Here is a 288358-nt window from a genome sequence, read left to right on the forward strand (position 1 = left end):
GGTGGATTCTCAGGCATGGATGTTTGAGTTCCGTCCTTAGCTTCACATGTAGCAGATAAATGCTCTGGTTCACTTGCTCTCTCTTCTTTTTATTTATTTTTTAAATATTTATTTCCGTGGTCTGGGAGGTGGCGCAGTGGTAAAGCTTTGGACTCTCAAGTATGAGGTCCTGGGTTTGATCCCCGGCAGCACATGCGCCAGAGTGATGTCTGGTTCTCTCTCTCTCCTCCTGTCTTTCTCAAAAATAAATAAAATCTTTCAAAAAAATTTATTTATTTCCTTTCGTTGCCCTTGCTTTATTGTTGTTATTATTATTATTGTTATTGATGTCCTTGTTGTTGGATAGGACAGAGAGAAATGGAGAGAGGAGGGGAAGACAGAGTGGGGGAGAGAAAGACAGACACCTGCAGACTTGTTTCACAGCTTGTAAAGCGACTCCCCTACAGGTGGGGAGCCGGGGGCTCGAACGGGGATCCTTATGCCAGTCCTTGCACTTTGTGCCACCTGCACTTAACTCACTGCACTACCGCCCGACTCCCCTTTTTATTTACTTAAAAAAATTTTTTTGAGGGGCCAGGCCATGGCACACCTAGTTAAAGGCTCACATTACGGTGTGCAAGGACCCAGGTTCAAGCCCTTAATCCCCACCTGCAGGGAGAAAGCTTCATAAGTGGTGAAGCAGGGCTGCAGGTGTCTCTCTGTCTCTTTCCCTCTCTATCTCCTCCTCCTCTCAATTTATGTCTGTCTCTGTCTAATAATAAGTAAATAAAAATTGTGATCCAGGAGGTAGCACAGTGGATAGGGTGTTAAACTCTCAAACAGGAGGTCTCCAGTTCAATCCCCAGCAGCACATGCACCAGAGTGATGTCTGGTTCTTTCTCTCCTATTCCTTTCATAAATAAATAATTTAAAAAATAAAAAAATATATATATATATAGTTGTCTTGCTCTGGCTACCGGGGTCGCGGCGTCTGTCTGGAGGTAACGTGTAACAATGGCTGCTATTTATTCTGGCATTTCCTTTAAACTTAAAAGCAAGAAAACTTCCTGGGAAGATAAACTTAAACTGGCTCACTTTGCTTGGATTTCTCACCAGCGTTTTCTTCCAAATAAAGAACAAGTATTACTTGATTGGGCAAGACAGTCATTGGTTGCATTTTATAAGAAAAAACTTGAACTGAAGGAAGACATTGTTAAAAAACTTTGGATTTATATAGATAACATTCTCCATAGCAGAAAACTGCAGAATCTTCTCAAGAGTGGAAAGACAACTGACCTTCAAATTTCCTTAGCCAAGCACTGCTCAGCTCTGGTCTATGGTGATGCAGGGGATTGAACCTGGGACCTCTCAGAGCCTCAGGCATGAGAGTTTCTATCTTCCCTGCCCAATATTTGAACTACATTCCCAGAAGGATTGTGTTTTTACCTCCATATTTAATGCTGTGAGAAAAGTTCTTACAGATCCTGCAATTCCAGTTCAGGTAATTCAGGATATTGAGCCTCATTTGGGTGCCTTGTTCAACCAAATGTTAGAAGTTGGGACAATAAAGGACTTTAGGATGGTGATGCAGTGTATTCTACAAGGATTAGATATCAGCAACATATGGAAGGCAGATCTACAGGCCATTTTGTCTGCTATTACTTTGATCAAGTTGATACTGAACTGCCCAGTCAGTGGAGAGAAGGCAAGTTTGTTCTGGCGTGCATGCCCCCAGATCATCACAGCTCTAACTCTTCAAAACCGAGAGGCTTGTCAGGAGCAGCCTGTGTCCCTCATAGTGGTGATGCCCATTTTGGATGTCCTGGCCACATTACTGCGACAGGGTGAGGAGACCATCAGCAACCCACATCATGTCAGCCTTGCTTTCAGTATTTTGCTGACAGTACCTTTGGACCACCTGAAACCTCTTGAGTATGGAAGTATCTTTCTGAAAGTACACAATGTGCTCTTCTCAATCCTGCAGTGTCACCAGAAGGAAGCACTGATGACCTGCCAGACATCCTAGAGTGTGCCCGCCTCGTGGAGAGGATGTACAGCCACATTGCAACTCGGGCTGAAGAGTTCACAGTATTCTCCCCCTTCATGGTGGCCCAGTATGTGACAGAGGTGCAGAAGGTCACCTTATATCCAGCAGTGAAAGGTCTTCTACAGGAGGGCATCTACCTCATCCTGGATGTCTGTATCGAGCGTGATATCCAGTTCCTACGGGTTTCACTGCAGCCAGGAGTGAGAGACATCTTTAAGGAACTGTATAATGATTATACAAAGTACCACAAAGCGAAACATGAAGGAGAAAGAAGATACACTGCCTGATGTTGTGTTACAAAAGTGTTGCCAATATTGTAGAGTGACTCTGGTCCTATACCAGTTAGAGTATAAAGGGTATAAAGTATAAAGGTATTCTAATACACATTTTTGGAATATGTGGAAAACCCTTTTTTGGTTTGTATAATATATACTGTATTTTATAGTCATGTTTTTCCACATTGAATATTTTTTAAATATATTCTTTTATGTAGTAAATATAATAATGAAATACTGAATTAGAGGTGATGTCAATAAAACAAATTGCTAAAGCAAAAAAAAAAAAATATATATATATATATTGCCTCTAGGATTATCGCTGGGGCTTGGTGCCTGCACTATAAATTCACTGCTCCTAGAGGCTATTACCCCCCCCTTTTTTGTTGCCTTTGTTGTTTATTGTTGTTGTTATTGCTGTCGTTGTTGTTAGATTGAACAGAGAGAAATGGAGAGAGGAAGGGAGACAGAGAGGGGGAGAGAAAGATAGATACTTGCAAACCTGCTTCACCGCCTGTGAAGAGACTGCCCTGCAGGTGGGGGGCCGGGGCTCGAACCGGGATCCTTAAGCTGGTCCTTGCTCTTCGTGCCATGTGCACTTAACCCGCTGGGCTACCACCCGACCCCCAGTAAATTATTTTTTAATTGGATAGGGCAGAGAGGAATTGAGAAGGGTGGGGATGATAGAAAGGGAGAGAGCAAGTTAGACACCTACAGACCTGCTTCACCGCTTGTGAAGAGACCCCCCCCACAGGTGGGGAACCCGGGGCTTGAACCCGACTCCTTGTGCAGGTCCTTGCGCTTCGCACTTTGTGCATTTAAACCTGTGCGCCACTGCCTGCCCCCCACTTGCTCTTTCTTCTTTTTTTTTTAGACTTACTGTGATTTTATTATTTCAAATTTCCTTCTTTTTTAATTTAATTTATTTATAAAGTAGAAAATATCAACAAAACCATAGGATAAGAGGGGTAAAATTCCACACATTTTCCACCACCAGAGTTCCATATCCCATCCCCTCCATTGGAAGCTTTCCTATTCTTTATCTCTCTGGGAGTATGGACCCAAGGTCATTTTGGGGTGCAGAAGGTAGAAAGTCTGGCTTTTGTAATTGCTTCTTTTGCTCTCTCTTCTAAGGAAGTAAAAGATTATTTTTTCCTCTCCTCCCAGAGTACTGCTCAGCTCTGGCTTATGGTGGTGCTAATGACTGAACCTGGACTTTGGAGCCTCAGGCATGACTGTCTAGTCTTTTACTTTGGTGCAATACACCAGCAGTGCTTTCTTAGTGCCAGCATTGAGCACCAGCCATAACCCTGGAGGCAAGAATAAATAAATACTAAAATAAATAAGGGGTAGATAGCATAATATTATGTAAAGAGACTCTCATGCTGGGGTCAGGTGGTGGCGCACCTGGTTAAGCGCACACATGACAGTGCTCAAGAACCCAGGTTCAAGCCCCTGGTCCCCAATTGCAGGGGGAAAGCTTCACAAGTGGTGAAGCAGGCCTGCAGATGTCTCTCTTTCCCTCTCCCTCTTTATCTCTCCTCCCCCCTCTCAATTTCTCTCTGTCCTATCAAATAAAATGGGATAAAAATGGCCACCAGGAACATTGGCTTCTTTTATTTTTTTCCCCCTTTTGTTGCCCTTGTTTTATTGTTGTTGTAGTTATTCTTGTTGTTGTTGATGATGTCATCATTGTCGGATAGGACAGAGAGAAATGTAGAGATGCAGACCAGTTTCACCGCCTGTGAATGGACTCCCCTGCAGGATCCTCTCAATCGAGATCCTTACCGGGTCCTTGTGCTTCGCACCACGTGCGCTTAACCCGCTGCAATACCACCCAACTCCCCTTCTTCTTCTAATTAGACTGTCTCTCTGTCTCTTATTATCTTTATCTATTGGCTAGAGATAGCCAGAAATTGAGCGGAAGGGAGAAACAGACAACAGCATCAATACTACAATAATAATAACTACAACAACAAACAACAAGGGTAACAAAAAGGAAAATAAATAATATTAAAAAAAAAGAAGAAGAAAAAGCAAAAAGATTTTATGGGAATGGGGGGAAGTAGGTGGTGGCACACTAGGTTGAGCCCATAGATTACTATGTACAAGGACCCAGGTTCAAGCCCCCAGTTCCCACCTGCCGGGAAGGGGGGGAGCTTCACAAGCAGTAAAGCAAGTGCTACAGGTTCTCTCTCTTTCTCCCTCTCTGTCTCTCTCTTCCTTCTCAATTTCTTTCTGTCCTATCAAATCAAATCAATAAACATTTAAATTGTGGGGGTAGATAGCATAATGGCTACATAAAGAGACTCTCATCCCCGAGGCTCTGAAGTCCCAGGTTCAATCCCCCATACCACCATAAGCCAGAGTAGGTAGTGCTCTGGTTTTTCTCTGTATCGTTCTTTTATCAAAAATAAATAAAATATATATTTTTAATTTTAATTAAAAAAAAATATTTCATCAGGATGAGGAAACAGCATAATGACTCTGCAAAAGACCTTCATGCGTTGGACTCCAAGGTGCAGGTTCAAGGCCCAGCACCAGCAGAAGGTGAGCAGCATTCTGGTCTTTGTCTCTTTTTCGTTTGTTTACTGCCTCCAGGGTTATTTCTGGGGTTCGGGTGACGGCACTATGAAGCCACCGCTCCTGGGGGCCATCTTTTCTCCATTGTTGTTGCTGTTGTTGTTGCTGTTGGATAGGACAGAGAGAAATGGAGAGAGGAGGGGAAGACAGAGGGGGAGAGAAAGACAGACACCTGAAGACCTGCTTCACCGCCTGTGAAGTTGACCCCCCTGCAGGTGGGGAGCCGGGGGCTTGAACCAGGAAACTTTCATGGGTCCTTGCGTTTCGTACCATGTGTGCTTAACCTGGTGTGCTACTGCCCAGCCCCATTTTAAAAAAGGTTTTTATGTATTAACACTAGATAGATAGATAGACAGACAGAGAGATAGAACCAGAGTATCACCCTGTCACATGGAACACAAGGGCTGAAACTCAGGACCTCATGCTGCGATATCCAATATCCTACTCACTGTGCCATCTCCCAGGCTCTTATCACTTTTTTATTTTAATATTTATTTTTTTTTTAAAGATTTAAAATATTTATTTATTTATTCCCTTTTGTTGCCCTTGTTTTATTATTGTAGTTATTATTGTTGTTGATGTAGTCCTTGTTGGATAGGGCAGAGAGAAATGGAGAGAGGAGGGAAAGACAGAGAGGGGGAGAGAAAGATAGACACCTACAGGCCTGCTTCACCATCTGTGAAGTGACTTCCCTGCATGTGGGGAGCCAGGGTCTCGAACCAGGATCCTTATGGCAATTCTTGCGCTTCGTGCCACGTGTGCTTAACCCGCTGCACTACCACCCGAACCCCCTTTTTTCTTTTTCTTTTTATTATTTTTGTAACTTAAAAAATCTTTTTATTTATTTATTTATTTATTTATTTATTATGGGATAGAGACAGAGAGAAATTGGGGCCAGGTGGTGGGGTACCAGGTTGAGTGCGTACATGTTGCAATGCAGAAGGACACAGGTTTAACCCCCCTGGTCCCCATCTGTAGGGGGGCAGCTTCGCAAGTGGTAAAGCAGTGCTGCAGGTGTCTCCCTGTCTCTCTCCCTCCATATCTCCCCCCTCCTCTCAATTTCTGACTATCTCTATCCAATAAATAAAGATAATAAAATTTTTTTTAAAAGAGTGAGAGAAATTAAGAGCGAAAATTAGAGAGCGAAAGAGACAGAGAGACACCCGCAGTCCTACTTCACTACTCGTGAAGCCTTCCCCCCCATCCCCCGAAAGTGGGGACCAGGGGCTTGAACATGGGTCCTTGCTCACTATAGCGTGTGCACTTAACCGAGTGCATCGCCGCCTGCCCCCACCCGCATCCCTTCTCTTCACAGCTCTCATCTCCACTGTCAGTAATATCCGATCATCTTTTCCTTGTAACGCATTCTTTTTTCTTCCAGTTGGCTCAGCATGTAAGTATGGAGTGATCACATACTCACCTCTTGGGCACACACTCACATTTCCCTAATTCACTTGATTCTGCTGGGATCTCTCAGCAGTAGCAGAAGCAACAGAGGGCAGTCAGGCGGTAGTGCAGCAGGTCAAGTGCAGGTGGTGTCAAGCGCAGGGACCGGCGTAAGGATCCCCGTTCAAGCCCCGGGCTCCCTACCTGCAGGGGAGTCAATTCACAGGCGGTAAAGCAGGTCTTCAGGTGTCTATCTTTCTCTCCCCCTTTCTGTCTTCCCCTCCTCTCTCCATTTCTCTCTGTCCTATCCAACAACAACAATAATCCAATAATAATAACTACAACAATAAAACAAGAGCAACTGTTGTTAAAATTTGTAGGCTCTAGCTGGGCAGGTTGGCCTCGGCCGGCTAGCTTCACGGTGGTGAACAGAGACGCGGAGACAACGGCTGGGCAGGGCAGCTGTATTTCTTTATTCAGGAACAACGATTCACAAACTAAGACAAACTAATCACCAAACAGAACTCTGCTGTCTCTTTGCGGCGGCGCAAGCACTCTCTCTTTTACTCTGGAACTCAGGAACCCTCTCCCTTACTCTCGAACTCAGAAACTCTCGCACCCTCTGAAACTCTGGCACACTGGAACTCTCTCTTACTCTGTAACCCTCAAACTCTCGAACTCTGGAACTCTCTTACTGGGGAACCCTCTGAAACTCTCGGACTCCGGAACCCTCTCCCAGGGTCCCTTGGGGCGGGGCCAAGCAGGCCCGCGAAATTAACAGGACTCATCCAATTCTCTTGGAGGGGGAGGGCTAGAACAAGCCAATGTAAAGCATACGACAAGCAACAAAAGGGAGTAAATAAATAAATATTTTAAAAAAGAAGAAGCAACAGAGAACTTTCTAGGAGAATATACTCTTGGCCCCTCCCCAGCTGTGCAGAGTCAGAACCTCTGGGGTGGGACCCAGTATTCTATTCAAATAGGGAATTCCTCTCCAGAGGATTTTTGTTTTGTTTTGCTAGTTTTTGTTTTATTTGTTTTTGTAGTATTTTTTTTGGGGGGTTGCTTGTTGACAGGTGCCAGGGATCGAACCCAGGGCCTCACAAGTGGAAACATAGCTGGAATGTATGTGGATCTATGTCCCTGGTTTCTCCAGGGGAATTCTGGTGGAAGTCAAGTGTGAAAGCTTGCAAAGAACTTACAGTCTTTTTGAGGAGCTAATTAAAATTTATGTGAGTGGGGGTGGGAAACAGCTCACCTGACTGAGTGTACACTTTACCATGCTTGAGGACCTGGGTTCTATCTCTGGGGCTCCACACAGAAGCACCATGCACAGTGATGCTGTGGCCTCTGTGTGTTTTTAGAAACAAATATTTTTATTGGTGTACTGAGCCAAAGTAGAGGACTCTGGAGTGGAGGAGGCAGTGTTCAGGTCCTGGAACATGATGGGGAAGGAGGACCTAGGTGGGGGGTTAGAGTGTTGGGTGGAAAATTGAGAAATGTTACACGCATACCAACTTCTGTAATTATTTGTTTATTTAACCAGAGCACTGCTCAGCTCTGTCTTATGGTGGTACAGGGGATTGAACCTGGGGCTTTAGAGTCTTATGGTGGTACAGGGGATTGAACCTGGGACTTTAGAGTCTCTTTGCATAGCCACTATGCTATCTACCCCCGCCCTGCATTTTAGTCTCAACTGTAAACCATTAATCGCCCCATAAAGGAAAAAAAATTATTATGTTAATGAGAGAGACACAGATACAGAAAGACACAGAGAGAAAGAATAGAGCACTGCTGGGTATTGAAGCTCGGACCTAGGAGCCTCAGGTGCAAAATGCATTTGCATAACTGCTATGCTGTTTACCCAGCTCAAAATAAAGACACCAAAGGAAGAAAGAAAGATGAAAAGGAAGGAGGAGAAGGAGAAGAAGAAAGACTGACATGGCATTTGAAGGCTAGCTCTCATCACCTTGAAGGAAGCTTCTTAAAAAAAGAAAAAGAGGGAGTCGGCCGGTGGCGCAGTGGGTGAAGCGCATGTGGCGCAAAGCGCAGGGACCGGCGTAAGGATCCCGGTTCGAGCTCCCGGCTCCCCACCTGCAGGGGAGTCGCTTCACAGGCGGTGAAGCAGGTCTGCAGGTGTCTATCTTTCTCTCCCCCTCTCTGCCTTCCCCTCCTCTCTCCATTTCTCTCTGTCCTATCCAACAACAAAGCAATGTCAACAACGGCAATAATAACTGCAATGAGGCTGCAACAACTAGGGCAACAAAAAGGGGGAAAAATGGCTTCCAGGAGCGGTGGATTCATGGTGCAGGCACCGAGCCCAGCAATAACCCTGGAGGAAAAAAAAAGAAAGAAAGAAAGAAAGAAAAAGAAACAACAAGGACAACAAAAAGGAAAATAAGTAAATATTAAAAAAAGAAAAATAGTAAAAGAAAGAAATCCTAACAGAACCTAGCCTCTGAGCAGTGTTGTAGAAAACATTCCCCTTCCCCTCCCTCCTCCCACCCCTCTATTTCCTCTGGCTTGCCCCAATTTAAAGTGACACAGCCTCGATGAAACCTCAGAGAAATGATTCTAAACAACCCGAGAGAGATTAGCACGAGACCGAAATCAATGTCTCCCACACAGAGAGCCCTAGGCTAATGAATCGCTGAACTAGCCGACTGCGGGGGCTGTGAGATGTAGACGCCATCGATTGGCCAGGAACCCCTAGAACAAAGACATTCTTGAAAGTTTGCCTACCGACAGGCACTGGGGGAGCTGGGAGGTGTTTACACAGCTTCCTGTCTCTGCCCCCTAAAGACTGTAGAGCCGCATTTCCTGACTTCAGGAGGAAAGGAGAAAGAGGCTTAAAGAACACTCGTTCTAGAATAGATCAAAGGGAGGCTTCCGAGTGAGTCAGTCACTGATTGTTTCTCTAACTGGGAACGATCAGTATTGTGCTTTGGCGCATCTTAGGGCAGCGTGATCTGGGACCTGGCAGTGAAAATTAATGACATTTATTGATTTAAGACCTCTGTGTGAGTGTGTTTTATGTTATCTCTGTTCTACACTCTCACTTCCCTGGCCCCATAAACAATCTTCCATGCAAATTTGTTTCTTTATGTCTTTCTTTTTTTTCATTTTTATTTGTGTTTAATAGTGGGTTACAATATTTTAAGATTACAATGTATAGTTTCACACCACACCCACCACCAAAGTTCTGTCCCCTTTCTTTTTTTGCAAAGCACTGCTCAGCTCTGGCTTCTGGTGGTGTCAGGAATTGAACCTGGGACCTAGTAACCTTAGGCATGAAAGTCTTTTGTTGCTGTTTGGGGCTTTTGCTTTGTTTTAAATTATATTTACTTATTGAATAGAGACAATCAGAACCTGAGAGAGAAGGGGAAGATAGAGAAGGAGCGAGAGGGGATTGGGCTGTAGCACAGCAGGATAAGTGCACATGGAGCAAAGCACAAGGATCCCGGTTCCTGTAGGGGGGTCGCTTCACAAGCCGTGAAGCAGGTCTGCAGGTGTCTTAGCTCTCCTCTCTAAATTTCTCTCTGTCCTATCCAGCATCAATGGCAACAATAACAAGGGCAACAAAGTGGGTAAAAATGGTCTGCAGTGGATTTGTAGTGCAGGCACCGAGCCCCAGCAATAACCCTGAAGGCAAAAAAAGAAAAAGGGAGAGAGACAGGGGGTCTGTCAGGCGGTGGTGCACACACTAGGAAGCATAAGGACCACACAAGGATCCCAGTTTGAGCCCCTGCTCCCCACCTGTGGGGTGGGAGAGGTCACTTCACAAGCAGTGAAGCAGGTCTGCGGGTAATCTATCTTTCTCTCCCCCTCGCTATTTCCCTTCCTCTCTCAATTTCTCTTTGTCCTGTCCAATAAAACAGGGGAAAAAAAAAAAGGCCACCAGGAGTAGTAGACTTCTGCCGGCTCTAAGCCCTAGCAATAACCCTGGAGGCAAAAAAAAAAAAAAAAAGATAGAAAAAAAGATACCTACAGGCCTGCTTCACCACTCAAGAAGTTTTCCCTTTGCAGGTGGGGACCCAGAGCTTGAACCTGAGACTTGTGCACTGAAACATGTGCTTTCAACCCAGCCAGCCCGTTTTTTTTTTTTTTTTTTTTTGCTAGAGCAATACAGAGATCTGGCTTATGGTTTGTTTGGGGTATTGAACTTGAGACTTTGAAGCCTCAGGCATGAAAGTCTTGAAGGGGCCAGGTGGTGGCACACCTGGTAAAGCACACATGTTACTATGCGCAAGGACCCTGGCTCAAGCTCCTAGCCCCCAACTACTGGAGGAAAGTTTCACAAACAGTGAAGCAGGGAAAATTAAAAAAAAAATTGAAAAAAAAAAAAACGAAGAGGTAGTAAGAGGCGGTGGGGAGGACATAGTGGGGGCGGTACAATTGGTTGAATGCACATGTTACCATGCACAAGGACCAGAGTTCAAGTTTCCGGTCCACACCTGCAGGGAGTAAACTTTGCAAGTAGTAAAGCAGTGCAGCAGGTGTCTCTCTCTCTCTCTGTCTTGCCCTTCCCTCTTGATTTCTCTCTGTCTCTATCCAATAAATAAATTAAATATTAAAAGAAGAAAGCCTTTTGAATAATTATTATGCTGTCTCCCAACTTTTTTTGAATATATTTAATTTATTTTCCCTTTTGTTGCCTTCGTTGTTTAACATTGTTGTGGTTATTGATTTTGTTGTTGGATAGGACAGAGAGAAATGGAGAGAGGGGGAGAGAAAGACAGACACCGATTCACCGCTTGTGAAGCAACTCTCCTGCAGGTGGGGAGCCAGGGCTGGAACCAGGATCCTTACGCCTGTCCTTGCGCTTTGCGCCACGCGCACTTAACCCGATGCGCCACCGCCAGACTCCCAACTTTTTTTTTTAAGATAGAGATAGAAAGGCAGAGTGGGAGGGGCCAGGCGGTGGTGCACCAGGTGAAGCGCACACATCACGGTGCACAAGGACCCACGGTGAAGGAGGGCTGCAGGTGTCTCTCTCCCTCCCTATCTCCCTATGCTTTCTCAATTTCTCTCTGCCCCATCCAGTAACAGATAACTAGTATTTTTTAAAATATATTTATTTGTTTTCCCTTTTGTTGCCCTTGTTGCTTTATTGCGGTAGTTATTGTTATTGATGTCGTTGTTGTTGGATAGGACAGAGAGAAATGGAAAGAGGAGGGGAAGACAGAGAGGGGGAGAGAAAGATAGACACCTGCAGACCTGCTTCACCACTTGTGAAGCGACTCCCCTGCAGGTGGGGAGCCGGGGGCTCAAACTGGGATCCTTACTCGGGTCCTTGTGCTTTGCACCACATACGCCGTGCTGTGCTACCGCCCAATTCCCCATAAATACTATTTTTTAAAAAAGAAAGAAAGGCAGAAAGGGAGAGGGCGTGGGAGAGGAAGAAAGAGGAGGAGAAGGAGGAGAAAAAAGTGAGCAAGTGAGCAGCATGGAAGCGTCCTTCAATGCAGTGGGGCATGGGCTCAAACCTGGGGCGCGCACATGACAAAGCGACGCACTAGGCAAGTACATGAAGGTCTCTTGCAGAGCCACTCTGCTATCTATCTCCCCACAGCTCCTCCATCCGTCTCCTTTGAATCCGTGATAAATCACAACTATCTGGGAGTCCTCTGAGCCACTGAACTTGATGGCTTTAGGTGGCTCACACACATGCCCAGGAGGGGACTTTGCTGGGTCTTACACACGTGTTCTCAGTAAAGGTCCTATCCTGCCACTCCTCAGTCGTCCCTTCTTGCCCTTTCTTCCTTTTTCTCTCAAGCCTCTCTCCTGCGATCTTTACTCTCTGAAGTTTCAGCCCTCAGACCCATCAATGACTGGCAATCCTCTTGTTTTTGTCAAGGCCTTACTCTGCCTTGAATGTCTTTCTCTCTCTCTCCATTTGCTTTTTGGATCTCTTCTTGGAAACCTAGTTATTTACAGAAATGACTGCCACCTTGAGGAAGTTTCTGGGAAGCCAGTGGGATGTCACTTGCCACCTATTAGATACAAAAATCATTTGAGATTTTTTTTAATACTTATTTATTCCCTTTTGTTGCCCTTTTTTTAAAATCGTTGTAGTTATTATTGTTGCTGTCGTTGTTGTTGGATAGGACAGAGAGAAATGGAGAGAGGAGGGGGAGACGGGGAGAGAAAGAAAGACACCTGGGGAGTCGGGCTGTAGCGCAGCGGGTTAAGCGCAGGTGGCGCAAAGCACAAGGACCGGCATAAGGATCCCGGTTCGAACCCCGGCTCCCCACCTGCAGGGGAGTCGCTTCACAGGTGGTGAAGCAGGTCTGCAGGTGTCTATCTTTCTCTCCCCCTGTCTTCCCTTCCTCTCTCCATTTCTCTCTGTCCTATCCAACAACGACGACAACAACAATAATAACTACAACAATAAAACAAGGGCAACAAAAGGGAATAAATAAATAAAATAAAATATTAAAAAAAAAAAGACACCTGCAGACCTGCTTCACGCCACATGCGCTCAACCCACTGTGCTCCCGAGATGTTTGTTTTAACAGAAGCTTCACACATACGTGGTCTTTTTGTTTTTTTTTATTATATTTTATTTATTTACTCCCTTTTGTTGCCCTTGTTGTTTTATTGTTGTAGTTTTTATTGTTGTCGGATCTTCTTCTTCTAGCGTTTGCCCTTCTTCCGTAGCCAGTCAACAGCGTCAGGTTGAGCCTGATGTAAAGTTTCGAGACCTCCTTTGAATCTGGAGAGGTGGCAGTCATTGACTATGTGGGTCATAGTCTGTCTGTAGCCGCAGGGGCAGTTCGGGTCGTCTCTGGCTCCCCAGCGATGGAACATAGCGGCGCACCGGCCATGGCCTGTTCGATAGCGATTGAGGAGGGCCCAATCATAACGTGCCAGGTCAAAGCCGGGTTGACGCTTGCAGGGGTCTGTGATGAGGTGTTTGTTCTTTACCTCGGCTGACTGCCAGCTCTGTTTCCAAGAGTCTGGAACAGAGAAGTTCAGTGTAGGCGTAAGGGACCAGATTGGGTGACGAGACGTCAAGCGTTGGACAGGGTGGGCGAAGATATCCGCGTATATTGGCAGGGCCGGTCGAGCGTAGACGTGGGAAATGAACTTAGATGATGCTGCATCCCAACGAATATCTGGCCGGGCGATGTTGCTAAGAACTGGCAGCCATGGAACCGGGGTGGAACGGATGGTTCCAGAAATTATCCTCATGGAGGAATATAATTTGGAATCGACCAAGTGGACATGGGGGCTACGGAACCATACTGGGGCACAGTATTCTGCAGTGGAATAGCATAATGCCAGAGATGATGATCGTAGTGTGGAAGCGCTCGCGCCCCATGAGGAGCTGGCCAGTCTGGCAATGATGTGATTCCTCGCGCCCACCTTTGCTGCAGTTTTTATGAGATGTTCGTGAAATGACAGAGTGCGATCGAGAGTAACGCCAAGATAGACTGGCTGGGCTTCATGCCGGATTCTCGTATCGCCAAGCTGCACATTAAGCTCACGCGAGGCAGAGGCATGGTGTAGATGGAAAACAGATGTTGTTGGATAGGACAGAGAAATGGAGAGAGGAGGGGAAACAGAGAGGGGAAGAGAAAGACAGACACCTGCAGACCCGCTTCACTGCTTGTGAAGCGACTCCTCCTCCCCTGCAGGTGGGGAACCGGGGGCTCGAACTGGTATCCTTAAGCTGGTCCTTATGCTTTGTGCCACCTGTGCTTAACCCGCTGCACTACCGCTGACTCCCGGTCTTATTTTTATCTTTTTTTTTAATTTTTAATTTATTTTTTATGCAAGAAAGGATAAATTAACAAAACCATAAGGTAGAAGGGGTACAACTCCACACAATTCCCACCACCCAATTTTCATATCCCATCCTCTCCCCCGATAGCTTTCCCATTCTCTATCCCTCTGGGAGCATGGACCCAAGGTTCTTGTGGGTTGCAGAAGGTGGAAGGTCTGGCTTCTGTAATTGCTTCCCCGCTGAACATGGACGTTGACTGATCAGTCCATACTCCCAGTCTGCCTCTCTCTTTCCCTAGCAGGGTGGGTCTCTGGGGAAGCAGAGCTCCAGGACACATTGGTGGGGTCTTCAGCCCAGGGAAGCCTGGCCGGCATCCTGATGGCATCTGGAACCTGGTGACTGAAAAGAGAGTTAACATACAAAGCCAAACAAATTGTTGAGCAATCATGGACCCAAAGGTTGGAAAGTGGAGAGGAAGTGTTACGGGGTTATCACTGCAAACTCTAGTGTACTTCTGCTTTCAGGTATATATTTTGCACTTGTTTATGGATACGTGTGAACATAGGCTCTCTCTCACAGAACCTGGTGTATATCTAGGTTTTGGGACTTTGTTAGAAAGTGATCCACCTGGGATGGAATTAGAGAATGCTATGAAAGGAAAGGTCTCACCCGAGTAATGAAGCTGAAGGGTTGTCATTCCACACCTGAAATCTCTGGACTCATTCTGAGCTGAAGCAGGTTGAGGTGGCAATCGTTGTGTTGATTAGGTTGCGATTGACAGATGCAATATTATTTGATATGGATTGAGAGAGGCATGTGGGAAAGTGGGCCCTATCCTAAGGTTCCAGGACTGGGGGAAATATAGGCTCTTTAGTGGAGATGTGAGGTTCCTGCTGTCTTAGGGTTCAAAAAGACAATGGATAGTTAATGTTATCATCACATTATTTGGTAATTGGGTTAACTTTGAAAAGTCCTTTTGTTAGGGTTTGCTGTATAGTACCCAGTATCTTGTAAATAGCTGTGCCACTGGTTGCCTCTGATCTACTTGGTTTAGGCTTTGAGAGAGTCTGCATATCAAATACACAGTCTATATATTAAGAAGACTCAGTCTGTGTTTTAAAAACTCGAGACGTACAATTAATTTCCCCCCTCTCATATTAATTAACTAGTGATTTATATGACTACACTTTACTGGGAGTGTACATAAACACCATTCCCACCACCAAAAGACTGTGTCCCATCCCACCCACACACCCCCAACCCCCACCAGCCTAGGAAGCCGCATGTCTACCCCTCACCACAGGGTTTCTACTTTGGTGCCCTACTTTCAATTTAGTCAGATCCTGCTTTTAGTTTCCCTTTCAGATCTTCTTTCTCAACTTCTGTTGATGAGTGGGATCATCCCATACTCATCTTTATCTTTCTGACTTAGTTCACTTAACATAATTCCTTCTAGCTCTGTCCAAGATGGGTCAGAGAAGGTGGGTTCATTGTTCTTGATAGCTGTATAGTACTTATTTTTATCTTATTTATCTATTATTTAATAGAGGCAGAGAGAAACTGAGAAGGGAGGGGGAGATAGAGAAGGAAAGAGACAGGGGCCGGGTGGGGGGGCACCTGGTCGAGCGCACATACTACAATGTACAAAGACCCAGGTTTGAGTCCCTGGTTCCCACCTACAAGGAGAAAGCTTTGTGAGTTGTGAAGTAGGGATACAGGTGTCTCTTTCTCTCTATCTCCCCCCATTCTCTTGATTTCTGGCTGTCTTTAGCCAATAAAGATAATAAAAAAATTTTTAAAGAGGATAAGAGAAAGAGAGACACCTGCAGCCCTGCTTCACGACTCATGAAGCTGCCCCCTGCAGGTGGGATCCAGGGGCTTGAGCCCGGGTTCCTGAGGAATGGAATGTGTGTGCTTAAGCAGCCGCACCACTGTTTGGCCCCCACATGTATGGTCTCATTGCTCCAATACCTGCTTCACCTCCTTTGAAGCGACCCCCCTGCAGGTGGGGAGCCGGGGGCTTAAACCGGGAGCCTTATGCAGGTCCTTGCGCTTTTGTGCCATGTGCGCTTAACCCGCTGTGCTACTGCCCAGCACCTGATAGCTTTCCTTTTTTTTTTTTTTTCTTTTTTTTGCCTTCAGGGTTATTACTGGGGGTTAATGCCTGCACTGCTTCAAAGGAGGTGAAGCAGGTCTGCAGGTGTCTTTCTCTCCCCTTTCTCTGTCTTCCCCTCTTCTCTCCATTTCTCTCTGTCCTATCCAACAACGATGACAACAATAAAACAACAAGGGCAACAAAAGATAATAATAATAATAAAAACTTTCATGCCTGAAACTTTAAGCAGCTGAGCAATGTTCTGGTATAAATAAATTTTTAAAAGAGTTAAAAAGGGGGGAGGGCAGGCGGTGTCACATGGGTTAAGTGCACATAGTACGAAGCACAAGGACAGACCCTTGCAAGTATCTTGGTTCGAACCTCCGGCTCCCCACTTGAAGGGGGATCGCATCATAAGTGGTGAAGCAATTCTGCAGATGTCTATCTTTCTTTCTCCCTCTCTATCCTCCCCTCCCCTCTGTCCTATTCAAAAATTTGAAAAAAAAAAAATGACTGCAGGAGCAGTGATTTGTAGTGCAGGCACTGAGCCCCAAAGATAACCTCGGAGGCATAAATAAATAAATGTTAAAAAAAAAACCACAGGGAGTCGGGCTGTAGCGCAGCGGGTTAAGCGCAGGTGGCGCAAAGCACAAGGGCTGGCATAAGGATCCCGGTTCGAACCCCGGCTCCCCACCTGCAGGGGAGTCGCTTCACAGGCGGTGAAGCAGGTCTGCAGGTGTCTATCTTTCTCTCCTCCTCTCCGTCTTCCCCTCCTCTCTCCATTTCTCTCTGTCCTATCCAACAACGACAACAACAACAATAACTACAACAATAAAACAACAAGGGCAACAAAGGGAATAAATAAATAAAATAAATATTTTTAAAAAATTAAAAAAAAACCACAAAGCAAATACAATCCCACCATTCAGCCTGGGAGCTGACATATTGGCTATAGTGGTGAATTTACAAGCACGAGAGCCTGAGTTTGAACGCTGGTGGTGTATTATGTGCCAGAGTGATGTTCTGGCTTTCTCTCTCTCAAATAAAAATAAATCTTGGGAGTTGGGCGGTAGCGCAGTGGGTTAAGCACAGGTGGCATTAAGCGCAAGGACCAGAGTAAGGATCCTGGTTAGAGCCCCCGGCTCCCCACCTGCAGGGAGTCGCTTCACAAGAGGTGAAGCAGGTCTGCGGGTGTCTGTCTTTCTCTCCCCCTCACTGTCTTCCCCTCCTCTCTCCATTTCTCTCTGTCCTATCCAACAACAACAATGACAACAATAAAACAAGGGCAACAAAAGGGAACAAATATTTTAAAAAGATTACAAAAAAATAATGAATCTTAAAAAAATAAAGAAGTGGGTGGGGGTAGATAGCATAATGGTTATGCAAAGATTCTCTCATGCCTAGGGCTTCAAAGTCCCAGGTTCAATCCCCCATACCACAATAAGCCAGAGCTGAGCAGTACTCTGGTGTTTCTCTCTCTCTCTCTCTTTTTTTACCAGAGCACTTTTCAGCTCTGGTGGTCCGGGGGATTGAACCTGGGACTTTGGAGCCCCAGGCATGAGAGTCTGTTTGCATAACCATTATGCTATCTACCCTCTGCCCTCTGATGTTTCTCTTTGTGTCTTTCTCTCTGCATCTCTCTCAAAATTAAAATAAATATTTTATTTTATTGGAATTGGCATATCACACCCAAGTAAAAGACTCTGGGATGGGTGGGTGGGGAGAATACAGGCCCATGAAGGATGATAAATGACATAGTGGGGGTTGTATTGTTAAATGGGAAACTGGGGAATGTTATTCATGTACAAACTATTGTATTTACTGTTGAATGTAAAACATTAATTCCCCAATAAAGAAATTTAAAAATAAATAAATAAATAAATAAATAATGGGCTGAGGAGATAGCATAATGATTATGCAAAGAGCCTTCCATGATTGAGACTTGGAAGTTCCAGGTTCAATCCTTAGCACTGCCATAAGCCAGAGGCGAGCAGTGTGGTGGTAAAAGTAATAGAGGCTTCAGGGCCCAATACCCCATGGGCAGAGGGAGATGATCCTGGTAGTGGGTAAGATGCGCTGGCAACTATTTTGACGACATGTGAAACTGTACCAGAGACAACAACAGTCTTGCAAATCAACATTTTCTCAGTAAAAATAAATGACAACTACATGGCATTTAAGACAGAAAAGTTGTCCCCGCAGACTTCATGTTCATGTCCTTACGGTGAGGGCCACTGTTACTCCATATTATCTAAGGCAGCCAAGAAAAACCTCATAACCCAGCTGCTGCACGACAGCTGCACTTTACCCTTGAAAAACTAGTCTCAACGTTTCTACCTATCAGCAGTTGTTCTGTAAATGAAGGTCATGACAACCCTAAAACCCAAAATTTGCTTAAAAGACAAGACTGCTGGACTGTAGTCAAGGACTGTGGTCAGAGAACTCCTTGACAAGCTAGTCTGAACTTTCGGTGACCTCCCCAAGCTCCCCCCTCCTGATGTGCATAAAAATAATCTGTCTGTCTGCCTTTCTCTGGGGCTCACAAGCCACTATTGGGAAAGTGCTTGTCGCCCAGGCTTAAGCTTGCTTCAATAAAGGCTCTTGTTTTTGCATGTGACTCGGCCTCCTCTCTGCGGGAAAGGGACCTAAAATCCGGGCATAACACTTACGACTTGGTGAATCATGTCAATACACCAAGCAAGGAACATTTGCACAAGGTTTGGATAGTTTTTTAAATGTCATTTCTACAGCACATTTTCTGAGGACAAGACACTTATGTGTGGGGTGGGTTTCCTTTGTAACTTGTGGTAACCTGCTTCCAAGATGGCCTCCCTTGATCTCTTGTTCCCTGGTAATCACACTTTCGTGGGATGACCCCTGCCTGGACTTAATGAATAGAATGAGGCAGAAGTGATGACATGCGACCAAGAGAGTAGATCATAAAAGGCAACCTAACTTACCTCTCTTTCAAGTCCAGTCTTTGCCCAATACCCTTATTTGTGTATTTATTTATTTGCCAGAGCACTGATCAGCTCTGGTTTACGGTGGTGCGAGGGTATTGAACCTGGGACTTTGGAGCCTCAGGCATGAGAGTCTCTGCAGAAGTCGGGCAGTAGCGCAGCAGGCTAAGTGCACGTGGCGCAAAGCGCAAGGACCGGCATAGATCCAGGTTCGAGCCCAATAACAACAATAATAACTACGACAATAAAAAGACAAGGGCAACAAAAGGGAAAATTAATTAAAAAAAAAAAGGAGAGTCTCTTTGCATAACCATTATGTTATCTACCCCCACCCAATTTATTTTTTAATAAATAAATATGTGTGGTCCAGGATGTGGTATAGTGGATAAAGCATTGGACTCTCAAGCATGAGGTCCTGAGTTCAATTCCTGGCAGCACATGTACCAGAGTGATGTCTGGTTCTTTCTCTCTCTCCTCCTATCTTTCTCATTAATAAATAAATAAATTAAAAAATAAACATGTACCTATATTTATTTATTATTGGCTAGAGACAGTGACAAATTGAGAGGAAAGGGAGCGACAACTGCAGTCCTGTTTCACCACAGGTGGGGACCAGAGGCTTGAACCTGGGTCCCTGAACCTGCGCTGTAATGTGTGCGCTTAACCAGGTGGGCTACTGCCTGACCCCCCCCCAACACCCTCATTTATAAAAGAAGGATCTCACTTTTCCTCCATCCCAACCCTCAGTACCTGGGGGCCTAGGGGAGCCAGAGTCAGCACCCAGGGTCAGACTCTGGCCCCAACCCTGCCCCCCGCCCCGCCCCCCACAGCCACACACACACTTCCATGGTTAAAGGGCCGAAGGAGAGAGGGTGTTTGCACCTCGCTGGTTGCTGCTTTTGTTTTTTTCATTTGCAGCAGCTGCCTGATTAACGGGCAAAAACACAGACAAAAGAAAGATGATCTTGGGGCTTGTGAGAAGGGGGAACTAAACCGGACTCTGGGCGGCAGAGGCAGTGAAGGTCAATGCAGCCCCCCATTTCCCCTCCCAATCTCCCCCCTCCTCCTCCAGCCGTTGGTGGGGGGGGCGGTGGCGCTTCTGGACAAAGTGGCTCAGCAGCTGCAGAGGCGAGTCTAGTCCCTATTTGGGGTTGCGGAGGTGGGGGGCAAGAACCCGGATTCCAGAAGGTCTGGGGGCGGCCATCACTGAGCCCAGTCGCACTCCCACCCCTTTCCCTTTCGGCACTTCCCTGTCGGGGTTCTGGCCGACCATGCAGGGTTTGCAGGAGCAGAGGAACTGAGCCCAGGGGTGTTGGGGGCTCAGAGGAGCAGAGGTCTTATGCTTCCCCAAGCTGGGGAGCCCTGAGGAGGCGCTTCACTGCTGACCCCGGCCCTCCGCAAGCAGGCACAGGGGTGGGGGTGGGTGGGAATGGGGACGCTCCTTGGGTTTTAGTGAAGTTTCTGAAGGGCTTGGATTTCAGAATAAACCACCTATGCCAGCTGCTCCCAGCAACTTCACTTAGTGTGGGCCATGGCCCCAGAAAGGCTGGACATGGTCTGGGGGCTCCAGACCTTCCTGCCTAGCCCAGGGGGTGGGGTGGGGTGGGGGGCTGCCTTTGAAGGGGACTTTAGATGTCCTGTCAAATCCTTGTTCACCTTCTGACACAGCCAGAAGAAAGAACCAGACATCTCTCTGATACATGTGCTGCCGGGGATTGAACTCAGGACCTCATGCTTGAGAGTCCAGAGTTTTATCCACTACACCACCTCCCGGACCACTAAAAAAATATTTTTAGCGCAGCAGGTAAAGGTAATAATCCCGGTTAGAAACCCCCGGCTCCCCACCTGCAGGGAGGAGGGTCGCTTCACAAGCAGTGAAGCAGGTCTGCAGGTGTCTGTCTTTCTCTCCCCGTCTTCCTCTCCTCTCTCAATTTCTCTCTGTCCTATCCAACAACAACAGCAATAACAAGGGTAACAAATTGAAAAAATGGCCTCCAGGAACAGTGGATGCGTAGTGCAGGCATCAAGCCCCAGTGATAATCCTGGAGGCCAAAAAAAAATTTTTTTTTCATGAGAACAATACAGAGAGAAAGATACAAATAGATCAGGGCACTGCTCAGCTCTGGCGTCTGGTGGTGCTGGGGATTGAACCCCAGTACTGCAAAGCCTCAGGCATGAAAGTTGTTTTCAGGGGCCAGGTGGTGGCGCACCTGGTTAAGCGCACCCATTACAGTACACAAGTATCTGGGTTCAAGCCCCTGGTCCCCACCTGTAGAGGGAACGCTTCATGAGTGGTGAAGCAAGTCTGCAGATGTCTCTCTCTCGCACTATTTCCCTATCCCCTCACAATTTCTCTGTCTCTAGTCAAAATAAATAAATAAAGATTTAAAAAAGGGGGGCAGGGGTAGATGGCATAATAGTTATGCAAGTAGACTCTCATGCCTGAGACTCAAAAGTCCCAGGTTCAATCTCTCGCACCACCATAAACCAGAGCTGAGCTGTGCTCCGGTAAAAAAAAAAAAAAAAAAAAGGTGTTTTCAGAACCTTTATGTCGTCTCCCCAGTCCCAAATTTTTATCTTTATTTTTTGGATAGAAACATCCAGAAATCAAGAGGGAAGAGGGTGATGGAGGAGAGAGACAGAGAGATCTGCAATGCCACTTCACTACTTGCAAAGCTTTCCCCCTGCAGATGGAGACCTGGGACTCCAACCCAGTTCCTTGCATGTACGCTTACCAGGTTCAGCGCCACCTGGCCTCAGCATGAAAGTCTTTTTTTTTTTTTTTTTTAATATTTACTTATTTATTCCCTTTTTGTTGCCATTCTTGTTGTTATTGATGTCGTCATTGTTGGATAGGACAGAGAGAAATGGAGAGAGGAGGGGATGACAGAGAGAAAGAGAAAGACAGACACCTGCCGACCTGCTTCACTGCCTGTGAAGGGACTCCCCTGCAGGTGGGGAGCCGGGGGCTCACACCGGGATCGTCATGCCAGTCCTTGCGCTTTGTGCCACGTGTACCGCCCGACTCCCATGAAAGTCTTTTTAAAGAATCGCTATGCTATCTTCCCAGCCCCTTCTCTCTCTTTTAAATAAATCTTTAATTTTATTTTGTTTATTACTGATAGAGACAGAGAGAAATTGAGAGGGGGAGAGATAGAGAAGGAGACAGAGAAACACCTGCAGCCCTGCTTCACCACTCGCAAAGCCTTCCCCTTGCAGGTTGGGACCAGGGGCTTGAACCCAGGTCCTTAGAGCATTGTAATGTGCGTGTTTAACTGGGTGTGCCACTGCCTGGCCCTCCTTCTCTTTCCCTCTCACTAATAAAAACGCAGAGCTCAGAAAACTTAAAACCACGCAGTAGCAGAAATTCTATTTTCAAGAGTCTGTAACATTTCCTTTTGCCAACAGATGCATTGCTGAGGCTTCTGGTGGGGATCCAAACGTGTCTTTTCCTACCCGGCGTGGGAGTCAGCTCCTCCCTCGTTAGTGTAGTGGTTAGTCTTCCCACCTGTCACCCCATCAGGCGCTTGAGGAGAAAAAATGGTCAGATTTGCAGAAGGCACAGGCGTGGTGACAGCCCACGGGTGGTTTGGGCACCGCAGAATTTTCTGCCAACCACAATAGTCAAGCTTATCTGCTATATGTCATGATTATATTTCGGGGCTCACAAATCCAATGACAAGCTCCAGGGTATGGTCTCCAGTTAGGGTGTTTTTTTTTTTTTTTTTTTTTTGTAATCACTGGGGCTTCACCACTCTTTTTCAGAGCACTCTTCATCAACTTTTTCAGATAGAGATAGACACACCTGTTTGAACACACACATTACAGTGTGCAAGGACCTTTGTTCAAGCCCCCAGTCCCCACTTGCAGGGGGAAAGCTTCACAGTGGTGATGGTCTGCAGGTGTCTTTCTCCCTCCTCTTCCCTCTAAATTTCTCTCTGTCCTATCAAACAAAATTAATAAAGTTATAAAATAAATAATAATTTAAAAAGTTTTTAAAAAAATAAATAAAAAATTAAAAAAAAAAAGAGACAGAGGTGGGGCCGGGCGGTGGCGCAGCGGGTTAAACGCACATGGCGCAAGGATCGGCACAAGGCACAAGGATCCCAGTTCGAGCCCCCGGCCCCCCCTACCTGCAGGGGGGTCGATTCACAGGCGGTGAAGTAGGTCTGTAGGTGTCTATCTTTCTCTTCCCCTCTGTGTCTTTCCCTCCTCTCTCCATTTCTCTGTCCTATCCAACAACAACGACAACAACAATAATAACAACAACAGTGATAAGCCAAGAAGGGCAACAAAAGGGGGGAAATGGCCTCCAGGAGCAGTGGATTTCATGGTGCAGGCACCGAGCCCCAGCAATAACCCTGGAGGCAAAAAACAACAACAACAACAACAACAAAACAGAGAGACAGAGGGAGAGTGAGGGTAGATAGCATAGTGGTTATGCAAACAGATTCTCATTCTGAGGCTCTGTCGTCCCATGTTCAACCCCTCGCACCACTGTAAGCCAGAGCTGATTAGTGCTCTGGTAAAAAAAAAAAAAAAAAAAAAAAAAAACGAGTGAAGCTGTCACAGCACTGAAGCTCCCTCCAGTGGACCAGGCTGGAACCTGGGTCATGTATGTGACAAAGCAGGCACACTATCCAAGTGAGCTATCTTGCCAGCCATTTTTAGACAAGTCCAAAGAGGGGCTTTTCAATAACCTAGTTAGTGCTGGCAGAGATGCTATCGTACTGAAGATTTCTTCTTTCAGTGGAAGACGATAGGTTTTGCCTACTTCTTGTCTTTCCTACCTGTTTGTGTTGCCGTAAAACATGAAGGGTTGTGGTTCGGGAGGTGGCACAGTGATAAAACTTTGGACTCTCTAGCATGAGGTCCTGAGTTCGATCCCCCCAGCAGCACATGTGCCAGAGTGATGTCTGGTTCTTTCTCTCTCTTCCTGTCTTCCTCATCAATAAAATCTTTAAAAGCAAAACAAAACAAACAACAAACAAAACACCTGAAGGGGTGTTTTATACACTTGTGCCAGATCTCTAAGTTATTTAGGTATTTTCTTGTAACTCTCTCTCTCTCTTTTAAAAGAATTTATTTATTCATTCATGAGAAAGACAGGTGGAGAGAGAAAGAACCAGACAGCACTCTAGTACATGTGCTATCAGGGATTGAACTCGGGACTTCATGGCTGAGAATCCAGTGTTCAATCCCCAGACCACATTATAAATCAATCTCCAAGTTACAATAGACTAGACTGTCTAGGGGCCGGGTAGTGGCATACCCCCAGTAGAGAGTATATATAATCCTCCACAAGGACCCAGGTTCAGGCCCCCGTCCCCACCTGCAGGGAGAACGCTTCGTGAGTGGTAAAATAGGGCTGCAAGTTGTATGTCTGTCTCTTTCCTTCTCTATTTCTCTCTGTCTCTATCCAATAATAAATAAGTAAATAAGTAATTACTTTAAGGGCGGGGGTAGATAGCATAATGGTTATGCAAAGCGACTCTCACGCTTGAGGCTCCAAAGTCCCAGGTTCAATCCCCTGCACCACCATAAGCCAGAGCTGAGCAGTGCTCTGGTAAAAGGAAAAAAAATTTTTTTTAAAGGAATAATAATAATGAAAATGATTAAAAAGAAAAAAGAATCCAAAGACTATCTGACAGGACTTCCAGTACTAAAGATGGTGAGGGAAGGGGTAAGAGACAGGAAAAGGAGTGAGAGTCAAGCTGTCCCTCTAAGAGGCAGACCCACTGGCTCTCCCATGAGCCTTCAGGATGTTGTGTGGGCAGCCTGCAAGCACTCCTCTAACTAGGCTGTGAGGCTTGCCCTGCTTCCCCTGGTGGGAGGTTCACACAGGTCAAGGTTTATGCTAAATGTGGAGGTTCTTAACTCAGCTGGGTTTCAGGCCTTCTGGCACTCAATACTAGCCTAGTTTTTTTTTTGTTTGTTTGTTTCATAAAAACAACACTATTTTGGTGCTGTAAACCTCTATTTTTTTACCATCTGGCACACCCTTATGCCTCTTATGCTTCTTCTTCTAGTGCAGCCTGACAGGAAAAAGAAAAAAAAAATTGTGGGACTAGAAGGAGGCTGTACATTCAAATAGACAGTGTGGCCTGGGGAGTTGGCACAGTGGGTAAAATGCCAGACTTACAAGCATGATGAGGTCCCTCTCGAGTTTATCCTTGGCATCATCATATACGCCAAAGTGATGCTCTGGCTCTCTCTTCCTCTCTCTCATATTAATGAACAAATAAACCTCTCAAAAATGTAACAAAGTGTGGGAGTCAGGTGGTAGGGTAGCGCATTAAGCACAGGTGGCGCAAAGTGCAAGGACCTGAGTAAGGATCCCAGTTTGAGCCCCTGGCTCCCCCACCTACAGGGGCATCGCTTCACAGGCAGTGAAGCAGGTCTGCAGGTGTCTCTCTTTCTCTCCCCCCCTCTCTCCGTTTCTCTCCGTCCTATCCAACAACGACGACATCAATAACAACAACAATAAAAACAACAAGGGCAACAAAAAGGAAATAAATCTTTTAAAAAATGCAACAAAGTTGGGAGTCAGGCGGTAGCGCAGCGGGTTAAGCGCACGTGGCACAAAGTGCAAGGACCGGCTTAAGGATCCCGGTTCGAGCCCCGGCTCCCCACCTGCAGGGGGGGGGCGCTTCATAGACGGTGAAGTAGGTCTGCAGGTGTCTGTCTTTCTCTCCCCCTCTCTGTCTTCCCCTCCTCTCTCTATTTCTCTCTGTCCTATCCAACAACGACAACATCAGTAACAACAATAATAACTACAACAACAACAACAAAAAAAACAAGGGCAACAAAAGAGAATAAATAAATAAATAAATATTTTTTAAAAATGTAAGAAAGTGGGAGTCGGGCGGTAGCGCAGCGGTTAAGTGCACGTGGCGCAAAGCGCAAGGACTGGATCCCGGTTCGAGGCCCCGGCTCCCCACTTGAAGGGGGGGGGGTCGCTTCGCAATCGGTGAAGCAGGTTTGCAGGTGTCTCCCTCTCTCCATTTCTTTTCTTTTTTCTTTTTTTCTTTTTACCAGAGCACTGCTCAGCTCTGGCTAATGGTGGTGCAGGGGATAGAACCTGGGACCTCAGAGCCTCAGGCCTGAGAGTCTTTTTGCATAATCATCATGCTATCTACCCTTGCCTTCCCCCTCTCCATTTCTCTCTGTCCTATCCAACAACAACAATAATAATAACAACAACGATAAACAAGGGCAAAAAAAAAAAAGTAACAAAGCGTGGCCAGGCAGTGGCGCACCTGGTTAAGCCCACACATTACAGTGCACAAGGACCCAAGTTCAAGCCCTTGGTCCCCACTTGTAGGGGGAAAGCTTCACGAGTGGTGAGACAGGGATGCAGGTGTTTGTCTCTCCCTCTTTTTCCACTTTTTATATTTTTATTTATTGGATAGAGACAGGCAGAAATTGAGAGGAAGGGGGATGTAGCGAGGGTGAAAGAGACACCTGTAGCACTGCTTCACCGTTTGTGAAGCTTTTCCCCTGTAGGTGAGGATCAGGAGCTTGAATCCTTATCCTGGTGCATCGTAAGATAATGCGCTCAACAAGGCGCGTCACCAGCTGGCCCCTCTCTATCTTCATCTCCTGCCTCAATTCTCTGTCTCTATCCAATAGTAAATAAAAAAGTTTAAAGAAATGTGACATGGTGGAGGTAGGGGAGATAGCATAATGGTTATGGAACAGACTCTCAGGCCTGAGGTTAGAGGTCCATGGTTCAGTCCCCAGAACCATGATAAACCAGAGCTGAGGGAGTCCGGTGGCGCAAAGCCCGAGGACCAGAGTAAGAATCCCGGTTGGAGCCCGGCTCCCCACCTGCAGGGGAGTCGCTTCACAAGCGTGAAGACACCTACAGGTGTCTCTCTTTCTCTTCCCCTCCTCTCTTTTATTTCTCTCGGTCCTATCCAACAACAACGACATCAATAACTACAACAATCTTAAACAACAAGGGCAACAAAAGGGAAAACAAAACAAACAAACAAAAACCACCAGAGTTGAACAGTAAAAAGTCACAAGAGGACTAGGCAGTGGCACATCTGGTAGGAAATATGTTACAATTGGTTCAAGCCCCTGGCCCCCCACCTGCAGGGGAAGCTTCAGGAATAGTGAAGCAGTGCTACAGATGTTTTTGTCTCTCCCTCACTCTTCTTTCTCCCCATTTATCTCTGTCTCCGTCATAAATAAAAGAAAATAGGGAGTCAGGCGGTAACGCAGTGGGTTAAGTGCACATGGCGCAAAGCACAAGGGCCGCGTAAGGATCCCGGTTTGAGCCCCTGACTCCACACCTGCAGGGGGGTCGCTTCACAGGTGGTGAAGCAGGTGTCTATCTTTCTCTCCCCCTCTCTGTCTTCCCCTCCTCTCTCCATTTCTCTCTGTCCTATCCAACAATGACGACATCAATAACAACAATAATAACTACAACAATAAAACAAGGGCAACAAAAGGGAATGAATATTTAAAAAATAAAGAAAAGAGAAGAAAAGAAAATGGGGGAGGCAGGGAGGCTAACAGAGTGGTGGTATTGTGCAGGCACTGAGCCCCAGAAATCCTGGTGAAAAAAAAAAGTAATCCCAGAATAGAACAAAGTAGGATAGTACACTTGACGTGGGATACCAGAGGTCCCAGGTTCAATTCCCAGAGCCATAGGTCACAGCTGAGCAGTGCCCTGTTCCCTCTGCCTCTTTCTCCTCATGAAAATAAATAAATACATTTTTTTTCTCTTGACTGGGATTCACCACTCAGAGCTGACTCTCCCCCCCCCCCCCAGGTAGTCAGAAATAAAGAAAAGGAGGGAGAAAGGGAAAAACACAACACCAAGGCTTCATCCAGTGTGGTGGGAGTCAAGACTCCAACCTGGGTCTTAGGCACGATGAAGCAAGCCCACTAGCTAAGTGAACTATCCTGCCGGCCTGGTGAATAAATAAATCTTAAACAAACACAAAAAAGGATCCACAAAATTACTCACTTGGATAGTGTGCTGTGTCACCATGTATGTGACCCAGATTTGAGCCTGACCTCCACCACATTTAAGGCAGCTTCGACGCTTTGGCCTCTTTCATTCCCTCTCACCTGAAAATTAGTGAATTGATTAATGACAGCAACCTCAGAGGTATTGCAGCAGATTAAGTGTTGACATTGGAGTCAAACCCATGAAGTCCCAAGTTTGATTTCCGCCAGAGCATTTGTCAGAGTGATGCTCTGGTCTCTCTCTCCTCTCTCTCCTCTCTCTCTCTCACTAGAGCATGCTCAGCTCTGGTTTATGGTGGTGTGGGGGAGGAGGTGGGGGGTGGGGAGGATTGAATCTGGGACTTCGGAGTTTTAGGTATGAGTCTTTTGCATAACCATTATTCTATCTCCCCACGCCCTTAAACTTTTTGTTAACTGCCTGACAAACCTTCTCAACACCCTTTTATTTTTCTGAGCACAGCTATAAACCCTCCAGTTTGTAGGTGATGGGGGATTGAATTTGAGACATTCGGAGCCTCAGGCACAAAGGTCTTTTTTTTTTTTTTCCCCAGTAGCCACTCTGCTATTTCCCCTAGTCCTTTGAGTGTTTTTTTTTTCTTCCTCTTTCTTTCTTTCCTTTTTTTTTTTTTTTTTAATTTTTATTTTTTTATTTACCAGAGCACTCACTTCTCAGCACTGGTTTATGGTAGAGTGGGAGATTGAACCTAGGACTTCGGATTCTCAAGCATGAGACTCTTATTTGTCTTCTTTTTGTTTTGTTTTGTCTGCATACTCTTGGATCATCTTTTCCCTGTAACAGCAATCTCTCTTTCTCTCCCTCTGCCTCCAGGGTTATCGCTGGTGCTAGATTCTTGCACTAGGAATCCACTGCTCCTAGCAGCCATTTTTTCCCATTTTATTGGATAAGACAGAATTGCGAGGGGAGGAGAGAGAGAGGGAGAAAAACACTTGCGGACCAGCTTTATGGCTTGTGAAGCGTACCCCTGCAGGGAGCTTGAACCCAGATTCTTGCAGGAGTCCTTGCTTGCACTTTCTACTATGTGCGCTCAATCCGGTGTGCCACCGCCCGGCCACCCCCCACCCCCCATTTTCTAACAAGCAGAGAAGAATAGCAATTCATTTTGGTTTTATTCTAGCAGGGTTAATTTAAAAAAAGGTGGCTTTTATTATTTATAGCTCAATAGTTTTTTCCACAACAATGCGTTATTAGTGCTGTGTATATTTTAAGGGCTGCTGTCAAATTTGGGGGAATCTCTATTAAGCTTCATTTATATAAAAGCTGCTAATGTTCAGGGCATATTAAGGATTCATGTTCAAAGGGTCAGTGTTTTTGTTGGTCCCAGCCTGGGCTGCACTGTTCTGGGCTGACTATTACAGTTCTGAAGAGGGTAAGAGGAAAAGACACCAACGCACGGACGGTTCCCCCAGCGTGGTGGGGGCAGGAGTTGAACATGGGCGGAGTACATAGCAAAGCAGGTGACATCTGGGGATAGAGCTTTAAGATTTTATTTGTTTCCTAGTCCGTCTACCTCCCCTCTCTATTGCCTGCCCATCACAATGAGCTCTAAGGTAATTGGCTAGTAGTCAGAGATAAGATAAAACTAGAAAATCCTTTAAGCACTAAAACCAGATGGATGTTTGGAAGAAATCAAGTGACAATAGAGGCAAAGACTTTGAAAAAATAAACCTGGATTCATTCCCCCCCTCCCCCCCCCAAAGATTTTACTTATTAAGAAACAGCATTACTCTAGTACATGTGCTGCTGGAGATTGAATTTGGGATATCATGCTTGAGAATTTTGTGTCCTTTGTTTTACTTTTTTAATTTACTTTATTTTAATGATCCACAAAAACACCAGAGCACCGCTCAGCTCAGATTTATGGTGGTTCTAGGGACTAAAGCTGGGACCTCAGCGCCTCAGGCAGGAAATCCATTTGCATAACCATTATGCTGTTTCTTTGTCCTTTTTCTCCTTTACCTTTACTTCCTTTACTTTTCTTTTTTTCTTTATCAGAGAACTGCTCAGCTCTGGTTTATGGTGGTGCTAGAGATTGAACCTCAGGCATGAAGGTCTTTTTGCAGGACTATGATGCTATGTCCCTGGGCCCCCACCATAGTGGCGACTGGGGCCACTGCGAGGACCTACTGGACCTATGTTAAAAACAATTTCGTTTAAGAAAAAAATTCATGCTGTGGTCTGAGAGGTGGCGCAGTGGTAAAGCTTTGGACTCTCAAGCATGAGGTCGCAAGTTCCATCCCCGGCAGCACATGTGCCAGAGTGATATCTGGTTCTTTCTCTCTCCTCCTATCTTTCTCATAAATAAATAAAATCTTAAAAAAAAAAGAAAGAAAATTCATGCTATATTAACTTTGCAATTTGAATCACCCCGTTACCGGTAAAGTTCCTTTTTGATCTATTCTCAAGTTCACACCTTGGCTGAGTGGCAAAATTTTCCACAGGCGGCTTTGCCCGCTTTCTCTTCTTCTTCTTCCTCCCCTCCCCCTCCTCCTCCTTCCATGTTGCAGCTGCAGGGGTGTTGTCCTGGAACCAGGTGGGCCCTGGAATTATTCCCGGAAGTCATTCTGGGCTCAGGACTGCCAGTAATAATCATACATCGTGAGGACCCAGAACAGATAGCCACAGGATGTGACTAAGCTGCACGCTGATTAAGAGCAAGAAGATCCTAGAATGATATTTCACCTCATTAGCCAGGTCTCTAATGACAGGAAATCTCTGGGAGCTGGAAGTGGGGGGGAGCCCACAGCCCTGGAGACCCTTCACCCCAGGAGGTGAACCCGCCTCACCACCACCTCCAGCTGCCAAACTCCGGCTTCCATGCATATGTAGATGAACCCAGCAAAATCCTGTAAATTGCAGATTGCAGAGTTCTTTGTTCTTTTTTTCTTCCCAGTGAGAAGAATCAATTGCTCCTTTTCATTTCTTGATAAGTTTTTTTGAAATGTTTTTTTAAAAAAATGTTTAAATATTTATTTTCCCTTTTGTTGCCCTTGTTTTATTGTTGTAGTTATTATTGATGTCGTCGTAGTTAGATAGGACAGAGAGAAATGGAGAGAGGAGGGGAAGACAGAGAGGGAGAGAGGGGCTGTGAAGCGAAGCCCCTGAAGGTGGGGAGCCCCGGGCTCGAACCAAGATCCTTAAGTCGGTCCTTGTGCTTTGCGCCACGTGCGATTAACCCGCTGCGCTACCGCCCGACTCCCTCAACTCTTTTTCTTTCTTTTTTTTCTTTTTAAAAAATTTTTTATTTAAGAAAGGATTAATGAACAAAAACATAAGGTAGGAGGGGTACAACTCCACACAATTCCCACCACCCAATCTCCATAACCCACCCCCTCCCATGATAGCTTTCCCCTCAACTCTTTTTCTTAAGTGACTGTCGGTCTTTACTGGAATGACCAGAAAAAGGCCCCCCCAAGTGCGCGCACACACACACACACACACACACACACACACACACACACACACACCACACACACACACACACACACACACACACACACACACACACACACACACACACACACACACACACACACACACACACACACACACACACACACACACACACACACACACACACACACACACACACACACACACACACACACACACACACACACACACACACACACACACACACACACACCTGGCGGGTAGAGGAAGATCAGCCTCCTCCCCAAGTTGTAAACAAGATTTTTTTCACCCGGCAGCCCGGGAGGTGGCGCAGTGGTGAAGGCGATGGGCTTGCAGGCTGATCGCTTGTGCCAGGAAGGCTCTGGTGATTCTCATAAAAGATGCTGATTAGTGGTTGGGGAAGTGGTGCAGTGAATTAGGCTTTGAACTGTCAAGCATGTGGTCCCGAGTTCAATCCCCGGCCGCACATGTACCAGAGTGATGTCTGGTTCTTCTCCTATCATTTCTCATAAATAAAATCATTAAAAAGAGATGGAGGGAGTCGGGCTGTAGCGCAGCGGGTTAAGCGTACGTGGCGCAAGGGCCGGCTTAAGGATCCGGGTTTGAGCCCCCGGCTCCCCACCTGCAGGGGAGTCGCTTCACAGGCAATGAAGCAGGTGTGCAGGTGTCTGTCTTTCTCTCCTCCTCTCTGTCTTCCCCTCCACTCTCCATTTCTCTCTGTCCTATCCAACAATGACATCAATAACCACAACAATAACTACTACAACAATAAAAAACAACAAAGGCAACAAAAGGGAAAATAAATAAATATTAAAAAGGGCACTTCTAAAAAATTAATAAAGTGTAAAAAACAAAATAAAATCATTCCTCTAATAGTCTCAAAAAAGATATAGATTGATAGGTCGATGGATGATATAGATGGATACATGATACATATTATAGATATTGATAGTTATAGATGATGTTGAGAGCTGAGGTAGATGGGTAGATAGCATAATGGTTATGCAAAGAGACTCTCATGCCTGAGGCTCCGAAGTTCCAGGTTCAGTCCCCTGCACCACTATTAACCAGAGCTGAGCAGTGCTCTGGTAAAAAAATATATATGTGTGTGTGTGTGATGTTGATATAGAGTACATATGTACACAATATCCTCATTAAGGTCACAGTAAATGTGTCCCTGACTCAGTCTCCCCTTAGCCAGCTCCTAAAGGGGGCTCCCCCCTCCTCTTGAGGGGAAGCAGGCAGCACTAAACAGCGGGAAGAGAGTGCTCTAAAACCTTAAGTGTGGGCGAGAGATTGCCACCACTTACAGCCCACTTGGGTACATTTTTTACAACCCCCTCTGATTATGTGAACCCAGATCTGGGGCCCCATCAAGGGTCTCCTGCGAACGAGAAGCTCTGAGCGTGTGCGTGAGGGTTGTTTTCTTTTCCATCCACAAGCTGCAGCGCGGTACCAGAAAGCACACCGGGACTGGCGTTTTGGCGTGACCTTGAACAAATAGGCTCACGCATCCCCCTCCTTGCCTCCAGCTCAAAGGGGCTTCATTGGGCCGACCCGACAGTGCAACTCAGTGGCCGCTAGAGGGTGCTACGTCCCCGTCTCCGCGCCGGGCGGCTGTGCCGGCGTGGTTGGCTATGGAGAGGAGAACTGGCTTCCCGTCCGGACGCCGCTCTTTTGCGCGGTCTGGGTTTTGAATGAATGTCTGTGACCTGGCAGGACGCTGGCGGGGTGAGGGTGGGGGAGAAGAACACCACTTCCCCATTAAATATCGGAGCGCAGGAATGGCCAGATGCACTGAGTTCTCCCCACGTCCGCACCACTCCCCTCTGTGGGCAAATAAAGAGATCCTCCCTGCCACCAGCTCGCTTCTGGGGACTTTGCCAGCTCTTGATTTGATTTGGGGGAGGAGAACCTGGAATGGGGACTCAGTGAGTGATCCTGGGGTGCTTGTGATATATCGAGCATATGGATAGGAAAACGCACACCCCTCTGGGATGTTCCAAAACGAAAAGCAGAGCTATCACCCCTCAAATATTAATTACCAAGAAGCTTTCAGTGAACTAGTTAGGCCTATGTTCCAGAAGATTCCCATTGCTAATTTCAGTAACAAAACCAGGATTAAGCATAACCCCTCCCCCATAAAAGTTGTGACACTCCCACATTTTCCTTGCTTTTTTTCAAAAAGAAGTGTCTTCACTGGAACAAAAATGAATCGTGTTTCTTTCAGAACTGAAAATCGCAGTTGGCTGCTTGCTCAGCCATGCTTCTTGCTAAATTCTGAGCTTTAGGTTTGCTTTTTGTGGAAGCATTTTTATACACATGTACCAGAATGATTTCTAGTTCTTTCTCTCTCCTCCTGTCTTTATCATAAGTTAAAAATGGGTGGAGGGACTGGGCAGTGGTGCACGGGACTAAACGCACATAGTACCAGGTGCAAGGACCCATGCAAGGATCCCGGTTCAAGTCCCCGGTTCCCCACCTGCAAGGAGGTCGTTTCACAAGTGGTGAAACAGGTCTACGGGTGTTTTCTTCTCTCCTATCTTCCCCTCCCCTCTGAATTTCTGTCTTATCCAATAAAATTGAAAAAATGACCTCCAGGAGCAGTGGATTTGTAGTGCAGGCAGTGAGCCCCAGCGATAACTCTGGAGGCAGAGAGAGAGGAGAAAGAGAGAGAGATCTTCAAGGTTGAAAGGGACCCTTCTTGGGGGTCGGGCGGTAGCGCAGCGGGTTAAGCGCACGTGGCACGAAGTGCAAGGACCGGCATTAGGATCCCAGTTTGAGTCCCTGGCTCCCCACCTGCAGGAGGGTTGCCTCACCAACAGTGAAGCAGGTCTGCTTCTCTCCCTGTCTTACCCTCCTCTCTCGATTTCTCTCTGTCCTATCCAACAACGACATCAATAACAACAGTAACCACAACAATGATAAAAAAAAAAAAAGGGCAACAAAAGGGCAAAATAAATATTTAAAAAAAGGGGACCTTTGTTATTTGGGAGGTGACACAATGACAAAAACATAATTTGTCCTTTTTTTCTTTTTTGCCTCCAGGGTTATTCCTGGGATTCGTGGTACAGACCACGAATCCACTGCTCCTGGAGGCTACTTTTTCCATTTTTGTTATCCTTGTTGCACATGTTGTTTTTATTGTTATTGTTGCCATTGATGTTGTTGGATAGGACGGAGAGAAATGGAGAGAGGAGGGGAAGACAAAAAGAGGGAGAGAAAGATTGATACCTGCTTCACTGCTTGTGAAGCGACCACCCTGCAGGTGGAGAGCCGGGGGGGGGGGGGGGGGGGGGCTCGAACAGGGGTCCTTGCGCAACCCATTGTGCTACTGCCCGGCCCCCAGAGCACACAATTTGTGAGTGAAAGGTTCTGAGACTTAGGAACCTATCTTTCACCAGTGCATGTGCTGATTGATCTTTTTTTAACTAGAGCACTGCTCAGCTCTGGCTTACGGTGGTGCTGGGGATTTGGAAACTTGGAGCCTCAGGCATGAAAATCTTTTTGCAGAACTACTATTTCTCCATCCTCCGTAATACAACATTAAGAAATATGTATTGGGAGTCGGGCGGTACCGCAGCGGGTTAAGCGCATGTGGCTGCAAAGCCCGAGGACCGGAGTAAGAATGCGGCTTCGAGCCCCGGCTCCCCACCTGCAGGGGAGTCGCTTCACAAGCGGTGAAGCAGGTCTGCAGGTGTCTTTCTCTCCCCATCTTACCCTCCTCTCTCCATTTCTGTCCTATCCAAAATAAATGTAAAAAAGAAAAATATGTTATCTGTATTTATTGGATAGACAGCCAGAAATCGAAAGGGAAGGTTGCCTAGGTTAGACAGAGGCCTTCAGCCTCCTTCTAAGTCCCCAATGCAAGTCTATGCCTGCTGCTACACAGTGCATTTCCTTTTTAAAGTATTTTATTAATGAGGCTAGGAGAGAAAATCAGACATCACTCTGGGACATGTCCTGTCGGGAACTCAGGACCTCATGCTTGAGAGTTCAGCACTTTATCTACTGTGCCATCTCCCAGACCAACAATATATTTCATTTTAATACATTTCTCTTCTCTGACTGAATTCTTTCAGACTTGTCAAGCATCACTGGCAGTTCACCCAACATGTTCGGAAGGGCTTTCCTTCAACACATGGAGCCCCAAGTGTTCACCCACTGCTCTGGCCGACGCATGAAAATGCTTCCTTTTGTTAACAGCCGCATTGCAGGGAGTATTGGAGTTGGTCCAAAGGGAAAAGGATTTAGAATCTTCATGCTCCAAAAGCTCCCTTTTCTCTGGTTCCATTCATAAGATTTAAAATCCAGTCAAAGTTACCTTTACTTCTAAAGCCCAAAAGTGTAGCCACTGTTGTAATGTAATGGGAGAGAAAGAACTAGATGAGACCCTGACAGAACAAAACCACATATTTTGCAATCTATAAAGCTGAAGAGAATCCAGAAAACTGAATACAACTCTGCAAGATGTCCCTCTCTAGGCAGCCTCTGGTCAGGGCAATACTGAAAGGGTCAGTAGGAGTCAGTGGCTCTGCTTGTTCTCTAACAGGGAGAACTGTTGATGGAATACAATGATGGACAACCCACTTTTCAGATGAGACAAAGCGTTTCCATTTTATATTTAAATTCCATGTATTTAGCCAAAATTCTCTAAAATGATTTAACTGCTCTTTATGTAGGCCCAAAATATTTTATGGAATTTCTTAATGTGGTTTAAAATAAAAATTTCCTTAAGACTTTGTCAACTTAAGTTTTTTATGATCTCTCTCCACTTAATTTAAAATTTTCTAATTTAATGATAGATTGAACCTGGGATTTCAGAGCCTCAGGCATGAGTCTTTTGCATAACCAACTTTTGAGGCACATAAAAAATTTTAAAACTTTTTTTCCCTATCTGTAAATTTGATTATCAGTTCAAAATATTAGTAGCTATAGACTTGAAACTCAAAATGATTTAATACAACCAGACTTTTTCAAACTGACGATGATTTTGTTAAACATTAGGTCTTCTGAGAACTTGGGTCATCTTAACTTCAGGGAAGTACCAACATCTTTGAAAGATGGTAACAAATTACTTTTCAGTTACTAAAAAACACAACAGATGGAACTGCAGTCACTTGTATAAATCCCCGTAAGATATGTGGAGTGCAGGTGCCTGGGATGTCGTGTAGTTACAGCACAGGACTTGGAAGGATGAGGTTCTTCGTTGGATTCCAAGCACCAAAGAGCCAGAGTGATGCTTCTGGTTCTTTCATCAATAAACTTGTTTAGAGATTAAAAGGACTTTTATTTGAAACATTATGTCTATCAAACTTCTTGGTTTTTAGAACAAGTGGTGTAGTGTCAGCAATTAGATCACAACTCGATTTCTGAATTTAAGATTATCAATGTACTTGGCATACACAAAATCCAGGCCAGATTCCTCTACTTGCAAATACTTCCCTTTTTAGAAGTTCCCTTTTAATCTATACCTCTATTTAACCTTCTGTTTAGAAATATTTTAATAAACAAAAGGGAAAACCGAAATTTAATTTATCAAGTTTTATTTTTGTATATGTGCTAAATCTTAGGCCTGTGGACAATCTTCAGTCTGTTGGCTTGTAAAAGGCTGAGAAATGTGTGATCTGGGTGGTGAAATTTCCTTTTGGGAATCTAGATTTAAAAAAAAATTTTTTTTTTTTTTACTCATTTGCAAATTTAAAACATGGTGCACCTTTCCCTCTTATACCTATAAATCTGGAGGAAAAGTGCTACATTTCTGCAAATGTCAAGTTCTTATAGATACAATCGGCAGCAAGTTCTCAATACATTTAGCACTTCTGCAGTGATTTACCACACCTCAACACTACAACACTCATGTAGGTAGGTGTAGGACCAATTTTGGTTGAGCCCTACCGGGAAACCAGTACTAAATGAGTAACACAAATACCGGGGGAAGGAGGAGTGCTGTTTTACTTTCTCCGAAGTACCTTCCAACTCGAGACCAAATTTGGGCACTTATAATGAAAAGGCAATTTTCTTATCCAGTTACTCTAAATAAGGCAGGGTATATCCACCAAAATAATCACAAAATTCAGCAAAGTAAGAGTTCATGGGAGAACATAAGCTGAGAAATACTAGTAAAAAACTAAAATTATTTTGGAGTAGTCATCTGAATATTCAGACTGCTGCTTTCATTTACAAATGTAATTCAAATAAAAAAGGCGTCTCATCTTTTAAACCACTACTTGATTTAAATACTTATCATTTGCTAATAAAAGTTAATCATGAAAAAAATATAAAACATTTTAATAATTCTAAATCTGTATATATAACAGCTAAAAGACACAAAGTCAGGAAGTTATCACTGAGAGAAAAATCAATGACAAAAACTCCAAATATGATTATGTTCTTATTTCTGCCTCTACAATGCTGAACATGAAATTTTGGTTGGTGGAGGGCTTAGAAACAGCAGCAATATGGTTTCTTTCTTTCTTTTTTTTTTTAAAACCAAGTTGTGCACTGAAATACTTAAATCCAACAGGGCAAAACCCTTCTTCACACAGATTAACAACAAAAATATCTCCAGTCTTTATGTTAACAGAGTCTACCGTCTTCTATTAAGTAATCATGCCACTTAGAATTCTGGGGTAATTCTTTCAAAGGAAGACTAGCGATTCTGCAACAAACATTTGAAGTAGGAAATATATATATGGCTCAAGAAATCAGCTGAGGGAGAATTAAATAATCTTTAGGCACTTTGAAGACTTGAAGTTTAAAATGTGCCATTTATGTTCATAAAAGACCTCAAAATCACCACTATGTTGCTCTTACAATAACATGCATCTTAGAATTTCCGGTTATACATTAATGCTTGCTTAAGAGTTAAATATAGAAAATAATTTGCACAAACAAACAAAAATAACTCTCTCCGTTCACTTTCCCCTGCTCCTGGTACAAGGGGATTTGTAAATTCAAAAGCAACCAGGGTGGGATCTCCCTCTAAGGAGAAAAATTCACAGCCTTTTAAAATGTCAAGTTTTTCATGTCTAGGAAAATTTTAAATTAAGTACATTACAAACTTTTGTTAAAGAGCAGGAAATACAGAAATTCTCTTAGATGGTGAGATGATGTATTTAAACAACAGCAATATGTCTAAGTATTTTGCTCAGTTGCTGAATTTTGTTAACTGAGGAACTTTTAAATTAAAATTACCAATTGAAATTGCAAACACTGTAAAGCTTTTGCTCAAACTTAAAAAATCTGATTATAATATACTTAAAGTAAAAACAAGATCTCTTCTGGTGTCAAATTTTCCTAATATTACAGAACACCAAGAAGCATAGATTAACTATAGAATGCTGCAAATAAGATACCCAAAGCTTTTTCTTAAATACCTGCCCCTTTTAATCACAAAATAATGCAATTCTCAATTTTGTTTCTGCTTTGTTTTAGTTCCAACTATATAGCCTTTTTGACAAAACATTTTCCTATTAATAACTGAATTGTAAAAAATACAACCAAGCTTGTGCTCATTAAATATACATGTATATAAAAAACATACAAAAAGTACAAGAGTATGTTAGGAAACTTTTACAGTGTCAACATCCTGTTTTCTCTAAATCTTTAGTAAAGGGCCAAAGGTCAAATCTTTCTGTGCACAAAAACTTAATGTGACTGAACTTGTTAATTCAGTGTCATGCCTAGGCATGCTATGCACAGAATCAATTTTAATATGAAGTCCTAAAAAAAAAAAAAAAGTAACAAAAAACCAAAACACCACAGGACAAAAAGTTCTTCTTAAATCAAATTCTATTTGTGAATTCAGCAAAATAATTTCTATAAAATAAAACAGCAAAATATTTAAATAGGGTGAACTGTATCTTTTTGCAGGGGTATTTGGTTTTTAGACAGGTTCCAAAAATCACACACATTCAAGTTACCAATTGTCTTTTAAATATAGTATTAACTGATTAAGTCCTTATCTTTAATTAAGTGTTTATTCTGAAATGATACTTCAATTATATTATGACTAGCCAGTAGTTTTTTTTTAAATCAGACCCTGCTTTGAGTGCTAATTTTTTTGGAATAATGGAAAAGGAGCTAAGACAATTCTTGCTTTCAAGTCAAACTGTAACTGAGTAGCAGCTCAGTCCCACATCTTGGAGCAGTGGTACTCCAACTACTGAGAGATTCTGATGACCACCGGGATCCAGCAGAAGGAAAGTTTTAGAAGATTCACCTAATAAATTCTACCAAATAAACAAAACAAGCACACCAAATACAGTCTCCTATTATGATTCAAGCATTCTGGCATAGCAAAAATTTGCGTATTTGTTTTAAATCTTAAAAATTCCCATTGCTGATACTTGTTTCTTTATCCCACCCAGAGATTCAACTGTCAAACATTAGATGTAAGCAATATATGTGTAACTGTTTGTCACATTTCTCCCCTCATTCTATACTTTATAGTCTAGGTGTAAAGAAAAGCTCCAAGCAACACAGCTGCCACAATGCGACAACTGCTGTCATTATGGTAAATTTCTCCTCATTGGCTACACTAACTTGGTGTGAAGCCATGCTAAATGTTACAGCATTAACTACAGCTTCAAAGTGATTAACCTAATACCGAATAAAAAGGCAATGAAAAAGCTCTAGAAACAATTATTACGTCACCAATTTTCCACATCAACCAAATAATTTAAAGGTTACCAGCCTTACATTGCTCATAGTTTTTAAAACTGACTCCAGTGGCAAAGAATAAACATGAAACTATTGGTGTGGTTGACATGGATGGGCTGTTTTGTTGCTGTTGGTTATGGTTTTTGTTTGTTTTTTTAAATAACTGATCCAACTGCCAAGTGGCAGGCAACACTGGTTGCAGAATGCAATGGGTATAACAGGAAAATTAACTTTTGTAGTTTTTGTAGATCGGTGAGTCTCATCAAGATAAAAGTTTCTTGCTTAAGAATTAACAGTCAAACATTAATATACTATATACACCTTTGCCATTTACACATTAGCATCAGGCCATTTATTACAAAACACTATACACTTTCCACTGCAGGCGGGTTATATATTGACAGCAAATTTCTGCAGATAAGACAGTGAATAAACGCTCCACTCCATGTTGATTAGGAAGTTTTTTTTTTTCTAGTTTAAATATTAGCCAGACACAGAAAAAGGTTGGACTGTAAGGCCTGGGTGCGCAGTCTTGATGGAACCAGTTAATGATGTGCGTTTTCACTGATCCTTCGTCTGAGGTGGGGGTACTTCTTCACTGCCTTCGTAATTTTCTTGTGCTCGTTGGCCAGTTCTCTGTGGGTTGTTCATGTGGTGTGCTGCTGGGCCTGTATATGGCTGTCCATGCACGTGGTTATTCTGGGAGGGGAGAGGAAAAGCTGAATGTTAAGCTTTTTGTACATCACTTACTCACCAGGGCTGATGGAAAAAGAGAGTTGAAAAAGAAAAGCCAACTTAAATACGAACTCCAAAATAAAAGCTGTATACATCTTTGGTGAAAGGATTTTTAATACCCAAATTTAGTTAGATTCATATCTGGCAGGCCACCAGTCCATTATTGCTCATGGTAAAAGGACCTTCACGGGGGTCGGGCAGTGGCGCACATAGTACAAAGCGCAAAGATACTGATTCGAGCCCCCTGGCTTGTCACCTACAGGGGGGTCTACAGGGGGGTCGCTTCACAAGCTGTGATGCAGGTCTGCAGGTTATCTTTCTTTCTCTCTCCCATCTTCCCCCCATCCGTCTCAATTTCTCTCTGTTCTATCCAATAAAACAAAAAAGCAGTGGATTTGTAGTGCAAGCACTGAGCCCCAAAGATAACCCTATAAGCAAAATGAAAAAAGACCTTCACAAAAAAATTATTTATGGGGCCAGAAAGGTAGCTTGGTTGTAGAGAGCATGCCATATATATATATATACACACATATACCTGAGGTCTTGGGTTTAATCCTTGGCACCATGACAAAAACTGACCATAAAGTGATGTTAATTACAACAGTGGGTAGGGGAGATAGCACAATGGTTATGCAAAGAGACTATCTTGCTCAAGGTTCCAAAAGTCCCCCCCCACCTGGGGGGTTAAATTCCCTAAATCACCATAAGCCAGAGTTGAGCAGTGAGTCCATTAAATGGCTATGCTATCTTCCTAGCCCCAGGTTTCTTAACTTTCTACACCAATAAACCAGTCTGCAAAAACAGTTCACCTAAATAACATTGGTCCCAGAGGTTAGAGAGACAAATCAACTATTTACCTGCTGATACTGCGATCCGGGAGAATGGGGATACAGTGGGGCATCCTCAGGTGGAGGGGATTCATGCTCATCGGGGGCATCTTGGTCATCTGGCTCCTAAGTTGAAATACAAAGAATGTCATACGCAAATTCAAGATTTTGACCACCCGTTAGAAAAAGATTCTTAAACATCTCTAAAACTGACCTATTAAGAAACACTGCTTTATTGAAAATGAATTAAAACAAATGAAAAGACAACTGACCTGGGTTATCTTTGAAATGTTACATTTTAGACTACATCACTAAAAAATGATTTCTTCGTTAACATATAGTAAACATGAAGGCAAACAAAACTTCCAACATACCTTTAGGGGGCATTACCCTTAATACATAACCACTGGCTCAGAAAGTAAGAATACGCCTTTATTTACCTCTTCTGGACAGAGTTCACAAGCTTTTGCAAGTGTCATTCTAGCACTATGTGATCTCTCCAAGAAATAACCATTTGATGTTTCATTGCTTTGCACTGGAGGTGACCAGTTGTTATAAGTGTATTGAGGATTGCCAGTGTACGGTCGTCTTTCAAGTTCATCTCCAAGCCATTCCACTGCCCAGGTCCATTTTCTTTTGAGATCTCCATTGCCCTTCAAGGGAAAATTAAAACTGTGTAAATAAAAGGACTGGTGGGGATTGGGTGGTAGCACAATGGGCTAAGCACAGGAGGTGCGAAGCGCAAGGGCAGGGAAGTCTCCCCATCTTCCCCTCCTCTCTCCATTTCTCTCTGTCCTAACGATGACATCAATAACAACAGCAATAAAAAAACAAGGGCAACAAAAAGGGAAAATATTAAAAAATTAATAGAAAATATAAAAGGACTGGGAATACTTTAAAAAGTTAACTCAAGCCAACTACTCCAAATTTCAACAATTCAGTTCTTTCTTTAAAAATTCCCTTTAGTTTTGATTCAGATTCTTACAATTCTACAAACTTGTAAGAAAAAAAACCAAACCTCATGGCCAGGTTGAAACCCCCACCATCACAGATGCCAGAGAGATGCTCTGATCCCCACCTCCCCCCGTTGAATAGACAAACAAGGAGGGGAAAAAAAAAACACCCTCACCTGCAGAATTTGGTAAGCAACAGGACAATTGCTAAAGAGGGCTACCATACATTTTATACACTGGTACGCTCTTTTCTGGTAGTGATTCTTAGAGCGCTGGATTGTGTCAAATAGCCCATCTCGGTCATCTGGGATTCCTTTGAGTGCATTATGAATTCTGAAAGAAAATCAGACACAAAATAAAAACTTTCAAAATCCACTAGCTGCTTTTACTGCGTGTTGGCTGTGTTAGTGAATCTCTGATGTGGCCAATCTTATAGATATTGCTATTAAGTTCCTGAATAGATGAGCAACTAGGCACAGAGAGGTCAACAATTACCCAAGGTCACACAGCCACACAGCCACACAGCCATCTGATACTAGAGCGTGTGCTTTTTACCAACAGTGGCAATCTAAACGATTTTTATAAATAAAATTTGACAGAGCAGCACAGGGTCCGTAACAACAATTCACTAAGTATACAAAAGTCAACCTCCTAGCTGTGATCCAGCACATGTTCACTCAGAGCAGTACTATGCTTCTCCCACGACAAGTGAATAAATGTAGTTGAGAACTATTATCTCAGCAATGGACTTTTGGTTTAATGCTATTTTTACAAGTTATCCAACTGTTTGAAATCTATGAGAAAAGTTTTGGGAATTAATTGAAAAGATTAATTAATGAATTCTGGAATTTATAATCCCCATTAAGACTCAAGACTGCAACTCCCTCTAAGAATTTTGTTATAAAACTCATTTTCGGGGGGTTGGGTGGTAGCACAGTGGGTTAAGCGCACAGAGCGCGAAGCACAAGGGACAGTGCAAGGATCGAGCCCTCGGCTCCCCACCTGCAGGGGGGTTGCTTGACAAGTGGTGAAGCAGGTCTGCAGGTGTCTTACTCTCCCCATCTCGATTTCTCTGTCCTATCCTACAGCAATAATAACAATAATGACAACAACAAGGGCAACAAAAATGGCCTCCAGGAGCAGTGGATTCATGTTACAGGCACCAAACCTCAGTCTGGAGGCAAAAAGAACCCCTCAAAACAAAAAAAACAGGGAGTTGGGCTGTAGCGCAGCGGGTTAAGCGCAGGTGGCGCAAAGCACAAGGACCGGCATAAGGATCCCGGTTCGAACCCCGGCTCCCCACCTGCAGGGGAGTGAAGCACAGGCAGTGAAGCAGGTCTGCGGGTGTCTATCTTTCTCCCCCCCCCCTCTGTCTTCCCCTCCTCTCTCCATTTCTCTCTGTCCTATCCAACAACAACGACAACAACAATAATAACTACAACAATAAAACAACAAGGGCAACAAAAGGGAATAAATAAAATAAAAAAACACACTCTCATCTTTAAAAGTTTCTGTTTTACGATAATGACAGATATGAGAATCTGTTAATGTAGATTTTGAACTGTTCCCAAGTAAACAATACCATCGTCCATGTGGAAGGTAAATTATAAAATACAGCAGCAGATTGTCACCTAATTCCATAATTCATTATCAACTGTGTAAAATTTGGGGTTAAAAATAATGCTATTGCCAGAGAAATGGCTAGGCAAGTAGGATTTCCACAGCAGAAGCTCCTGGTTTGATCCCTGGCACTACATGTCCTAGTTTCACTCCCATGCAAAATATAAATATTTTAAAAAGACAAGTGTGTTAGAGGCTGGGCAGCAGTGCACCCAATTGAGTGCATGCTACCATGCCCAAGGACCTGGGTTTAAGCCCCCCTGTCTCCACAAGCAGGGGGAAGCTGCAGGTATCTCTATCTCCTTCTTTCCTTGTCTCAGTCCCCCCCCCCCCCCCATGGCAAGAGGACAAAAGGGAATTCTGGAGGATGTTAATTTCAGTTATGTCTAAAATCTGAGCAGGTAAAAAACAAGTTATCTAACCTGTGAGTCTGCCAAGAGTCCTCAATCAGTAAAATCTGCAAAAGCAGATCCAAATAGGGTCGGAGCTCGTAAGTGTATGAATAAGCGACCTAAAAATAAGTTAAGATACTGTGAATAAGGTTAACTTAAAGGAACAACAAATACAATTGTAGACTTATAGATGCTTATTTTCATTGACCTGCCAGAGTAGTTCACTAAGGACAGTGGATGAAAACTGAGGATTCTCCCAACAGCAAAAACGAAGCAATTTGACAGTTTCCTCTGAGTTGCTGCAGTCTTCGATAATTTTCTTCACATAACTTGTTCTCACAAACAGAATGTCCGCCACATTCTGCTGAATTGGCATTATAGGTTGTGACAGATTGGGGTCACCAAAAGGATTGGGAAGAGGAGGATTACCTGGAATACAGATTTGACATCAGTGAAAAAAATTGTAATGCTTTTTTCACAGGAGTATTTATGATTTTTTAAATTTTAGACAAATTACATTTAAAAGCAAGCTTCCTGGCCACTGCTGTGGGGGAAGTGTCAGTGCTGTGGTATTTTTCATTCTGTTCCTCTCGTCTTGGTCACTCTTTTTTAAAATTTCTTTATTGGGGAATTAATGTTTTACACTCAACAGTAAATACAATAATTTGTACATGCATAACATTTCCCAGTTTTCCATATAACAATACAAACCCCACTAGGTCCCCTGTGGTCACTCTTTTTTTTTTTTCCATCTGAAAAAGTCAGCTTGAGCTCTTGTGATGGTAACACGTAAAATTTAAAGGTCAATCCCCCCCCCCCCCTTTCAGAGCTGGGAGCTCACATATGTGTGATTGCACTCACCCATCTCAGGCCAACTGTACAATTCAGAGCAAGATGCCACAGTAATGGAGCTTCCTCCAATGCTGTGTGCAAAGCAGGCATGCACCTATCTGGTGAGCTCATCTTCTGCTCCCATCAGAATTACTTTTCAACAAATACTGTAGTTCCCAACAAGACTGGAAAACCAATGTAGAGAATGAAGCATTCTAGTTACCATTAATCGAAGACTGCATTCTTGATGACACATTACAACAACGGATGAGCTGTGACACTACTGAGTATAATTTGCCTAACTCAGCATACTGGTATTTGATTGGAGGACCTGGACCTTCATCTAAAGACACAAGCATAAAGGTAGCAGGCACACTCAATTTTAGTAGCTGTGTCTTCTCTGCCACACCTACAAATGGAAGAAGTAAAGAGAAATTGAGGATAACATGGGAAAAGCTTCGTAACAATAAAGAGTATTTGTAGTTAGCATTCATAAAATTATTTAACCAAAACAGACCTGAGTAAGTAAGTATAATTACATTTTGTCTTAAAAGACTGAACAGTGACCACAATAGACGGCAATCATAGCAGGCATAAGGAAAAGGAAGACAGTCTATATGCCATGCAGAGTTGGGGGTGGGGGTGGGGGACTAGCCTTGGCTGCAGTTGTCACTGCTAAAATGCTGAAAATTGAATCGGGGAGAATTCAGTCTTTGAGCTCTTCTACCAGCCCCCTTCCTCTTTTCTTTCCTTGGTTTTGTGAGTACTTTTTTCCTGTCTCTTCAAAAGTGATGTTCCTCAAAGACCCCCATGCCTGGTTATCTCTATTTATTCCCTTTTGTTGCCCTTGTTGTTTTATTGTTGTTGTTGGATAGGACAGAGAGAAATGGAGAGAGGAGGGGAAGGCAGAGAGGGGGAGAGAAAGATAGACACCTGCAGACCTGCTTCACCGCCTGTGAAGCGACTCCCCTGCAGGTGGGGAGCCGGGGCTCGAACCAGGATCCTTAAGCCGGTCCTTACACTTGGCGCCATGTGTGCTTAACCCGCCCCACTACCACCCGACTCTCATCTCTATTAATGAGAAAGGTATGAGGGGAGAGAGAGAGAGAGAGAGAGAGAGACAGAGAGAGAAAGAGAGAAAGAACCAGACATCTGGTACTTGTGCTACTGGGGACTGAGCTCAGGACCTCAGGATGCATGAGAGTCCAGTGTGCCATCTCCTGGACCACAATTCCAAAATATTTCCAGATAAAGTATGAACATTTCTACCTTGGTGTCACATAGATTCAAACTCCATTTGTCTAAATTTGCCCAAACTGATGCGTCATTTTTCTCTTCATCCATGTCATTCTTTGCGTCCTAAGTTGCCCTCTCAGTAAATAGTACCTGTTTGCTCAGTTTGTCAAGCAAGAGGATCATTAAATTTTTTTAAAATTTATTATGTAACCCCCCCCTTTTGTTGCCCTTGTTTATCATCGTTGTTGTTGCTATTGCTGCCGTTGTTGTTGGGTAGGACAGAGAGAAATGGAGAGAGGAGGGGAAGACAGAGAGGGGGAGAGAAAGAGAGACACCTACAGACCTGCTTCACCACCTGTGAAGCGACTCCCCTGCAGGGGAGTCAAACCGGGATCCTTACGCCGTCTTTGAGCTTTGCACCACCTGTGCTTAACCCACCATCCTACCGCCTGGCTCCCTCGATATTTATTTATTTTCCTTTTTGTTGCCCTTTTTATTGTTGTAGTTATTATTGTTGTTCTTGATGTCATCGTTGTTGGATAGGACAGAGAGAAATGGAGAGAGATGGGGAAGACAAGAGAGGGTAAGAGAAAGATAAGACACCTGCAGATCTGCTTCACCGCTTGTGAAACGACTCCCCTGCAGGTGGGGAGCTGGGGACTTGAACTGGGATTCTTAGGCCGGTCCTTGCTCTTTGCACCATGTGCGCTTAACCCGCTGTGCTACCTGTTTATGGTGGTGTGGACTGAACCTGGGACTTGAGAGCCTCAGGCGTGAAAGTCTCTTTGCATAACCATTATGCTATACCCCCACCCAAGGGCATCATTCTTAACATTTCTTTTGTGTTCTCCCTTAAATATTTGATCATCAAATCCTATTAACTCTACTATTACTAATAAAACAATTAAAAAACCCAGAATCTGTGTACTTGTATCCTCCTCCCTCCATAGCCAGCAACAACAACAACAACAAATAAATACATAATTTTTTGAGTAGTGCCAGGAACTGAATCCAGAGGCTCCCACACTAAGCATGTACTATACCACACAGCCCCACCATTCATTTTATGTATGGCAACTACTTTTATCTGCTTCCATCTCTCTCTAAACAGATCAAAACAACACAAAACAAACCTAGTTCCACAACTTCTTTTCTGAACTCCTGATTTACAATGTTAACTTAGTCCCTTCTAAGTGCAAACACTCCTATTTTACCATAAAAATGTGTCTCAGACCATAGGGGTGTACATAGTGCACAGCCCATGTACTACTCTACCTTTCTTAAATTCAAAGAATCCTTAACCCTAAAGCGTACCTGGCGCTGGGGATGAAGGAACACAGGGACTCAGGCACACAAGCTCTGGGATCTACCCACTGAGTACTACTACCTACTATCTACTCAGCCTGTTAAATGTGATATTTCTAAGATTTGAAATAAAGACCAGTTAAGGTTGTTTGTGTAATAAATACTTACTTTCTTCTAAACTACAGAAGCCCTAGCATGTCCAGTATGGAAAGGTACAGGAAAAGAAGATAAAGCTTTGTTTATTTGCTTATGTTAAAAGGGCCATGAGTAAGGGACCAGCTCCTGGTGCACTGGGTAAAGCGCAATTATGCATGAGAACTAGGGTTCAAGCCCCCTGTCCCCACCTGCAGAGAGCTGGGGGGGGGGGCTTCAAGAGTGGTAAAGCAGTGCTGCTCTTCTCACTCTCCCCCCACCCCACCATTTCTCTTTGCTATACAAAGTAAAAGGAAGACAACAAAAACAAAATAAATCATCAGTCAAATGGTGGATTAATTACTAAGTTCATATATAAAAAACCTGGAACAATAGGGTATGACTATGTATAGAACTTTATTTTAAATAATTAAAAAATCTAAGTCTTTAAAAATATTTCATTTATTTATTCAATTACTGGATAGAGACAAGAGCGAAACCAAGGTGGAATGGGTAGATAGATAGGGAAAGAGAGATACCTACAGTACTTGCTTCACCAACTGTGTGAAGCTTCATCAACACAAGTGGGAGCCAGGGGCTTGAACGCCAGTCCTTGTGCACTGTAACATGTGCGCTCAATGACTGTGCCACCACCTGACCCCAAAACAATGTCCTTTTTTTTTTTTTTAACCAGAGCACTGCCTAGCTCTAGAGCTTATGGTGGTGGTGGGGTTTGAACCTGAGACTCTGAAGCCTCTGGCATGAGTGTCTTTGCATAACTATTATGCTATCTACCCCCACCACAAACATTTTTTTCCCCACCACCAAAAACATTCTAAGTCTTTAAATCAATTTCCAATTTGGTAATCTCTGCATAACCATCACCAAGATTCAAAGTGGATTGATTGTGTCAACAATGTAAGTCATTTTGGGGTTAGTGGACCAACACTCAATCAACTGATACATAACTTTTAAATTTTAAATTGTAGAAAATGTTACTCTCCCTCCCAATCATCATGCCAAAATGACAGTAAAAAATTTTCAAAATGACGTTCATCACTATACATCCATTCCACAAACAAACATTTAGTGAGTGCTACTATGCAAAACTCTAATCTTTGCAACCTAATTGGAGAACACACACAAAAAAATGAGCACTATCAAAAACCACAAAGTACAAGAAATACTGTTAAAGAACTATTGAAAAGAAACGATCAGATGATCTTAGAAAGAGCAGCTTACTTTGAGAAGGAGAGTGTTATACAGAGGTGATGTACATGTCAATGACAGGGTAATTTTAAGTAAATTCCTTCAATATTTACAGTATCCCTGGTTTTAATTTAGTTTACTTCAACAGAGCTGACATATAGATTAATAAATTCTGTACCTATACTTGTAGATCACAACCATCTGGAGACCTCTTGGAAATATGGATTCATTGTGTTAGTTTTGAGAATTCTGATCAGTGGTTACGGGATGGGCCCAAGCAACCAGTATTAAAAAAAAAAAAAAAAAAAAAAAAAGATCTGAAGCTAATAGTTTAGGAGATAAAAACATGATTGCACAACTGAGACAGATTCTGATCTGCGCCTACTGTGAGATAGGACATGTTTAACTGATTATAAAATACAGTGAAAAGTGTAATGGAAAAAGTTTAAAATAAAATTCGCAACAGGTTTTGTGAAATACAATTTCTATTTCAGACCAGGCCACAGTTCAATTACTTGACTTAGATGATTGCACCACTTAGTATAATAATACATTTAAAAATAATTACGAAAACTTAAATTCTTACCTAAATTGGCATACATTACAAACAGGTTGAAATACTGCTGTAAATGACGCCCATGTTCTGAAACTTCCCTTCTCAAGAGATTTAGTACTGCTCTTAGTAAGTGATCGCTCAGGCTTAAGTTGTCATAAGCCTGTAAAGGATAAAACATTGGCTGTTTTTCAGCAATCAAGTGCAGGTATAAAATAATTCTATATGCACATTATGTTTAAAACAGATTATTTCTGAAAGGGCTGATCACATAGGAAACTATTTGTAAGTATCTAATTATTAGAAAGAGTTATGCATTTACCTGACTAGAAGGCCCAGGGGACGCAAATGGTGAAGGACATGGTCCATCTTGCAAGGAAAAATGTGCAATAAAAACAATAAGTTTTGCAAATGCACCCCTTACTTCCGCACTAGGGCACTCCAGAAGGTATTCAGAGAAGCGATTTGAAACATTAAAAAGCACATTGTGAGCAAACCAAAAACGTACATTCTTGCTGTGACGAAGGAGAATACATAACGCATCATACCTAAGGACAAAAGGAAATCTATGAATACTAATTCAGTAGTAACATGTTTCCTACAGTACAGGAATGGGTTTCCATGAACCAAGTAAAAGCCAAAGACCTATGTACTTCAAAGGAGATGACCTCATCACTTTGTGTCAGACTGTACTTGTACTGCAAACCATCAGCTCCCCAATTTCTGGAACCATCCATTCCACCCCGGTTCCATGGCTGCCAGTTCTTAGCAACATCGCCCCGCCTACGCTCGACCGGACCTGCCAATATACGCGGATATCTTCGCCCACCCTGTCCAACGCTTGACGTCTCGTCACCCAATCTGGTCCCCTACGCCTACACTGAACTTCTCTGTTCCGGACTCTTGGAAACAGAGCTGGCAGTCAGCTGAGGTAAAGAACAAACACCTCATCACAGACTCCTGCAAGCGTCAACCCGGCTTTGACCTAGCACGTTCTGATTGGGCCCTCCTCAATCGCTATCGAACAGGCCATGGCCGGTGCGCCGCTATGTTCCATCGCTGGGGAGCCAGAGATGACCCGAACTGTCCCTGCGGCTCCAGACAGACTATGCCCCACATAGTCAACGACTGCCACCTCTCCAGATTCAAAGGAGGTCTCGAAACTTTACATCAGGCTCAACCTGACGCTGTTGACTGGCTACGGAAGAAGGACAAACACTAGAAGAAGCAGCTCCCCAATAAAAAACCTTCTATTACTACTGAAGGGAAATCAACACTGATGGTTTCTAGTACACATATTAAAAAGACAGGTGAATATTATGACTTAATTTATTTTGGAGAAGCTAAATCTTCATTTCATGATTAAACAGTTTAGACTTTTATCACCTTCAATATTTTGCACAGGGATGACACCGAAGATACAAAGTAACAGAAGCGATTCTTAATTTTATGTTTTAAATGTAAGCGGATCATTTCTAGTGTGTGTGCTTTAGCAGAGCATTACTCAAATCTTTCCCCTTTTCATTACCATTATGCTAACTTCATCATCCTCTAATGATTTCTTTCACTATGCTCTTTAAAATACTGCATTCCAAATCTGAAATAAAATTATAATAAGAAAACAGTATATTCAAAGACTAAACTAAATGTTATTATAGAAACAAAATTTCAAAACATTGTACCAGTCACTGGCAGATCCACGGACGATTTTCTTGGTGTGAAATCCAGTGGTAAAGAGAAACCTAGCAGCAAGCTGAATACTAATCATGGTGATTTCCTCCGCTTCAGGCAGCAGGTGATCTTGACCTATAAATAAAAACCAACCATATTTACAAATTTCTATGTTGAAGCCCCATTTGTAGATGAGCCTGCAATTTCAATAATTTTCACACATCTTTCATTTAAAAAGCCTCTTTCAGGCAACTTAGAATGTAATAGTTGGTTCCTATGCCCCAAGTAGCAAGACAATATATTATTCAAACATTAAACAGTCGTCTAAATTAATGATTTTGGTGAAAGGAGAACTAACGAGCTGGGGTCCTTGGTTTACTTTCTGGTGCTGTATGTGCCAGAGTGATGGCACTGGCGCTCTCTCACATTAAGAAGACACCTTATTATTTTAAAAAATATTTTATTTATTTATTAATGAGAAACACAGGAGGAGAAAGAACCAGGGATCACCCTGGTACACGTGCTGCCGGGGATTGAACTCAGGACCTCATGCTTGAGAGTCTGATGCTTTTATTCACTGTACCACCTCCTGGACCACAAGACATCTCTCATTAATAAGCAGATCTCAAAAAAATATGCTTCATTACTTAAAAGCCAAATTTTGGGTACTTACCTGGCGGGGGATTTAAGTAAACACCATTGCATGTAAGTAGTTTTTTCATAAACTGAAAATATTCCAAACTATACTGCATTCGATTATGCATGAATTGCACATTCTGTTTCCGCACACTTCTTTCAATGGCTGATGGCATAACAATCTGATGGGGTCTTGTTGTGATAGCAAGCTCAGATATGTATCTGATCAACTCATCACCTTGGTCAATCGTGTCCAGTCTTTCATAAAAGAGAATATAAGCATTCCACCATCTTTTTTGACGTCTGTATGACATGCGCTTCATCATGTGATCAAATACTTCCCCCATGTACTCTCCACCAAAACACTGGTTTTTCATTTCCTCATCATCATCCATTTTACACTCTGTCACATCTCCATCGTCAAATTTATACCAGCGATTTTTCTCGCCGTCCCCACCATTCCTTTGAATAATGTAAGAATAGTAATGTCCTCCACTCGCTTGACCACTGTGTACAAGTACACCAACGAGTCTGTATTTTGTGCTTCCTGCTGTTTCACTTTCAGACTGCTCATTCTGTTTTATCAACTGACTCTCCGGGTTTACATTATCTCCTTCCAACTTTGCAACACCTGCAACTGTGTAAGGTTCCATGTCCAGTTCTCGAGGAAATTCAAAATAATCATTGAATTTGATTGCACATTCTCTTTCCCAGTCATAGTCAAATCGTTTTAGTTGGATAGCAAGGACAGGCGGTAATTTTTTAATTAGCAAGCGCTTTACAGTATCAACCTACAATGAATAGAACAAGTTACCATTCTCTCATATACTGCAATTAACTTTTATATTGTAGTATTGCCTTTACTGTCAACTATAAAACATTAATCCTCCAATAAAGAAATAAAAATTACTACTACTACTATTTTTTTTTTTACTATATTTATTGAATAGTCAGCCAGAAATCGAGAGGGAAGTGGTAATAGGGAGAAAGAGAGACACCTGCAGTCTGCTTCACCATTTGCAAAGCTTTCCCCCTGCAGGTGGGGATCAGGGGCTTGAACCTGGGTCCTTGTGTATTGTAACATGCGCTCAACCCAGTGCGCCACCACCCGGCCCCATATCTAATCAATATTCATTGCTTGAAAGTTACTGTTATTCTAACGTGGACTACTATGAGAAAATTGAAGAAATAAAATAGCAGCTAATACTTATTGGGCAACTAAGTGCAAGGTATTACACTAACTGCAGCCCAAGTAAAAGATATCCGATCCTCACAACCCTCTCAAGACATACAACTGAACTCTTAAGGATGAGGTTTAGGAGGAGAAGGTTAAGTAACTTGCCTCAAAGGTGACAGGCAGTTACGACTTGATACCTTAAGCTTTCAATCCCTAGAGTTTAATACCTCTCTAAGTGGTATGCAAGGTGAAAACGCAGGTGACTTGGAGGGGAGAGTGGCTGAGAGTCGAGTAAGGTCTATATATCAAAAGTACAGGGGGGCGGGTGGTAGCATACTGGGTTAAGCGCACATAAAATACCACCTATGGTATGCTCATATGAATGGTTTCTTTCAAAAGGTTGGCATCAAGTGCCCACAGATTAAAAAACTAATGGGGGTGGGGAGACAGGGCTGGGATGGACTAGAGAAATGTCTCAACTGGTAGAGCACTGGGCTACATTCCTGAAACTTGCAATTCAATCCCCAACACCAAATGTACTGCAGTGTGTTTTGGTTTTTTTTCTCTCCTGTCTCAAGTGAAAATTTCTCATATATAATCAATAAAATAAACCTTGGGAAAAAAAAAAAAAACCAAAGGGGTAGGGCAAAAGGATGAATAAATCTGATTCAAGTGGTTTAAAATCACACAGATGGTAAAAGAAATGTAGCTAAATCAAGGCATCAATAGGCCAGACTTTTGGTCTTGACAAGCAACTGTAGACACGTTCAAGGAGCCTTTTAGTTTTGGGTATAGATGAAAAATAATTCATTTTTATCTTTTTTTTTTTTAAAAAAAATTATTTCCTTTGTTGCCCTTGCTGTTTTTAATTGTAGTTATTATTGTTGTTATTGATGTCGTCGTTGTTGGACAGGACAGAAAGAAATGGAGACAGGGGAAGACAGAGGGGGAGAGAAAGACACCTGCAGACCTGCTTCACCGCCTGTGAAGCGACTCTCCTGCAGGTGGGGAGCTGAGGGCTCGAACAGGGATCCTTATGTCAGTCCCTGTGCTTTGCGCTTAATGCGCTGCACTACTGCCCGACTCCTCACTTATATCTTAATATTTGATTTATTGGATACAGAAAAGAGAGACTTGCACAGCACTGCTTCACAACTAGCAAAGTCCCCCCCACACACACTGGTGGGGACCAGGGACTTGAACCCAGGACCCTGCACATAGTAAAGTGCATTCAACCAAGTATCTCACTGCCCAGTCCCACTTATTTGCTTTCCCTACTGTTCCTGGCATTATTCTCTCTCAACTCTTCCCTCACTTTTAAATCTACCATCATCATCATCATCATAGTTATCTGCTCCCACTACAACAAAGCAGGCTAGGAAATAGAAAGGGTACATTTTGTCAACAAACAAATGCAACCAACTTCAAAACCAGACAATTCATACCTTTTTATTGCATTTCTCACAATGATATGCATTTGCACCTTCTAATAAATCTCCTTTCACATACTGTTCCAAAGAATCAAGAAGATTTTGGTGATTTCTAATGTCTACATTCAAAGTCGTAAAAGATTCCTCACACTCGTATCTAAAAATATGAATTAAGAAATTAAAAAGGATCTATACCTTAATTTTCTAAATGTTTTATTTGTTATGAATCCAATGAAATGTACATTTGCAATATTTGTAATACAAAACCCATTAAGCTATAGATATGACCGTCTATTGGTCATTTAATCTGCTGGCCACTACATTAGGCCATTTAGAAACTATTCTTAAGACTGTCTTTGTCTCCATGACAAACCTCACAGAGACATATGGCCATGTTGCACTTCAGATGAGACTATGTTTAAGATCACTAGATGTTTTGAAGCTATGGCTGCCTGGCTTCATAGCTTGAGCTCTATGTATTCTACCAAGCTGCTTGCAGTAGATAATGATTCATGTCAAGCACAAAGCATGAATGCATCAAGTTCTGAAAAAGAGTATTAGATGGGTCTAGTTTTAAAAAATTGTCTCCTTTCAAATTCATTCATTCAATAAATATCTTGAAATTGCCTTCCACATGTAATGCTGGATATTCAACATTTAAGATAGTTCCTCATATTGGGCTTTTCTGTATAGTTAGGGGAAAAAAGATGTAAAAAAGCATTAAAAACTTATTTTAAATATTTATTGCATGGAGACAGCCAAAAATTGAGAAGAAAGGGGGTGACAGAGAGACACCTGCAATACTGCTTCACCACTCGCAAAGCTTTTCCCCAGCAGGTAGGGTCTGGGGGCTTGAACCCAGGTCCTTGAACACTGTAACATGTACACCACCACCAGGCACCATAAAAGGCACTTAATAGGCTTAACACATTCCCCATCTGATCCCCAGTACCGCTAGTGATGCCCTGGCCTCCCTTTCTCTATGTTGTCACATGTGAAACCATCTCTCTTATATAATGAAAAGGCCAGATAATAAAGGAGTGCTGCAATAACATTTTATAAAAAACATGTGTGCCCAGGTAAGTCAGGTTGGCCTCATGGTAGCATCTGCAACTTGGTGGCTGAAAAGCATTAAGATATAAAGCAGCAGTGGTCTGGGAGGTGGCACAGTGGATAAAGCATTGGATTCTCAACCATGAGGTCCCGAGTTTGATTCCCAGCAGCACATGTACCAGAGTGATGTCTGGTTCTTTCCTCCTATCTCTCATGAATAAATAAATAAATACTTAAAAAAAAAAAGATATAAAGCAGGACAAACGGTTCAATAATCAGGAACCTAAGTTTAAGAATATAGGAGACTGGGGGAGGGGGTATCTCCATTCTGGAAAAAGATAGGAAGTCTATTTTATGTGTATTCCAAGGGACCCATAACTTTACTAATTTTTTGCCTGAGTCCAACAGCTAAACTGTGCACCTTATCCTAAAACAAACAAACAAAACCACAAAAACATGTGGCCATGGAGACAGCACAGGGGCTAGAGCGCTGTTTTTATAAGCACAAAGTCCCAAGTCCAATTCCTGGTGTTGCACGTCCTAACCTTAAAATATACACAGTATTATACTTCAGTTCTAAGACTTGGGCAGATTGTTAAATAACATCTGTAGCTACATGCAAAATGTAATTTTATTTCCCTATAAATGATGATAAATGGAAAAGATTATTAGGTAGAGAAAAAGAAACAAACAAACAAACAAAAACCAACAACAACAACAAAAAACACAAGACAACAAACCACAGGAAAAAGACATATATATAATTCACCTCGTCTCATGTGTTTAGTTAAGTGGTTGCCTTTTCCACAGTTTAAATACTTACCTATGAGGGCACCCTTGGCAAATCTTCTGATCAGCAAAAGAGCCTCCTAAGACTTTACTCAGCATAGCTGGATGTCCCAAGGCTTTCAAAGCTTCATCTAAACTATCCACCAATGAATTAAAAAACTCTAGAGCATCATGTTGTTCACGCAGATTAACAGGCTCACCCCAAAGCCTAAGAAATAAATAAAACACAAAACGTGTGGACATACCTAGTAGAACACATATATATATATATATATATATATAATTTTTTCTTGGAGGGAGGGAAGCAATGTGACCACAAATGAAAAAGTATATACTGTGATGCCGCCCCCCTCCCCGAACTGGGTAAAACATGATGACAAGAGTTTATTTAGATCCTGATTTAAAGTTAAAAATGTAGTAAAAACAATGATATAATTGGGAAGATTTAAAAACTGACAAGCATATTTGACATCAATTAATCTTTTTAAAGACATGGTAACAGTATCCTGGTTATATTTTTTTTAAAAAAGAGAAGTACATACTGAAATATTTATAAACCAAACTATGAACTTGAAATTTGGTTCAAAACAATACGGATTAAACAAGACTGGCCATAAACTGACAAATGTTGAAGTTACATGGGCAAATGTGTAAGCGTTCATAATATGTTTCTTCTATATATATATATGAGAAATGTTCAAACTAAAAACAAAGAAAAAGATTAGACTAAAGAATGATACCACTCCTTAGCATGACACTTTCTCTTCCTTTGGGAAAGCGAGGAGAGAAAACCTTAAGAAGATTAAGTATAACTATTACTTAAAAACTGAAGTTAAAGATGCCTTCCAGCTTATATTCTAGAAACTTAACGTTAGCATACTGAAAAACAAGTTTAAGCACTATCTCTGCTACTACTGTTACCGTAAAAAGTTTACCTGAACTGTTTCCAAAATCCTCTAGGCACGTAGTACTGTAGACGAGAAGCGGCTAAATGACCAAAGATGACTTGAAGGTGTCTTAGAACACCAATATTGTACTCTTTCCTATCTTCTGTTTTACTTAATGCTGGTTTGTCTTCAAACTGTTGAGGATATCCAAAGACATCATCTCTGGGATCAACATTGCTCTAGAAACCAAGCAATTTCATCATCTACTTCATAGTAAAATATATTCAGACGAGTATACAGAACCAAGAAACGATCTGTATTTCTATTTCTGAATCACTTAATTTTCAATTGAGAAATTTTAGGTTATAATACTATGGTTTATTTCTATCATTTTAAAAAAATAATTTAATATTTATTTTCTCTTTTGTTGCCCTTGTTTTCCATTATTATTGTTGTTGTTGTTACTGATGTCATTGTTGGATAGGATGGAGAGAGGAGAAGACAGGGGTAGAGAAAGACACCTGCAGACCTGCTTCACCACTTGTGAAGTGACTCCCCTGCAGGTGGGGAGCTGGGGGCTCGAACCAGGATCCTTATGCCGGTCTTTGTGCTTTGGGCCACGTGCGCTTAGCCCCTGGGTACTGCCCAACTCCCTCTATCGTTTTTTACATGGATGTTATAAAGGAATAATCCAGTGTATCAGAGAAGTAGATGTTACAGCAGAGAACAATGATTAGGCCACACAAATGCAGGCTCTGCCAATTAGAAGTAACTTTGAGCTAGTGAGTTACTTAACTTTTCTAAGCTTTAATTTCCTCATGTATAAATGGGGATAAAATATCTTGTGCAGTGGCCATGAAAAGGAATATGGAGCTGGGGAGACAGCATAATGGTTCTACAAAAAGACTTTCAAGGCCTGAGGCACTAAAGGTTCCAGGTTCAGTTCCCAGCACCACCATAAGCCAGAGCTCAACAGTGCTTTGGTTAAAAAACAAAAATATGAAACCATGCATATTAAGTATATGAGACTGTAAGCACCCACAAAAACATAGTGATTAAGAGTGATAGTACTCTCATTTGCTAGGTAAGTGATAGCTGTTGCTTGTACTGTTTTTTGGTTTTTTTTGGCGGTCTTCAGAGCTTTGCTGCTCCAGTCTCCCCCTACCCATCCCTGTGGACCCCAGATGGAAAGAGTGAGGAAGAGATGTGCAGAGATAGGTATTGTCCTTCAATGAAAAATATTCTCAAAACTTAATCTTAAAGTTGCACTGCTTAAAATATTAAGACGCGAAATTCCCTTTCTTGCTATTATGAATTTGCATAGAAAACCCTACCCATCCAAACTGAGTTTCAAAGTAAAGTGTATGATATTTCTAAAAAAGTTAACAGTAACCGTGGTCCAGGAGGTGGCACAGTGGATAAAGGCATTGGACTCTCAAGCATGAGATCCTGAGTTCAATCCCTGGCAGCACATGTACCAAAGTGATATCTGGTTCTTTCTTTCGCCTATCATTTCTCTCACATACACACAAAAGTTAACAGTAATCTTTAACAGAAAGTGTTAGAAAAATTAGATATACAAAAGAATGAAGAATTGATTCTTCCCTAATATCATATACAAAAATTTACTCAACAGAAAGACCTAAAACTATAAAATATTTGAAAGATGACACAGGTAAGGAATGAAGGAAGGTAGGAAGGGAGGAAAGGATAGGAGAGAGAAAATTAATGAAAATTAAAAACTTTGTGCAAAGAAACAGGAACTCCTGTGATATTGTTAGTGGGGATACAAAAATGGTAGTCGTTTTGGAAAATGATTTCTAAAAGAACTAAAACTGAACTATCATATAAATGAACCATTCAATTTCTGGGTATAGACTCAGAACAACTGAAATAGATGTCAAATTTGTATACCCCTGCGCATAACTATTGACAGAAGCCCAAAAGTGAAAGCAATTCTAGTGTCTATCAGCAAATAAACGTTAGGAAAATATGGCATGTATCCATACAATGAAATACCATTCAGCCTTACAAAGGAAGGAAATCCAGAAAATACAACAACAGGAAAAACCTGGAGGGTGTCAAGTGAAATTAGTCACAAAAAGAACATGTTTCCACTTATATGAGGTACTTATAAGAGTAGCCAAGTGGTCCGGGAGGTGGCACAGTGGATAAAGCATTGGACTCTCAAACATGAGGTCCTGAGTTCAATCCCCGGCAGCACATGTACCAGAGTGATGTCTGGTTCTCTCTCTCCCTCCATCTTCATGAATAAATAAAATCTTAAAAAAAAAAAAAAAAAAGAAAGAAAGAAAGAAAGAGTAGCCAAATTCAGAGATGTACCTCTCTCCCTTCTCTGTCTGGCTGAATCTATCCAATAAATAAATGAAGATAAATCTTTAAATAAATAAATAGAACAGAGCAGTTTGTTTCCTCAGCAAGAAACATTATGATCTGGGAAAGATATAAATTTAACCTTGGGGGAGTCAGGCGGTAGCGCAGCGGGTTAAGTGCACTTGGCGCAAAGCACAAGGATCGACCTAAAGATACCAGTTCGAGCCCCCGGCTCCCCACCTGCAGGGGAGTCGCTTCACAGGTGGTAAAGCATGTCTGCAGGTGTCTATCTTTCTCTCCCCGTCTTCCCCAAATCTCTCCATTTCTCTCTGTCCTATCCAACATCGACAACATCAACAACAATAACTACAACAACAATAATAATAAAAAAACAAGGGCAACAAAAAAGGGAATAAATATTAAAAATAAATTTAACCTTGGGAGTTGGGCGGTAGCGCAGTGTGTTAAGTGCACATGGCGCAAAGCACGACGACCGGATGTAAGGATCTCAGTTCAAGCCCCCAGCTCCCCACCTGCAGGGGGTTTGCTTCACAAGTGGTGAAGCAGGTCTGCAGGTGTCCATCTTTCTCTCCCCCTCTCTATCTTTCCCATCTCTCTCCATTTCTCTGTGTCCTATCCAACATCGACGACAACAGCTAACTGCAACAGTAAAACAACAAAGGCAACAAAAGAGAATAAATAATGAAAAAAAATTAACCTAAAAATAGGACGGCTAATGAAACTGATATGGTATGTAACTCGGGATTAAAGTCATACAGACACATTATTAAAAATATTCAGTAGATAAGTAAAGATATAATTTAAACTTCTTAAAATATTGTTATATAGACTTTAAACTTTCTGTCCCAAAGACTCATAAACTATCATTTAAAAAAAAAAAAAATCAACTGTAGTTTGGACTAGGGAGACAGAATAATGGCTATACAAAGAGACTTTCGTGCTTGAGGCACCACAGTCCCAGGTTTAATTTCTAGTGTCATCATAAGTCAGATCTAAGTAGCGCCCTGGAAACAAAGGTTATCTGTAGTTTATACTATGTTAAGAGGTTCAGTTCATGCTTGGAGGAGATTCTAGCTTTATTTGCAAATATTTGCCAAGAGATACTGAAAGCATACTGCAGTCTAATATAATACAAAAACACTATGCAAAATATACCTCATTGTCTTGTTTCTCATCTCCAGACATATCATCATCGACATCAGTACCTGTGCCTTCAATTGCAAGAATACCATTTCTAATAGAGGGAATCATGTAGAGTTGCTGAATCACAGAATTCATGTAACAAGTAGCACCAGCATTTTTTAGCCCCACAAATCCTTTCGGTGGGCGTGGTCCAACAGGTGGCAGATACTCCCATTCAGTTAGTGCTTCACAAGCTGAGAGAAGAGAGATTCTTGTAGCATGAATACAGTCATTTTGTCCACTTCTATTGTTAGCTCTAGTAAGCCAATACACTAACACTAAAATACCACCAGTCTTATAGTCAGCTGAAGCAGGGCCCAAAATTTGTGTCATAATTGTCAAAAAAAAACCCTAAGCAATAAGTACCACTATATAGATTCTTACTCTACATCTATGAACCTGTACTTTATCTGACGTTGCTTCTAGGGTAGTCTCAGAAGTTGACATATAAGATAATACAATATTAATCTCCAGGTATTTTCAATTTTGGTGTTAATAGTATGCTTTTTTTTTTAAGTGGCTTCAGACTCAATCTGGTATGAAATATTACATATTAGAACTTGCTTGGTTTCAAATAACCCTCAGATGACCTAGGGGGTTCAGATTCTGCTTTTGACACTTAACCAAGTCTTCAGGTAAACCTGCTTCCTTCTGAATAGACACAGTAAAACAAGAGCTAACACGTGCTGTCTGCACCACAGCAATGAGACAATGGATTTGAAAAGACTATAAATCACTTCACATCTCTCTTCACCTAGTGTAAATCTGGAAGCGACATAAACCACCTGCTTACAGTAAGGACAAGATTAGAAAATCTTTATAGCAAAGTATATAGACAATACAAAGAATCAAGTAAATTTTGATGGGTTGATGGTGAATAATCATAGGTACATTAAGGAGGAAACAAAGCGAACACTACTATGTGTTAATCTGAGATTCAGATTATGCTTCTGGACTTTGCATGCATACAGAATTGGGAGAACAGACAGTTGAGTGATGGTAACAGTTATTTAACAGGACTAAGTGCTTGAAATGTACAGATAAACTACTTTTTTGGTACATACCCTCTTCCATACCTTTACTATGCAAATGTTATCACTTAAACATAAGCAGTCTTTAACTTGCTGGGAGCTTGGAGTCTTATTTATTTATTAAACCAGAACACTGTTCAGTTCTAGTTTGTGGTAGTACTAGGGATTAAATCTGGGAGCATCAGACATTACATTAAAGTCTTTTGTATAACCATGAAGCTATCTCTTTGTCCCCTCAAAGACTGGAGGTGTGCTAGGAACAGGACTTCTAAAATGGCAAATACAGGGCCTGGGGGGTGGCTCAGCAAGTAGAGGAATTTGCATGTGTGAGGCCCAGGTATAACCCCAGCATATGTGGAATGGTGCTCAGGTGGTCTTGATTTCCCATAAAACTAAAGTAACTTATAAGAATAGCAAATACTTGGACAATTATGGTTTAAGGCTAGTTTTTGCTACCTCTAAGTGGGGTCTTCAAAGACCAGGGGGATGCACACAGCTTCTATTCTTAAATTCAAAGTGTTTATTTCAAAGCAACCTTCCCAGAGATCACTGGATACAGGATCTATGTGTTATTGCAGAAAATGAAATAAGTAAAAAGCTGTGAATTTTTAAAAATTCTCTTTAAGTGGTCCGGGAGGTGGCACAGTAGGTAAAGCATTGGACTCTCAAGCATGAGGTCCTGTGTTCAGTCCCTGGCAGCACATGTACCAGAGTGATGTCTGGTTCTTTCTCTCCTCTTTCTCATAAATAAATAAATAAAATCTTAAAAAAAAAAAAAAATTCTCTTTAAGTTGGAAAAAAAAACAACAAAACTGCAACCCCCCGCTTATTATATTCAGATTTGGTAGAATAACAGCTGAAGGTTTGAATTTCAAGCAGCCAGTTTAATTGAATGATCTTATATTCTGAAGATTTCTTAATAAGAGAAAGGGAGAAAAAGCACTGCTCTGACACACATGATTTTAGGTCCAAAGCTCTAGCCACTGTGCAATTTCTTGGGCTACTCAAGTATAATTTTAAGCTTTAAAGAGAAAATCAGTCTCTGGTGTGCTCGAGGATTTTTTTTTTTTTTAGTGTTTATTTTAAGCAGAGCACTGCTCAGCTCTGGTTCATGGTGGTGTGTGTGTGTGTGTGTGTGTGTGTGTGTGTGTGGGGGGGGGGTTTTGAACCTGGAACTTCAGAGCCTCAGGCATGAGAGTCTCTGTGCATGACCATTATGCTATCTACCCTTTCTTTTGTACTTGAGCTTATTTATGCTTTAGTCATTTTTACAGTCTTCGGGGTCTTCTTAAACTGCAGTAAAATCTGAAGGTGTTTTTTTTCCCTTTTCTTTTTTCAATATAACCAGAACACAGCTTGGTTCTCTCATGGTAGAGATGGGATTGAACCTGGGACCTCAGACTCAGGCATTATTAGTTATTTGCAGAACCATACTGCTACCTCCCCAGAACTGGAGTACTATAGTTTATTTCATGAGCTTCATCATGTAGTCACTAGCTGATGATATGAAATACAATAAAACACTATTTTCTCACAGTCTTATATTTAATTTTTTTTTGTTGTTACTAGATTTAGCATGGGGCCCCGGTGGCCAGCCCTGTGGCCATTTTTTTTCTTTCCTTCTCCTTTCTATTTATTGGATAGAACAGAGAGAAATTGAAATAGGGGGAGATAGGGAGAGAGAAAGATAGTCACCTACAGATATGCTTCACCTCTCCTGGTGCAGTCCCCCTGCAAGTGGGGACATTCTGATCTTTAAAATCAGATTTTCCTGAAGTTCATATGAAAATAATGTTAAAAACTTACAAGGCCCTGAAAGATGTTTTTCCCCAATGCTTGCAATTTGTATTGCAAATTTAAATTTTGGCAATTATTTTGGCTACTCACTACTCTGGAGCTTGAGTTTTATTCAAGATTGATTAACCGAAATATAATTTATTTTGCTAAAGACTGTGCCACTTATAGGAAGACATCTAACAAATATTTGAAATATCTTCCCTATATCTTTGCTTATAATGGCTTTTAACTATATACATCCATTTGCCAAAAAAAAAAAAAAAAGTTAAACTAGTTCGCTGAGAGAAAACCATGAAGATGTTTACTAAATGAAAAACATGAAAATTGAATCTGAAACAGAGAATCATCTGTCATTACAACTTTGTATTTTAAAATACTTACTAGTTATTCCTGTGCCAATGTAATACATTTCTGTCAAAGAATCTACTATCTGTTTGAGATTCCTCACACAGCCAACAGCTAATGCTACAAGTAACTCAAAACCAGCATTAATGGTAGCTGGTGAACTACAGACTGGAATAGCCTGTTCAGCGGGCAGCTCTCCATTTCTCATATACTGTAGGTAAACATTGGATGCAGGGAAGATGAAATCATCAATTAATTCCTACAATAGTTGAAAAAAGGATTACATATTAACCATGATATATATTTATATATCATATGTATTTATAATGTTTATATATCTATTTTTCTTGTTTAAAGACGTGTATTTTGGGAGGACATAACATACTTAAGATCTCATTACATCCCAGAAAATTTACTTGGATTTTTTTTTTTAAGTTCTTACTTCAAAATACTTTTCACTATGATTTAAAAACATTATCAATTTCTCAGGTTGAAATTTTAAGCATTAAGAGAAATTTGACTATAGCACTTTAACATACTTCTATTTTAAGCCGGTTTACTCCTTTAAGTATATACAAAAGAAAATACAGCAAAATGCTCCTTCCCTGAATTACCACATACATGCAGAAACTCATTAAAATAAACAAGAAACAAACAAAAGTCACATTTTAGTGTGAAGTGAAATTTTCAGATTTTCTAAACAGAAAATGAAATACTCTAATACATAGCATTTGATTTTAACAAAACTTAAAAATTGTATTTTAAAAATCACTACAAAGATATTTTTAGAGAAAAGGTTGACATAACACAAAGATATACCATATAATATTAATCAGACATTTACTCACAAACACTGAAAAGGTTACAGTATTTTACTTCAAGACCAAGACAATAGCACTTACTTTAATGAGATTAGCACCTCCCTTTTCACAACCAATATGATACTTCTTCTCAGGAGTTTGAAAGGCCAGTAACTCTTTTGTTACTCCAAGGTGACCTTCCAAGATTGTCTCTTCTATACCAGTTTCGCCAGTTCTTTTAACATCATCCTGTTAAGGGGAAAAAAAAAAAAATCAAGCTTACTGAAGAAAGGAAGGGAGGGAAGAGCCAGAAATAATAAAGCACTGAAGAAATATGAATTAGGCAATTACAAGTTCTCTTCATAACTTTTCAATGTTTTAATAAATACTCATTCATCCATCCATCCTGTCTCCAGGGTTATCAATGAGGCTTGGTACCTACACCACAAATACACTGCTCCTGGCAGCCATTTTTCTTTTTTATTGGATAGGACAGAGAGAAATTGAGAGGAGATGATGAGAGGGAAAGAGAAAAGACAGACACCTGCAGACCTGCTTCACCACTTGTGAAGCAACACCCCCCTCACCCCACATGTAGGGAGCCGGGTCCTTATGTGCACTTAACCTGGTGTACCACTGCCTGACCCCCAATATTTATTTATTTATTTATTGCTGGATAGACACAGAAATTGAGACGGCAGTAAAGGAGACAGTGAGACACCTGCAGCCCTGCTTCACCACTTGTGAAGCTTTCCCCTTGCCAAGTGGGGACCAGGGACTTGAACCTGGGACCTTGCTCATTATATTGTGTGCACTTAACCTGGTGCACCGCCGCTTGGCTCTCTTCATAAAGTTTCTTTTTTAAAATTTATTTATTTTTGCCTCCAGGGTTATTGCTGGGGCTCGGTGCCTACATTACAAATCTGGTCCTGGAGGCCATTTCCCCCATTTTTTTGCCCTTATTGTTATTGTTGTTATAGCTGCTGTTGTTGGATAAGACAGAGAGAAATCTAGAGAGGAGTAGAAGACAGAGGGGGAGAGAAAGACCCCTGCAGACCTGCTTCACCGCTTGTGAAGCGACCCCCGCCCCTGCAGGTGGGGAGCCGGGGGCTTGAACCAGGATCCTTACGCAGGTCCTTGTGCTTTGCATCATGTGCACTCAACCCACTGCACTACTGCCCAGCCCCCGAATATGTATCATATCTTAAAGCATTCTCTACAGGAAAAAAAAAAAAAAAATCATTAAATGCTAATAAACAGAAAATATAGCTACAAATCTCTTCAGAAGTAAACATTCATGCAAATCTAAGATGAAAAGTTACAAAACTGCCAACTCTAAAAGGTAAGGGACTAAAATTCAATTATCAAGGAAAATGAAGCATTTTACAAAATTAGTAATGCATTCACTTTGCCTATCACCAGTTATCAATAACCACCAATACAGAATTCTTTGCAAGTTTTCACTTGACCAGAAAGAACAAAATTATATACTAGTTAGCAAGAAAACATTTTATTCACAGGATAAACATATTATTAAATAACTTACCCTGATTCTTTTAAGCCAATCAATTTCATTATTTAGAAGAACTTCAGCATTGGGTATGTTAATATTACTATTGTAAGCATAATTAAGTAGATGCCTCAGAAGAGTGAAATAATCTCCTGAATGTTTAGCTCTCTCTCTGGCTGTGCTCTGAAAGAAAAAAAAAAAAAAAGTACAATAAATGAATTTACAAGTCAATACTCAGAATATACTTTAAAAAACCTAGAGTTAACAAGAGAAATGACTTACATAGCATGGAAAATTACTATTATTTATTTTATTTATCAAATACTGACTGTTGAAGCTTTCTGTTTCATTTACCCAGGGACTTATACACACAAAGCATGCACTGTACCGCTGAGCAACACCTAGTGAAGCAGGGCTGCAGGTGTCTCACTGTCTCAACAGTCCATGCTGAGAACACATGCACACATTTTTGGATGTTCTTGCTTACAGAACCAATTGATAAGCATATTAAAAAATGTCTCACCCCCAAAACTGTAAAGAGCAGAGTAATGAAGAAAAGGAGAGGTCTGTGTCCCATGCAACATCTGGTGCACATTAAAAAGAATTGTTCCTGTGACACCTGGCGAACGGTTCTGAAATACAAACGTTTCACATTTAACATTATTTTCATGAAGGAAAAAAAAAATCCAACACTAGCCTTTCTGGGGGTGGGGAGAAATAGTAAAGGCACGTCAATACTGAAAATACATGGTAACACCCCCATAAGTAGATGAACTTAGGCTCTGTGTCTACTGCATATATACAACCTCACATTCACTGAAGAAGTCCGAGGAACACCTAACAAGGTTGGAAATGCTCCTTTAGAGAGAAGATATTCTACAATTAGCTTTATCTCTTTCTTGACAGAATTTTTATGTATCTGTCTTCTGTAGCAAATAACTCAATTGTGATACTGGTGCAGATGTCCCTTACATTTACTCGTGGTTCCCAAAGCACAGTTACGAGGTAAGCAACATCAGTAGCATCTGGGGACTTGTTAGGGACGCAAATTCTCAGGCTTTATCCCAGAGCTGCTAAATCAGAAATGCTGGGAGCTGGAACCAGTTATTTGTGCTTTAATGAATCTTCAGATGATTCTGTAAGTGCTACAGATTGAAAACTATATTAAATATTGTAATTTCTACAATGACTCATGGGAAAATCTTCCCTCAATACTGGGGAATTTTGCCTAGTCTCCATAGGTCTTAAAACACAAACCACCCACACACACACACACACACACACACACACACACACACACACACACACACACACACACACACACACACACACCCCCTTAAGTCTTGTGACTATATCCCAAGACATATATACATATCACTACAATAAACACTACCAAAGGTCAGCTTACTACTCTGCCTTCAGAACTTAGAATGATGCCTGGCATATAGCAGGTACTAAAACCCAGTTACCAAATGTATACATACTATCTGTTTATAAGATGGTGCTCTATTTCCATTAGAAGGTAAGCTCTTTCACACCAGCTTTGCTTTGTAGATGCCAGAGTTCCTACCATCTGATTGAGGACAACATTGGGGATGGGAGATACTGAACAAGGTACTTGACCACTAAACTTAACTTACAACCATTACAAACTCTAGTTCATGAATAATTACTACATTAAAACACATTTCTCCATTGTCACACCATGGACCTTCTTTACTCTTTCAGAGATTTGCTTAATGGTTGTTTTCTTAGGAAAGCCTTTTATGAGTATTATATTTGTCTCTTTCACTTATTGCTGCATCCTCAAGACCTAGAACAGTACATAAAAGTACTTAAATTAGGGACCAGGTGGTGGCGCACTTGGTTGAGCACATATGTTACAGTGCACAAGGACACAGGTTCAAGCCTCTGGTCCTCACCTGCAGGTGGAAAGTTTCACAAGTGGTGAAGCAGTGCTGCAGGTGTCTCTCTGTCTCTCGCCCTCTCTATTTCCCCCTCCCCCTCAATTTCTGGCTATCTCTATGCAATAAATAAATAAAGATACTAACAAAAATAAAAGTAAAAAAGTACTTAAATTATTTACCAATGAAACTGATCTGATTAAAATCCAGTACAGGTATCAGCATCATAGACCCTGTAAGATGACTCTTACTAAACTTCAACTGCAAATAGTCATACGTGCAGTGGTTTGGGCAACGGTGAGATGAGAGCAGAAGAAAGTGTATGGAGTCCAAAGGTCCAGAAAGTAAATATGTAACAAAGTGGGAAATACAGGGCTTGTAGCGCCAATGCCTGTCTGGCATTTTTATACAAACCTGAGTCCACTCTCTCCAGAGAAGCCTGGCACTCTACCCACTGTGCCACCACCCTCAGGGGCATCCTGGATACATGTTTTCTAAAAATTTGACCAACATGCACAAAAAAGCCCCGAACAAAATTATTTCAAATCATTAAGCATCCTTAAGATGAAAATGAAGGCTTTATAGTTGATTTTTACTCTCAGTATTAAATGCAAAAGTTCTTAACATAATTGCCATGTATATTTTATTCCTAACTGTGCTACTAAAAACCAGGGCTTACGTCAATAGGTATCGAAGACAGGAGCCCAGTGTCCTGTATTACAGTTTTATAAACCAGGTTTTTAAACAGTGGGTTAAATATATACCTCTCAGGGAACACTGACGAGTACTTTGAGAATTAATGCATGAGTTTTGCAGAGACAAAAACCAAACAATTTAGGGCTTAGCAAAACAGAGGTAAATAATTTCCTAAGCATTAATTACTGTTTTGTAGAAAGAATGTTTGGTTTGGGGGGTAAATTTTACTAGCATAAACTGAACTGTAGTTTTCCTTACAATTAGAAAGGACACTTACTTGCTATGACAGTGCAACAGTAAATCAATAATGAATGTCTGCCAAGCCTTTTCTTTACTAAGAGCATCTAAGGCTGTTGGAATCAAGGCAAAACATAATGTCATCACTTCCAATGCTTCACAGCAAACCTGTTCATCTTCCAAGTCCAGCTCATTGCCTGCATTAGTCTGTAAAATTATAGTTGGGCAAATTATCTACAGATACAGTTAAGAGAAATGTCATACTACTTTAAGTTGGAACTTAAAAACTTAACTAATTCAATCAATATGGTCTCAAATCCTTGACCTGTAATTCTCGAGGCTTCTTTGGAGTAGCATGGAAAAGATCTTAATAGAAAATAAAGCTTAATTCCAGTTATTTCCGCTACATTCCAAAAAGGCTGAAGAAGCACACTAAGCATACCACTACCTATTTCACTCTTCTAGGAACCTTATGAATTACAAGCCTCTGCACCAACAATCATTGTTTTTCCAAGAACCACTTTTGGCATTATGATCAGCAACTTTTAGACTAGTTTCACTTAGCAATTTACTGATATTGTCATTTAATCAAAAGAAATTGTCTTGTAAAATTCAAGAGAATTTTCAAAGTTTTATGAACTAAATTATGCTTTGGTAGGTATCGATAATCTTATTTTATCAAAGAACAATCAATTATAGTACATGCCTGAAGAACAAACATCTTAATCTACCTGAAGCACTATACCAGACAGATACTATAGGACTACTTAATTCTGGGCAAATCAGTTATGTTGGCCATAAAACAAAAAGCTTTACTGAGCTGGAAAAGTTCCTCTAACATAAGTTTCCTTTTACATATGCAGCAATGACTACTGGAACACATTCGGATGACAGGAAACCAAAGACAACCCAGCCTTTCTAAAGGTTATGTATGATATACCCAATTGGTGTATCAACACTTGACTGGAAAAACGTAAATTGAGTAGAAGATGATTACTTCTGACCTCATTGAGAAGTAGAAAAATTTATTTTCAACCATTAAAGAGGTAGATGGAGTTTGAAAAATAGTAGACAGAATAATTCAGCCTCATACAACATTTGTTTAAAAGAATGTATTTTCTATGGCAATTCTTACCTTTTCATAAATTTTAGAGATGTCTTCATTTGGGCTAAATACTAGTTGTAATGCCCCACATCCTGATGCCCAAATAATTTTCTGTATAGCTCTAATTACACAAATATCAGGCATATACCTTGAAGCCTACAAGACATTGAATAATTAAGATTGAAGCATTTGCATAAAATAATCACTAGAAAATTAAGTTTCAACTTACAAAGGAAAATAGGTCTGACCATGGGCTGGGTAGATAGCATATTGGTTATGTAAAAAGACATTCATGTCTGAGGCTCCAAAGTCCCAGGTTCAATCATCAGCACCACTATAAACCAGAGAGGAGCAGAGCTCTGGAGGGAGGGAGGGAGGGAGGGAGGGAGGGAGGGAGGGAGGGGAGGGAGGAAGGGAGGGAGGGAGGGAAGGGAGGGAGGGATAAAAAGAAGGGAGGGAGAGAAAAAAGAAAGGGAGGGAGGGAGAAAAGGAAGGGAGAGAGGGAGGGAAGGAGGAGGTATGGTCATGGAGTACTACCACTGCTCAGGCTCTCAAATTGCCCTCACCCCACTTTTCTTTCTTTCTTTTTAAAGATTTTGTGATTTTGTTTATTAATGAGAAAGATAGGAGGAGAGAGAAAGAACCAGGTATCACCCTGGTGCTGCTGGGGCTTGAACTCAGGACCTCAGGCTTCAGAGTTCAGTGCTTTATCCACTGAGCCATCTCCCAGACCACTCACCCCACTTTTTTTTTTAAACAATACTATAAAATACTGTCTTTATGTTATTATGTAGACCAATAACATGTTCAGATCCTAAACAGACTACACGAAAGTGGTCCAACTATTCTACTCTTTGTTTTTACCCAAGTGAAATAAAATTTAGGTGTTCACATAAACACTTGGTAAGGAATATTCACAGAAGTTTTATTCATTCAAAAAGGAGAAACATTTGTCAAAAGTCACTGAATTATTCATGTTAAAAGGATATTGGTTAATGTACACAAACATGATTAAAATTAGAAAATGCTGGTAATACTAGATAAAAATTAGGGTAAGAGAAATTTAGACTGAATAAGAGGCTAAGGTGAATAGAAAATTAAGCCACAAACTGTTATAAAGGCTATATCTAAAATTAACAAGGTCAAAAGTATAATTTTTAAAAACAGCTTCAATATTTAAAAATACTAAATACGAACCTCATCAGATATTTGCTGAGCCAGACGGATTGATACATTTCTGAGCATGCACTCAGATGACGGATTAGGAATGCTCTGAAGCGCACTTTGTAGCACCACTGCTTGATCATGAGTAACTTGATTGACCTGGAAAAAAAAGTTTGAAAAACTTGGGAGTAAATAACTTGACCTGATCATCTGCACCCCCACTCATCAACCTTGCACCTCAAGGTGACCTTTCCCCACACACATATGCTTTAAAACCTTAAGAGCTCATGGCAATCAACACAAAAGTATTTCTCACTGCCCCCCCCCCCCCAACATGGCTGTCAAAAACACTAGGTTTGGGTCTGCTAAAACAATGGAAACTCGTCATAGTAACAGGAAGTGCTACTTTTTAAGTTGCCAATTTTGTATGGAATGAGAATGGTGTTATAGGTATGTAAATAATGGCCCTTAGCAGAACAAAGGTTCCACACTCCTGCTCAAATAGAGTGAGATTGGTATATTGCACCGAAGTAAAAGAGTCTGTGTGTGTGTTTCAGATCCTGGAACATAATGGCAGAGGAGGTCCAAGTGGAAATAAATAAATATAAAATAAATATTTATTGATTTATTCCCTTTTGTTGCCTTTTTTTATTGTTGTAGTTATTGTTGTTATTGATGTCATCGTTGTTGGATAGGACAGAGAAATGGAGAGAGGAGGGAAAGACAGAGAGGGGGAGAGAAAGAGAGACACCTGCAGACCTGCTTCCCCACTTGTGAAGTGGCTTCCCTGCAGGTGGGGAGCCGGGGGCTTGTACTGGGATCCTTAGGCCAGTCCTTGTGCTTTGCACCACCTGCGCTTAACCCACTGTGCTACCGCCCAACATCCTCTCCCTTACTTTCTATGACTGACTCCCACTCCAGGATTATTTTGAAGAAAATCTTATAAATACTACAGCAATTAAAAATAAAAGTAGGAGTTCTTCATTTTAAATATAACTACAGTATCATTATCATACCTAAAACAATTACAGATGCCACGATCACATTCTAATCAATTATCTCAATCACCTTGATTAAGTGCTAAGTCTTCTCTAAGGAAGAGAATCTATACTCCTGAAGCTTTTATCAGTAAACCTTCACTTATGATGTGTATAAAAGGAATCAAATTTCCAATCAGAATTATATGGAAGAGTCTGAGTCATTTTCATAAATGGGAATGAAAGTCTAGTACATTGGAATAACTTCTACTGAAATGGATCAAAGATGCCACCAGAGCAAACACAGTCAGATTAAGCCAGTAACTAGGTTATAACTATAGCTGTCAGGTTGGAAAGGGAGACCGGCAAGAGGCCAAATCAGCTACAGCTCTTTTATTACCACCCATGTCTTTATACTGACAAGTATGATGAATTAGTAAGAGATCCATGGAATTTTAATTAGGTTTAAAATAATTGAAACTCCCAACAGGAATTAAGAGAGTAGGAAAGAACTGCTTTCTTAAATCAGCATTACAGCCTATGAAGAGCAGTTATGCTTTTAATGTTAAGTATAACTTAATAGAAGAAAACCTCTGAACTGGGTAACCAAAAAGGAATTCCAAACATTCTGTGTCAACTCCAGACTAGCTGAGAATTAAAATAAAATTGAAATTTTATTTGATAGGACAGAAAGAAAATGAGGGGAGGAGGGGGAGTGGGGTGGGGTAAGAGAGGAAGATAATCCATAAGAGCACCGCTTCACCACTTGTGAAGTTTCCCAGCTGCAGGTGGGGACCAGGGCCTGGAACTAGGTCCTTGTGCATGGCAACACGTGCACTCAAGTGGGTGTAATATAAAGAGATTTAAAAAAAAGTCTGTATTACCGATGTCATGGGATTCATGCCTTCTGCACCTGGCTGGCAAGCTTCTGCCACAGCTCGAACATGGCCATAGCCAATGGCAGTTAGCAACAGTTTGGCTATTTTAAGAGCATTGAGGTAGGCACCCCTTCGAGTTTCCATATCTGCATTTGGTAGGAAGTTATTTCTGGTTAGCATACTCAGGACAAGGGGGAGGCCACCACTTTTTAAGAAGTGAAATTGAAAATCAGAAGAATCATCAGCTAAAGGTGCACCAGCAGGCATTAACAAGGCATAGACAACCTGTTTTAAAAAAGAGAGAGAACAATATTAAAAGGTTTTTTTTTTTTAAAAAAAAAAAATCACCTCTATTTTCTTTCTCATTACTGCTAAAAACTCAAATCATACTCCACTACCTCTTACCCACGTTCTCTGCATTATCAAACAGTCAAAAGTAAACCACATGGATAAAAAACCAACAAACAAACAGAAAACCCTACCTCTGTTAGATACAGCACTTGTGAGGCTGAAGGGCCAAAGAAAAGTGAGTCAAGAGATGGACTAAGGCTGCTTTCTCCAAGTTTGGCATGATCTAAACAAATAGCTCTTAGCTTTCCTATTGTGGTGCTATCTGTAAAACAAAAGGAGACACAATCCAACATAAAACATCCTATATGTTCATAATATGTTTTTGAGATTTTGGAGTAAGAAATGGACAGACTGTTTAAGCAAAGAATGGTGAGACAAGAACAGTTTAATACTCTCAGGTGTACTTATGTTACATGTAACATTTAATATAACACATCTACATGCATATAACCTTATTTTTTGAAAATGATATTCTCTCTAGCATCTTTAAAATCTTTTCTACATCCTTTTTTCTTTGTTTCCCTCATTCTTGTCATACATTATATAGTTCTTCAGTTTGGTGTGTTTATTACTGAAAAATTTTTTTCCTTCTGTATTCCTTTACAGACTCATACCAGTACCATTCTTACATACCCCCTTCCTCTTTCTTTCAAGATTTCATTTAAGTATTTATGAAGAAGATAGAAGGGGAGATGGGGAAAGAATCAGACATCACTCTGGTGCATGTGCTGCCAGGGACTGAACTCAGGACCTCCTCACACTTGAAGAGTCCAAAGCTTTATCCACTGTGCCACCTCCCAGACCACTGCTTACCCCCCCTCCCTTTTGACTAACAACCACATCCAGAGATACCTGCCTCTCTCTTCCTTTAGCATGCATATTTTTATGCCATGTTTCTTCTTAGGTGAGCTAAAACTCATTCTGCAATATTGTGTTATATCACATCTACTCTGTAGCAACTTTTTTTTTAATGTTTATTTTTTTTCCCTTTTGTTGCCCTTGTTGTCTGTAGCAACTTTTTTGTTTATTTTCTCATATTGGAGATTGTATTATTAAAAAAAAAAACAAAAAAAAACACCAAAGTATCTTGGGAGTGTTGCAGCTTTTGTTACCATACGACCTGCATTTCTCCAAGAGACAGCAGATAATTTTGCTTATATGTGCAGTATAAGGAACTGAAACACATGAAACACATGAGTTTGTGGGGCAAATAAAAGCAATAAAACTGTTGCTAAGATTTTGTGAAAAACATATTGGTTATACTTGGGAGGGGGGAGGAGAGGCTGGGGTGAGGGTGAGTGCGATGTGGAACTGTGCCCTTTTAATCTTATAATCATGCAAGTCCTATTAAATCACTAATAATTTTTTTTTTTTAAGAAAAGGAAGTAGTGAATTCCAAGCAAATAATTTGATGCTATATGGCTAAAGCTAGTTTTCTGAGGAATCTGAACCAAGTGATTGCTAGTCACTTCAATTCTAGCATTTATCAACCTAAATGATTTTAGGTCTCTGATTACACACATGAACATTTTATTGAATATGGTAAATAAGGAAAAAAAAACTAAACCTCAACTCTGCTATCATATATATAGAGCTGGAGATATCTCACACAATAAAATTGTACAATACAATCATTACTGGTCTTTTCAAAGATGGCTGTTTCAACTTTAGGTACTATATTTTGATTCTATAAAATGAATAAAGGGCCCTTTTAAGTTTCTTGCCCGAGTTGCCTGGCCAAGAGCTCATTCTTGCCATCTACTGGCATACAGTTCAAGTCATAAAACCAGGACTTTTGAGGTGGGCTTGTGTTTTAAAGTAATGTTGTGAAGGTTGATTCTATATACAGATGGCAACAACTGTTTTATCTGGAGCAGTAAAATAGGGTTTACTGAACTGTATTTATCAGTAATGTAGCCGTAAACTACATTGAATGAGTAGGATACATATAAACTCAAAAGGACATAAAAACCAGTAGAGGAGTGAACTTTAGAGAAGTTATCAGCAAATGACTGAAGGTAAATAGTAGACAGAAGACAGCTGACTTAGCTAAGCCAAGAAAAAAAAATTTCCATAATTATTATCCCATCAACTGCCCCCCAAGGATACTACTTATAGCTTATATCAGCACACACATATACATGAATAAAAGCTGTAAATTGAAAGTAGTTGTTTTTAGGGAGGAAAAAGGAACAAGACAATTATACTTGACCCATAATATATTAGTAAGAATGAAGAGGTTGACAATGTCTTTGGTAAAGTAGCAGAAAGGCTGGTCATATGATGCCTGCCATCATTATGAGCTTTTTTAAAATCTTTTAAGACAAAGCAGTCACAGATAGTACGTAAATAAACAGACATGTTGATATAATAACATTTTCCTATGGACACTAAAATTTAAATTTTATACAATTCTCTTAAGTCGCAAAACATTATTCTTTTTATTTCATAAATCAGTAATTAAAAAATATTAAGAATCAGACTTCCTGGGGCATACAAAAACATGCAGTGAGCTGGATCTAGCCTATAGTCTATAGTTTGCTAGCTTCTCTTGTGATCAATACTACAAAGCATATTGTATCTAGAAAGACAAATTGTTCATTGCTTCCACACTTAATTATTTAAAAAATTCTTACCTGGTGGCATAAGTTTCATAAGTACTCTTGCTCCATCTCTAAGAGGAGGCATATTTAGGTTGCTGCCTAAGTCTGCAACTTGCCAAAGGAAAGAAATGTATCTTGGATGCAGTGACATGATCTAGAATACAAGATACAAAAATGTTAACTTATAAATTATACTTCCTCAAAGCAAGAAGCTCCAAATTCATTTGCTAGCTTCTAAACTTTTGTTCTCAGAAATTGTCTTCTCAATCATCTCACTTTACAAAGCCTTTACTATCACATCCAAGTTGCCTCCATTAATTTCTGTGATTGCTTTAACTATTTTGCTAAACCACTTGTCTAACACATACAAGATGGATTTTATACATACAAAATGCTGCCACAGCCGCCAATAAAGTCTTAACTAATATAGGGAACCACGTCATTGTTGATAATTGGACAGGCTGGTCTTACTGCATTTGTTGAAATTCTTGTGGAGAGGAATGAAATGGGAAGAGACGGAAAGGGAAGAAATTACTGTTCCTTTAAATTACCAAACATGTCACTGATAATCTGAGATGGCAGACTGTTGTCCTACAGAGATAGTTCCTAAGGAAAGATTCATTTTGGTTTTGCAAATATAAACTAATTTTTCTAAATTTGTAGGCTTTTTTATTGGAGGTAAGTTATGTAATAGGTTGATTTTATGTAACTGATCCGTATCTATAGAGAAATGTTTTAAATTGTAAGCCAATTACAATCAGCTTTCGCAGGAATTCATTTTTAGATTGCACCGAGCATGATACGTTGCCTTATCAAACTGTATGCTCCTATATAAAAAAAAAACAAAAAAAAAAACTATGTATTAATTCTTTATTTTCAAAGAAAGCAGCAGTTTAAAAGTATCAACTCACCACCCCAGGCAAACAGCTTTCCACTTCTGGATTGGGACCATCACTGTAATGGTTGCCATGGTTTCCAGGAGATCCAGTAGAGGAATCAGATGAGCTATCAGGACTTGAAGGCATATTGGAACTTATTTGTGTAAGTTTAGCTGTAATTAGCTGAAAATGAAATACATTATTACCAAAGATAAGAAAAAATAGACAAAACACAAAAGTGATATGCTAACAAATAGAACACCACATGATAAATTTTTCCTCTTCTACCCTGTAGATTATCACGGTGTCTGTATTATTTAAGTTATAATCCAAACACTTTTCAAAAATGTTAAATTATACTTACTGATTTATCTTTTAAGTTTAATTGTCCAATCAACTTTCTATCATCTGCAGGATCAATCAATTCACCACCCACAAAAAGTTCGATTTTTGTATGGGCTACATTGGCTTTAATACGGTTGAGAATACACCGTCGTACTGAACCGATTGTATCATTTGTATGAGACCACACGTCCAGGTCATCAACCTGTCTGCCTTGGTTTGGAAACCGAACTATGAAAGAGAGGTGTTTGCCACGAAAAGCTCTGGGAGGAAGGGAAAACATTATATTCAGCAGATTTTTCAAATCTTTTTTTTTTTTCCAGCAGAAACAAAACAAGTATACTTCCTATTTTTGCAATAATGAAAATAAAAATGTACTGCTCTTTTAAACTATACATAAGAAATCTTCAAGACATCATTGTTATAAAAATGACATGTCTAGAATTTCACTTTATTTTTACGCTTTTATAAAAAAGTTCAACTCATTAAGACGATGTGGGGAAAGGCATGTCATCTTTTAAAACAGCTAGAGCCTGGGTTCTCACACATATAAATTCTGTGTTTTACCTGCTGAACCATTTCCCAGGTTGGTAGGAAAAAAATTCTCAAAATTTACCACACACCCAATAGGGTCATCTACATTAGCATTATAGTTTTCTTCCAGGTAAGACACACCCACAGAAAAAATAGCTGAGGACCCACTTTAAATGGCCACAAAATATAAATGAACTATAATATAACCCTGGCAATGCTTAGTGAACAGTAAAGTCAATGTCAAAAAAAAAAAGCAAATTAGATTTAATGAAGGAGAATGCCCTATCAAATATCAAAACCAGATAAAAAACTAGCTTCTGGGAAAGTCTGAAATGAAGGCTTCTAAACACTGCAAATAATGATCCTAACAGCTAAGATGTAAACTGTTCAAAAGTGAAATTTTCTTTACTCTTTTCCTCTATGTCAGTACTTAAATTAAGAAACAGTCTAAGATCTCAAACCTTGACATAGGTAGAATTGTTCTTTCCTCGTGATAGTCACTGTCACACTCGTTTATATATTCCCTTAAGACAGTTAATACTCGAACCATTCGAACAGCTTCCTGTCTTGCACAATTAATACTGTCTTTGTCACCATCCAAAACACATAATGTGTCATAGGAAGCTTTCAAACGATCAAAGCAAGACTGTATGAAGTCTTCATGGATCACCACCTACAAATAATGGGACAGTTTAAGTTAAACAACAAAAAAAAAACTCACATGAACACTAATCCACTTAAAGATGGCAACAATTAATTGAAAGGCAGATTTAAATGATAACCAAATTCAACTATAGACTCTACTGATAATCAGACATCTTGCACATGTTATGTCCAAGGTAGCTAGAATGACAGAACTTAACAAGTATAAGCTGGGCAGCCAAAAAAAAAAAAAAAAAAAAAAAAAAAAAACCTTCTGAATTAGGTGGTAAGAGTCAAAAGTGATTCAGTAGAGACCTTTTGCATAATTACACTCAAAATAACTCCGATCACTTTAAGGTAATGATGGCAAGATTCTTTTCAACAGCATTTTTGTAAGAGAGGAAATGTAAAGATTCCCCCCATGCAGGTAGGGGCTGGGGGCATGAAACTGGCTGGGTGCTTGTGCATGGTAATGTGTGTGCTCAACCAAGTGTGCCACCATCCGATCCCCCTGACTAGTGTTTTTATTACTTTTATTTCATATAGTGACAAAGGAAGGAGATACTAAAACAATGCCCTATTATCCATGAAGTTTTCCCAGTGGTGTTCCCATGTTGTGTTAGGGCTCAAAACTCATTCTGAAGAATGAGTTATCTCGTGGTCTGGGAAGTGGCACAATGGATAAAGTATATTGGATTCTCAAGCCTGAGGTCCCAAATTCAACACCCAGCAGCCCATGTACCGGAGTTATGTCTGGTCTTTCTTTCAATCTCCTTCTAATAAATACATTTTTTAAAAAAAAGAATGGGTTATCTTCTCGGACCACACTCCCCAATATTCTTAGTAACAGAAGTTGTTTTATCAATCAGAATTCTAATTTACACAAGTTTGATGCACAAGATCCTCACCTGATTAACCTGTAGTCTGGGCCCAAGGTTTGTATATATCTCTTTAAGGAGGTCAATAGCTCTACTGGCAATGTCATCATTACTTTGAATCACAACCTAGGTTCAAAAAGATTTAGAATCATTACTTTTCAATTATGTCAGGTATTTGAATTCTTTTTAAATATTTTAGAGAGAAAAGAGACCAAAGCACTGCTCAGCTTTGGCTTATAGTGGTGCTAAGGATTGAACCTGGCACCTATTGGCCTCAGGCATGAGTCTTTTTGGATAATCAGTATGCTTTCTCTCAAGTTTTAGGCATTTAAATTCAAACCATACCTGTAGTAACTTTAATATGGTATTCAGTAATTTATGGGCATAATGACTTTGATAATCAACTCAAAGATGTTACAAATGCAAAACTCTAATCTTTGAGTAAAGGGCATGCTTAAGAACGGAAGACACTTATTAAAATTAAAATATGCTTTCACAGTATCCGGCCCTGTAATCCAACACTTTGCTAATCATGTTGTGAGATCAAAAGAGGAATTCAACTTAGTTAGAAACAGGTTACACAAAGAGTATTGCATAAACCCAGATTTAAAAAAAAAGTGTTTGTTAAAAATGTAGAAAAATCACTTCTTAGTAGTTTGATCATATACCATTAAGGTATCTTAGTCTATTATATATGGTTTGCTGAAAAACATTCCATAGCCATAAAATTAGATGGTTGTGACTGGGTATTTTTTTAAAGCTCAAAAAAGTATATTAGTACTATATTTGCAAGAACATGAATCGACCTTAGGGATATTATGCTAAGTGAGTAAATCAGACAGAGACAAATGCCACAACTCACTTGTATATGGAATTAAAAAGAAAAACAATAGATAGATGACTGAATCCACAAGACACAGAGAACAGACCAGTGGTTGGAACAGGCAGGGCAGGTGGTTAGTGAGTGACATGATAAGTGGTCAAAGAAGACAGACTTCTACTTATAAATAAGTCATGTGAATGTCACATGCAGCATAGTAACTATAGTCAAAGTACTTTATTGTATATTTGGAAAGTTGCTAAGTGAACAGATCCTTACAGTTCTCAACATAAAAATATTATGTGATGGATGTTAACTAGATTTGCTGTACAACTCAAACAAATGCTACGTCAATTCTATCAACTGGATATATATATGGTGAAAACATTAGCTTTAACTAGAGGATGGTCTTTTACCTACCACACCTGGGTTTTAAAAAATATCACCAGCTAAACACCAGTTAAATATACATTCACAATCTCTTCCCAAGAAAGTGTTCTTTTTGGCTTTCTATTTCAGTATTAAATAGCTAATGACCTAAAATTAACATTAAAGGCAAGAAACAGATCTATACTGAATGGAGAAAGGGGCACAATCACTCCCATGGAAAGGCATGAAAGATTAGTATGGTGAGGACATTATTAAAACACAGGACACATAAGCCAAGACACAAAGAAAATCAGCGACAGCAGGTGAGAACAGAGGGAGTGCAAGAGAAACAATGACAGATGATGTAAATTATCACTGCCTCCTAGAACAAGCTTCAGAGTATGAGTCATATGCAAAATTACGACTTCTTATCAATTTGAACACTGGATTAGACACAATGTTTAAATGTCGCCTCCTTTTCACTTACCCTCCAAAGGTAGTCTAATCCTATTAACTCTAGATCATCCATCATATATGCTCTTCGTTTTGCTACTAGTTTTCCTTCTCGACAATTCACAGCTTTGAAAAATCGCTCAAAACACTTCATTCCGTTTTCAGTTAGCAGGGATGGATCAAGCTGAAGTACATTACTTTCAAAAAAGTCCTTATTAATATCGGGATCCAAGTCTGGTTCATCCCCCATCAACTTGGAATACCACTTAAAACAGGCTTCCCGATCACAAAGATAAACTGCATTTTCTGCTAAGCATTTCCATATTTGCTTTGCCTGAGGAGCACATAGCCATAGTTGGCCATCCTTCAATAAAAATCTTGGGAAAACATAAAAGATTACCAATTAGGTCTACATAACTTCATCCAGAATGGCAATTTTATTTATATGAATCAAATAACCCACTTATGACAAATATACATCTGGCTGTTTCCAGTATTAATGCATATAAAGAACAGAAGTCTGCATAAAAATTTAAAATGTGTTACCATTAAGTTAGAATTCAGTAACAAAAAAATTAATAAGCACATACATAAGAAAAATGTTCTATGACGGTTAGATGGAGGAATGTCACCTAAATGAGTATCTAGCCATACAGCATTACTAACTGTGTGAAACAGAGCAACACTTAATTGTTTAAGACAAACCTAAGGAAGTTGAGCCGTTCTTGGACTTCTTGCACATGGCTATATCTACTTCCCAGCCTCACAGTTTGTGGGTCATAGTCTTCATGGTCTACAAATTAATAAAAATCGTGATTTATATACATGGATATAGATATACATATATGTGTGTATATATATATCTCACTGCTGACTTTAACCAAATGAAATTCAGTTATAAAGTTGATCCTTTAGTATTTAGAGGCATTACTTTATTAGTGATTTCTTTTTTTTTAATATATTTTATTCCCCCCCTTTTGTTGCCCTTGTTTTTTAATTATTGTTGATGTTGTTGTTGGATAGGACAGAGAGAAATGGAGAGAGGCAGGGAAGACAGAGAGGGGGAGAGAATGACAGACACCTGCAGACCTACTTCACCACCTGTGAAGCAACTCCCCTGCAGGCAGGGATCCGGGGGCTTGAACTGGGATCCTTACGCTGGGTCCCTGTGCTTTGTGCCACGTGCGCTTAACCTGCTGCACTACCGCCTGACTCCCTTTATTAGTGATTTCTACCCACCTATTTTTCCTAAAAAATCAACTTCCTTTTTATATAAAATAAAAACCTATTACATGTACTATCAAATGCTGTTCATCCTAACAGCTGTGTTCAATCTTCATACACAATGAAGCAATTTGTTATTAAAGCCTAAAACTCTTGAGTGGTATGTTAATGTGAACTAATGAGAAACTTTTCAAATTCATTTCAAAATGTCTTCACAGAAAATAAAATGTTTAAAAAAAAAAAAAAATCAAGTATCACCGATTTCCATTTAGGACGTTAAGAGTAATACAGAATGCCACTTTATACAATGAAGCTATAAAGGCCCCATCATTAGAACACTATGAATGGCTCTTTGAGGGACCAGCCAATGACATTTCAGTCACTCTCCTGTGCAGCTAGATAGGCTCGCAGGGCCTTCTGCATACTCAGCTCCACAAGTTATTTCTCTTAATGCTCCCTGGAAGAGCCTTATCATCCTGGTAATTTCTTTTCTCTTTTTTAATTGTCACCAGGATTATTACTGGGGCTCAGTGCAGGCACAACAAATCTCGTCGGGTTTTCCTTTTCCTGTTTTAAAATATACTCTCTATTTGATAGGACAGATAGAGGGTAGGGAGCTTGAACCCAAGTTTTTTTTAAATTTTATTTTTGAAATTTTATTTTTTCCCCGTTTTGTTGCCCTTGTAAACCCAAGTTCTTATTTATTTATTTATTTATTTATTACCTTGAAGGAGCTCCCTAATTTTCATTCTTCCCCCCCCCCACTGGGGAATTAATGTTTTACATTCAACAGTAAATACAATAGTTTCTACATGCATAACATTCCCCAGTTTCCCATATAACAATACAACCCCCACTAGGTCCTCTGTTATCCTTCTTGGATCTGTATTCTCCCCACCCCACCCCCCCACCCCAGAGTCTTTTACTTTGGTGCAATATGCCAATTAAAGTTCAGGTTCTACTTGTGTTTTCTCTTCTGATCTTGTTTTTCAACTTTTGCCTGAGAGTGAGATCATCCCATATTCATCCTTCTGTTTCTGACTTATTTCTCCTAACATGGATTTTTCAAGGTCCCTCCAAGATCGGCTGAAAACGGTGAAGTCACCATTTTTTAAAATCCAAGTTCTTACATAGCAATATGTATACTCTACTGGGTGAGCCACCAATTTGGCTCCCATAAAAAACTTAAAAAAAAATTCCCATTAAAAACATTTTATTTACTAGACAGAGACAGAGAGAGACTGAGAGGAAGGGGGAAAAATAGGGAAAGATAAGCAGACACACCTGTAATATTGCTTAACCACTTGGCAAAGCTTATCCCTTTCGGGTGGGGACCACGGGCTTGAACCTGGGTCCTTGAGCATTGTAACGTGTGCTCAACCACATAAGCCATAATCTTGCCCCTCCCATAAAAAAACTTTAAAAAGAGGAAATGTTTTTCCCCTTCCAAAAGTGAACAAGCTAGTGGAGCTAAAATATAGAGGACAAATACCTAATACTGGTTAAATACTTATAAACAAAACCCATAATCACCTTTAGAGTTGAAAACTTAGAAATTAGTGACTTGTTACTATAGAAGTGATCTCATCTCATGCTATGTAAAGTTCATTTGAATATATATATATTTTTTCTAAATATTTTTATATTTATTTTTATTTATTTATTCTCTTTTGTTGCCCTTGATGTTTTATTGTTGTAGTTATTATTGTTGTCATTGTTTTTGGATAGGACAGAGAGAAATGGAGAGGGGAGGGGGAAGACAGAGAGAGGGAGAGAAAGATAAGACACCTGCAGACCCGTTTCACTGCTTGTGAAGCGACACCCCTGCAGGTGGGGAGCCAGGGCTTGAACCAGGATCCTTATACGGGTCCTTGTGCTTAGCGCCACCTGCGCTTAACCCGCTGTGCTACAGCCCGACTCCCTGAATATATTTTTTACTAGCTTTAAAGTTGTTTCCCCCTCCACATTTTAGATGACTGTGGACTGATCAGTATTAATTAAAAAAAGCACTGTAATAAAAAAGGAAATGCATTAAAGTTAGTTATGAGAAACAGACTCTGCTATCAATGAATTCAGGGGACTATATCAATAGCAAAAAATATTCAGGAACTTATTGTGTCGAACATTGTTCTAGAATAAATAATTTGTCCAAAAGTCATGCAGTTAGCTAATGTTTGGGAAATGTTTCAAGTTTAGGGAATGAGACTATGCATATTTGGGGGTCTGTCTGGAAATATGAGTAAAGGCTTGAGGACATTTTTTGTGACCATTAAACACACATTAGGAAATTATGTAGAATTTGACTAGTATCAAACAGAAGAAAACTCTAGTGAGGCTTAACTACACATGCACAATTTCTTGAGTGCCCTGATAGCAAAGTTTCTAATTTCTGGCAATGAAATTAAATAAAACGAAGAAAACTGCAAATTAAGTAAATTAAATTAGCACTGAAACACGTATGATTTGTATAACTCCATTTAGGAGAAAGACTGAATTGGCATCTTTGAAGGTTATGTATTAGCAAGAGATGAGATCATAATTAAAAACAAACAAAACCCCTGAGCTATATTAAACTGAGCACAGGGACCAGGTGGTGGTGTACTTGGTAGAGCAGGCATGTTGCAATTTTCAGTGAACCAGGTCCAAGCCCCTGCAGGATGGAAGTTTCATGACTGGTGAGGCAGTACTACAGGTGTCTCTCTCACTTTATCTATATCTTCCCCTCCCCTCTTGATTTCTGTCTCTATACAATAAATAAGTAAATAACATTAAATAACAATTAAAAAAAAAAAAACCTGATCCCAAAATTCTTAGTGTCTGTGTTTCTTTCAGATTTTGGCTCTATTTGGTACAGAATATAAATCACATGGATACAAGACTATTACTGTTCTGAGATGATATAAGATTGTTGCCTGGGAGCAGGGAGACAGCATAATGGTTATGCTACTGCTCCAAGGTCCCAGGTTCAATAGCTGCTGCTACCAAAAACCAGAGCTGAGTAGTGCTCTGGTTAAAAAATAAATAAATAAAAATCCCAGAATTGTTTTAATCCTTGCCTGAGGAAATTTAAATGCCAGTTACCAAACTATATCTAAGACTTTTTGAGAACTATGGTGGTGGTGGGTTATGTACATAACTCTGATGATAGGTGTGACTTCGAACTATATAACCCTGTAAACCATTATTTGATCACTAATAAAAAATTGGAAATAATAAAATACAAATCACTGCCTGAAACAGCTGCTAGGCGCCTTTCAGCTGTCTGATGCTTACTTAGAATGCTTACCTAGCTCTATAACCTAATTGTCTAAGAGGATCCAGAGTTGATAGATGGAAAGACAGCAAAATTAGCAATAATTATATTTATCTCAACTGTATATGGAAATACATTTAATTTTATTCAATAATATGAAGAAACTGGGAATTCAACATTCTTTTTTCTTTAACCAGAGAACTGCTTAGCTCTGGCTGATGGTGGGACAGGGCACTGAACCTGGGACTTAGAAGCCTCGGACACAAGTCTTTTTGCACAACCATTATGTTATCTCCCTCGCCCCGGAATTCGATATTCTTCACAGTCATTAGAAATATCCTCATTTTTGGAAGTCGGGCTGTAGTGCAGCGGGCTAAGCGCAGGTGGCGCAAAGCACAAGGACCAGCATAAGGATCCCGGTTCGAACCCCGGCTCCCCACCTGCAGGGGAGTCGCTTCACAGGTGGTGAAGCAGGTCTGCAGGTGTCTTTCTCTCCTCCTCTCTGTCTTCCCCTCCCTCTCTCCATTTCTCTCTGTCCTATCCAACAACAACAATAATAACTACAACAATAAAATAACAAGAGCAAAAAAAGGGAATAAGTAAAATATAAAAAAAAAGAAAAAAGAAATATCCTCATTTTTAATGTATACCATAGGCTACTGTTAACAGGTAACTTTCAGTAACAACTACGTTCGATTTTATACACTGCCAACATAAAATTTTCTTTCAATAGTTAAGGGCCAACAAGATGGCTCTTGGAGAGTGGGATGGTTTATTCATTTGGTGTTCGTCTGAGGAGTATGCATTAAGAACCCAACTATACACACAATCAGAAAGAAAGGCAAAAGAGCATAAACAGAACCATGTATGGCAAGTACTTAAAAGCTGGCTGTTAGGCTAAGGAGATAACCTAGTGACTATGCAAAAGACTTTAGGTCTGAGGCTCCCATGTCCCAGGTCCAGTTCCTAGCACCACCACAAACCAGAGTTGAGTAGTAGAGTCTGTTAAACAACCTGGCTGTTGAAGGGCTTGGGAAGATGACACAGTGGGTAGCGCACAGAATTTGCATGTGACAGGTCCCAGGTTCAATCCCTGGTGCCATATCACTAAAGCTGAGTGGTGGTCTGGTCAGAAACGAAACAAACAAAACCCAGTTGCTGAAATCATAGGGAACAGTTTCTCAAGTTAAAGTAATTTCAACTTTGCAAACCAATGCAAACACCTCAATTATGGCTTCCCCTCTCTAATCTTGTAAGATTTTTAATTCATAAAATATGAAGCCATTAATAAAACATGGATTTAAGATAATAGAACTAATGTGTAGTTCTTAGTAACTATGAAAGAAGACAGTACACAGATAATAAGTTGTCTTGATAAGGGTGGGAGGTAATAAGGAAGTAAAGGCTGAAAATGAGTCAAGTACAAGAAAGCTATTCTGCAAATATCGCAACTATAGAGCCAACAGGCAAAGCTTCCAGTCAGGAAAGAAAAAGCAGCAAGGCCAAGACTATTGGGGGGGGAGGACGGACACACAGGACACCCAAAGAACAATGGTTGGAGGAGGAACTAAGTTGATGGTGGGATGACTGGTGACAACTGCCCGGTGAATCACTTATTTCCAAAAAAAAAAAAAAAGAAATCAATTTCACAAAGAGCAGGGAAAGTAACCATTTGGTAAAGCTTTACCCTGCACACCTAGAATTTAGAGTGCATAAATTTCAGAGGAAAAATAGATCACAAGCCCATAAAGGAACACAAATCATAAAACTTATCTTGCCATAGCACTGGAAAGAGAAACTGCTGCTATTTTCCATAATGTCGGCTTACAATACATACCTCTAGCATACAGTCTCATGCTTTCCATATAAGTTGCAAGGTTTTCTGCTACCAAAGTAACTAGGGCATGATTGTGCTGAAGCTGATTGATTAAATCATGACGGTAAAATACATGGGGACTTCGCTGAGTTTGACTGAAACGAGAAGAACTTAACAATATAATTAGGCAATTAAATTCTGTTTATAAACAAAAAAGCTTATACAATCTAAATTCTTAACTATTCATTTACAATTCTAATGATTTCCTTGCATAAAATAATTTAGCCACTTATATAATCAAGTTCAAGAAAATACAGCAGAATCTCTCCCCTTATCTGTGGTTTCGCTTCCCAATTTTAGTTACTCAGAAGACACAATAAGTTGAGTAGAAAGAGCACACATACACAGTACTCTGATTACAGTATAATGTTACTAATGCACTGTCTTATTATTAGGGGTTATTGTTAATTCTATTTACCTAATTTATAAATTGAACTTTTTTCAAAGGGGGGGAGAAGTATATCAGGGTTGGTATTATTTGCAGTTTCAGGTGGGGAGTATCTTGAAATCTATTGCTTCCCACTGATAAGGGGGCACTAATGTTAAAACTAATTCCATGATTCTTATTCTACATGAAAAACATTAATACACTCTAATTTCACACATTAGGGTTCTACAATTCAATGACTGATTTCCACTACACTCTAGTAGTACCAAAATACTTGCAAAAAATTACATTATTTCCAGAACTGTAAAAATCCCTTGCAAGATTGGTATCATATAGATTAAACTAGCTGTTGTGAAGTACTTAATCAAAGAAAATATCTTGAGTAGAATTTTATTTAGTAGCCATTCAAAATACATTCTGGGACAACTGGTTTATAGCCAAATCTGCCAAAGGTATCACCAGAAAGACATTCTGCTTACTGCCAAATTTATTTGCTAATAACTTTGCCAAAACCGAGAGATTCTTGGAGGCATTATTTGGTGGCAATGAAGCCACAAAATATGTAAGCTACTGTGTCTTATCTGAAGTGAACAAATGAAACAATCTAAAAAAAAGTAGAAGGTATTATACACAGTGAACTAAATATAATGAAAACATGCCCCTCAAAAAAGTGTCACTGCTGTGGTCCGGGAGGCGGTGCAGTGGATAAAGCATTGGACTCTCAAACAAGAGGTCCTGAGTTCAATCCCCGGCAGCACATGTACCAGAGTGATGTCTGGTTCTTTCTCTCTCTCCTCTTATCTTTCTCATTAATAAATAAAAATATTAAACAAAAAAAAAGTGTCACTGCTATGTATCTGAATATTCTCTACCATTTCCGAGCTTTCTCAATGTCATTACTTCTTTTCCACATTGAAAAAACGAGACTAAAGTTTAACTGTCAAAACCAAATATACATATGACTTTCTCGACTCTCTTAAGCATAATCATAGCAATCTAAAGCTGTAAGGGTATTGTAGTAATTTCATTTTACACATTAGACATTGCTTGAATCCAGAGAATTTTAAAGTGCATGACAAATGAGTTCACACTCAAGAATCACAACTTCATTGTGATTATTCCTACTATTCTAATCATATTTTTTCCTAGTATCTTACCAGGTCCAACTCTTACAACTAAGAAACTAAAGGATAAATTAATCCCATAACCAGAATTTAGCAGATAAAGGAAACTTAATGTACTTAATTAATCTATATTTTAAAATTAACTGCAACTATTCAAGAAGACACTTACTGCACTTTAAAAGCATCTAGTATGGTATTTCAAAGTTAAAATAGTGAATTTCCGAAGTGAACATAAGGAAATAATGATCTACTAACATATATAGCAAGGGATTAAAGGTTGGATACTGAGTAAAGAGGAAAATGAAATAGGAATGAGAAAATGAAATGAGGGGATGATATAAAATATATATGGCAATATATGCCATGAAACTGTCTGGCATATTTGCTGGAAATAATTCTGAACCAAAAACCTGAAGGTAATATTCTCAAATTGACTGGTGATATTTTATCACTAGTTATGATGTACCTTATAGAATAAAATTAAGGCAGATGTGACAATGGCACATTCTTGCTCCACTTCCTAGCCTCCCATCATATCACTGTAACCTTTTTACTAATAGTTGTTCCTTTTCAACATTACAAGAATGAAAACAATGAAATTTCTGTTAAAAGCTTTACCTTAAATTCTGAGGTGCTTCACCAAACAAACTACAAATTTCTCTAATTTGTTTCAGTGCAGGAATGACCCACTTGTCATTTGTACGAAGCTCTTCTATAAAGCGATCTATCCACTGGATCTTCTGTGTGTCACGGTCCTTAAACAAACAATTTTAAAGTTCATATAGAAGTATTTTGACACTCAAATTATTTTGAAAATTACAAGCAAAGCCCTTTTTGTGAGATTGCTATTACACATATTATTTGTAGCTGTAGTAAAGCTTGCTTTAAAAAACAGCCTGATGGGGACCAGACGGTAACACAGTGGGTTAAGTGCAGGTGGCACAAAGCGCAAGGACCAGCACAAGGATCCTTGTTTGAGGCCCTGGCACCCCACCTGTGTGTGGGGGGGTGCTTCACAGGCAGTGAAGCAGGTCTGCAGGTGTCTATCTTTCTCTTCCCATCTTCCCCTCCTATATCGATTTCTCTCTGTCCTATCCAACGACAGAAATAACAACAAAGACAATAAACAACAAGGGCAACAAAAGGGAAAAAAAGTCTCAAGGAGTAGTGGATTCGTAGTGAAGGCACCAAGCCCCAGCAATAACACTCGAGGCAAAAACCAAAAACAAAAAAAAAAGAAACCCATCCCAATGTGCTTTTATTTCATACTAACCAAACTCCAAGGAGTACACTATCATATAGGCTCATTATTACAGACTTGGTGGTGTAGAGGGAGATACTGCATGGTCTCATATCTACATACAGTGTGTACATACAGTGTCAGGCACACTAACAGAATGTTTGGTTAAAAACTTGCCAGGGGGCTGGAAGATGGCTCAGTAGAATGCTCACCTTTCGTAAGTGAGACTGGCTCAATCCCTGGTACATGAAAGTAGCAGACAAAACATCACAGATGATAAAGCAGTGCTTTGTGTTCTGTTTCTACACTGTGTTCTCACTCTCAACAGTAATAATATACAGTAAGGTAAAATATGGCTTGGGGGTGGCTCAGGACTAGAGCATGTGTATGAGACTGAGTTCAAGCTCTAGCACCTCATATAAAAGTTTGCAAGGAGGTAAGCATTTTGTTTTATTCAATGCTTTGAGATACTACACTACACAAGATTTAGTGAAAATAAAATGAAATTTAATCCATGTTGAGGGCAAGGTCCTATGGGGGCCCACAAAGGGGTCTATTCTGTTGTTCCTGATAACAATGGAGAGAGGGATTTACTCCAGGTTTAGGCCCATCATGTCTGTTTGGGAATCTCAGGACTCCCCAAATAGGGCCCCGGCTGATGGGGTGGCCTGATAGTGACCTAAAGAGTCATTGTTAAAGAATATCAGTCTCTTGCCCTTATTCAGCCTTTGCAGTCCTTGCTTTGATAAGGTTAGCTTTGAAGTGACTGAGGGAAGTGTAATAGGAAGTAGGTGAGGAGAGTTATCTAAGTAGACATTATTTCATTAGGAACTTTATGGTGCCTTTTAAAGTCTTTCTACTTGCTTGCTGCATATATTGACTCAATGCAAACTATTTATTGTGCACTTTTGCTTTCAGGTATATATTTTGCACTAATAGGACCTTGCCCTCAACATGGATCAACAATGGTAGAGAATGTTCCATCCTCCGAAGGGAGGCTGGACAACATACTCTATCTCCCAGCTGAGGAAAATGAGTCCTGAAACTGGGGCAACTTGGAACATTCCTACTCATGACTGAAGAACGTGAGCTCAGATCTACAGGGATGCAGAAGTCACATAGGCTTCTAAGCTGAATATGGGGCCCAGATCACATCAAATTGATGGGGTTTACAGTCAATAATATTTATACACCTTTCCCATATTTGGGAGCTACTCTCTTCCCTGATCCAGCTTTCTGGTCCTTTTTCCAATCATGACATCATCTCCCCAGACAGTAACTTGGATCCACCTGCATATCAGATGTCAGGCTCAGGAAAAACAACAAAAACTAGTATAGTCATGGGCCCTTTGGAATATAACTAAAATAGGCTTACTAACTAACTATAAAATGGAGACCCCCAAATCTTCATCTGCAATATTCTAGCCTTTAGGTTCATGATTAGTCAACAATTTGTTTAGCTTTATATGTTATAATCATTTCTTTGAGCCGCCAGGTTCCAGATGCTACCATGATGCCAAATGGACTTCCCTGGGCAGACGACCCCACCAATGTGTCCTGGAGCCCCGCCTCACTAGGGAAAGAGAGAGACAGGCTGGGAGTATGGATCTACCTGTCAACGCCCATGTTCAGCTGGGAAGCAATTACAGAAGCCAGATCTTCCACCTTCTGCACCCCCATAATGACCCTGGGTCCATACTCCCAGAGGGATAAAGAATAGGAAAGCTATCGGGGGAGGGGATGGGATATGGAGTTCTGGTGGTGGGACTTGTGTGGAGCTGTAACCCTTTTATCCTATGGTCTTTGTCAGTGTTTCCTTTTTATAAATAAAAATTACCAAAAAACCCACAAAACTTAAAAACAGTAAAAGGAAACTTACTCATCATTCTATAGGGGTTTGTCTTCTAGCATAGCAAGGAACCGACAGCATTTTGCATTTTATAAAAAAATAATAATGGTATAGCAGCAAGTTTTTAAAAAGTCAAAATACACACATACACACACACACACATATGGAGAAAGGACTAGACACAGCAGTTAAAAATTAAAAATGTTATAAACTCAAACTCATTTTAAAGACAATGCTTTCTTTACTCTTGTTTACATTATTCTTTCCCATGAATCAAGTCATCAGAAATGCAGGTTTGTGCACTATACAATGCTGCTGGGATTAGTTTCTATGTCTCTGTTTAAGTAATTTAAACTCATGGTTCTTGTTTTGTTTGTGCTACAAGAGATCAAACCTAGGAGCTCTTTACATGGAAAGCATGTACTCTACCACTGAGTCACATTAGCAGACCCAAGGTTATTACACTACTTAATAGAATAAATGTAACTATAGTCTACTGTCACAAGCAAGCATAACTAAAAACTGCACAGCATTTAAATGAGACACACACACTTAGATTTACTAGTTGGTAACTTGAGGTTTTTTTTGTTTGTTTTTTAAACCAGAGTATTGCTCAGCTCTGGCTTGTGGTGGTATGGGGAACTGAACCTGGGACTTCAGATCCTCAGGCATAAGTGTCTCTTTGTATTATCATAATGCTATCTACCCACTGTCCTATTATAGTATCTACCCCCCATTCTCTAACCTGAATTTTAAAATGTGAGTATAGCCAAATCTTAAACTGGAAAATCATTTAACAATGTTCATTTTACTATGTGTTAAGTGGAATACATGTTACAATACAAGCTAGAATGCAGGGAAGCTATTGTATGATTTGTACACAGTGGAGGTACTAAGTATTTTACGGTTTAGGAAATCTCTCTTACCTCTATAGTTCCTAGTTGGAATTAATAATTTATAATCTATTTGAAATTCTAATTTAGCGCTACACACCGGACAAGCTACACTAGATAACCTTGTTTTGGTTATACTTTCTCATAAAAGACTAAAAATGCTTCTTAGATGGTACAGAGACCTAATTACTTCATGAGACAGACTTAAATGATGTTGATCCTTGAATATTATTTTAAAAAATCACAAGGTCAGAATAACCCAGCATTATTCTGTAACTAAGCCATCTAAAAAGTGAAGTGCCTTAAAATAAGAACAAACCCTTACTTGGGAGCAACTATAATCTAGTATTTTTATGTGGGCACTAAGAGCCAGGTCCATGATGTCTACAGGCACATCATCACTGTGCGCCAGGTTCCACAAGAGGTTCAGTACTTTGTGTGCCATCACACCATCTTTATCATCTTCTGCGAGGCGACGTATCAGTTCAAGCAGTTTTTCACGTTGCTTTTTACTTGCATTTGTCCAACTGGCCTGGAAAAATATTTTAAGGATTTATTTATTTCTCTAAGATTTTATTTATTGACGACACAACCAGAGCATTACCAGGGTAAATAGAATGCTAGGGACCGCACAAGGAATCGTCCGCTTACAAGTCCTGCACTCTACAACCTTGCAGAATCTCCTCAGACGCAAGGAAAAACGTTTTAAATGACATGAAAATACTTATTTAGTTGTCACTGTTTAAGTGTCACCAAATCAGTTATATTCATCAGAAAAACAATGTAGCTGGGAACAGCACTGTTTATGTGGTCTCAGAAGGAGTAGCACTATTTGTAAGACTGATGTAAGCTCCAAGAAAAAAGAACAATCTCTGTTTACAGGTGACTGTCACAGGTTAGGGTTTCTCACCTCAGTACTGACATTTTGGGCTGGAAAATAGCCACTTCCTTCATATTAGAAATTACTTAACACCGTTATCCAAAGTACTAATTCTATATTAGAAATGCAAACATAATGCTTTACTGCTCACTATTACCTTAAAGCAGTCAAAAAGATGATCAAGTTGTTCAGGAGAAAAATCCCATGCCAGCTTTGCCAGTAGATCATGTACATTCTTCACAATGGCTTCATGTTTTCCTGCCTATTAAAAACCAAACAAAAACAGAACATCATGGTATACTAGAATGTGATCAGCAGATAAATAGGATATCTATTAATAATGTGTTCCAACAGCCTTTATTCTAACTATGTAACATTTTTAAAAATTCCTTTTCTTTTTTTTAATATTTATTTTCCCTTTTGTTGCCCTTGTTTTTTTTTGTTTTTTTTTTAAATTATTGTTGTTATTGATGTCGTTGTTGGATCGGACAGAAGAGAAATGGAGGGGGAGACAGTGAGGAAGAGAGAAAGACAGACACCTGCAGACCTGCTTCACCGCTTGTGAATCAACCCCCCTTGCAGGTGGGGATGGGGGGGGGGGGAGGCGGTTCAAACCGGAATCCTTACATCGGTCTTTGCACCATCTGTGCATAACCCTCTGCGCTACCACCCGACTGCCCTATGTGACATTTTTTTTAAAAACCCTAACATTTTAAGTTGTCATCAAGAATTTAATAGCTATATTTCCTGATACACATGGCTAATGGATACTCTGGTAATTCATCTGAATCCTGCTTGACAAGAAGCATCCATAAATAATCTGGTGATAATTCAGAGTTATATAAATCTCCTGAGACAAGTTTCTTATGTATTAAAGTTTACGAAGAAACAAACTTATGAGCATCTTATACTTTCATTATTTACAAATTGTCGGCCTTTTCCAAAGTAGTGGGATTATTTTTATTCTCAAAACATTACTATTTCAAAAAGTTATGTCAGTAAATAACAAGCACTTACACATACTAGGAAAGAATATTGTAAACCAGCAATTCAAGACTCATCTCACAATGACTACATTTAAAATTTTTTCTAGCATCTTCATGTAAGTAATCAAATAGTCATCATTTAAAATTCCTTACCTGTGCTGCCCAAATATTGTCAAGGTCTTGTAAGGTCAGAGCTTTTTCTTTGATGACAAAACGAAGAATCTTCTCTAGCTTTTCTACATACTGTGGCTGATGAAGACTGTCTCTCAATACTATGGATAAGATATTATTCTGCTGTATCCATTCCTAAATGTAATTTTTAAAAAAGACAAGCTTATTTCAAAGCAGAAACCAAAATATAGAAACTTTAATATATACATAAAGTTGTTCACACTTTTAAACATTAGCAATGGTTAAAAAACATTCAAAAATAATGCATGGATGCAATATGCATTTGTCATAATATATACAAATATTTCCATATATTAGAAATGCTAAAACATTGAAAAAAAAAAAAAAAAAAGATTCTACTCCAGCATTTACTCAGATAATTAGTTTTTAAATGTAGCAACTGTAAATGATTTGGGTTAAATAATCCATGTTATTATAAGAAGCCTACAAAATTAAGTGTTGTAAATTATTTTAAAGACTCCTCCAATTTCAATGTTTTCTTTTTAAATGTTAATGTTACTTTCAGTAGTGCTATACTAATGGTTGCTTCAGATGGACTCATAAAAGAACTAAAGGACTCACTGCCATTCGCTCAGCTGTGAGCCACTCTTCCTCCTCAGGGTTACCGTGTCGATGGGTGTAGTACGATACACTAGATATAACCTTGTTAACCTCATTCAGCGCATTCATTTTTCCATTGAAAGAAGAAATCTGCAGTAATCTATTTAGAAAAATTGGGGTTAAATATGATTTTAAACATTCACATAAATAATTACCTAAAAAGGGGTATAGCTTACCTTAGTATCATTTTTAATCTAAATATTTCTAAATTTTTTACGGTTTCTTCTTGTCCTGGAACTCTGGAGGCTAAGTTCTTCAGTGACTTAATAATCATTGAAAGGGCATCATTTTTGGCTTCATTCTTTGCTTCCTTTTTCAGTTCCTCATCAGTTAAATTTTCTAAAAACTGTGGGACCATTTCTATTACTGGAAGAAAGAACTTTTTCACTGTATGAAGAGTGAGAAACTCATAGCATTGTCCAAATGGTCTAAAACGAGAAAGATGGGAATTGTTATAGTATTTAATTTCTTATTATTAATATTATCGTTATTATTATTATTATACCATAGCCATACTCAACTCTGGCTTCTGGTGTGAGGGATTGAACCTGGGACCTAAGAGCCTCAGGCATGAGAGTCTGTCTGCATAGCCATTGTGCTATCTAGCCTAGCCATAATATTTAATTTCTTACAATCAATGAAGATTGACCACTCATGACTATATCTCTTAATAATAAAAAAAAAAGCAAGTTCTGTTTAAGAAGACATCACTATCTGAAAAAAATATCAATTTTTATCAATTAATAATAGCAATTTCAATAGTGCACTGAATATTAACTTTAAGACATAACTTACTTAATAAGGGCTGCAATTATCTGAACATTTAATGCTGATCCATTAATAAAACGATCGTGTAAGATCTGGAACCCATTTAAAGTGCCGAACTTGTTGAGAAGATCCACTAGCCAGCCCTGCAATATAATTAGAAGAATTAACTTCATGCTTTTAGGGGGGGGAGAACCTACTATCTGAAATAATTTCTTGATTGAAATGGCCTAGAAACAGGAAATTTAATAAAAGAATATGTAAAAACAGTTATAAAAACCCCACAAAATATTGCATATTGTTCATAATAATCCTACCTCTGAAGAAGTAAAAGCATTAAAAGTTGCAACACAGAACACTAAGGCACAACTATACATTCACACCAATATAGTAGATAAAAATGGAGTTAGATACCATGCTTATATTTCATAAATACCATTATGAGACTACTTAATTTTTTTTGGGGGGTGCAGGAAAGAATGGGGTTGTCACCTCTGGAGCTTCACTACTCCAGGTTAACTTTACCAGATAGAAAGAGCAAGAGAGAGGGCAGGAAAGAAACCAGCTCCAAAGTTCCCTTCAATGTGATGGAGGCCAGGCTTGACCTGGGTTGTGCACATGGCAAAGCAACACACAATGCAAGTGAGCAACTGTCAGCTTTAAAATACCTAAGGGGTTAGATTATTGTTACATTGGTTTGGTCTCACTCCCCCTGCCTCCAGGAGATTTTAGTTTAGTCCTTGCTAGTTCTGCGCTTCTCCCTTCTCCCCGCCCCTACCCTATTCGAGATACTTCCTGGGTTCCAGACACTGCGGCCGGAGGAGAGAGATGGAGGAGCACACTGTGTTGGACTGTTTGCCCGCTCGTGAATAAAGACTAAACTTGTGTTCTCAGCTCAACCATGAGTTTCTGGTCGTCTATGTCTCCCGCCCGTGAAGTCAGCCCGGCGAAAACAAAAGTACCCCAGGCATGAAAGTCTTTTGTCTCTAATAATAAGTAAGTCAATAAAACAAAAATCTTTAAAATTTAGTCTAAAACTAATATCCCCATGCCTTTAGCTACAATGTGGGTTTAAGCAATTAGATATACTCAGTCTAGTAATAGTCAATGAGAACTTGGCTTCAAAGAAAAGAAAAAACTTAATGAAGTTGTTTTCTCAATGTGGTATAATCTAATAACTAATATTTTAAAATTACTTTTATGGGGGGGGGTATCGTTTACAGCTGACATGCTGAACTTCTCATCCCCTTGATAGGTCTCTGTAAAACATTCCCACTGCCAATTTAAACCCCTTTTCTTCATCATGCACCAGGGTCCCCCCCCTTCAGTCTCTCAACGCCCCATCCCCATCCCCATCCCCATCCCAGATCTTTGTTTCTGTTCATTGATTTTAATTTTTAACATAAAGTCAACATACTTTTGGTGATCGAGGATCTGGAGAACGAGCAAAGAGCTCATCTTCAGGCAACTGCACACTTGAGGAAACAGATTCACAGGGACGTGTACCATTGTAGATATGGAATTTGCAATGAGGATTTAAGGCCATGGAGAGAAGTTCTAGAAGTGGAAACCAATCTTGGGACAGCTTGGCCACACACAGCTCTACCAGGCGATGAGTATTGTTGATGATACACCTCTGTAATATAAGGGGTAAAAGGGATTTGTCTGTTTGTTTGTTTTAGAGTACTGCTCAGCTCTGGCTTGTGGTGGTGTGAGAAATAGAACCTGAGACTTTGGAGCCTATCTCCCCCACCCAGGAAATAGTGATTTATAAAGATCGAAACATTCATGATTCAGGAGGTGGCATAGTAGATAAACCACTGGAAGTTTATCATGAGGTCCCGAGTTCAATCCCTGGTAGCACATGTACCAGAGTAATGTGTGGTTCTTTCTCTCACCTATCTTTCTCATGAATAAATACGTAAGTTCTTAAAAAAAAAAGTCAACATTCTAACTCCATTTTCTGGTCTTAACTGATAGCACTATAATGAAATCTTTCACTGTTTTAAACTGATTGTTTAAGTTATGTTTAATTTCACTAATACTGGGACAAAACTCATCTCAGGAAGACGAACTATCAATAGTATTTGTTCCATAATTTATACATTTTAATTTTTTTATTTATTATTGGATAAGGACAGAGAGAAACTGAGAAGGGAGGAAGAAGTAGAGAGAAAAAGGGACAGACACCTGCGGCCCTGCTTTATTACTTGTGAAGCTTTCCCCCTGCAGGTGGGGGGGACCAGGGGCTTGAACCTGGGTCATTGTGCACAGTAATGTGTGCACTTAACCAGGTGCACCACCATCTGGCCTCTACTTTCAAAAACCATTTCCAATGGCTTACAAAATTATGTAGATGCTGCTTTATGCAAATCATCATTTTCTGTTTGGAACTCATACAATTCTAAACAGTGTACAAATTAAAGACTGGGGAGACAGCATAACAGTTATGCAAAGAAGCTTTCATGCCTGAAGCATGAAAGGTTCCAAGTTCAATTCCAAGCAATACTATAAACCAGAGCTGAGCAGTGTTCTGGTAAAAACAAACATCCCCCCCCCCATGTATAAATCATCCAACGAGCAGTACAATAATTGCTACCTGAGCTTCCTTAAAAATTTTGGTACTCCTAAAATTTCCATTTCTTATTTTATAAAGTTACAATGATGAATCAGAAGATTTTAGAAAATACTGTGATTCTATCACACAACACAAAAATATCAACTTAACTTTTGTGTGCTTCCCTAACATAAGCAAAAAACTCAGACTTGGGGTGAGGGTGACATTTCATCAGTCCAAATGCCAAGACATACAGATTTGTCATTTTATTCTATGGCAAATGTATTTCTCTACATTGATCATTTCCATTGCAGATTAGATTCTCCAACAAGGGTATTTTTCTTCCTTCACTAGTACACAAAATAAGAGATCTTCACAACTGATAGGTATTTTCAATAAATGTGGTGTCAAAATTTGATTTACCAGGAAACAGACTACACTAAAAACTCTAAAATCTCATTCTAAATTACCATGCTGCCTTCAACAAAAGTTATAAATTATAGTGTCTTATTTTTAAGACTCTTTAATTCAGCTAATAGTTCAATTACATTATCTATAGTACATATGAAAATAATCCTAGGTATGACTATACATATCAGGACTCACGTGAATTTCAAATTTCCAGCCACTCACTGCCTCATCTGTGAGGATTTTAGTAAATGATATTGTTAGCCCATCTCGAAAAAATCTTTGACATGCTTCACTTTTAACATCAAGGCCTGAAGAAAAGGAAGAGAAATTAGTGTAAATAAATAGTCCTCTAGTTGTTTTACAATGTCTAATTATAAGATAAAGGAGATAAATAACTAGAAAATATTCACTGTGCTTCACTGAGTAAAATGAACCGTCTTCCTCATTAATTGCTTTCTGTCTCAGCATCCACGCTCTCCCACATCTTTGCTTAATTTCATGCAACAGAACCATATGCCGCTACCCACACAAAAAGACACAATTATCTTTAACTCTTGGTGACAAAAATAAAAACCTATAAAACTCATAAAGCATTATTTTTTTAAAAAAAGATTATTTACTTATTAGAAAGACAGGAGAGAAAGAACCAGACATCACTTTGGTACATGTGCGGCTGGGGATCAATCTCAGGACCTCATGCTTGAGAGTCTAGTGCCTTAGTCACTGCACCACCTCCTGAGCACTTATCTGGTTTTCATTGTACAAAGTAAGTAGGGGCCAGGCGGTGGCGCACCTGGTTAAGCGCACACACTACAAAATAAGTAATATTTAAATCTAGCAACAGATTCACCCACACGAGAAACTTAAACTTTGCTTTAAAATTTTGACCGCCCCCCCAAAAAAAAGATGTATGCAGGAAACAGCAACTGGATGTGTCAATTATATTAAATGAAATATCCTTGTGTATTCTCACCTATCACTGTACAGTCAGGAACTAAAACACACCCAACAGAAAAGTCAACTAATTTACTTGAATGACAAATATATTCAGAAGTCAAGAGGAAAATAATAACCTGGTAATCATTTTCACAGCTTATTAATTTTTATAAGATTAATAAGGCATAAAGGAAATGTCATTCTATAGATTGAGACAGACTTAATTAAGATATTAAATATAGAGTAATAATAATAAGGGCTGAGTAGTGACACACACAGTTAAGCACACATAGTACTAATAAGCGCAGGGACCCGCACAAGGATCTGAGTTTGAGCCCTCAGCTACCTGCCTGCAAGGGGGATGCTTCACAAGCTGCAAAACAGGTCTGCAAGTGTCTTTCTCCCTATCTCCCCTTACTCTCTCAACTTTTCTCTATCGTTACAATGCCTATTTATAACATCTCCATGGCTACCCATTTTGGAAAAGCCATTACTGCCATTTGTTTTAATTACCAATGTCTTAAAAATGAATATAGAATGGTGTATAGCACAAAAGTAAAGAACTCTGGGGGGATGGGGATGTTCAGGTCCTGGAACATGACGGTAAAGGAGGACCTGGGTGGGGAGCTAGAGTGCTGTGCAGGAAAGTGAAAAATGTTACACATGCACCAACTATTATATTACCATCAACTATAAATCATTAATCGCCCCCCAGTAAAAAAACCACAGAATTAGTAGTCCTTTGGCTAAAAAAAAAAAAAAAATTCAACTGCACCTAAATTGATTACAACTTTTTTGTTGGCATATTAAAAACAAAAACATAACCTCATCTTCCAGGTGTTCTTAAGGTAAAAAAGGAAAAAAAAAACAACCTTTTCTGTATATTAAAACAATGGTTGAAGTTTGGGGCAGGAAGGTAACTCAGAAGCAAAGCATTATGTCTTCCATGTGCAAGGCACTGCATACACAATATGGTACACTTGTGCTCTGGCTCGTTGGTCTTTCTCAATTAAAAAAACATTAAAAATTAAGATGTAAATTAGGTAATTTATTTTACTTGTAAATACACAAATTTTATCTTTATTATAGGACAAACATCATGGGAACTTACCCTTTTTACTAAGATCAATAGCAGCTTCTAAAAGTACTTCTAACTCCCCTTTCGGCAAAACTGGGACCACCCATCGAGGCCTATAAGTTTTAATAAAAGTTTTTTTTTAAGATTATTGGTTGTACACCCAAAAAGGTATGACACTTAAAAACAAATTACTAATTATAATCAAAACATTTATCTCATCATGAAAATATTAAAACAAGGCTGTCTTCTGGGATTAAGCATAATACCTATTGTCCCTATAAACAACTTTTAAATCATTATTAAAGATCTGAAGACCTTTGGTGGCTCAGGTGCATATGAAAGTCTTTTTTGGGGGGATAGATAGCATAATTGTTATGCAAAGAGACTCTCCTGCCTGAGACTCCAAAGTCCCAGGTTCAAACTCCCCCTCCCCCCCACCATCAGCTAGAGCTTAGTACTTTGGTTTAAAAAAAAAAACAACTCGGGAGTCGGGCAGCAGGTTAAGCGCAGGTGGCGCAAAGCACAAGGACCTGCATATGGGTCCCGGTTCGAACCCCGGCTCCCCACCTGCAGGGGAGTCGCTTCACAGGCGGTGAAGCAGGTCTGCAGGTGTCTTTCTCTCCTCCTCTCTGTCTTCCCTCCTCTCTCCATTTCTCTCTGCCCTATCCAACAACGACAACAACAATAATAACTACAACAATAAAACAACAAGGGCAACAAAAGGGAATAAATAAATAAAATAAATATTTAAAAAAAAAAAACTCTTTTCACATAACCATTATACTCTCTCTTCAGCCCTCAGGGAGTCTTCTTCTAAAGTGAGTTTAAGGGTTGGGAAGACAGGACTTTCATGCCCATGGCACCAAAGATCTCAGGTTCAATCCTCTGCATCATCATAAACCAGAGCTGAGCAGTGCTCTAATTCAGAGAAAGAAAGAGCAGTATAAAATGGGGGTGGGGAGAGGCTGTGTACTACAAATATAAAGAATATTCTTAACTACTCTCCAGTTAAAAATTAAAAAAAAAAACAAAAAGGTTAAGTACATCAGACTAGTCAAGTTTACAAATGGCAGGCTCTGAGGAACTTCTTTATGACCTAAAAAAACTTTCAGGGTCATCTGAAATTATGTAAGTCATCCAGCAACCTTACATTCGATAAGACTATTAAGAAAAACATCTTCATAAAATCTCAAAAAGGGAAATCAAAGCCCAAGTAGGTTTATGTGCCTTAATATGCATGTGGCCCAGGTTTGAGTCCTGATACCACAGGGTAATGCCATGGCACTGGGGGAAATTCTGGTGCTGTGGCGTACGGTATCTCTCTCTTACCTGAATGAAAAAGTTGGCCCAAGTAGAGACACTGGCTCCACCAAGTGTGTGTGTGTGTGTGTGTGTGTGTGTGTGTGTGTGTGTGTGTGTGTGTGTGTGTGTCTGTGTGTAACATACAATTCTACTTCAGAAAACACACCAACTATAGTCATCATCATTAATCTGAAAGCTTTGTTGACATTATTACCACCTTTCATTTCTTTAAAAAAAAAGAATTCATTAAGAATCATGGATTCCAAAGTGCTTGCCAATGACTAAGAAATCATAAGCTATCAGGGGCCAGGTGGTGGAGCACCTGGTTAAGTGCAAACATTAGTGTGCAAGGACCTGGGGTTCAAGTCCCTGGTCCCCACCTGGAGAGGGAAAGCTTCGTGAGTGTTGAAGCAGGATTGCACATTTGTCTCTTTGCATCTTTCCTTTTCTATCTCCCCATCTCCTCTCAATTTGTCTCTAATAATTAAATAAGAATTTAATCTTATAAGCTATTAAGGAGACAGTGTGGTTAATGTGATATTCCTGTCTACTTTCTTTTTATTCACTATTAGTCACATTGCTGACAAATTGAGTTGCTTTTCTAGTGTTTTTTTTATTTGTTTGCTTTTTTTCATTTTAACGAGAGAGAGATACAGAGAGAACAACCAGAGTACTGCTCAGCTCTGGTTTATGGCTGGGCTGGGGATTGAACCTGGGACCTCAGAGCCTCAGGCATGAACTCTTTTGCATAACCATTATGCTGTCTCCCCAGCCGTTTTCCAGGGTATTATACACATGGGGGTATACACATGGGGGGGGGTGTGTGTGCTCACCTATTGATCATGTCATCCAACTTTGCCAAGTCAGTATGTGGGAATGCTGGCTCCTCATCTTCAAGTTGTGGTGGAGCATCGCCTTGGCCCTGTTCATCTGGGGGAGTTGTCGGGGAGTTTTCATTTGAAGAATCAGGCGATGAAGTCTTAATTAAAAATAAAATATTCTAGATTTAGCATTTATATCACATATAAAACATCTAGTAATCCTCAGGCAGAAGTTGAAAAACAAGATCAGAAAAGAAAACACAAGTAGAACCTGAAATGGAATTGGCGTATTGCACCAAAGTAAAAGACTCTGGGGTGGGTTGGTGGGGAGAATACAGGTCCAAGAAGGATGACAGAAGACCTAGTGGGGGTTGTATTGTTATATGGGAAACTGGGAAATGTTATGCATGTACAAACTATTGTATTTACTGTTGAATGTAAAACATTAATTCCCCAATAAAGAAATAATTTTTTAAAAAATCTAGTAATCCAAACACTAAACACAGATTGAAGGTATAATGTACATCTTAAAATATAATCTCTATAAATGTATGATCCAGGTACTTCCTGTACTGTGTTTCATTTACTCCTCAACAGTCTAATGGAGCATTCCATTACAATTTAATAAAGAAAGCTTTCAGTAAGAAATTAGCCCAACGTCACAGCTCAAATTCTGGTCTGAATTTGTCTTTTTTGTTTTGCCTCCAGGGTTATTGCTGAGGCCTGCTCCTGGTGGCCTTTCTTTTTCTTTCTTTTTTTTTCCTTTCTTCCCATTTTTGTTGGATAGGACAGAGAGAAATTAAGAAAGGAGGGGGAGATAGTGAGGGAGAGAGAAAGAGAGATACCTGCAAGTCCTGAGTTCAAACCCTAGCAATATATGTACCAGAGTGATGTCTGGGTCTTTTTCCTCCTGTCTTTCTCATCAAAAAAAACCATCTATACATATGTATATTTTCATTAAAATTATGACTAAAGTCAAAAGTTTATGGGAGAGGTTTAATGAAACAGCTAAATCCCTCAGAAAACAGTAATCAGGAGAGAGAATACAAATCAGTGGGAACAGAAATGAAAAAGGACATACTATCATAGAGACCACCAAAATATTATTAAAAAGATAACTATAATTAACTTTATCTCAATATATTGGACAATATAAAAATGTGCAAATTCGTAGAAAAGCACAATTTACCAAAAACACCCACAACAGAGCCAGATGATAGCTCACACTTTACCCTGAATTAAGCCCACTGAACTACCATGCACTTTGTAAGCTTCACAAGTGGTGGAGAGGTGCGGCTGTATCTCTCCTTCTCTCCCCCCCACCTTCTGGTTTTAAAAAAAAAAAAAAGTACAGTAACAGCTTTCAAATGTTATTATTTTTATTTTTCTGAGTGGGAGTGAACTGAGCATTTCTCCATCAGATGTGGTACCAGGGGATTGAACCCATGGATGCACATTCTACTACCAAACCACCTCCTTGATCCTAATGTAACAGTTGCTGATTATTTCACAAAAATTTCATAATCTGCTTCAGGGTTTTAGTATCCCACAATAGACACATTATGTATTTTAACTAATATCATAAATACTCCACCTGATTCTGATGGAGGGGGGGCTGAGACTGTCCATCAGGAGCCTGGCCCTGGTTGTCATTCCCTCCTACCGGAGAGCCACGAGTCGTGGCTGTCATACTCGACACAGGGCAGATCTTTGCAATTTTGTCTGCTTATGTAGTTGTCTTCAGAAAAGAAATTATAGTCCACTTATAGATGAAATACCAGCATTTGTCAGTCTTAAAAAGCTCCAACTCAAGAGTAAACCATCTTGCAGATAACATTGCATAACCTACAAGTAGAAGAAAAGTACACTTGTTTTAAATATTAAAAACATGAATTAAAGGTCAGTTCACATTTAACATTACCTGTGAATCTAGACAGGAGAAAAGTAGTTACTTAAATTAGAGAAAAAGTGAAAAGCTAAAGTTTCACTAATAATAAAGTCAACTTAATAAACTGACAATGGCATATCTGATGCTCTATCAAGAAAACATATATGGGGTGCAGTAGATAGGATCATGGTTATACAGAGACTCATCCCTGAGGCTCTAAAGTCCCAGGCTCAATCCCCTGCATCACCATAAATCAGAGCTGAGCTGTGCACTGGTTATATATAGTCTTATTTAGTATGTCAGTTTCCTCCAGGGATTCAAAGACCTATCAAGATACTTAACTGTCACCACTCCCCCCCCCCCCAAAGCACTACTCAGCTCTGGTTTATGGGGTATGGGGAATTGAACTTGGGACCTTGGAACCTCAAGCATAAGAATCTGTATAATCATTATGCTATCTTCTCTGCCCTTAGATGTCATTTTGATTAAATCATGGAAAGACAAACCTGGTCTTCAATTTGCTAATGTTTTCATACATCTTAAAAATATGCATATCTAACCAATGGCACAGGTACTGCGAACTAGTTTTTTATTAGAACACACACACAAGCATCACCCTGGCATATGGCAGTGCCAGGGATTGATCGAACATGACTGCAAGTCCAGTGCTCTACCATCTGCATACTTCTGCTATGATCCAATCTCTGCTCCCACCCCCAGGGTTTCACTGGGGCTCTGCACCTGCAACAATCCCCCTGCTCCCAGGAGACTCATCACCCCTGTCCCCCCTCCCTCGCCCCCCCACACAAGGTTAGAGACAGAGAAGAGAGACATCACAGCACACTCCACTGCTCATCAAACTCTCCCTTCCCACAGTACTCCCATGTGGTGGTGGTTGGGAGCTGGTTGAAACCTAGGTCCTTTTTCATGGTAAATTATGCCCCCTACAATCTGACTTTAAAAAACTTTTCAGGAATGAAGAGTTACACAACTAACTTTTATCACTGGTACTAGAGCATTATGAATGATTTTTAAACAAGCTTACTAGTGGTTGTACTTTAAGGTTGTACCTTAACCCTACTTTTGACAAGATTTTACTCCCGAACCATGACAGAGCTCTATAACCTGGAATTTCCTTACAGAAAAACCACCAATCTCAGTCCTTGCTATTTTAAACAGCCATCTCTATCACCACCTAAGAAAACTATCACAACCTAAGAAATGGATACCTTTTCCTTGGTGTGCTAAATTGTGAAAAAAACAACAACAAAAAAAATTGTATAAGAGCCTACACAGAATTCTTGAATTCAAGCATAACTATTAAAAAAAATCTCATCATTTAAAATTTGCCTAATCTTGGCTTTTCTAGGTCTTTAAAATAAAATGTTCTCTTTCCTATCACGTTCAGGGTACTTGGATATTTAAGGAAAGAATTTCCAATATAATTTGGAAAGGTTAAAAATGGAAAAGAAACATCAAGGAAACAGATGGGAATCATACCACTTAACTTGATTTCAAGAAGCAATCTCATGGGGTGTCGGTCAGGCAACCTGGTTGAGTTATAATAATGCGCAAGGACCCAGGCTAGAGTCCCCAGTCCCCACCTGCCACCTGTGGGGGGGGGGGGCTCATGAGTGGTGAAGTGGTGCTGCAGGTATCTCTGTCTCTCTCCCTCCCCCTTCCCTCTCAATTTCTGTCTCTATCCAATAAATAAATGAACAAATCAAAAAGAAGCAATCTCAGACTCTAAACCTTTTTTGCTTTCCAAGTAGTAGGACTAAAAAAATTTTTTTAAATCTTCTACCAAGTAAAAGCAGCTGTATCCTACTCAGAACTAAGCTACCCAATTAATTATGCAAGTGAGACTTTCTAGAGGAATGTTCGAACTTTAAATGAACATTATAGATTTAGGATAGAGAAAATGAATATGCAACAGCAAGTTCAACAGTCTCAACATTTCCCCCCCTCTATTAAACACCAACTATGAATTGAACTAATTGTCTTAATTTGTCAATTTTACTTATTCTGGCTTTCCGTATCAAAAAAAAAATCAAAGAGGAAAATTGCTCACTCATTTTTTTCTCCTTTCCTGATGCCTTTCTATTTAACTGACATCCACAACATTTTTCTCTTCTTAAAATAGCTGATTCACCAGAAACAAGAGACATAATTGTGAAACACGAACTGTATTAACTTTTAGCAGAAACTACATTTCTGATGATCACCAGAGAATAAGAATCTCCAGTACAATTATCTTCATCATTGAACCCCAAAGATTCATTGGCACACAGTTAAGTGCTCAAAACCAGAACGTGGTGTGTGTGTGTGGGGGGTGGGGGGGTGCAACGAGATGACACCAACACCACCACACACCAAGTAAAACCCTTCCCATCTCCTTTATTTTTTTATAATAGGTCTCATGCTGTTGTTCCCCCATTCCTACTCACTGCATTCTATCCTAGACTCCAATTTTAATAGCATTTTGTTACCAATCTGTTTGGTATATTACTGCTAAACTCATCTTCCTATATTTTCAGTCTCTGAAACCTTTAGTGGCGTTCTCTCCAATTACCGAAAGAATTATCATTTAACACCATTCACATAATTGGCCCTAACTTATTTTTCCCAAGTCATTTCTTATTTTCCAATTTCTTTTTTCTTTCTATCTCTTTATTTTTTAAGCCAATTTCAATACTATCAGTCAAGTCGACATGCTCAAATTAAGTAAAACTTTTAATGGTAGTAGTTATAAGTTGAAAAGGGTCTGTGAATATACATCTGTATTAAGGCATAAACATTACAATTTGTGAAAGAATTCATAAAAATAATGACAACAGCTTAACATTTCAAAGTTTAGTTTGTGTCAGGCACTATTCTAGCCAAGGTATATGTAAAAATTAATTCTCAGAACAAGTCATTTCAGGAGTAAAGAAACAGGTAGCATATGTTATCCTGTGCAAGGACCTGGGTTTAAGACCCCCCCCCCCCCGGCAATCTGTTCTCCACCTGTGGTGAAGCAAGTGCTGCAGGTGTCTCTCTCTTTTCCTTTCTGTCTCTCCTCCCCTCTCTGTTTCTCTGTCCTATATCAAAGAAAGAACAAAATAAAAAGAAATTGAAGAGTAAAAGTGATAGAGCCAGGCTAATAACGCAGACAGTACAAGCTCTAGTAATGTTGGAATAAACTACCATTAATCTCACATCTCAACTTCTAAAATAGACTATCAGGATGTTTATTGATACAGAAACATTTTCTTTTTTAAAAATTTTTTATTTACTTATTCCCTTTTGTTGCCCTTGTTGGTTTTATTGTTGTAGTTATTATTGTTGTCATTGTTGGATAGGACAGAGAGAAATGGAGAGAGGAGGGGAAGACAGAGAGGGGGAGAGAAAGACACCTGAAGACCTGTTTCGCTGACTGTGAAGCAACTCCCCTGCAGGTGGGGAGCCGGGGGCTCGAACCGGGATCCTTACACCGGCCCTTGCACTTTGTGCCACGTGCACTTAACCCGCTGCGCTACCGCCCGATTCCCACAGAAACATTTTCTAAAACTAAAATTTTCACTCATGTCAAAAAACTACTGCTTAGTAGGAAGATGAGAATTCATGGGAAAAAATTTGAAAAGCAGCAACAGCTGAGTCCACAACTATAAAACTAAATATCTTTAAGTAATTTTAAGCAGTCTTTGCCCAAGAGTAAAGGCCTTTCTTTTCCTAGCTCCACCAGCACTGCCGTTACCATTAATTAGCAGAGTATTCATCATTCTTTACCACACACTAGATAAATGATGCACAAAATCAGTCAAGGCTGCTATATTTAGTACGCACACCCCCCCATGTATGATGCCAGTTCTAGACAGCTTCACATCCAATCAACTTAGGCTAATATAAATATAGATGTCTAGGAGGAAGTCAGCTAGAGTTTTTCCCTGTTCCCAATTTTGAACTGCAGGCGTTTAATTGCAAGCAAAAGCAGCCAAAATCTTTGGAATTCTTTTCATCCATGCAAGCCTGACTCAAGAGGCAGAAGTTCAGCAAGACAAGATTTGCCCACCTCATAAGGTCAAGGTTGCTCATTTTAAGTACCAATCTTCCAGGACAGAAGAGACATGCTGAGAAGACCACACGCTGCATGAAAAAAAAGGGTGTCCTACCACAGTTCTAAAGCAATGGCATAAAGATTTTACTTGGGGGGGGGGGGGGGAGCAGTCCTAAGAGTGCTTACAGTTCTCTCAAGTTGAACTGACTTTATTTGGACTATACAGTAAAGCTCAAGCCAGAGGGTGTACCAGAAAACTGCGCAGAGGAAATAAGCAATTCAGATGGTCATTGCCCCATTTGAGCAACAAGCTAAATTTTAAAGCAGCTAACAGCTTACAAGAACCAGGGAAGAGATAACTAAGAAGTTTCCCTGGGATCAGAACAAACCTGATGAACTCCAAGATAGCCCCCAGCAAGGCAGGAGAATTTAGCAGTGAGTTCATTAAATACTAGAATGTCACCTAAAACAACAGGGCAGTCAGTCAGTATTGAAGACTAACATATAGATGTGAAACCAGCAGAGGAAGACATTACAGAAACACGGACAATGAAAACCTTGCTAAAAAAGCACTGTCATTTCAAGGGAACTGCATGTGTGATGAAAGTGTGTGTGTGTGTGTGTGTGTGTGTGTGTGTGTGTGTGTCCCCACCTTCAGACAGCAAAGTCAAAATGTCCCTCACCTATTAAGCCCCTGAAGACAGAAATTACAGGCTGCACACTCTGAGGAAAATAAGCTTTACAGGTATGCAGTCAGTCACTAGAAACAGGCCTTGAAAGAATCCAGAGACTTTTAAAGGCTGAAAAAAGTTTTGAGTTTCAATGAATTAAAGGAAACCTCGTTTAAATGCAGTAAAGGAAAACAGAATGACAACGTTTAAACAGAGACTATCAATAAAGGGACAAGAGTTAGAAATTTAAAAAGAGAGAGTCGGGCGGTAGCACAACAGGTTAAGCACACGTGGCGCAAAGCACAAGGACCGGCCTAAAGATCCTGGTTCGAGCCCCCAGCTCCCCACCTGCAGGGGAGTCCCTTCACAGGCGAAGCAGGTCTGCAGGTGTCTATCTTTCTCTCCCCCCTGACTTCCCCTCCTCCATTTCTCTCTGTCCTATCCAACAATGATGACATCAGTAACAACAATAATAACTACAACAACAATAAAAAGGCAACAAAAAAGGAAAATAAATATAAAAGAAGACAAAAAAAATTAAAAAAGAACTAAGTGAAAATCCTGGAGGCGAAAAGTACAATAGTTAAAATGAAAAATTCACTAAAGTGGTTCAACAGCATATATGAGCTGTCAGAAATGGCAAACTAGAAGACAGATCAATAGATTAAGCAGTCTGGAAAAAAAAATTGAGAGAAATGTTTTCATTGAATTTGGCCATAATTTCTTCCATATCCTTTGTTTCTCTGGGATCCCTTTACACTTAAGTTGGTATGCTTAATTATTATTATTGTTTTTTATTTATTTCCTTTTGTTGCCCTTGTTTTATTGTTGTAGTTATTATTGATGTCGTTGTTGGATAGGACAGAGAGAAAAGGAGAGAGGAGGGGAAGACAGAGGGGGAGAGAAAGATAGACACCCACAGACCTGCTTCACCACTTGTGAAGCGACTCCCCTGCAGGTGGGGAGCTGGGGGCTTGAACCAGGATCCTAATGCCAGTCCTTGTGCTTTGTGCCACGTGCACTTAACCTGCTGCGCTACCGCCCGACTCCCGGTATGCATAATTATATCCTTTTTTTTTTTTTTTTTTTTAACAAGAGCACTCAGGTCCTTGTGCAGGACCTGAACCTGGGACTTTGGAGCCTTGGGCATGAGTCTCTTTGCATAACTTGCTGAAATAAAAGGTCAACCCAGGGTTGTACATGTAGTGAGATCACCGAAGTAAGGAGCAAAAATAAAGACTATCTACCAGCTTCTTTTTTTTATTAGGAAAAGTGGGGACAAATATCAAAACAACCAAAATTCTTCCAAAAATGAATTTAGAGGGCCAGCAAGACAGCTCACCTAGGAAACTGCCTGCTTTGCCATGCTCACAAACCCAGGTTCAAGTCCTGAATACACCACATGGGAGTGCTATGGTGCCAGGGGATGAAGTCATTCATCCAGTATGATAGCATAAAGGGCTTGGCAGGCTCAATGCCCATGGAAAAGGGACTACAAAATCTAATCAAAAGAAAACACTTTGTACAGTGTATTATATTGTTCAAAGTTATTGAAAACAAAGTGGTTAAGAGTAGTGAAATCACACATGTGCAAAGCCCAGGTTCCACCAAAAAATAAAGTGAAAGGACAGTGAGGGGGAGGCACACCTGGTTAAGCGCATGTTACCATCTGCAAGGACCAGGGTTTTGAGCCCTCACTCCCCACCTGTAGTGGGGATGCTTCATGAAATGTGAAGCAGCTCTGCAAAAAATGTCCACAGGGAGTAGTGGCAATATAAGACAATGAACGTGCAGAATGTGATTAACCTATGAAGAGACATAGCTAGCAGATACACAAACTAGTTTTGAAATTCTAATTTCTACTGTTACTGACTGCATGATCTCAGGCAGTTTCCAAACTTCTGTGGGACTGACTCAGTTTCCTAGTCTGCGGATACAAGGCTGTGGGTTGTGATGATTAAGTGAGGCAATGAAGATCTTTAAGTGCCATCACTTAAAGTATTCAGTTAAGTTATTAATTCTCTTTTCCTGTCAGTAACATTCACAGGAGGGGAGACACTCTAAAGACAACTAGTGTAATTTAGTACTGGGCATTGACTATGAATGCTGGTTTCAGAGCTGAAAAGGGCTTGGTCAATATTTAGTCTGTTCTGCCCTAACAATGTAGTTTTGTTTGGGATTGAATTCACTGGCAAATGCCAGTAAACACACCTGCAAGTCACAGTTAATTCATCAACAACTTTCCCTCAACACATTAGTGTTTTGCACCAAGTTCAGCAGCCAAATGCAGCTGGGGCCAGGCAATAAAGATCTGGATGAGGTGGTCATGGTCACCCCACATTCTCCTTGGCTCCGTCTGAAAATGGGTCTTATTTCAACCTGTGTCCCTAACTCAGTAATTTCAACACTTTGTCATACTACATCTGCCTATTGTTTTAACTTTAAAAAAAATATCTATTTATTACCAGGGCACTTCTTAGCTCTGGTTTATGGCGGTGCAGGGGACTGAATTGAACCTGGGACTTCAGAGCCTTAAGTATGAGTCTCTTTGCATAACCATTATGCTACCCCCCAAAAAAAGATGTAGCAATAGTTTCTTGGATGTTTTTTATAATTCAATTACATTAACACAGAATCCTACCATAGTTGAAAATTTTATCTTTATTTATTTATTTATTTGATAGAGATAGAGACAGCCAGAAATTGAGAGGGCAGGAAGTGACAGAGAGGGAATGAGACAGAAAGACACCTGCAACGCTGCTTCACCACTTATGAACCTTTCCCCCTGCAGGTAGGGACCGGAGGCTCGAACTAGGGTTCTTGCACATCGTAACATATGAGCTCAACCAGGTGCACCACCAACTGCCGCCCCCCTCCCCCCGCCGTAAGTTTTCAATCGAAGATATCTTACCATCTTTAAGACAAATCCTAACAATAAACTTATTATTCCTCTCAGAATTTATGCTGGCTCTAAAGAAAGCACGACACTAAAGAAACCTGCAATAAAACTGCAAAATTATGTGGTGCAACATAGCCATCTGCTGGGTGAAACAATAAGCAAATGAACAAAATCCACTTTTGCATAAATAGAAGTAACAATTTAGCAAAAAGTGAAATGACCTGTTAAATATGGAATTGTAGTCCTGGTGTCAATTCAATATAAATACTGTTTAGCACCCAATACTAAACAAGTTCAAGCTTACTAAAATTCTGGTTCTACATCAACAGAATTCTTTTAAATTACTTTCCAACTTAATGCTGCTTAAATATATATGCAAAAATGAAGTTAGAATTAAACTCCTTATGCTTATCAAATTATACAAATTTATAAGCTAAGCATAAAACTATTAATACTAATACAATTTGACAGATGGCAGCATATTTCTCACCAGGGACCTGGCTGACCTCATACCATAGGACTGAGGCTTCGCCCAAAGCAGGGGAAGGCCTGACCTAACCTAGGTCTATGGCATCACAATGCCGGACCCTCCCATGTGAGCCATCCCGCTGTCTCTTTGAATTACATGTTTTAACTTGAGTGGAAAAAAAAAAATGGGAAAAAGGGAACAGAGTGAACTTAAAAAGCTATAGTTCTGCTAGGAATGGAAAAGGGGTACACAAAGACTTATGAACATGTCGAAAGGGCAGGGAAAGGTAGCATAATTGCTATGCAAACAGACTGTCATGCCTGAGGCTCAGAAGTTCCTGGTTCCATCCCCCACACCACCGTAAGCCAGAGCTGGTGAGTGCTCTGGTGAAAGGAATTTTAAAAAGATGTGGAAATTTAAAATTTAAAAAGATGTGGAAACCTGCCATCAATGCAAAAAATTCTATGCCTAATATCCCTTTTGAATATTTTCTGTTACAACACTGTGAAGCTTGTTTCTGTTAGCAAGGAAACCCCTTTTTATTGATACCTACTGGTTATAGCAATGCTCATAAAACAAAATACAATTTTCTACAATTATACAAAATACAATTATAATCTTTCAAAATACTGGAATGTAAAGTGTACATATATCCCCCCAGGCTAATTTAAAAACAATAAATTTTTTACTTACATATCCTTTCATTAGTTGCTTACAAAGGAAAGGAGGTTCTAATGAATTCCAAACCCTAAACAAATCAAACTAGTATAATAATTATTATTGTACATGTGCATCCAGTGGGTAACCTTTTTGTCGGAATCTTCCACAACTAGAGTAAAGTCACAAGTATAGAGGGAAAGGCTTAAAAAGGAAGTCACAGAATTTTAAACTCAATGACATTATCCTTAGCATCACATTAAAAAACAAAGTATGCAATTTAATGTCTTTTGAGTTTATTCAGAACTGTATGGCTACCATCATCATCAACCCTAGAACCTTAAAAACTCCAAATAGCAATTACTTTCCATTCTCTCCTCCCTGCCCTCAAGTTGAGTGTTTCGTCTTAACCTATCTATGTTAATAGTATATATAACAGTCTCGTAAAGAATTCTTTCACTTAGCACAGTTTGCTTTTCTTCAAGGTTTAGTCAAGCTGTAATTTCTCAGTATTCCCTCTCTCTCTTCGCTTTCCTTTTTTGATGCCATCAGAGCTCACAAGTGTGCAACTTCCACCATTCCCAGCCCTACTTCTGTATTCTTTTGATGGAAGGAGAGAGAAAGACATCACAACACCACTCCACCATCTGTGGCTGTTTCTTCGGTGCTACGGTACTACAGAGCCTCAAAAACACATACATTACTGTGTGGGCTGTCTCCTGGCCATATTTTCTGTATGGTATACATTTATGCTTCATTACTTGATGGGCATTTTGTTGCCCTTGTAACTGTTTTATAAATGTTGAATGTATTAAAAGAACTCTTAGAGGAAAAGTCTCCTTTAAAATCTGTCTTGGCACAATTACTCCTAGAAGCTCAAAAGAACACTGCAGGGGGGCAGGGAAGGGGTTCACCCAGTATGTTACCATGTGTGAGGGAGGGAGGGTCCAGGTTCCAGTCCTAAGTCACCATATGCAAGTGCCCAAAGGGAGGAAGCTTCAGGAGTGGTAAAGTGGTGTCTCTTCCTTCTCTCTCTCTCTATTTAGAAGGAAGGAAAAATGGCTACTGGGAGCATGATGCAAGCACCAAGTCCCAGTGATAACCCTGGCAGCAAAAGTAAATAATTAATACTGCAGTGAAGGTTAATGCTCAACTTATTTAAAAAAAAAAAACTCAACTCATAAGAAAAAATTAGAAGCTATACTAAATGAAAATAAAAATTTTGAATACAATGTTAAAGTAAAAAAAGAAAACTAAACAAGCTCAAAACATAAAACCCAAACAGCTTAATTATAGCACCCCCCCCCCCATCGCACTTTACTGAGACACTATTAATAATAATTAGAGGGTTTGGGAGTCAAGCGGTAGTGCAGCAGGTTAAGCGCGGGTGGCGCAAAGCGCAAGGAACAACGTGGGGATCCTGGTTCGAGCCCTCGGCTCCCCACCGCCCGTGAAGCAGGTCTGCAGGTGTCTATCTTTCTCTCCCACCCCACCCCCGTCTTCTTCTCTCTCCATTTCTCTCTGTCCTATCTAACAATGATGACGTCAATAATAACTACACCAATAAAACAGCAAGAACAAAAGGGAATAAATAAATATAAAATAATAATAATAATAATTAGAGGGCAGAGGTCAGCAATGTTTGACAGATCAATGACATTAGAAGCAAAAGAGTTAAAGGTAAGGTCTTCTTTAAAATGGGTGAGCTACATGCTCAGGTCCCTTCTAGCTAGATTTTCATGAAAGAATTAAATAATGGCTGTGTGGCAAATGCAGGGTTCAAAAGGCAGCAAAATAACAAGGAAAACACACCAAAAGAGCTCAGACATGATGGTTAAGAGTACAGCCTGGAGATAATCTGTCTTGGTTTGCATTCCTGTTCGGCCACTTACTTAGGTATTCAAGCTGGACAAGTTCCTGAAACCCAGTCGATTCAGAAATTTGTTAATAAATGAGCGGTCCCTTACAGGTCTTCAGGCATAATGCACTGTACTGTGTGTTTGTACATTATCTTTAGACAGTTTAATGTCACCTCCGTATCATATATAATACATTAAAATTATGATGGAGTGGTCCAGGAGGTGGCGCAGTGGCTTAGGAACTAGACTCTCAAGCATGAAGTCCTGAGTTCAATCCCCGGCAGCACATCTACCAGAGTAATGTCTGGCTCTCTCTCTCTTTCTCTCCTCCTATCTTTCTCATTAATAAATAAATAAAATCTTTAAAAAATTTATGATGGAGTGGTCCGGGAGGTGGCACAGTAGATAAAGCATTGGACCCTCAAGCATGAGGTCCCGAGTTCAATCCTTGGCCGCACACGTACCAGAGTGATGCCTGGTTCTTTTTCTCTTTCCTGCTATCTTTCTCGTTAATAAATAAATAAAATGTTTTAAAAAATAATGCAATCCCCATCAAGGTCCCACCAAAAAAAATTTTTTAAGAGACTAGAACAGGGCAGGGGTAGATAGCATAATGGTTATGCAAACAAAATTGCCATGCCTGAGGTTGAGGTCCCAGGATCAATTCCCTGCACCACCATAAACCAGAGCTGACCAGTGCTCTGGTTAAAAAAAAAAAAAAAAGAGCGAGATAGACTAGAACAAAAATTTTGTCTGGAACCAAAAAATACCCAGAATTGCCAAAATAATCTTGAGGAAAAAAAGAATATGAATACCTATCAATATCAGAATGGATAAATAAACCACAGTGTAGGGCACACAGTGAAATACTATACAGCAGCGAAGAAATTAATCATGTACTGAATGAAAGAAACCAAATACGAGGGAGGATGTTGTATTAGTCCATTTATATGAAGTTTAAAAAACAGGTCAGAATAGGGTTTTTTCCAGGGTGGGGGCAGAGACATAATAAGGGAGTCTTCTGGGATGCTGGAAATGTGTTTTTTATCTGAATGGTAGTTACACAGATGTATACATTTGTTAACGTTTACCAAAATTTTTATGCACCTCGAGGCCCGGGAGGTGGCGCAGTGGACAAGACGTTGGACTTTTGCAAAAGCATGACATACAGATTTTAATGCCTCCTTATCGCATGCTCCGGAGTGATGCTATGGTTTCCTAGCACATATGGTCTACAAAGATCCCTTTCACGAGAATAAAGAAATGAAAATTCTCTCTCCCCCCACCCCCACTTTTCCTTTCTTTCCTTCTTTCTCTTCTATTTGACATCACAGGGCTATTGCTGGGGCTTGGTGCCTGCAAAGCCCCACAGGTGAGGGAGGCACTGCCTAGCTCCTTACTGCATTACTTTTAAGCAACAGTAATGTTCTTAAAGTAGTAGCTAAACATCAGGTGAACGCCTCAACAAATTTTAAGCTGGTCTGCCAGCAAAGAAATTATAGCCCTGGCCACCAAGTCTGGGCTCCAAATTTACACTAAAGCTGTTGGCAAAGCACAGCTTACCTAAGGAGTCTAAGGAAAATAAAGGCCTCTAGAGATAGACACCAAGGAGAAGCAGCAGGAAGGAAATATTTCAAGTGTTAGACTATCCTGTCCTTATCAATCCAAACAGCTCCCAAACATACTAATCCTTTCCTAGTTTTTTTTTTTTATTTCTCTTTATTTGAAATTCTCTTTTCTAGGCTCCTATGTTTTCCATCTCTCAAATTTATTAACACATACACAAAGTAGCCTGAGTCAGTTCTTGTCCAAGTTGGTTTTATAAGTATGAGCAGTGAGAACCTAAGAAGTCAGTTAAGTGAATTAACACAGAGAAAGCAAGATAACTATAAATAAAATGTATCGCTTTTGGTTCTGAGTCTAGTACTCTTCCAGAGACTATACCATCTTTTCTTAGAATAAGAACATTATTTAAAAAATTTTTAATAGTCCAAAAGGAGCCATTGAAAATTACTTTAATGATTGAAAAGAATATTCATCCATTTTGTTATCAAGCAATTTTAAAAGCTGCAAAATAACACCTATAAAACATACATCTTATCAGACAGAAACTCGTCAGCAAAATTCACCCAAACCTGAACTAGAATTTCATTGTTTTTACTATTCTAATTTTTTGTACCTCTATCCCGTTTTTTTTTAAATACTTTATTTCTTTATTGGATAGAGACAGGGAAAGAGGAACAGAGACATCTGCAGCACTGCTTCACCATTCATGAAGCTTTCCCCTTTCAGGGCTTGAACCCAGGTCCTTCCTTGGGCATTGTAGCATACACTCACCCAGGTGTGCCACACCACTAGTTTAAGATAGAACATACCACATCTGGTTCACCAAACATTAAAGTGCTAGAAAGTAAGGATCTGTATATCCCCTTATGCCAGAAGAGTTATTATATACTGAATAAGTTTAACTCAGTCATTTAAAATAGTAATCGCCCAGTTCAAACCCTTTCCAATTTTATCCAGGTTAAATGTCTTGCTTACTAGTTAGTAGAAAAGTTACAACTGCACCCCAAGCCTCTTACCTGAGAGCAGAGCTCTTTACTACCCACTAGATATGAGGAAGGCTCTGATCCTTGACAGTTCAGACACAAAAACTGAACCTCAAGAAATGTGTCAGTTCACCTTTCCAGCAGATGTCTCTGGAAGGGGGGGGGAGTAGCAGTACTGGTGGTGGTGGTCAAAAGTATAGGAAAAATATTACCCTGAGGTCAGATAAAGTTAAGACCACTTCCAAGTGGACAATCAGAAACTACTTCATAGAGATGGCATATGAACTAAGAATTGACAGGTTAGCCATAAAGGGGAAATGGTAGAATGGTAGTTCCATGCAGTATCTTAGAAACAAGAAAGGCCAAGAACACCTGTATCAATTATGAACAAGGTGATTAGATGGGAGAAAAAATGTCCTTGGTCCTAGGACATACTCATTCAATACATGCTTCACCATGTGCAAGGACCAGGTCTGAGTTACCAGCAACTGCATGGGAGCATCACCATCACTCTCTAGTTTCTCCTTTCTAAATTAAATGGGGGGGGGGGGGGAGTCTGCCAGGTGAGGTAGAATGCAGGCAGGTCCCTACACACCAAATAAAGAACCTCAGAAAAGTAGACCCCAGTAGAGCACCACAGATAGTGGAGAAGTGCTGAGGTACTCCCTCCTCCTCCATCCCACTTCAATCTCTAAATCAAGCTTTTGTTCTTTTTTTTTTTTCCATCGTTGGGCATGGGAGACCGCTCACCAGTACTGTGCATAGGCAAAACCGTGTATTCATCCACACCTTGGACACAATTAACAAAAAAATAGACTGAGGGAGTCGGGCTGTAGCGTCGCGGGTTAAGCGCAGTGGCGCGAAGTGCAAGGACTGGCTCAGGGATCCCGGTTCGAGCCCCGGCTCCCCACCTGCAGGGGCGTCTCTTCACAGGCGGTGAAGCAGGTCTGCAGGTGTCTGTCTTTCTCTTCCCCTCTCTGTCTTCCCCTCCTTCCTCTATTTCTCTCTGTCCTATCCAACAACGATGACAACAATAATAATAACTACAATAATAAAACAACAAGGGCAACAAAAGGGAATAAATAAATAAAATTTAAAAAAAATAGGCTGAAAGAAAGTATGCCCAAAATGACTGTGGGGGGGGGGAGGTTCCTCTGAAGTGATTATTTGTGATCATTCTCCCCATGATGCACTGGGAAAACTAAGGCAATTTTTGAGCAGTCTGACAGAGCTCCCTCCCATTTTCTATGGCTCAGAAACTGACAGCCAGTATCAGTAAAGGAGTAGGCCTGGAGGTACAACAATAATAATCCTCAGTCGGGACCCACAATCCTCTTGTCCTTGGTCCATTTTCAGCAACCTCGAGTCAAAAGGTCTTTAAGGCTGAGGTGGTGGCTCTGGGTTCATCCTGACACAACTATGAACTAAAATGCTTTCGAGTTTGGAATCAATGATTAACATACAGCTACAAACACAGTAAACATGAGTTTATATAATTTTCGTGAGTCTGGGCAAATACTGTATGTAGGCATACATACAATCAAACATACTATTATACATCATACATTCCTGAAAAATGTGACAGGAGTCAAGTACATTAAAAGCCAAACAACAGGCTTTTAGGGGTGCCTCCCCCAGAGTAAGAGTGCATAATCCTCAAGTGTGCTTCCCTTCTATTACATGTAAGCTTTACTGCACATTCACCATACTTGTTTTTGTCTCATTCTAGTTTCATTAAGCCTTCACTTAACGGAGAGAGTAAGTTCTTAGAAACTCCAAGTTTAAGCAAAACAACAGATAATGACAGCAGACCTATTTAATGTGGGCCAGGCTGTTGTTTTTTTTTTTTTTTCTTATCAACAATGGCATCACTGGAGAAGTCTGTATTTCATTCACGACTGAACAAAGTCAACCAACATTAACCACTGAGCACAACGTAATGCAGTTAAAGATTCATACCCAAAATCAATTCCCAATCTCAAGCATTATTAAGCTTAAGGTCTCCAGTTGATGTACTTTCAGTCTCCATTCATTTTAATGCTGTTTCTTCTTTCTTTAAATTTGGATAGAGACAAAGAAACTGAGGGGGAATAGGGAGGGTGAAAGAAAAAAAAAGAGAGAGGGATGGAGACATGCACTACTATTTACCTCTTACAGAGCTTCAGGGGGACGGGGGCTTGAACCCATATCCCTGAGCATGGTAATGTGCACTCAACCAGGTACAAGCCATGCAAGGGACCCAGGTTGGAGCCCCACTACCATGAGAGCCGCTATGGCGCTGGTGGAAACTCTGGTGCTGTGGTAGCTCCGTCTCTCTTTTGCTCTACCTGAATTTAAAAGTGTCCAGGACTGGTGGAACTCCCATGTGCACAAGGCAAAGGCTCTGCAAAAAGAAGGAAAGTAAGTCTGGGGGGCTGGAGATAGTAGAGTGAGTCACTTACCTTGAGAGAAGCATCGGATTTGCCTTTGGCACCACACAGGAGAATCACCAGAGGAAGCACCACCGATGCAACAGTGCTCTAGTACCTCTCCCTTTCTCTGGCTCCCTCTGTCTGAACTCAGCTCTCCCTCTCAGTCTTCCTCTAACTGAAAGGGAAGTGGGGGTGGAGTGGGGAAGGGGGGAGGAGGCGAGAGAAGGGACAATGACTAGGTCACTCCACACACACAAAGAACAACCCCTGGGGTGGCAAGGTAGATAGCATAATGGTTATGCAAAGACTCTCATGCCTGAGACTCTGATAGAAATTAATGTGATTCAAATGGCTATTTCCCTTATCAGTATAAATTTATCCTTAAAAAGACTCTTGAGGGCTTGGCTGTCATCCTGTAAACCTCAATGGCCACAGAGGACAAAGAGGAGGATGTCTCTGAGGTAGGAGACTCAAGTCCTACAAGAGTAAACAGAGGCAGGAGGACAAGAGATAGAGGCTGGACAGTGGTGCACCTGGTTGAGTACACTTTAGAGGGCACAAGGACCAGAGTTCAAGCCCCAGGGGCCCACCTGCAGGGGGGGAAGCTTCACAAAACAGTACTGCAGGTTTGTCTTTCTCTTCCCTCGTGATTTCTGTCTCTAGCCAATAAATAAGTAAAGTATTTTAAGAGGACAAGGAGTAATACGACTTAGTATACCAAATATGTAACTGACATCTGATTTAAGTTGCTTTTCTGCATGATGAAATTATCAGAAGTGAGGAGTTTTGCTTTTATCACTTGATGCTATCTACATTTTTATTAATTTAATTTCATAATCATATTATGAAAGAATACATATAAATATTTAGAAAGCTTTCCATCAAATAAACTGGCTTAAGTGTTTAAAATTTTGGGGGTCTGAAGATTCACGTACACAGAGTATTATCCTGTTAGACCTGAAATAAAATATAGTATGGTATTGCCTCATCCCAATTTAGCCTTCCTTTAACATGGCATTCAACTACCACTTGCCTGCTTTCAAAATGGTTCTCTTTGTCTCGTTGACAAAGGTTTCGTGGCAAATGAACGGGGCAATTCTGTTTTGCTCACCAATGTTACCCTTACCTGGTAAGATAACTAACACATAATAGGCATTTAACATGCGATTGTTGGATTTACAATAAAATACAAAATGTCTCAAGGAAGATTAGGCAAAGTGGCAAACCTGAATTATTTAAATCAAATTAAATTATTTAAAGTGGCAAATCTGAAGTTAGGTATTTGGAATTCATTATTTTTTAACAAGAAGGAGAGAACTCGGGAATTTGTGCCTTCAAATTGGGCACTCTACCCCACTATGCCACTAGAATTCATTTCTAAACTTGCAATTCTGCAACGGGAACTTTGTAGAAATACTTTTTTTTTTTTTTTTTTTTAAACCAGAGCACTGCTCAGCTCTGGCTTATAGTGGTGCAGTCTATTGAACCTGTGAGTTTGGAGCCTCAGGCATGAAAGTCTCTTTTCAAAACCATTATGCTATCTACCCCTGCCCTATAAATACATATTCTTGGACCCTATTCCATACACACTGCACCAAACTCTTGGGAAAGGGGATTTGTTCCAGTGAGTCCTTCATGTTTGAGAGCCACTATTCTAAATTAGGACATGATAAACGATGATCACAGGCACAAATCCAGCCCGTTTTCATATAACCAACAGCTGAGAATAGATTTTATACAAGAACATTTTCAATCAATTTGGTAACATGGAATACAACTTTAAATTCCAAAATCAGTACAAGGAAAACAATTCCTTTGATAATAGTTGTTCAACATGCGCCAAGTGCTCAGTGCTAACACAGCTGAAGAATAAAGTAATGAGGGTGGGGGTCGATAGCATGATGGTTATGCACAGAAACTCTCATGACTGAAGCTCTGAAATACCAGGTTCAATCCCGTACACCACCAAAAACCAGGGCTGAGCAGTGCTCTGGGGAGAAAAAAAAAAAAAACCCTAATGACAATAGATCAGTTTTGTATAAGCAGATATTAGAGTCAAATATGCCCTTGGATTCTGTTTACAGGGAAACAATAAGCTGTACTTCTAATGTGTTCCTTTTAATTTTATTTCAATGAGAAACACACAGAAAGAGACAAGACACCAGAAAACTGCTCAGCTCTGGATTATGGTGGTACTGGGGACAGCCTGGGGAGAGAGCTGGGGACTCAGAGCCTCTGGCATGAAAAGTCTTTGTATAACCATCATGCAGGCTCCCCAGCCCTGCAATATGCTAATACACAAAATGGGAGAAAAAGAAACACCTGACCATATTATCTACTACCAGGGAAAGATGTAAGTGTGGCTACAAAGTAAGAGTGGCGACAAAGGTAGTGGAATTCAGAGATTTTAATAAATATGATTCATTAGATATGGAAATAGCTTCATATAGAAGGTAGTATGGACATAATACCTTAGTCAAGTTACTTTCTGAGCCGTGCTTCTCATCTGAAAAATGAGTCTGACTAGATTTAAGATCCCTTCCAAGAGTACTCATCATAAAAGGATTATTAGATTAAGTCAAGCTGTTCCATGTAATGAGGAGGATTAACAAAAACGCAAAGAAAAATAGAACTCACACCAATTATATGGTGAGCTGACTATTCACCCAACAAATAAAAGAATTACTAAATGCTGGACATTTTTCTAAGTGCTAGAAATATAGCAGTAACTTAGGACATTGAGTGTGATCAGATGAATGCCAACAACTTAAACTGAATTTGGAGGCATAATTAATCAAAATTCCAGTACAAAAAAGTCAGTGTATCAAAGCAATAATATAGAAAAGGAGGTCATACAAGAGTATGTAAGTTCTATTCAAAAAACTAAAAGCAAGGGGTCAGAAGAGAGCTCACACAGTGCAAGCAAAGCTTTGGGTTCAAGCCCCAATGGCACGTGGATAGAACCAGTGCTGTGGTGTTCCTTCTCTCTCTGAAAATTAAGGAATAGAAATTTGGGCTAGGCAAGCCCCTCAGTGATTACGGTGCAAGCCCTGGTGTCCACTCCTGGGCACTACATTATAACTAGATGGATGTATGCCTAAAACCATAATGCAATAATTCCAGAAGAACTCATTTCTACTGTATCTGGCATTTGGGTTCACTGGAGAAGACCTAAATTCACACTGAAATTCTATTCTACTTAAACTGAAAGGTTAAAGGAAGCCTCTAATGGCTTCCTTTAGAAATAGTTAATACTCAACAACAGTAATAACTACAACAATAAAACAACAAGGGTAACAAAAGGGAATAAACAAGTATTTAAAAAAAGAAATAGTTAATACATGTAAGATAACAGTCATAAGTTGATTCAATCTTCTATAAGGTACAATAAAGACAATATTAGAGCTAGGAAGGGCATTTGCAATAGGTCAGTCCAATGGCCTTCACTTCATATATCATAATTACGGTAGTTAATTTCTGAAATAGTGTATGGCATATAGTATGTGCCCCACAAATGTTTACTGGATGAAACAGAAATACCTTACTGATGATATTAATAATGCTAGTACTAGAGCTTGAACCACAATTCTAAGGTGTTTAGTAAGGGATAATGAGTCTATTTACATGCCGTCTACATACATGAAATTTCAGTCTCTCCCAACTATTAATGCAGTAGCCTAACTTTCCTCTATATTTGTGTCAAGATCTTTTGGCAGTGTGACCAAGAAAACTAAACCCAAGGAAGAATATTACTGCTCGAGATCAGGACACCAAATTTAAGATCTCCCCTTTGCCTAAAATGAATATTAAGCAAAACAAACCCTAGTTGCATAGTAGAATTATTTGTCTAGCCTTTTTTTTTTTTTAATGTTCAGCTCCTTCCCCAGACCTACTCAATTATGATCTCCAGAGTAGGACCTAGGCAAATACATTTTGGGGAGAGAAGAAATAAATGCCCTACAGGTGATTCTCATACACAGCTGAGGCAGAAAATTGCTGTTAGGTGGCTCAGGAGGTGATGCAGTGGTTTTAAGTGTTAGACCCTCAAGCATGAGGTCCTGAGTTCAATTCCCAGCATCGCATAGGTCAGAGTGATACTCCGGTTAGTCTTTCCTCATCTCTCTCATAAGTAAATAAACCCTGTAAAAAAATAAAGAGGGGGAAGAGAGAGATAAAGAAATAGAGGAAAATCATTGTTAGCCGGTAACAAATTTAGCCATTTGCTGTTGAACGTAGATACAGTATGTGTGTGTGTTGTGAAGCCGTGAGACTAGTACAGGCATGATAAGAAAATATGCAGATTAGATACTTGTCTTATGACAGCTCATTCCTTAAAAATATATTTAATTGGTCATCACTTTCTATTCAGTGGTAATAATATATCCAAATGTCTCGTTAGTAGAAATGTTAGGAAGTCTTTTTTATGTTTTAATGAAAGATTTCAAGGACATTATCGTCCACTTGACAAATTCTGTGCCACAGAGACTGCATGATTCTATATAGCAGGCAGCAGGCTTCCTAGGAACTCACTGTAGCCCTTGATATAGAATTTAGCTCAGTGGAATAAAATTTTAGAAATAAGCACTAAATAAAGCTGTTGTTGAGTTTCTTCATTCTATAAAACCAACAAGCAATGCTACAAAAAAGAAAAGGGAAGTTTTAAAAGGTTAAAGGCTTTGTGAAAATTAAGTTGATTTTAAACTAAATGAAACAGCGTTCTCATATTAGGTTTATATGATACCTAGTATTTTAAAGGATTACTTTTGTTTAGTCTTTCTCTTCACCAACCGAGATACCGAGCTATTTCCTAAGGTGCAGATTATTACCACACTGTTTACAAATTAATTTCATGAGAAGCCAGTCACCACTCTAATATATATGCCCCACTGAGGATAGAACCAGGAGCCCCACCATACATATATGGCCCCCACCAATGTCATGATTTTCAGTATTTCAATCTGAAACTACTTTAGTACAGAAGATAAATCAAAAGTTGCAAATGGTTTTGGTAAATAGTAATCAGTGTCATTTCACTAATGCAGTACAGTAGTGAAAGCACTCTTAGATAAGTCTAGAAGACCTCCACTCCTCCTCTGAATAATGGAGACAAAACTACCTACATAGGTCCAAAGTGGAAATTTTTTAGTGTTGGCACAATAATATTCAATATGTAACAATTATGCTGGTAACGGTTGAGGAAAACCATTATACAACCTTAAAGTTGTATAACACCCAGAAAGCAGCTGAGAAGTGGTTTTCAATTCTGCTTACGAAAATCACCCCGTGCTTCTAAAACATCTTTACCCAGGCCCCATATCAGACCTATTAGTCAGTTTCTAGGAGCGGAACCCAGGCTTCCCCCCCAAGGCCCCCAAATGATCCTACTGTGCAATCAGGGTAAAGGATCAATCCACTTACCCTTCCTTACATGTTAGACTTTATTTTAGACATAAAGAAGCTGTAAATTGTTAGGGTTTTGAAAGATACAGTTGCTTAAAGAATGAAATGAAACTAAAATTTTTTTTTCTATTTTTGAAAAAGATGCAGAAAACATATCAACATGACAAAACACAGCGCAGGCTATCATAAAAGGATTACTTTTTGAATCAACAAAACAACAACAAAAAAAATCAGCTTGGTGACCTAAAATTTTGTCAAAGTTATTATCCAAAATACTTAGAAAAGAGGGCTAATCCTTTTAACATACACACAAAAACTTTCTTTAACCTGACTTAAACCGGATGGTTTCACTGTTAAAATTCTGAAACCAAAGTAAAAAAAAACTTTAAATTGATCTTAGTAAATAAAAGCTAGATTAAATGGATAAATTGCTTCTTTTCAATAAAGTACTAAGAACCCAACGACTACAAAATTAGTGGCACTAATTTTTTTAAGAAACCACAAACACCATGTCGAGAAAATGTCTTTTCCTGAGCTATCCTTGAAATCTCTTATTTTGAGATGTCAGAAGAAATATTTCAAGATACCATAATAAAGACCCAAAGTAAATCCTACCTGAGTATTCTACTGATAAAACAAAAGTGTGGAAGAGATGCCAGTAATTTGGCGAAAGGTGTATGTATCTTCACTTCAAAGTCACTTTCTGAAAAATCTAGAATTTCACACATACTGTTCTTGCTGTGTTTAGTCTCGCTAGAAATATTCTCCCAGAAATTACAGACGTCAGCAAACAAAAGGAACGGGCACAAGACCGTTAAAATAAATTCGTGCAACAGCAAAATGTACCCAAAATATAGGTTAGAGAGTAGGGAGAAATATTTCCTGTAGTATATATCTATTGTTAAAAGAAGAGAAAATGTAACATACCAAGATCTCAGATAGATTTTGGGTTCACCTTTAAAGTACACCAGTTCCAGGCGCTTCAGCTTTCCTTCTGTCTACCCAGACACTGAGACAATAGAACTCAAAAAGGGTTAGTGGTAAAGTTACAAGCATGATAAAGCAAAGGGGTTTTTACACCGAGAAGAGAAAACAAGTCAACAACTCAGTATATGCAATATATAAATCTTTAAGAACTTGGACGGCATTTGCTGAAACCAAAATGGCAGCCCACGTAATCAGTAGGCCAGTGGGATCTAGTGCGTGCAGTCTCTATGTTTAAGTTCAAGTGTATTAAGAAAGCCAAGGTAGTCATAGCTCATTTGTTTGACTCCTTACCATGTAAACACTGAATAAATAGGCGATGAGGTCCGAGAAGGGTCACCTATTTGCTAAAAAGAGTAATTAATGCAGCACCCCCGGTATTTCCTCCGATTAAAGGTATCACGGATTTTTAGGAGGCTCACAGGTTCAAAAAAAAAAAAAATGCTACAAAGATTTACCCCCCACACCCCCAAAAAGCACAGGCATATTTAACCAACATTTCCATCTCATTCAGTTAATGCACAAACACACACACACCTGTAAACGGGATGATAGAAAAACCAAACCTTCCGAGCTATAGAACTTTCAAAGAGCAAGAAGAGGCAGACAGACAGATGCTTCATTTAAGCAGGCTGTTGGAAAGCTGCAAAATTCCTGTGGAGATTCCACCCGTCACAGTATCTATGCAATCGTTGTTTTAGAAAACACGCATCCACCTGCTCTGAAACTCTTAAGATTTCACAATGAATGAAAAGCCACTCAGGCTTTTCGAGGCTTCACATGACAAGAATCTGAAAGGGTCTTCATTGTCAAACTCAACATATATGCTGGTTGGGGTTTTATTGTTGTTGGGGAAGGGGGTTTATTTATTTATTTATTTATTTTGCAGGGGACAGTTAAATCTACAAAGGGGGGGGGGGTGTGGGTGGTCCCAAGGCAGCTCAGAAGCGACCCCTTGCATCAAAATATTTTTCTAGGCTTCGGCCCTCCAAAAACGAAGGGGGTGGGGAGGTGACCGAGAGGGGGGCGGGGGTGTAGGAGGCCGATAACCCGGCTCGGACTGGCGGACCACAGGGGCCCAGGGGGTGGGGGAGGCGACCCCGTCGCTGGCCCCGCTTTGGCCCCGGCGCTGCCGAGGCCTAGCTCTGTCTCTAAATCACTCTACCTCAGTAATGGCGTTTGGTGTCAAGTGGAACGAGACTGGCGAGAGCCGTGGCGAGCGCGCCCGACACTCCGGGGGGAAGAGGGGCGGGGGGGGGGGGCGGGGGGGGAGATAAGAGACTCGAGGCGCTCAGCCCCCCGCGAGGCAACCCGGTCCCCAGCTGCGGATGCGGGGGCTGCAAGTCGCGCCGGGAGCCTCCAGCCGCCGCCGCCTCCTCCTCCTCCTCCCCTCCTCCCCCTCCTCCTCCTCCTCCTCCTCGGCCCCAGACAGGACGGGAAGGGGGAGGAGGGGGAGGGACGGAGCCGTCAGCCATTTTCCCTTCCAGTCCAAAACACTCCGACACGCTCCCGGGACAGGGGGGGCCCCTGCGCCCCCCCCAGCTGGCCCAGCCCCCTGCGGAGCGCGGAGCAGGGAAGCCGCTGGTCGCCCGGGGAGGCGCCGCACAGCCGCACCACCCCCTCGCCCTCCCCCCCTGCCCGAAATCCAGCTGTCTGTCCCGGCGCGGGAGGCCACTCACCGCACGACCCAGGCGTCTTGTCTTCAGAACCAGGACTCGCAGAGGCGGGAGGCGGCAGGCGGGCAGCAAAGACGCTCAGTGCCGGGGCCAAGCCGACCCTGGGTGCATCCCAGGCCCGGGGTGGACGGCCGAACAAGTGTGCCGAGGGGGTTGTACGGGGACACTGGGACTCCCTCCGCGCCGCGCCCGCCTCCTCCTCCTCCTCCTCCTCCTCCGCAGCCGGCGGCTGCTTCTTCCCCCTACTCCCCGCGGGCTGGGGCGCTCACAGAGCTCAGACAGGCTCCGGGCGGTGCGTTTCTCCTGCGTCACCTCCTACTGCTCCTCCTCCCGCAGCGGCGGCTTCACCTTCCTCCGGCGGCCGCCCGAGTCCCCGCTTCAGGCCTGGTCGCTTTGCGGCAGCCTGGCTTGGCTCGCTCCCGGCGCCGAGTCTCGAGCACCGGGCGCTGAACCGGCCGCCTCCCGCGAGAGAGAGGCGGCAGCGGCGGGCTCCCGCGAGGCTTGGCTCAGAGCCGGGCGGGGAGGGGCTCTGTTCCTCAGAGACCCGGACAAGCCGGGTGCAGGGAAAGTTGCAGCTCCGGCGGCGGCGGAGACTAGCTTCCGCAGCCGCGGAAGCCCGTCCTCGTCAATATGGCGGACCCAGCAAACCCAAAAAGAAAAAAAAAAAAAAACCCGCTTGGCCTGTAGCAGCGGCGATAGCGGCGGCAACAGCAGCGGCGGCGGCGGCAGCAGCAACGCGGCGGCGCAGACTCCCACTAGCCCCAGCGCCGCCCAAAGCCCTGAGGGTCCCCGCCCCCGTCAAACCCCGCCCCTCACAGGCCCCGCCCTCTCAACCGTCTTCCTCCCCCACCCCCTTCTCGCTCAGCTGCGCCTTCAGCTTCTCCCACTTCACCCCCTCCACTCGGGGCGGTGGAACCTGGGAGGGTGGTGCGTGCCGCTGGGGAAGATGGGCCGGGCCAGAGCTGCTGGGAACTCGGGAGGGGCGGGGGTGACAATGCGGTAGAGATTGTGCACGCAGTGCCGGTTCGGCCCACCCCTCCAGTGTCCCGCTAACGAGTTGGAAGCGTGTCCCCATAGCCCCTGTGCTACGGGAGCGGTGCGAAAGCAGAGGTGGCTCTCAAGGACGAGAAGTGGGGGAAAGAGGGAGAAAGAAAAGGGCCTGTGGCGTGCCACGCTGATGAGGGAGCCGGGAGGCGGGGATTGGCCGAGTGCGTGGCCACGACAGGGTTAACAAAGGGAGCCGCAGACCGCGTCGCTCAGTGTGGGAGCGGAGCAGCTTGTTTTTGTTCCTTTGTGAACCGTGGCTCCGCCGCCGACGAGTACCCGGATGATGACGTCACTCCCACCACCATCACCACCCCCCTTTCCGGGATTGTGGGGGGAAGGGTGGTGGAAAGATGAGATCCCAGGACCACGCGCTGGGCGGTCGCACCCCGGGTGCCTGGGGGTCTCGGCTGCACAGCTGACCAAGCCAGTGAACCGAGTCAGCCTCCCGGGGCGGGGAGCTGCGGGTGGCAACCCTGTGAGGTCGCGGGAGGGTGGCCACCTGCTCCGCGCCGATAGGGGGAAGGTGTGGCTATCTCCTGCAGCGAGGAGGGGGGGTTAGGAGCGCGGAGCCTTCTCCCCACCCTAGGAAGGAGGGGCTCTGAGAAAAATCATTCACATGATCCTGCAGCATCAGTACCCGAAAGCATTTGGGCTTCCTCACAGCCTGCCTGACTGGCACCGACCTCCTTTTGACTTACAGGAGCCCTTAAAGCAAATTTGGAAAGAAATAATAATAATAAAACAAAATAATAATACAGAGAGCTGGACCGCATAGCGACAAGGGAGTGCTGGATGTAGCAAGATTAACATTTTGTCAAATCATCAGCACAATTCTGTTCAGTTCACTATGTCTTGTGAAATATTTTCTACAACAACGTGCAGGTTTATCAGGGTAATCTGAAATAAATGGATTGGAATACATCCATACTGTCTACCTTGAATGCTCCAAAAAGAAATTGTTCTTAATTTGCCACCGCTCTCCTTTTGACTAAAAAAAAAAAAAAAAGAAAAAAAAAGCTTCTGGACACCAAACTGTATGCAAAAATCATGGCAAGATTATTCCTTTTGTATAGGACAGGGCTGCATTTCATTATACTATGATTACATTAATTTATAATCAAGGGTGGTTAAAATGGAACGTAAGCTAATTTAGGGTGACACAGTGAGAACTCATTACTACTGTCTTAAGTTTTAAAACCATCTCTGTACAACATTAGACCGAACAAATTTTCACCTCAAAATAATTGCCTGATAAGGTATCTAAGCCAAAAAATAAATAGTTCTAGTAATTCATAGCACATTTAACCTTGTTTTATGACTTTCTATAAATGGCTTGTCTTCTCCACTAGCTCATGAACTCCTGGAAAGTATATACTACCACCCATGTAAACTGTAGGTTTGTTAAGTGAGAAATTGTTTTGTTTCAATGCTCAGATACCTGTGAAGTAGTCATTATAGACCCTGTAACCATTGAGCCTAGATAAGGGAACAGAAAGGGTGAGTTGTCCAAGATCACCTGACTGGATGATAAGTGTTGAACACAGGGCTTTTAACTGTTTCAATGTGCATCCATAACCAGGAAGTCTACTTTCACCAATTCTATTCAATATTGCACTTGAGAATCAAGCCAGCACCAGGAAAAGAAAAAAAAAAAAAAAAGGCATATAGGTTAGACTACATATAGTCTTGTAGCCAGAAAATCTTAGGGAATACACAATGAAGAAATTATTATAGGAAATAAATGAGTTTAGCAAGGTTGTAGGACATCTGATCAATACTTTAAAATCAATTCTGTTTGTATAAACAATGAACAATCCCAAAATGAAATTAAAACAATTCTATTTTCCATAGCGTCAACAAGAGATTTCACAAAATCAGTGAAAAACTCCCACACTGAAAACTCCAAAACACTGTGGAAAGCAAAGATAAGTGAAACACACACACACACACACACACACACAAATAGCCTACATCCAAAGACAAAAAGATAATATTGTTATATATTGCCAGAGTCTCCAAACTACTCTACAAGGTCAACCCAGTCTTTATGAGAATCCTAGCAAGCTTTTTGTACAGTGAGTACTCAAAAAGATGCCCTAGGGAAATGCAGATCAAAGTGGATAAACTATGAGGTCCAGAGTTCAATCCCCAGCGGCACATGTACCAACCACAGTGATGTCAGGCGCTCTCTCTCTCTCTCTCTCTCTCTCTCCTCCTTTCTTTCTCATTAGTAAATAAATAAATATTTAAAATATATTTAAAAACATAATGAAAAAATAAGATACCACTTTACACACAAGAATAGTTATCATCACAAACATGAAAACCAGCAAATGTTAATAAGGATGTGGAGCCATTGGCACGTAAAATGGGACAGCACTGTAGCAAACACTACCACCATTTTTTCAAGCAGTTAAACAAAATTACCATAGGACCCAGCAACTCCACTCCTATGTGTAGATAAAGCAATAAAAATTGAAAGGAAGAATTCACATACTTCATCATCCATGTTCACAGCAACATTACTGACAATTGTCAACATGTAGAAGCAATCTAAAAGGTCATCACTAGTTCAAGGGGGAAACAAAACATGGTATCTATCTGCACACAAAGGCCACACATCGAACCTTAATTCAAACTCATGGATAGAGCATGGAAATTTGATGCTAGGTGAGAGCAGCCAGATACAAAAAGGTCACACATTATGTGATTCCACATATAAGAAGTAGAATAGAGGTTACTAGGGGTAAGGGAAGGGAGAACGGCATGTTATTTGTGGCAAGTTATTTGTTTACCCACTGTGCCACCTCCCCAGCTCTTGGGATGATACTGTTTAGAGGATAGATACTATAATGTTTTTTTTTTTTTTTTTTTTAGGATGATGAAAAGGTTCTCAAAGTAGAAAATGGTGGTGGTTTCACAACATTGTGGGTATTGTAAAGTCAAAAAATAGTACACTTAAAAAATGCTTGAAAAAAAAAATGCTTGAGAGTGGTCCGGGAGGTGGCACAGTGGATAAAGCATAGGATTCTCAACCATGAGGTCCTGAGTTCAATCCCTGGCAGCACATGTGCCAGAGTGGTATCTGGTTCTTTCTCTCTCTGCCTATCTTTCTGATGAATAAATAAACAAATTCTTAAAAAAAAAAAATGCTTGAGGAGCCAGGTGGTGGCACCTGGTTGAGTGCACATGTTACAATGCACAAGGACCCAGGTTCGAGTCCCTGGTCCCCACCTGCAGGGGAAAGCTTCACAAGTGGTGAAGCAGTGCTGCAGGTGTCTCTCTGTCTCTCTTCCTCTCTATCCCCCCCTTCCCTCTCGATTTCTGGTTCTCTCTATCCAATTAATAAATAAAGATAATAAAATTTAAATACTTGTAATGGTCAATTTTATGCCATATATTTTACCACACTTTTTAAAAAGTATTGATTGGATACAGACAAAGTGAGAGGGAAGGAGAACATAGGAAAGAAACCTGCAACACTGCCTCACTGCTGGCAAAGCTTTCCCCCCTCCAGATGGGGACCAGGGGCTTGAATCCGGGTCTTTGTATGTGATATTGTGTGTGTGCTCAACCCAGAACACCTCCACTTAGTCCCCCCTTTTTTTTAGAGCACTGCTCCACTCTGGACTATGGTGGTGTGGGGGACTGAGCCTGGAACTTCGGAACCTCAGGCATGTGAATCTCTTTACATAATCATTATGCTATCCACCCACCTCAAACTTTTCTTCAAAAGTGGGCAATTTTTTTTATAATATGTTTTAGCCTATAAATTATAGTCCCACCAGCAGGTTGATCTATTTCGCCACCAAGTTTATCACTGGGGCATTGTGCCTGCACATACCTCCACCATACTCAAGAGCATTTTTTTTCCATTTTTCTTTTCTGAAAGAGAGAGAGAGAGAGAGAAAAAAAAAATCTGTAGCACTGCAGCAGTGCTCTACCACTTATGAAGCTTCTCTCCTGCAGGTAGGAACCCAAGGGACTGAGCCTGGGTCCTTTAGTATGGTAAACGCTCTATCTTCAGGTACGAAGCTTCACCAATGGTGAAGCAGTGCTGCAGGTCTCTCTCTCCTACTCCTCTTTCTCTATCACTCTTACTTACCCTCCATTTAAAAAATAAAAATAAAAAAGGTCACCAGGAGCAGTGCAGTCATGCAGGCACTGAGCTCCAGTAATAACCATGGTGTCAAATAATTAAATGAAATTAGAATTTTTTAAATACAACATTAAAAAAAAAAACGGGGTCCGGCGGTAGTGCAGTGGGTTAAGCACACACCATACGGTGCGAAGTACAAGGACCAGCATAAGGATTCCAGTTCGAGCCCCTGGCTCCCCACCTGCAGGAGGGATCGCTTCACAAGTCGTGAAGCAGGTCTGCAGGTGTCCGTCTTTCTCTTCCTCTCTGTCTTCCCCTCCTCTCTCCATTTCTCTCTGTCCTATCCAACAACAACAACAGCAATAACAATAAGAACAAGGGCAACAAAATTAGGGAAAATGATCTCCAGGAGCAGTGGATTATTAGAGCAGGCACAGAGCCCCAGCGATAACCCTGGAGGCAAAAACAAAAAACAAACAAACAGGGAGTCAGAGGTAGCGTAGCTGGTTAAACGCACATGGCACTACTCCCAAGGACTGGCGTAATGATCCGGGTTTGAGCCCCCGGCTCCCCACCTGCAGGGGAGTCCCTTCACAGGCGGTGAAGCAGGTCTGCAGGTGTCTGTCTTTCTCTCCCCCTCTCTGTCTTCCCCTCCTTTCTCCATTTCTCTCTGTCCTATCTAACAACAACATCAACAACAATAATAACTACGACAACAATAAAAACCAACTAGGGCAACAAAAAGGGGAAAATAAATATAAATAAATATTAAAAAACAAACAAAAGAACCAGGCTCAATCACACAAAGCAGCTCTTCAAATTAAAGTTCACACAGTCTAGGTCTTCCTTATTTCGTTTTCATTTCTCTTTCAGTAACCTCTGTCCTGTAGTTTTAAATTGTAACTTTCTACTTCCTGGTTCTGCCTTAGTAGGGCAAAACCTTATTATATTACATTTCCTTCTAAAATTTCCCATTGCACTCATTTTTCATCCTAAAGTGCTTGATAAGGAAACTCATTATTTACTGGGATACTTATCTTAAAGAACAGACAATTTCCTAGGTAAATTGATATTATTGAATACTTTCAAGGCTCCAGAATTCAAAGAAGTCCTATAGACTACCTGTGAAAACATCTTCTGGCTGAATGGCCAAACTAATAAAAAGAAGAGAGAGCTTCGATTTTATGTCCCCCTGGGGAAGACTTTGAGAATAAACAGAATTAGAAAAGTCTGCAATGAATATATATATGTGGTGGGGTGGGCAGAACCTGCACCTTGTGCATAGAAGACCCCGCTGCTCCCAAGCCAAGCCCATCTTTTCATTTAGAGACAGAAGTGACACCACAGTCCTTGGGCTTTTTTCAGTGTCACGGTACTCCCGTATGGTGCCAGAATCCAAACCTGGACTGCACACACAGCATGGGACATGCCCCACCCAGTAAGCTGTATCTCAGTCGCCAGTATTTTTAATATAAAAATACTACAAATCTGAACAAATGACCCCATTCCCTCTTCCTATACAATACACCAAGGACAGAGCCAGGGATAAAAAAAAAAAAAAAAAAAAAAAAAAAAAAAAAAAAAAAAAAAAAAAAAGGTCACAGGTGTAAAATGCTATTGCTGTTGGATATTTCATTGAATTGTAAACATCAGATCCTAGAACAAACATGCTTTTTAAATTAAGTGTCTGTCCTGCTCTGGGAAAAACCGCTCTGCAACTGACTCATTTTCAAGTCACAGCTTATCAAGGATTCAGTCATTTTACTCTAGATTTTTTTTTTTTTGGAAATCAATCTTGCGGGTGGGGGTAGATAGCATAAAAGTTATGCAAACAGACTCATGCCTGAGGCTCCAAAGTCTCAGGTTCAATTCCCCGCACCACCATAAACCAGAGCTGAATAGTGCTCTGGTAAAAAATTAAAAATAAAAATAAAAATAAAATAAATATTGCTTTTTAAAAAAGATCTCATTGATTTATTAATGACAAAACTAGGAGGAGAGAGAGAAAGAATCAGATATTACTCTGGCACAGGTGCTGCCAGGTACTGAACTCTGGACCTCATGCTTGAGAACCCAATGCTTTATCTACTTCACCACCTCATAGAGGACTACTACTCTAAAATGTTTATATCTTGGGGATTTATTTAAAATCCGAAGGGTTCTGCTTTATATGTTTAAGGTAAACCACCAAAGTGCAAAATAAATCAGATCATTTAAATTTATTTTCCTACCACCATCTTGCTCATTTCGTTTTAGACTTGACAAGTACTGTCCATCTCAGGTTTGAAGGAAAAAGCATTATTGTGGTGTCTACCCGTGTGTGTGTGTGTCTCCCCACCCCCAATCCCTGTCCCATCTGAAAAAGTCAGCCCAGTGAAGCCCCAACAACAACAAGAATGAATAATAATAAAAAGAAAAAAGAAGTACTGAATGTATTTTCCCAGCACTGGCTTGTGGCATAGACGAATTTCCTCAGCAGGATTTTGGGCTAATTCTGTCTCAATCCCAATGCTAGGCTAAATCTTTAAGAGTGATAGAGTTCCGTTCTGTCCATGTGTCAGTTTTCAAAATGTCCAGGTTTTACCTAGCTGAACCCTAAGTGTTGTGATTTAACTATAGACAGCAGTGCCAATCTCATAGTCTCAACCATTTTCACAATCAGAATTGCGCTGCAGTCACCTGGGCAACCATTTGGCAACTCAAGTCAGACAGCAAGTCAGCAAGACTGTCCCTTCTTTTTTCTCTACAAGATGGCAGCCTGGTGAAGTCTCAGTTCCATCTTGCTGTCTGCTTTAGCACTCCCTCCTACTGTTTTTAAAAATATATTATTTGTTTATTAACGAAAAAGACAGGAGGAGAGAGAGAAAGAACCAGCCATCACTCTGGTACATGCGCTGCCGGGGATTGAACTCAGGACCTCCTGCTTAAGAGTTCTGTGCTTGAAGGTCGGGCTGTAGCGCAGCGGGTTCAGCGCACATGGCACGAAAGTCCAGGACTGGCTTAAGGATCCCAGTTCGAGCCCCCGGCTCCCCCACCTGAAGGGGGGGGGGTCCGCTTCACAGGCGGTGAAGCAGGTCTGCAGGTGTCTGTTTCTCTCCTCTCTGTCTTCCCCTCCTTTCTCCATTTCTCTCTGTCTGATCTGACAACAACAACAGTAATAACCACAACAATGATAAAAACAACAAGGGCAACAAAAAAGGAAAATAAATGAATAAATAAATAAATAAATAAAAGAGTCCCGTGCTTTATCCACTGTACCACCTCCCAGACCATCCTCCTACTGTTTCTTGCCCGGTTTGTTTTAGGAAGACTAGCAAACAAAAGCCTTTTCAACTAACTCTTCTTTTTACTAAAGTCTCTTGAATGTCAACTCTAATTTGGAAATATTACTGCATATCTCAGGGAAAAACAAGTAAATACCTATAAACTCATAATCAAATGTGCTCATTTGCTACTAATTCATACACTGAAACATTATTAATTTGGACTTCACTGTATTAGAACATGACACTGCAGACAGAAGCTGTCATGTAATTGTGGGAAGTGTGGGGGGGCGGGAGGGAGAAGAAAAGAAAAAAAAAAGGTGTCAGTCAAATCAGCCATATAAACAAAATCAGAGGATTATTTACATCCTCACTCTAGAGACAATTATTTTGAACATTTTAGGAAAATGTTAAAATATTAAGGTCCTGTACAGGGGTAGATAGCATAATGGTTAGGCAAACAGACTGCCATGTCTGAGGCTCTAAAGTCCCAGGTTCAATCCCCTGCACCTCCATAAACCAGAGCTGAGCAGTGCTCTGGTAAAAAAAAAAAAAAAAAAATTAAGGTCCTAAATTATTCTTGGTAATTAAAATAGTTTCTCGGGATCCAGGCGGTAGCACAGCGGGTTAAGTGCACGTGGTGCAAAGCACAAGGACCGGCATAAGGATCCCAGTTCGAGCCCCCGTCTTCCCACCTGCAAGGGAGTCGCTTCACAGACGGTGAAGCAGGTCTGCAGGTGTCTGTCTTTCTTTTCCCCTTTCTGTCTTCCCCTCCTCTCTCCATTTCTCTCTGTCCTATCCAACGACGACAACATCAATAACAACAATAATAACTACAACAACAATAAAAAGACAACAAGGGCAACAAAAGGGAAAATAAATAAATATTTTTTAAAAAATAGTTTCTCTAAGTCATCTGGAACCAGCAGAGGAATGACCTGACTGCTGTTGCAGACAGCACCTTCTAGAAGCAAGAGAGGATGATACAACGCATTCAAATTAAAAAGCTATCACCAGTGAATCTACTGCAGATTACCACTACCACTACTAATGTCTATGTGATCCCACCATTCCTGGCAGATTCTTTATGTCTCCTTCCTTCCTTTCTTTCTTTCTTTCTTTCTTTCTTTTCCTTCCTTCCTTCCTTCCTTCCTTCCTTCCTGTTTTCTTTCTTTCTTCCTTTCTTTCTCTCTTTCTTTCTTCCAATGGGATTTTAAGCAGTTTGCTTTCTTTTTTATTATTATTGGATATATATATACACACACACACACACACACACACACACACAGAGAGAGAGAGAGAGAAAGGGAGAAATTGAGAGGGAAAGGGGAGATATGGAGAAAGAAACAGAGATACCCGCAGCACTGTTCCATCACTCATCAAGTAGGAGCTGGACTAGGAACTGGGGACTTGAACCGAGATCCTTATGCATGGTAATGTGTGTGCTCAACTAGGTGTGCCACTATTCCCCAACCCTCCCCCACCTTTTCTTTTCTTACCAAAGCACTGGTCAGCTCTGGCTTTTGGAGGTCTTGGGACTTTGGAGCCTCAGGCACGAAAGTCTTTTTACATAAGCTTTTATGTTGTCTCCTCTACCCTATATTTTCTTTTTTCCAGATAGAAAATGAGAGACAGAAAGAGAGAGAGAAATTGTGTGGAGTTGTACCCCTCCTACCCTATGGTTTTGTTAATTTATCCTTTCTTAAATAAAAATAAAGAAAGAAAGAAAGAAAGAAAGAAAGAAAGAAAGAAAGAAAGAAAGAAAAAAAGAGAGAGAGAGAAGACACTGAAGCGCCACTCCAGCAGTCATGAAGCTTCCCCTTCACACGGTGCTCCTGTGTGGCGGCTAGTGATTCAAATCAGGGAACCCTCGTTGTCATCAGGCATAATAAACTGTGCACTCTACTAGGTGAGCTGTCTCCTACCCCCTTTGCACCATTCTCTCTCTGTGTGTCTCTCTGAGGGGAAGAGAACAGAGAAACAGAGACTGTACTGCTCCACCATCCGTGGAGCCACCCCCAGTATTATTTTGCTCCCATGTAGTAGTGGAACTCAAACCCAGGAACTCACGTAGCCTTTGAAATTTATTCTTTTTTCTTTTTCCTTTTCTTTACTGATCATCTCCAGTATTTCACTGCTCCGGGCTGTCTTTTTCAGATAGAGGCAGAGAGAGGGAGAGTGGGAGAGGGAAAGAGGAGAGAGGGAAGAGAGGAGAGGGAGGAACACCCTACAGTTTCCTTCATTCAGCACAGTGGAGGCCACACTTGAATCTGGCTAGAGCACATGGACTATTTTGCCAATCCACTTAAATGAATTATTATTATTTTTTAAATATTTATTTCCTTTTTGTTGCCCTTGTTCTTATTGTTGTTGTAGTTATTATTGTTGTTAATGTCACTGTTGTTGAATAGGACAGAAAGAAATAGAGAGAGAAGGGGAAGACAGAGAGGGGGAGAGAAAGATAGACACCTGCAGACCTGTTTCACCGATTGTGAAGCAACTCTCCTACAGGTGGGGAGCCGGGGGCTTGAACTGGGATCCTTACACCGGTTCTTGCACTTTGTGCCACGTGTGCTTAACCCTAAATGTATTCTTTTAAAGAAAATTTCAAGTGGTGATTTTTGTCAGCTCTTTAGCATCAATTTCCTCTCTCTCTCTCTCTCTCTCTCTCTCTCATTTCTTTAAAGATTTTTATTTATTTATTAATGAGAAAAATAGGAGGAGAGAGAAAGAACCAGACATCACTCTGGCACATGTGCTGCCGGGGATTGTACTCAGGTCCTCATGCCCCAGAGTCCAAAGCCTCATCACTGCACCACCTCCTGGACCACTCTCTCATTTTTGTTTTAAGCTAGAGTTTACCTAAATCCTGCAGCTAACATCACCTCTCTGCACTACAGTCTGTAGGCTCAAGTGGCAGCTTGCAGAAGGTACTACTCTTTGGAGCTGTACCACTCTCTCCTAGCTGACACAAGCACTATATTGTTTCCAAAATCAGCCAGTATTTTCTGCTTGGACAAGTCCTTCAGCACACGAGACTGCATATCAAAATAGTGGCATATGATAGCTTTTAAATGTGTGCTAGAACTAGCGTAAACCAGTAGTGTCGCCAATAGAAACAGACCTTATCTAAGCACCATTCTGTTGAATGACTTGCCACTTAACAGTTTGCCTAATTTGGGCTCCAGAAGCTACAAACAGCCCAGGAGGTAACTCCCGCAGTCAAGTGCAGAGTTTGCAAATGTGAGTGCCCCTAGCCTGTGCTCGAGTCGTCTCTAGTTCACTCCTCTCTCTCTTAAAAAAAAAAAATATATATATATATATAAAAAATTTTATTTTACTGATTTTTTTTTTTTTTTTTACCAGAGCACTGCTCAGCTCCAGCTTTTGGTGGTATGGGGGATTGAACCTGGGACTTTGGAGCCTCAGGCACTAGAGTATCTTTGCATAACCATTATGCTATCTACCCCTGCCCTATTTTATTTTATTTTATTTTAATGAGAGAGACGCTGGGTGGTAGCACACCTGGTTAAGTGCACATAGTGCGAAGCTCAAGGACGGGCTTAAGAATCCCGGTTCCAGCACCCGGCCTGCAAGGTGGGTTGCTTTGCAAGCGGTGAAGCAGGATTTTTCTCTGGAGTATGTGGGGGGTTTGCATCTTTTAATGACAGAGAAATACAGAGAGACAGGCGAAAGACCAGAGCACTGCTCCACTCTGGTTTTATGGTGGTGCTGGGGATTGAACCCAGGACCTCAAAGCCTCAGGCATGAAGGTCTTTTGTATAACCATTATACTGTCTGTCTCCCCAGCCGCCCCCGGCCCCCGTTCACTTTCAATCGGTCAATTAATCAATATTTAAGAAGTAGGGAGTTGGGTGGTAGCACAGCGAGTTAAGTGCACATGGCACTAAGCGCAAGGACTGTGTAAGGATCCCGGTTCAAGCCCCCGGATCCCCACCTGCAGGGGAGTTGCTTCACAGGTGGTGAAGCAGGTCTGCAGGTGTCTGTCTTTCTCAACCCTTCTCTGTCTTCCCATCTTCTCTCCATTTCTCTCTGTCCTATCTAACAATGACAACATTAGTAACAACAATAATAACTACAACAACAATAAAAAAAAACAAGGTCAACAAAAGGGAAAATAAATAAATATAAAAAATTAAAAAAGAAAGATGTATAAAGCAGGACAAAATGTTTTTAAAAAGAGAGAGAAATATAAGGGAGGGGAGGTGGTGCACTCGGTTAAGTGCACATAGTACTATGTGCAAAGACTGGTGCAAGGGCCTGGGTTTGAACCTCCACTCATTCCCCATGGGCAGCGGGTACTTCACAAGTGGCAAAGGAGGTCAGCAGTTATCTTTTGTTCTTTCTCCCTTTCTATCTTCCTTCTCATTTCTTCCTTCTCCCTCTCCTATCGAATAAAAATAGGGAGGATAAAGAGGGGGAAAATGACCTCCAGGAGCAGTGGGTTCCTAGTGCCGGCACCAAGCCCCAACTACAACCTTGGAGGCAATAAAAAAGAAATAATAATAATAAAATAAATAGAAATGAAGCCTGCTTGTGTGTTACAGACCAAAAGTACTGTAAATGTGACATAATGGTGTTACAAAATGTCTGGCAAGTGGGAGAAAAAAAGATTTTCCCAGGGCTGGGTGGTGGCGCACCAGGTTACCCGCACATGTTACAGTGAGCAAGATCCTGGGTTCAAGCCCAAGCCCCCGGTCCCCACCTGCAGGGGGAAAGCTTTGCGAGTGGTGAAGTAGAGCTGCAGATATCTCTCTGTTTCTCTCCCTCTCCATCAATCCCCTTCCCTCTTGATTTCTGGCTGTCTCTATCCAATAAATAAAAATCATTAAAAAAATTTTCCCATCTTCAAAACCAATAGCCACTTTCATTTTTGCATTATTTCCTTCAACATTTTTAAATAGTTATTTAGTCACTGATCTGAGAGAAAGAGAGAGACAGAGAGGACATACATACGAGAGCACAACTCTAGTGTATGTTGTGCCAGGGACTAAGCTCAGGATCTCATGCTTGAGAGTCCAACACTTGGACAGGGATAGATAGCAGAATGGTTATGCAAAAAGAGACTCTCATATGGAAAACTGAGAAATCTTATGCACGTACAAAGTGTTGTATTTATTATTGAATGTAAAACAATCCCCCAACAAAGGAAAAAAAAAACTCTCATGTCTGAGGGTTCAAAGTCCCAGGTTCAATCCCTACACCATCATAAATCAGAGCTGAGCACTCTGGAAAACAGAGAGAGAGAGAGAGAGTGAGAGAGAGAGAGACTTTATCCATTGTGCCATCTCCCAGACTTCTCTAGCATCTATTTAAAATTTTTTAAAAAATATTTATTCCCTTTTGTTGCCCTTGTTGTTTTATTGTTGTTGATGTCATTGTTGGATAGGACAGAGAGAAATGGAGAGAGGAGGGGAAGACAGAGAAGGGGAGAGAAAGATAGACACCTGCAGACCTGCTTCACTGCCTGTGAAGCGACTCCCCTGCAGGTGGGTAGCCGGGGACTCCAACCCGGATCCTGACACAGGTCCTTGCGCTTTGCTCCACCTGCGCTTAACCCACTGCGCTACCACCCAACTCCCTCTATCATCTATTTTTTATAAATAGTCCTTTTAAAAAGTATAGAGCAGTGGTCCGGGTGGTGGCGCAGTTGCTAACGCACTAGACTCTCAAGCATGAGGTCTTGAGTTCGATCCCTGGCAGCACATGTACCAGAGTGATGGCTGGTTCTTTCTCTCCTCCTATTTATGAATAAATAAATAAATTCTTAAAAAAAAAAAAGTGGGAGTCGGGTTAAGCGCAGGTGGCACAAAGCACAAGGACCGGCATAAGGATCCCGGTTCGAACCCGGCTCCCCACCTGCAGGGGAGTCGCTTCACAGGTGGTGAAGCAGGTCTGCAGGTGTCTCTCTTTCTCTCCCCCTCTCTGTCTTCCCCTCCTCTCTCTGTTTCTCTCTGTCCTATCCAACAACGACGACAATAATAACTACAACAATAAAACAACAAGGGCAACAAAAGGGAATAAATAAATAAAATAAAATATTTAAAAAAAAAGTATAGAGCAGCCAAGGGGGTGGCACGTTGGTGGACCAAAGGACTTAGAAGCACAAAGTCCGACATTCAATTGCCAGAGCAGCCCGAGTAGTAAGTACTCTAGTCTGTTCATTCTCTCTTTCACTAAAAATAAATAAATATAAAAAATAGAACATCATGGATGGTGGTGCAGTACTTTAGACTCCATTTCAGAAAAAAAGTCCAACTATTTGTTAGCTGTGAGAAACTCACTTTAAATATAAACAAACAAGCATTGGACTCTCAAGCATAAGGTCCTAAGTTCAATCCCGGGCAGCATATGCACCAGAGTGATGTCTGGCTCTTTCTTTCTCCTATCATTTCACACACACACACACACACACACACACACACACACACACACACACACAGTCTGGTTCTTTCTCTCTCTCTCTCTTCCTATCTCTCTCATTGATAAATAAATAAGTAAAATATATAGATAGCATAATTTTTTTCTTTTTTTTTAATATTTATTTTATTTATTTATTCCCTTTTGTTGCCCTTGTTGTTTTATTGTTGTAGTTATTATTGTTGTTGTCATTGTTGGATAGGACAGAGAGAAATGGAGAGAGGGAGGGGAAGACAGAGAGGAGGAGAGAAAGATAGACACCTGCAGACCTGCTTCACCACCTGTGAAGCGACTCCCCTGCAGGTGGGGAGCCGGGGTTCGAACCGGGATCCGTATGCCGGTCCTTGTGCTTTGTATGCCACCTGCGCTTAACCCGCTGCGCTACAGCCCGACTCCCGATAGCATAATTATTATGCAAACAGGCTCTCATGCCTGCAGTTCCGAAGTCCCAGGTTCAATCCTCTACACCCTTATCAGCCAGAACTGAAGTGCTCAGGTAAAAAAATAAAAATAAGAATAAGAATTGAAACATGGGAAAAAAAATTGAAACATGAACCAAGAGGAACTAGAAAACATGAACAGGTCAATCACAGCTAAAGAAATTGAAGTAATGATCAAAATTAGTGCAACTGAATTGAAAGCGCAGAAATACGCCCCCAAACCTATGGTCATCTAATTTTTAAAAAATTTTATTTATAAAAAGGGAACACTGACAAAACCATAGGATAAGAGGGGTACAACTCCACACAGTTCCCACCACCAGATCTCCATATCCCATCCCCTCCCCTGATAGCTTTCCTATTCTTTATCTCTCTGGGAGTATGGACCCAGGGTCATTGTGGGTTGCAGAGGGTGGAAGGTCTGGCTTCTGTAATTGCTTCCCCGCTGAACATGGGGGTTGCCTGGTCGATCCATACTCCCAGCCTGCCTCTCTCTTTCCCTAGTAGGGTGGGGCTCTGGGGAATTGGAGCTCCAGGACACATTGGTGGGGTTGTCTGTCCAGGTCATCTTATTTTTGACAAGGGGACTCCAACTGTTAAATGGAAAGGAGAGCCTCTCCAACAAATGGTGTTGGAAAAATTGGATTGAAAAGTGCAGAAAAATGAAACGGAATCACAACAGTTTACCACACACAAAAGTAAACTCCAAATGGATCAAGGACCTAGATGTTAGACCAGAAGCTATCAAATACCTAGAGGAAAATATTGGCAGCACTCTTTACCATCTACATTTTATAGGCATCTTCAATGATATAAACCCAATTGCAAGGAAGACAAAAATCAAAAATAAACGCAAAGTCCCAGGTTCAATCCCCGGTACCACCACAATCCAGAGCTGAACAGTGCTCTGGTAAAAACAGACAAACAAACAAACCAATGGGGGCGGGGGAGATCAGGCGGTAGCGCACCGGGTTAAGTGGACTTATTTCGAAATGCAAGGACCAGCACAAGGACTCTGGGGTGAGGTCCCGAGTTCACTCCCCGGCAGCACATGTACCAGAGTGATGTCTGGTTCATTCTCTCTCTGCCTATCTTTCTCATGAATAAATAAATACATTCTTAAAAAATAAATAAATAAATAAAAGGCGGGGGTAGATAGCATAATGGTTATGCAAAGAGACTCTCACGCCTGAAGCTCCAAAGTCCCAGGTTCAATCCCCTGCACCACCATAAACCAGAGCTGAGCAGTGCTCTGGTGTAAATAAATAAATCATGACTAAAAATAAATTTGAAAACAAAAACGAGAAGCTGGATAGAACCTAATTGCCTAGCTACCAGCTCAAACAAGGTTCTCTGAGCCCCACCAAAGGCACCTAATTATTTCTAGAGGTTGCCACTGGGGCTCAAAACCCAGCGCACTCCCACAGCCTCTGTAGGTTCTCAATTGTGTATCACAGGCACTGCTGTCACTCTGAAGGCATCCTGAGCAGATCGCAAGGTGCCCGGTGGCGTCCTTCGGTGCTGTGGGAGCCAGGCTGGAACCTGAGTCGTGCACCTACCAAAGTAGCACACTATCCAAGTGAACTCTTGTTGCCGTCCCTGTTATCTTCTGTAAATACTCAGGGAGCTCAGAGCAATGCGCCATAGGAAACAAAGGCTAAGATAGCTACAAGGAGCCCAGTAGTAGGAAGATCACTGGAGCCAGCTGAGCACACATGAAAGTTAGGACTCCAATAAAGGACACATTTTAAACTTCTATTTCAAGTTTTAAAATCTGTACCAGCTCTGAACTAGAAGTTCTAACTATTCTGTATCTACCCTAGAGGAATACTCCTAAGTAAAGACACGGACATGGATATTAATCACAGAATTTTGCAATTAGTGAGCAGATGGCAACAGCAAGATAAACAATGGCAGAGGCACACTGGGGAATATTATGCAAGAGTTAAAAAGAGTGAGGTAGGTCTACGTGTCACAATACAGAATGACCGCCCCCCCTTCAGTGAATAGAGCAACTTGTAAAAAGTCATGCATACTTTAAAACCCAAACTCCTATGAAATAATTCCATGTATGTGTCAGTAAGCAGATTGATGTAGAAGGGCACATGTAAATGATCCAGCAGTTGCCTCTGGGGAGGAAGAAAGAGGAGGCCATCAAGATTAGCAGTGGTTTCTGAATAACTGCCTTTCCAGGGTAAAGTAAACTCGTGCAATTAGATGTTTGTGTTTTCAATGAAGGATTCTTGGCTGACTTAGTGAAGCTTGGAGGGAGGGTTCCACGGAGCCGGGGTGCAGAGCTGGGAAAAGGGGGCGCCGCTTACCTCATGCCGGTTTTTCTTATGGGAGAGTGGCTGATGGGAACGGTTTTTGTCAACCTGCAAACTGGATTCAACCGTAGCAAGGCGCCTCTGGTGCAGGGAAGAAGTAATACTCCTGGGGTGGGTATGTTTGTGAAACAGGAATCTGATAGGAGGGAACAAAGAACAGAAGGGAGTGTAAATCCTTGGGTCTCCTCCAGCTTTGCAGTCTCCCTCTAACGCCCCCTATCTCCAAGGCTCAACCGCGACCAATTGGAAAAGCGGAGACATGATTTCTTGAATCCTCTCCCCACAATCAAAAGATAGATAGGAGGGTGAAATTGAATTAAGTAACATAGTGGGGGTTATTTGATGAGTTCCATTTTCTCCATCAGCTGCCTTGTCTTCAACAGCTATTATTACATTGGCGTTCTTGCTTCGTGTATTCCCTTTCATATTCTTCTCAGAAGCATTTTACAGGATATGAGTAAAGTTTGTATGTTTACTCATAAACACTTAAGTATATACCAGTACACACGCACACACGGAGAGACCCAGTAAATCTAAGCTGCATAGTGTTAGACATCGACTTAAAAAACTTTCTAGGGGGCAGCTGGGCAGTGGCGCAGCCAGTTAAGTACACGTGGAGTGAAGCGCAAGGACATAAGGATCCAGGTTTGAGCCCCCGGCTCCCCAAGTACAAGGGGTCGCTTCACAGGCGGTGAAGCAGGTCTGCAGGTATCCATCTCTCTCTCCCCCTCCTCTCTCGATTTCTCCCCAACTACAGGGGGGTCGCTTCACAGGTGGTGAAGCAGGTCTGCAGGTGTCCATTTCTCTCTCCCCCTCCTCTCTCGATTTCTATCTGTTGTATCCAACAACAATGATACAAATCAAGGGCAACAAAAGGGAAAAAACAGCCTCCAGGAGCAATGGATTCGTAGTGCAGAGTCCTAGAGATAACCCTGGAGGGAAAAAAAAAAAACTTTCTAGGGCGGTCAGGGAGACAGCATAGTGATTAGTGATTCTGCGAAAGGCCTTCATGTTTGAGGCTCCATAATCCCAGGTTCAATACCTAGTACCACCATAAGCCAGAGCTGAGCAGTGCTCTGGTCTGTCTCTTTCTCTCTGTATCTCTCACATTAAAATAAAGTTTTTAAAATTCTAGGACTGGGGAGCTGGTTCAGCCTGTTAGGCCACCAACTTGCACACCTGAGTCTCTAGAGACTACAGGTTCAATCCTTGGCACTACCACATGCCAAAGCTGAGCAGTGCTCTGGTGTCTTTCTCTCCCTCCCTCCCTGTCCTTCTTTCTCTCTACCACTCTCATAATAACCAATTATTTAATTAAAAAAAAAAAAAAACTTTTGTGGCCACATAACTAGCTCAGCTGATAAGAGAGCAAGGCTTACCTATCTGTGGGTCCTGGTTTGATACTCAGTATCACATGGCACTGTGGTCTCTCTCTCTGAAATCTCTATCTCATATGAAGTGACCCAAATAAATATTTTTTTAATGAAACTTGCAAACACGGAGGAATTTGGGAAGAAGAAAGTAGAGTCTGTTAGAGGCCGAGACACGGTTCCCACAGTAGGGGGTGTACCTTGCCTTTCGAGTGGCCCAGGTCAGAGCCCTGGTGCCACGTAGGAGTGCCAAGACATGGGCGCGGGGAAGGTCTGATACTGTGGTGTCTTTCCTCCTCTCTCTGCCTCTTTGTAAATGAAAAGGTAGGCTCTGGCCTGACTGCATATATTGAGCTGTAGGAAAAGTCATGATGTATTTCTGCACAGTAAGCATAGAAAAATACGCCATTACTTTTCCAACAAGTGTGTGTTCAATTAAAATGATGCAAAGTTCAGTTAAGAATAGGTTCCAGGAGGTCGGGTGGTAGCGCAAAGCGCAAGGACCGGTGTAAGGATAGGTTCCAGAAGCCAGACCTTCTACCTTCTGCACCCCATAATAACCTGGGTCCACACTCTCAGAGGGGTAAAGAATTGGAAAGCTTTCAAGGAAGGGGATGGGATACGGTGTTCTGGTAATGGGAATTGTGTGGAATTGTACCCCTCTTATCCTATGGTCTTGTCAATATTTCCATTTTATAAATAAAAATTTAAAAATAGGTGTCAAAATAATGTGCTGAAAAACTTAAGCTCAGCCCCCCTCCCCCCTCCCAACCCAGATCCTTTCTGGAAGCCTTCATGTCAGCGCTAACCTACATTCTGCTTCTGGGGCCCTCCTAGGAGAGTAACCCTTTTGCCAATGATACACTTTGGGGATGGGCAGATTTCTGCTCCTTTACAACACCTAATACAATTAACATCGACTTCTCAATGTCATTTAATACTCTGTGTGTGTGTGTGTGTGTGTTCAATTTTCCTGATAGTCTCAAAAAATGGTGTATTTATCGTACCAAGGTTATCAATGCCTGCATGATGACTTGTTTTAGGTGGTTATTTCTCTCTCTCTCTACCCACTCATCTCACACCTGCTTCTCTCCTCTCCTCCACCTCCTCTTTTTTTTTTTTTTTTTGCCTTCAGGTTTATCGCTGGAGCTCAGTACTGCACGACACATTCACTGCTCCTGGCGGCCATCTTTTTTCCATTGTTGTTGCTCTTATTGTTGTTGTTGTTGGATAGGACACAGAGAAATTGACAGAGTAGACGAAGACAGAGAGGAAGAGAGAAAAATAGACACCAGGGAGTCGGGCAGTAGCGCAGCAGGTTAAGCACAGGTGGCGCTCGCTAATCGCAAGGACCTACTTAAGGATCCCGGTTCAAGTCCCTGGCTCCCCACCTGCAGGGGAGTCGCTTCACAGACAGTGAAGCAGGTCTGCAGGTGTCTGTCTTTCTCTCCCCCCTCTGTCTTCCCCTCCTCTCTCCATTTCTCTCTGTTTTATCTAACAACGACGACATCAATAACAACAACAATACTAACTACAACAATAAAACAACAAGGGCAACAAAAGGGAAAATAAATAAATATAAAAATTAAAAATAAATAGACACGTGCAGACCTGCTTCACAGTTTGTGGAGTGAACCCCCTGCAGGTGGGGAGCCAAGGGCTCAAACTGGGATCCTTGCCCCATCCTTGCGCTTTGCACTATGTGTGCTTAACCGGATGTTCTTCCGTCTGGCCCCCGACCCTCTTATTTTTATTTTGCCACCAGGATTATCGCTGGGGCTCAGTGCTGGCACTATGAATCCACCGCTTCCTGGTGGCCATGCTCCCCCCTTTTTTCTTTTCTTTCTATTTTGCTTTTGATAGGACAGAGAAACATTGAGGGGGGAGATAACGAGGGGATTGAACTCAGGACCTCATGCTTGAGAGTCCAGCACCTTATCTGCTGCACCACCTCCCAGACCACCAAACCTGGGTCCTTGCACTTCTAATATGTACTCCCTTTCTTTCTTTTTAAAGATTTTATTTATTTATGAGAAAGATAGGAAGCGAGAGAAAGAACCAGACATCACTCTGGCACATATCCTGCCAGGGATCAAACTCAGGACCTCATGCTTGAGAGTCCAAAGCTTTTTCACTGCACCACCTCCTGGACCACGGTAATATGTACTCCCAACCAGGTGTGCCACCTGCCCCCCCCCCCTTCTTCCACTTTTTTGCTAGAGACAGAGAAAGAAGGTGGGGCATTAAAGAGACACCTGCAGCACTGTTCCACTGTGTGTGAAGCTACCTCCCTACAGGTGGGGACCTGGGACTTGAACCAGGGTCTTCATGCATGGTATTATCTGTGCTCTACTGGGCGTGCTGCATCCAGCCCCTTCAAATAGCTTTTTATACTTGCATAGCTTAAACTGTAGAGGAGGAAAGACAAATTTTCCATCAACCCTTGCAGGGACATGGCCGAGATATCCCCTTATACTAAGAGACAGATTGGCAGGAGGAGTAATGAGTTAAACAGTATAAGAGAGACTAGGGAAAAGTAATTACCCCAACAGTCCAGACCTGCTCCTTCAGAGACATCTTCAGCTAAAAATAAATGATGTTGGGGGAGAGAAGAATTACAACAGGTTACTAGGAATGGCATGGTAAGCACAGTGTGGCTGTTATATATGGTTTAGTTCCAGCTTTCTCTCTCTCCCTCTCTCCCCCTGTCTCTCTTTCTTTTTAATCTCTATTTATTGGATAGAAACAGCCAGAAATTGAGAGGAAGGGTAGAGAGGGAGAGAAGCAGAGACACACCTGCAGCACTGCTTCACCACTTGTGAAGCTCTCCCCCTGCAGGTGGGAACCGGGGTCTTGAACCCAGGTCCTTGCACATTGTAACATGTGTGCTCAACCAGGTGTACCACCCCCCACTGTTTTCCCCCGTACTGTTTTCTCTATTAATAAGAATTTCTAGAAATTTAGTCATCCCCTACTTCTTGGGGAAAAGTGAGACATCCTTAAGAATGGAGGTGGGAGTGGGGGGTGGGCGGTAGTGCACCGGGTTAAGCACACAGTGCGAAGCACAAGGACTTGCTCAAGGATCCCAGTTTGAGCCCCTGGCTCCTCACCTCGCAAGCAGTGAAGCAGGTCTGCAGGTGTCTATCTCTTCTCCTCTCTGTCTTTCCCTCCTCTGTCAATTTCTCTCTATCCTATCCAACAACAATAACAGCAACAATAGACAAAAGATGGGGCAAGGGTAGATAGTATAATGGTTATGCAAGGAGACTCTCATGCCTGAGGTTCCCAGGTCCCGAGTTCAACCCCCCACCCCGACCCCGTCCCCAGTACCACCACAAGCCAGAGCTGAGCAGTGCTCTGGTAAAAAAGAAAAGAAAAAAGATGGCCTCTGGGAGCAGTGGATTCCTAGTGCAGGCACCAAGCCCCAGCGATAACCCTGGAGGCGAAACAAAAAATGATGGAGGTGGGACCAGGCAGTGGCACACCTGGTCAAGCACATACATTACAATGCACAAGGACCCAGGTTCAACCCCCTGGTCCCCACCTGCAGGGGAAAAGGCTTCACAAGTGGTGAAGTAGTGCTGCAGGTGTTTTTATGTCTCTCTCCCTATCTCTCCCCCTCCCCTTTCAATTTCTCTCTATCTCTAGCCAATAAATAAATAAAAATTTTAAAGAAGGGCAGAGGTCGATAGCATAATAATTATGCAAAGAGACTCTCATGCCTGAGGCTCTAAAGTCTCACGTTCAATCTCTCACACCACCATGATTCAAAGCCGAGCAGTGCTCTGGTTAAAAAAAAAATTAGGGGGCCAGGAGGTAGCACAGCGTGTTAAGCACACATGGCACAAAGCACAAGGACCGGGTTAAGGATCCCAGTTCAAGTCCTCGGCTCCCCACCTGTAGGAGGGGTCGCTTCACAAGCAGTGAAGCAGGTCTTCAGGTGTCTATCTTTTTCCCCTCCTCTCTTGATTTCTCTCTGTCCTATCCAACAACAATGACAGCAGTAAACAACAATAATAACAATAGCAACAATGAACAACAAGGGCAACAAAAGGGGAAAAAATGGCCTCTAGGAACAGCGGATTCATAGCGTAGGCACGCTCACCCAGTGTTAACCCTGGAGGCAAAAAAAAAGAAAGAAAAAAAAGGAGGTTTCCTTATAAATGTAAATGCCTATTATGAATAGGGTAACTGGGTAACTTAAACTTGGTTTATAGGACATTTGCTATGACAGCTATTTCAAAAAACAGAACAACAACAACAAAAAAAAAACCAGTTCTAGACGACCGGGAGATGGCTCACCCAGTAGAATGCACACTTTACCATGTACCAAGACCTGGGTTCGAGCCCCTGGCCACCATATAGGAGCACCTGCACAGGTAAAGCCTCATCAGCAGTGCAGCAGTTCTTGATGGCGCTCTTCTTGCTGTCTCTTACCTGCTATGTTAAAGAAGTCTGCCAAAAGGGTAGAATTGTGACAGCACGAAGCCCTAGTGAAGCCCTGGTGGAGGGAAGCTCAAAATAATCACTAAGTCCAAGGAACATATTCTGGGATGGCAAACTTTGCTCAGGGTAAAGACCTAAGCAATGTCCACGTATTGCTTTAGTTATTATGTCTCTTACATCTATTTAATTTTATTTTCTAAATCCTCAAAAATTTATTTCATAGGAGATAATGTCACATGAATGAGAGAGAAAGAGAAAGAGAAAGAGATATGCCAGACTGCCCCTCCAGTACATGCAGTGCCAGGTATTGAACTAGAAGCCTCTGCCATCACTCTCTGAGTTCTACCAGCTTGAGCTATTTACTTGGCCGCTGTGTCATTTGAGAGCCCTTTCATCTCCCTTCCCTTTCTCTTTTATATCATTAATGCACAGAAGAGCCCATTTTATTTGGCCTGTAGCATGCCCTATATTCTAAATTTGTCTGGCTCTATCCTGTTGGTATCGTTTAACACGTTCCTCTGTCTCCTTTGTGCTTTGTAAGCTGGTTGTTAGGCCTGGAGGCCTGGTTAGCCTCAGATTCAACTGGGGGCTGGGACAGTGGGAATTTTACCTTTTCTTTTGCTTTCTTCCTTTTAATTGCCACCATTGCTAGCACTGGGGCTTGGTGCCTACATTACAAATCCACCAGTCCCAACACTTTTTTTTTTTTTACTTGATAGGACAGAGAGAATTTTTTGGGGGGAGCGGGGGTGAGGGAGAGAAAGAGAGACACCTGCAGCACTGCTTTACTACTCATGAAGCTTCCTCCCTGGAGGCGGAGAACCCAAGAACCCAAGTCCTTGTGCATGGTAACATGTGCGTTCAAACCAGGTGTTTGCCATCTGGCCCTAGGGAAGAGATCTTATCTTTTCTCTCCTTTTCTTCCTTCTTTCTTTCCTTCCTTCCTTCCTTCCTTCCTTCCTTCCTTCCTTCCTTCCTCCCTCCCTTCCATCCTTCCTTCCTTCCTTCCTTTCTCTTTAAAGATTTTTGCTTATTTATTTTTTAATGAAAGAGAGACACAGAGAGAAAGACATTGTTCAGCTGTGGTTTATGGTGGTGCTGGGGACTGAACCTGAGACCTCAGAGTCTCAGGCATGAAAATCTTTTGTAGAACCATCATGCTACTTTTTCAGGGCAAGGATATTTCATAGGGTGCTTGTGCACTTCCTATGATACCTCACTGAGAAGCAGCAGGGTGGGTTTTGTTTTTTAAGCGTACACTTTAATGGTTTTTAATATTTAAAAAGTTGTGTACCATTATCACAATTGATGTTAAGACATTTTCATCATTATTTTTTAACCAGCACACTGCTTACCTCTGGTGCTGTGGGGGTGGGGGGGACTTTGGAGCCTCAGGCATGAGAGACTCTTTGCATAACCATTATGCTATTTACGCCTTTTTTTTTTTTTTAACAGAGCACTGAGTAGCTTTGTTTTATGGAAACCTCATATCCTTTAAGTCATTCTCCAGAATTCATCTGCCCAAAACTCTCATCCCCGGGGAATCACTGAATCTACATTTTTGTTTTTTTATATATACTTTTAAAAATTTGTGACAGACCTCTCTTATAAATGAGATCATAATATGGGGTCTTTTAAATTTTTTTCTTTATTGGGGGATTAATGGTTTACAGTTGACCTTAAAATACAATAGTTTGTACATTTCCACATAACAATACAACCCCCATATGGGGTCTTTTGTGACTGAATCTCCCATTTCCATAATGTTTTCAAGTGTTACTCAAGTTACAGCAGGTCACAGTACTTCATTCCTCTTGCAGATATGATTCCATTGCACCATCTAGCCTCATTTCATCAGCTCAACGGGTGATGGACATTAGGGCTGTGCCAACTGTGGACCTAGTATGAATAATGAAAAGTATCTTTTCATTTTTCTTGGTCATAACCTGTGACTAGATGTTTTGGGTCATTTGACAACTCCATATTTAAACTCTGAGAAACTGCCAGCTCTTTGGCAAGGTGATGACATCATTTCACCTTCGGCACAGCAGTTTATGAGAGCCTGACTTTTCCACATCCTCGTCAACATTCATTATTTGTTTGACAGCTATCCACCAAGTGACTATGGAGTGATGTATCACTGCGGTTTTCCTTTTTTTAAATTTTTATTTATTCCCTTTTGTTGCCCTTGTTGTTTTATTGTTGTAGTTATTATTACTATTGTTATTGATGTCATTGTTGTTAGATAGGACAGAGAGAAATGGAGAGAGGAAGAGAAGACAGAGGGGGGAGAGAAAGATAGACACCTGCAGACCTGCTTCACGGCTTGTAAAGCGACTCCCCTGCAGGTGGTGGGGGGCGGCACGGGACGGGGTGGGGGAGAGAGGACTGGGCCTTGTGCTTTGCACCACCTGTGCTTAACCCACTGTGCTACCGCCCGACTCCCTTTTTTTTTCTTTTGAAATCTATTTATTGGGAGATTAATGGTTTACAGTCAATAGTAAAATCCAAAAGTTTGTACATGCGTAACACTTCTCAGTTTTCCACATAACAATTCAACCTCCACTAGGTCCTCTTGGTTTTTTTTTTTTAATTTGAGGTGCAATTTTAAAACTGTGGTGAGATTATTGAATTGTGACATGACCATTATTCAGAACCTTATTTAAACTAGTTTGAAGGGCCAGAAAAAGACAGCCAATCCTTGAAGAGTTCAGTTTTTTATTTTATTTTATTTTTATTTGATTTATTTATTAGATAGAGACAAGAGAGAAATTGAGAAGGGAGGGAGAGGTTGAGAGGGAAAGAGACAGCCCTGCTTCATCACTCATGACGCTTTCCCCCTGCAGGTGGTGACCAAGGGCTTGAACCTGGGTCCTTGTGCACTGTAATGTATGTGCTTAACCAAGTGCACCACCACCTGGCACTGAACAGTTTAGTTTGTATAGAACCCAAACTATATTGCACCTCCCAAAGAAACGGTGCTGTTGGAGACCCTCCAGAGGTTACAGAGGCGGGTGGGTTCCTTGGGTTCAGGAAGTACAGGTGGGTCTCAGCATCAATAATCTCTAACCTGCCCACTTCTGTCATTTGTTTCCAAGTAAAAACCCTGTGTTGTCAGAATGATCGTGTTTGTCTGCAATCATCAGAGGTTGATACTGTTTAGCATGATGAGCACACAAAAAAACAAGAACAACTTGAGGATTGTCCACGCATTCTACAACCATGGAGTCGCCCACCAAGCACTTAGATCAAGTTGTCCAGGCCTCTCCATAACACAGACCACTCTTTCATGGAATGATGACCTTCCAGTTCTGGTTTTTCTACCCCCAGATTTTGATTTTTTTTTTTTCTCGCTCCCTTTCTCCCTTCCCTCTTCCATCCCTTCTCCCTCTCCTCCCTCCTTTTCTTTCTTCCTTCCTGTCTTTGTGGCACCAGGGTCTTGTACAATTATGATTTCACTACTTCCAACTTGCTTTCTTCTTTTTATTTCAGAGAGACAGAAAGAGAGAGAGAGAGACTATAGCAGTGTAGCTTCTCCTGTGCCCTGACACTCCCAAGTGGTGCTGGGGTTGAAACCTGGGCTGTGTGCTTGGCAAGATACAGGCTGTCTCTGCTGAGCTATCTTCTGCCCCCCTGAATTCCTTTACAATGAAGAACATTCCCATCTATTCTGGATGGTTTGAAATATCATCAGGCAGGGTGTTTACATTTTTCCCTTTATTTGCCAATTTTATGATTAATGAGCTGGTATCCTAGCAACCTCCCCCAAATGATCCAGGAGCTTTTGTTTCTTCTTAAGTAGCATTAAGAACACTGTTTTTTGGAATATTTGATATATAAATATATACACTGTTTTGAAGTTATAATGCTTTTTAAAATGTTATTTCTTTATTGGGGATTAATTTTTTACAGTATAATGCTTTTTGATGCTGTAATTGTCCTATCTTTGTGGGACCAGTGAAAATCCCTTTAAAAATAGGTTCTTTAGCCCATGATCCAATCCTTTAGTTCTTCGTTTCTAGCAAGGCTAGAAACATTCCAGCTTTATCTTTTACATTTTCATTCTCAGAACTGAAAAGGAACCATTTTCGTAAGGAGCCTTGCATGTTTGTTTGTTTTAAATTATATTTAGTCACTGCAGCCTACATGTCGGGTATTCGCTGCTATTATGTTGACTTTCCAGTGCTTGCAGCCAGGGAAGATATATATATATATATATATATATATATATATATATATATATATATATGGAAAAGAAACTAAATTATGAGTTATACTGCTGAAATGAAAATGAGAGGATTGTACTAAATTCTTTGGATTTTCTTTCTTTCTTTTTTTTTTTTTTTTTGTCTTTGCACCTCCCTACTTTGCTGCATAAAATTCTGGCTCTTAATAGCAACATAATGACCTCTGCGCTTTATGCTATTGGGCAGTGTGACAATTAACATAATGAAACTGCATTTCAGGGAGGTCAGGGGGCTGTAAGAAGAGAGTCCACACACGCGCACTCTGCAGCTAGCACACTAGGGAATCCAGCCAGAGGAGACATGCTTTACATCTCCCATAAGAAGGGATGCTGCAGGAGAAAAGTAGGAGGTGCCTACACCTTGCTCAGCAACAGCTCAGCCAATGAGAACTTGCCATGACTCAACCAATGAAAAACCTCCACACTTCCACCTCGCAGTATCTTCCAATGGACTCTTTGCTTATAACAGCCCTCTCAACTTTATATAAGAAAGTTTCTTTTGTTCTGAGGAAATGCCCAAGGGTTTCAGCAGGAGCTCTTGGTGGCTTTTGTCATTGTTGTTTCTGGGTAAACCTATTCTGCTAGTGAAGTACCCTGCTTGTGTGCTTGCTTGAGGTCAAGAGTGGTGTCACAACACCAATGTTAACGTTAATTATGAGGTGACTGAATGAATGTCACTGAAGATTTATTTGCAGTTCTTTTTTTTTTGTCCTTAGGGGACCAGGGGCTTGAACACAGGTTCTTGCGCACTGTAATATGTGTGCTTAACCAGGTGCACCACCACCTGCCCCCCAGGCATTAAAGTCTTTTTGCCCAACCATCATTCTATCTCCCCCACCTTGTTACCTTCATAAAAAAAAAAAAAAAAAGTAGTATATATAGTGAAAGAGAACCAGAGTATCACTCTGACACCCACGATGCTGGGGATTACACTCAGGATTTCCTGTCTGGAAGTCCAGCACTAGCCGTGTACCTACCTCCTTGGTGGCTTACCTTCTTATAAGATTTTGTTGTTGTTGTTGTTAATATTCAGTTTTTTAATTATTTAAAACAGTGTTATGATTCCATTCACACACACACTCACACACACACGAACCACAGACTTAACAGCTTAAAAGAATAAACACCTAGAATCTCACAGTTTTAGAAGGTCAGGTATCTGGAACTGCGGTGGCTGAGTGGTTCTGGCTTCAATGCTGAAATGTAGTGAAGATGTTAGCCAAGGTTGTAGTCACTCATCTCAAGACTTAACTGGTGGGGATGGTCTGTTTCTAAGATGGTCCACCAGCATGGCCATCAAATGTTCACCACAGGGGCTAGAGGCCAGTGGGCTCCCCTTGGTGAACAAGTGACCAGTGGAGTGGAAGCCAAGGTGTTTGTGAGAACCTAGTTTTGGAATCTTATGGTATCACTTCTTCAAAATTCTATTGGTCACAAAGACCACACCCTGGTATATTGTCACTGGAGACTTCAGGAGGGTGTAGCCATCAGCCGAGGCTTCCTGAGGGCTATCTTTTACATCAAACAAAATGATTATAAAACTATATCTAGTCTAGAGAGATCTAACTTCCATTTGGGTGGTTTCCTCATTCCCTCCCACCTCCTTTAGAAAACAAGCCCTGGGGAGGCGGAGCAACGAGCGGCAGATCGCTTTCTCTCCTCTCCTCTCTCCTCTCCTCTCCTCTCCTCTCCTCTCCTCTCCTCTCCCCTCCCCTCCCCTCCCCTCCTCTCTTCTCCTCTCCTCTCCCGGATCAACTAGGAATACCAAAGGAGACCACCCGGACCGAAACAAGACAGGACTAGAATGACCACAGGAACCCAGTAAAACACCCGTGAGTACAAACGCGTGGCTGGTGACAGAGAGGAGAGAGGGGCCTAAGGAGAGATTAAGTGACTGCTAACAGTTCAACAGTTTATCAGTGGAGACACCACCTCCAGTCTGCTCCACCAACAAGGGGACAGCTGAAGGGAGGAAAGGACTCCCCAGAGACTCACCAAGTGCAACTCTGAGTCTCCATTGCTACTACCCTCAGACTCTGGAGCAGCAACAGGGAGGGACACCAGGGCACAGAGATCTAACCGGGAAACTCAGGAGAAGACCTATACCTCGGTGGCATAGCTGAGGGGCTGTGAAAGTCTCTTTGCATAACCACTGGATTATCTCTGCCACACCCTGCTTTATCTCTTGGTCAGGAGTCAGTGATTAAGCTAAGAAGCCTATTGACAGTTTAAAAGCCCTCAGGCTCCCATAGCCTACAGGGAAGAAAAAAAAAAGAGGCTTTTACACCACTGAGCTCCAACTCAGGGATTGAAAAAACTGTTAACTTCCACCACGGTAAACCCTTTAATTAAATTACTTAGACACAAGTCAATCCAGGCAATAGTGATAAATAATTTTAAAAGTACTGATAAAGGGAACTCATAACATAATATATAAAATGGTTAAAACAACAAGAAAAAATATTGGAGACTCGAACCAGGGCAAGAGTCCAGCTAAAAGTCCTCCAGAGGGTGAAGCACAAAACAACGAGTTCAACATCCAAACATTAGCTAAGGAAATAATAACAGGAGTGAGTAAAGAATTTGAAAGAATTGTAATCAGAAATGCAGGAACAACAAATGAGAATATGGAAGAAAATTCTAATTATCTCATGGTTATTAGAGAGCTGAAAGCTGAAATCGCTGAGCTAAGAAGGCAACTAGCTGAACAAGCTAAAACAGTATCAGAGCAGGGCAACAAAATAGATGAACTCCAGAAAGCAGTAGAGGGCAGAGAGAATAGAATCTATGAGGCTGAAGACAGAATTAGCAAGATTGAGGATGAATTAGAGACAACTAAAAAAGAAGTAAGAGATCTCAAAAAGAGATTAAGAGATGCTGAAAACAACAACAGAGTCCTATGGGATGACTTCAAAAGAAACAATATGCGCATTATTGGCTTACCAGAGGAAGAAAGAGAAGGAGAGGAAGAAAGCATTCTCCAGGCCATAATAGCTGAAAATTTCTCTAGTCTCGACAACACCAAAGACATAAAGATTCAAGAAGCCCAGAGGGTCCCAAACAGAATTAACCCAGACCTAAAGACACCAAGACATGTCATACTTAGAATGGAAAGGAATAAGGATAAAGAAAGGATCCTCAAGGCTGCAAGAGAAAAACAAAGAGTCACCTACAAAGGAAAACCCATAAGATTAGCAGCAGACTTCTCCATACAAACACTACAGGCCAGAAGAGAATGGCAAGATATCTATCGAGTGCTCAATGAGAAAGGCTTTCAGCCAAGAATACTATATCCTGCTAGACTGTCATTCAGACTAGATGGAAGCATCAAAACCTTCTCAGACAAGCAACAGTTGAAGGAAGCAACCATCACCAAGCCTTCCCTGAAAGAAGTTCTGAAAGGTCTCCTATAAACAACCAGACCACCACAAATAGGACATATATCAAAACACTCTAAAACTCTACAAGAATGGCGTTAAAATATCTTCAATCTTTGATATCAATAAATGTGAATGGCCTGAATTCACCTATTAAAAGACACAGAGTAGGAAGATGGATCAGAAAACACAACCCAACAATATGTTGTCTACAGGAAACTCACCTAACTCAACAAGACAAACACAGACTTAAAGTGAAAGGATGGAGAACTATCATACAAGCCAATGGCCCACAAAAAAGGGCAGGAACAGCTATTCTCATATCTGACATGATAGACTTTAAAATACATAAGATTAAAAAAGATAGGAATGGACACTACTTAATGCTCAGAGAATCAGTCAATCAAGAGGACTTAACAATTATTAACATCTATGCACCCAATGAGAAGCCATCTAAATACATCAAACTTCTACTGAAAGAGCTACAGCAATATATTAACAGTAACACAATCATAGTAGGGGACTTCAACACCCCACTCTCTCAACTTGACAGATCATCCAGGAAGAAAATCAGTAAAGACATAAGGGAGCTAAATGAAGAGATAGATAAACTAGAACTATTGGACATTTTCAGAGTCATTCATCCCAAGAAACTGGAATACACATTTTATTCAAATCCACATGGGTCATTCTCAAGGATAGACCATATGTTAGGCCACAAAGACAGCATCAGCCTATTCAAGAGCACTGAAATCATCCCAAGTATCTTCTCAGACCACAGTGGAATTAAACTAACACTTAACAATCAACAAAAGATTAGTAACAGTGCCAAAATGTGGAAGCTCAACAGTACACTTCTTAACAACTTTTGGGTCAAAGAGGAAATCAAGGAAGAAATCAAAATGTTTCGAGAGTTCAATGAAAATGAAGACACAAGCTATCAAAATATTTGGGACACAGCTAAAGCAGTCCTAAGAGGGAAGTTCATAGCTATACAAGCACACATTAGGAAACAAGAAAAGGCACAAATAAACAGCCTGATTGCACATCTTAAAGACCTAGAAGAAGAACAACAAAGGAATCCTAACGCAACCAGAAGGACAGAAATCACTAAAGTTAGGGCAGAAATAAATAACATTGAGAATAGGAAAACCATACAAAAGATCAATGAAAGTAAATGTTGGTTCTTCGAAAGAGTAAACAAAATCGACAAACCTTTAGCCAGACTCACAAAACAAAAAAGGGAGAAGACCCAAATAAATCAGATAGTAAATGAAAGAGGAGATATCACAACAGACATTGCAGAAATTCAACGTATCATGCGAGGCTCCTATGAACAACTATATGCCACCAAGCTAGAGAACCTGGAAGAAATGAATGATTTCCTAGATACCTACCAACTTCCAAAACTAAGTCAAGAGGAAGTGGATAACATGAACAGGCCCATCACAGCTAATGAAATTGAAACAGTTATCAAAAATCTTCCCAAAAATAAAAGTCCTGGACCAGATGGTTTTACAAATGAATTCTACAAAACTTTCAAAGAAGAACTAATACCTCTACTTTTAAAAGTCTTCCAGAAGATTGAAGACACTGGAATACTCCCTGCCAGCTTCTATGAAGCCAACATCACTGTGATACCAAAAGCAGACAGGGACACAACCAAAAAAGAAAACTACAGACCAATATCTCTGATGAACATAGATGCGAAAATATTAAACAAAATTCTAGCCAACCGGATACAGCAGTATATCAAAAAGATTGTTCATCATGACCAAGTGGGGTTTATCCCAGGCATGCAAGGTTGGTTTAATATACGTAAGTCAATCAATGTGATCCACCACATCAACAAAAGCAAGACCAAAAACCACATGGTCATATCAATAGATGCAGAGAAAGCCTTTGACAAAATACAACATCCCTTTATGATCAAAACACTACAAAAAATGGGAATAGATGGAAAATTCCTGAAGATAGTGGAGTCTATATATAGCAAACCTACAGCCAACATCATACTCAATGGTGAAAAACTGGAAGCATTTCCCCTCAGATCAGGTACTAGACAGGGCTGCCCACTATCACCATTACTATTCAGCATAGTGTTGGAAGTTCTTGCCATAGCAATCAGGCAGGAGCAAGGAATTAAAGGCATACAGATTGGAAGAGAAGAAGTCAAACTCTCCTTATTTGCAGATGACATGATAGTATACATGGAAATACCTAAGGAATCCAGCAAGAAGCTTTTGGAAATCATCAGGCAATACAGTAATGTGTCAGGCTATAAAATTAACATTCAAAAGTCAGTGGCATTCCTCTATGCAAACACTAAGAAGATTGAAATCCAGAAATCAGTTCCTTTTTCTTTTTTTTTTTAAATATTTATTTTATTTATTTATTTCCCTTTTGTTGCCCTTGTTATTTTATTGTTGTAGTTATTATTGTTGTTGTCGTTGTTGGATAGGACAGAGAGAAATGGAGAGAGGAGGGGAAGACAGAGAGGAGGAGAGAAAGATAGACACCTGCAGACCTGCTTCACCGACTGTGAAGCGATTCCCCTGCAGGTGGGGAGCCGGGGTTCGAACCGGGATCCTTATGCCGGTCCTTGTGCTTAACCCGCTGCGCTACAGCCCGACTCCCATCAGTTCCTTTTTCTATAGCAACAAAAACAATAAAATATCTAGGAGTAAACCTAACCAAAAGAAGTGAAAGACTTGTATACTGAAAATTATGAGTCACTACTCAAAGAAATTGAAAAAGACACAAAGAAGTGGAAAGATATTCCATGTTCATGGGTTGGAAGAATTAACATCATCAAAATGAATATATTACCCAGAGCCATCTACAAATTTAATGCTATCCCCATCAAGATCCCAAGCACATTTTTTAGGAGTATAGAAAAAATGCTACAAATGTTTATCTGGAACCAGAAAAGACCTAGAATTGCCAAAACAATCTTGAGAAAAAAGAACAGAACCGGAGGCATCACACTCCCAGATCTCAAACTGTATTATAGGGCCGTTGTCATCAAAACTGCTTGGTACTGGAACATGAACAGACACACTGACCAGTGGAATAGAATTGAGAGCCCAGAAATGAGGCCCCATACCTATGGACATCTAATCTTTGACAAAGGGGCCCAGACTATTACATGGGGAAAGCAGAGTCTCTTCAACAAATGGTGTTGGAAACAATGGGTTGAAACATGCAGAAGAATGAAACTGAATCACTGTATTTCACCAAATACAAAAGTAAATTCCAAGTGGATCAAGGACTTGGATGTTAGACCAGAAACTATCAGATACTTAGAGGAAAATATTGGCAGAACTCTTTTCCGCATAAATTTTAAAGACATTTTCAATGAAACGAATCCAATTACAAGGAAGACTAAGGCAAGTATAAACCTATGGGACTACATCAAATTAAAAAGCTTCTTCACAGCAAAAGAAACCACTACCCAAACCAAGAGACCCCTCACAGAATGGGAGAAGATCTTTACATGCCATACATCAGATAAGAGTTTAATAACCAACATATATAAAGAGCTTGCCAGACTCAACAACAAGACAACAAATAACCCCATCCAAAAATGGGGGGAGGACTTGGACAGATTATTCACCACAGAAGAGATCCAAAAGGCTGAGAAACACATGAAAAAATGCTCCAAGTCTCTGATTGTCAGAGAAATGCAAATAAAGACAACAATGAGATATCACTTCACTCCTGTGAGAATGTCATACATCAGAAAAGGTAACAGCAGCAAATGCTGGAAAGGGTGTGGTGTCAAAGGAACCCTCCTGCACTGCTGGTGGGAATGTCAATTGGTCCAACCTCTGTGGAGAACAGTCTGGAGAACTCTCAGAAGGCTAGAAATGGACCTACCCTATGACCCTGCAATTCTTCTCCTGGGGATATATCCTAAGGAACCCAACACATCCATCCAAAAAGATCTGTGTACACATATGTTCTTGGCAGCACAATTTGTAATAGCCAAAACCTGGAAGCAACCCAGGTGTCCAAGAACAGATGAGTGGCTGAGCAAGTTGTGGTCTATATACACAATGGAATACTTTTCAGCTGTATAAAATGGTGACTTCACCGTTTTCAGCCGATCTTGGATGGACCTTGAAAAAATCATGTTGAGTGAAATAAGTCAGAAACAGAAGGATGAATATGGGATGATCTCACTCTCAGGCCGAAGTTGAAAAACAAGATTAGAAAAGAAAACACAAGTCGAACCTGAAATGGAATTGGAGTATTACACCAAAGTAAAACACTCTGGGGTGGGTGGGGAGAATACAGGTCCATGAAAGATGATGAATGACATAGTGGGGGTTGTATTGTTAAATGGGAATCTGGGGAATGTTATGCATGTACAAACTATTGTATTACTGTTGAATGTAAAACATTAATTCCCCAATAAAGAAATAAATTTTAAAAAAAATAAAAAGAAAAAAAGAAAAAAGAAAAAAAATGTGTACAAAACTTAAAAAAAAAAAAAAAGGAAACACTGCCAAAAACCATAGGATAAAAGGGGTACAACTCGACACGATTCCCAACACCAGAACTCCCTATCCCATCCCCTCCCTTAAAGAATAGGATAGCTTCCTATTCTTTATCCCTCTGGGAGTATGGACCCAGGATCATTATGGGGTGCAGAAGGTGGAAGGTCTGGCTTCTGTAATTGCTTCCCCACTGAACATGGGAGTTGATTCTAGGTTTTAAAACCCAAGCCCACCTTTACCTTTTCAAGTCACACCAGTAGCCACTCCTATTTTCTGGGCACTACCTGTCCCTCAACATTAAGTTCATGTGAAGTGATATAATTTGAAACATTCTAAAAGGTCTTGTTGGTGTATTGAACTAAAGTAAAAGACTCTGGGGTGGGGGTACGGTACAGGTCTTGGAACATAATGGCAGAGGACCCAGTGGGGGTTGTATTGTTATGTGGAAAATTGGGAAATATTATGCATGTACAAACTATTGTATTTTACTGTTGACTATAAATCATTAATCTCCCAATAAATAAATTAAAAGAAAGAAAGAAAGATTAAAAAAAAAAAAGAAAAGGAAAGAAGAAGCACAAATAAACAGCCTGACTCTGGGGTGGGTGGGGAGAATACAGGTCCATGAAGGATGATAAATGAGATAGTGGGGGTTGTATTGTTAAATGGGAAACTGGGGAATGTTATGCATGTACAAACTACTGTATTTACTGTTGAATGTAAAACATTAATTCCCCAATAAAGAAATAAATTTTTAAAAAATGGAGAAAGGTAAGATCCTTCAAAAAATGGTGTTGGGAAAATTGGGTTGAAACGTGCAGAAAAATGAAACTGAACCACTTCATCTCTCCATAAACGAAAGTACACTCCAGATGGATCAAGGATTTGGACGTTAAACCAGAAAATTTCAAATATTTAGAGGAAAACATTGACAAAACTCTTTTCAATCTAAGTTTTATAGTTGTCTTCAACATCTCATATCCATTTCATGGAAAATAAAACCAAAAATAAACCAATGGGATTATATAAAATTGAAAAGTTTCTGCACAGCAAAAGAAACTAACTACCTCCCAAATACATTTCTTTTTTCTTTTTTAAATTTTTATGTATAAAAAGGAAACACTGACAAAATCCATAGGATAAGGGGGGCACAACTCCACACAATTCCCACCACCAGAACTCCATATACCACACCCTCCCCGGATAGCTTTCCTATTCTTTATCCCTCTGGGACTATGGACTCAAGCTCATTATGGGCTGCAGAAGGTGAAAGGTCTGGCTTCTGTAATTGCTTCCCCACTGAACATGGGCATTGACAGGTCAACCCATACTCCCAGCCTCTCTCTCTGTTTCCCTAGTGGGGCAGTCCTTGGAGAAATGGGCTCCAGGAAACATTGCTGGGGTCATCTGTTTTCTTACATAACAGGAGTTTTTTTTTTTTTTTATGCCATACATCAGACAAAAGCTTAATAACCAAAATAAACAAAGAGCATACCAAACTAAGCAGCAGCAGCATCAACAACAAACAACAAACAAATCCATGTAGGGAAAGCATATGTATGAACAGAATATTCACCAAAGAAGAGATTCAGAGGGCAAACATACGTATGAAAAATTCCTCCAAGACACTATCAAAGAAGCACAAATAGACAACAATGAGATGCTACTTCATTCCTGAGAATTTCATACATAGGGATGGTTTGGTCTTTGCGGAGATATGGCGTGGAAAGGGAAGAAAGAGAGCCAGAGTGAGCTGGAGACAGGAAAACACCTGAAAGGTGTGATTAGAAGCAGGAAGTGAATCCTTGCAGGTTTTCTTGATTCTGGATAGAAGCTAAGATTACTAGAAACCTCCTCCCGGCATGGCTGATGGCTGTGGTTGAGAGGTTACATCGCTGGATGTGAAGCTAGAGGCCTGTGATCGAATCCCTAGAGTTGGATGTCTCCACTCAAAGGTAAGCCTGAAACCCCCCTTCCCCCCCCTCAGGAAGAGAGGGGAAGATCCCCCTGCAAGTGGGGAGCCAGAGGATCCTTGCTCCAGTCCTTGCACTTCATTCCTTGTACTTCATGCCATGTGCGGTTAACCCATTGTGCTACTGCCCAGCCCTCTTGCATTTTTTTAAACATTGTTCAGGGGAGTTGGGCGGTGTCGCAGTGGGTTAAGCGCGTGTGGCACAAATGCAAGGACCTGAGTAAGGATCCCAGTTCGAGCCCCCAGCTCCCCACCTGCAGGGGAGTCCCTTCACAGGTGGTGAAGCAGGTCTGCAGGTGTCTGCCTTTCTTTCCCCCTCTGTCTTCCCCTCCTCTCTCCATTTTCTCTGTCCTATCCAACAATGATGGCATCAAGAACAACAATAAGAACTACAACAATAAAACAACAAGGGCAACAAAAGGGAAAATAAATATTAAAAAAAACTTTAACAACAACAACAACAACAAGACATTCAGTTTTGGTTTATGCTGGGGATTGAAACTGAGACCTCTGAACCTCAGGCATGAAAGTCTTCTGCATAACCACTATGCTATCTCCCAGCCCTTTCTTTATTGTCTTAGCTGACTTGGATAGCCTAATTCTCTTTAATCTTTAGTATTTTTGACAGACATACCTAAATATAGTCTTGTTGTGGCCGTGTATTTTCACTTATCCTTTAGTACTAAGCTTACTTTATTGATTACTCTGTACTTCAAAAGTTACTATTTTAGACACCAATATATATCAAATGTTTTAATGTTTAGTTTTTCTGTATTTTTAGCCTTACGTGTCTGTGGACTTGTAGTTATTATTTTTTTTTTCATTGCTTAAGGAAAATTTATTAAAGCAAGAATTTTACAAATCCAAGTTACATTTCTTTACTCACTTTTCAATTCTCTTATTTAAAACAGGTGACATTCTGAACTTTTTCAATAAAGAATTATATTACATAATTAAAAAAAGAAAAAAAAAAAGGAAATGTTTGATTTTTTTTTTTCTTTCCCAGAGCTGAGACCTCACACATACACAATTTCGCCACTTCCAGGCTGACTTAAAAAAAAAAAAAACTTTTCATTTCAGATAGAGATAGAGAGAAAGAGAAACAACACTGCACTGGAGTTTCCTCAAATGCCATTGGTGCTTCCAGGTGGTGTTGGGGCCTGAACAGGAACCTTGTGCATGGCAAGGCCTGCACTCTTCCAGGTGAGCTGTCAGCCCCTAATTTTTTTGTATTCTGCTGAAAAAAAAGTGCTATTATTATGTTTTCATTGAGATAAAGAGTGAGAGTAGTGCAAATATTTAGCCTAGGTCCTCAGTCTGCAAGACATGCAATCTACCACGGAGTTACCTCCCTGGTTTCTAGAAATTCTTTGTAAAGCTATGAAACACTTTGTGAATTTACAAGTGTCATCTTAGCAGGGAGGCCACACTAATCTCTGTACTGTGCCACTTCTAGTGAATGCAATGCCCAAGTGAGGGCTGTAGCTATTTTCCTGAGCTAGTAGGTATGTAGAACTCACAGTGCTTCTAGTTATGCAAGGTTACAATGTGTGCAAAAATTATAAAGCCGATAGTGATTATACATGTCATATAAAATGCAATAAAGTCATTCCATCAATTTTAGCACAATATATTCATATAGAGATAGCAAACTATGAGGCTGTTTGTCAGTGGGGCTTTTTTTTTTTTTTTGCTCTAATAGCTGCTGACGCCTTTTCACTAAGAAGATACAAACGAGTTTATGAGCTCTATTATTTATGAACGACAGATTAAGGAAATGTTTTCCAAATAGCACTCCATGTTTCTTGACAGAATAGCAGTGGTACGTGGTTCTAAAGTCACATAGCATCATTCTGTACTGGATTTTTCTTTCATACTTTCACTGTCCCGAGTCATATTTTTTAATATTTTTGGCACTTACACAGAGTGGAATTTATAGCTCATAAAAATATTCATGCTGGGAGTCGGGCGGTAGCGCAGCATGTTAAGCGCAGGTGGCGCAAAGCACGAGGACCGGAGTAACAATTCCGGTTCGAGCCCCCGGCTCCCCACCTGCAGGGGAGTCGCTTCACAAGCAGTGAAGCAGGTCTGCAGGTGTCTATCTTTCTCTCCCCCTCTCTATCTTTCCCTCCTCTCTCCATTTCTTTCTGTCCTATTCAATAATGATGACATCAATAACAACAACAATAATAACTATAACAATAAAACAAGGGCAACAAAAGGAAATAAATAAATAGATATTTTAAAAATATTCACGCTATGTGCTGGGGAGACAGAATAATGGTTCTGCAAAAGCCTTTCATGCCTCAGGCTTCTAGGTCCCAGGTTCAATCCCCAGCACCACCCTAAGCCAAAGTTTAGCAGTGCTCTGGACCTTCTCTTTCACTGAAATAAAATAAATAATAATAATAATTTTTTAAAAAGCATTCATGCTATAAAGTACATCTGCATAGTTTTTTTTGCTGCCAACCCGATTAGCAACTGTGAATATTTATTTAGTCATTAGGGCCAGACTCAAAAGCAGAGCCCTGGGGGTGGGGGGGATGGGTGAATAACAAGACCACCTGCAATTCGTTAGTTTCACTGTTATCAATAAACAATTCTAACATACTAGGTCGAACTGCCCTGAAATTCCTTAGGCCCCCCACTATGAAAAGGAAACATTGTTAATCAGTATGTTTCTAGCCTCCACCAGCAAAACAAGTCAGGTCTGTTAAAATGAACCCTCAGGGAACAACATAGCAACACTTGAGTCTATCTCAGTACTTTATAGAAAACAAGAGTACAAAACACATTCCTCTGGTTCCACAATGCAAAAAGGAGCACATACTATCAATAAAAATAAATACAAAATGCAAACTCACACTAGAATCCAAAGCTAATGAAAATGAAAGAAAATGCTAAAATGGAGGCCTGGACCAGGCCAGGGCCAGGCTGGGCAGTGGTACACTCAGTTGAGCATCAAGCATCAAGGACTCAGGTTCAACCCCCTGCCTCCCATATACATACACCTGCAGGTGGGAGGCTTCACAAGTAGTGAAGCAGGGCTATAGGTGTCTCTCTTTCTCTCTTCCTATCTCCATATACCGATCTCAATTTCTCTCTGTCCTATTACATAAAAGAAAAAAAGAAAGAAACAGGAGGAAAAAAAAAAAAAGGGCCACCAGGAGCATTGGATTTATCATGCACACACCATGACATAGGGATAACCCTGATGGCAATAAAAAGAAGGAAGGGGGCGGGGGATAAATAGCACAATGGTTATGCAGAGACTCATGCTTGAGGCTCCAAGGCCCCAGGTTCAAACCCCACCACCACCACCACCACCACCACCACCACCACCACCACCACCACCACCACCACCACCACCACCATAAGCCAGAACTGATCAGTGCTCTGGTAAAAATAAAATTAAATTTAAAAAAAGAAGAAGAAAGGTAGGAAGGATGTTAATTTTCATTGTCATTAAGAATAGACCTCTTAATTTACTGCTTTAGGAAAACAACTTTGTAAGGTCTTTCTGAGGTACATCATGCTGTAATCTGAATCAAAATTCTTTGAAAGATAGATACCCTCTGCATAACTATTGCATATTTACCATCTGAAATTACTTCCTGAAAAAATGAGGATCTGGGCAGAGAAAAATTACAAAGATGTTCATTATAGCAGAGTGAGAACAGCAAAAACAGTGGAAACAAGTATTCGGCAACGTGGTGTCAGTTTCAGTAAGCTAGAGCCATATGCAATTACCCCAAATAATCTCATCAAGTCTCTTTATTTCTGGCAGACTTTATTAGTTGCATATCTAAAATCTTTCCCCTTATTCTATGTTACAATCCAGTCATTGATTGATCGGGGCAGCAATGTGCCCTCATTGAGACACAGAAGTCATGACAAGGGGGTCGGGCGGTGGCGCAGTGGGTTAAGCGCACGTGGCGCAAAGCGCAGGGACCGGCGTAAGGATCCCGGTTCGAGCCCCCGGCTCCCCACCTGCAGGGGAGTCGCTTCACGGGCGGTGAAGCAGGTCTGCAGGTGTCTATCTTTCTCTCCCCCTCTCTCTGTCTTCCCTTCCTCTCTCCATTTCTCTCTGTCCTATCCAACAACAAAGCAACGTCAACAATGGCAATAATAATAACCGCAACGAGGCTGCAACAACTAGGGCAACAAAAAGGGGGAAAATGGCCTCCAGGAGCGGTGGATTCATGGTGCAGGCACCGAGCCCAGCAATAGCCCTGGAGGAAAAAAAAAAAAAAAAGAAGTCATGACAATTCTTTTCTTCTTCTTTTCTCTCCCTCTCTCTTTCTTTCTAGCAGAGCACTGCTCAGCTCTGGCTTGTAGGTAGAAAGGACTGAACCTGAGATTTAGGAGCCTCAGGCATGAGAGTCTCTTTACATAACCATTATGCTGTCCCCCACCCCTCAGTCATGACAATTTGACGTGTGCGTGTGTTTTGCCTCCAGGGTTATCGCTGGGGGCTTGGTGCCTACACTGCAATCCACTGCTCCAGAAGACCATTTTTCCCCATTTTGTTGTCGTTATTGATAGTGCAGTTGTTGTTGGATAGGACAGAGAGAAATCAGAGAGAGGAAGGGAAGACAGAGCTGGGGAGAGAAAGACACCTGCAGACCTGCATCACCCAGCTCCCGTGGGGTCCTTGCACTTCGCCTGTGTGTGCTTAGCTGCGCTACAGCCCAAATCCCAACAATTCTGTTCTTACACTCCCAGTTTCCCTTCCATTTAAGCGTGGGCATGCCGACAGTTCCCGTCAATGAAATGTACGGGAGTCTACCAGGGATTTCTGAGATAGCTCTGGCTTTATCAATAGAAAGGACAGACACTATTGATGCCAGTAATTACCTACTGCAGACTTGCTGTGAAGTAAGACTGACCAGTATTTTTAAAAAATATTTATTTATTCCCTTTTTGTTGCCCCTGTTTTATTGTTGTAGTTATTGATGTCATCGTTGTTGGATAGGACAGAGAGAAATGGAGAGAGGAGGGGAAGACAGAGAGGGGGAGAGAAAGACAGACACCTGCAGACCTGCTTCACCACCTGTGAAGCGACTCCCCTGTAGGTGGGGAGCCGGGGCTGAAACCGGGATCCTTAGGCTGGTTCTTGTGCTTCGCACCACGTGCGCTTAACCCGCTGCGCCACCGCCCAACTCCCTGACCAGTATATTTTTTTAAATATTTATTTATTCCCTTTTGTTGCCCTTGTTGTTTTATTGTTGTAGTTATTATTGTTGTTGATGTCGTCGATGTTGGATAGGACAGAGAGAAATGGAGAGAGGAGGGGAAGACAGAGGGGGAGAGAAAGGCAGACACCTGAAGATCTGCTTCACTGCCTGTGGGGAGCCGGGGGCTCGAACCGGGATCCTGCCGCTGGTCCTTGTGCTTTGTGCCACATGCGCTTAACCGGCTGCACTACCACCCGACTCCCCCTGACCAGTATTTTTTAAACAAGGGTCAGTCAGGTTTGTTTGCTGTTCAAAGTCAAAAGCATCCCTAACAATAGTGGATTCTGGGACATGGGGCTCAGATAACCAATGCAGGCACCACAGCTATAGAGAATGCTAGAGGCTCCCTGCATCCATTTGCTAGCTACTAGCTGTCAGTTGTGCTCAGGTGAAGTCACTGCCCAGCCCAATGTCATTCCCACTTCCGGTGGGTAACCGAATCCAACACCATGGAAATAGGAAGGGTCAGCCTTCTTTCTCCAGTGAGGGGCAACATTGAGGACCCCCTAAACTACCAAGATCATGTCCTATTGCTCCTACCCCATGGCCTAGCTTGTCCCTCCTATCTAATCCGAATTCATTTCCTCCCCCTCTATGTTGATCCTGGAAACATCACCGAATAAACTTTCTACACACGAATCTTGGTCATGGAGTCTGTTTCCTGGAAAACCCCAACCACAACACAATCGATATATTTGTTCACATGAACAAATACTCGAAATGCACTGCAGACAAAACAAGTTATGAAACAAGATGCACCATGTATCTACTCGTGTTATTATGCAGATTTGATGTCTGTATAGAAAAATGATCTGAAGGGGGGGCCGGGTGGTAGCGCTGCGGGTTAAGCCCACATGGCGCAAAGCGCAAGGACCGGCATAAGGATCCCGGTTTGAGTCCCTGGCTCCCCACCTGCGGGGGGGGGGGGGGGGGGGGTCGCTTCACAGGTGGTGAAGCAGGTCTGGAGGTGTCTATCTTTCCTTCTCCCCGCTCTATCTTTCCCTCCTCTCTCAATTTCTCTCTGTCCTATCCAACAATAACAGCAATGACAACAATAATAATAACAGCAAGGGTAATAACAAGGGCAACAAAATGGAAAAATGGCCTCCAGGAGCAGTGGATTTGTAGTGGAGGCACCGTGCCTCAGTAATAACCCTGGAGGGAAAAAAAGAAAAGAAAAGAAGAGAAAAATGATCTGGAAAACTTTTTAGTGGATGATATATGAGAATCTTTTGTGATAACGAAAAATTCCTTAAGATGTCAAAAGTACAAATCATATAGAACCGCTTATACATTTGAACACATTTAAAATAAAACCTTTGTTAATCAAAAGGAACTGACAAAGAACATGAAATCATAAACTAGGAGACAATACTTTTTATATTTTCAACATAACTGACAAGGGATTATATCCAGAATATATGAAGCATGAATTAGAAAAAGTCAAAGCCAGTAGAAAAGAGAACAATGAGATGAAAAGGCAATTCACAAAAGAACCATGTGACTGATAAAATCAGCCTAGCAACCTTACCAACTTCTGGCAGCCTTACTAACTCTTAGGAAGATGCAAAAACATTTTTCATCCATCACATACATAGAAATGAAGAAGAAGAAAAAAAGATAATACCCAGTGTTGTTGGCAAGAGTGTGTGGATTCAGGCATTGATATGTAATACTGAAAACATTTTTTTTTTAGAGGTCCAGCTTTTTTTTTTTCTTGGTTAATAGCTTTTAAAGAGATTCCTTTTTAATTTATTTCATGGGGGGGGGGGAGAGCATCAGTGAATACACGTAGCTCTCTGGATTAAATTGGAATTCTTATGCAGGCAAGTTCCACATTCTACCACTTGAGCTGTCTGCCCAACCTCTGGAGAGCAATTTTTAGTAGCATAACATGTAAATTTAACATTCTACTGGGGAGCGAATGAACTGTGGCACTCTCTACAGGTTAGTAGGCAACAGTTAAAAAGAAATATGTCACTAACATAGAATGATCTCTCCAAACAAGGAATGATCTCCAAGTGAAGAAGCAAATTATTCAATATGTAATAGTATAACCCTCTGCTATTCATTAGAAAGCTCACCATAGGGGGCCGGGTGGTAGCACAGCGGGTTAAGCGCAAAGCCCAAGGACCAGTGTAGAGAACCCGGTTTGAGCCCCCCCCCCCCCGCAGGGGAGGTCGATTTACAAGCAGCGAAGCAGGTCTGCAGGTGTCTATCTTTCTCTCCCCCTCTTTGTCTTGAGCAGTGGATTCACCGTGCAGGCACCAAACCCCAGCGATAACACTGGAGATAAAAAAAAAAAAAAAAAAAAACTCACCATAGGGGACAGGCAGTGGTGCACCTGGTTAAGCACACACATTTACAGTGCACAAGGACCCAGGTTCAAGCCCTTCGTCCCCCCCCATGAAGGGGGAAAGCTTCACAAGTGGTGAAGCAGGGCTACAGGTGTCTCTCTGTCTCCCTCTCCATCTCCCCTACTCCTCTATTTCTCTCTGTCTCTATCCAATAATAAGTAAAGATAAAAAGAATATTTTTTAAAAGTCTACCATATATTTCAATATATACATATCCACATACTCAAAATATGTGGATATGTATCATTCAAAATGGTATCTACCACACTGCCAATTATGGATACTGCTGAAAGGCATCAAAGGTTGGTGTAGGGACCTTTAAAATACCTATACCCTCTGTGATTTTTAATTTTTCTCAACATTTCATTATAAAAATATTCAAATATGATAGAGGAGATAGCATAATGGTTATGCAAAGAGATTCTCATGCCCGAGGCTCTAAAGTTCCAGGATCAATCCCCACATCACCATAAGGCTCTGATGTAAAAAACAAAAGGGGGGGGGTAAGGCACAGCGGGTAAAGCGCAGGTGGCGCAAAGCGCAAGGACCAGCTAAGGATCCCGGTTCCAGCCTCCCGCTCCCCACCTGCTGCGGAGTCGCTTCACAGGCGGTGAAGCAGGTCTGCGGGTGTCTATCTTTCTATCCCCTTCTCTGTCTTCCCCTCCTCTCTCCATTTCTCTCTGTCCTATCTAACAACGACGACAACAATAACAGCAATGATAATAACTACAACAATAAAACAAGGGCAACAAAAGGGGTAAAAATTTTAAAAAAATTTAAAAATGGAACCAAACATACAGCAAGACTGGCTTTTACAGTGAACATAAACATATTCCATCTAACTTCACCATTAGCATTTTATTAGACCTGTTTTATCACAGTCTACTAATTCATCTCTATACCCATCCATTAATCTATCTGACTTTTTTTGTTTTGTTTTGCCTCCAGGATTATTGCTGGGGCTCAGTGCCAGCACTATGAATCCACTGCTCCTGGCGGCCGTTACCCCCCCCCCCCATTTAATTGGATAGGACCGAGAGAAATTGAGAGGTGAGGGGAAGACAGAGAGAACGAGGCACCTGCAGACATGTTTCACCACTTGTGAAACGTCCTCTCTGCAGGTGGGGAGCTGGAGGCTTGAACTGGGATCCTTGCGGGGGTCCTTGTGCTTTGTACTATGTGCCCTGGAAAACAGCACTTTTAAGTGAGACTACGTATAATGAAACCAGGTCCTTGAATTACGTTATTTTGTTCAACATCATCAGAATGTTTTCTTTCCGGAATTATAATGAAACATTATAAGGAAACACTATTGGAGGGCCTGTCGCACATTTACTGAGTTCTGAGCAATGACACATGAGCCAACTTCTCTCTCTCTCTTTTAAATTTATTTATTAATGAGACAGATAGGAGGAGAGAGAGAAAGAACCAGACATCACTCTGGTACATGTGCTGCCGGGGATCAAACTCAGGACCTGCTGCTTGAGAGTCTAACACTTTATCCACTGCACCACCTCCTCAACCAATCATGCTATAGACTTTCTTCACACCTCAAAGTTTCTCTTGCTCTTTCACCATTACTACCCAGCCCTATCTACCAGAGGTGACTTTTCCACTACAGACAAATTTCACTCATTCTAGAATTTCATGGAAATGAAACTGTAGTATGCATTGGTATAATGCAACTTTTACTCAATATCATGGTATTGAGATTTAAAAAAAAAATATTTTTAAAATTATCTTTATTCATTGGATAGAGACAGCCAGAAATTGAGAGGGAAGGGGGAGGTATAGAGGGAGACACAGTGACACCTGCAGCACTGCTTCTCCATTCATGAAGCTTCCCCCTGCAGGTGGGGACTAGGAGCTTGAACCTGGGTCCTTGCACATTGTAACATGTGCACTTAACCAGGTGCACCCCCACTCAGACCCCTCGAGCTTCTCCATATTGTTGCATTGCTCATTCCTCTTTAGTAGCTGTCCATTGCATGGCTTCATCATATTTTATCCAGTTCTCTTAACAACGGACATCTGGAACCACTGATTATCTGATTAATATTTTCTTTCTTTCTTTCAAAAAAGATTTTATTTTAATGAGTGACAGAGACACAGAGCAAGACACAGAGAAAAAGATCAGAGCACTGTTCAGCTCTGGTTTATGGGGTGCTGGGGATTGAACCTGAGACCTTGTAGACTCAAGCCTGAGCCTTTTGTATAACCATTATGCTGTCTCACTAGATTTTTTTCCCCCAAGGTTGTTATACACTTTATATTCTTACCACAGGGCTTGAAAATCCCTGTGATTATCAGTGATTATAATTTGACCTTTATAATAGGTGTATAGTGGCATACCTTTGTGACTTTGATTTGTGTTTCTCTCTCTCTCTCTTTTAAAATTATTATTGAATAGGCCAGAGAGAAATTGAAAAAGGAAGGGAAGACAGGGAGAAAGAGAGACACCTGCAGACCAACTTCACCGCTTGTGAAGCATCCTGCTGCAGGTGGGGAGCCTGGGGCTCAGACCCCAATTTGTATCTTTTTTTTTTTTGCCTCCAGGATTATTGCTGGGACTCGGTGCTTGCACTATGAGTCGACTGCTTCTGTGGCCTTTTTTGTTTGTTAGTTTGTTTGATAGAATGGAGAGAAATTGAGAGGGGAGAGGAAGAATAGAGAGGGAGAGAGAAGCAGACACCTGCAGAGCTGCTTCACCGCTTGTGAAGGTGGGGAGCTGAAGTAACTCGGTGCACCACCATGGGATTTGTATTTTCTAACGACTGGATCACTTTTTCATATGGTAATTAATAATTTGTTTATTTTCTTTTGATAACTACCTGTTCAAATCTTTTTGTTGTTGTTGTTTTGTTTTTTTAATTTTTTTATTGGGGAATTAATGTTTTACATTCAACAGTATTCTGTTCAAATCTTTTGTCCATTTAAACATTTACTGTCCTTTTATTATTGTGTTATAGAGTTTTTTTTCTTTTAGAGTTCTTTATATTTTCTAAACATCAGTTTTTTGTCACTTGTATGTTCTTTGAACATTTTTCCCAGCCTGTAGATTCCTTTCTCCCACTTTCCCCTCTTCTTCTACCTCTTCCTCTCCCTGCTCTCTTTCTCTAGAGACAATTTTATTGTTTATTTTCAAAGCACTTTATTGGGGGAAATAATGATTTATAAGACAGTTGTTGTCACGAGTATTATTTCTTATCTCTCCATGATAGGTGTCTGCATACCATTCCCACTGCCAACTTGTCTTTTTAAAAATATTTATTTTATTTATTTAGGATAGAGACAGAGAGAAATTGAGAGAAGAGGGAGATAGGGAGAGACAGAGAGACACCTGTAGCACTGCTTCACTACACGTGAAGTTTCCCCTTGCAGGTGGGGACCAGGGCTTGAAGCTGGGTTCCTATGCATGGTGACCTGCACTTGCCCGGGTGCACCACCACGTGGGCCCCTCAACTTAAGCCTTTATTACTTCTTTTTTGGTATGGGTGCCTTTTGTTTTCCTTGTCTGGTACACATCAGATTTCAAGTACAATGTTGAATAGCACTGGTAAGAATGACATTCTTTTTCTGGAACCCACTGACCTGTATTCCTGGCTAAATTGACATTGTTTCCTTTTTTTTTTTTTTGCCTCCAGGGTTATCGCTAGGGCTTGGTGCCTACACTATGAATCCACTGCTCCTGGAAGGCATTTTTTTTCCTGTTTTTGTTGCCTTTGTTGACCTTGTTGTTGTCATGTTATGGCTGTTGTTGTTGTTGTTGGATAGGACAGAAAGAAATGGAGAGAGGAGAAAAAGACAGAGAGGGGGATAGAAACCAGACACCTGCATGCATACCTGCTTCAACATTTGTGAAGGGACCCCCCCCCCCTGCAGTTGGGGAGCCAGGGGCTTGAACCAGGATCCTTACACTGGTCCTTGTACTTTGCACCATGTGCACTTAACCTGCTGCACTACCACCCAGCTCCGTAAGTTTGACATTCTTACGTTGTAACTGCCTTTTTTTTTTTTTTTTTTTGCCTCCACAGTTATTGCTGGGGCTCAGTGCCTACACCATGAATCCACTGCTCTTGGAGGCTATTCCCCCCCTTTTATTGTTATTGTTATTGACTTCATTGTTGTTGTATAGGACAGAGAAATAGAGAGAGGAAGGGAAGACAGAGGGGGAGAAAAAGATAGACACCTGCACTCCTGCTTCACCGCCTGTGAAGCGACTCCCCTGCAGGTGGGGAGCTGGGGGCTTGAACAGGGATCCTTAAGCCGGTCCTTGTGCTTCGTGCCACATGGGCTTAACCTGCTGCACTACCGCCCAACTCCCCCCATTTTTAACTTTTTAAAAAATATTTATTCCCGGGAGTCGGGCTGTAGCGCAGCGGGTTAAGCGCAGGTGGCGCAAAGCACAAGGACTGGCATAAGGATCCCGGTTCGAACCCCGGCTCCCCACCTGCAGGGGAGTCGCTTCACAGGCGGTGAAGCAGGTCTGCAGGTGTCTATCTTTCTCTCCCCTCTCTGTCTTCCCCTCCTCTCTCCATTTCTCTCTGTCCTATCCAACAACGACAACAACAACAATAATAATAACTACAACAATAAAACAACAAGGGCAACAAAAGGGAATAAATAAGTAAAATCAATATAAAAAAAAATTAAAAAAAAAAAATATATATTTATTCCCAGCTTCCCCAGAGACACACCCTACTAGGGAAAGAGAGAGGCAGACTGGGAGTATGGACCGACCAGTCAATGCCCATGTTCAGCAGGGAAGCAATTACAGAAGCCAGACCTTCTACCTTCTGCAACCCTCAATGACCCTGGGTCCATGCTCCCAGAGGGATAGAGAATGGGAAAGCTATCAGGGGAGGGGGTGGGTTATGGAGATTGGGTGGTGGGAATTGTGTGGAGTTGTACCCCTCCTACCTTATGGTTTTGTTAATTAATCCTTTCTTAATAAAAAATTAAAAAAAATTATTCCCTTTTGTTGCCCTTGTTGTTTTATTGTTGTAATTATTATTGTTGTTGTTACTAATGTTGTTGTTGGACAGGACAGAGAGAAATGGAGAGAGGAGGGGAAGACAGAGAGGAGAGAAAGATAGACACCTGCAGACCTGCTTCACCGTCTGTGAAGCAACTCCCTTGCAGGTGGGGAGCCGGGAGCTCGAGCTGGGAGCTCGAACCGGGATCCTAATGCCAGTCCTTGCGCTTTGTGCCACGTGCACTTAACCTGCTGTGCTACCGCCCGACTCCCTCTCCCCCTTTTTAAAAGAGCTTATTTATTTATTACTGAGAGAGATAAGAGAGAGAAAGAGAAACAGGCATCTACATGCACTGTAGGGGGATCAAACTTGGGATCTCATGCTTGAGAGTCCAACATTTTATCCACTATGCCACCTCCCAAGCCTGTTGTTCCTGTTTTAAAGGAAAATATAAGCAATATTTTTACTATATTAACTATTATGTCTGTGGCAGGCTTTTTTGTAGGTGCCATTGATGATTTTGGAGAAGAAACAGTTAGTGAATTTAATGGGACAGTAAAGGGAACTATCCACAATTAAACTCAGTGAAAAATGACTTTAAAAAAAAAAGTAAAGAAGGGCTGGGGAATAGCTTAGTTGGTAGAGTACAGGACTTGCATCCCTGCAGTTCCTGGTTCGATTCCTGGCACTACACATACCAGAGTGGTCCTGTTCTACCTTCTCTCTCTCTCTTTCTCTCTCTCCATTGACTATGAAATAAATAAAATATAGATTAAAAAATAAATGGGCCATCAACATAGTCCACTTGAATGATGTGCCTGCTTTGTCATACTCAACTCAAGTTCAAGCCTGATCCTCACCGCACTGGAGGAAGCTTCCATGCTGTGGTGTCTTTCACTCTCTCCCTCTCTCCCTCCCTCCCTCTATTTGAATTTTTTTTTAATATTTATTTTATTTACTTTTGTTGCCCTTGTTGTTTTTTTTCTTGTTGTAGTTATTATTGTTGTTGTCGTTGTTGGATAGGACAGAGAGAAATGGAGAGAGGAGGGGAAGACAGAGAGAGAGGGGAGAGAAAGATAGACACCTGCAGACCTGCTTCACCGCCTGTGAAGCGACTCCCCGCAGGTGTGGAGCCGGGGTTTGAACCGGGATCCTTATGCCGGTCCTTGTGCTTTGCGCCACCAGCGCTTAACCCGCTGCGCTACAGCCCGACTCCCCCCTCTTTCTATTTGAAAAAGTTGGCACTGAGTGGTAAAGTCTCAGCTATGACAAAACAAAGCATAACAAAACAATACATACACACTTACTTAAAAAAAAAAAAAGCATCAAGGGGCTAGGTGGTGGTGCATCTGGTTGAGCACGGAAGTTACAAAGGACCCAGGTTGAGCCCCTGGTCCTCACTTGCAGGGGGAAAGCTTTGAAAATGGTGAAGCAGTGCTGCAGGTGTCTCTCTGTTTCTCTTCCTATCTCCTTCTTTCTTCTTGATATCTGGATATCTCTATTCAATAAGTAAATAAAGATTCTAAAAGTAATAATAAAAGGGGGTCGAGCAGTGGCACACCGGATTAAGCACACATAGTATGAAGCGCAAGGACCCACGCAAGGATCCTGGTTCCAGCCCCTGCTCCCCACCTGCAGAAAGGTCACTTCACAAGTAGCGAAGCAGATCTGCAGGTGTCTATCTTTCTATATATCTTCCCCTCCTCCTTCAATTTCTCTGTCTTATCCAATGGAAAAATTAAAGTCCACCAGGAGCTGTGGATTCATAGTGCTGGCACTGAGCCCCAGCGATAACCCTGGAGGCAAATTTAAAAAAAGGAGAAGAAAAAGGAGGAGGGGGAGGGGTGGGGGAGGAGAAGGAGGCAAAGGAGGCAAAGGAGGAGGAGGAGAGGGAGGAAGGGAAGAAGTAGAAGAAGAAGGGGCCGGGTGATGTAGCACCTGATTGGGCCCCTTGCCCACCTGCAGGGGGAGAGCTTTGCAGGTGTGAAGCAGTGCTGCAGGTGTCTCTCTCTTTCTCCTTTTCTGTAACTTCCTTCCCTCTCAATTTTTGGCTGTCTCTATCAAATAAATAAAGACAATTAAAAAATTTAAAAAGAGGATCAGTGAGATGTTTGACAACTTCAGGTCGTCCAGTATTAGGCAACTAGAGTTCTGGAGAAGGAAAAGGGACAGGAAAAAATATTTGAAGAAATAATGGCAAAAGAAAATAAAAATGGACAGGGCCAAGAGATAGCTCAACTGCTGGAGCGCACACTTTACCTAATGACTGCCAGGAGTTTTTTTTTTTTTTTTTTTTTTCCAGAGCACTGATCAGCTCTAGCTTATGGTGGTGTGGGGAATTGAACCTGGGACCTTGAAGCCTCAGGCATGAGAGTCTCTTGGCATAACCATTATGATATCTACCCCTGTCCTCACACTTTACCTAATGTACAAGGAGCCTGGTTGGAGTTCCTGCAAAAAGGAAGCTTTACTAGCTATGGAGTAGTGCTGTGGCATCTCTCTTGCTCTGTCTCTCACCCTCTAGCTGGATAAAAGGGGAAGAATCCATGGGGAGCAGGCAGGGGGGATGGTGCAGGCCCCCAAAGTCTCCTCCAGTGAGGTGGGGACTGGTCTCATGCCCATAACAAAGCGGGCATACTATCCATAATTTTTTTTTTTATGGCTGGGGAGACAGCATAATGGTTATGCAAACGACTTTCATGCCTGAGACTTTGAGGCTCCCACATTCAATTGCCAGCACCACTGTAAGCCAGAGCTGAGCAGTATTCTGGGAAATATATATATATATGTATTCAATATTAAAAAATGATTTATTTATTTTGAGAGAAAGAAAGAGAAATAACAAGAGCTGAAAAAAACACATCCCCTGCACACCTGCAGGACAAGAGCCTGGCAAGGCACTACTTAGGGTCTCAGGAGAGAGGGACTCCATGCCAAGGAATGCAGATCAGAGAGAGTGAACTCCAGCACTAAGCCTGGGGAAGGTCTTTTCTTATTTTGTAAAGCTCTCTAAGAGAAAGTGGACTGCCTAATCGGAAGTCATCACACGGTATTACAAGGTTTACAGCATGTATAAAAGCTAAGTGCGTGGCAACGCTGGCGTAAAGGTCAGGAGGAGAGACAGGGAACACAGGTGCAAAACTCTTCCAATGCTGGCTTTCAGTGCGTTTGCATCCATACCAGGAAGTACAATTGTTGGGTCACATGGCCGTTTTATTTGATTTCTTTTAATGACAAAGCACATATTTCATAAGGGATTTGTGTCTCAGGGATACAAAGAACTCTCAAGACTCAGAAACAATAATATACACCCTAGCTGTGTATGATGTATATAACTTTACAAATCATACATTTTAAACGTGTGCAGAGTTGTGGATGTGTTTGTGTATGGCTTTCCCTCGACCTACAATAGCAGAACTGTGTTGCCTTACATAATCTTGACAGTAGGAGGACAAAGGTTGTACGTTTTCCGATTAAAACAGAACATTTGTAAATGAGAGAGAACCAGAGCATCACTATGTCACATGTGGTACGGGTGACTGAACTCTGGGGCCTCAGGTTTGTGGGTCCTGTGCTCTACTGTTGTGTTACCTCCTCAGCCACTCAAGTTTGTTTGTTTTAATGGGGCCAGGGAGGTGACTCAGAGGTATAACATGGGACTGACATGTGAGGCCCTGGGTTCCGTCCCCAGTATCATGTGAGAACCACAAAGATAACCCAAGTGGAACTCCGTGGAAGGTGGAATGGTACTTTAGTCTCTCTCATAAAAAACTAAGCAAAGGGGGCCGGGTGGTGGCGCACCTGGATGAGAGCACATGTTACAATGTGTGAGGACACGGGTTCGAGCTCCCAGTCCCCACCTGCAGGGGGAAAGCTTTATGAGTGTTGAAGCAGGGCTACAGGTGTGTCTCTGTCTCTCTCCCTCTCTATCTCCCCCTTCCCTGTTAATTTCTGGCTGTCTCTATCCAATAAATGAAGATAATAAAAAACTTTAAAAAGAAATATATATGCATATATATTTCGTTATATGAGGCTCCCCTGTCCAATCTAATTCATATAATTAAATTGGATAGGGGAATTCATATATATGAATTAAATTGGACAGGGGAGCTAAGCTCAGCACACCACAGCATAGCAACATGTAAGCCTGGAGACCCAGATTTGATTCCTGGCACCACTGTATCACAGCTGGACAGCATTCTGTCCTCTCGTCCTCGTCCATCTCATTAATCAATTTTCTTTTCTTTTTTTGGTCACCAGTGTTGTCACTGGGGCTCTGTACCAGTACTATGAATTCACTGCTCCGGGTGGCTTTTTTTTTTTTTTCTTTCCAACTTTTATTCGATAGGACAGAGAAATTGAGAGAAGACAGGGAGATAGAGAGAGGAAGAGAAAGACACCTGCATACCTGCTTCATTGTTCACAAAGTGAACTCCCTTCAGGTGGGGAGTGGGGGCTCGAACTTGGGTCCTTGCATTTGGTAATATGTGCGCTTAACTGGGCGTACTACTGCCTGCACCCCCCCCAAATAAATCTTTTTTTAAAAAAATCTATCTTATTGGACCTGGAAGGTGGCTCAGTGGTACAAGAGTGAGGCCCTAGCTTTGAATCTGGCATTGCAATAAAAAGAATTTTTTTTAAATAACTGATGTTCAATATTCATGGATTCCATAGTTGAAAATCTGCTTACTTTCTAAGACTTTATTAGTCACAGCAAAAATCAATACTCAGGCCCTGGAGGTGGTAAAGTGTTGAAATAGTAAGCATGAGGCCCCGAGTCAATATATATTACTTCTTAATATTATATAATTTATTTTTTAAACCAGAGCACTGCTCAGCTCTGGCTTTTGGCAGTGCTGGGGATTGAACCTGGGAGCTCAGGCATGAAAGTCATTTGCGTACAACCATTATACTGTCTCCCCAGTTCTAAAAAAAAAAAAAAAAAGTATGGATAATGTACCTGCTTTGTCATGCACATGTTTTCAGCCTCCCACCTCACTGGAGGACGATTTGGTGCTGTTGTTTGTCTCTCTCTCTCTGCCTTTCTTTTCGAAAAAACTAAGCCTGGAGTGGTGAAGCCCCAGCAATGACAGAGAAGAAATCAAAAGGCCAGACAGAGTACTGCTTTACTGTTAAGCCACTTTCCCAAGGTTTTTGTTTGTTTTAAATACACTTACTTCTCTTTTCTTTTTTTAATTACCAGAGCTATGGCTTATAGTGGTGTGGGAGATTGAACCTGGGACTTTGGAGCCTCAGGCATGAGAGTCTATTAACATAACCATTATGCTATCTACCCACCGCCCTTATTTTCCTTTTTTAGAGAAAGAATGAAAGACACCACAGCACCAAACCTCCCTTTAATGAAGTGGTGGTGGTGGTGGGGGGAGCTGGGCTCGAACCTGGGCGGTGCACATAACAAAGCAGCACACCTTAAAAGTGAGCTATGTTACCAGCCTAACCATTTCCTTTCTTTCTTTCTTTCTTCTTTTTTTTTTTTCTTCTCTTTTTTATTTGTGATTAATAGTGCGTCACAGGGCGGGGGTAGATAGTATAATGGTTATGCAAAGAGACTCTCATGCCTGAGTCTCCGAAGTCCCAGGTTCAATCCCCCACACCACAATAAGCCAGAGCTGTGTGGTGCTCTGGTGTTTGCCTCTGTGTCTATCTCTCTCTCAAAAATAAAGTAAATAAAATACTTGAAAAAAAAATAGTGTGTCACGACCATTCCTTTTCTAAGAGTATTCTCTATTCACACATATATGTACTAAAATAGGAAAAGCCCATTAAGCATGCAGTGCAGTAATAATTTCCTATTTGTGGCTAAATATCAAAAGGCAACCTTCAGGGCTACTGCTTTAAGGAAGGGCACTTTTCCCCAGACTTCCTATGGAGGAGAAGTGTGCTGCAGCGTCACTGAAGGCAATAATGAAGCCCTTTAACCTTCCTAGCTAGGGTGCTACCAATGGGAGCCTACTGGGGAGCCTGAATTCCCTCCCTGCCTGGAGGCATCTGGGAGTGCACGCCCACACATATGTCAACAAAGGCCCTGTGTGGAGAGCCTGGACTTTCACCCCCATTTGGCAGTGGTGAGAGAACATCTCTGCTTCTCCTGCTTAAGCAGTGTCAGAAGAGGTCTGCCACAACCCAAGCGTTAAATAAGATTAATGCTCTAGATGTCCTGGTTTCAATTTTTAAAAATCATATGTCAGGTGGCCGGGAGATAGTGCACTCAGTAAAGTGCACACTTTACCATGTGTGAAGACTCAGGTTCAAGTCATGGGAGTACCATGCAGAGAAGTTTCATGAGTGGTGGGGCAGTGCTGTGGTGTCTCTCCTTCTCTCTGATTCTCTCCCTGTCTCTCACCCTCTATCTAAGAGAGAGAGAGAGAGAAAGTGTGTGTGTGTGTGTGTGTGTGTGTGTGTGTGTGTGTGTGTGTGTGTGTGTGAGAGTCCACTAGGAGCACCAGAATGGTGGAATGGAGCAGATGCAAAGCTCCATCAAAAATCTTGGCAGAAAAAAGAAATCACTCAGACAAAGAATTGGTAATATTCCAAATTGAATGAAAAAAAAAAAGGCGGCCACAATGACAAAATTGTTAGCATTATCTGCTAAGGATTTTTTTTACTTTTTTGATATTTTTAATTAGTGATTTAATATTGATTTACAAAATTATAAGAGAATAGGGGCAAAATTCCATATAGTTCCCACCACCAGAGTTCTTTTTTTTTTTTTAATTTATTTCTTTATTGGGGAATGGGGAATTAATGTTTTACATTCAACAGTAAATACAATAGTTTGTTCATGCATAACATTCCCCAGTTTCCCATTTAACAATACAACCCCCCACTATGTCATTTATCATCCTTCATGGACCTGTATTCTCCCCACCCACCCACCCCAGAGTCTTTTACTTGGGTGCAATATGCCAATTCCAGTTCAGGTTCTACTTGTGTTTTCATTTCTGATCTTGTTTTTCAACTACTGCCTGAGAGTGAGATCATCCCATATTCATCCTTCTGTTTCTGACTTACTTCACATAACATGAATTTTTCAAGGTCCATCCAAGATTGGCTGAAAACGGTGAAGTCACCATTTTTTACAGCTGAGTAGTATTCCATTGTGTATATATACCACAACTTGCTCAGCCACTCATCTGTCGTTGGACACCTGGGTTGCTTCCAGGTTTGGCTATTACAAATTGTGCTGCCAAGAACATATGTGTACACAGATCTTTTTGGATGGATGTGTTGGGTTCCTTAGGATATATCCCCAGGAGAAGAATTGCAGGGTCATAGGGTAGGTCCATGTCTAGCCTTCTGAGTTCTCCAGACTGTTCTCCACAGAGGCTGGACCAATTGACATTCCCACCAGCAGTGTAGGAGGGTTCCTTTGACCCCACACCCTCTCCAGCATTTGCTGCTATTACCTTTTCTGATGTATGACATTCTCACAGGAGTGAAGTGATATCTCTTTATTTGCATTTCTCTGACAATCAGAGACTTGGAGCATTTTTTCATGTGTTTCTCAGCCTTTTGGATCTCTTCTGTGGTGAATATTCTGTCCAAGTCCTCCCCCCATTTTTGGATGGGATTATTTGTTGTCTTGTTGAGTCTGGCAAGCTCTTTATATATATTGCTTATTAAACTCTTATCTGATGTATGGCATGTAAAGATCTTCTCCCATTCTGTGAGGGGTCTCTCAGTTTGGGTAGTGGTTTCTTTTGCTGTGAAGAAGCTTTTTAATTTGATGTAGTCCCATAGGTTTATACTTGCCTTAGTCTTCTTTGTAATTGGATTCGTTTCATTGAAGATGTCTTTAAAATTTATGCGGAAAAGAGTTCTGCCAATATTTTCCTCTAAGTATCTGATAGTTTCTGGTCTAACATCCAAGTCCTTGATCCACTTGGAATTTAATTTTGTATTTGGTGAAATACAGTGATTCAGTTTCATTCTTCTGCATGTTTCAACCCATTGTTTCCAACACCATTTGTTGAAGAGACTCTGCTTTCCCCACCACCAGAGTTCTGTGTCCCCACTTCACTGGAAACTATAGTAGCTCTCACAAGAAGTCACAGATACAGGCTGATGCTATAACTACCTATATCTATGTCTTTTTTTTAAAAAAAATTATTTATTCATTCATGAAGAATGATAGGAGAGAGAAAGAATCTTACTTCACTCTGGTACATGTGCTGCCAGAACCGAACTCAGGACCTCATGCTTGATTATCAAATGCTTCATCCACTGTGCCACCTCCCAGACAACTATGTATGTATCTATCAACCTATATATTTTAATTTTTTAAAATTTATTTTCCCTTTTGTTGCCCTTGTTGTTTTTTACTGTTGTTGTAGTTATTACTGTTGTTGTTATTGATGTTGTCGTTGTTGGACAGGACAGAGAGAAATGGAGAGAGGAGGGAAGACAGAGAGGAGAGAGAACGATAGACACCTGCAGACCTGCTTCACCGCCTGTGAAGCGACTCCCCTGCAGGTGGGGAGCCGGGGGCTTGAACCGGGATCCTTACACTGGTCCTTGCGCTTCGTGCCATGTGCGTGTAACCCACTGCACTACTGCCCGACTCTCTCAATCTATATTTTTATGCCCAATTTTTCCATGGTCCCGCCTTCACTTCCTTTCTAAGTTATACCTATACCTATTACTACTTCCGAACATCTTTCCTTTTTTCCTCTTCTCTCTCAGTTAAGAGAAACAGTGTCTGGCTTCCTCTGGTGTTTTCCAGATTTGCTTCCCTTTCAGTGATGGTATAAAAACAAGATCCCTAAATAAGGGAAAGGTGTATAAATACTGTTGACTATAAACCCCATCAATTTGATGTGATCTGGGGCCCAGTTTCAGCTTAGAAGCCTATGTGACCTTTGCATCCCTGTAGATCTGAGCTCACATTCTGTGGTCATGAGTAGAATGTTCCAAACTGCCCCAACATATTTGGGAGGTACTCTCTTCCCTGATCCAGCTTTCTGGTCCTTTTTCCAACTATGACATCATCTCCCCAGACAATAACTTGGATCCACCTGCATATCAGATGTCAGGCTCTGGGAAAGAAAAAAAAAAAACTATAATAGCCATAGGCCCTTTGGAATATAACTAAAATATGCCTACTAGCTATCTACATATGGAGACCCACCCCCAACTCTTCATCTGCAGTAATCGAGCCTTTAGGTTCGTGATTAGTCAACAATTTGTTTAGCTTTATATGTTAACTCTCTTTTCAGCCAGCAGGTTCCAGATGCCAACCAGACTTCCCTGGACAGACAACCCCCACCAATGTGTCCTGGAGCTCCAATTCCCCAGAGCCCTACCCCACTGGGGAAAGAGAGAGGCAGGCTGGGAGTATGGACCTACCTGTCAACGTCCATGTTCAGTGGGAAAGCAGTTACAGAAGCCAGACCTTCCACCTTCTGCATCCCACAATGACCTTGGGTCCATACTCCCAGAGGGTTAAAGAATAGGAAAGCTATCAAGAGAGAGGATGGAATGCGGAGTTCTGGTGGTGAGAATTGTGTGGAGTTGTACCCCTCTTATCCTATGGTTTTGTCAGTGTTTCCATTTTATAAATAAAATAAAGCAACAGAAAAAAAAAGATTCCTGGTGACAAATGCTTCAGGTCCCAGTGGAATTGGGGTACAAAGCCCTCTGGTTGGGAGTCCGGCTATAGCGCAGAGGGTTAAGCGCAGGTGGCGCAAAGCACAAGGACCGGCATAAGGATCCCGGTTTGAACCCCGGCTGGGAATTGGGCTGTAGCGCAGCGGGTTAAGCGCAGGTGGCGCAAAGCACAAGGACTAGCATAAGGATACCGGTTCAAACCCCGGCTCCCCACCTGCAGGGGAGTCCCTTCACAGGCGGTGAAGCAGGTCTGCAGGTATCTATCTTTCTCTCCTCCTCTCTGTCTTCCCCTCCTCTCTCCATTTCTCTCTGTCCTATCCAACAACGACGACAACAACAATAATAGCTACAACAATAAAACAACAAGGGCAACAAAAGGAAATACATAAAATAAATATTAAAAATAAATAAATAAATAAATAAAAGCCCTCTGGTTATCTTCCCCTACCATTCAATTTAGAAGTATAGACCAAATTTCTTTTTGGGGTGTAGAAGGTGGGAGTTTTGGCTTCTGTAATTGCTTCTCTGCTGGACATGGCCGTTGGCAGGTCAATCCATACCCTAAGTCTGCTTCTATCTTTTCCTGATCAGTGAGGTTCCGAGACACACTGATGAGGTCATCTGCACTGGGAAGTCATGATGGAATTATAGTAGCATCTGCAATTTGGTGGCTAAAAGGCATTAAGATATAAAACGGGGAGTCGGGGGGTAGCGCAGCGGGTTAAACGCAGGTGGCGCAAAGCACAAGGACCGGCATAAGGATCCCGGTTGGAGCCCCCGGCTCCCCACCTGCAGGGGAGTCGCTTCCCAGGCGGTGAAGCAGGTCTGCAGGTGTCTATCTTTCTCTCCCCTTCTCTGTCTTCCCCTCCTCTCTCCATTTCTCTCTGTCCTATCCAACAACGACGACATCAATGACAAGAACGATAACAACTACAACAACAATAAAGATACAAAGGCAACAAAAGAGAAAATAAATAAATGTTTAAAAAAAAGATATAAAACAGGAAAAAATGTTTGATAAAAAGGAACCAAAAAGTAAGACTAGATCAGATAAAAGTAGGATGGAAGGAAGCTAGGAAGCCTATTTCAGACATGTTTCTAGGAGCCCATGTCTTAGTAACCTTTGCTTAAGCTTGATAGCTAAAGTGGGGGTGGACTAGGAATGTTGTCTGTAAAGATGGTGTCAGAGTTGACAAAGAACTAAGCAGCAGGATTAGGGCAGAGAGTTGCTCCCAAATTTGAAGAAAATATATAAATGCAATTACCCATATACCACAATGATCTAACACGGGGCCCATAGCTACTTTTTTTAGGTTATTTTACCAATTATTTATTTTTTTAATTTGCCTTTTTTATATTTATTTATTTACTTATTCCCTTTTGTTGCCCTTGTTTTATTGTTCTGGTTATTATTGTTTTTATTGATGTCGTGGTTGTTGGATAGGACAGAGAGAAACAGAGAGAGGAGAGGAAGACAGAGTGGGAGAAAGATAAACATCTGCAGACCTGATTCACCGCTTGTGAAGCGAATCCCCTGCAGGTGGGGAGCCGGGGGCTCGAACCGGGATCCTTACCCCCGTCCTTGTGCTTCGCCCTACGTGCGCTTAACCCGCTGCACTATCGCTCGACTCCCCAGTTTGTCTTTTTTCTTTTAAAATATTTATTTATTTATTCCCTTTTGTTGCCCTTGTTTTATTGTTGTCGTTATTATTGATGTCGTTGTTGTTGGATAGGACAGAGAAATGGAGAGACGAGGGGAAGACAGAGAGGAGGAGAGAAAGAGAGACACCTGTAGACCTGCTTCACCACCTGTGAAGCGACTCCCCTGCAGGTGGGGAGCCAGGGGCTTGAACCGGGATCCTTATGCTGGTCCTTGCACTTCACGCCACGGGCCGCTTAACCAGCTGCGCTACCACCCGACTCCCCTCCCAGTTTGTCTTTTTTTTTTTATATTAGCGAGTCAATATTGACTTGCAAAATTACATGTCAACAGGGGTATAGTTCCACACCATTCCCACCACCAGAGTTCTGAATCCCAAGTCCCTCCATTGCAAACCACCGTGGTTCTCCCAAAGTTGCAGACATGGGTTAACTGTCATCTCTACAACTATCTGTCTACATGTGTACATACTTGCCCCCTTTTACTTCCAGGTTCAATCCCCTCTTCCCCTCCAAGCCACACATAACCCTATTACTACATCCAATTATCTCTCCCCTTTTTGTCCTCTCTCTCTCTGGGTCCTGGTGGAGCTGAAGTTCAGAGCCCTTTTATCCTCTTCCTCCTATCACTTCTCCCCCACTGGGAGTATGAATCAAAGTTGTTTTTGGGGTGTAGAAGGTAGGAGTTCTGGCTTCTGTAATTGCTTCTCCACTGGATTTAGGTGTTGGCAGGTGGATCCATACCCCCAGCCTTTTTCTTTTCTTCTCTTTTGCCTCCAGGGTTATTGCTGGGGCTCAGTGCCTATGCCATGAATCCACTGCTCCTGGAGGCCACTTTTCCCCCCTTTCGTTGCCCTTGTTGTTGTAGCTTTGTTGTGACTATTATTGTTGTTGATGTTGTTGTTGTGAAGGCTCGAACTGGGATCCTTATGCCAGTCCTTGTGCTTTGCACCACGTGCGCTTAACCCGCTGCGTTACCGCCCAATACCCACCCTCCCCCCAGCCTTTTTCTATCTTTCCCTAGTGGGATACAGCTCTTGAGAGGTGAGACTCCAGGACACATTGATGAGGTTGTCTGCCCAGAGAAGTCAGGGTGGAATCATGGTAGCATCTGCAACTTGGTGTCTGGAGGGTGGCAGGACATAAAGTGAGACAAAATGGTTACTGAACAGGAACCAAAAGGTAGCAATAGAGCAGATGAGATTAGGGAACAGTTGGAACAGTTGGAAGAAAGCTCCGAAGTCCATTTTAGGCATGTTTCTAGGGTCTCATGACTATGGTAGCTTTTGTTTGAGTTTGATAGCTAGCATGAAGTTGGATAAAAACATTGTGTGAGAAAATGGTGTCAGAGTAGATAATAGGGCTAGAAACTTGGATTAGGGCAGAGAGTAGCTCCTGTTCTTGAAAATATTCTGTGGATAGAATTAACTACCTCAATCCACTAGGGCCCACCCACATTTATTTATATTTAGCATTAGAGCCTGTGTAACCTCTAAATCCCTATTGGTCTGAGCTTGCAGTTCATGGTCACAGCTGGGAACAGTACAGGCTGCACTCATTTCAGGACCAGTCTTCCTCAAGTGGCAGGGCAGGACACTTCAGTCTCCCTTCAGAGACTGGGGAAGTCCCTACCATAGCTGTTCTATAGTGAGGGCAAGGTCCTGAGAGGGCCTGTATCTATCTATTCATATTTAGCACCACACCGGAGCCTGTACAACCTCCGAATCCCTGTGAGACTGAACTCACAATCCATGGTCACAGCTGGGAATATTCTAAACTGCACTCATTTCAGGACCAGTCTTCCTTGATCGGCATAGTAGGATGACCCAGCCTCCCTTTGGAGAGTGAGGCAGTCCCTACCGTTATTAGTTTACAGTGAGGGCACAGTTGACAAGGATTTTAAAGCAGTATCATTAAAAAAAAAAATCTTACAAGCATACTTGAAAGCAATAAAATTCTCAGTGAAGAAGTGGCCAGATACGGGTGGAGGGTAGATAGCATAATGGTTATGCAAAGAGACTCAAGCCTGAAGCTCCAAAGTCCCAGGTTCAATCCCCCCGCATCACCATAAGCCAGAGCTGAACAGTGAGCTGGTAGGAAAAAAAGAAAGAAAAAGAAAAAAGAAATGCAAGATACAAGGAAGAACTGAATGGAAAGTTCTATTTTTAAAAAATTTATTTTAATAATCTCAGTCCTGGTTGATGGTGGTGCTGGGGAATGAATTTAGGATTTTAGAGCCTCAAACATGGAAGTCTTTTTGCATAACCATTGTACTATCTCTCCACCCCACATCCAGGGAATATTTAGAACTAAAAATTGCAATAACCGAAAATTCAATATAAATTCCTAGACTCAATAGTAAAATATAGAGGATACAGAAAAGAATGAGAAAAATTGAGAGACAGAATAGAAATTACTCAATAGAAACAGCAAAGCGAATAGAGTGAAAAAAAAAGGAACAGAGCTTCAAATACATCTACGTTTATAACAACAATAAGCAATATTTGGATCGTGGTGGTTCCAGATGGAGAGGAACAAGAAGGTGGAGCTGAAATAATGTTTGAAAAAACAAACAGTAGCTAAAAATTTTAAAATATTGGCAAAAGATATAAATATATAGATTCAAGAAGTTGAGCAACTCCAAATGGACAAATTTAAAGAAATCCGGGGGGTGGGGGTGGCGCATGAAGTTACACGCACAGAGCCCTATGCTCAAGGATCCGGTTCAGAGTCCTTGCTCCCCACCTGCAGTGGGGACACTTCACAAGTGGTGAAACATGTCTGCAGATGTCTATCTTGCTCTCTCCCTCTCTGTCTTCCCCTCTCCTATTTCTCTGTCCTATCAAATAAAATAGAGAGAGAGAGAAAGAAAAATAGCCACCAGGATGGCAGATTTTGTAGTGCAGGCACCAAATCTATGTAATAACCCTGGTGGGGGGAAAAAAAAAGCCAAAAAAAAAATGGGGTAGGAAGAAAGCATAATGACTACGCAACACTTACATTTCATGTCTGAGGCTTTGAGGTCCAAGGTTCAATCCCTGGCACCACCATAAACCCAAGCTGAGCTGTGCTCTGATCAAAACAAAATAGCAACAACAAACAATACAAAAAAAACCTACTGGGGCCGGGCGGTGGCGCACGTAGTATTATGCACAAAGATACACAGAAGGACCTCAGTTCAAGCCCTGGCTCCCCACCTGCAGCAGGACTGCTTCATTAGTGGTGAAGCAGGTCTGCAGGTGTGTATCTTTCTCTCCCTTTATCTCCCTCTCCCCTCTCAATTTCTCTTTGTCCTATGGGGGAATAAAAGGTCGCCAGAAGTGGTGGATTCCTATTGCTGGCACTGAGCCCCAGTGACTGGAGGGAAAAAAAAAAGTCCCAAAGCACCTCTTTGTGTGTGACTTAGACTGTTGAAAAAAATGGAGTTAAGGTGGCTTTGAAAAGGGACTGGTTGGGCAGGGGTAGATAGCATAATGCTTATGTAGACAGACTCTCATGCCTGAGGCCCTGAAGTCCCAGGTTCAATCCCTCACACCAGCATAAGCCAGAGCTGAGTAGTGTTCTGGTTAAAAGAAAAAAAAAAAAAAAAGGCCTGCTGCAGCTTTGACCAGAAGGAAAAGCAAACCTGATGTATTTGAAGCTGTGTCTTAAATGCTTATACAATATTTGAGTTCACAATCAGATAACCCTGGCAAATACTCCCCTACTAGATATAGAGATGGATTTTGGGGGGTACCTTTATTTACTTATTTTTGAAAATATATATTTTTTATTTATTATTGGATAGAGACAGAGAGAAACTGAGAAGGGAGGGGGAGATACAGAGGGAGAGAGACAGGAAGACACCTGCAGCCCTGTTTTTGCCACTTGTGAATTTTTTTCCCCAGGGGCTTGAACCTGGGTCCTTGCGCCCTGTAATGTGTACTTAACCAGGTGCACCACTACTTGGTCCCTTTTTTGGTACCTTTAGGTTTTGAAGTATTATGAAGAATGGCTACTGAACATGACTGCCCTGTCACTTTATCTGGGGGGTGAGCGCTGTGTTCTTCCAGGGGGGTGGTGGACCTGCCTCCAAGTCTTGGAGCAGATCATCTCCTAAGATATGCTGGCCCCTAAATCTCAGTCTCCCAGAAGAATGCCTTGAAGTTTTTCTACTACAGTTGTTTATAATTTTTATATTCTCCAAAAAGAAAAAAAGTGTGTGAGAGAGCTATCTGAGCATTATATGATAGTCGTTATTCCAGATGTCACTTTAATTATTTCAACGTGAAAGCAGCTTAAAACCTCAGTAATGGCTGGTAACTTTATTTAGTTATTGCTTTTTTACTTGCCTATGAAAACTAGAGAGAGAAGGTGAGAAAGAGAGAACAAGAGCATCATTGTGGCTCATGTAATGCTGAGGACTGGACTCAGGATCTCGCACTTCTAAGTTTAATACTTTAGCTACTGCACCAGCTCCCAAACCAGTTATTTAATATCTCTCTCCCTCCCCCCTTCCTTCCTTTCTTTCTTTCTCTTTTTTCCTAGCCATTAAGGCTTCACTGGGGCTTTGTACCTGCATGATTCTACCACATTGATGGTTTAGATAGAACAGGGAGAAATGGAGAGAGGAGGGGAAGAAAGAGAGGGGGAGAGAAAGACAGACCTGCTTCACTGCCTGTGAAGCGACGCCCCTGCAGGTGGGGAGCCGGAGGCTCGAACTGGGATCCTTACGTTGGTCCTTGCGCTTTGTGCCACATGCGCTTAACCCACTGCACTACTGCCCGACTCCCAGGACCCCATTTCTATTTGCAGCTTTCTAGGAGTTTTTTTTCCTTATCATGTATAAATATTAGATTAAGCCTTTTAAAATCATTTTGAGATTTTCATAAGTTTGCTACTGTATTCTCTTAGTAGGGTGAATACCATTATTCTCAAATTGGGCACATTCAAGTTCTGTGTGTTTCTGAAATAAACACATCCTTTTTCATAAAAATAAAAGGCAATCTTCGCCAGTTCTACCCAAACTGCGTCATGATGACTCATAGTGGCAGCCCTCTAGAGCTTTGAATATTTTTGAAATTATGTGTTGGAATTTGTGGAAAGTTTATTCTCTTAAGAGGTTTTTTTTTTTTTTTTTTTTTTTGCCGCCAGGGTAATCTCTGGGGCTTGGTGCTTGCATTATGAATCCACTGCTCCTGATGGCCATTTTATTTTATTTTATTTTGGATAAGACAGAGAGAAATTGAGAGAGGAAGGGGAGTTAGAGAGAGAGAAAGAGAGAGAACTGCAGATCTGCTTCCCTACTTGTGAAGTGACACCCCCCCGCAACTGCAGGTGGGGAGCCAGGGGCTCGAACCCAGATTCTTGCGTGGGTCTTTTTGCTTTGTACTATGTGCACTTAACTGGGTGTACCACGCTCCAGCCTCTGGGAAATCTTTAAAGAGATTTACATGATTTTTTTTTTGAGTGTGTGTATGTATGTGCATGTGTGGTGTGTGCACGCATGCTTGCTTTAAAGCCAGATTCCTAATTATTCCTCCTTTTCAAAAGAAAATAGAAATATTCCTTCTCTTCCTTACTTCTTTCCTAGGTTACCTCCCTCTCTCTACCCATTCTATCTAATCTGTCTGCCTGCCTGCCTGTCTGTCTGTCTGTCTTTCTGTCTATCTATCTATTTATCTCAATATTTATTTAATGAAAGAGAGATATAGAGTGAAAAATACTGAAAGACTAGAGTACCGATCAGCTCTGGCTTATGGTGGTGCTGGGAACTGAACTTGGGACCTTAGAGCCTTGGCCATAAAAGTCTTTTGCAGAATCATTATGCTGTCTCCTCAACTCCTTCCTTTCACTAGAGCACCACTCAGTTCTGGGTAATGGTGGTGCTGGGTCTGAACCAGGGAACTTGGAGACTCAGGTACAAAAAGCCATTTGCAGAACCATTATCTTACCTTCCTGGCTAGCCATTCTTTTTTTTTTTTTTTTTTTTTCTTCTTCTTCTTTTTACCAACACTGCTCAACTCTGGCTTATGGTGGTGCAAGGGACTGAACCTGGGTTCAGAGCCTCAGGTATCATTAGAGTCTTTGTATAACCATTATCCTATCTTCCCTACCCTCACCCTTTTCTTGTTTTAATTTTTTTTTGTATTTTATTTACTTTATTTTTGAGAGAGATGCAGAAAGAGAAAGACACAGAGGCAAATACCAGAGCACTGCACAGCTCTGACTTATTGTGGTGTGGGGGATTGAACCTGAGACTTCGGAGTCTCAGGCATGAGAGTCTCTTTGCATAACCATTATGTTATCTACCCCTGCCCTACACTCATCCTTTTCTTCTTAATGTGGGTATTTCCTATTTTGGTCATGTATTGGCTCTGCAGAAAACCACCCCAAACTCAGTGGCATAAAATAACTACTATTGTTGCCAAGAGACAGCTCACTGGGCAGGACTTCTGTCTTGTCATGCACACAGTCTTGGTCCAAATCCTTGTCCACATGGGAGTATCACAGCACCAGAGTAAGTACTGGGGCTATAGTATCCCTCTCTGTCTGTCTCTAAATGGGAAAAGTCTGCCTGAAAGCAGTGAAATCATGCATGTGTGAGGCTCTAGCCTCATTCCAAAAAAAAAAAAAAAAAAACCCAACAACTCCTGGTATTTTATTCTAGCTGGATCAGGAATTCACCAAGGACACAATTGGGTTGGCTTGTCTCAGCTCTATGATGACTGGGGCATCAGCCAAGAGACTGAAATGCCTGGGGATGATGTGAATAGTTGGGGGGGTGGGGTGAATCACCTGGGAGACTTTTGTTTGTGTGTTCAGTGTCTGGGATGGGTTGCTTGGGATGGAGCTGTATTAACAGAATGACTACATTTGGTTCTGCCCAGGAGTTTCAGGGTGGACGGGCTTCTCAGGAGTCAAAAGAGACAGCGAACATCCTAGTGTGAAAAGTGGACACTGTAGGACATACTGTGGTTTAACTTGGGGGATCAGCGAGGGGTAGCAAGCAAACAGTTTGTTTGTGGAACTTATGGTCTCTCTTCTAACTACTCAGCTCTGCTGTTGTAGCCATTTTCTCAATTTTCAAATAATCTGCCAACCTACCCTCCTTAGATAAATACTACCAATGGCTGGTCATGTGTGTTACTCTTACGTATTTCTGGATTCGAGTTGTTAGTCTGGGGACTTCTTTCTTTCTTTCTTTCTAAGATATTTCATTTATTTATTTAGGATAGAGACAGAAATTGAGAGAGAATAGAAATATAGAGAGGGAGGAAGGGAAGGAGAGACAAAGACCTGCAGCACAGTTTCATCACTTGTGAAGCTTCCCCCCTACAGGTGAGGGCCATGGGCTTGAACCTGGTTCTTCTCCACTGTAATATTTGCACTCAACCAGGTATGCCACCACTCAGCCTCAATCTGGAGATTTCTAATGTAATACAGAGGAATGATCCCGGGGCCTTGTGCTCTCACATAGATACCATTGAGTGTCCTAAGCTCACTTTTCTGTTCTTATTTAATTATATTTTTTAATTGTCACCCGAGTTATGATGGGGCTCAGAACCTGCATGACCATGCCACTGCTCATGGCAGCCATTCCATCCCCCCACCCCCTTTTATTTAATGGGACAGAGAGAAACTGAGAGGAGAGGGGAAGACAGAGAGGGAGACAGAGACACAATTTTAGACGTGCTTCACTGCTCATGGCTCATGAAGCTTTCTCCTTGTAGGTGGGAAGAGGGAGCTCAAATTTGGGTCCCTGTGCATGAGTATGTGAGCACATAATCAGATGTGCCACTGCCCGGCCTGCCAGTTTTTTTTTTTTCTTGAAATGATTTACGTACTGAGACCAGGTGGTGGTATACCCAGAAGAGTGCCCACATCACCATGTGCAAGGAGCCTGGGTTCAAGCCCCTGGTCCCCACTTGCAGGGGGGAAGTTTCATAGGTGGTAGAGCAGTGCTGCCGGTGTCTCTCTTTGTCTCTCCCTCTCTTCTTCTGTCTCTACCAGAAAAGAAGGAAAAGGGGGAGGGTGTAAGAGGTGGGGAAGATCAACAGATACCGAGCTCCAGAGATAGCCTTGACCCCCTCCCCCCAAAAAATGATTTGTTTATTTCAGGTGAGAGAAAGAGAGAGAAAAGGAAGAGCAAGGCTTCAGCATATGATATGTTGGGGATCAAATCTGGGACCTCAGGCATGCTAATCATATGCTCTATTTGCTGAAGCATTTCCATAGACATTCATTCTTTATTTTTTGATAGAGCAGAGTGGAAGAGAGGGAGGGAGAGGTGGGGAGAGAGAGAGAGAGATAGAGATAGAGAGAGAGACTGACCATAGCACTGTTCCACCATCCATGGAGCTAATTTGGTATCTTCATTTTTTAAAATTTTTTTAAATATTTTATTTTATTTTTATTTATTCCCTTTTGTTGCCCTTGTTTTATTGTTGTAGTTATTATTGATGTCATTGTTGTTGGACAGGACAGAGAGAAATGGAGAGAGGAGGGGAAGACAGAGAGGGGGAGAGAAAGAGAGACACCTGCAGACCTGCTTCACCGCCTGTGAAGGGACCTGCCTGCAGGTGGGGAGCCGGGGGCTCGAACTGGGATACTGACGCCGGTCCTTGAGCTTAGCGCCACCTGCGCTTAACCCGTTGTGCTACAGTCCGACTCCCTTTTAATTTTTTTTTAATTTTATTTATTCCCTTTTGTTGCCCTTGTTGTTTTATTGTTGTAGTTATTATTGTTGTTGTCGTTGTTGGATAGGACAGAGAAAAATGGAGAGAGGGAGGGGAAGACAGAGAGGAGGAGAGAAAGATAGACACCTGCAGACCTGCTTCACCGCCTGTGAAGCGACTCCCCTGCAGGTGGGGATCCGGGGTTTGAACCGGGATCCTTATGCCGGTCCTTGTGCTTTGCACCACCTGCGCTTAACCCGCTGCACTACAGCCCAACTCCCTGGTATCTTCATTTAAAAAAAATCTTTATTTATCCCCTTTTGTTGCCCTTGTTGTTTTATTGTTGTAGTTATTATTGTTATTGATGTTGTTGTTGTTGGATAGGACAGAGAGAAATGGAGAGAGATGGGGTAGACAGAGAGGGGGAGAGAAAGACAGACACCTGCACACCTGCTTCACCGCTTGTGAAGCGACTCCCCTGCAGGTGGGGAGCCAGGGGCTCGAACCGGGATCCTTACACTCAAGCGCCATGTGCACTTAACCCGCAGCTCTACCGCCCGACTCCCTAATTTGGTATTTTCTATAGTACTGCTATGTGGTGCTGGGATTCAAACCCAGGGTCTCATGCTGAGCAAAGTCATGTGCTCTATCTACTGAGTAAGTTGTCTCCCACCCCTAAATTGTTAGTATTTTATTAAAAATTACCATGTCACGTTTTCTAAAGAACAGGGTACATGAAACTAAAAAAGCTTCTACACATCAAAAGCACTAAACCAGGATAACCAGGCAACCCAGTATACTGGAGAAGATATTTGCACATCACATATCCAAGAAGCGACTGATATCAAATATCTATAAAGAACTAGTACAGGAGGCCAGGAGGTGGCGCACCCAGTTAAATGGAAGGACCCATGCAAGGATCCAGGTTCAAGTCCTGCTTTCCACCTGCAGGGAGGATGCTTCACAAGTGGTGAAGCAAGTCTGCAGGTGTCTGTTTTTTTCTCTCCTTCTGTATCTCCCCTCTCCTCTCTCAATTTCTGTCTGTCCTGTCCAACAAAATGGAGAAAGGAGGAATGCCACCAGGAGCAGTGGATTCATAATGCTGGCAGTGAGCCCCAGCAAATAACCCTGGAGGCAAAAAACAAACGAAAATGAGTACAGCTCAACAGAAGAACAAACAATAACCTGATTAAAAAAAATAAAGTGGGCCAAAGAACTAAATAGACAGTTTTCTAAAAAAGAGATACATATGGCCTGCAGATATATAAAAAAATGTTCCTTGATTTATTCTTACAGGAAATGCAAATTAAAACCACAGTGAGAGTCAACCTCACACCTGTGAGAATGGCTTATGTCAACAAAACAGGAAATGACAAGCATTGGTGAGAATGTGGAGAAAAAGAAACCCTGATTAATTATTGGTATGCAAACTGGTGCAGCCCCTATGGAAAACAGTATGGAGAGTCCTTACACCAGTAAGAATGGAAATGCCTTATAATCCAGCAATCCCATTCCTAGGCATATATCCAAAGGAAATGAAAACGCTAACTCAAAGGGATGTATGCACCCCTATGTTCATAGCTGCATTAGTCACAATAGCTCAAATATATAAGCACGACAGCTGACTGGATAAAGGTGCGATGAGACATATATTCAATAGAATGTTACTCTGCAATTAAGAAAGGTGATATTGTGTTCTTAGGGACAAAATAAATGGGACTGGAGGTGATTATGCTTAGTGAAGTGAGCAAGGAGGTAAAAGACAACTACTGGAAGGTTTTGCTTTTATGTGGAATCCAGAGAATCAAAACACATGAATTTACACAATCAATAAATAGTCAAACTGGGAGACTTCCAGGAGGCGTGGTTGATGGAGTAGCTGCAGTCTGACCTTCGCTCTCCCCATACAACTATTAAACACAACAAGAGACCGAACTGGACACATAATCTACAGCTGAAAAAAATCCACAGCCTTGTGGTCTGGGAGGTGGTGGAGTGGCTAACGCACTGGACTCTCAAGCATGAGGTCCTGAGTTCAATCCCTGGCAGCACATGTGCCAGAGTGATGTTTGGTTTTTTTTTTTTCTCTCTCTTATCTTTCTCATTAATAAATAAATAAAGTCTTTTTTAAAAAAAAAATCCATAGCCTCAGGTGGGTGCTGGCATGCACAGTTGGGGAAACGGGAGCAGGTTGGAAGACATGCTAGGTTGAAACGAGAGCTCTGCGTTTCTTCTTCTAGCGTTTGCCCTTCTTCCGCAGCCAGTCAACAGCGTCAGGTTGAGCCTGATGTAGAGTTTCGAGACCTCCTTTGAATCTGGAGAGGTGGCAGTCGTTGACTATGTGGGTCATTGTCTGTCTGGAGCCGCAGGGGCAGTTCGGGTCGTCTCTGGCTCCCCAGCGATGGAACATAGCGGCGCACCGTCCATGGCCTGTTCGATAGCGATTGAGGAGGGCCCAATCATAACGTGCCAGGTCAAAGCCAGGTTGACGCTTGCAGGGGTCTGTGATGAGGTGTTTGTTCTTTACCTCAGCTGACTGCCAGCTCTGTTTCCAAGAGTCTGGAACAGAGAAGTTCAGTGTAGGCATAGGGGACCAGATTGGGTGACGAGACGTCAAGCGTTGAACAGGGTGGGCGAAGATATCCGCGTATATTGGCAGGTCCGGTCGAGGGTAGACGTGGGAAATGAACTTAGATGATGCCGCATCCCGACGAATATCTGGCGGGGCGATGTTGCTAAGAACTGGCAGCCATGGAACCGGGGTGGAACGGATGGTTCCAGAGCGCTTGGCACCAACCCGCCATGCAGTAACCCAGTTAGCAGACTCCCCCAAGAAAAGAAATTGGAGCTTAAAACCTCTCAATCTTTGACTCGGGTACTGTTCACTTTTTTTTTTTTTCAATCTGAGTTTAAGACAAAGACAAAACTCAGCCCACAAGGTAGCCCAAAACACCCCGCCCCCCACCCACCACCGCAGATTCAAATAAGTGGAAAGCAAAGACAACCAAAATCATACATGCGAAAGTAAAGAGGCAGAAAGTTAAATTGCATGTCACATCAAACAGAGAAAAGTAAATCAGACGAAATCCAAGAAATTCCAGATACAGAGAGTCTATCAGAGACAGACTATAGAAACCTTATGAGAACTTTACAAGAATATAAGCAATAATTGAAAGAGCATTTTTCTTTGGAATTTGATAAGAAGCTACAAAGTGTGGAAGAAGAAGTCAAAGCAGAGTTCACTGAGCAGTTAAACAGCATGGAGGATAAATTTCAAACAGAACTGCAAGGACTGAAAGGCATCTTTAGTGCAGTTCAATCTCAGGTAGAAAGCTTAGGTAATAGACTCACACATGCAGAAGGAAGAATTTCCAATCTAGAAGACACAATTAGCCCACTCTTTCAATTCAAAGATGAGGGAGAGAAAAGGTTTTGAAAGAATGAAGCTACTCTCTCTCTGTCAAATTGCAGACTCCATAAAAAGGTCGAATATACAAGTTATAGGGATACCTGAGGAAGTAGACTGGGTCAAAGGTCCAGAGGTAATTTTCAGAGAAATTTTAGATGAAAATTTCCCTCACCTAGGAAATCCTCAGAATATATCTATTTTGGAGGCAGATCGATCAACTAGGTTCACAAATCCAAAACGATCATCATCAAGGCACATTATTGTAAAATTATTAAAACTCAATGACAAGGAGAAAATTTTGCAGGCTGCTAGGGAAAGGAAAAAAGTTACATACAAAGGGAGAAATATCAGACTTTTCTTTACAAACCCTAGAGGCAAGGAGAGATATTCAAGGCACTAAAGGAGAGGGAATTTCAGCCAGGAATTTTGTATCCTGCAAAATTATCCTTCAGGTATGAGGGAGAAATAAAGGTATTCCCAAATACTCAAAAACTAAAGGCATTTGCCACAGTCAACTCCACCTTACAAGAACTATTGAATGGAGTCTTACAGGAAAGGAGGAAGCAAAGGAACACACATTCTCAGCGAGGGGAACAGCAGTAGACTAGAAACAAAAACACAATAAAATAGGAAAGAACAAGCAAATGGGGGAGGGAATTACAAGACAAAGAAGCCTTATCAAATGCTTGTTAATCAAGATCAACTTTAAAAAGTCTTTTTAGATATACAATGCTAGTTATTACACACAGGGTAACCGCAAAACAGGAAACAGAGATTTGCAGAGAACACAAGAAAAATCAGTGAGGAATTCACTACAGAAACTCATCCACACAATAGGTTAGATAGAAACAAATGGGCAAAGACTCAACAATTTAAAATAAACTTAAACCAAAAATCAGAATGGACATAAGTAAACCACATATATCAACAATCACCCTAAATGTGACTGGCTTAAATTCACCTGTCAAAAGACTCAGAGCAGCTAAATGGATTAGAGAACAGGATCCATCCATTATGTGTCTTCAGGAAACACACATCCAAAGACAAGACAAATGGAAACTGAATATAAGAGGTTGGAGAAGGTGTTCCAAGCTAATAACTCACAAAAAAGGGCAGGGAAAGCTATCCTATTCTCTGATAACATAGGCTTTCAGACAAAGAAAGTAATCAAAGATAGAGAAGGACATTACATAATGGTTAAAGGTTCAATCCAACAAGGTTCAATCCAACCATCATTAACATATATGCCCCCAACTTAGGAGCACCCAAATATATAAAACAGACACTTACTGAATTCAAGGAAGACATTGATAGCAACATAATAGTTGGAGATTTCAACACACCACTCACAGCAAGAAACAGAACATCTGGACAAAAAAAATCAATAGAGAAATAGCGAACTTAAGTGAAACCACTGAGATACCACCTTATACCTATAAGAATGACCTTCATCAACAGAACAGGAGAAGATAAATGTTGGAAAGGGTGTGGAAAGAAAGGAACTCTAATACACTGCTGGTGGGAATTCAAAATGGTACAACCATTATGGAGAACAGTATGGAGAATCCTTAAGCAAATACAGATGGAAATGCCTTACCACCCAGCAATCTCACTCCTAGGCATTTATCCAAAAGAGATAATATCACTAATTCAAAGGGATATATGCACTCCCATGTTCATAGCCACATTATCTACAATAGCAAAACTTTGGAAGCAACCAAAATGTCCCTACACAGATGACTGGTTGAAAAAGTTATGGGACATATACTCAATGCAATATTACTCAGCAATAAAAAAAGATGATTTTACATCCTTTGGGATAAAATGGATGAAACCTGAGAACATTATGCTTAGTGAAATAAGCAAGGAGGTAAAGGAAAATTACAGGATGGTCTCACTCATATGTGGAATTTAGAGAACTGAACACACATACATAAAATAAACAACCAGACACAACACAACCCATATTTAAAATGGGAAAACTATTGTGTTTACCTAAGGGGAAGGGGGGAGGGCAGAGACTTTCAGTGGCGGGGAAGATGTGAAACTCTAGTCTTATCACTATTTAGTCCTATCAACAGCAATGCGACATGAGGGAGGGGTGGAGAGATTTAATACCTCAAGTTCCCCAACTGCCTAGACTATAGCCCTAAGCACAAATACTAGCTCTTGCTAATATTTATCTTAGATTTACAAAATGATAATACTCTGATAAGGGGATTGTTTATGGATCTCTAAAGATGTATCCGAAAATAAAGCTCTGCAAACATTTAAATCAACTACAGCTTTAGGCCAGACAGGTCAAGACCTATTGACCTTGTAAGTATTTAAAATACAAGGAGGTTCGGATACCACTAGAAGCATTCAGATCATAGTGAAGTTAAGTATAATAATACAGATACTTAGCCCCCCAACTAACCTGGCTATAAGAATTAATTATTGATATTTTCACTTTCTCTAAGACTATAAGAAACCCCTTGCATCCTCTTTAAGACCTGCATTTCTCCTAGTCCTGGTACCTCTAGGATATGCCCATAATTCTTGAAATTCCTCTTCTATGATTCCTCACCGCCATACCTACCCTGTCAACTTTAACCAAATCGCTACTGGTGCTCCCATCCCGTACTATGCTGCTACTGAAATCCTACTGTGGACTGTAACCTGAGTTACCAGCCTGAGAAGTCAACTCACAACTTTTCAAATCTGACACCATTCTCTCAGACAATATTCTCATCCAACCGCAAGTTACTTACCAAACTCAAGCAAAACTATTATAGTTGTATGCCCCCAGGAACATGCTTAAAATGGTTTCCCTACCTTTCTTCTACCCTAAAATCCCTAATCTCATCTGCTCTGATCCTACTTTCTGGTTCCTGTTCATTAACTATCTTGTCTCAACTTAGGTCATGCCACCTTCCAGACACCAGGCTGCAGATGCTACCATGACTCCATCCCGACTTCTCTGGGCATATGACCTCACCAGTGTGTCCTGGACCCTCACATCTCCAGTGTTCTGGACCACTAGGGAAAGACAGAAATAGGCTGGGGGTATGGATCAACCTGTCAACGCCCATGCTTAGCGGAGAAGCAGCTACAGAAGCCAGAACTCCTACCTTCTGCTCTCCATAAATAACCTTGATCCATACTCCCAGCCGGGGAGAAGTGATAGGATGAAGATAAGGGGACTCTGCACCCCAGCTCCATCAGCACCCAGACAGAGAGAGAGAAAGAGAAGGAAAAGGAGAGGGACGTATGGAGGTAGCTTTGATGTCATGAGTGGTTTAGAGAGAAAGCGAGGATTGAAGCAGGAAAAGAAGGGGTAACTCTGTATAAATGTGGACAGATAGTTGTAGAGAAGATGGCCGGCCCATGTCTACAACTTTAGGGGAACTGTGGTGGATTGCAGTGCGGAGAGTGAAGATTCAGAACTCTGGTGGTGGGAACGGTGTGAATTCAAACCCCTATCGACATGTAATTCTGTAATTTAAAAATATAAATAAATAAATAAATAAAATTTAAAAAAAAAGAAAAAATAGTCAAACTGTCTCTAAGACTTTGGGAGAACTGTGGAGGTTATCTGAGGGTGGAGATGGGGGTGGCGACACAGAACTGTGATGGTGGGTGTGGTGTGGAATTATATCCTTACAATCCTATGATCTTGTAAACCATTATTAAATCACTAATATAATACTAGTAATAATCAAAAGAATTTCTCTATGTTTATAAGGCATGCTAGTCTGTAGTTTTATTTTCTTGCTATGTTTGTTGATGTTTAGAGATTAGGATAATGGTAACCTCATAAAATGTGTTGGGCAGTGTTCTTTTTCTCTTCTGTTTTCTGAAAGGTTTTAGTGGGATTAATATTATATCTTCCGTATGTGTTTGGTAGAATTCCGTGAAGCCATCTGGAGCCATCTGGTCCTGGAGTTTTCTTTCTGGAATGGTTGTTTCTGTGAATTCAACTTTTGTTATTGATAGGAGGCTTTACCTTTCTATTCCTCCTCGAGGTCATTTTCATAATTTGTATTTTTCAAGGAATTTACCCATTACCCTCTTTTTTCTTGATAGATAATTTGTGTCTTTTCTCTCTTCTTGATTAGTATAGTTACATATATTTATTGACATTTTCAAAGAATTAGCTTTTGGTTTCATGTATTTTCTTTCTTGTCAATTTTCCAATTTATTGATCTTTGTCCCCATCTTTTGTTTTCCCTCCTAGAAGGTCTAATATATTTTTCTTTTCCTATTTCTTTGACTTTAGACATTTTTTTTTGTATTCTCCAATATCAGTAAAGTTAAACATTTTTTTTTCTCTAAGGCTTATGAATTACTTTAGTTGAATCTCACAAATTCTAATATGTTATATTTTCATTGTCGGAGCCTCAGGCATGAGAGTCTCTCTGCATAACCATTATGCTACCTACCCCTTCTATATTTTCATTTTCATCCCATTAAAACATTTTATCGGGGAGTCGGGCGGTAGCGCAACGAGCACAGGACTGACTTAAGGATCCCGGTTTGAGCCCCCAGCTCTTCGCCTGCAGGCAAGTCGCTTCACAAGGGGTGAAGCAAGTCTTCAGGTGTCTATCTTTCTCTCCCCCTCTCTGTCTTCCCCTCCTCTCTACATTTCTCTCTCTGTCCTGTCCAACAATGACAACATCAATAACAACAACAATAATAACTACAACAGTAAAAAAAACAAGGGCAACCACAGGGAATAAATATTAATTTTTTTTTTTTTTATCAATTCCTGTGTGATTTCTTCTGTGACTCATGGAGTATTTAGAAGTCTGTTGTTTAATTTCCAAATATTTGGACATTTTCCAGATCTCTCTGTATTACTGGTTTATAATTTCATTCCATTGTGGTTAAGGAGAATGCTCTGTGTGACTACAATTTTTAAGAATTCTTTCATGGCCTAGCATATGGTCTATTTTGATGAATACTTCAAGTGCATTTAAAAAGAATGTGGATTCTGTAGTTATGTGGAGTATTTTTAAAACATTTATTTATTATCTATTGTTGCCCTTGTTGTTTCATTGTTGTAGTTATTATTGTTGTCATCGTTGTTGGATAGGACAGAGAGAAATGGAAAGAAGAGGGGAAGACAGAGGGGAGAGAAAGACAGACACCTGCAGACCTACTTCACCACCTGTGAAGCGACTCCCCTGCAGGTGGGGAGCCAGGGGCTTGAAACGGAATCCTTCAGCTGGTCCTTGTACTTTGCGCCACCTGCGCTTAACTCGCTGTGCTACCGCCCCACTCCCATGTGGAATATTTTTTAATGTCAATTAAGTCAATTTGAATGATTGTGTTATTTAACTGTTCTTTACTGCTACTGATTTTCTTTTTTTAAAATTATTTTATTATCTTTATTAGATAGAGACAGCCAGAAATCGAGAGGGTAAGGGGAGACAGAGACAGGGAGAGAAAGATGGGCACCTGCAGCACTTCCTCACCACTTGCAAAGCCTTCCCCTTGCAGGTGGGGACCTGGAGCTCGAAAATGGGTCCTTGAGCACTGTAACATGAGCCCTCAACCAGATGCGCCATCACCTGGCCCCTGCTATTGATTTTCTGTCTGCTTTTCTATCAGTTACTATGAGGATCATATTGAAATCCCCATGTATAATTTTGGCTTTATAATAGTTAAAGGTTCTTTAATTTTTTTTTCTTTAAATTTTTTAAAATATTTATTTATTCCCTTTTTTTTGTAGTTATTATTGTCGTCGTTGTTGGATAGGACAGAGAAAAATGGAGAAGAGGGGAAGACAGAGGGAGAGAAAGACAGATACTTGCAGACCTGCTTCACCACCAGTGAAGGGACTCCCCTGCAGGTGGGGAGCAGGGGGCTCCAACTGGGATTCTTACACGGGTCCTTGTGGTTTGCGCCACCTGCGCTTAACCCGCTGTGCTACCGCCTGACTCCTGGTTCTTTAAATTTTTTTAAAAGTCTTTTTATTTAAAGAGATACATGGAGAGAGAAAGGGAGACAGGGAGAAAGAGATCTTCAGCACTGTTTTGCCACTCATGAATCTTTACCCCTGCAGGTTGAGATCAGGGCTTGAATCCAAGTCCTTGTGCACTGTAACACCTGTGCTCTACTAGGCCTGGCCTCGGCTTTATAATTTTTTAAACTTATTTTATTTTATTTATTTTATTTTATTTGCTTCCAGGGTTATCACTGGGGCTCGGCGCCAGCACTATGAATCCACTGCTCCTGGAGGTTATTTTTCCCCATTTTGTTGCCCTTGTTGTGGTTGTTATTATCATCGTTATAGCTGTTGTTGTTGGATAGGACACAGAGAAATCGAGAAAAGAAGGGAAGACAGAGAGGACAGAAAGACACCTGAAGACCTGCTTCACCGCTTGCGAAGCGGACACACACACCCCCCCCACCCCCCCCCACCCCCCCCCCCCCCGTGTAGGTGGGGAGCTGGGAGTTCTAACTGGGATCCTTATGCGGTCCTTGTGCTTTGTGCCACGTGCCGTGCGCTTAACCTGCTGTGCTACCGCCCAGGCCCCGGCTTTTTAATTTTTATGTTTTGTTCACATTCGTTTTTTAGGGGTTTTTTTTGCTTCTTATAAATAGCATATATATGCTTGCACTACGAATCCACCACTGCTCCTGGCAGCCACCTTTTTTGGCATTGTTGTTGCTGCTGCTGTTGTTGGATAGCACAGAGAAATTGAGAGGAGGGGAAGACGGCGGGGGGGGGGGGGGGAGAGAAAGATAGACACCTGCAGACCTGCTTCACCGCTTGAGAAGCGACCCCCCTGCAGGTGGGGAGCCCTGGTGACTTGAAAGGGGATGGGGATTCTCCCGCTTTGCAGTATGTGCGCTGCTTACCCGGCCCCGACAGTTTCTGCCTTTTAACTTGAGCATTTAGACCATCTAAATTTAAAAGTTTAGAAAAAAGTTAAAAATACATTTCATATATTAATGTGACTAGTTTTGAATGACACAGTAGCTCTTTGCTTTTTTTTTTTTCAATCTTTCAATCTTTGCTCCCTTTTTTCCTGTCTTCTTTCTCCTCCTGACCTTTTTTTTTTTTTTTTTTTAAACCAGAGCACTGCTCAGCTGTGGTTTATAATGGTGTAGGGGATTGAACATGGGACCTTGGAACCTGCCTCAGGCATTAGAATCTGTTTGCATAACTATGATGCTACTTTCCGACATGATCTTATTTTAATTTATACGTATGTTATAAGCCCCACAGTACATCGTGTTTACTTGAAACAATTATGTTGTGGGGCTGGTGAGTACACCAGGTAGGCTGTGTACTTTGCCATGTTCACGGCCTGAGTTCAAACCCTGGAACTATATGGGAGTGTCATGATGGCACAGAGGAAGCTGTAGTATTGTGGTGTCTCTCCCTGCCTCTTTATTTGAATGAAAATGTTCATCTGGGAGTCATCAGAAAATTATGTTGTAAAAGAATTAAAAAAATGACTTTTAGGTGGGGATTAGATAATAATGGTTATGCAAAGAGACTCTCATGTCTGAGGCTCCGAAGTCCCAGGTTCAATCCCCCGAACCACGATAAGCCAGAGCTGAGTTGTGCTCTGGTAAAAAAAAATAATAATAATAAAATAAAAAATAAATAAAAATAATTTTAGGGTTGGGCTTGGCTGTGGCGCTCCTGGTTAAGGACTCATAGTACTAAGCACAAGGACCAGCACAAGGATCTGGATTCCAGCCATGTCCCCTCCCCCCCCCACCTCCGGGGGGATACTTCAGAAGTGGTGAAGCAGACACCTGCAGAGCTGCTTTACCTCTTGTGAAGGTGGGGAGCTGAAGTAACTCGGTGCACCACCATGGGATTTGTATTTTCTAACAACTGGATCACTTTTTCATGTGCGCTTAACCCGATGTGCTACAGTCCGCCTCGGGGTGCAGATGATTGACCCTAGGGCCTCAGCACCTCAGGCTTGAAAGCCATTTGCAGAACTACAATGCTGTTTCCCAGCCCTCATTTGTATGTCTTCAGATGGTTTTGTTTATGTTTATCATGTTTGGGATTCATTGTGTTGTTACTATTATTTCATATGAGATACAGAACAACAGTTTTACCTGCGAGAAACCATAGGACCAGTCTGTCACATTCAGTGCTGGAAGTGGAATCAGGAGCCTGAGGCATGAAAGTTTTGCATTCTACCAGTTGAGCTACTTCCTAGGCTGCAGATTTATTTGTTTTTATGGGAGGGGGAGAGAGTAGAGGCCAGACTACCACTCAACTCTGGTTTATGATGATTCTGGAGATTGAAACTTGGACTTCTGGGGCAACAGGCACACAAATTCTCTGCTCTAACACGTTGAGCTATATATCGCTAGCTTTTAATGTGCTATTTACATCTCTAGGTTTATATGATCTTATCTTTAAAAGACTTTATGGGTGTCGGGTGGCAGCGGTTAAGCGCACATGGCATGAAGCACAAAGATTTGTTAAGGATCAAGCCCCTGGCTCCCCACCTGCTGGGGGGGGGTCACTTCACGGACGCTGAAGCAGGTCTGCAGGTGTCTGTCTTTCTCTCCCCCTCTCTGTCTCCCCTCCTCTAGATTTCTCTCTGTCCTATCCAACAACAACAGCAATGACAACAGTAATAATGACAGCAACAAGGGTAACAACAAGGACAACAAAACGGGAAAAAAATGGCCTCCAGGAGCAGTGGGTTAATAGTGTAGGCACTTAGCCCCAGCAATAACCCTGGAGGCAAAAAAAAAAAAAAGACTTTATTTTATTTTTAAGAGAGAGGGAGAGGGAGATACACCACAGCATCATTGCTCCCTTCAATACAGTAGGGGCTGGGCTCCAACCCGGGTCTCAGATATGGCAAAGCAGTGCTCTATCCAAGTGAACTATTTCGCGATCTGACTTTATTTCTTTATTTTTAAGTTGAAGACATCAATTTACTTTCATTCCATCAACAAAGCTCATTAAAATGAAAACAAGCCAACAAGAGCAAGAAATAAGAAATAAGTGGTCTGGGAGGTGGTGCAGTGGATAAAACAATGGACTCTCAAGCATGAGGTCCTGAGTTAGACCCCTGGCAGCCCATGTACCACAGTGATGTCTGGTTCTTTCTCTCTCTCCTATCTTTCTCATTAATAAATAAATAAAATCTTAATAAAAAATAAAGTCCAAAACCAAGATGGCTGCAGCAGAGTGAGAAAGCGATAAGGTGGAGGAGATAGGGGGCTAGGAGGAAAGATGGGGTTCCAAGGTTGTATTTAATTTTACTTAGTTTTTAAAAAGGATTTTATTATTTTATTTATTATTGGATAGAGACAGAGAGAAACAGAGGGGAGGGGGGACAGAGACAGAGAGACACCTGCAACTTTACCATTCATGAAGCTTTCCCCTTGCAGGTGGAGACCAGGGGCTTAAACCTGGGTCCTTGTGCACTGTAATGTGTGCGCTTAACCAGGTGTGCCACCTGGCCCCTTATTGTTTTATATATATATATTATTGTTGTTGTTGTTATTATTGTTGTTGTTATTGATGTCATTGTTCTTGGATAGGACAGAGAGAAATGGAGAGAGTAAGGGAAGACAGAGGGGGGAGAGAAAGATAGACACCTGCAGACCTGCTTTACCACATATGAAGGAATTCCCCTTCAGGTGGGGAGCCGGGGGCTCGAACCAGAATCCTTCCTTGCACTTTGTGCCACGTGTGCCTTAACCCCTACGCTACCGCCCGACTCCTCTATTGTTTTTTTAACCTCCAGGGTTAACTGCTGGGGTTCAGTGTCTGCACTAGGAACCCACCCCTTCTGGAGGTCTTTTTTTTTTTTTCTTTGTGCATTTTATTGGGTAGGACAGAGAGAAATTGAGAGAGGAGAGGGAGATAGGAAGAGGGTGTGGGGCATGGGTAGATAGCATAATGGTTATGCAAAAATGATCTCATGCCTGAGGCTCTAAAGTCCCAGGTTCAATCCCCCTTACCACCATAGGCCAGAGCTGACACCTCTGGTGAAGCAGACCGCTGCATGTGAGGAGCGGGATCCTTGAGCTGAGCAGGTTCTTGAGCTTCATACTATGTGCTCTTAACCGGGTTCACCCCAACCGGTCCCCTTTTATGATTTTGTTAAGAGTGGTTTTAAGTTTAAAATGAAATCAGGTGTCGGAAGGTATCCAACTAGGCAGAGTGCATGCATCAGCACCCCATGCCTGACTCCCCCTCCTTCATTTTTCATCAGAGCACTGCTCAGCTCTGGCTTATGGTGGTGCAGGAGATTGAACCTGGGACATGGAAGCTTCAGGTATGAAAGTCTTCTGCAAAACCATTATGCTATCTCCTCCACCCCACCAATGATCTTTTTACCGTGTCTGTGTTTCCCAGCAGCCTGGGAAGTGGTATGGTGGCTAGAGCTTTAAACTTAAAAAGCATTGAGGTCCTGATGGCATGGAGATAGCATAATGGTTATGGAAAAAGCTTTCATATCTGAGGTTTTCAGGTCCCAGGTTCAATCCCTGGTACCACCAAAAGCCAGAGCTGAGCAGTACTCTAGTTAAAGTTAATAAAATAAAATGAAATACATGAGGTTCTGAATTTTGGTCCCTGTCATCACATGTCCTAAAGTGATGCTTTGGTTCTCTAGGGAAGCTTCCAATGGAAGGGATGGGACATGGAACTCTGGATGGGACATGGAACTCTCTCTAGGAACTGTGCGGAATTGTACCCCTGTTATCTTACAATCCTGTTAATCATTATTAAATCACTAATAAAAGATTAAAAAATATACTGGCTTATTGGAAAAGTCATGATGCATTTTTGCTTAGAAAGACATAGAAAAACACGTCATTACTTTTTGGACAACCCAGTAAATAAAGACATAAGTCTTCTTTTTAAAGATCCTACCATGTCTCTTTATGGCTTGATAACTCATATATATTTTTTTCATATCAATTAACAGTCCATTGTCTGGGTGGACCCTGGTTTATCCATTCACTTACTGAGATTTATAGGACTTGAAATTGTTATTTTGGAAAATTTATTACTGTTACTTCTTCAAATATTTCTGTGTTCCTCTTCTTTCTCCTCTTCTGGGACTCCTATCTCTGTTAAATTCTTTTATATTTTCCTATAGACCATTCAGACTGTGTATTATTTCTTAGTCATTTTTCTCTCGGTGCTTTATTTCAGATAGTTACTGTTGCTGTGCCAAGTTCTCTATTCTATTTGCTTATTTGTTTGTTTTCTTCCCTGTGGTGTTAAGTCTGTTGTTATTCCCATCCAGTGAAGCTGTCAATTCTTTTTATTATTTTTCCATATATAGAATTTTTATTCGGCTCTTTTTCACATTTCTATCTTTACTCAGTTCATCTTTTCTTTTCCTACACAGCATATTTTTGCTTTAATATTTGAGAATATGTATTAATAGTTGTTATTAAGACATACTATCATTGATATTTATAATAGATGTTAATCCTTTTCTGTCAAATTCACCATCGCATAACCCCTGGTGTCTATTTCTTTTTTTTTTAAATTATATTTATTTTTATTGGATAGAGACAGCCAGAAATGGAGAGGAAGGGGAGATAAAGAGGGAGAGAGACAGAGAGAGACACCTGCAGCCCTGCTTCACCACTTGTGAACTTGTGAACCTGGATCCTTGTGCATTATAACATGTGTACTCAACCAGGTGCACCACCACCTGGCCCCCCGGTGTCTGTTTCTAGTAACTACTTTTTTTCCATGCTAGGTTGGACATCGGGTATTATGATTTTTATATGATTAAGCCCTAGAGAGTTTACCTTCTTACTTTAAATACTGTTGAATTTTATTCTGGTAGACCATCGATAATTGTACGTCAGCTCGATCCCTTCAAGTGTCCCCTTTTAGACTTTTTAGGGTGGGTTCAAGGGAGTCTTTCTTTTGAGGTGAAATTAGCAACACAGGTAAATCTAACATTTCTGGGGTCAAGGCTGGTAGAATCTTAACTATCTTTGGTGCTGTGTCAACTCTGGAAATTGTCTGAATACAACTTACTGGTAGTACTTGCTGTTCTTTGCCCAGCCACATAGTTTTATTCTACTTATGTGGGCTCTACTGTATACTAGCCCAGAAAGTTTAGCTAGCAGCTTGGTGCCCTGTTGCCCTGAACAGAAGTGAAGGCAGAATGCCCTCAATGTTCTAAATTATCTAATCGCTGTTCCAATTTTACAGTACTAAATCAGTGTGTTGCAGTTTCGCTTAGGCTTAATGTCCTCCTAATGTCCTGAGCATCACGAGACCACCTGAGGTAGTATGATGAAAATATGAACACAGTAGATCATACGTTGGGGATACTGCTTTGAATAGTGCAGAATCTTCATTTCACCAAACAGCACACTAATTACAGTCACTAATTTTGCCCCTTGGTCATAATGGAACACAAGCTTGCGTGACTATAGGGAGTCTATCACCAGTTCACTGGTACCTTAATAGCATTTAAAACTGTTCTTATTTGGGAGTCGGGGGGTAGCGCAGTGGGTTAAGCACACGAGGCACAAAGTGCAAGAACCGGAGCAAGAATCTGGGTTAGAGCCCCTGGCTCCCCATCTGCCAGGGAGTCACTTCACAGGCAGTGAAGCAGGTCTGCAGGTGTCTTTCTCTCTCCCTCTCTGTCTTCCCCTCCTCTCTTCATTTCTCTCTGTCCTATCCAACAACGACAACAACAATAAAACAAGGGCAACAAAAGAGAATAAATATTTTTAAAAATCTAAAAAAAAGAAAAACGTTTTAATTAATTAATTAATTTTCCCTCCAGGGTTATTGCTGGGCTCAGTGCCTGCACTATGAATCCACCGCTCCTGGAGGCCATTTTTTCCCTCTTTTTGTTGCCCTTGTTGTTGTAGCCTCATTGTGGTTATTATTATTGCCATTGTTGATGTTGTTCGTTGTTGGATAGGACAGAGAGAAATGGAGAGAGGAGGGGAAGACAGAGAGGGGGAGAGAAAGATAGACACCTGCAGACTTGCTTCACTGCCTGTGAAGCGACTCCCCTGCAGGTGGAGAGCCGGGGGCTCGAACCGGGATTCTTACGCGGGTCCCTGTGCTTTGCGCCACGTGCGCTTAACCCATTGCGCCACCGCCCAACCCCCATTTTTATTTATTTATCATTGGATAGAGACAGACAGATATTGAGAGGGGAGGGGAAGACAGAAAGAGGGAAAGAGACAGAGAGAAGCCTGCAGCCCTGCTTCACCAACTTTTCCCCCTGCAGATGGGGGACCAGGGGCTTGAACTCAGGTCCTTATGCACTGTAATGTGTGAGCTGAATCAGTTGTACCACTGCCTGGCTCCTCTCTTTCCAAGATTCCTGACTTTGCAGTCTGAAGGAATCTACAATCATTGTTGGTCAAGATAAAGGTCTGTGGTAGATTCATAATTAGTCACTTCTTAGCTGAAGTTCTGAGGAAGTCAGCTGGAATCACAAAACACAGCCTATGTCCATAAAGGATAGTCTTAACACACAAGTGATCATGATACGCTTTTCATGTTAATTGCACAGCAAAATTAAGTGATCCTCTAAAGGGTTTTTGCCCAGTTTATATTATAACACCACAACCTTGGCACTTGTTTGGAGGGAAAGGATTTATGGTTTACTATTTTTAATCATGTAATTGAGAGTGTGTGTATCTGGCTAGACACCTAGTTTTAAGGATAAGGACAATGCTGACATGGTTGCATTTCGTACTTGAGATTTTTTCAATTATGTAAAGATTACACTGCTAAAAATGCAGAAGCAGCACCGAGGAGCATTTGAAGCTTAACAAAGTCATTGCCAATGAAATTATTATAAAGCTTTCCATTAAACTTGCAAATTCAACTAGAAGAAATTAAATTATTTGTGTGATTCTGTTGAGTGGATTTGAAGCTTATCTGAAGAGTATTATTTATTAGTTACATTTGTGATAATTACCATCCCTGATTACATAGCAGATACTCAGTAAATAGTAAATAGCAAAAAAAAAAAAAAAAAAAAAAAAAACCTTCTGAGGAAACATGTTTCATGTTTAATGGTTAATAGCTTTAGCACCCAGAGAATCTCAGGCTGCTGGGGAAAAAAAAATAGATGCTGCCAAAACGTCAATAAATGTAATAATGCTAAATCACAATAATCATTTTAAATGATCATTTTGTTTGATTTCAGATTTTAAGGTTGCTTATATTATAATAATTTTTGTTGTTGTTTTTACCAAAAAAGATACAAAGGTATAAGTGAAGATCTGGGGGGTTAAAATACTTGTACTCAAAAGTCCAGTTCCACGACTATAATTGTGTATCTTTGGGCAAGTCACATAATCCTTCTGTCTACCTCAGTTTTCTCTTTTATGAGTTACTCTGTAGTGTGGGAGAGGAAATTTCTTTCTGAGTCTTCTCAGGCTGGTGGAACAATCATATATATATATATATTTACATTTAATCTTTTATTTATTATTATTCTTGGATAAAGACAGAGAAATCTAGAGAGAAGGGGAATTAGAGAGGGAAAGAGAGACACCTTGTAGCAGCGCTACTTCACCACTTGAGAAGCTTCCCCTCTGCAGGTGGACCCGACTCTTGAGTCTGGGTCCCTGAACATGGTAACTTCTGTGCTCAACTGGATGCACCATCATCTAGCCCCACAATCAGATTATCATCAGACAGATTAGTAGAGTAAAAGAGTAAGTTTAGTGATGTAGATATGGGGCAGTTATATGGATGTAGATTATTATTATTATTATTTTTCCCCTCCAGGGTTATTGCTGGGCTCAGTGCCTGCACCATGAATCCACCGCTCCTGGAGGCCATTTCCCCCCCCTTTTGTTGTCCTTGTTGTTGTAGCCTCGTTGTGGCTATTATTACCATTGTTGATGTTGTTCGTTGTTGGATAGGACAGAGAGAAATGGAGAGAGGAGGGGAAGACAGTGAGGGGGAGAGAAAGACACCTGCAGACCTGCTTCACCGCCTGTGAAGCGACTCCCCTGCAGGTGGGGAGCCGGGGGCTCGAACCAGCATCCCTACGCCTGTCCTTGCGCTTTGCAGTCCTTGCTTAACCCGCTGCGCTACCATCTGGCCCCCTGGATGTAGATTCTAAAGCAAATGGGGCGAAATTGGCTTGCTTAGATAGGGGGTTGGGTTCTGGGGCTATGTGAGATGTGAGGAGAGATGTGAGGAACTCATCTGATGGAGTAGGTGGCTCATAGGACAAAGATGCTCTGGGATTAGATGTATCCTGACACATAGATAGGTGTCTCTGATAGAAAGGTTATTTCTGGTAAAAAAAAAAAAAAAAGAATCTCAATTCTGGGCAATACCCTCATATTCATTCTTCTAGATAGTTAAGGGTGTAGTGAAAGTTTCTCAAGAGCCTTCAGGACCTTGATTGACCTCAGCTAGAAATAATCCACATGCCAAACATGTGATTTTATTTTAAAGGAAAAGGTGTTTTATTATTATTATTATTATTATTATTTAAATATGTACTTTTTTTTCCCCAGAGCACTGTTCAGCTTTGGCTTATGGTGGTGCGGGGGATTGAACCTGGGACTTCTGAAGGTGGGGTTAGCCTTCTACTTTAGCAAACCCTTCTTATACTGGCATATTCTTTATGTCTACACTCCCAGTTCTGTACTTCAAAGAGGTAATTTTTCTAATAGTGTAGAGGATTTACAGTGGACTCTTGAATCCAAGCCCATGTGCTAAAGATGAGTGACAGGGGACTGACCAAATAGCTCACTTGGATAGTGCACCTGCTTTGCCATGTGGGCAGCCCAGGTTTGAGTCTGGCCCCACCTCATGGAAGGAAGCTTAAGTGCTGTGGGGTCTTTCACTCTCTTTTAACTCTTTGCCTCTCTCAGTCTCTATTTTAAAATAATAATAATAATAATAATAATAATAATAATAATAATAATGTGAGAAGAGACTGCAGGTGGCATACCCAGTAGAACACACACATTATCATGCCTGAGGACTCATGGGTTTGAGCCCAAGCAAACACAGAGGAGCGCCTACAGTGGGGCAATGCTGCAGTGCCTCTCTCCTTCTCTCTGCCTCTCCCTCTATCTCTCTCTCACCTCCTATGTAAAAGAAGGAGAAGGAGAAGGAGAAGAGGAAAAAAAAAAAAGACTGCGGGAGCAGTGGAATCTTGCAGACACTGAGCCCCAGCAATAACCCTAGTGGCCAAGAGGAAAAAGGACAGCACCACATATTAGCATGGCTGATTCCTACTTTAATCATCCCTGCAAAAACCTTTCCGCATTCCAAGACAATGAAAACTGCAAAAAACGGTTACAAACAGCTGAGTCAAGATCTCATTTTCCAGTATGCTCATTCTGATTGAGAAAATTCTCCGTAACCTGTTGGCCAAGGAGACTGAATAACATGTTCTTGCAGAAATGAAAATCACGGACAAACAGCAACATGGTGATATATGCAAAGGCATGACAAGAATCTTTATGGAATCCTTTAGCCACCCGTTTATTTAGCGCCAGCCATGTGACCGTCTCTGCAGTTTGTGGGAGAGGAATAGAATTTGCTTGTGCTGTGCAGCAAGACTTAGAGAGGTTTATTTGTCCTCTGCAAAGTTCATGGTCTCAAGAACCATGAAAAGCTTAACCAGCAGGAGAGAACACTGTTCATTTGGAAAATAAGCGAAGGCCACTTCTGACTAGTCATCTGTCCACAGGTGTTTCATGAAATGAGAGAGCGATGGGTCAGTCACATAATCCAAACACGGCAGAAGATAAGGCATTTGAACAGAAGATTCTCATATCTGTGTTTAATAATCTTAGTTGTTTAGAAAGCTTTACAAATCTCACTTTCTGGGGCCAGTGGTTTCCTTTCTGCCTTGTTTTTCTTCCACCTATGGCTAAGAGCTCACTGAGGACTAACAGCTCAGAGCCCCTCTCGCCAGTTCTAAAAGACAATGTGGGTGTCAGTCTCTGCAACAGTCCTTCTCAAATTTTAATGTGCGAATTAATTACCTAGGGAGATCTATTTCAAATGCAGAGTCTGATTCACCAGGTCAGGTGGGGGTGGGGGTGGGGAGACTCGAAAGCTGCTAGCAGAATGCAGGTGCTGCCTGTGAGGCTAATTCCAGGACCACTCTTGGGTAATAAGTCTGTCTTTTGATAGGAGATAGGAGAAAGAGCTCACAGCTATGGCTCCAAATAGAACAGCAACAAGGAAACAAAGAAACAGAAAGCTAACGTGACTCCATTAAAATGAGTGCTGCCTTGCAAAGACAACGCCAGACACCTTAGACAGAACAAAAACACAAATGACAAAGCAGGACACATTTGCAACTTGTAGGCACATAAAGGAGTGCTAATTTCTAATATATGATGAGTTCTTTTTTTTTTTTTTTTTAAACAGGGAAATAGAAGGTTAACAATTGAGAAGACAGGCTAAAGGTCTGAGTAATCAGTTTAAGAGAAACAAATGCAAATGGAACTTTAGCATATGGAAAGGGCTCGGTCTATCTCTTAATAGAAATTCAAATGAAGGTTAGCAACCCCCCCCCCCCCAAGTTTGACATTATCTGTTGCCATTCTCACTTTTAGGAATGTATCCCTAGGGTACAATATAAAAAGATGAAAGCACGAATCATTTTTAAATTGTTATTATAGTAGCAAAAGACTGGAATCAATACAAATATTTTTTGAGGTCCTTGTTAAATTCTGAAACAGTTTTACAATGAGGTAGTATTTAAGTATAGAGGAACAAAGACCATCTGTGAACTCATTTAAAGTAGTCTCAAGGACTTAATATTATGTAAAAAGAGCAAGATAGAAAAATGGAGCGGTATGATTCGCTACAGTTTATCGAAGAGAGGGGGAATATGTATGTTTGTGTATGCCCTTACCTTTCTTTCTTTTTTATTTTTTTACCAGACCACTGCTCAGCTCTGGTTTATGGTGGTGCAGGGCATTGAACTTGGGACTTCAGAGCCTCAGGCATGAGAGTCTCTTTGCATAGCCATTATGCTGTCTACCCCCACCCTTTTGTTCATTTTTTTTTCCCTCCAGGGTTATTGCTGGGGCTCAGCCCTGCACCATGAATCCACTGCTCCTGGAGGCCTTTTTTTTTCTTTTGTTGCCCTTGTTGTTGTTATTATTGTTGTTGATGATGTCGTTCGTTGTTGGATAGGACAGAGAGAAATGGAGAGAGGAGGGGAAGACAGAGAGGGGGAGAGAAAGAGAAACACCTGCAGACCTGCTTCACCGCCTGTGAAGGTGAAGGTGGGGAGCTGGGGGCTCGAACCCGGGATCCTTACACTGGTCCTTGCACTTTGTGCCTCGTGCGCTTAACCCGCTGAGCTACCGCCCGACCCCCTTTTTTGTTCATTTTTTATTTGTGATTAATAGTGGGTTACAAGTCTGTAAGATTACAGGGGGCTGGGCGGTAGTGCAGAGGGTTAAGGGCACATGGTGCAAAGCACAAGGACAAGACTGTAAGATTACAGTGTATTGTTCCACACCGCACCCACCACCACAGTTCCCTGACCCCATCCTCCCACCTCCCAATGAGAACCACCATAGTTCTCACAAGTCGTAGAAACAGTTTACTTCTGTTGTTTGTTTAAAGTTCATATGTATCAGTTCTCTAGATTCCACATATGCATGAAACCATCAGGTTGTCTGTCATCTCTTTACTGATCTTGCTAAGCATAATCATCTCCAGTTCCATCCATTTTTGTCCCAAAGGAGAATGTTATCCTTTTTGATTGCAGAGTAGTATTTCATGAAGTATATAACCCATAACGTCTTTATCCAGTTAACTGTTGGTGGGCATTTAGGCTGCTTCCACTCTTTGACTATTGTGAATAGTGTAGCTATGAACATAGTGGTGCATATGTCCCTTGGAATTAGTTTGACCTTTGGGTAAATGCCTAAGAGTGGTACTGTCGAATGAAATTCCATTTTTATTTGTTTAAGGATTCTCCACGCAGTCTTCCAAAGGGGCTTCACCTGTTTGCATTCCCACCAGCATGTACTTATGTTTAAAAAAAACAGTGTAAAGACAGACCATAAAATCAAATGCTACTTATGAAAGAAGGAAATAGTGTACAAGGAAGAGCTTGGAGTCTTCTGAAGTTTCATTGTATTCTAGATTTCACATGTGCGCTCAATCAGATGCACCGCAGCCCCCCCCATTTTTTCTAAATCTTTATTTATTGGATAGAGACAGCCAGAAATTGAGAGGGAAGGGGGAGATAGAGAGGGAGAGAGAGAGACACCTGCAGCCCTGCTTCACCACTAGCAAAGCTTTCCCCCTGCAGGAGGGGACCAGGGGCTAGAACCCAGGTCCTTGCGCACTGTAACATGTGTGCTCAACCAGGTGAGCCATCACCCAGTTATAATCATGTCACCACACATAATGATTAATTTAGAGAAAATATAAAAACCTCGTAAATGCGCGAAGCACAGGAACTGTTGTAAGGATCCCGGTTGGAACCCCTGGCTCCCCACCTGCAGAGGAGTCACGTCACAGGTGGTGAAGCAGGTCTGCAGGTGTCTATCTTTCTCTCTCCCTCTCTGTCTTCCTCTCCTCTCTCCATTTCTCTCTGTCCTATCCAACAACGAACAACAACAACAACAACAATAATAACTACAGCAATAAAACAACAAAGGCAACAAAAGGGGATAAATAAATAAATATATATATTTAAAAAAACCTTTCAAATTTATATGTTTATAAAATTAAAATATATTGCTTTTTTTCTTCTTCTTCCTTTTTAGTTATCATCAGGGATTCATTACTCTAGGCTGACTTTCTCAGATAGAGAGAGACAATGAGAGCACGACAGCACAGAAGCTCCTTTCAATGTGGTGGGAGTCAGGCTTGAGCCTGGGGCACTGACTGATAGATTAAAGCAGGCCCATTATCCAGGTGAGCTGTTTTGCCAAACTGCTTTCGTTTTTCTCAAATAATAAATTGCATGTAATAGTATATTATATATAGGTGCAAACAGAATGCATATAATAAAACACAATAGAACAATACATAAGAATGCGATTTATGAGCATATACAACATAGTATAATATTATGCATACATGGGAATATATGATATATGATTGTATATTATACTATATGGATGTCAACTGCAGAAGGAGGGTGACAGGGAGAGAGGGAGAGAGAGAGAAGAGACAGACAAGAGTGTGACTCCACCAGTGGTGCGCCTTCTGATACTCCTGGAACACACTTCTTTTCTCTTTTTATCGAGAGACTGTGAGAGACAGAGAGGGAGAAAGAGAGAGCCAGATAGATAGATAGATAGATAGATAGATAGATAGATAGATAGATACATAGATAGATAGATAAGAGAGACCACAGCACTGCTCCGGACACTTGTGAGGCTTTCTCCAGTGCATGATGCTCCGATGTGGTATCCAGGGACTAGAACCCTGGTCCTTGATGGTGCATGGGAAAGTGTGAGCTCTGCCCAGTGAACTGTCTCCCAGGACTGACATTTCATTGATGGCAAAAATGGAGGTGGTGGCACGGCCTGTAGCGTGCACTTACTAACCATGCACAAGGACCTAAGTTCAAGCCCTGAGTCCTCCTCGCCTGCAGGGGGAAAGCTTTGTGAGCGGTGAAGCAGTGCTGAAGGTCTGTCTTTCTTTTTAAAAATATTTTATTTATTCATGAGAAAGACAGGAAGAGAGAAAGAAGCAGATATCACTCTGGTACAAGTACTGCCAGGGATTGAACTCAGGACTTCATGCTTTATCCACTGTACCATCTCCTGGACCACTTTCTCCCCTTCTCTATTTCCCCTTTCCTTCTCAATTTCTGTCTCTTATAAAAAAAAAAGAAAAGCCACTGAATGGTGGGTTTGTAGTGCGGGAACTGAACTGTATGAGTTAAGGGACCAGTGTTGGCAGTACTAATAAAAAAAAAAAATAGCAATTTTCACCCAAGAATGTCCTCACTGAAGCCGTAAGAATTATTAATTTTATTAAACCTCAGCCCTTGAGTATGTCTTTTTAATATTGTGCACAATTAAATATGAAATATGCATCAAGTTCTTCTGCTACACACTGAAGTGAGAAGGCTGTCGCAAGAAAAAAAAGCAACAGTACAGTAACTGAAGTTGAGAATTGAACTAACCCCTTTTTCTCATCAAACACCCTTTTCATTTTTTTTTTTTTTTTTTACCAGAGCAACTGCTTAGCTCTGGTTTATGGTGGTGTGGGGTTTTGAACCTGGGACTTTGGAGCCTCATGCATAACAGTCTCTTTGCATAATCATTATGCTATCTACCCCTGCCCCACCCTTTTCATTTAAAATAATGACTACCTGAAAACCACAGTTGTAAGAAACATGAAGAACAGTAAGTAAGATACGTTCCTTGCCACCTCAAGGAAAACAACTTGACAATGTGTACTGTCAATAACAACAATCAAGCTCTCAAGTGAAAACTGGAATTTTGGAAAATCTGTACCCTACCATCATGCATTTAATAGCTCCTCAATATTTACAGACTTGACTTTTCTTTTTAAAAAATATTTATTTATTCCCTTTTGTTGCCCTTGTTGTTTTACTGTTGTAGTTATTACTATTACTGATGTCATCATTGTTGGATAGGACAGAGAGAAATGGAGAGAGGAGGGGAAGACAGAGAGGCGGAGAGAAAGGTAGACACCTGCAGACTTGCTTCACTGCCTGTGAAGCGACTCCCCTGCAGGTGGGGAGCCGGGGGGCTTGAACCGAGATCCTTACACCAGTCCTTGCGCCACCTGCGCTTAACCCGCTGCACTACTGCCCGACTCCCAGACTTGACTTTTCTGATGAGATTGGTAGTGAAATTAGCCAATGTGAAATGGGGCTGTTGTGTAATGAACCATGTCAACATTTTCAATATTTGCATAACTCAATGGACCAATCTTTTTGGAATGACTAATGCATGATGTTGCAAAACTATGGATGGGTAAAAGATCTATTCAAAGTACAAGATACATTTTAATGAAACAGAGCATGAAAAGCACATTGACATGGATTCAGATTCTCAGTTGCAATTGACCTTTAAGAAATCTCTGCTTTTCAATCATAGGGACTGCCCCACTCTCCAAAGGGAGGCTGGGTCATCTACTCTACCACTGGAGGAAATTCTAAAGTGAAGGCAGCCTAGAATGTTCCCAGTTGTGACCATGGACTCAGTCTCACAGGAGGTTGTAAAGGCTCTGGTGCTAAATATGAATAGATATGGGCCCCGCTTTAGATCAATGTGGTAGTTAATTGCGTTTATATATTTTCTTCAAGTTTGAGAGCAACTCTCTGCCCTAATCCTGCTTCCTAGTTCTATTCGCAACTCTGATACCATCTTCCCAGACAATATATCTTTAAAAATTTTATTTATTTATTTTCCCTTTTGTGGCCCTTGTTGTTTTTTATTGTTATTGTACCAGACAATATTTTCTTAAGTAGTAAACACTCAATAAATGCATGACACCCACTTTTTTTTTATTGAAGGGGTTAAGGCTTTATAGTTCAATCATTGAGATATGCATACAATTTCATTACGCAATAGGTCTCCAAAGTGTTCTTCCTCTCCCTTTCTCTCTCCCGCCCCAGAGTCCTTTGCTTTGGTGCAATACTAGACAATATTTCTAGTCTACCTTCATGTGGAAGCTCAAGCAAAAATTACCAAACCATGGGCTCCTAGGAACATACCTAAAATAGGCTTCCTAGCCTTTTCCCACCCTTAAGGTCCCGGCTTTCATCTGCCCTAGCCCCCCCCTTTTTTTTTTGCCTCCAGGGTTATTGCTGGGGCTAGGTGCCTGCACCACGAATGCAATGCTCCTGAAGGCCATTTTTCCCCCTTTTGCTGCCCTTGTTGTTTTATCATTGTTGTGGTTATTATTATTATTGTTGTTGCTGTCATTGTTGTCGGGTAGGACAGAGAGAAATCAAGAGAGGAGGGGAGACAGAGAGGGGAAGAGAAAGCGACTCCCCTCCAGGTGGGGAGCCAGGCTCCAACTGGGATCCTTACCCTGGTCCTTGTGCTTTGTCATGTGCGCTTAACCTTCTATGCTACCGCCTGACTCCCTGCTCTAGTCCTTTTTTTTTTTTTAAATTTATTTATTTATTCCCTTTTTTTGCCCTTGTTTCTTAAAATTCTTTCTTTCTTTATTTTTATTTAAGAAAGGAGACATTAACAAAACCATAGAATAAGAGGGGTACAATTCCGCACAATTCCCATAACCCGATCTCCATATCCCACCCCCTCCCCTGATAGCCTTCCCATTCTCTGTCTCTCTGGGAGTATGTATCCAGGGTCGTTGTGGGGTGCAGAGGGTGGAAGGTCTGGCTTCTGTAATTGCTGCCCTTGTTTTTTATTGTTGTAGTTATTATTGTTATTGATGCCATCCTTGTTGGATAGGACAGAGAGAAATGGAGAGAGGAGGGGAAGACAGAGAGGGGGAGAGAAAGACAGACACCTGCAGACCAGCTTTACTGCCTGTGAAGCAACTCCCCTGTAGGTGGGGAGCCAGGGGCGCGAACCGGCATCCGTAGGCCTGTCCTTGTGCTATGCCACCTGCACTTAATCTGCTGTGCTACTGCCCGACTCCCTCTACTCCTTTATGGTTCCTGTTCATTAAGCATTTTATCCTGCTTTTCATTTCACAGCATTTCAGCCACCAAGTTCCAGATGTTATTATGATTCCATCCTGACTTCCCTGGTCAGACAACCTCACCAATGCTTCCTGAAACTTCACCTCTCCAGAGATCTACCCCACTAGGAAAAGATAGGAACAGGCTTGGGGTATGGAGAGACCTACCAGTGTCTATGTCCAGCAGAGAAGCAATTACAGAATCCCAAATTCCCACCTTTTACACCCCAAAAAGAATTCTGATCTATACTCCCAGAGGGATGAACGGTAGGGAAAGATAACCAGAGGGCTCTGTACCCCCATTCCACCAGGACCCAAAGCATTTGTCACCAGGAACCTTGCTTTCACTTGCAAAGCTTTCCCCCTTACAAGTGGGGACCAGGGGCTTGAACCCGGGTTGTTGTGCACTGTAATACAAGTATTCAACCAGGTGTGCCACCACCTGGCCCCATCCTTAATACTCTTTTTTTTTTTTTTGCCTCCAGGGTTATTGCTGGGGCTCTGTGCCAGCACTACGAATCCACTGCCCCTGTGGGCATTTTTTTTTTCTAGAGAAATTGAGAGAGCAGAGGAAGGTAGAGGGAGAAAGACACCTGTAGACCTGCTTCACACTGCTCGTGAAGCGAACCCCTGCTCGAACTTGGATCCTTGCGCGGGTCCTTTTTGCTTCTTACTACATGCGCTTAACCCGGTGCACCACCACCCGGCCCCGGTACTTCATATTCTTTTTTAAATATATTTATATATATATTTATTATTTATTCCCTTTTTTTGCCCTTGATGTTTTATTGTTGTAGTTATGATTGGTGTCGTCGTTGTTGGATAGGACAGAGAGAAATGGAGGGAGGAGGAGAAGACAGAGAGGGGGAGAGAAAGAGAGACACCTGCCTGTGAAGGGACCTCTTGCAGGTGGGGAGCCTGCAGGTGGGGAGCCTGCGGCTGGAACTGGGATCCTTATACTGGTCCTTGCGCTTTGCGGCAAGTGCACTTAACCCGCTGTGCTACCTCCTGACTCCTGGTACTTCATATTCTTTACTGCATTCTTCTATCCAGAAACCAGACTTGACATAGTATGCTAAGGAGTAGTTTGAGTCTTGTCAGAAGGCAAGCTTAACAACAAGCACAAACAGCTAAGTGTCCACTCCATGCCTGGCACCGGTGCGGGATGGTTAAAAAATCAGGGACGAGTGACCAGGGGCCCCGGGATAGGGGCCGGGCAGTGGCACACTGAGTTAAGCTTACAAAGTAGGAATTTTAAGGATCCCGGTTCCAACCTCTCCCCCTCCCACATCTCCCCACATATCTGCAGTTCTCTCTCTCCCCTCTCTCTCTGTCTCTGTCTCTCTCTGTTTTTGTTACCAAAGCGCTGCTCAATTCTGGTTTATGTATCGGTGTGGGGATTGAACGTGAGACTTTGGAGTCTAAGGTATGACTTTCTTTGCATAACCATTATGCTATCTTTCCCATCCGCTCACCCCTTCTCTATCTTCCTCTTCCCTCTCAGTTTCTCTCTATCCTATGCAAAAAGAAAAAGAGAAAAAGAAAAAAAAATGGCCACAGGAGCAGTAGATTCGTGGTGCAGGCATCAAACCCAACGATAACCCTGGAGGCAAAAAAAAAAAAAAAAAAAATCAGGGACCTTCCTTCTGAGTTTACATCTTATGTGGGAGACAGCTGATTATCAAATGAGTCTATAAAAATAATTTCAAGGGCTGGGAAGATATCTCAGTCTGTGAGAGCACCAACTTGCATGCCTGAAGCCCTAGAGGCTGCAGGTTCATTCCCCAATGCCATCAGAACTAAACAGTGCTCTGGTTGGGCTCTCTCTCTCTGTGCTTCAAAATTAAATTTTTAAAATTAATTTCAGCTATAGTAAATTTATGAAGAAACAGAACATTATGAGGGAACGGGTCTCTCTCTCTCTCTCTCTCTGTGTGTGTGTGTGTGTGTGTGTATGTGTAAGTAAGAGAGGGAGAGAGAGGCAGTGGAGTGTATTCTGGCTAGGGTGGTAAGGGAAAAGGTAACATTTAAGCCTAGATTCAAGGGAACTGACCACATCTGGAAAGAACTTGACTTGGGGAACAGTAAGTGCAAAGGATCTGAGGTAGGGAAATGCTTGATAGGCTCTAATTGTCCGAAGGTCAAGAGTACTCCTAGAAGCCAAGAGTAGTGTGTACAAGTGAGAGGAATGTGAGATGAGAGTAGAGATGTACAGAAGCCTTTAGTCAGTGGTCACATTCTTCATGTTATAGCTTTTAGGTATCTTCTGGGGTCCACCATTCAACACTCAATCCACTACAAGGTTGTATCTCCCTGGATCCAGAAATTATTCTTTGCTAGAGTGTGTGTGTGTGTGTGTGTGTGTGTGTGTGTGTGTGTGTGTGTGTGTGAGAGAGGGGGGGGGGAAGGGAGAGAGAGAGAGAGAATGAAAGGAGCAGGGTGGTGGTGTACCTGGTTGAGTGCACTTGTTAGAATGCGCAAGGACCTGGGTTCAAGTCCCTGGTCCCCATCTGCAGGGGGAAACCTTCATGAGTGGTGAAATAGGGCTGCAGGTATCTCTTTGTCTCCCTGTCTCTCTTCTTCTTTGTCTCCCCCTTCCCTCTCAATTTCTGGCTGTTTCTACCCAATAAATAAATAAAGATAATAACAAAATTAAAAAATAAAACTGTATATACATTAAAAAAAAAACAAACTCCAAATCAGTCAGCTTCAATACCTTGTAGAAAAGCAATACACTGTGAATAACTGACAAGACAAAAACTTGGCTTTCTCAAGCAACTAACAAGAAGCTAAAGAGCGTATACTATACGATGGTCTGGTAAATTCTTTGACCAGAACTTACTGGTGCGGGGAGGGTACTTTTTCAAAGTGGATTTAACTCTAGCTTTCAGAAGGGTCGGAGTGTTCTTCCTCTACCCTCCACTTCTCAAATAACTTTGATTCAAAATAATCAACAGGCTACTTTGGAACATTTTGGGGACAGCTTGCCCTAAACACTAATAGTATCAATTCAAGAAAACGGTTGAAAGTTTCTGTCTCTCTCTGATGTTCTACCTGGTACAACTCAAACTAATATCAAAGAAAAGTTTCCACTAAGCAGATCAATTGAATTGATTTGAGGGCAAAGATGGGTTGATAATAAAAAGTGGCCTTAAGAGGGATGCAGGGAGTCGGGCTGTAGTGCAGCAGGTTAAGCGCAGGTGGCGCAAAGCACAAGAACCGGCATAAGGATCCCGGTTCGAACCCCCACCTGCAGGGGGAGTCACTTCACAAGCAGTGAAGCAGGTCTGCAGGTGTCTATCTTTCTCTCCCCGTCTTCCCCTCCTCTCTCCATTTCTCTCTGTCCTACCCAACAACAACAACAACAACAACAATAGTAACTACAACAATAAGACAAAAAGAAAAGAGGAATGCAGACCTCTTAAGCATAGTGCCTTGCAATGTAATTCATTATTGTGGCCATGGCACAAGGGAGCTTGATTTGCCCAGACTGCAAAGGAAGGACTCTTCTTTCACTATGTGAAAAATTCTGCCTCTATCATAAATAAAATGAGCGTGACATATAAAGGTGATAACAAGAAGTTGTCACTCAGCAGGGTAAGAAGTATGTCCCAAGAATGCTGTTTGAAAAAAGAAGAGGGAGGATATTTAGTCTTAGAAATGTTAGATCTCTGGACTGGGAGGTGGCACAGTGGATAAAGCATTGGACTCTCAAGCATGAGGTCCTGAGTTCAATCCCTGGCAGCACATGTACCAGAGTGATGTCTGGTTCTTTCTCTCTCTCCTCCTATCTTTCTAATAAATAAAATCTTAAAAAAAAAAAGTTAGATCCAGGACCAGGTGGTCACTCAACTGGTAGAGTATACAGGTTTCAATGTGCAAGAACCCAGGTTCACGTCCCCAGTCCCCACCTGCAGGGGGAAAGCTTCATGAGTGGTGAAGCAGCGCTACAGGCATCTCTCTCTCTCTCTCTTGTTTAAATCTATTATTATTATCATCATTATTGAATAGAGACAGAAAAATTGAGAGGGGAGTGGGAGACAGAGAGTGGGAAAGAGACAGGAAGACACCTGCATTTAGCTTCTCCCCTGCAGGTGGGGACCAGGAGCTTGAACCCAGGTCCTTGCGCACCTAACCAGGTGTGCCACCACCTGACCCCTCTCTGTCTCTCTCCCCTACCCTATCAATAAGTTAAAGAAGGAGAAAGAAGGGGCTGGGTGGTGGCAAACCTGGTTGAACGCACGTATTACAATGCACAAGGACCGGGGTTCGAGCCCCCAGCCCCACCTGCAGGGGGAAAGCTTTGCGAGTGGTGAAGCAGTGCTGCAGGTGTCTCTCTGTCTCTCTCCCTCTCTATCCCTCCCTTCCCTCTTGATTTCTGGCTGTCTCTATCCAATAAATAAAGATTAAAAAAAATTAAAAAAAGAAACAAGAAAAAAAAGGAGAAAAAAGAGGAGAAGAAAGGAAGGAAGGAAGAAAGGAAGGAAAGAAGAAAGAAAGAAAGAAAGAAAGAAAGAAAGAAAGAAAGAAAGAAAGAAAGAAAGAAAGGTCAGAACCAGGGCCAGCCAAACAGCTCATTTGCATAGTGCACTGCTTTGTAATACACTTGACCCAGGAGTGAGCCCAGCTCCACACCACACTGGAGGAAGGTTTTGTGTTGTGGTATATCTCTCTCTCTCTCTTTCTCTCTCTCTTTTCTTTTCAATATTTATTTTGGATAGAGACAGAGAGAAATTGAGGGGGGTGGGGGAGATAGAGAGGGAGAGAGACACCTGCAGCCCTGCTTCACCACTCATTGAAGCTTCCCCACTTCAGGTGGGGTCTGGTTGCTTGCACCCAGCTCCTTGCACACTATAATGTGTGTGTTCAACCCGGTGTGCCACCACCCAGCCCCCTCTCTTTTTCTATCTGAAAAATATTGGTCCAGAGCAGTGAAGCCCTAGTGAACAGACAGACAGATGTATACACGCACACTCGCGCACATATGCACACAAAATAATAATAATAATAATAGTAATAATAATAGAAAGGAAATAGCTAAACTGGAAGGGCATAGGACTTGGATGTCTGAGACTCCTGGATTGAGATCCAGCTTGGGATTTTCTCTCTCATGTAAAACTCTTATATTAAATAAATTGAAATTTCTATTATAAAAATGAAGAAGTCAACCAGTGGGGATGCTTATGAGTACAAGCCAATACTAAAGCCCCAGGATGGTGAAGAAGTGGGTGGGATCCAAGCAGAGAGGAGACTACAGGAATGCTAATCTCACCGGCAAGATAGAGAGAAGTGTTTGCTGAGAGATAGCTGAGTGTCAATTCGAGCAGATGCCAACTGCAGCGACAGACAGCAGCCAACAAAAGCCAATTCTGGCCCAGAGCCAGTGCCTCCAGGGCTGCAACATCTCTAACCTCCAACCCCAGAGCTAGTCAGGCGGGCAGTCTGAGGGAAAGCGAATGACTGAAGCAGACTGAGCCTTGTCCAGCAACTTTCAGGTTCAGCCAGGGCTTCTGTGATCAAAGACCAAGGCCATGGAGCTCAGGTTTCTAGCTTCCTCACCTCTGGGCGAGGCAGACAGATGTATGGGCAGCCAAAAATAAAAAAATCAAAGAAAAACAGAAAACAAAAAACAATCAGATGGAGCCCTGAATGAACTGGTGGGACTGCTGGCTAAAGGAGAGATGGCCTTTTATTTTTTCTAACTTTTTTTAATATTTGACAGGACAAAGGGGAAAAGAGAGACACCTGCAGCCCTGCTTCACTGTTCATGAAGCCTCCCCCCGCAGATGGGGACTGAAGGCTTAAACCTGGGTCCTTGCACTTAGTCGGTGCCCACCACCTAGCCTCCCTTAAACAGCCCTTTAATTCCTCAGGTCAAGGTGGTAGGAAGGAAAGAAGCCACCCAGAGGTGCCAGCTGTCTAAAACAAGGTGACACTAGGGCGGAGGAGATAGTATAAGGGTTCTGTAAAAGACTTTCATGCCTAAGACTCCAAGGTTCCAGGTTCAGTTCCCAACACTACCATAAGCCAGCACTGAGCAGTGCTCTGGTAAAAATAAAACAAGAGCGGAAGGACCGGCGTAAGGATCCCACTTCAAGCCCTCGGGTCCCCACCTGCAGGGAAGTTGCTTCACAAGCGGTGAAGCAGGTCTGCAGGTGTCTATCTTTCTCTCCTTCTCTCTGTCTTCTCCTTCTCTCTCCATTTCTCTTTGTCCTATCCAACAGTGATGACGTCAATAACTACAACAATAAAACAATACGGGCAACAAAAGGGAATAAATAAATAAATATTAAAAAAAAGAAGATAAGATAAAATAAAATAAGGTAATACCAGTGCCATTCCTTGCCCGAGTTCTCAGTGTGTCATCCTCCAGGATGGTGTGCAACTGTAACTGCCAATTGGCAGCTGTAAGAACAAAGTGAGTCGGCCAAGGGATGATCTCACGTTACAGAGGAGTTTTGCTCTGAACCCCAGAAACCCTTAGAGCAACCGGAGAGCTGGGTGGGGTCGGAGAGCTAGCTCACTAGGTTGACACATGCCTTGTCATATGTGCAGCTCAAGTTCAGACCCTGGCACTGCAGGGGAGGTGTCATGACAGTGGAGGGGGCTTCGGCGCTGTGATACCTCTCCCACTCTCGTTCTCACTCTGTGTGTCTCTCTAGTTGGATGAAAAAGTGGCTCCAGAGTGGTGGAGTAATCCATGTGCGAGGCCTGAGCTCCACAGAAAACACTGTCCCCCTCCCCCAGCCTCCTAGTTAGAGTGTCTCCAGGGACCTACAGAAACAAAAGAAAGAAAAGAAGGAGGAGGAGGAGGAGGAGGAGAGTGAGAAGAAGGAGACGAAGAGGAGGAGGAGGAGGAGGAGGAGGAAGAAAGTTTCAGTGGTTTCAGAGGGAAGCAACTGTGAAAGACAGAAGAGAAAGCACAGGAGGAATGGGTGGTGGCGTACCTGGTTGAGTGCACATATCTCATAGCGCAAGGATAAGGGTTCAAGCCCCCAGTCCTCACCTACAGGGAGGAAGCTTCATGAGCAGTGAAGCAGTGCTGCAGGTGTCTTTCTTTCTCCCTTCCTTTCTATCTCCTCCCCTCTTGAGTTCCCTCTGTCCTATTAGAAATAAAATAAAATAAAATATAAAATAAAACAAAATAAAATAGAATCAGAAGAGAAGGCATGCTAAACAACAAGGAAGAAGCAGCTCCCGGAAGTCGATCTGCCTGGAGTGGAGGAGAGGAGAGGCAGGGAAATTCCCCAGCCACTGTGAGTGAGGTCACCAGAGGGAAAGGGCGGAGGCAGGGGGACCGACCAAGGTGTGGACACAGGGCCAGCTGCCCACAGCCCAGCTGGCAAACGCCTCTGCCCTCACCACAGCAGAACTGGACTGAATAGAGACAGAAGCAGAGTACAGAGCCTGGGGGAGATAGATAGGGCACCAGTCCAGCTGGAAAGGTTTTGCTGCTGTAGTCACTTGGAGGCCAGACAGACAGCCACTGGAGCCTCTAGATTTTCTTCTCCTCCGGCTCACAGGGAAACTGTACCTTGACTAGTTGAGTAATGGAAAACCCTGCTTATGAAGTTGGCCTGATTTCCCCACTATTTCCAGAGGGGAGGAAGGGACTGGGCGGCAGCGTACACTGTTAAGCACACCATTACCACTTGCAGGAACCTGGGTTCAAGCCCCAGTCCTCACTTTGCAGGGGGAAAGCTGCAGTGCCTCTCTGTCTCTATCTAAATGGTCGATGGGAGCAGTGGATTCATCATGCATGTGCTGAGCGATCACCCTGGTGGCAACTGAAAGAAATAAATTAGGGCCGCGGAGACAGCATGATGGTTCTGCAAAAGATTTGCATGCTTGAGGCTCTCAGGTCCCAGGTTCAATTCTTGGCACCACCATAAGCCAGAGCTGAGCAGTGCTCCGGTCTCTCTCCTTATTTTCTCTTACTCTCCCTTCCCCCCTCCTTCTGTGTATCTTTCCCTCTATATCTCACTCTGCTTAAACTAAACAAAGAGAAGAAAAGAAAAAAAATTAAATAGAGAGAGGAGTCACACGCTAGTGTTTAGTTCTGGAGTTGAGCTTTACATATTCCTTCTCTTTCTCCTCTTCCTCCCCCTCATTTCAACTTGTCCTATTCCTTCCTCCCCCCCCCCTTTTTGATCATCGCCAGGGTTTCACCACTATGGGATGACAGAAAGAGAGACAGAGATATCACGACCCTGAAGCTTCCCCCCAGTACCATAGTAGTTCCGTGTGGTATGTTGGGGACTTCGAACATAAGTCGTGGGCATGGCAATAGACGTGCCCTCCCAGGTAAGCTAGAGGCCCTACACAGAGCTTCTTTTTATTTATTTTTGATGGAGGCAGACAGAAATTGAGAGCGAAAGGGAAGGGAGAGAGAGAGAGAGAGAAAGAAAGACACCTGTGACACTGCTTCACTATTTGTGAAGCTTCCCTCCTGCAGATGGGGACCAGGGGTTTGAACCCAAGTCTTTGCACATGGTATTGTGTGCCCTCTATGAGGTATGCTACCGCCTAGCCCCCAAATGTTTTCAAGCATTGGCCAACTTTTTTTTTTTTTAAATAAATATTTCATTTATTTTAGTGAAAGAGATACTGGGAGAAAGAAAAGAGAGCCAGAGAAAAAGAGGGACACACACACACACACACACAATCATTATGCTGTCTCCCAAACCCATAGCTTCTTATTTAAGCCAAGCTATGAGCAAACACAGATTCTTGTTTACATAGAGAAATCGGAGGCTCAGAGTGCCAGTGATTGATTTCCCAAGGTCACAGCAGTCACAGGGGAAGCTGAGTTTCCATGTTAGGGTCATCAGACTCGGGGCCTGTGCTCTGTATTTAAACGTGACACTAACATATTCTGTATTTCTGAAACTCAGAAACTGGAATTCAGTGGAAAGGCTGGGGAGATCCCACAGTGTTAGAGCATAGGATTTGCATTACCAGGTTCAATCCGTAGCACCAGCATGTGTCAGAACAGAGCGTGCTCTCTCTCACTCTCTCTCTCTCTCTCTCTCTGTGTGTGTATTTAAGCTCAGCTCTGGCTTAAAATGGTGTGAGGGATTGAATCTGGTACCTTGGAGCCTCAGGCATGAGAGTCTGCATAGCCGCATAGCCATTATTCTCTCTCAACAGAGCACTGCTCAGATTTAGCTTATGGTGACTTTGAAGCCTTAAGCATGAGAGTCTAGATTTCTTTCTTTATCAAAGAGAGAGAGAGAGAGAAGAAAGCGAGAGAGAGAGAAGAGAGAGGAGAGAGAGAGAGAGAGAGAGAGAGAGAGGAGAGAGAGAGAGAGAGAGAGAGAGAGAGAGAGAGAGAGAGAGAGAAAGAGAGAGAGGATCGAGAACCCGAGCAGCCCTCTGGTACATGCGATGCCAGGGATTGAACTCAGGACCTCATGCTCTTAAGTCCAAGGCTCTCTCCAGCCATGATGCTACATTCTGGGCTGCTCATTAATTTCTTACAAAAATAAATCAACCTTAAGAAAAACAAAGTCATTCAATGGAGGGGAGCCCACTTGGAGAAGAGACAAAGTAGAGCAGAGCAATTTAGGGGGAGGCAGGGTCTATGCTAATCTGGCAGGAACACCCCAACATCTTAACTAAGGATGGACCTGGCCAGGAGCCATTAGCTGCTTTGCAGGGAAGGTCTGTGCAATAATAATTCTTTGTTTTCACTGCCCAAGTTTCCATGTCACTATTTTTAATGGGTTGATTCTGAAAATTTCCAGCTCCCTCGAGCACAGCCAGTCCCTATGCACCCTTTGCCCAGCTTTGATGGCCTTTAACATTAGTCAGCATTCCCACAACCTCTGAAAACCTGGTGAAAACTAGAGACTGACCCCCACCAAGCCAAGATTCAGACACACACAGGTGTATTGTGTGTGTGTGTGTGTGTGTGTGTGTGTGTGTGTGTATCCCTGAGGTGCATTCATGAGGTCACATCTGAATTACAGGCTAGACACCCAGGGCTGCAAGGGCGTATAGTGTATTGCAGAATAAGGGAACCCCACTCCTGTCCAGTCTGCCACCAACTACTGTACACCCCTCCAAATTGACCTGCAGCAGTTGCCAGAGGTTTGTAGATGTCTTTTTTTTTATTGATGTAGTTATTATTGTTGTTATTGATATCGTCATTGTTGGATAGGACAGAGAGAAATGGAGAGAGGAGGTGAAGACAGAGAGGGGGAGAGAAAGAGAGACACCTGCAGACTTGCTTCACCACCTCTGCAGGTGGGGAGCCTGGGGCTCGAACCAGGATCCTTACGCAGGTCCTTGCGTTTTGTGCCACCTGCGCTTAACCTGCTGAGCTACCACCCGACTCCCGGTTTGTAGATGTCTTTAAAGTCCATGCTCCCAGAGGGATAAAGAATAGGAAAACTATCTGAAGAGGTTGTGGGGTCAAAGGAACCCTCCTACACTGCTGGTGGGAATGTCAATTGGTCCAGCCTCTGTGGAGAACAGTCTGGAGAACTCTCAGAAGGCTAGAAATGGAGCTACCCTATGATCCTGCAATTCCTTTCCTGGGGATATATCCTAAGGAACTCAACACATCCATCCAAAAAGATCTGTGTACACATATGTTTTTGACAGCACAATTTGTAATAGCCAAAACCTGGAAGCAACCCAGGTGTCCAACAACAGATGAGTGGCTGAGCAAATTGTGGTATATATACACAATGGAATGCTACTCAGCTATAAAAAATGGTGACTTCACCATTTTCAGCCGATCTTGGATGGACCTTGAAAAATTCATGTTGAGTGAAATAAGTCAGAAACAGGATGAATATGGGATGATCTCACTCTCAGGCAGAAGTTGAAAAACAAGATCAGAAAAGAAAACACAAGTAGAACCTGAACTGGAATTGGCATATTGCACCAAAGTAAAAGACTCTGGGGTGAGTGGGTGGGGAGAATACAGGTCTAAGAAGGATGACAGAGGACCTAGTGGGGGGTTTTATTGTTTAATGGAAAACTGGGGAATTTTATGCATGTACAAACTATTGTATTTACTGTTGAATGCAAAACATTAATTCCCCAATAAAGAAACTAAAAAAAAAAAAAAAAAAAGAATAGGAAAGCTATCAGGGGAGGGGATGGGATACGGAGTTCTGGTGGTGGGAACTGTGTGGCGTTGTACCCCTCTTATCCTATGGTCTTGTCAGTGTTTCCTTTTTTTAAAAAATATTTATTTATTTATTCCCTTTTGTTGTCCTTATTGTTTTATTGTTATAGTTATTATTGTTGTTGTTATTGATGTCATTGTTGTTGGATAGGACAGAGAGAAATGGAGAGAGGAGGGGAAGACAGAGAGGGGGAGAGAAAGATAGACACATGCAGACCTGCTTTACCGCTTGTGAAGTGAGTCCTCTGCAGGTGGGGAGCCGGGGACTCGAACTGAGATCCTTATGCTGGTTCTTGTACTTTGCGCCACCTGCACTTAACCCGCTGCACTACTGCCCGACTCCCTGGTGTGTCCATTTTATAAATAGAAATTTTAAAAAAAGAATCTCAACATGGGGGGCCGGGGGGTGGCACACTCAGTTGAACACACACATTATGTAATCTCTTGGGCCCTGGAACTTCATTATTGTTGCTGTTACTATTATTTGATAGGACAGAGAGAAATTGAGATGGGTGGGGGAGATAGAGAGGGAGAGAAAGACAGACACCTGCAGACCTGCTTCACTGCTCATGAAGCATCCTTCCTCCCTGCAGGTGGGGAGCGGGGGCTCGAACCTGGGTCCTTGTGCTTGGTAATGTGTGTGCTTAACTGGGTACACCACCCCAGCCCCCCTTTATTATTACTATCCCCCTGGAAGTCGTCATCAGTGAGGAAGACTGCAATAACTCTGCCTAACAAACACAGCTCTGCCTACTGTGTATTTTCAGTAAACTTTCTATAACTCCCTGCCCCCAGCACACTTTATTTTCATTTAAAATTGTTTATTTATTTACTTATTTTTAGATAGAGAGGGGAGACTGAGAGATACCACAGCACTGAAGCTTCCTTCAATGAACTGGAGGCCAGGCTCAAACGTGGGTTATTTACATGGCAAAGCAACACACTATCCAAGTGAGCTGTTTTACCAGTCCTGACTTTGTCTTTTATTCCCTTTTTGTTGCTTTTTTTTTGTAGTTATTATTGTTGTCGTTGTTATTGGATAGGACAGAGAGAAATGGAGAGAGGAGGGGAAGACAGAGGGGGAGAGAAAGACAGGCACCTGCAGACCTGCTTCACCACCTGTGAAGCGACTCCGCTGCAGGTGGGGAGCCGGGGGCTCAAACCGGGATCCTGAGGCTGGTCCTTGCGCTTTGCGCCACATGCACTTATCTCACTGGGCTACCGCCCGACTCTCGTCTTTTTTTTTTCCTCCTTTATTGGGGGATTGATGTTTTACAGTCACCAGTAAATACAATAATTTGTACATGCATAACCTTTCTCAGTTTTCCACATAACAATACAACCCCCACTAGGTCCTGACTGTCTTTAACCAAAGATGGTATTGATGCTGATGAACTGGGCCATTTCAGGGAGCTACTCAGTTTTCCTGGGTCTCTTCTCTCTACATAGGAGATGCACAGGCTATTACACTTTTATTTCTTTTTCTCCTGTTGGTGTGTCTTTTATTACAAAAGGTGTCTCAGTGAAGAACCAGGAAGGGTAGAAAGAAAACCCACTATACTACTATCACCATCACACACCCACCACCCATGCACACAGACACAGAGGAGAAGGAGTGAGGTGGAGAGAGCGCTTGCAATAAGGAGGCCACATGCCCGAGATGACTGAAGAATGACAACAACCAGCAGAAACTAGAATGGCCATGACCAGGCAAATGCCCTGCTTTTGAGATTCCAGCTTCCATATTGCGGGGGCAGAAATCGCTGTTGTCTGCAACCTCCTGCAGTTAACCCAACAAGTGGCCGATGACAGCGCTAAGAGCTTGATTCAAGCAGTAGGGAAGACCCTTGCTCTCAGCATCCTGGTCCTCTGAGTGTTGTCAGCACCAGTTTTGCAGGGCTAGGAGGAAGTGACTGCTCCAGACACAGTGAGAGGACTCTTAAACAGCTGCCAAGGAGAAAGCCAGCTATATTTGCTTGGTGGAAATACATTTTTACTGCTCTGTGAACCTGGATGATTAATTCCAAGCAGGGAGAGGAAATTGGCAAAGTCTGCCACCTTTTATTTGATCAAGTGGCCGGCCACCTGAGGTGGGTGTGTTTTCAGAGGCAGGGTGGAAATGCTCATTGCCTGAGGATGCAAACAGGGGTCCATGAGCAAGTCTGGTTTTGAAAGAACAATGTCACGAAATATTTATTCTACATGCATTTACAGGGACCTCTGGAAAAAAAACACACTGAATTTCAAGATTCATCTCTATGGGAAACATTTTCTTATGATTCGCAAACTCTACTTGTCACAAACATTTCTGCAATGGGTTTGATTTGATTTTAGACAAGAGACAGAGAGGGAGCGAGACAGAGTGAATGAGACCACAGCCTTGAAGCTTCCTTCAATGTACTGTGGGGTGGGGTTGAGCCTGGGTTGCAAGCATGGCAAAGCAGTTCACTAGCCAAGTGAGATAGTTATTTTTTGAGTCCTCTTGACAGCTGATTTTAGAAATGGGTTTGCTGACATTGATTTGATTGGCCTGAGACAGAACTGGCATATAGCATTATATTAGTTTCAGGTAGACAGCATAATGATTCAATAGTTGTATGTGCTATTCTAGTTAGCACTAGTTACCACACATAGGCGTCACGCTTTTATTTTTCCCTTCATGATGATAACTTTTTTTGTCTCCAGGGTTACTGCTGGGGCTCAGTGCCAGCACCAGGAATCCACTATTCCTGGTGGCTATCTTTTTTCTATTGTTGTTATTGTTGCTGCTGTTGTTGTTGGATAGGACAGAGAGATTTAAAAAAATATATATTTTTATTTATAAAATGGAAACACTGGCATAGGATAAGAGTGGTACAATTCCACAGAATTCCCACCACCAGAACTCAATATTCCATCTCCTCCCCTGACAGATTTCCTAATCTTTAACCCTCTGGGAATATGGACCCAGAGTCATTATGGGGTGCAGAAGGTGGAAGGTCTGGCTTCTGTAATTGCTTCCCCGCTGAACATGGGCATCGACAGGTTGATCCATACACCCAGCCAGGACAGAGAGAAATTGAGAGAGGAGGGGAAGACTGAGATGGGGGAGAGAGATTCACCTGCAGACCTGCTTCACCGCTTATGAAGCGACCCCCTGCTGGTGGGGAGCCTGGGGCTCAAACCAGGATCCTTGTGCCAGTCCTTTTACTTCACACTATGTGTGCTTAATCTGGTGAGCTTAACTAGATATGCTACTACCCCACCCTGATAACTTTTAATATCTATTAATAGATATTGTGTCTATATATAATATATAGATATAATATATAGATATATTATGTATATCTATATTATATATAGATATATTGTATATAGACATGGGGGCCGGGCAGTAGTGCACCTGATTGAATATACACATTACCATGAGCAAGGGCCTGGGCCTGGGCCTGGGTTTGAGTCTCTCCCTCCCCACCTGCAGGTGACTCTCTTTCTCCCACCCCTCTCAAATTCTCTCTGTCGTAGCAAAAAGAAAAAAGAAAAAAAGAAAAGAAAAAAATGGCCACCAGGAATGGTACATGTATAATAATGGCACCAGGCCATTTGGATAACTTAGGTGATAATTAGAGTAAAATAAATACCTATTCTCGTATAAAAAAAATTTATTGCCACCAAGGTGATCCCTAGCGCATGATGAATCTACCACTCCTCACAGTCATTTTTTTACCCCTTTTTGACAGAGATAGAAATGGAGAGGGAGAGTCGAGCGGTAGCTCAGCGGGTTAAGCGCACGTGGCACCAAGCGCAAGGACGGGCGGAAGGATCCCAGTTCAAGCCCCCGGCTCCCCACCTGCAGGGGGGTCACTTCACAGGCAGTGAAGCAGGTCTGTGGGTGTCTGTCTTTCTCTCCCCCTCTCTGCCTTCCCCTCCTCTCTCCCTTTCTCTCTGTCCTATCCAACAATGACGACATCAATAACTACAACAATAAAACAACAAGGGCAACAAAAGAGAATAAATAAATACTAAAGAAATATTAAAAAAAAAGAAATGGAGAGGGAAGGGGGAGATAGAGAGAAAGAGAGACACCTGCATCACTGTTTCACCGCTTGTAAGGCTTTCCCCCCCTGCAGGTGGGGAGTGAAGGCTTGAACCTGGGTCCTTGGGTATACTATCATGTAAGCTCTACCAGGTAAGCCACCACCCAACCCCCCTCTTATCAACTCAAAAATGTGCAATATTATACTAGTAAATAGAGTCAGTGTGTTGTCGTTGGCATCTCTATGACTTTATCTTATCGCTGAAAATGTTTATCTTCTGACCTACACCAATTTTGTCTACCCTGGCTACCACCAGCCCATTTTTGGTATCTGTGAGTTTCTTCTTTTTTCCTTTTGCTCCAGGTTTTTTTTTTTTTTTTTTTTGCCCCTGGGGCTCCATATTCCTGCATGATTCCACTGCTCCCTTGTTTATTTATTTAGATAGTGAGCGAGAGACAGAAGGTGAGAAAGACGGGGAGAGACACCACGACATCACTATGATACCCATGAAGCTTCTGCTTTGCAGGAGCTCCCATATGATAGCTGGAGGTTCAAACTCAGGTCCTTGTGCACAGTAGAGTGTGCACTCTCCTGGAGGAGCTGCCTGAAGGCCTTTGAGCTTAGTTTGTTCATTTATTTGTCTTAGATTCTACACATACTTGAGATCTCTTGTCCAACATTTCACTTAGCTCAGTGCTCTTGATGCCCATCTAAGTTGTTACAAATACCAAGGTCCTATTTTTGATGGTTGAATAATATTTCATCAGGTCTACATCCCACTATTTCTATTCATTTATAGGTAGACACTTAGAAATCTTAGAAATGCACATATCTTTTCAAATTAGTGTTCATATTTACTTTGAATAAATAGAAGTTGTAGAGCTGTTAGATCCATTTGTCATTTCATTCTTGCTTTTTATTCTTAATCTTTTTTTTTTTTTTGCCTCCAGGGTTATTGCTGGGGCTCAGTGCCTTCCCCTTTCTTTCAACCACTAAGAATAGGCTGTGACCTATAATAAATTCAATTGGAACTTTAAGTGCTTAATGTGTCTAAGGACTCACAGCTACAGGCAGGCAAGAAGATACAAATCAGATACAACATATATTCTAGATTCTTAACCATTGTGACAGCTAGTGGTGGCTGAACAGTAAAGTTTAGCCCTGCTTCTATGAACATAGACACAGCGTAGCAGCAGATCCCTGAGGATTTGGTTTCAGTTTGAAATCATACAGAGAAACTATATATATGCACTGCACAGAGCACAGAACAGCTCAAGGAAACAACAACAAAAAAAGTTCCACAATTCTGCCACACAACATATTAACAAAGTGAGGCACAGAAGCCACAACAATAGCACCGCCTGCATAAAGAGAAATGTTGCAGAAACGGCCAAACATCCCAAAGAAGACAGATAGAAACGAAACAGAACAATTTAAAAAAATACACACACACACACACACACACACACACACACACACACACATAATTAACTACCTAGAAATAGTCATGGTTTATCTTTAGTTTTACTATCTGCAATATAAGCTAATTATTTTTGTTTTCTCAATATAATTGCTTTTAATTTACATCTCCTAGCTCGGAATCTGTGAACTTGTGTGTCATTCTGTATATAGGACACTCACATGCCACAATATTAATTTCACCCACTTTTTTCATCTTTTCTTCACATTCTGCTCTGGTTTCTTCTTGTCATGTGTGATATGTATCCATAACATCTGTTATGTAAACACTGTTTCCTGTGTGCCACCTGCTCCTTCAGCCACACCCCACAGTGTTTATAATTACTCTTTCTAGTGATGTTTGAAATGAGTGACACTGGATAAAAAAGTGTTTAAGCTGGCCAATGTATGTTATTAATTTCTATATATTAGTGTGCCTATGGGTCTGTATACATGTATGTATGTATATTTAAGTATATTCTTACTTGGGGATGAAAACATTTAGGGGAAATTTTAGAGTAACCTATTTAATTAAAGGCCTTCACCTTACTAGAACAGGTATTTGGCGGTCAGCAAATGTTTGTACCCCTGCCCTGCCATTCCAAATATATCATCATTTGGTTTGGAATTTTTTTTCTGAACAGTTAATGATTGACGTAGGCAGGATCTTGATGCAGCCAGTGCTAGTACAGGGCCCAGTTTCTAAGTGTTATAGACATGCTCCCTCTTCTAGAATTAGAGGGGAGAAAATGAGTCACTTATAAGTAGGATGCAGCTAATGCTTGCAACATAATTATTTCGCTGAGCTTGGCCTCCTTTCTCTCTTTTTAGTACATTTAAAAATATTAGATTCTGGGAGTTGGGTAGTAGAGCAGCGGGTTAAGTACACATGGTGCAAAGCGCAAGGACCTCTGTAAGGATCCCAGTTCGAGCCCCCGGCTCCCCACCTGCAGGGGAGTCGATTCACAAGTGGTGAAGCAGGTCTGCAGGTGTCTTTCTCTCCCCCTCTCTGTCTTCCCCTCCTCTCTCTATTTCTCTCTGTCCTATCAAAAAAAAGTGTATATATATATATATGATTCTAATTAGATATGTTAAACTTTAAAGACTAAGATGTTCTCTGACTCATTTTTTTGATGAGCGCTTTGGTTATGTACTTCCCTTTGATAACCTAGGTACTAGTGACTCAGTCTGTGGTAAGAATACTCTTAACAACTGGATATTTATAAACATTAAATATAAATTGAATGCCATTTCCGGTTCGGGCTTACCTTGGAGTAAAGACATCCAACTCCAGGGATTCGATCATGGGCCTCTAGCTTCACATTCAGTGACTTGACTTCTCAACCACAGCTGTCAGCCATGCCGGGGAAAGGTTTCTAGTAATCTTTGCTTCTATCCAGAATCATGGAAACCTGCAAGGACCTGAGTCCTTGGATGTGAAGCTAGAGGCCCATGATCGAATCCCTGGAGTTGGATGCCTCTACTCCTCAAAGGTAAGCCCGGATAAAGGTAAGCCCGAATAAAGGGGGGAGAAGAAGGATGAAGAGAAGGAGGAAGGGGAAGGGGAAGGGGAGGGGGAGGAGGAGGAGGTAGAGGAAGAAAAAGAGGAGGAGGAAAAGGAGGAGAAGGAGAAGAAGCAGAAGGAGGAGGAGGAGGAGAAGGAGAAGGAGAAGGAGAAGGAGAAGGAGAAGGAGAAGGAGAAGGAGAAGGAGAAGGAGAAGGAGAAGGAGAAGGAGAAGGAGGAGAAGGAAGTCTTCCCATATTTGGAAGCTACTTTCTGCCCTGATCCAACTTTCTAGTCCTAGTCTCAACTCTGACATTATCTTTCCAGACAGTACTTTTAGCCCACCTGCATGTTAACCCTTTTGGAATTAAAAAAGCCTTTTATGCTTGAAGAAGTAAAGGTCCCAGGTTCAGTCTCCAGCACTACCAAATGCCAAAGCTGAGCAGTGCTCTGGGGAAAAACATATCCCTACAGAGAAAATGACCAGTATTAGTCATATCCTGTTTGTCTTCCCCTTTCTTTCAACCACTAAGAATAGGCTGTGACCTATAATAAATTCAATTGGAACTTTAAGTGCTTAATGTGTCTAAGGACTCACAGCTACAGGCAGGCAAGAAGTTACAAATCAGATACAACATATATTCTAAATCTCCCTCTTGCCTAGGTGTTCCCCTGGCATGGCTGATGGCTGTGGTCGAGAGGTTAAGTCCTTGGATGTGAAGCTAGAGGCCCGTGATCGAATCCCTGGAGTTGGATGCCTCTACTCCTCAAAGATAAGCCCAAATAAAGGTAAGCCTGAATAAAGGTAAGCCCCAATGGGGGAAGAGAGGGACAAGGGGGTGTTGGGTATTGTACAGATGTGGTTGAGTTAGGACCCACAAATCACCATATTTCCATGCGAGTATTATTATTTACATATTAATCTTCTGTTTTGTTTTAAAAATTACTCCACCGCCACCACATTACCCCCTTAGGGTATCGCCCATTCCTGCAAGCTAAAAAACTATAGCAACCATTGCTATGGAAGCTTTCTGCCTTCCCAGAGTGCCTTGCTTTCTCCACCCCCTTTCCTAGCCAATTCCATCCTGACTTGCCACTTCTGGAATTCTCCTATAAAAGTCACTCCTGTTTCTGCTCTCTCTCTTCCACGTCTTGACCTGGAGAAGGACTGGCGTGCATAGTGGGAGGCGGCCATTTTGCTAACTCCATGTGGCCTCATCCCGCTGTGCTCAACACCCTACTCTGGACTGTCCACATCAATAAAGAATTGTATTACTATGCCGCTACGAGTTCCTCATCTCTCTCTCTGGTGAAGCTAGCCTGGCAAGGGGGCTCAAACCTGGGTCCTTGCACATTATAACGTGCACTCAAACAGGTGCACCGCACCCAGTTCTCCTTGAATTTTCAGCTCTTATATTGCACATAGGAGTGAAGCCACCCGGTAGTTGTCTTTCAGAGAAACACAAGTTATTTGGTAACAGATACAAAGTATAGCAACAAGAGTCCTTGAACACAAAGAACCTCAAGGTATTATATATGATTAGAAGTATGAGAAAAAAAGATTTAAGAAAGATTAAAATGCATTAGAAAGTGGCATTTAAGAAGACATAGAAGACTATATGCATATAAACGTGTTAAGTGTTATACATAAAAGTACTGTATATAACATCACTATGCATGAGGACCCAGATTTGAGCCCTGGTCTCCACCTGCAGGGGGAAAGAAGCTTTAGGAGCAGTGAAGAAGGTCTGCAAGTGTCTCTCTCCATATCTATCTATCTATCTATCTATCTCAGCTTCTCAATTTCTATCTGTCCTATCAACTATAATAGAAAGAAAGAAAAGAAAGGAAAAAATGGCCATCAGGAGCATTGGATTCTTCTTGCAGGGACCAGGCTCCAGCAATAACCCTGGTGGCAAAAACAAAACAAAACGAAACAAAAAGACAACCCAGAGCAGTGAAATTGTGCATGTGCAAATTTCCAGATATATGTGTATATATACTGAATTAAAAATTAATCAGCTCTGGACCAACGACTTGGATGTTAGACCAGAAACTATCATATACTTAGAGGAAAATATTGGCAGAACTCTTTTCTGCATAAATTTTAAAGACATCTTCAATGAAACGAAACCAATTACAAAGAAGACTAAGGCAAGCATAAACCTATGGGTCTACATCAAATTAAAAAGCTTCTGCACAGCAAAAGAAACCACTACCCAAACCCCTCACAGAATGGGAGAAGATCTTTACATGTCAAACATCAGACAAAAGGCTAATAACCAGAATAAATAAAGAACTTGCCAAACTCAACAACAAGAAAACAACCCCATCCAAAAATGGGGGGAGGACATGGACAGAATATTCACCACAGAAGAGATCCAAAAGGCTGAGAAACACATGAAAAAATGCTCCAAGTCTTTGATTGTCAGAGAAATGCAAATAAAGACAACAATGAGTTACCACTTCACTCCTGTGAAAATGTCATACATCAGAAAAGGTAACAGCAGCAAATGCTGGAGAGGTTATGAGGTCAAAGGAACCCTCCTGCACTGCTGGTAAGAATGTCAATTGGACCAACTCCTGTGGAAAACAGACTGGAGAAATCTCAGAAGGCTAGAAATGGACCTACCCTATTCCTATTCCTGGGGATATACCCTTAGGCCAGTCCTTCCGCTTTGCACCACCTGCACTCAACCCACTGCGCTACCGCCCGACTCCCTTGATATATATCCTAAGGAACTCAACACACCCATCCAAAAAGATCTGTGTACACATATGTTCTTAGCAGCACAATTTGTAATAGCCAAAACCTGGAAGTAACCCAGGTGTCCAACAACAGATGAGTGGCTGAGCAAGTTGTGGTATATATACACAATGGAATACTACTCAGCTATAAAAAATGGTGATTTCTCTATCCATTTGTTCATCCATCCTGAGATTTAGAAATCTTTCTTTTCCCACTTCTTCCTTGCTTGTGCACTAGATATTCTTATGATTGAATAAATGTGGGTGAAATAGTTAAAAAAAAAAAAGAAAAAAATAGTGATTTCACCGTTTTCAGCCGATCTTGGATGGACCTTGAAAAATTCATGTTAAGTGAAATAAGTCAGAAACAGAAGGATGAATATGGGATGATCTCACTCTCAGGCAGAAGTTGAAAAACAAGATCAAAAGAGAAAACACAAGTAGAACCTGAACTGGAATTGGCATATTGCACCAAAGTAAAAGACTCTGGGGTGAGTGGGGTGGGGAGAATACAGGTCTAAGAAGGATGACAGAGGACTTAGTGGGGGTTGTATTATTATATGGAAAACTGAGAAATGTTATGCATGTACAGACTGTTGTATTTACCATTGAATGTAAAACATTAATTCCCCAATAAAGAAAATAAAGAAAATTAAAAAAATAAAAATTAATCAGTTCAATTTTTTATATCACTCTCATGCAGAGAATAAGATTTCTTAAAATTACTAATGTAATGGTGCATACTTTCAAAGTAAAAATTGCTAGTAGGATTCCAAAAGTATTTCTTAATGCTTAAACAAAATGTTATTCAAGCCCAGTGTAAGTCACTGAATGGATGGATGATCACCAAAAACACTTACCAAAAGTTAAATAAAAAAAAAGTTGAATTCAATAATATGTTAAAAGTGGAGTCACAAACAAATACTGATCATTCTTTTGTAGCCTGGTATAAACTAATGGCTTACTGTAATTTGGAACCATTTTTTATAATTTTTTGTCTGTGTAAATCATTACAGTAAAGGTTCTGAGGAGTCTCATTTTTGCTGTATTTGAGTGATGTGCTTCTTTTCTACTTGACCTAGGCCTGTCATTAGGCTCTCTGATGTATTGCAGAATAACCAAAGTATATGGCGTATATGATGTAGTCTATATAGACAGGGATGATTTAACACTAAAATCCCTGGGCGCCTTCCCTGAAGTAGGTAATTAGTAAAACTAAAAAAGAAAGTATCAAGACATCCAAGTTTCATTCAGCAAATATGAGCTCTTACTGTGTAGTAATTGCCATGAAAACTTTTCTAGAAGTTTCCAAAATAAATGAGATTGTCCTACTCACAACAAAAAACAAAACAAACAAACAAAAACCCATTTACTTGGGTTGTTAGTCTATTTAAGATAATATGCCAAGATCTAAGGACAGAGGTTGAAGATGCCAAAATAAAGACACCTGACCACCCAGAATCATAGAACCCAGAGGTTACTAAGATGCTATGGTTTGAAAGTGCTCAAGAGTGAACAGTTGAAAGCAGGCTGGAAGGACAGCAAGTCAAATAGAGAGAGATCTGGACTTTCCCCTGAAAGTGGGCCCCCTCTTCCCTGGAGAGGGACCCCTGCTGCACTGTGAAGGGGTATCCCTGTCCTCATTTCATCTTCTGGGTGAAGAGGGGCCCTGAGCTGACCAGCTGTCCAGTGCCGTAGACATAACTTTGCCCACTCCTGTCTTCTCTGGCAGTGAAGTGGGTTACGGTGAAGAAGGCATTCTTCTGCACAGGGAATTCTAACCAGCTGTGAGAAAAGATGAGCTTCTGCTTACCACTGAGCTACTGTACTTGGCTTGTCCCTCCATCTCTTATAAAATAAATAAAATAAATCTTTTAAAAAAATAAAGATTTTTTTAATGGAACTGGGGAAAATCATACTGAGTGAAATAAATCAGAAAGGGGGCCAGGCAGTGGCACACCTGTCGAGAGTACATGTCACCCTGCATGAGGACCCAGGTTCAAGCCCCTAATCCCACCTGCAAGGGGAAAATTTCAGAAGTAGTGAAACAGGGCTATAGGTATCTCTCTTACTCTCTGTCTCTGCTTTCCTTCTCAATTTCCCTCTGTCTCTATAAAAATACATAAATAGATGTGACGAGGTGCCAGAGTGGAGGGAGTCAGGGCTGGGAGTTCTCCTAAAGGGAGAACAGAGTAAAATTGGGGGGGCGGGGAACAGACGCTGACAATGAGGTTTTGTGGAGGATTCTTTTGGTCCCGTTTGTGAGATCGATATTGTCCTTAATGCTGGAGAAACCAGGAAAATGGCAGAAATGAAAACTGAAGATGGCAAGGTGGAAAAACACTATCTTTTCTATGACGGGGAATCAGTTTCAGGAAAGGTAAACCTAGCCTTTAAGCAACCTGGAAAGAGGCTACAGCACCGAGGAATTAGAATTGAATTTGTAGGCCAAATTGAACTTTTCAATGACAAGAGTAATACTCATGAGTTTGTAAACCTAGTGAAGAACTAGCCTTACCTGGACAACTGACTCAGAGCAGAAATTATGGTTTTGATTTTATGCAAGTTCAAAAGCCATATCTTACATCTGTGCCAATGGTCGTTTGAGGCATTTTCTTTAAGTGATGATAGTAAGAAGGCTGACAGACTTGGTAAGAGAATATGATCTAATTGTCCGCCAGCTTGCTGCCTATCCTGATGTTAACAATTCTATGAAGATGGAAATGGGCATTCAAGATGGTCTACACATAGAATTCAAATATAATAAATCAAAGTATCATTTAAAGGATGTGATTGTTGGAAAAATGTATTTCTTACTAGTAAGAATAAAAATCCAGCATATGGAGTTACAACTGATCAAAAAAGAGATCACAGGAATAGGACCCAGTGCTACAACAGAAACAGAAACAGTTGCCACATATGAAATAATGGATAGTGCATCAGTAAAAGGTGAATCAATTCCAACAATGAGAGATGAATCCATCAATCCACTGCTCCTGGAGGCCACCTTTTCCCCCTTTTGTTGCCCTTGTTGTTGTAGCCTTGTTGTGGTTATTATTGTTATTGTTGATGTCGTTCGTTGTTGGATAGGACAGAGAGAAATGGAGATACGAGGGGAAGACAGAGGGGGAGAGAAAAATAGATACCTGCAAACATGCTTCACCGCTTGTGAAGAGACTCCCCTTCTGGTGAGGAGCCAGGGGCTCAAACCGGGTTCCTTCCACTGTTCCTTGCTTAATCTGCTGCGCTACCACCCGACCCCCTCTTATTCCTATTCTTATTTAGAAACCTCCCATATATGGTAGTGGCTGCAGCAATTTACATTCCCACCAAGAGGGCACAAGGGTTCTTTTTTTTCTCCAGAAACTCACCAACACTTGTTACTTGTTATCTTTTTGATGACAGATAATCCCATATGAATTTCTCTGAGGAAGAGTGCTGCTATTTGGCATCTTTTTTAAAAAAAGTTTTTTAAAAATTTATTTATTCCCTTTTGTTGCCCTTGTTTTATTGTTGTAGTTATTATCGTTGTTATTATTAATGTTGTCATTGTTGGATAGGACAGAGAGAAATGGAGAGAGGAGGGGAAGACAGAGAGGGGGAGAGAAAGACACCTGCAGACCTGCTTCACCGCCTGTGAAGCGACTCCCCTGCATACCACATAGCTAAAGTCAAACACAATAGCATCAGTACTTGGGGAGAGAGGGGCTGAATTTATTTAGAATCGGCCAAAGCAAGAGCAAGAGTGAGTCCATTATCCATTCAACCTGGAAAACCAAAGGCAAGGTCTTTTGTAGGGCCAGAAAGTGAGGTGGTGGTGATTCACGGAATAAGAAAGGATTTTCTTTCCTCATTTCCAGCCCCCTCCTCCTGCTTCTTCCCTACCTTCCTTCCTTTCTTTTTCTTTCTTCCTTTTGTTATTGTCACCGGGGTTTTATCACTGCGGGCCAACTCTTTCAGACAGATAGACAGTGACAATGAGGGAAAGAGACCACAGCACGGAAGCTTTCTCCTGTGAAGTAAGGGCTGGGCTCAAGCCTGGGTATCAAAGCCAGTGTACTATCCAGGTGAACCCTCTAACCAGCCCTTCTTCCTTTCTTTCATCTATTTGTGTCATAAAAATAAGACAGAGAGGGCTGGGGAGACAGCATAATGGTTCTACAAAAGTCTTTCAGGCCTGAAACTCCAAGGTCCGAGGTTCAATCCCCAGCACCACCATAAACCAGAGCTGAGCAGTGCTCTGGCCTCTCTCTCTCATTAAAATAAAAGAAATAAGATACTAAAAAAGACAGAGAAAGTTCTGTCTTGTCGGTTCTTCCTGTTTCATCTCCTTTCCCTCCTCAGTCTACATGGAAGGCATACATTATTCATTCTCCACTCTTGACTTAATAATCTCCTCTCTTCCACTGCCCCTCAAACACACCTACAGTCTATAAATAAAATATAGGCAATATACTGATTCCAAAAAGAGGGTGGAATTCTGCTGAATAATCCAGGCTGTCTTCGCACATTGGTTCACATTTAAAGCAAAACTAACTCTGTATGTATTGTATCCATTGGCTGGGCAAAGCCATTCTGAGTATTCTCAGGAAGAAACTTCTGAAAAAAAATATATATCTCAACAAATTGTTTGGCTTCGTATGTTAACTCTCTTTTCAATCACCAGGTTCCAGATGCCACCAGGATGCTGGCCAGGCTTCCCTGGATTGAAGACCCCACCAATGTGTCCTGGAGCTCAGCTTCCCCAGAGACACACCTTACTAGGGAAAGAGAGAGGCAGACTGGGAGTATGGACCGACCAGTCAACGCCCATGTTCAGCGGGGAAGCAATTACAGAAGCCAGACCTTCTACCTTCTGCAACCCTCAATGACCCTGGGTCCATGCTCCCAGAGGGCTAGAGAATGGGAAAGCTACCATGGGAGGGGGTGGGTTATGGAGATTGGGTGGTTGGAATTGTGTGGAGTTGTACCCCTCCTACCTTATGTTTTTGTTCATTAATCCTTTCTTAAATAAAAAATTAAAAAATATATATATGGGAAAAGCTGAGGAAGTGACTATCTGAAAGGGGGACTTGGGTCACCAGGGAGATACTAGCTGCTACCAGAAACACACAGATGCCACTGGATAAATCCGAACTTATGGGGGAAGTTCAAGAAGCAGAGCAGATCCAGCTGCCCAAGTTGGGGAGGTGAGAGGGGGAGGGTTATAGCCATGGTAACTCCTATCTGTGTGGTGAACTGCTGGCTCCAAGAGCCAGAAGTTGGAAATGGGAGATGGAGGCAGAACAGGGGAGAGCTGGCTCAGTCAGGAGCTGTAGTGCACTTCCATATGTTCTTGTATTCTGACAGAAGACCAGCCAAGGGTGGTTATCATGGCTAGCTTTCTACTCTACTGTTCTCACACAACTTCGGCTCTTGTCCAACTCAAACTCAGAACACTTCAAGGGAGGGGCCATAGCACAGTTCCCCATAGCATAACGGGAATGGCATCACACACAAAACCCAACTGTCCCTCGGCTCAAGATTCAAGATGTGTAAGTATCTCTCAACCTTTTAAATAAATATTATTTATATCGGGCTGGGGAGATAGCATAATGGTTATGCAAAAGACTTTCATTCCGGGAGTTGGGCGGTAGCGCAGCGGGTTAAGCACAGGTGGCGCAAAGCACAAAACTGGTGTAAGGATCCCGGTTCGAGCCCCCAGCTCTCCACCTGCAGGGGAGTCACTTCACAGGCGGTGAAGCAGGTCTGCAGGTGTCTATCTTTCTCTTCCCCACTCTGTCTTCCCCTCCTCTCTCCATTTCTCTCTGTCCTATCCAACAATGATGACATCAGTAACAACATCAATAATAACTACAACAATAAAAAAAACAAGGGCAACAAAAGAGAAAATAAATAAAGAAATATTAAAAAAAAAGACTTTCATGCCTGAGGCTCTGTGGTCTCAGGTTCAATCCCCAGCGACATCATAAACCAGAGTTAAACAGTACTCTGGTCTTTTTTTCTCTGTATGTTTCTCTTTGTCTCTCTGTCATTAAAATAAAATAAATAATATTTCTAAATTGCCACCAGGGTTATTGCTGAGTCTTAGTACCAGCACTATAAACCCACTGCTCCCAGTGGCCATTTTTTTTCTCCTTTCTTTTCTTCTTCTTTCTATCTTACTGGTTAGGACAGAAAGAAATTGAAGAAAGGGAGAGGATAGAGAGGGAAAGAGAGAGACACCTGCAGACCTGTTTTACCACACGTAAAGCATCCTTCCTGCAGGTGGGAAGTGGGGTGGCTTGACCCTAGGTCCTTGTGCATGATAAATATGTGTGTTCAACAGGGTGCACCACCTCTTGGCCCCCATAAATAAAATATTTTAAAAAGATATTATTTATTTATTGGTGAGAGACAGACAGAGGGAAATTGAAAAGGAAGGGGGGGACAGAGATGCTTGCAGCACTGCTTCAGTGCTTGTGAAGTTTCCTCTCTTCAGGTGGGGACCAGGGGCTTGAACCCAGGTCCTTGTGCATTGGTTTTGGTTCTGGTACTATGAACTACCACTCTCAGTGGTCATTTTTATCTTTTTTTTTTGTCTCCTATTTTGATAAGACAGAGAGAAATTGAGAGGGACTAAAGTCATGGGCCCCTTGGAACATAGTTAAAATATATCTCCTAGCTTCTTCCCACCCGAAGACCCCTAATTTCATCTACTCTATTCCTACATTTGGGTTCCCGTTTATTAAACAATTTGTCCTGCTTTATATCTTAAAGCCTTCCAGCTACCAAGTTGCAGATGCTACTATGATTCCATCCTGATTTCCCTGGGCAGATTATTTCATCAATGTGTCCTGAAGTCTCACCTCCCCAGAGTCCTACCCCATTAGGGAAACAGAGTTGGCAGTCAGCTGAGGTCAAGAACAAACACCTCATCACAGACCCCTGCAAGCGTCAACCCGGCTTTGACCTAGCACGTTATGATTGGGCCCTCCTCCATCGCTATCGAACAGGCCATGGCCGGTGTGCCGCTATGTTCCATCGCTGGGGAGCCAGAGACGACCCGAACTGCCCCTGCGGCTCCAGACAGACTATGACCCACATAGTCAACGACTGCCACCTCTCCAGATTCAAAGGAGGTCTCGAAACTTTACATCAGGCTCAACCTGACGCTGTTGACTGGCTGCGGAAGAAGGGCAAACACTAGAAGAAGAAGGGAAAGATAGAAACAGACTGGGGGTATGGATCGACCTGCCAAAGTCCATGTCTAGAGGAGAAGCAGTTATGAAAGCTAGAGGATGAGATAGAGAATGAGCAATAGAGAAACACCTGCAGACCTTCTTCACCACGCGCGCAGCTTCTGCCTACAGGTGGGGAGCAGGGGCTAGAACTTGCGCATGGTTCTTATGCGTGGTAACGTGTGTGTTCAACCGGGTACACTACTACCTGGCCCCTGCTTTTTTGTTTGTTTGGGGTTTGAATTTAGTTATTATTTTGCTTTATTTGTTTTTGAAGTGACCTTGATTTACAAGGCCATTTATCTTCTACAAGTACAGTTGCCTGCCTCTTGAAGATATGGCTGTGAGGGAGTGATTACATAGACGATGTCAAGGGCACATATTCTACTGAATAAGAGAAATGGGTCCTGGGACCTGTGAGATAGCTCACCTGGAGGGAGGCACCTGACCTGCTCTGTGTGTGTGTGTGTGTGTGTCCCAGGTTTGAGTCCCTGGTATATCTGATAAGAGTACTAGGGCGCTGGAGGGGGGGTTCAGTGCTGTGGTGTCTCTACCTCTGTCTCCATCTCTCTCAACATCTGACAAAGTTTCGGACCTGGAGATGCAAAGTAGATCAATAAATACAACCTATCTCTGAGTATTGATCATGCATATTAAAAGAGATAGATGGATAGATAGATGATACAGATTTCCAAACAATATGCATAGTAACCCCAGTTTTATAGAGGTAATGTGGACATATCTAGACAGATGCAAGGAAAAATCACGAAAAGCATATTAGCTAATAGGGGAGGGGAGATAGCATAATGGTTATACAAATAGACTCTAATGCCTGAGGCTCCGAGGTCCCAGCACCACCTTTAGCTAGAGCTGAGCAGTGCTCTGGCAAACAAACAAGATATTAGCTAATATATCTGAAGTGGTGGTCCCAGAGCAACAGGGTTATGAGTGAATTTTATTTTATTATTATTTTGTCCCGGTTGTGGTTCTCTGGCCTCTGATCTGGCGCTAAGCTCAGATAGCAGCAAAGTTGCCGGCTTTGTCATAGAGCACGCATGGATGGAAGGACGCATGCTTAAGTGAACTAACCACGCCAGCTTCCTCTTTGGCCATGTTGCTCCGAGACTAGGTGTTTAGGCTCCCTTCTTCTTCTTGAAGATCCCAGCTGGGCAGTTAATTCCTTTTATGTTTGTGTCATCAGTCTTGATGTTTGTGCAAAGCAACCTCATAAACTGGTCCGGTATGGTCCAGTGCTCTAGGCACACGGCACCATCATCCATCATGAACATGAAAAGAGAAAAACCTTCCAAAGCCCACATTCCTGGGCACTGGGCAAGGTTTATTCCTGCTTCTGGGTTTCCTTGGAGTTGTGTGAGATGTGAGCGCCCCAACACTCTGTGCCACTGTTTCCTATCCTCCTGTTTTCAGATTTGCACTGACTTGGTTTCAGTGATTCCCATGTTTCATGCTCACAGGGAAAGGCTTTGATGGGTCCATCTTAGTCCACTTCTGAGTTAATGAACAATAGACAGTGTGGGTTCATGAGTGTGTGTCTGCATCTTTGAGAGTTAAGATGGGAGCTGTCTGCTGTGGGCTTGGCACTCTAGGAAGCGGACTCTCAACTGGAGTTTCATATTCAGGTTGTTAATTAGGCAAGAAACAGAAAGGAATCCAGAAGGTAATTATATTTTGTTTTGGTTGGTATAATGTGGTGCTGGGGGCCTCACATATGTGCAAGACCACTGCTCCTGGTCATCAACCTTTTCATTCTTTTAAAAAAAATTTTAAAATTATCTTTATTTATTGAACAGAGATAGCCAAAAATCGAGAGGGAAGGGGGAGGTAGAGAAAGACAGAGAGACACCTGCAGCATTGCTTCACTATTTGCAAAGCTTTCCCCCTACAGGTGGGGGCCGGGAGCTTGAACCTGGAGCACTGTAACTTGTGCTTAACCAAGTGTTTCACCACCCGGACCCCCTTTCCATTCTTTTTATTTTAGGTAGGTAAGTAGGTAGATGGGGAGAAAAAAACTAGTACTGGTGAGGGTGTAGAGAAAAGGGAGTTCCATCCCTGTGCATGGTTGGTGGACACATACATTGGCACAGCCACTGTGGAAAACAGTATGAAGGTACCTGGAAAATGGAAAATAGAACTAGTAAATAATTCAGCAATCCCATTTCAGGGTATAGATCTGAAGGAGATGAGATCTTGATCTTGAAGAGCTTTCTGCACTCTTCTGTTCATAGCCAAGATGTGGAAACAACATAAGTGTTCATCAACAGATGAATGGATAAAGACATGGTGTGTGTGTGTGTGTGTGTGTGTGTGTGCATGATGTGTACATGATGGAATATTGGTATAGAAAGAAGGAAATCCTGTTACTTGTGACAATGTGGATAACCTTGAGGACATTATGCTAAGCACAGTAAGTCAGAGAGAAAGGTAAATTTCTATGATATCACCTTGTATGTAGAGTCTGAAAAAAAAAATCAAACTCAGAGAAACAGTGATGATAGTGGTCACCAGGGATTAGGGGTGGGATAATGGGGTATATTAGCCAAAGCATACATATTTCCAGTTATAAGATTGATACATTCTGAGGTTCTAATGTGTTGTGACACAGCCCATGAATAGGACTTTGGGACTTGACTAGCATATGGCTGAGGCTGAATGAGAATGTAATTAGCATACAGTTGACTTCAGGCTGAAGGACTTATGTAAACCAAGTTATTTCACTTCCAGGCAGCTGGAAGTCCAAACACCCCCCACCCCCACCCCAACCACCACCTTCCTTCTTCTGCTTGGTCAGGCCAGCTTGGCTTCCCAAGACCTGCCATGCTACTTATCCCGGGAGACAACACATGGAGCTGAACTTTGGTAACTTATGGATTCATAGGCCTGCTCTAGTCTTACCTCTGCCGATAATTGCCTGTTTTGTTGTACCTAAAATATACTGTTCTGTACCTAAGTAACTACGATGTAATAAACCGTAATTGTTTTAAAACAGCTCCTGGCCACACTCCCATGAAGTCTTTTTAAAATTACAATATAAAGGAGTTGGGCAGTAGCACAGCGGGTTAAGTGCATGTGGTGTAAAGCGCAAGGACCAGCAGAAGGATCCCGGTTCAAGCCCCCGGCTCCCCACCTGTAGGAGAGTCACTTCACAGGCGGTGAAGCAGGTCTGCATGTGTCTATCTTTCTCTCCCCTTCTCTATCTTCCCTTCCTCTCTCCATTTCTCTCTGTCCTACCCAACAACGACGACAACAGTAACTACAACAATAAGGCAACAAAAGGAAACAAATAAATATTTTTTAAAAATTTAAAAAATACAATATAAAGTACAGGGTGGTAATTATAGCTAACAAAAATGTAGTCTAGATTTGCAAGTTGCTAAGAGAGTAGGTTGCAAGTGTTCTCCCAACAAAAAGGAAGTAGTAATTATATGATGGGATGGAGTTGGTGTCTAATGTCATGGTGGTAATTATTTTGCAACATACAGATGTATTAAATCAACACATTGCATACCTTACACTTACACAATGTTACATGTCAGTAATATCTTGAATTGGGGGCAGGGGAAGAACTGCTCTTGGAGTCAATACCCATGAAAGGGGAGGGTAAGAAAACAGGACCGGGCAAGGGAGAAGTAGAATTTCCATGCAGGTCTCATGACAGACTTGACTGACACTGCAAGGTACCCTGCAGAGTCACCCAGAGTGTAAGTGAAGATGGTCATATTTTTCTCTCCTGCATGGATTAGACACTGGATTTGGGCTGCCAGCAAGACTTTCCTTTCTTTTTCTTAGAGGACTGTCATCTAACAGCAGGCCACTCCTAGTGGCCCTTCTTTCCTTCCTTCCTTCCTTCCTTCCTTCCTTCCTTCCTTCCTTCCTTCCTCCTTCCCTCCCTCCCTCCCTTCCTTCCTTCCTTCCTTCTTCCCTCCCTCCCTTCCTTCCTTCCTTCCTTCCTTCCTTCCTTCCTTCCTCCTTCCCTCCCTCCCTTCCTTCCTTCCTCCTTCCCTCCCTTCCTTCCTTCCTTCCTTCTTCCCTCCCTCCCTCCCTCCCTTCCTTCCTTCCTTCCTCCTTCCCTCCCTCCCTCCCTTCCTTCCTTCCTTCCTTCCTTCCTTCCTTCCTTCCTTCCTCCTTCCCTCCCTTCCTTCCTTCCTTCCTCCTTCCCTCCCTTCCTTCCTTCCTTCCTTCTTCCCTCCCTCCCTCCCTCCCTCCCTTCCTTCCTTCCTTCCTTCCTTCCTTCCTTCCTTCCTTCCTTCCTTCCTTCTTTCCTCCCTCCCTTCCTTTTTTTCTTTCTATTTTATTAGGTAGGACAGAGAGAAATTAAGAGGAGAGAGGGAGACAGAGAAGGAGAGAGAGTGGTCTGGGAGGTGGCACAGTGGATTAAGCCTCAGACTCTCAAGCATGAGGTCTTCAGTTCAATCCCTGGCAGCACATGTACCAGAATGATGTCTGGTTCTTTCTCTCACTCCTCTTATCTTTATCATTAATAAATTAATAAAATATTAAAAACATATCTTAAAAAAGAGAGAGAGGGAGAGAGACAGAGACACTTGCAGACTTAGTTCACTGCTTGTGAAGTGTCCCTCCTGTAGCTGGAGATTGGGGACTTACACTTGGGTCCTTGCACATTGCAATGTGTGCACTTAACCAGGTGTACCACTACCTGCCCCGATACATTTGAAGTTGGGCAAGAGGTCCTTCGCTGAAGGAAGATGTGGGATGGGCATCCCAGTGGCCAGCCACCATGATGCCCACTTGAAAACACAAGCCAATCAACAAACATACAAACAAATGAGACTTTAGGTCATTTGAAACCCAATGCCAAAAACAAGCAAAAGATTTGGATAAGCATTTCACCAAAGTCTGTAAAAATGACTACTGAGTACATGAAAAGAAGCTTCTTTTAAAAAAATATTTATTTTCCCTTTTGTTGCTCTTGTTGTTTTATTGTTGTTGTAGTTATTATTGTTGTAGTTATTGATGTCATTGTTGCTGGATAGGACAGAGAGAAATGGAGAGAGGAGGGGAAGACAGAGGGGGAGAGAAAGAGAGACACCTGCAGACCTGTTTCACCGCCTTGAAGCAACTTCCCTGTAGAGGGGGAGCTGGGAGCTTGAACCGGGATCCTTCTGCGGGTCCTTGTGCTTTGCACTACGTGCGCTTAACCTGCTGTGCTATCGCCCGACTCCCAAGAAGCATCTTTATTATGATTATTTTTAAAGAATCCATTGCTCCTGGTGGCCATTTTTTATTCCTTTTTCCCCCTTTTGATAGGGCAGAGAAATTGAGGAGAGGGGGAAATAGAGAGGGAGGGAGACACCTTCAGCACTGTTATACCTCTCATGAAGCTTTCTCCTGCAGGCGGGGTCCAGGGACTTGAACCCAGGTCCTTGGACACTGTAATGTATTTGCTCTACCTGGTGTGCCACTGCCTGGGCCCCAGCATCATCATTATTATTATTATTATTATTTTACTGCTCTGGTAAATGAAGAAATTTTCTTGGGTGGGGTAGGTAACATAATGTTTATACAAAGAGACTCATGCCTGAGGCTTGGAAGTCCCAGGTTCAGTCTCTCACAGCACCGTAAACCAGAGTTGATCAGTGCTCTGGTAAAATTAAATAAATAAATAAATAAATAACCTCCCCTTTTTTTATTAGCAACTTAATAATTTCACAAAACTATAAGATTTCAGGGATATAATTTCACCATCATACATGGTCAGTGTAATACACCACACCTTATACTGCAATTCTTTGCCCCATCTCCCATAACCATTATAGTTCTCACAAAGTCCAAGAGACAGTCTGGTTGCCTTTCTTTTTTCTTTTTCTTTAAAAAAAAATTTATTTATTTATTTATTCCCTTTTGTTGTCCTTGTTGTTTTATTGTTGTAGTTATTATTGTTGTTATTGATGTCGTTGTTGGATAGAACAGAGAGAAATAGAGATAGAAGGGGAAGACATGGGGGGGGGGAGAGAAAGACAGACACCTGCAGACCTGCTTCACCGCCTGTAAAGCGACTCCCCTGCAGGTGGGGAGCCGGGGGCTCGAACCGGGATCCTTACGCCGGTCCTTCCGCTTTATGCCACGTGCGCTTAACCTACTGCGCTACCGCCCGACTCCTGCCTTTATTTTTTCTTTTGCCAGTTCATTTGGTTTAGTCATTTATAGTCCACCTATGAGGAGAACCACTCACTAGTTGTCCTTCATCTCTCTCTCTCTCTATCTCTCTCTTGCCTCCAGGGTTATTGCTGAGGCTCAGTGCCAGCACTACCATTTTCCCCCATTTTACTGGATAGGACAGAGAGAAATTGAGAGAGAAGGGGGAGATAGAGAGGGAGAGAGAAAGACACCTGCAGACCTGCTTCGCCACTTGTGAAGAGTCCCCCCTGCAGGTGGGGAGCCAGGGGCTCGAACCGGGTTCCTTGCATGAGCCCTTGCACTTTGTACTGTGTGTGCTTAACTGGGTGTGCCCAGGCCCTGTCTTTCATCTCTTTACTTGTTTCACTTAACATGATCATCTCCAGTTCCATCCATTTTGTTACAAAGCATATCTTTTTTTAATTTAATTTTTATTTTTTTGCTCAGCATCATCGCTAATAAGGAATTGCACGGGTCAGGGGGTGGCACTACCGGCTGAGTGCACATTTTATCATGCTCAAGGACCCAGGATCAAATCCCTGCTCGTCACCTGCAAGGGGGAAACTTCACAAGTGGTGAAGTAGTGCTGCAGGTGTCCCTCTTCCTCTCTCCTTTATCTCCCCTACTCTCTTCAATTTCTCTTTGTATTATGAAAAAATAGGGACTTGGAAATCAAAACCACAATAAGCTACCACTTCATATTTAGTAGGATAGGTAGAATAAAAGTGACAGTAATACACGCTGGTGAGCATATGGAGAAATTGGAATTGCAGATATTGGTAGTTACCTTAAAAAGGTACACCTTTGGAAAATAGTTTGGATATTTCTCTCTCTCTCTCTCTTTCTCTTTATCTCTCTCTTTTGTTATTTTGGATAGAGTCACAAAGAAATTGAGAGTGAAGGGGTATATATATATTTGGAGAGAGAGAGAGAGAGAGAGAGAGAGAGAGAGAGAGAGAAAGAAGCCTGCAGCACTGCTTTACCATATGTGGAGCCTCTCCCCTGTAGGTGGGGATTGGGGGACTGAACCTGGTTTCTTGTGCATGGTAACATGTGTGCTCAACCGAGTGTGCCATTGCCCAGCCCCTGTTTGGAAGTTTCTTAAAAAGTCAAGCATAGGGAGCTGGAAGATGGTTCATGTGCTAGAGTGCAGACTTCATCATGTGTGAGAGCCAAGAATGGAATGGGGAAGCAATACTAATGTGTCTCACTTCTTATTCTCCTCCTCCTTTTTTTTTCTTTTCTCTTTCTTTTTCGCCTCCAGGGTTATTAGTGGGGTGCGGTGCCTGCACCACAAATCCACTGCTCCTGGAGTTTTTTGGTTTTTTTTCCCTTTTGTTGCCCTTGTTTTTATCGTTGTTGTGGTTATTATTATTGTTGTTATTGATGCCATTGTTGTTGGATAGGAGAGAGAAATGGAGAGAGATGGGGAAGACAGAGGGGGAAGAGAAAGATGGACACCTGCAGACCTGCTTCACCACCTATGAAGCGACTCCCCTGCAGGTGGGGAGCCAGGGGATCCTTATGCCGGTCCTTGAGCTTCACGCCATGTGTGCTTAACCCGTTGTGCTACCGCGCTACTGCCCGACCCCCCCTTCTTCTTCTTAACTAGAGTGCAGCTCAGCTCTGGCTTATGTTGGTGGAGGGGATAGAACCTGGGACTTTGGAACCTTAGGCCTTAAAGTCTCTTTGCATAACCATTATTCTATCTACCTCCCCCCATGTTTTACTATTTCTTCTTTCTTTCCTTTGCTTTTCACCCTCTGTTTGGGAAAAAAAAAAGTAGGAGAAGGCAATTGGGAGTGGTGGGATAGTGCAGGCACAAAACCCCAGTGAAGCCCTGAACATAAGAAAAAAAAAAAATCAAACATAAATTTAACCTATGACCTAGTAGTCACACTCATAAGGATCTACACAGAGAAATAAGAGCATGTACCTCCACAAAGCCTTGCATATAGAGATTCATAGTAATACTATTCATAAGAGCCCAGCAGAGGAAACAACCCAAATATCTACCCACTGGAGGCCAGATTAACACAATGTGACCTATCCATAAAGTGGAGTGTATTTGCAATCAAAAGGAATGAGGTAATGACATGTGTTACAACACGCATGGACAATGGAAACACCATGCTCAGCCAGACTCAAAAGAATACATACGGTATGATTTCATCTGCATAAAATGTCAAGGAAAAAGTACAGCTCTAGGGATAGAGGCTGGGTCTGTATTGTGGTGGTGACCACACAGGTCAATACATTTACTACAAATGATTGAATTACATGGGAGGGGGTTGGGTGGTGGCACAGCCAGTAGATTACACATCTTCCCTTGCACAAGGAACTGGGTTCAAGACCCTGTCCCCCACCTGCAGAGAGGAGGCTTCATGAATGATGACATAGTGTTGTGTTGCAGGTGTATCTCTCTCTCTCCCTCTCTGTCTCTCTCTCTCCCCCCTCTCAGTTACTCTTAGTCCCATCGAATGAATGAATAAAAATAAACGAATAGATAAAAGTGAGAGGGGGCAGGGATATAGCTCAGTGACAGAATACATACTTAGAGGTATGAGGCCCTGGGGGGGGGGTCTCTATCTCTGGTGGCCAAATTAAGAAAAAAGTGTTGAATTTTAGTATAGTAAATTCTACATTAGTAAAGTTTTTTTTAATAACAAACTTTGTTTTTATTAGTGATTTAATACTAGTTTATAAAATTATAAGGTAATAGGGGTACAGTTCTACACTGTTCCCATCACCAGAGTTCTGTGTCCCCATTCCCTCCAATGGAAACTACAGTGGTTCTCCCATGGTCATGGATGTGGGCTGACTGTTATTTCTAAACCTATCTATCTATCTATCTATCTATCTATCTATCTATCTATCTATCTATATTTTTGTCCATTTTTTCTATGATCTTATCTTTCTAAGTCACACCTACACCTATTACTACTTGTGAATGTCTCCACCCCAACCCCTTCTTTCTTAAATACTCTAAGGCCTGATGGAATTGGGGTTCAGAACCCTCTAGTCATCTTTCTCTAACATTTCTCCCCCTCTGGCAGTATGGACCAAAAATCTTTTTGGGGTGTTTACGGTGGGAGTTCTGGCTTCTGTAATTGTTTCGCCACTGGTCCTGGGCGTTGGCAGGTCTATCCATACTCCAAAGTGGTTTTTGTTTGTTTGTTTGTTTTTTAAGGATTTCAGCCTGCATACAGAATCTTTCAAAAGTGAAATCCAAGAAAACTAATACCAAAGGTAGATCTAAAATCAATTTAGAAGCAGACAGGCACTTCAGGTTTTACTCTTTAAGCACGTCAGATGCCTCACACTCAAATTCAGAACAATTTCTGGGCACAAGAAAGGCACAAGCAGTAGATAATTTCCTCCCTTTCCTTTAGAACAAAGAAGGAGGATCCTCCAGAGTTAATCAGTACTAGTGGAGAAAAATGGTAATCATGGCTTTTAAGAATAAGTTTAGTAGATGTGAGGCAGAAACGATTCTATCCGTGTTTACTTTCCTTATCCATTTGCAGTTCCTATGCAAAGAATTAATTTCCTGTCACCAACACAAAATTAATACAATGCATCATTAAACAAAGTGTGAACCGCTATTTGAATGGAGTCACCCTCAAACTGATGAGCATTACACTTGATTTAAATCACTGTTTGGGGGTGGTTTGTTACCCTCTGAGTGACAACCTGAATATTCCTGAAGTCTCTCAACCCTGAGACACTCCCAGGGAGGCCAGCAGTGGCTTTATTGTCCAACCAGTACCCAAGTTTGAAACTAGAGTCATTCTGTGTCTATTATCCCCTCACTCACACACACCCCACCCTCACTGGTCAATTGCCAAGCCTTGGCAGTTTTATACTGCTTGTCTGTTTCCTCTCCTCCAAGGCTCAAGGCCATTCATTATCTCGCTTTCCCTCTTGCCCAGATGGTTCGGTAGTCTCCCAAACTCTCTCTCTGCCTCTGGACGTCTTCATTCCAATCTCCTTAGTCTCTAAACCTTCAGTGATTCTCACAGCTATTCAAGGCCTTTCCTCTATGCCCACCTCCCCTCCCCCTGCCCCCCTTTTTTTTTCTGTGATGGCTAATGGTGTGTGCCAACCTGGATGGAATATGGGATGCCAGAATATTTAGTTGAGCATTACAATGGGTGTTTTGGCATGCTAGCATGATATTAACATTGAAAGGGGTGGACTCATATTACAGTGCGCAAGGACCTGGGTTCAAGCCCCTAGTCCCTACTTGCAGGGGGAAAGCTTCAAGAGTGGTGAAGCAAGGCTGCAAATATCTGTCTGTCTCTTTCCCTCTCTATCTCCCCTCCCCTCTCAATTTCTCTGTCTCTATCCACTAATAGAAATAAATAAGTAAATAAAACAGATTGTTTGGAGAGAGAGAGAGAAAGACACCTGCAGTCCTATTTCACCAATCATGAAAACTTCGTCCTGCAGGTGGGGACCAGGGGCTTGAACCTAGGTTTTTATGCACAGTAATGTGTGTGCTTAGCCAGAGGAACCACCGCCTGGCCCCTGTAGATTTATATGAGGAATTGGCTTATATCATTAAGGAGAAAATTTAAAAGTCCAAAATCTTTCTTTCTACTCTCTCTCCCCCGACCCCTGCCACCTTCCTAACCTTGTGTCCCACTGAGGCCTTTTCCACACCTAACCCTCCATTCAAACCAAATGGCCCTCAGCTCCTTCTGATGACTTGCAGTGTTCTGTGCCATAACTCTGCCTCTGTCCCCCACCTGTATCCACATACTGAGAAATGATGTTACCTTTGCCAGGTCTATCTGACCTCTTTGAAAGCTTTTTTTTTATGTAATTAGTGCCTTGTATTATTGTTTTTTTTTTTTTTTTTTTGAGAACACATCCTACCTCCTTGATTACACTGTGAACAGTGTGAGGGCAAATCGATTCCTTTCTCATGTATGCTTCCAACCTGACATTTCTTAGAAAGGGCAAAGATGGGAGTCGGGCGGTAGCGCAGCAGGTTAAGCGCACGTGGCGCAAAGCACAAGGACCGGTGTAAGGATCCCGGTTCGAGCCCCCTGCTCTCCACCTGCAGGGGAGAAGCTTCACAAGTGGTGAAGCAGGTCTGCAGGTGTCTATCTTTCTCTCCCCCTCTCTGTCTTCCCCTCCTCTCTCCATTTCTCTCTGTCCTATCCAACAACAATGACAACAATAATAACTACAACAATAAAACAAGGGCAACAAAAAAGAATAAATAAATAAATATTTAAAAAAAAAACATTATAAAAAATAAAAAAAAAAAAGAAAGGGCAAAGATGCCTCAGAGGTAAGGTGTCCAAGTCTGAACTCAGGACTTCTTCTTAGCAAACCTGATCTTTCTTTCTCTGCTTCAGTGAGTGACAGTGTTGCAGTTTTATACACTCTAGGAAAAACAGGCTTTGAGATGGATTTTCATTTACGATTTTTTTTTTAAGTCTGGACCTCTTAAAAAAAGGTTGCGTATTGCACCAAAGTAAAGGATCAGTATGTGGAAGAGAGGGGGGTTCAGGTCTTGGTGCACAATGGTGGAGAAGGACCTAGGTGTGTGTGTGGGGGGGGGGTGTTAGAGTAATTTGCAGAAAACTGAGAAATTTTACACAGGTACCAACAACTGTATTTACTGCTGACTATAAACCATCAATCCCCCCAAGAAAAAATAATAATAATAGAAAGGTTTATGTATTGCATATGAGAGAGGATATCACATGAGACAAAGACAGAACAGAGAGAGAAGCCAGAGCAGCACTGGGAACTTGAGGCGTGCAAGTCTGATGCGCTGCCGGTGGAGCTATCTCCCAAGCCACTCATCCAGGAGACGTACTGGCAAGTTCTGGGAAGACCGATCCTTTGGTGAGTGAGGGAAACCAGACGGGGCAGGGAGAAAAGTTGTGTTTTGATATGGCTGCCACAAAGGCCCCAGAGACCCACCCTACTAGGGAAAGAGAGAGGCAGACTGGGAGTATGGATCGACCAATCAATGTCCATGCTCAGTGGGAAAGCAATTCCAGAAGCCAGACCTTCCACCTTCTTTAACCCACAATGACCTTGGGTCCATAGTCCCAGAGGGTAAAGAATGGGAAAGCTATCAGGGGAGGGGATGGGATATAGAGATCTGGTGGTGGGAATTGTGTGGAGTTGTACACCTCCTATCCTATGGTTATGTTAATGTCTCCCTTTTTAAATAAAAATGTTGGGATATTGTACAGATGTGGTTGAACATTGATTGGCAGTGCCCACAAACCACTACATTTCCATACAAGTATTATTTACATATCCCACCATGTTATCCCCTCAGGGTATTGCTAATTCCCCCAGCTAAAACTACAGAAACTGCAACTAAGGAAGTTCCCAGAATGCCTTTTTCTTTTCTCCACCCTCTTCTCTAGCCAATTCCGTCTTGCCACTTCCGTTTTTACCCTATAAAACCCGCTGCTGGTCCTGGTTTTGCCCCTTTTATTCTCTTCCATGTTCTGACCTGGAGAAGACCTGGAGAACGGTTGATGTGCATAGTAGGAGGCGGCCATTTTGTTAGTTCCATGTGGCCTAAACCCGTTGTGCTCACACTTGACTCTGGGCCACCCGCATGAATAAAGATTTGCTTTCCACTCCACCAGAAGTTCCTGGTCTCTCTCTCTCCCTTGATGCAACCCCGACAAAAAAAACAAAAACAACCCTGTGTCATGCTTGAATCTGGACAGTGAAAATATGGCAAAGCAGCTCACAATCTGAGTGAGCTATGTTGCCGCCCACCTTGCTAGCTTTTAACCTAGTTCATTTCTAGTAGGTGTTGGCCTCCTGGCTCCATCCTGGAAGAACTTCACTTGTGACTTTATGACAATGCCCAGTCTGACCCTGGCCTTTCTCTCCATCCCACCCACAGGATCCAGGGCAGCCCTAGCCTCTGTCTCACCCAGACTCTCTTTATGGCAGGTTCTGATTGTCTTCAAAGTGTACTGAATCAGATAAGCCAGCAAACTCAAAACCAGCTAAAGCAGTGCCCGTATTTTACAGACCAGTATGTGAAGCCACTACTTGGTCATGATACAATAAGAGAGTCTTGGGGCCAGGTGGTGGCACACCTGGCTAAGAACACACACTACAGTGAACAAGGACCTGGGTTCAAGCCCCTGGTCCCCACGTGCAGGGGGAAAGCTTCGTAAGTGGTCAAGTAGAGCTGCAGGTGTGTCTCTGCCTCTCTCCTTCTCTATCTCCCACTCCCCTTTCAATTTCTCTCTCTCTCTCTCTCTCTCTCTCTCTATATATATATATATATATAAATAAAGAGTCTGCTTTACAATCGTACCCAGAAAAAGGGTAGTAGGGAGTTCAATTCTAGTCACCCTCTACCCCACCCATGACTATACTGTCACTTTTTTTTCTCAACCAGAGCACTGCTCAGCTCTGGCATATAGTGGTGCAGGCTATTGAACCTGGGACCTTGGAGCCTCAGGCATGAGAGTCTCTTTTCGTAAACATTATGCTGTCTCCCCCGCCCGACTGCCACTTTTTAAACTAGATTTGACCAGTTTTTCTTTCGTCTCTCTCTTTCTCTCCATATGTATAATGTTCATTTCATTTTACATAATCACTAGAGGCTTTTCCTGCATTTTGTATTAAATGCTCAGACACTAATAAGAGCTCTAAATGGAACCATAGATACAATGGTTAGGGAATACTTTCTCACTGAGATTTGTGTATTATTTGTCTCTGAATCATGCGATTCCCAGGTATCTAAAAATGTATACATTATTTATGATCCAGATGGTGATAGGAGACTATTCTGCATTTTAAAGTGTTCTGCACCTTTGCGGCATGCACAGGAGCTCAATTACAAAATTCAGGCTGGTCTCTAGGTCCCAGCATAATATCTTATGACATTTTGATTATGAAATTTTGATTACAAAACGACTATAGATTCCAGCAACCTTTTTTCCCCTTCAGCTTTCATTGCTTAGAGGGAAAAAAACTCTTTGGGCACTACCAAGTTAAGGAAGAGAAAGGGGGGCATTCCACTCTTTTTTCTCTTGTCAAAGGAGACTGTTTTTCGTAGCCAAATACAAAGTATCTGGAGTTTAAAAACAGAAGGCTGGAAATAGACCGCTAATTAATCCTCAAAGCCTGTTTCTTCTTCTTCTTTTTCTTTTCTCTATTCTTTCTTTTTTCCTCCGAAGTAATAGAAACCCTGAGTTTAAGAAGGTAAAATGGCTTCCTAGAGTAGAGACTACATTACCCAGCTTTCTCTACAGCTAGGCTTGATCTTGTGACTCTATCCAAGCCAATCATATGTGAGCAGCACTGATGTTTGCAACTGCAGACCGTCCCTGAAGAGTAGTTTGCGCCTCCCCTTTCTTTCTCCTTGCTTACACTAATGAGCCATATTGGACCTTGTAGGCTAAGTTCAACCAGGCAGCTCGGTTCCCTGAAAAAAAAAAAAAAAGGAGTTTGGGAATACCACAGTGCTGGTAGAGCAGCCCTGGACTACATATGCCCAGATGTTAACTTGCAGAAGAAGTGAATTGGTTTTTATTGTATAAGACATTAGTATTTTGGTTCTCTGAGATAACAGCTTAAACAACCAATATTCTAATGAAACACCACCAACACTTAAGTGGAATCACAGAAAAAATTGGCATATAGCTGACATACAGCAGGAGCAGAGAGCTTACTCAGGATAGTCGCTGTATGCCTTCCTGCCTGTGAGGCCCAGGGTTTGATCCCCCACATCGCATGAAGCACTGTGGATAGTACTAAATGGAATCTCTCCTCATCTCCCTTTCCTTCTCCCATTTTCTCTCATCTCTCTCTAGGTATATAGAATAAAAAATATTGGGTCAAATCCCCCGCACCACCATAAACCAGAACTGAGTAGTGCTCTGGTGAGAAAAAAAAAAAATTGGGTCATAGAGGTCTGTATCCAACATGCCCAACGGCCTCAGTTCATTCCCTAGCAACACACACAAATACACAAACACACACCCTCTGACATATAACACTGTAGTAGTTTGAGGTGTGCAGCATGATTCAGTGTCTGTATATATGCTATAATGATTATAAGACCTAGTTAACAGCCCAAACCATAGATAATTAAAACAAAATTTTTTTTGTGATAAAAGCAGCATTTAAAAAATTAATTTAGTTTTTATTTGATAGGACAGGAGGAAACTGAGAGGGGAGGAGGATATAAAGAGAGAGAGAGAAAGAGAAACACGGGCGGCACTGTTTTACCATTTGTGAAGATTCCCCTTGCAGGTGGGGACTGGAGGCTTGAACCTGGGCCCCTGTGCATGGTAATGTACGCACTCAAGTAGTTGTGCTGTGGCCCAGACCCCTTAAAAAACATTTTTTTAGGGAGTTGGGCGGTAGTGCAGCAGGTTAAGCGCACGTGGCGCGAAACGCAAGGACCAGCATAAGGATCCTGGTTCAAGCCCCCAGTTTGAGCCCCCGGCTCCCCACCTGCAGGGGAGTCGCTTCACAGGCTTTCTCTCTGTCTTCCCCTGCTCTATTTCTCTCTGTCCTATCAACAACGACATCAATAACAACAATAATAACTACAACAATAAAACAAAAGGAAATAAATATAAAAAAATAAAAAAATGTTGAACAATTAAAAAACATTTTAAAATAATTGAATATTTATTTATTTATTTATTTCCTAGAAACAGTCAAGAATCTAGAGGAAAGGGGAGACAGAGAGACAAAGAGACACTTGCAGTCCTGTTTCACCACTTGTGAAGCTTTCCCCTTGCAGGTGAGGATGGGGACCAGCGGCTCGAACCTGGGTGCTTCCACATTGTAACGTGTTCTCAACCAGGTGCGCCACCACCTGGCCTAAAAAACATTTTTAAAGGACACTATTTGGCCCAAGGGAGACCCTCTAAGAATTTTAAAACAGATTTATTTATGTATGTAATGAGAGAGAGAGAAGAGAGATGAACACATATGGAGAGCCATATCATCACTCTGGCATATGTAGTGTTGGAGGATGAACTTGAGACCTCATGCATGCAAGTCCCATGCTCTACCACTGAGCCACCTCTCTGGTTGCTGGTGATAAGTTCTTTTAATAGTTATTCTTCCAGCAACTTTCAAGTATACACTATATCATTATTAAGTATAGGCACTGTGCCCTGCATCATATCATTTTGACTTACTTATTTTATAACTGGAAGTTTTTACCTTTTAAAAAAATTATTGGGGTCAGGCATAAAAAATTATTGGCGACTCTGGTTAAGTGTATACATTACAATGCGCAAAGACCCAGGTTCAAGCCTCCTGGTACCTACCTGCAAGGGGAAAGCTTCACAAGTGGCGAAACAGGGCTGTCTCTTTGTCTCTTTCCCTCTCTATCTCCCTCTCCCCTCTCAATTTCTTTGTCTCTATTCAATAATAAATAAATAAATAATAAATCATTTATTTGATGAGGGTATTGATCAACCTGCCAATACCTATGTCCAGAGAAGCAACTATAGAATCCTGAACTCCCACCTTCTGCACCCCCAAAAGAATTCAAGTCCATACCTCCAGAGGGGGAGAAATGTTAAGGGAAGATGACCACAGGGCTTTGAACTCCAATTCCATCAAGACCTGGAAAGAGATGAGGAAAAAAAGGACATTCGGAAGTAGTAACGGGTGTAGGTGTGACATAGAAAGGAAGAGAAGGTAGGACCATAGGACAAAATGGTCACATCTATATAAGTATAAATAGATCGTTATAGAAATAATAGTCAACCCATATCTGTGACCTTGGGAGAACTACTGCAGTTTCCAGTGGAGGAAATGGGGAGACAGAACTCTCTGGTTGTGGGAATGGCGTGGAATTATACCCCTATTATCTCATAATTTTGTAAATCAGTGTTAAATTACTAATAATAATTATTTATTTGAATGGGGATAGGGGAGATAACATAATGGTTATGCAAAGAGACTCATGCTTTCATTTCTTTCAGGTAAATAACCAAAATTGGAATCATTGGATCACAGGATAATTCTAATTAAAAAACTTAATTTGGGGGGCCGGGTGGTGGTGCACCTGGTTGAGTGCACATGTTACAATGCACAAGGATCCAGGTTTGAGCCCCCGTTCCCCATCTGCAGGGGGAAAGCTTTGCAAGTGGTGAAGCAGTGCTGCAGGTGTCTCTCTCTCTCCCTCACTATTTCCCCCTTCCCTCTCAATTTCTGGCTGTCTCTATCCAATACATAAATAAAGATAATTAAAGAAATTTAAAAAAACTTAATTTTTAATTTTTTGAGGAAACACCATTCTGTTTCTATGTTTACATTCTCAACAACAATACACAAAGTTTCCCTTTTCTGCATATCTTTGTAAACCCTTGTTATTTTTTGTCTTTTTTTTTTTCTTTTCTACTAGAATTATCACTAGGGCTTGGTGCCTGCATGATGACTCTCCTGCTCACAGGGACCATTTCCTTCCTTCCTTCCTTCCTTCCTCCTTTCATTTTTAAAAAAATTATCTTTATTTATTATTGGATAGAGACATCCAGAAATCGGGAGGGGAGGAGGAGATAGAGACACCTGCAGCCCTGCTTCACCACTCTTGAAGCTTTCCCCCTGCAGGTGGGGACCAGGGGCTTGAACCTGGGTCTGCAATACTTACAAAAGGTCTGAGACTATTAGAAAAAGACATGAACCTTTCAGGCAGCAAGGGAATATCACAAATAATCAAGGAGTAATTATTTAAATAATTTTTAAATATTTATTTATTTTCCCTTTTGCTGTCCTTGTTTTTTTTTTTTATTGTTGTAGTTTGTGTTATTATTGATGTCGTTGTTATTAGATAGGAAAGAGAGAAAGGGAGAGAGGAGGGGAAGACAGAGAGGGGCAGAGAAAGATAGACACCTGCAGACCTGCTTCACTGCTGTGAAGTGACTCCCCTGTAGGTGGGGAGCCGGGGGCTCAAACCGTGTTTCCTTAAGCCGGTCCTTGTGCTTTGCGCCACCTGCGCTTAACCCACTGTGCTACCGCCCAACTCCCAGGGAGTACTTTTTAACACTTTTGAAAGAATCTCGTTAGGCATTTTCTCAACCATGTAAGAATAAAATATATTCCAGAAGGTCTTACTCAAGTTAGGAAGATTCTCCAATGGAAAGGAGGAGACAGGGGTGGGGGTGGGGGGTTAGATGATGGTGCACTGGGTTAAGCACACATCGTACTAAGAGCAAGGATCCAGGTTCGACTTTCATGTGAATTAAACCATGTGGTATGTCATCCTTTTCACTTGTCATGTCAGCTTCTTTCACGTAACACAATGTTCTCCAGGTTCATTCATGTTGTAGCATTTATCACTACTTCAGTCTTTTAAGTGGCCAGGCTTTTGACCCTACCACATTTTGTTTACCCATTCATCCACTGTCGGACATTTGAGTTGTCTCCACTTTTAAGCTATTTTAAGTAATAGTAGACACTCATTTATAGGTTTTCTATTTTCCTGAATATATACCTAGGTGTGCAGTTCTTGGATTTTACAGTAATCCGTTATTTGAGGATTTACCAAAGCAGCTGTCCAAACCATTGTACAGTTCCCTCAGCAGTGAATGAACATTCTGATTTCAATACATCTCTGCAAATACATGCTATTCTTTGATCCATTCTAAACATTTCAGTGGGTGAGATATGGTATCTCATTGTGCTTTGTTTGTTTGTTTTGTCATCTCTGGGGCTTTACCGCTCTGGGCAGGCACTTTCAGATAGAAAGAACAAAACACAGAAACAGAGAAAGAACAAGAAGAAGGAGGGAAGAGGAGGGAGGATGAATGGGAAAGGGAGAGGAGGAGGAGGAGGAGGAGGAGGAGGAGGAGGAGGCCCCAGAACCCCACCTCTCTAGAGCCCTATCCCACTATGGAATGACAGAAACAGGCTGGGAGTATGGATCAACCTGCCAACATCCATGTTGAGCAGAGAAGCAATTACTGAAGCCAGAACTCCCACCTTCTGCACCCCATAAAGAATTTTGGTCTAGGGGCCCCGGCAGTGACACACCGGATATATACATATATGTATCTCACCATGCGTAAGGACCCAGGTTCGAGCCCCCTTTTCCCCACCTGCAGGAGGCCACTTCACAAGAGATGAAGAGGTCTGCAGGTGTCTATCTCCCCCCACGAATTTCTTTCTGTCCCATTAAATAAAATAGAAAAAAAAAAAGGTCATCGGAACAGTGGATTCATAGTGTGGCCCTGAGCCCCAGCAATAACCCTGGTAGTGGCAAAACAACAACAAAAGAATTTTGCTTCATATTCCCAGACGGAGAAGAAATGTTAGGGGAATATGACCAGAATTGGTTCTGAACTCCGATTCTATCAAGACCTGGAGAGAGAAGAGGAAAAAAGGAAGGATATTCAGAAGTAGCGATAGGTGTGATTTATAAAAGAAGCAAAGGCAGGGCCAATAGAAAAAATGGTCAAATGTAAATATAGATAGATAGGAATAATAGTCAACCCAAATCTGTGACCTTGGAGAACTACTGCAGTTTCCAATGGAGGGAACGGGGACACAGAAATCATTAATAAAAAACAAAATAAAAGTAACAAAAAGAGGAGGAGGAGGGGAAAGAAGAGGAGAAAGAGGAGGAGGTGGAGAAGGTAGAGGAGGAAGAGGAGAGGAGGAGGAGGAGAAGTAGTGCACTAGCCAAGTGAGCTGTTTTGCTGACCTTTATTGTAGCTTTGATCAGAAAGTATTATAAAGATCAGTAAAGGTGTTAAACAAGTAAGGATCTAAAAAAAAAAAAAAAGGAGAGAATGGATGCAAAGTAGCCACAAAAAGTTGCAAATACTTAAGAATAGAATGTGACTCACCAATAGAAATAGTCTTTATTACATCAGAAAAGGTTTCAAGAACATTACAAGTATTACATAGATGGCAGGTATGGTGGGCCAAATAGGTCAGAAATTGTTCATGCCAAGTGTATAGAAATAAAATGAATTTGTCTGTATTGATTTTGTATTCTGCAACCTTTTTTGGACTCATTTATTTGTTCTAATATTTTTAGTGGACTTCTGAGTCCTTTCTACCTTGAAGATAATGGCATCTGTGAAGAGAGATGACTGTACTTCCTCCTTTCCAATCTGAATATCTTTTATTTTTCTTGTATAACTGCCCTAGCTAGAACCTTTAGTACACTGTTAAATGAAAGTGGCAAGAGTAAACAGACTTGTCCTATTCCTGACCTTGGGGAGAAAGCATTCCATCTTTCACCATTACGTGTGAATTGATTGTGAATTTCCCTTAATGTTCTTTATGGGCTTCGGGTGGGATGCATTGGATCGACCTTCCCGTGGTGCATCTCGTGAGTACCCATTCATTGGGGAAACTGACGATCCTTCCTAGCCGACTGAATCCACATGGATCCCAGTCACTTTCAAAGCCAGCAACAAGCAGCTCCTGACAGCTTTCAAGCTGTTGGTTCTGCTCTTCGAGTCCTCCAACTTAATGTTGAGGGGCTGTCCTTTGCCAAACGCGTTCTTATTGGTCAATTGGCGATGGGCTTCGGGTGCTCTCTTAGATTCTTAATTTTCTGTGGTTTATTGTCATGAAAAAGTGCTGGGTTTCGTCAGATGGTTTTACCAGCCTGATTTAGACGGCCTTGTGGTTCTAGTTTCTCGTTCTATTTTCTACATCTCACAATAACTTATTTTCAAATGCTAAGTCAAAGTTAAGGTCCTGGGATAAATCCCACCTGGCCTTGGTGTGTAGTCCTTTGTATACCATGTTGGATTCAGTTTGCTAGGAGTTTGCTGAATTACTCTGGGGGTGTGATGATGTATGTATTCATAAGTGATAATTATCTGTATTTTCCCTCCCTTCTTCTTTTCTTTTACCAGAGCTCTGCTCTGCTCTGGCTGAAGATTAAACCTGGAATCTTTGGTGTTTCAGGCATGAGTATCTTTTTGCAGAACTATTATGCTGTCTCCACAGCCCTATCTGTAGTTTTCTTATGATACTCCCCCCAACTTTTTTTTTCTCCAGGGTTATTGCTGGTGCTCAGTGCCTGCACTACGAATCCACTGCTCCTGGAGGCCATTTCCCCCCATTGTTGTTGTTATTGTTGCTGCCGTTGGATAAGACAGAGAAATTGATTAGGTTGTGATCGGCAGATGCAATATTATTTGGTTTGGATTGGGAGACGCATACGTGGGCCCTGTCCAAGGGTTCCGATTGCCACCTCAACATGCTTCACCTCAGGCTGTGTCCAGAGACTTCACGTGTGGAATGACAACCCTTCGGCTTCATTACTCGGGTGAGACCTTTCCTTTTATAGTACACTCTAATTTCATCTCAGGTAGTTCACTTTCTAACAAAGTCCCATAACCTAGATATATACACCAGTTTCTGTGAGAGAGAGCTTATGTTCACACGTATCCATAAACTACTGCAAAATATATACCTGAAAGCAGAAGTACACTAGAGTTTGCAGTGAGTACCTCCCTAACACTTCCTCTCCACTATTCCAAGCTTGGGATCCATGATTGCTCAACAAATGGTTTGGCTTCGTATGTTAACTCTCTTTTCAATCACCAGGTTCCAGATGCCACCAGGATGCTGCCCAGGCTTCCTCTGGATTGAAGACCCCACCAATGTGTCATGGAGCTCTGCTTCCCCAGAGACACACCTTACCAGGGAAAGAGAGAGGCAGACTGGGAGTATGGACCGACCAGTCAACGTCCTTGTTCAGCGGGGAAGCAATTACAGAAGCCAGACCTTCTACCTTCTGCAACCCTCAATGACCCTGGGTCCATGCTCCCAGAGGGCTAGAGAATGGGAAAGCTATCATGGGGGGGGGGGGGTTATGGAGATTGGGTGGTTGGAATTGTGTGGAGTTGTACCCCTCTTACCTTATGTTTTTGTTCATTAATCCTTTCTTAAATAAAAAATTTAAAAAAAAAAGAAAAAAAAAGACAGAGAAATTGAGAGAGGAGGGGGAGACAGAGGAGGAGCGAAAGATAGACATCTGCAAATCTGCTTCACCGCTTGTGAAGTGACCCCACTGCAGGTGGGGAGCCGGGGGCTCGAACCAGGATCCTTACTCTGGTCCTTGCTCTTTGTGCCATGTGAGCTTCACCCGATGCACTACCACCCGGCCCCCTTCTTTATTATTTAATTTATTCCTTTATTTATTTCAAAAAGTTGATGAAGAATTTGTTTCAATTATTCTTTAACTAGCTAGTGGGGTTCCCCAGTGAGGTCATCTGGGCCTGGGCTTCTTTGATTATTATTAATTCATTTCTGTATTTGCTATAGGTCTATTAATATTTCCTATTTCTTCCTGAGATAGTTTTGGAAGTTTGTGTCTTGGGAATTTTTTCATTTCATCTAAGTTATCTAGTTTGCAGGCATGTTGTTCATAGTAGTTCTTTAAAAACATTTTGTGCTTGTTTCTGTAAGGTCAATTATAACGTTCCCTTTTATTTCTTCTGAGTCTTCCCAGTTTCTTGCTAATTTTGTTGACTTCTTCAGAGCATCAACTTTTGGTTTGGCTGATTTTCTCAATCCCACCTTTGTGAGTGGTAAAGCAGCGCTTCAGGTGTCTCTCTTTCTCTTTCCCTATCTCCTCCTTCCATCTGAATTTCTCTCTGTCTCTATCCAATCTTTTTTTTTTTTTTTTTTTACAGTGAGGTTGGGTGGTGGCACACATATTATAATGCATAAAAACCAGGGTTCAGGGAGTCGGGCGGTAGCGCAGTGGGTTAAGCGCACATGGCGCAAAGCACAAGGACCAACATAAGGATCTCGGTTCCAGCCCCCGGCTCCCCACCTGCAGGGGAGTCGCTTCACATGTGGTGAAACAGGTCTGCAGGAGTCTATCTTTCTCTCCCCTCTCTGTCTTTCCCTCCTCTCTCCATTTCTCTCTGTCCTATCCAACAACAATGACATCAATAACAACAACAACTACAACAATAAAACAAGAAGAGCAACAAAAGGGAATAAATAAATAAATATTAAAAAAAAACAGGGTTCAAGCTCCCATCCCCGCTTGTAGAGGGAAGCTTTTGAGTGATTTTCTCAATTTTTAAAATATTCTTTCTTTTTTAAACTTTTTAAATTTTTATTTATCTATTGGGTAGGGACAGAGAGAAATTGAGATAGAAAGGGGAGATAGTGAGGGAGAGAGACAGAGAGACACCTGCAGCCCTGCTTCACCACTTGTGAAGCTTTTCCCCTGCATGTGGGGACCAGGGGCTTGAACCTGCGACCTTGCGCACTGTAATGTGTGCGTGTAACCAGGTATGCCACCACCTGGCCCCAATATTCTCTATTACTTTAATTCCAGTTCTAATTTCCTTCTCCTTAGTTTGCGTTTAATTTGCTTTTCAATTTCCAGTGTCTTCAGATGGTCTAATGCATTTATAATGCTGTTCAGGTTTCATTTCTTTATTTAAAAATAAATTTAGATATTTTTTTACATTTATTTATTTTGGATAGAGATAGAGAGCAACTGTGGGGGCCGGGCAATAGTGCACCGGGTTAAGTGCCCATAGTACGAAGCACAAGGACTCACACAAGGATCCTGGTTCAAGCCCCAGGCTCCCCACCTGGAAGGCGGTGAAGCAGGTCTGCAGGTGTCTCCTCTTTCTCTACTCCTATCTTCCCCTCTTCTCTCGATTTCTCTCTGTCCTGCCATATATATATGCCTCTAGGAGCAGTGGATTCACAGTGCATCAAGTCCTAGCAATAATCCTGGAGAAGAGAGAGAGAGAAACTGAGAGGGAAGAGTGAGAGAGAGAGAGGAAGAGAGTGACACCTGTATGTATCTGTTTTACTATTTGTCCCTGCATGTGGGGGCCAGGGACTTGAACCAGTATACTTGTGCACTATAATGCATGCACTCAACTGGGTGTGCCACCACCCAGCCCTTGTTCATGTCTTTTAGTTCCTGTTGATCATTTTCTTAGGTGTTCTTTCCATCACGAATGGGAGCCATTGAAGTTTCTGACTATTATTGTTGAGTTGTCTATTTTTCTCATGTTGTTTATCAATTTGGGTTATTAGGTGCGGTGTGGAGGGGTGGGGGGGGGGAAGGGAAGCATCTTATAGTCTTATGATTAGATCTCAGACTTTTAGTGATTACTTGTCTCTGGACTATGAACTTTTGCACCAAGAAGGCAAAGTCTTGGGCATGGGCAGGCAGGCCTGAATAAATGGCAGCTTCTCTTTGACACTTTGCTTGATCACACCCAGTTGCTGAGTTCCACTAATTGCTGGCTAATTGCTGAATTGCTTTTCAACAATGCCCAGGGGGTTGCCCCACAGACTGATCAGTTTAAATTCAGGCTCCTTTGCAGGGATAGGCTTTTAAAAAATATTTATTTATTCCCTTTTGTTGCCATTCTTTATTGTCGAACTGCCCCTGCGGCTACAGACAGACTATGACCCACATAGTCAACGACTGCCACCTCTCCAGATTCAAAGGAGGTCTCGAAACTTTACATCAGGCTCAACCTGACGCTGTTGACTGGCTACGGAAGAAGGGCAAACGCTAGAAGAAGAAGAATTGTAGTTATTATTGATGTCGTTGTTGTGGATAGGACAGAGAGAAATAGAGAGAGGAGGGGAAGGCAGAGAGGGGGAGAGAAAGATAAGACACTTGCAGACCTGCTTCACTGCTTGTGAAGCAACTTCCCTGCAGGTGGGGATCCTGGAGATCCGGGATCCTTATGTCAGTCCTTGCGCTTTGCGTCACCTGCGCTTAACCCGCTGTGCTACCGCCCAACTTCCGCAGGGATAAGTTTTTTTATTTTTTAATTTATTTTCCTTTTGCTGCCCTTGTTTCTATTGTTGTTGTAGTTATTATTGCTGTTGATGTCGTCATTGCTGGATAGGACAGAGAGAAATGGAGAGAGGAGGGGGAAAGATAGACACCTGCAGATCTGCTTCAACGCCTGTGAAGCGACTCCCCTGCAGGTGGGGAGCCGGGGGCTCGAACTGGGATCCTTATGTCGGTGCTTGAGCTTTGCGCCACGTGCTCTTAACCTGATGCACTACCGCCCGACTCCCCAGGGATAAGTTTTAAGGTCAGTATTTGAGATTTGTCCTGACCCTAGGAAGACCACTGTAGCTGTGACTTCCTTTGGTTCTCCTGCTAAACTAGCTGAAGATGAAATATCTAGCTTATATTGCTAATGAAACTAGTAGGATCCTCCTAGTTGATTTCCATTGTTATTTGTGGGAGTTTCTATAAGCTTGAATTTCTGTTTTTGTTTGTTTGTTTTGTTTTTTGCCTCCAGGGTTATCACTGCCAGCACTACGAATCCATTGCTCTTGGAGGCTATTTTTCCCATTTTGTTGCCCTTGTGGTTGTTATAGCTGTTGTTGTTGGATAGGACAACGAGAAATTGAGAGAGGAGGGGAAGACAGAGAGGGGGGGAGAGAAAGAGAGACACCTGCAGACCTGCTTCACGTCCGGCAAAGCCACCCCTCTGCAGGTGGGAAGCGACCTCTCTGCAGGTGGGGAGTGGAGGGCTCAAACCGAGATCCTTAAACCAGTCCTTGAGCTTTGCGCCATGTGCGCTTAACGGCCCAGCCCCCGGTGGGTGGTTTTTGAGCTATGTTTCAAATAAAGTCAGTTCACTTGGGAAGAACTTCAGAGATGCTGTATGTTATGCTAGGTGAAATTTCACACCAGTGACTTCAGAGCTGGAGACAGGGGAAGTGACGTGCTTCTTTCTGAGTGATATTCCTGCTTTAGAAGCCTGGCACCAGGCAGGGGATTGCAACCTCTGGTTTTCTCTGAACACCTTTCACAGGACAAAGCCTTGTTGGTTCAACCAACAAGCTGAAGCAAGAGTGATCAGAGCTCCACTAGTTTTCAGTGTACGACATTTTAGGTAAATCCACCACCCAAAGGGGTTGACCTATCTATCAGCTACACTAGCCTAGACTGGAACCTCTGCAACACATACATACAGGGTAGAATGACAAATATGACTGGGGGTAGATAGCATAATGATTATGCAAAGAGATTCTCATGCCTGAGGCTCCAAAGTCCCAGGTTCAATCCCCAGGCCACCATAAGCCCGAGCTGAGTAATACATAAACAAACAAATAAATACAGCAGTTCTGCTCCTTCTGAGAAAAACTAAAAATAAGCAAACATGAAACAACACTTCTGAATAGGGATGGGCCAAATAAGAAGTCAAAAGGAAATCAAGAAACACCTTGAGGGCTGGGAAGATGTGCAACAGCAATGCACTTTTCTGGGAGAGATCTCAGATTCAATCTCTAGGACTATTACTGATAGCCAGCCAGATCAGAGTTGTATGAACAAGAAGGAGAAGGAGAAGATGGAAAAGAATCACCCTGAAACAAACAAAACTGATACCAAACATTGCTTAAAATTATGGAATATAGGGAGTCGGGCGGTAGCGCAGCGGGTAAAGTGCAGGTGGCGCAAAGCGCAAGGACTGGCATAAGGATCCTGGTTCGAGCCCCCAGCTCCCCACCTGCAGGGGAGTCGCTTCACAGGCGTTGAAGCAGGTCTGCAGGTGTCTGTCTTTCTCTCCCCCTCTCTGTCTTTCCCTCCTCCATTTCTCTCTGTCTTATCCAACAACAACGACATCAATAATAACTACAACAATAAAACAACAATGGCAACAAAAGGCAATAAATAAATAAATATTTAAAAAATTATGGAATATAGCAAAAAAAAAAAAAAAGAATTCTGTAAAAGGAAGGTTATAGGAATAAATCCCAATCTAAGAAAGCTCAAGTAAACAACTTGATTTCACACCTAAAGGAACTAGATAGACAAAGACAAAACCAAAAACAAACTAAAGTAAATAAAATAAAAATCAACCAAGTCCAAAGTTAGTAGAAGGAAGGAAATAACAAAGTCCAGAACAGAAATAAATGAAACAGAGATCAGAAGAATAACAGAAAAAACTGACAAAATTAAGACCTTAAAATTTTCATTAATTATCAAAATGAGAGACCAGAGCACATCTCTATAGCTATATGTGATGCTGGTGATTAAAGTCCTAAGGCTACAATTTACCCCCACTAAAGCTACACCTAGTTGCAAGGCAATTTTAAAATAAAACTGATAGTGAGGGTAGACTGCATAATGGTTATGCAAAGAGACTCTCATGCCTCAGGCTCTGAAGTTCCAAGTTCAGTCACCCACAACACCATAAGCCAGATGATCAGTACTTCGGTTAAAAAAAAAAAAAGTAAGGGGCCAGGCGGTGGCGCACCTGGTTAAGTGCACACATTACAGTGCACAAGGTCCCAGGTTCAAGCCCCTGGTCCCCACCTGTAGGGGGAAAGCTTCACAAGTGGAGAAGCAGGGCTGCAGGTGTCTCTCTGTCTTCCTCTCCCTCTCTATCTCCCCTACTCCTCTCAATTTCTCTGTGTCTCTATCCAATAATAAATAAAAAAAAAAAGTAACAGAAAATAAAATGGACAAACTTTTAACTAGGGAAGAAAGAGATTATAACTCAAATAAAACAAAACAGTGAAAGAAGAAAAATCATAACTGATACTATCACAGAAATATAAAAGAAGCTACTATCACCAATTATAAACCAAGAAATGAAATAATCTAGAAAGAATGGATAAATTCCTAGATGCATACAGTCCACCAAGAACTGCATTATGTAGAAATAAAAAACATGGGCAGACCAATAATGAGCAAGGTGGTTAAATCCATAGTCAGATCCTAAGGAATCACATGAAAAAATGCTCCAAGTCTCTGATTGTCAGAAAAATGTAAATAAAAACAACAATGAGATACCACTTCACTCCTGTGAGAATGTCATACATCAGAAAAGGTAACAGCAGCAAATGCTGGAGAGGGTGTGGGGTCAAAGGAACCCTCCTACACTGCTGGTGGGAATGTCAATTGGTCCAACCTCTGTGGAGAACAGTCTGGAGAACTCAGAAGGCTAGAAATGGACCTACCCTATGATCCTGCAATTCCTCTCCTGGGGATATATCCTATGGAACCCAACACACCCATCCAAAAAGATCTGTGTACACATATGTTCTTAGCAGCACAATTTGTAATAGCCAAAACCTGGAAGCAACCCAGGTGTCCAACAACAGATGAGTGGCTGAGCAAGTTGTGTTATATATACACAATGGAATACTACTCAGCTATAAAAAATGGTGACTTCACCGTTTTCAGCCGATCTTGGATGGACCTTGAAAAATTCACGTTGAGTGAAATAAGTCAGAAACAGAAGGATGAATATGGGATGATCTCACCCTCAGGCAGAAGTTGAAAAACAAGGTCAGAAGAGAAAACACAAGTAGAACCTGAACTGGAATTGGCATATTGCACCAAAGTAAAAGACTCTGAGGTGGGTGGGTGGGGAGAATACAGGTTCAAGAAGGATGACAGAGAACCTAATGGGGGTTGTATTGTTATATGGAAAACTGGGAAATGTTATGCATGTACAAACTATTGTATTTACTGTTGAATGTAAAACATTAATTCCCCAATAAAGAAATTAAAAAAAAAATCCATAGAAGCCACCAAGTAAAAAAGCCCAGGACCAGATGGTTTTATAGGTGAATTTTACTAAATATTAACATCATTCCTTTTTAAAGTCTTCCAAAAAATTTAAAGATATGAGACCACTTTCAAAATCATTTTATGAGTCCAACTTTATCCTTATACCAAAGCCAAATAAAGACTACAAGAAAACCACACACCAATATCCATGATGAATACAGATGTAAAAATTCTCAGCAAAATACTAGCAAACCAAACTTGACACATTAAAAGGCAATAAAAGAGGAAATGCCTCAAAACCATTAGAGATCATCTGAAACATGTAAGGTTGATTTCCAACCAGTTAGGGAAATTCTGAAATAGATCCATTAAAGGTCACAAACTGAGAGCCAGTTTCTAATTGTCAGAAAAGATTGTATTATGTTAAAAGTCTCAGACTCGTCGTCAGAAAGAGTTTCAACAAATAAGCATAGGTCTTAAACCTATCAAGAAGGGACACATAGGGCCAGGTGGTGGAGCACCTGGTTGAAAACACATGTTACAGTGCACAAGCACCCGGGTTCAAGCCCCCGGTCCCCACCTGCAGGAGGAAAGCTTCACAAGTGGTGAAGCAAGGCTGCAGGTATCTCTCTGTCTCTCTCTCCCTCTCTACCTCCCCCTTCCTCTCCATTTCTGGCTGTTTCTATCCAGTAAAAATAAAGATTAAAAATTTTAAAAAATTAAACAAAAAGAAGGGTCACACAAGTCATGAAGAGTCTCGTGCAAGTCAGAGGTTTCACATACACCTGAGGTCATCAACATCATCCAGAAAAGTCTCTCTCAGGGAGATAGCATAAATAATGGTTATGCATAAAGATTTTCAGGCCTGAGGTACCAAAAATCCCAAATTTAATCACCAGCACCACCATAAACCAAAGAAGGAGGGGCCAGATGGTGGCGCCCCTGATTGAGCGCACATGTTACGGTGCACAAGGACCTGGGTTGGAGCCCTCAGCCCCCACCTGCAGGGGGAAAACTTTGCAAGTGGTGAAGCAGTGCTGCAGGCATCTCTCTGTCTGTCTTTTTCTCTCTCTCCCCCTTCTTTCTTGATTTCTGTCTCTATCCAATAAATATATGTTAAAAAAAAAGAAAGAAAAATAGAAAAGAAAAAGTGAAAGAAGTCTTTACCAAGAAAAGTCTCAAATTTGCAAGGGTATCAGAAATGGCAGGTAAATCTTGAATAGTGCGGGAGATTTTCAAATAAGCCAGGAAGAGACTCATCATGTCAGGATATATTTCAAACATAACAAGAAGTGTCACTATGAGAGAGGAAGGATCTGAAATACATCCCAAATCCTCTGAAACCAGATTGGAAGTTCCTCAAAGTAGTAAGGAAGAGCTTTTAGATTTGTCAGTAAAGTATATAAACAAGTAGGGAAGTGTTTCAAGGAAGTCAGAAGTTTGCTAGTATGTTTTTAAAAATATTTATTTATTTATTTATTCCATTTTGTTGCCCTTGTTGTTTTATTGTTGTAGTTATTATTGTTGTTGTCATCATTGTTGGATAGGACAGAGAGAAATGGAGAGAGATGGGGGAAGACAGAGAGCAGGAGAGAAAGATAGACACCTGCAGACCTGCTTCACAGCTTGTGAAGCAACTCCCCTGCAGGTGGGGAGCCAGGGCTCGAACCGGGATCCTTACGCCAGTCCTTGCGCTTAACCCGCTGAGCTACAGCCCGACTCCCTGCTAGTATGTTTTGAAGACACTCAAAAAAGTCATGAAGGCACTCCGATCTGCCAGGAAGAGTCTGTGATACATAAAGAAGTTTTCCAAATTCAATGGAAAGGTCTCAAATCCATCAAGAGGAGTCTCAAACACAATAAGAAAGAACTCACATTTGTTAGGAAATATCCAGAACAGAGAAGTTTCATCTACAAAAGGAAGCATCAAAAACAGATCTGGACATTTTTTGAAGTAGTAAGAAAGGGTTTATAAATTAATCAGTGTCTCCAGCAGAAATGGAGTGTTTCTGATGCAATCTTGAGTGTCATTGACGAGAATGATCTCAATTTGTCAGGAAGGGTATCAAATAAATTAGGAAGGATCTCACAAACGATAGAAAGAGTAGTAAACATATCAGGAAGTTTATCAAGTTTGGCAGGAAATGCCATAGAGAAGAAATGTGCCAGGGTCTCATGAATGTGTAATTCCACCACTCTCAGGTCAGTTTTTTTTTTTTTTCCATTCTTCTACAATTTCAGAGCGAGAGTGAGAGCGAGAGCGAGCGAGAGAGAGAGAGAGAGAGAGAGAGAGAGGAAGAGAGGGAGAGGGACAGACCCTAAAGTACTACTTCACCATCCATGGTTTCTCCTCTGGTACCATGGTCTTCCCATGTAGCTCCAGAGCTTGAAACCTGGGATCTGACACCTGGTAAGGTACTTGTCATCTTCTGGTCCTGCATCAGGAATCTAGCAATCTTCCTTCAACAAATCTAAAGAACTACTCAAAGTTTTCAGAAAGAGAATCAGATATGTAAATCAAGGGGCTGGGTGGTGGCGCATCTGGTTGAGTGGACATGTTATAGTGTGCAAGGACCTGGGTTCAAGTCCCTGGTCCCCACCTGCAGGGGTAAAGCTTCACAAGTGGTGAAGTAGTGCTACAGGTGTCTCTCTGTTTCTCTACCTCCCACTTCCTCTCAATTTCTGGCTATCTCTACCCAATAAATAAGGATAATAAAAAACTTAACTGCGATAGCGCAGCAGGTTAAGCGCAGGTGGCACAAAGCGTAAGGACCGAAGTAAGGATTCCGGTTGGAGCCCCCGGCTCCCCACTGCAGGGCAGTCGCTTCACAGGCGGTGAAGCAGGTCTGCAGGTGTCTTTCTCTCCCTCTCTGTCTTCCACTCCTCTCTCCATTTCTCTGTCCTATCCAACAATGACTACATCAATAACAACAAGAATAGTAACTACAACAATAAAACAACAAGGGCAACAAAAGGGAAAATAAATAAATAAATATTTAAAGAATATTTAAAATTAAAATTAAAAACACTTAAAATATGTAAATCAAGATCTGAAACAGAGAAGTGATGTAAACACCTTTGGAAGGGTTTCGAATATGACAGGAAAAGTATCAACTGAATCGAGAATCGTCTCAAGGAAGTCAGAGAAGTTCCCCTCTCTATCTTCCCCTCCCCTCTCGATTTCTCTCTGTCCTATCCGATAAAATGGAAAAACTGGCCACCAGGAGCAGTGGATTAACAGTACTGGCACTGTGAATTTTATTGACTGGAGTCAATAAAATAAATAAATAAATAAAATAAAAATAAATACTCCTATTTGTATTTTGAGACTCTCTCTCTGCCATATTAGACTTTGTATTTGACTTGCTTGAGGTTCTTGACTTATTTGAAATCTTACCTGACATGTTTAAGACCTTTGTGGAGGGGTCTGGGTTGTTGGACTGTTGGGATTTTGACTTGTGTATCAGGTCCTTCCTTACTTGTTTGAGAACCTTCCAGGTTTCAGGGAATTCCTTATATAGTTGACATTCTGTCCCTCCGTTTGTAACGCTTTCTGTCATGTTTTCTACTCTTCCTGATGTATTTGAGATTCCTCCTAATATATTAGAAACCCTACCTAATTGTGACAGTTCCTGACCTTGCCATGTGTGCTTAGCCCGCTGCGCCACCGCCCAGCCCCTCACTCTCTCAATTTGTATCTGAGATATGTCCTTCTGTTGAGATTCTTACTGACTTATCTATAATGCGCCTTAACTCCTTTGAAAATGTTCCTGACTTGTTTGAGATGTTCCCCCAGGTCTTTGAGAGTCTTCTTTTCTGTTCTAGAAGCTCCCTGATAAATTTAACTCTTCCTAACATCTTTGAGGTTTCACCGCATGTGTTAAATGACACTTCCCATATTTAAGAGTCTTCTTCATATATATGGTGTATATGCAATCATTCTTAAACTCTCTGCCACTCTTTCCCCTTGATTTGAGGCACCTCCTAGGTTGGTAGACATCCTTTTTGATATATGTGACTGACTTGACTGTTCTTGTCTTGTTGGAGACTCTATCTGATATATTTGAGAATGTTCCAATCATGTTTGCTGTTTTTTTTTCTTTTCTCCCCTGGTATATTTGAGAAGCTTCTTGATATCTTTTGGACAGCCCCTGATAGTTTGAGACCATTTATGATATATTGACATTTGAGACTTCCTATCTCTCTGTAATCATTTGAGAAACTTGCTTCCCTATTTGCAATTTGCCTGACATATTTGAAATACTTAATAGCATTTAAACTCTTCCTGATGTATGAGGTTGAGACCCTAACTTGTTTGATACCCTTTTGACTTGTTTGAGAATATGCCTGACTTTCTAGAAACTTCTACAACGGAAAGTGAGACATTTTCAGTTTGATAAAGCTTACTGGCTCAGTTATGACTCATCCTTACTACCCAGAGTGTAGTCCTCACTTGTTTTAAATGCTTCCTTAGATATTTCAGACTCTTTCTCTCCTTTCTGGCACTTTCCTGAGAAGGTTAAGGTCCTTCCTATCATGGCTGAGACCCTTTCTCACATGTCTGAGAACCACTGTGATGTATCTACACTTGTTCTCAATATGTTTTTGAGCATTCGTGATTTCTTTGTGACACTCTGCTTATGAAGTGACCCCTTGCAGATGGGGAACTGGGGGGCTTGAACCGGGATCCTTGCGTGGGTGTGCTTAACCTGACGCACCACTGTTTTTTGATTTTTTTTTTTTTTTTACCAGTTTATCAGTTCTGGCTTGTGGTAGTATTGGGAACTGAACTTGGGACTTTTAACGCCTCAGGCATGAAGGTCTTCTTGCATAACCATTATGCTATCTCACCAGCCCATGAAAGGTAGAATCTTAAATGCATAAGGTAGGCTGTTAAATATGTGAGGAAGGTCTCAAATACTCTAAGAACAGTCTCAAACTTGTCATTGAGTATCTAGAAAAGTGAAGAGTCAAATATGTCAGGAAAGAGATCAAACAAGCCAAGAAGTTTCTTTTTTTAAAAAATTTTTTAAAAAAATATTTATTTTATTTATTTATTCCCTTTTGTTGCCCTAGAAGTTTCTTAAAGTGGTAAGGACAAGCTATAAATAACTCACTAAAGTATTTCAAAAAGTAATATTTATTATATGAGGTACTTACTTCATATATTCCCAGATGTCTCAAGTTTAAAAGGGACTCAAAAAGTCAGAAAAGGTGTCAGACACCTAGAAGAATCTCAAAAAATAATGAAGTCTCTCCAATATTCTAGGAAGAGTGTTAAAGAGGTAACTGAGGTTCTCAAA

General features: G+C 41.7%; 1 protein-coding gene, 1 long non-coding RNA gene and 1 pseudogene across 5 annotated transcripts; 1 reads left to right on the forward strand and 2 right to left on the reverse strand.

Annotated features, from left to right (window-relative positions):
- Positions 1–40442: 40442 nt before the first annotated feature.
- On the reverse strand, positions 40443–147010 carry USP9X (ubiquitin specific peptidase 9 X-linked). Of its 4 annotated transcripts, none has more exons than XM_060182595.1 (45): positions 146906–147010; positions 105390–105640; positions 103808–103953; positions 101706–101785; positions 99854–99966; positions 98108–98326; positions 96721–96836; positions 96102–96353; positions 95887–96025; positions 95287–95439; positions 94305–94409; positions 93593–93799; positions 89904–90040; positions 87735–87883; positions 82126–82213; positions 81455–81797; positions 79809–79904; positions 78720–78931; positions 77747–77987; positions 77416–77565; positions 76538–76658; positions 74033–74163; positions 73557–73835; positions 71729–71854; positions 70562–70687; positions 69467–69633; positions 67113–67221; positions 66626–66772; positions 65182–65328; positions 64316–64538; positions 61080–61300; positions 57618–57808; positions 56717–56890; positions 54856–54997; positions 52271–53024; positions 51609–51732; positions 50249–50474; positions 49960–50089; positions 45715–45900; positions 44869–45089; positions 44691–44779; positions 42825–42981; positions 42136–42348; positions 41726–41821; positions 40443–40832 (listed from the first exon to the last, which is right to left on the reverse strand). In XM_060182595.1, exons 2-45 carry the CDS (start codon positions 105483–105485, stop codon positions 40695–40697), a joined length of 7680 nt encoding a protein of 2559 aa, XP_060038578.1. In that variant the 5' UTR covers positions 105486–105640; positions 146906–147010; the 3' UTR covers positions 40443–40694. The 4 variants fall into 4 exon arrangements, with proteins under 4 accessions (XP_060038578.1, XP_007521167.1, XP_060038579.1 ...); XM_007521105.3 differs by lacking the exon at positions 146906–147010 and adding an exon at positions 129298–130055 and having other exon boundaries at positions 87735–87868; XM_060182596.1 differs by lacking the exon at positions 146906–147010 and adding an exon at positions 129298–130055 and having other exon boundaries at positions 57618–57763.
- Positions 147011–154352: 7342 nt separating this feature from the next.
- LOC132535728 (uncharacterized) lies at positions 154353–158319 on the reverse strand. The gene is made up of 2 exons (XR_009547449.1): positions 158113–158319; positions 154353–154626 (listed from the first exon to the last, which is right to left on the reverse strand). It is a non-coding gene; the product is annotated as an uncharacterized LOC132535728 (long non-coding RNA).
- An 86080-nt stretch (positions 158320–244399) lies between these two features.
- Positions 244400–250288, forward strand: LOC103111778 (vacuolar protein sorting-associated protein 26A-like; annotated as a pseudogene).
- The last annotated feature ends 38070 nt before the right edge of the window (positions 250289–288358 follow it).

Source organism: Erinaceus europaeus, chromosome X (genome assembly GCF_950295315.1).
Source record: "Erinaceus europaeus chromosome X, mEriEur2.1, whole genome shotgun sequence".
NCBI lineage: Eukaryota > Metazoa > Chordata > Mammalia > Eulipotyphla > Erinaceidae > Erinaceus > Erinaceus europaeus.

Excerpts from the sequence above, each read along its gene's own strand:
- USP9X (XM_060182595.1), bottom strand. The coding sequence starts at position 105,485 with ATGACAGCCACGACTCGTGGCTCTCCGGTAGGAGGGAATGACAACCAG. Across the intron at positions 66,773-67,112 it reads TGCTCTTTACAGTTTTGGGG|AGCACAGCCAGAGAGAGAGC; the intron begins GTGAGACATTTT and ends TTTTTCTTTCAG. Across the intron at positions 50,090-50,248 it reads CCCCTGGGCCTTCTAGTCAG|GCTTATGACAACTTAAGCCT; the intron begins GTAAATGCATAA and ends TATCCTTTACAG.